The sequence below is a fragment of the Zalophus californianus genome, chromosome 2 (assembly GCF_009762305.2).
Source record: "Zalophus californianus isolate mZalCal1 chromosome 2, mZalCal1.pri.v2, whole genome shotgun sequence".
Lineage (NCBI taxonomy): Eukaryota > Metazoa > Chordata > Mammalia > Carnivora > Otariidae > Zalophus > Zalophus californianus.
In genome coordinates this window covers 117,116,311-117,351,585 of record NC_045596.1, presented here as the reverse complement: position 1 = coordinate 117,351,585, position 235,275 = coordinate 117,116,311, and the positions used below count along the sequence as shown (strand labels likewise).

The 235,275-nt window shown below is 38.3% G+C and overlaps 5 protein-coding genes, 1 long non-coding RNA gene and 1 pseudogene across 14 annotated transcripts; 5 read left to right on the top strand and 2 right to left on the bottom strand.

Annotated features, from left to right (window-relative positions):
• Positions 1-25,585: 25,585 nt before the first annotated feature.
• Positions 25,586-35,064, top strand: UCP1 (uncoupling protein 1). 2 transcript variants are annotated; one of them, XM_027599333.2, is made up of 6 exons: positions 25,586-25,956; positions 26,583-26,781; positions 29,650-29,850; positions 29,949-30,050; positions 30,830-31,010; positions 34,473-35,064. In XM_027599333.2, the coding sequence occupies exons 1-6, from the start codon at positions 25,831-25,833 to the stop codon at positions 34,585-34,587; spliced, it is 924 nt and encodes a 307-aa protein (XP_027455134.1). In that variant the 5' UTR covers positions 25,586-25,830; the 3' UTR covers positions 34,588-35,064. The 2 variants fall into 2 exon arrangements, with proteins under 2 accessions (XP_027455134.1, XP_027455135.1); XM_027599334.2 differs by lacking the exon at positions 30,830-31,010.
• A 3,375-nt stretch (positions 35,065-38,439) lies between these two features.
• Positions 38,440-69,507, bottom strand: ELMOD2 (ELMO domain containing 2). 4 transcript variants are annotated; one of them, XM_027600424.1, is made up of 10 exons: positions 69,396-69,507; positions 68,130-68,283; positions 66,167-66,195; positions 56,818-56,915; positions 56,450-56,579; positions 53,901-54,034; positions 51,586-51,654; positions 50,667-50,800; positions 41,907-42,023; positions 38,440-39,084 (listed from the first exon to the last, which is right to left on the bottom strand). In XM_027600424.1, exons 2-10 carry the CDS (start codon positions 68,269-68,271, stop codon positions 39,032-39,034), a joined length of 906 nt encoding a protein of 301 aa, XP_027456225.1. In that variant the 5' UTR covers positions 68,272-68,283; positions 69,396-69,507; the 3' UTR covers positions 38,440-39,031. The 4 variants fall into 4 exon arrangements, with proteins under 4 accessions (XP_027456225.1, XP_027456227.1, XP_027456229.1 ...); XM_027600426.1 differs by lacking the exon at positions 69,396-69,507 and adding an exon at positions 68,758-69,303; XM_027600428.1 differs by lacking the exon at positions 41,907-42,023.
• Positions 69,508-81,379: 11,872 nt separating this feature from the next.
• MGAT4D (MGAT4 family member D) lies at positions 81,380-132,596 on the top strand. Of its 4 annotated transcripts, none has more exons than XR_003520850.1 (12): positions 81,380-81,566; positions 95,166-95,324; positions 97,266-97,289; positions 102,133-102,266; positions 105,095-105,141; positions 109,675-109,788; positions 111,436-111,511; positions 113,250-113,364; positions 115,959-116,089; positions 122,028-122,135; positions 123,463-123,631; positions 131,540-132,596. XR_003520850.1 is itself a non-coding variant. In XM_027599234.1 (11 exons), exons 1-11 carry the CDS (start codon positions 81,473-81,475, stop codon positions 131,549-131,551), a joined length of 1,128 nt encoding a protein of 375 aa, XP_027455035.1. In that variant the 5' UTR covers positions 81,380-81,472; the 3' UTR covers positions 131,552-132,596. The 4 variants fall into 4 exon arrangements, 1 of the variants encoding a protein (XP_027455035.1); XR_003520849.1 differs by having other exon boundaries at positions 97,266-97,403; XR_003520851.1 differs by lacking the exon at positions 95,166-95,324 and having other exon boundaries at positions 97,266-97,403.
• Positions 107,661-107,772, top strand: LOC113926138 (annotated as a pseudogene).
• Positions 132,597-137,580: 4,984 nt separating the features above from the next.
• CLGN (calmegin) lies at positions 137,581-191,723 on the top strand. The gene is made up of 15 exons (XM_027600389.1): positions 137,581-137,728; positions 153,056-153,208; positions 155,234-155,307; positions 156,182-156,240; positions 159,581-159,722; positions 163,400-163,481; positions 164,925-165,117; positions 168,056-168,245; positions 178,634-178,747; positions 178,922-179,072; positions 181,194-181,409; positions 182,487-182,612; positions 188,100-188,268; positions 189,321-189,421; positions 191,181-191,723. The coding sequence occupies exons 2-15, from the start codon at positions 153,065-153,067 to the stop codon at positions 191,259-191,261; spliced, it is 1,842 nt and encodes a 613-aa protein (XP_027456190.1). The 5' UTR covers positions 137,581-137,728; positions 153,056-153,064; the 3' UTR covers positions 191,262-191,723.
• Positions 191,724-197,548: 5,825 nt separating this feature from the next.
• On the bottom strand, positions 197,549-234,652 carry SCOC (short coiled-coil protein). Of its 2 annotated transcripts, none has more exons than XM_027599795.2 (4): positions 234,547-234,652; positions 201,131-201,202; positions 200,703-200,786; positions 197,549-199,205 (listed from the first exon to the last, which is right to left on the bottom strand). In XM_027599795.2, the coding sequence occupies exons 1-4, from the start codon at positions 234,614-234,616 to the stop codon at positions 199,063-199,065; spliced, it is 369 nt and encodes a 122-aa protein (XP_027455596.1). In that variant the 5' UTR covers positions 234,617-234,652; the 3' UTR covers positions 197,549-199,062. The 2 variants fall into 2 exon arrangements, with proteins under 2 accessions (XP_027455596.1, XP_027455595.1); XM_027599794.2 differs by lacking the exon at positions 234,547-234,652 and adding an exon at positions 207,373-207,568.
• On the top strand, positions 206,068-217,326 carry LOC113925186. The gene is made up of 3 exons (XR_003520939.1): positions 206,068-207,111; positions 214,664-214,704; positions 217,167-217,326. It is a non-coding gene; the product is annotated as an uncharacterized LOC113925186 (long non-coding RNA).
• Positions 234,653-235,275: the final 623 nt, after the last annotated feature.

Sequence of the window (235,275 nt, the reverse complement as noted above, 5' to 3'; positions counted from 1 at the left end):
TCCCACTCCTGCCCCCTCATACGTGAAAAATTTGATTCACAGATAGAACTGGTGCTATCATTTGCGACTCTCCACTTTTGGTCCCTCGACTACAAATTTATGTGTACCTGCCATCGGATTTCTCCCTCCTCCATCTGGGAGAAAACTTGACATCCTTTCACCTCTGTCTTTTATCTTCAGAATCTTCACATATTCAATTTCTTAACTCTGTTACACACTTTATTTACCATTTATCAACTGTGCTACAGGCCCAAACATCATGAAAGAGTAGTGCAATCTTCCACCTCCATGTTTTCATTTCCAGGCTGACTTCCCTTCACTTTAGTATGATTCGGGGGTTCACCACTGGGCTGAAGCTGCATCTGCTGAGGGCGCCAGTGCTTTCCTAAATTCCTGAATCCAATAGATGCTTTCTGGTTCTTAATTTACTTACTGTCTCTGTGACATTTAGATCCGTTGACATTCCCACATGAAAATTCCTGCCTCCCTTGCATGATCTTTGTGAAACCAGTATTTTCCAGATTCCCTTTTCTCTCTCAGACAAAGCCTCCATCAGTTGTCCTGGCCTGCCTTCCTTTGCAACCCCTTGAACGATGGGTACCACAAGGATCCTCTAAGATTGTCTTCTCCACTGCTTGCCCTGGAGGAGCTCACCCACTTCAACTGTTTCAACTCCCATCTGTCTGCTGTTGACTTGCTAAGGGATAGCTCAGCTCAAGCTTCTCTCCTGAACTGTTTCATTCAACAAGTATATACTGAGTGCCTTGGGAGTTCCAAGCTTTGTCCACACTCTCATTTCATGAATGTACCATATGCACCTCAAAAACTGGACTTGCTATGTTCTCCCTATAACATATTCCCCTTTGTTATTCCTTAGCTTAATTAAGTACATTAGTACCTGAAGCCAGAAATGTGAGTCCTCTTTGATTCCTCCTGATAGCATATGACCCACATCTAGTTACCGAGACCTATCCATTGTTTTTTCTAAACACCTCTTAATCTGGGTTCCTCTGTCTATTCCCAGTTATGTGATCAGTCTGGCTTTGTACTTGTCGACAGGTCCGAGGGTTTGTTGTTTGTTTTTAAGATTTTGTTTATTTATGAGAGAGAGACCATGAGCAGGGGGAGGGCAGAGGGAGAGGGAGAAGCAGGCTTCCTGCTGAGCAGAGAGCCCAATGTGGCCTCAATCCCAGGACCCCGGGATCATCACCCGAGCCGAAGGCAGGCAGATGTATAACCCACTGAGCCACCCAGGCGTCCCGAAGCAAGAGGGTTTTATGAGGCTCATATTAATATTTGATCTATCCTCATCACTCTGAACTCTATTTTTTTTTTAAAAGTAGGTTATCATTAAACAAAAGTAGCAATCCCAACTTCCTGCCACATGACACGAGAAGCTCTATCGCTCTGTCCTTAAAGGAATAGAGTATGCTCAGTCTGTGGCAGATCAAATAGTGTCTCAGCAGCTTGTCTTTTCTTGACACCTTTGCACAATATCTGATGGCCAAACTTTATGCCTCAAAGTGTGACCTAGAAGGGGACTCAGAGGTTGATGCTCTGATGGAAGGCTATGTATGGATTTATAGCCCCTGACCCTGGCAACTCCAATGCAACTTTCCTTAACTGGGTCTGTTTCTCTTAATAACTGGAAGGCAGTCATTCAAAATAGCCCTTTGGCTATTGGTCAGGCTGAGTATGATAGAATTACTCCTCCAATCACTGGCAAGCAAGAAAGAAAATGATCAAGTCTGTGAGTTCATGATGTCACACTTTTATACGTGCACATTCATGTTTGTGGCAAGTGTTTGAAAGGACAAAGATTGTGGGATGGTGGCCGCTTTATTTTTCTGCCTCTAGTCTCCCTTCATACCCTCCAGTTACTCTTTTAAGCTGCTGTTATATGATCTTTCTAAAACTTCAGTGTAATTGTATTCCCCTCCCATCCCAACTTCCTGCTGAAAAATAAACAAGCACATAGGAATGGTTATGATCAGTCACTGCCTGTCTTATCTAGAGACTAATTTCAGCACTGGTCCATATTCTGAGAGGAGAGGAACCTAGAGTATACAAAGTATTACAGTTTAATCATTTCCCCCCCTGGCTGGTTTAGTACATATTTACAGCATCCTCTGTCCTGCTGTCAAAATCTGTGAGCCAGGGCGCCTGAGTGGCTCAGTTGGTTAAGCGACTGCCTTCGGCTCAGGTCATGATCCTGGAGTCCCGGGATCGAGTCCTGCATTGGGCTCCCTGCTCAGCGGGGAGTCTGCTTCTCCCTCTGATCCTCCCCCCTCTCATGTGCTCGCTCTCTCTCATTCTCTCTCTCAAATAAAATAAAAAAAATCTTTAAAAAAAATCTGTGAGCCATGTGTGCTATTTTTTTTAAAGATTTTACTTATCTATTTGACAGACAGAGACAGTGAAGAGAGGGAACACAAGCAGAGGGAGTGGGAGAGGAAGAAGCAGGCTCTCCGCTGAGCAGGGAGCCCGATGCGGGGCTCGATCCTAGGACCCTGGGATCATGACCCGAGCTGAAGGCAGACACTTAACAACTGAGCCACCCAGGTGTGCCCCATGTGTGCTATTTTAACCCCTCCCTCAACTCCTGTGGCAACTTTTTTAGGTCTAGAGCAAGATGTAAAGGAGAGTGTTGACTTTTCAAGTTTTGGAAGTGAAAGAGATCTTGGTATAGAACAGTATGTGGTCAATATGACATTTCACCAGGAGTCAAAAAGGGAGTCTGAGCATCAGGTATTTGGACATTAGTCTTGTATAAATTGAAACATCAGGCATTCCCAATGTGATACAACACGGTATCTCTTCTCACGATGAGAAGTAAAGAACTGTACATCAGAGCAAGGGGAAAAACAGAGAAGTAACACCTGAATTCACTGGGTCCTTCTTGAGAGAAGTCAAAGAAATGCTCACTGAAGCTGAGAAGACATTTGAAAGAGTTCATGAAAAAAATAAAACACAAAATGGTTTTGGGATGGGGCACTGGTGATTTCCTCAGCTGTGGGTCTCATGAAGAAGAAGATGCATCATGCAATCAGGGAATTTGTAAATTCCTGCTGAGGTGGAGTTAACCCGGGTATGGGGACTTCCTAAAAGACTTAAGCAAAATATAAAATTATAAACTCCTTTGAAAATGAAGTATTCTGTGAAGTAGCTTTAATAAAACCCACAGGTTGACATAGGGATTTCAGAATCTCCTCTGGAATTCCTTCTTATTTCTGAATAGGGAGGAGCAAAAAGGAGGATTTTTGTGGAGCAAGTTGTCTCTTCAGTGGCTTGACCAGGTTTGGGGATTTGTAGTGAAGAGAATAAGAGCTGGAGGTCCTCAGGCTGTAACTCTGTTGCCACGTTGCCCACCACATCTCAGTCTAGAGCCCCATGTCAACAGTGCTGACTTAGGCAGTGACCAGGCCAGGAAAGATTCGGACAGACTATCCGGAAGATTACAGATTCACACATTTCTCCAGCAAAATGTTTACCACAAGAAATGAGATTTCTTGAAAAATGACACTTGGTGGAAAGACTTGTCACTGCACAGCCTTCTACTTTGTTAAATTGAAACTCTCTATAACCTACAGTAAAGAAGTCTCCAATAAACATTAGTGCATCTGCATGAACTTCACATAATACTTATTTTTTCTGTTTGCTTTTTACATACAAGTAATACACAGATGCAACAATCGAAAACGAATACCCATATTGAACAAGAGAAAACTATGTGGAAAGAAAGTCTTCCTTTACTAGCTCCTCAACTCCTTCTTCCTACATGGAGGTAAGCTCATTTGTTCTATGAATTTATATACACTTCTATTCTGTGATTCCACTTTTTTCCCACCTAAGTGCCAGAGAGAGGTTTTCACGTTGGAATATATAGATCTACCTCATTTATCTTAGTGGCAGCACAATATTCCATAGAAAAGGAATATCCCATACCACACCTGCCTTCCCTCTCCAGGTAATGGGCTTTCACTATGGTAGAGTCTTCTTATTATAAACATATCATTGTAAAGACATTTGTGGCATAGAAAAGAATATTTCCTTGGGATAGAATTGAAGGAGTAAAATGCCCATTTAAAATTGTAACAAATATCTGCCAGAGCACCTTTCAAAACCATCTGCTTGTTCTCACACTCCCATCAACAGCCAGTGCTGTCTTCTCCCATGCCTTCACCAAATTTTGAAGTCAACAACCTTTTATTTTTTTATTTTTTATTTTTAAAAAAGATTTTATTTATTTATTTGACACAGAGAGAGAGAACCCAAGCAGGGGGAGCAGCAGAGGGAGAGGGAGAAGCAGGCTCCCCGCTGAGCAGGGAGCCCGACGTGGGGCTCAATCCCAGGACCCTAGGATCATGACCTGAGCTGAAGGCAGACGCTTAACGGACTGAGCCAACCAGGTGCCCCTCAACAACCTTTTAATGTGTATTAATCCGATCAGTGAAAGATGATATTTCAAGTTGAATTTTTCTCATAATAAGGATGTTGAATATTTCTTGAAATGTTTACCGTCCTTTAGATTTCTTCTGGATTTATCTTCCAACCTTTGGTGTTTTGCGTTCTACAACATTGCATCATTTCCGTGAGATCAGATCTGTTTTTGTTTCTCTAGTTCTTACATACCATTCACTATGGCAACCACAGGAGGGTAAAATGAAAGAAAATGAGCAGGTAATTAAGCATAATGAATTGCTCCACCTTCTCTGAAGGCTAGTGACTTTCCAAATAGGAAGTGTATTTTTTTTATTTTTGTGGCAGGAAGATTTTTTTTATTTTTATTTTTAAGATTTTATTTATTTCACAGAGAGAGAGGCGGGGAGAGAGGGAACACTAGCAGGGGGAGTAGGAGTGGGAGAGGGAGAAGCAGACTCTCCGCTGAGCTGGGAGCCCGATGCGGGGCTCGATCCCAGGACCCTGAGATCATGACCTGAGCCGAAGGCAGACGCTTAACGACTGAGCCACCCAGGCGCCCCTGAAGTGTATTTTTTTTTAAAAAGATTTTATTTATTTATTTGACAGAGAGAGAGAGAGCATAATCAGGGGCAGCAGCAGAGGGAGAGGGAGAAGCGGGCTTCCCGCTGAGCAGGGAGCGCAATGCGGGACTCGATCCCAGGACCCCGGGATCATGACCTGAGCCGAAGGCAGACGCTTAACCGACTGAGCCATCCAGGCGCCCCTGGGAAGTGTATTTTTAAGTGGTATTCTTGGGGTGCCTGGGTGGCTCAGTCGGTTGGGCATCTGCCTTCAGCTAGGGTCATGATCTTGGGATCCCAGGATCGAGTCCCTTGTTGGGATCCCTGCTCGGCGGGGAGTCTGCTTCTCCCTCTCCCTCTGTCCCTGTCCCGCTCAGGCTTGCACACGCACTCTCTCTCTGAAATAAATAAATAAAATCTTTTTTTTAAAGATTTTTATTTACTTATTTGAGAGAGAGAATGAGATAGAGAGAGCATGAGAGGGGGGAGGGTCAGAGGGAGAAGCAGACTCCCCGCTGAGCAGGGACCCGATGCGGGACTCCATCCCGGGACTCCAGGATCATGACCTGAACCGAAGGCAGTCGCTTAACCAACTGAGCCACCCAGGAGCCCCATAAATAAAATCTTTAAAAAATAAGTAAGTAAATAAATAAATGGTATTCTTAAGAGCCCCCGTATTTGCCACAGAGCAGACTGGCTGCAGAGCCTCTAGTTGCACCTGTTCATTTGCATCCCACATACCCTAGTTAATATCTTTTCTTTTGTGTCCCACTAGGGGGTAATGTTGGGTAATGTCCCACATACCCTAGTTAATATCTTTTCTTTTGTGTCCCACTAGGGGGTAGTGTCCCACTAGGGGGTAATGTTGGGCTAAAGACCCTTTCCTGTGACTAAATTTGAGACCCATATTTAATACATTCTGGTTAGTTTCACTTCTCCAGTCAAAACTAAATGGTTACAGGGCGCCTGGGTGGCTCAGTTGGTTAAGCGACTGCCTTCGGCTCAGGTCATGATCCCAGACTCCTGGGATCGAGTCCCGCGTCGGGCTCCCTGCTCCTTGGGAGCCTGCTTCTCCCTCTGACCCTCCCCCCCTCTCATGCTCTCTCTCTCTCATTCTCTCTCTCAAATAAATGAATAAAATCTTTAATAAAAAAAGTTAAAAAAAAAAAAAAAACTAAATGGATGCATTTTCCCTTAATGCTCCAGACAATCAGGGCAGAGAAAGAGGGCAGAGCCTTGAATGCACATGTAACTGGAATGGTATTATTGAGAAGAGTTGACAGAAGCATCGCTTCACTCAGGACTTCACAGACCACGCACCGTATTCTGTTATGAAGAACAGGAAGCCAAAGGACAAAGGGAGGAAAAGATTTAACAGAAGGGACTCAGTGCCCTCCCTGACGCAAACATTACCTAACATTAAATATTTCCACAGCATTTTAGTTTTGCTTAAAATGTAATTTCCTCTTGGGTTCATGGCCTTAAGCTGGCAAAATTTCCCTTCACAGCCCTGCCTGTGCCAGCCCGTCTCATGGGACACGGAGTTCATCCTCCACAGCCGGGGTGCTCTGGCACCTCCCATCAGGAGCTGGCCTGGGGCACAAGTGACCCCCTGGTGGCCTCCCCTGACAGTCATAGGTTCAGGACGTAGTGGGTGGAAAGCCAGTTTTCTGTACAAAAGCGTGTACTAAAGTCATGTACCAAAGCCGAGCTAGTTCGGATGACTCTTCAACATTTGGAAGACCTTCCATGTCTCCAAGCTCACTTCGTTCCGTTGCACACTTTTTATTTTCTTTGCAAAGGAGGTCACTCCAATTGCTCTTATAAAACTCCTTTAAAAACAAGAAAAGTCTGAAGAAACTTAAACAAAGGTCAAGATGATCCTAATTAATGGGACAGGCCTTTAAGGATTGAAAGGTGCTACTTTTAAAATAATAAAGCCTCGGGCACCCAGCTGGCTCCCAAGTAGAACTTGGGACCCTTAATTTCGGGGTTGTAAATTGAAGCCCCACATTGGCTGTACAGATTACTTAAAAATAAAATCTTTAAACTAAAATAGAATAATAAAACCTCAACCTTGCCAGAGGGATCGATACTGGGTCGCCTTCAGCACGAGAGCTCATGAACAGCGACACCAGCAGATAAGCTGGGAATGTTCTTTCCCAAATGTGGGGGCCGTGAAGGCGGGGAGGGAGGGGGGGAGGGGGAGGAGAACATACGTGAGAGGACATATGCGCTCACTGAGTAAAACAGCCCTGCCAAGTTTCGAAAACATCAAGAGTCAAGGAGGCTGGCCCCCCTTAGAAATGTCCCCATTCTATTTCTGATGGGCAACCCCTCACCGTGAGGAGCAGGGGTGTGGCAGCGCTGAGAGCCAGGTAGCCCCAGGTAGGGCGATCGTGCGCTGACACTCCCCCATGTTTTCCACGGCTCTCTCCCCATGCGCAGACGGAGCCTTTGGAAACTGGAAGGGATACTGTTCCCCACAGTGTAGCGTCTATTACCTGAGAGCTTGGTGGGAGCAAAAGCAGTAACAATGGGGCCAGGGAGTTGGCAAGCAGAGGGCAGGTCAGTGGAGCCCCCTCTTATGGGAATAAACATCCTTCCCTTCCCCCACACACCTCTGCTCTTTCCAGATCCACCCCCTTCTTAATCTCCCCCCACCACCGCCACCACCAAATTCAGCTGCCATTCAAACTCTTGTGAGAAAAAAATTAACTTGGAGATTTTAATGACCCCTCTGGTTCCTAAAAGGAAGAAAGGGAAAGATTCAGTAAAACCACTCAGAGAAGCTAAACTTGTGGGCAAACTCTACCCTTGATACTCGTCCTTCCTCTCCCTGTACTTAAAAACGCGTATCACTGAATATAATACAGCCTGAAATGCCATGAATCAGAGAGCCATTCGGGTCCAGTACTGTCCTCCGACACGGGCACTTGGTGTCCTGTCTGGGGCCCCATGCTTTAGGGGGCCCTGCTTTGTCCATTCACTCAGGCTGTATGGCTCCCTAAATACCACTCCAGAAGGACCCTGGAGACTGGTCTGTGAAGCTGCATTACCCTCACCATCTAGAGCACATTCCAGAACCAGGCCCTGTTATTCCCTGCCCACACAGCCCTCAGCCCCTGCTCCCATCCTCCTGAGAGCAGATCCGTGTGTTCTAGATGTGGCATCCTAGAACAGAAGGGTGCCTGTGAGTCGTCTGTTGGAAGGATTGTTTATGGAGCCTCCATGTATAAGACAGGATGTCACATCACATGCACAAGGCCCCTTATGGTGAGATATGGAGGGGGTGATAAGAGAAGGGGGTGGGCTCTAGGCAGCACCCAAAAATGCTTACAGTGGGCCTCTTGGGTTAACAATCTTTCTTCAGAAAGGAACCACAGTTATTTACTCATCACTTTGAAATCAGCTTATAAAGGAACCATTAGACCATAACATGATACATAAGCAGGGGCAGGGAATAAAAGTGAATCTGGCAATCTTCAGTTTCAAACTTGTTTTATTTCCCGATGTTCAAAGAAACTCCAAGAGCTTTGGATACTTTGCAGTTTGTCAAAGCATACATTAGGCACAGGTATGAATAGTCAGGCTTCCCTGGAGAAGTGCCGGGTCTCACGGTGCTTTTCTCCGCTAGACAGCTGGGGGTGGGCGTCAATATCCTCTCAGAGGGACAGACAGACCACCTCGCCCCCAAGGAACGTCAGAATTCATTTTATAATGGGAATTTAAACCTCTTGCCTGCTTCTTGCTATTTACCATAAAAAGAATCCCCATTGTTTTTAACTGGCAGCCAAAACTGCCCAATTTGTACAAATGACATTAAGGTACCAAGTTATGAGCAGAGAAGTTGTAGGACGGTCTAATTGCTTTCATATAGATTTTGATTTAGAATGCTTCATATATGCAAAGAAAAAATTCAGAGAATGTATGTAAAAGGACATGCTTTACCTGATTCAGTTCATTTGATGTCGTTAAGGGTTTCCAGTACAAATCACTTGTTTGAATTCAGATCAACTAATTTATGTTTCAAGTATCCGTCTATTTTCGTTTTTGTAGTTGAATAATGACTTTCTAACGTCTCAAAGATAAAGCAGCCGCCCACCCTTCTTTACTCTTCTTAAAGAACGCTATTGAGGACTTCTGCTTCTAAGTAAGATGGGCTGGCTTGTGTCAGACCAACTCTATTGCAACAACAACTGGACAAGCTGGGTAAAATACCAAAAACCAAAAAACCTAAAAACCAACAAACAAAACTGTTTGAAGGCATAAGAAAGCTATCAAGGCAGCTAGGACTTCAGGGACCACAGTCCTAGAAAGAAGGAATATGCATGGAGCTGATCCCAACACTCTGCTCTGCCATTCCCCTTAAGGAATTTGTCCATTACTTATCAGTGGAGGGCTGAGAGGCTGAGAAGCCAAGCAGAACGTGGTGACAAAGAGGAAAGGTACCGAAGAAAGCATTTGGTAGTCTCTTGAGGCTGGAGAGACAAAAATAAGAGTGTAGGAATGACAAGGCAGCAAGGACACGGGGAGCCCAGATGCTGGAGAGAATGGTAGCAAAGAGAAGTCAAGTCTACACCGGGCGCTGCTCATTGCTAAGCAGCATATGGGCAAGAGGTTAAGAAGCTGAGCAGAACTTCAGGCGTTCTCACTGAACAGGGAGATAAAAACCAGGAAGTTCAAGGGAAAATCCCAGAAGGATTTTTTTTCTACTTTTTAAAATATTTTATTTATTTAGAGAGAGTGAGCACACGAGTGGGGGGGTGGGGGCAGAGGAAGAGAGAAAAAGAATCTCAAGCAGACTCTGCACTCAGCGCATCGCCCGATGCAGGGCCAGATCCACGACACCAAGATCCTGACCTCAACCAAAATCAAGAATCGGACACCCAACCGGCTGAGCCACCCAGGTGCCTCTCCAGAAGGATTTTTAAAACCCAGCTGTGTTGCCACACCATTTGGAGCCTAAGTATCATGGCCATCCTCCCTGATGAGATCCAGAAACAGCTGGCTAGCCACTGGCCTCAGGGAGATGCACTCATACGGCCAGCACTCATAAAGCTCCAGCGGTTCCGTGGGCAGCGTCCTGATCCCATGAGGCCAAGAGGCGGTCACATAACAGCCCAGAAGCCTGTGAGGAAACCTGGACCTTCTGCAGGTTTCCAGGAAGACAGGAGTGGGGAGCCAGTGACTGCCCAAACCCCCTCAGCACTTGGGTCTCCCTGGGCTTCAGTTTGCCCTTGTGTTCCACTACTAATGTGTCCACTGGTCTTTCGTATCTGGTTTGTCTTCATCTGCCTCTTTGTCCCTCTTTTTCTCCATAACTTTAGCAGAGAGATTTGTATTTGTTAATAGCTCTTACCTTTCACCTGGAGCAATAATAATAGCTTCCATGTAATGTGTATTGGCTGTGTGATCGATACCCTTACATACAGTATATTACTCCCAGTTCTTGTAACAATCTTCCAAGGCAAGTATTTATCATTCCCACTTGACGATTACTCCCAATTCTTGTAACAATCTTGCAAGGCAAGTATTTATCATTCCCACTTGACTATTACTCCCAATTCTTGTAACAATCTTGCAAGGCAAGTATTTATCATTCCCACTTGTCGGAAGGGGAGAGTAAGGCACTTGCTCAGTCCCATATCGTAAGTGAATGAGTAAAGCCAAGATTCAACGTCAAGGCTTTCTGACGCCAAAGCCCCAGAGCCTCCTACTGTAACACAACGCCTCTCATGTCACTGCTGGGATGCCACCTCATGCCTTAGAATCCTAGGGATTTGCCTGGCCCCAGGGGTGAAGGCGGTGCTTGCCAGCTGCAGGACCCTTCACTCTACCCTTCAGCTCCTCCTGGGCAACTCTTACCCCCAGGAGAAGGCGTTCTCACAGGCAGGCTGCCTGCCGCACTGGGCAGTGCTCAGTAACGGACACTGGGTCCCTGTTGTTTCCTTGGATCACGTCTCCACTTGTGAGCACTCCCAAATTACAGGTACCTACTCGAAACTTTATGAACAGCCATTTGAAACAAACTCATTGGACTAGGTCCTGCGCTCGGCAACAGAGCCACTGCTTTCGGTTTCCTCCTCCTACCTCGCTGGTCACTCCCGCTCAATCTCCTGTGCTGGTTCTTCATCATCTTGGTGTCCACATGTCGGTGTGCCCCAGGACTTGGATTGGGTCCTCTTCTCTTCTCCATCTGCACTCACTCTAGGTGATCTCATTCAGTCCCGTGTGTTAAATACCACCTACATGTTGGTGATTCACCCCTGACCCCAGAATCATATACTCAGTTGCTTGATTGTAGTGACTTGGGTATCTAATGGATTAAACTCAACAAGTCCAAAGCTGAATTCATCATTTCACCCATTCCCTCAGATCTGCAACTTCCACACTACCTCCGTTCTTCCGATAGCTCAGGCCATATTATCTTGGATTCATTATGGATTCCTCTCTTTCGCCCCCATGCCATAACAAAAATGTCACAGAATCCTATCAGATGGAATCTATTCTAACCACTTCTGCCACTGCTACCCTCGCCCAGACCACTATCACAACTTACTTGCATTCTGCAAAAGCTTCCTGACGGTCTTTTGGCGGTAAGTATTGTTCCCCTACAGTTATTCTTTCTAAAATGTAAACTACATCACTTCTAGTCTCAAATGTTCAGTAGCTTCCCATCACACTAATCATTCCAGGCTCTTCATCATGGCCCAAATGATCCAGTCCTGGCAGCCGTTCTGACCCGTTCCTGACTGCTCTAAAACATCCACCTTGTCCACTCTGCTCCAGGCACACTGATCTCTTTGCTGTTGCTTGAACATGTGATCAAAGTCTTGCCACGGGGCCTTCGCACTTGTTTTTCCCTCTGCATAGAACACATTTCTCTCAGATACAGCATGGCTGATTCGCTCTGGTCTCTGTTCCAATGCTCCTTTATTAGTAATGCCTTTCTTAAGGACTGTGTCACAAACAACAGTCCCCACTCTGTGTCCCCTTATTATCATCTTTCTTCACAGCACTTATTATCCCCTGTGATATTATCATTGTCTTTATTTGCTTATTATTTCTATTCTTCTTTCCCCTACCCAATGCGATTCCAAGGAAGCAAGTATACTGCTTTATCTTCAGGGCCCAGAATAGTTCTTGAAACATACAAATGTTGAAAAGTATTTGTTAATAAATGAAATATATATGGAGCCCTTACTTACATAAAGCACTAAGGCTAAAGGATGAAGGAAATACAAAGTAAATAGATATGACAAAATTCTGTTCCAAAAGAATTTACACTCTAATCATATATGTCTAAAAAAGGGCTGGGTTAGATACATTTTTCAATCATACACGGGAGTGAAAACAGCAGGTGACTCCAGTCATCATATTTATTTATGTAGTTTTAGGATCCAGCCCCAAAGAATGACCAAGATCTAGAGGGGCCCCAGCCAGGCAGGGACAGGGCAGGTTGGGTAAGGCGTTACCCTAAATCCCCATCCCAGGAGTATGGAGGAAAGTAGAGAGTACTTGTAGCCCAGAAGAGATGAAATATCACGAATATCTTCTCCCACACTTTTTTTTTCAGCTCCCCAGGACCGCTATATTCACGGTCAGTGACAATGCTACAGGTACAAAATGTGTTGCTTGATTTTTTATTTTTTAATGAGTGGAATTGTCACTAGAGACGACAAACTTAAGTTCTCAAAAATCACTGTATTTTACTCCTGTAACGTTCAGAACATATAATTTACAGGGCAGAGAATTTCTTTGACGAAATGTGGAAGTTGAACATTTGGAGTTTAAGAAAATGTACTAGAAAGGAATGATTTCTCCTACTTTCCTGAGCCGAGGGTTTCCTTTTCTTTTCATTATGGCCTTGTTAATAGAAAAGTCTATAGTTAGTGAACGTCTATATAATAGCAACTCTAAGTGTTCATTTCCAGGTCAGCAGCTCCCAAATTATGAAAAATTATGATTTACATTAGTAAAAGTTTTGGTTGGTACTTAAAAAACTGGTTGAAATTTAAAGAACTAAATCTTTTAGTTGATTAAAATTAAGAGCACATATGACAAAATCTATAAGCAACAGATGTGGATTCCAGAACAACTTAGAAACCAAGAGAATCCAATCCACTGAAGAGGAACAAAGCCAAGAATCTCTGAAATAGTCACTGCCAATTATTAAAGACATATCTGGAACAAACAATTGATCTAAGGGGAAAAGGCCATTTAGTTGAGTTGCCTACTGGCCCCAGTCAAGTTATTTATCTACAGAAATGAGTTCATTAAAAACATATGCTGTGCTTTTTTTTTTTTTTTTTTTTAAAGAGAGGGCACCGGGAAGGGGCAGCAGGAGAGGGAGAGAGAGAATCTTAAGCAGGCTCCAGCGTGGAGCCCGATGCAGGGCTCGATCTCACAACCCTGAGATCATGACCTGAGCCGAAATCAAGAGTTGGACACTTAATGGACTGAGCCACCCAGGTAGCCCAAACTTACTTCTTAAACTTTGAGTATGAAAACCCCAATTACCACTAAACCATGCATGTCAATTCATTCATCTAAGTAAGCGCTTTTATATGGTTTGAATTATCCTTTTCTGGATATTCTACAATTTTTTTTCTCTCTTTTGAATGCAAAATATTTAAGCTTGTCCTCCACATAGTTAGATACAACAAACTCTTTGGTTTGTTTTAACATGGCAACCTATTAATGATCATTTTTTATCTAGCTTTCCATTTATTCAAGATCATGGACTTTAAATAAGACAAACTACATTCAGAGCTAGTAAGTGGATCCACATATAATGTCTGTTTAATTTACCTTATGAAACCTAAACTAGTAAACTGTAAAAATGAGAAAACTATTGATAACATATACACAAGTGATGTTCGTCTCACTATAAGCTGGAGTCCATACTACTAGAAAAAAATACCATTTGAAATGGTGAATAGAGTGCCCCGTTTCCAAGAAATAGGTAATAAACAAGGGCAGATTACAGAATAGAATCACATCCAAAATAAAACTATGGACAGGCTTGTCCATATTGGAAACTATCCTGGTCCTTTGTACCACAGTAACAACTTCTGCCTGGTAGGTTACAAAAGCCGTATATATGGAAATCATCACACCATAAAAAAGATACGGACAAAACTAGAGCTTGTGTGAATCAGGCTTTGATCGGTAGCTGGATCTTCCAAAAGAAATACAGGGAATTGCAAAATAAAGTTGCTGTAAGAAAATGAAGTCTGTATAATGAATATATGGATGGTTGGTGGGTTTTAGAGACATCTACATAATAAATCAAACAGTTTGCTAATAAACCGACAAATAAAGGTAGTAACCCAAGCAGACAGCTATTTAATAACTCAATGAATACAAATACAAAATCTTGAAACAAGATCTGATGGATAAATCACCAAAAGTGTAAGGATGGTGAATGCTGCTGCAACGCAAAACACGTGCATAACACGTGGGCATTTTTTCACATCCCTATCAGAAGATTTCATTGTGTTTCCCCAAATGTAATCTCAAGAACACCAGGCAGCTATCAACGAGGGGACGGTTTGTTGGATGGCTCCGGTGCTGAAAAGTCTGAGGCTCCGGAAACAGTCACAAGTCCCTTTTGTTAAACTTCAGAAGTGCTGCTGAAATCCAGATGCCTATTGTACTATATTGCTTTATTTTCTATGTCCGGCAGGAATTTCTAACCCCCAATGGCATTTCTTGGTTAATAATGACTAGATTTCCACTGATTCTCTTACTTGTCTCTGTACAAGTCGATGTTGCCACACTTGAAAGCTGTGGAGCGGTAAGGTGCCAAATCTGTGGCCACCTCCCCCCTGAGCGGAGCTGGCTGGGGCGTCCCTAATGTGGCCAACGCCCCCAGCGCAGAAGCTCTGGTGCAGGGGATGGCTCACTTACCTGCCCACAGGTGATGGAGGCAGGGAGCGAGCACCGCTGCAGGAGGCCAGACCAGGCACGGGGCCAGGAAGCCCGCACCTGACCCGCGTCGGTTCCAGGCGCTGCAACCAGCCCAGGTAAGCCAAGACTGCAGGGAGCCCCCTCCAGCTTCTTTCTTGGGCTCTTCATCTGGATCCATCTCTCCATGAGCTGGCCTACTTGTTCAAGTAACTTTTAGCAGAGAATCTGGATATATCCGAGATTTGCATATCTTATAATTGAATCACTACTCTCTTTTTCATGTTTATCATATCACTAACCAGCTTTATTTTCCTGTCCAATGTTGTCTACATTCGGGAAGTTTTCTGGTTTGTTCTCTTTAATCACTGATTAAATTCCATTAGTGAGTATCTTTAAGACATTGGCAAATTCACAGGAGGCAACTTCATTTCTTCTTCCTGTTCCTTCCTGAAGGTCTGGCAGAAAATTTATTTTTAGTTATCCTGGGCCTTCTGCATCCTGGGGTCATGCTGTGGATCTTACAGTGTCAAGAGTGGGAGAAGACTCTTCAAGCAGCCCATCTCTGCAGCTTTCAAGCCCCACACCTGGGGCAGGGAAAACTGCTCTGAAGCTGCTTTTCTTTCCTGGGGCTTGGAGCAGGGGAGGGCGGGTAGGGGGAGGCAGTCTGCTCTGGGTCCACTGTTCTTGGAAGCCATTCTGCCTCTAACCAAATACCCTCTCCCTTTCTGGGACTTGGGTTCTTGAAGACAAAGTTGGGAAGAAAGGGTTTTCATGGCAACCTGTCCATTCCACCCTACTTTATATCTACCTTCTAGAACATTAAGCATAAAGTCAGCTACTTACTTGAATGAGATGAAGGCAAAGGGGGAAATATAGGGAGGACAAAACCTATAAAATAATATTTTGGAAACATTAAGTAGCCCTATGGCAATGCTGTGATTCCTTCCACCAAATCAGATTTCCATTTGGCTACTGAAATTTTTATTTCACTGCCTTTCTTTCTTACCTCCCACAGATCCCTTTCCTTCTAGACTTGTCTGCCTCTCAACCTCTTTCAACGTTCATCTCGGCATGACTTCTCTTTGCACTTTCTGCTCCTTTTTTTTTTTTTTTCAAAATTCATGTCTTCTTTACATCTTTTTGAATAGGCTACAATATTTGTCTTACATTTTCTTCTGGCTCCTGAAGAGAGAAGTTTTCTTTGCCATCATGTCTCCTCTTTGTTTTTCTGTTTATTCCTTTTTAACCCAAAGGTGACTTCTAAGACTCAGGTTTGCCAAAAGAGGCCTGCAGCTTGTCATCGGCACCTGTTACGGGTTGAATTATGTCCCTCTCCCCACCAAATTCATGTGGTAAAGATGCAACCCCCAGTACCTCAGAATGTGACTTTATTTGGGACTAGGGCTGCTGCAGATGTAATTAGTTAAATTAAGGTGAGGTCAGTAAGCAACGGAGATGAACCTGGAGGATCTGATGCTAAGTGAAACGAGCCAGACACAGAAAGGAAAAACTGTGTGACCTCACTTATATGTGGAACTTTAAAAAGGCAAATACACAGAAGCTGAGATTTGAAGAGTGGTCACCAGAGACAAGGAGGTGGGGGAAATGGGCAGATATTGGTCAAAGGGTACAAATCTGTAGTTCTGTAGAAGGAACAAGTGTAGATATCTAATGTATAGCATGATGTAGTCAATAATACTGTATCGAATATCAGGAATTTGCCAACAGTGGATGTCTGTTGCTCTCCCCACAGTGAAAGAATAAAATGGTAATATGTGAGGAGATGGACATGGAGCTTGACTGTAGCGATCATTTCACTATGGATATGTACAGGCATACCTTGTGTTATTGTGCTTTTCTGCTCCATGGCGCTTCGCAGATACCACATTTTTTACAAATTGAAGGTTTGTGGCAACTCTGTGTCCTCAGTTTTCCAATGGCATTTGCTCGACTTTGTGTCTCTGCATCACACTTCGGTAATTCTTGCAATATTTCAAACTTTTTGATTATTATTGTATTTGTTACGGTGATCTGCCATCACTGATTACAACTTGCTGAAAGCTCAGATAGTGATTAACAGTTCTTAGCGATAAAATATTTTAAAATTAAGGTATGCACATTAATTTTTTAGATAATACTATCACATACTTAACAGACTATAGTATAAACATAACTTTTGTATGCACCGGAAAACCAAACATTTAATTTGGCTAGCTTTATTGTGACATCTGCTTTATTGTGGTGGTCTGGGACCCAACCCGAAACATCTCTGAGGTGTTCTTATATATCAATTACCATGTTAATACACCTTTTAAAAAAAGATTTTATTTATTTATTAGAGAGAGAGTGCATGCACGTGAGAGAGCACGAGCGGGGTGGGGGGAGAGGCAGAGGGAGAAGGAGAAGCAGACTCCCCGCTGAGCAGGGAGCCTGAAGTGGGCTTGATCCTGGGCTCCCAGGATCATGACCTGAGCCGAAGGCAGACGCTTAACCAACTGAGCCACCCAGGCTCCCCATCATGTTGCATACCTTAAATAGATACAATCTTTATTAGATGAGAAAATAGATGAGGTTGTTGGGGGGCCCTAATCCAGTAGGACTGGTGTCCTTATAAAAAGGGGAAATTTGGACACCGACACACATACACAAGGACACCATGTAAAGGTGAAGGCAGAGATCAGGACGGTGTTTCCATCTCCAGAGACTGGCAGCAAAGCCCCAGAAGGGAGGGGACAGGCATGGGACAGATTCTTCCTCACAGTCCTCAAGACTTCCCCCGAGGCCACATAAATCTAAATCAAACATAAAACTAACTTTGCTAATTTCATGTTTAAAACCTCCTAATTAATTAGAAGATAATAGGATCAAAGCCTCCCCGATTTGCCTGCCTCCTTAGGCTCAAGTCTCGTCTCCTGCTTTGCCCCACCTTGCCTTTTATGGTCCGGAAATATCAAGAAGCTTTTATTTCTCCAAACTTACTATGCTGTTCCTTCATGCCTTGACTGTGCTGTCTCATCTGCCTGGCATGACAGCAGGGTAGGTATTACCCTACTCACGCTTCAACACTTGGGTCCCATCTGTGCCTGCTTCAGGAAGCCTCCCAAATGGCCATGATCTGGGTCAGCTACCCTTCTTCTCTGCTCTCCAATCACCTGGGTACATCTCTAACACGGCACTTATCAGATTATATAGTAATCATGTATTAATGTGTCTGTCTGCTCCAACCTTAGCACAGTGCAGCAACGGATGCTCAATAAATGGAATCACATTCATTGCATAAACAAGCAGAATGATAGAACGGCTAGAATGGTCGAACAGCTCTGCCCAATGACTAGATACCCCAAATGCCAACCCCCTTCAGACCCGACCAAGAACTACTCAACCAGAGAGTTTAGCGAAGGATCTAAACAAAGAGGGAACACCTCAAAAGGGAAAGGCCCAGAAACATGCAGTAGAGCAGAATGCTAAAGGAGAACTTCTAAGTGAGTGAAACTCCAAGAAAGTTATTTCATTATGGAATTCAGCTCTGCAAAGAGGCCGTCCGGGAGATTGATCAAAAGGTCATTCTACAGGTCATAGGAAAATAATGCAGAGGAAGCTTTATTTTCTTATCTGTGAAATTCGGACATTTTTAAAATCAGTCACCTCTGTGTTCCCAAACGATCATTTTAACCACACAAGTGTAGAAGAGAGAATGTTTATGGAATTTTAAGCACACAAACATTTGCACGTGATCCAGAGTGCATCTACTCCAGGTGTCTTCCCTCGTCTTCTTCCCTCCAGACCCAGCACCCTGGGCACCTCAGGTGTGGGCCACGCTGGGGAGGTTCTCCATCACCCAACCCCTGGCATTTCACGCACCAGACTCAACAAAGTGAAAATAGTTCAAGGTAGTCATTTCTTTACTTTGCCCTGCTCCGTCATGCCGTGGATGACATAAAATCCGTCTTTTCTTTAGTGTCAGGGCTGTGTCTTTCCCAGACATCTCGCCACACAGGAGCTGCGAGTGGGGCTATTCACTGTCAGGCCAAGAAGGCCTCTTGGCACGTCTCTGACTTCCGGGCAGTGTTGGAAACAGGCAAACCCAAGCAACAACAAGAGACCTCACAAAGAACGCTTCCAAGGTAACCTCAGTTAGTCTTTGCTCCTTCCCCCGGTGTCCCTGTCACATTCACACTAGGGCTGCAATCCGTGACCTTTCACCAAGTCCTCTCTGCCAGGCAGAACGCACCACTCTGAAATTTCCATTTGTCTGGGAGATTGGAGGAGGGATGGGGGAGGGAGAGGGTCCTGGAACAGGGCGGTGACCTCTAACCCAGCACCCGGGGCCTCATCCGAAGAGAGCCCAGGAGCCCCAACACACCGAGAGCCTCAAGGCTGACTCTCAGCTGGACTGGCCCCATTTCACCTTCCTGCCACTTCTGGCTGTCCTCAGCCAAGAGATCTGTGTCCCAGTCTAGCTTCTCCTACGTTAAGAGCCGCATCCCAGGGTGGCTCACAGAATCAGGAACTCAAGATCTCAGAGAGTGAAGGGACCTTCCACATCTTTCAGTAAAACCTTTAGTTCGATGCTCTGGTTCCCTACAACAACCCGCAAAATGTATTAATAAAATGTAATTGTAGTGAACATTTATCACACCTTTTCTAGGTGCCCCTAGTAGTTATTGTGCTAAGATCTTACTAGTATTACTTAATTATATCCTCATAATATCACTCTAAGTGTAATTATGATTACCATCCCCATTTTACACACAGGAAAACAAATGTAAAGAGATTAAATAAATTGCCTGAGGTCACGTAGATAGCAAATGGCAGATTCAAATCCAGGTCCTTTTGACAATAAGTTTGATGCTCTGAATTGATATTATGCCAAACTACTTAAAACCCAATACCTGGAGTGATGAGAACTCTTACCCAAAATAGCAGCACCTTCTATCTCTGATCACATCGACTTGTAGAGTATTTTTTACACTTACCTAAAATCTGTTCATCTGCACTTTCCATGCCTCAGCGTTAATGCTCTCCCTTAACTGTGTACAGAACAAATCCCACCTGCCCACTGCATATGCCTTCAAGTATCTGAGGACAGGAGTGTCCTGTTCTCGAGGTCACCTCTTCCTCTTCGTTCTCTGGATCCTCCACTGGGCCTCAATTCCTGTAAATCACATTTTTCTAAATCTCATATATCACCTTCCCTACCTCTTCCACCAGCTTCCCCTGAAGACGAAGTCAAGTGATTTTAGGGGCGCCTGGGTGGCAGCCGGTTAAGCGTCTGCCTTCGGCCCAGGTCATGATCTTGGGTCCCGGGATCAAGCCCCTTGTCCGGCTCCCTGCTCAGTGGGGAGTCTGCGTCTCCCTCTCCCTCTGCCCCGCCCCCCTCTCGTGCTCGCTCTCTCTCACCCTCTCTCTCTAATAAATAAAATCTTTAAAAAAAAAGAAAAAGTGATTTTTAAAAGTAGAAGTGTTGCAATGTTTATTCTTTTCTTTGTAAATCCCCTCGTAATGTATATATACCAAGTAAAGAATGTACATTTCATGTGACTTTTTGGAAACTTTTTCTATGACTTATTACGAAAATATATGAGTATACCTAGCCATTCTACTCCTTCACAGCATAGGAAAGTATCGCGTCATAAATATGTCATAAATATGAGGCAGTTTGGGTATCATCTAGTGACAGAGGGTTTGGGGGTGAGACAGGCCCTAAGTGTACCATTCAGTGGTTACAGGATCGAAGTTTCTCAACTGCTCTGAGCCTCTGAGTTTCCTCACCCGTGAAGTGGGATAACAGCAGTACTTTTTTTTCAAAGGGCTATCATGTGAGGACTTAAGTGTGTTAAATTTTGTAAAGTGCTTAGAACAGCATCTAGCACTTGCTACATGCTCCATAAGTATTTGGTAAGTGCATAAAGTGGATACATCTTTCGTAGGCTTATGACAATTATGTACACCTGGTGCTAAACACGAAGCGTGATCCATTAAGACTAACCTAATGACTCAGGAAGATTCCTTGTAAAAGTGAAGAATTTGAGTTCAGGGAAGTACTCTGTCCACACTCACTCAGCTAGTAAGTATCTTGGAGAGAATTTGAACGTGGGCCTCTTTCTCTTAGTTACGCTGCTAAGCCACCTTGGAATGAAGATGGAGTATTTTTTCCCTGAACACACAGCTTGATAGTTTCTGTCTTTGGGCTGGGCTGGACCAAGAAAACGCCTTCTGGTCATCTCCCTACCTTCCCAATGCCTAAGGGCAGTCTCTTTCCACTTACATATCAGGGCGGACAGGTAGACACCTATGTGCATCATTAATACGCACAAGTCTTCAGACAAACCCAGATATGCACATCTGGATCCCGATTGATGTAGCTACTCCCAGTAATTTGCCATTATAAATATCAAGCTGTAAGAAGCATCATCCTATATATGACTTTTTCGCATTTTGGCTAATTATTTTAGGGCAGATATCCAGAAGTAGAATTATTAGATCAAAGGACATGGACGTTATCTTTGCTCAATATGCATACTGCCAAACTGTTTTCCGAAAGAATTATGCAAATTTATAATGCCATTATTAATATAGTATTGATGTTATGATTACTGTATTTTTCACATTCACAATTTGTAATTAAAACAGTCATTTATGTATATTTATAAATTAAGTTTATGATATTAAAATGTACATATGTTACCATAATTATAATTTTGGTAGAGACAAGGTATTAATTAGGTTAACAAGGTATTAATAATAAAGTAATGTACTTTATTAAGCATATGAAATATATGCCCTCTATTTTTATAATTTGTATTTCTTTTTTTATAAATTGTCTCTTCTGTCATTTGCACAGTTGTCTACACAACTACAACACCGTATTTCCTACTGGTGGTTAGTGAGAGAATTATGGGAAAGTGTAGAACATTTCAAATGCACATTATCCTTTTTTATTTAATATGGAGACATTTCGTTCAGTGATTCCTGCCTGACCACCCTCTGAGCAAGTACAGTTGTAAATGTTGCTCTACATTTTCAAAGAGGAAACAGGAATTTAGTGCATTAGGAACTTGCTGCCACGCCTTAGCGACGTCCTAGAAGATCTGTTACCCTTGCTCACATTGACCTCTTCTTCACCTCTTTTTCTTTGTGCCAGAAGAGCAGTCTGACCCTTTGGGGACGCCACCCTCCACCCTACTGTTCTCTCCAACCTGAGGCAAACTTTCTCCTACTTCCCTGGGCCTCTCAGAAAGGGTGAGGTAGCCTGCTCGTTGGAATCCAGAATCATTTTCAGTCTTGAGCTCCTGTGACCCTCTCATGAGGGTCTCCTCATGTGAAGCCTTTGACTTCTGCTTCTTCTTTGACCCTTAGGACTGGCATTGTGTCTGGCACTTCTCGGGGGCTCAGTCACCATTGAACTAAACCGATACTGTCTCCTGCAGAGGTCTCGAACTGACCGTGCCTACTAATACCCCAGAGGCTCAGGCTGTCCTTCTTCCTTATGGTCTCAAGTAAGTCAGCCTCTTTACCCCACCACAGGTCCCCTTCTTCTACCTGTTCTCACCTTTCTTATCCTAATGGGTCTTTTCCTCATATTTTCTTCCCTTCTAATGGCTTTCGTTTCACCCACTCCTCTGGTTTACCATAACCTGCCTTTGAAACGGGCAAACATGGGCTTCATGGAAGCAAAGCAACTTTCAGTTTACCCTGCTTCTCCTTCAGAAATGTACCATATAGTACGAATCCAAAACTTGTAGTCCAAAGCTAAAAATTCTATACCCACCCACCGCCTCCAACGCCCTCATCAGGAAGGTAGTGTTGGAGGAAAGCGTGAAGAGCCACCCCCAACTTCCCAAAAAAGTAAAGGCAGTGTTCCCACTTAAAACAGCCACCATTCCATTATATCTCACAATTTCATGGGTCAAACATTCGGGTAGTGCTCAGCTGAATGATTCTTCTGTCCCACTGACATGGGCAGAGATGACTCGGTGCTATCTAGTGGGCGGGTGAGTTTATCTGCAGAATCCCAGATAGCTGCATTCTCATGTCTGGCGCCTTGGTGGGGAGGGCTGGAAGCGTCTGCATGGGGCCTCTCCAGTGTGAGAGCCTCGGAGGAGTTGTATTTCTTACGTGGTGGCCCAGGGCTCCAGGTGTTCCAAGTGACTAAGAAGCTGAAAGGACTTTTATGATATAGCCTCGGAAACTACAGAGCATCAGTTCTGTCTTATTCTGTTGGTCAAAGCATTCACAGGCCTGCCCAGACGCAAGGGGAAGGGACATGGACCCTCACCTTTTAATGGGAGGAATTTGTGATTATGCTTTAAAACCACTATAGATGGAACACTGTGAACGATTCAGGTTAGGATTAGGTTGTGGGTTGGGGACTAACCAGTTGATAGCAGCTGTTCTCTAGAGTTAGTCAGGAAAAATGCCCCCACCCCCTTTACATCTACTCACACTATACCCAACATTCTCAATCTCTGCTTAGCCATCAGCCTCAACCTAATGACTCCACCACAGTGCACTCCCTAAGATGACCAATAGTCTTAGAACCAAACCCTACAGGTTTTTCTTCATTTTTGTCCTCTTTTGACATTTCTCCTAAACTTCATGCTAGTCAAGACCCCACCCTTCCTTAAATTATATTCTCAAATACTATGGTTCCATGCCTGGATATACACTATAATTTTACCTTTGACAAGGCCATTCTTCCCAGCCCATAAGTCTGGGTACCCCTACATCTTGGCCCATGACCCTTTTCCTAGTCCTATTGTTCTTAGTCCCGTTTAAAGTGTACCCTCTTAAAAAATAAATAAAAATAAAGTGTACCCTCTTTCATCACATCTGTATTGCTGACTCCCAAATACCTCCCAGCTCTGATTTCTTGCTCTTTTAGCATGTTATATGTGGTTTCCTATGGTAGCTTTTTACCTATGATAAACACCCTTCTCTTCAAATAATTCCAAGACTCTAAAAGCTGATTTCAACTTTGTGCCCCTAAAATCACCTCTCTTTACCATCTCACGACAATCAGCTGTCACCATCACCGAGCCTACTACCCATGTTCTTAAACTCAGTTATCTCTAAAAAATCTTTGACTCTATATCCAATCATTCATAAGGCTGTACCGTCTACTATATTAAATATGACATTTATGTGAGAGCACTTTACAATCTTTAAAGTACTGTCCATGCGTGAGTTGATAACATGAATCCACATTTGGAGCAGACTTTCAAGGTCATCCCTCAAGCTGGCCTCGTTGGGCTTCTATAGTCTCTTTTACCAACTGCTTACCCTGGCTCTCTCCTTCCCCATCATCCAGTGTCTCAGACAGGCCAACAGAACACATTCCCATATATTCGCCCTGCTTTCCCCAAATCTCTGCCTTCACACGTGCCACTTACTTGCCTCAATTGCTCTTTATTTCAACAGGTGTTTGCAGAGGAGGAAACCCACTGTCTTCTCTCTGTTTCTCCAGAGCACATCCTACCTTTGGGGTTTTGACTTCCTCGACATCCCTCAAGCATGCCTCCCTTGGAAGTCGCCTAGGAATGGCTTCTTGAACAGTTGCACAATACACACAACCTGTTCTCACAGAGTATTTGGGGATTATTCTCTAGGGGGTTTGTACCTCATTTTCCCCTGCTCTTGAACCAAGAGAATAAATGAACGCTCACAATAAATCTTTGCACAAGGACAGAAGTAGGAAAAGCTCCTCCTTCCACAACAAACACACTTTGCAATATTTAATGTATCCCTATAGGTAAATTAGCAGCAGATTTCACACCTGGGGATGTCTCTGGACACACATTTTACTCCGAAGGAAGCAAAAAGTGGCAGTAAAGATGACTTACCCAGGGAAGGGAAGCAGCAGAGCTGCACCTTCAGCCAAGGGACCTGCCAATGTCCCTTCCACTGCACTCTCCTAAGAAATTAAAAGGAGCAAGTTATATCTCACTTTATAGAGCACTTTAGTAATTTACTCTTTGCTTTCTAGTATGTCAATGATCTCATCGGACATCCAATTAAAAAAAAAGTGTTTAAAAGAAACACCTTATTTCTTTTAAAAGTTCTGAGTGTTCTTGGTTTCTGCCCGGGGAATTTTCCAGGTCTGGATTTGGCAGTTGGAAAAAAGAAAGGAGGATGAGAAGTTAATGGGAGAGGAAAGGAAGCTGAGAAGATGCCTGCAAGGTTCCTGGGGAGTCAGAGGAATAAAAGGGGCGCCCCATTCTCGCTTGGAAGAGCTCCAGCTCGGCAGGACCTTTTACCAGGGTCCCCGAGATCGCGCTTGTTTAGGAAGCCACCCCCCCACCCCACCCCCGCCCAGCCCCGCGCTCCCTGCCCCAGCCGAGGGCACGCAGCCAGGCGCGGGGTGGGGGTGGGGGTGGGGGTGGGGGTGGGGGTGGGGGTGGGGGTGGGGGTGGGGGTGGGGGTGGGGGTGGGGGTGGGGGTGGGGGTGGGGGTGGGGGTGGGGGTGGGGGGGGCTGCCGTGGTGCGCCCTCCTGGGACACGCGGGGCGTAGACCGCCAGGTGCGCGGGGAGCCGCTCCCCAGGCGCGCAGCGAGGCCGCGGGTGGGAGGGACCGGGCGCCCCAGGGCACGCCCCCGCCAGCTCCCACGCCCGGCTCCGCCGAGAGCTGGCTAGCCCGGGAGCGGCGGGCTATATAAGTCACCCGGCGCGGGCAGGACGCACAGGCGCCGCCAGCCTGCGCGCCCTGGGTCCTCCTGGCACTAGGGCGCGAAGGCGGGAGACGCGGCCCGGCTCGGACCCTCTGCTGTGCTCCGCCTGCAGCCACTGCCGGCGCACCGCCTCCCGCGAAGTCAGGGAGCCGGTTTGCTGTCCCCACGGGACAGGAGCGGAAAGGCAGGGAGAAATTCCGCCCTGTGGACGCCCGCCGAGTCCTTCAGTCCTTGCGCCCGCTCGTCGCTCCGCTCTTTGAGCGAAGATGGTGGGGCCGACAGCCTCGGACGTGCCCCCGACGATGCCGGTCAAGATCTTCTCAGCTGGCGTGGCGGCCTGTGTGGCGGATGTGATCACCTTCCCGCTGGACACGGCCAAAGTCCGGCTCCAGGTAGCGAGCGAGATGAGGATGGGGAGGTGTCTCAGGGCAGAGAGGGGACACCTATTCTGTGCGCCCGTTTGATAACGGCTTTGGTTTAACCCACTCCTCAGGTAGGGCGGGTGGCCACCTTAACGGTGTGGGCTTGTCACAGAACTGGATGCATGGGGGTGGGAAACTGGAACTTCTCTGAGATTAACGGAAGAACCACTAGAAGCCACGGAAGATACGTTGACCATGACTACTGCGAAAGCCCCCCAAAGTTAGGGTGCACTAAATGTTCTAAGAGCTAAGTTTACAAGTCAGGTTCTTTCACTTCCTTAATTTGGCAGGGGCACCTTCCCATCTGCTGCTTAGGGGTTCTGGAGGATTTATACAGGGAGGGTGGGAATGTTCAAAATTCGCAAGGTAGCTAATCTCTCTTCATATATATAGCTAGAGAGATACAGAGATACAGAGGAGATGTTGCTGAGAAGGTAAAACGAACTGAAAATAGGAAAACAGTGGGAAAAATCTTGGCTTAAGGTTTCTCCACGGAGAACAGACAGCCTGTTGCCAGTCTTTGTTTTTTCTTCACCAGGTAGGAACTCCTTACTCAATTTTTACGTCCCTCTGACCTGCACCTTTCTCATTTCCAGATCCAAGGTGAATGCCAGACCTCTAGAGCCATTAGGTATAAAGGTGTCCTGGGTACAGTCACCACTCTGGCAAAAACTGAAGGGCCAATGAAACTCTATAGTGGGCTGCCTGCTGGTCTCCAGAGACAAATAAGCTTTGCCTCTCTTAGGATCGGCCTCTATGACACCGTCCAGGAGTTCTTCAGCACAGGGAAACAAAGTAAGCAATGAGCATTCCTGGGAGGGGCAGATAGCTGGCCCAGACATGCCCTGGGCCCAGCTCTCTTCAAGCAGTGTTACGTGCAAGGTAGCGGTCTTCATAACAAATTGGCAAGCAGACATCCAATATTAGCTTGGTACTCACTGTTCATAGAAAGAAAAGGAAATGTGCAAAATCAATTTTTCAGATGCACATTTATACTTATAAAAATCACCTGGTCAGTCATGGAAGTTTTGGGCCTAATTTGGATATCCATCTGGAGAAGATGGATGGGCTGCAGAAAAATGTTTAACTCAAAGTTCTGCAAACGGTCAAAGAGGATGACCTTCCCCAATAGAGGAGGACCATTCTTTGGTCAATGGTATAGGAGTAGCTGCACTCCCCTGCTAGAACTCCCAAACAAGCTCTCAAGTCCATTTGTAGGAGAATGTAGGGTAGTCAGGCTTCCAGGACTCCAGACACATCCAAATGAGGTGCTGCATGTGGCAGTCTGTTTCTCTTTAAAAAAAAAAAGTGACCTTAGGATTACATTACTTTATGGGACAAGTTATAAATGTTAGTTATACAAACATATAATGAGTTTATTCTATACAGTTTCAAAGTAAAGTCTAGATGCTTTGAGATCCATACTGCATTGTCCTATTTGTCGATGTAGCAAGAGAAGAATCACAAAAGACATAAAGCTGTCCATTCTGGTAGTTTCCTTCACAGTTGACTGTTCTACCCAATTGTTGAGTACTTTAGATACTAAATTAATCGGACATATTTTGGCAGTATTCTATGTTATGCCTATTCCATGCATTTTATTAGCTTTATTGAGCTGCCATGTGCCAGAAACTGTTGGATGCGTAGATTATAGATATCTGTCTAGGCAAGAGCTATGAGCTGTGAATAGGTCAACAGATGAGTATGTACTGTGACACGTGCTCTGTTAGAAGTAATGGCAGGATGTTGGGCACATGGAAGAGGAATATTTTACCTAGCCTTGGGGGCATGGTCGGGCAAGATTTTCCTGAAGAACTGATGTCTGAATCAAATCTTGAAAGACCAATAGGCGTAGTAAGGTGAAGTGGTGAGGAAAGGCCTTCCAAGTAGAGTGAAGGTCATGTACAAAGGCTCAGAGAGGAGTGGCAAGAACACACAGGGCAGGGAGGGAGGACTAGGAGGGAGAGGTGAAGCCAAGGCAGGAAGGAGCCAGATCACAAAGGACCTTGCAGACCATGCTAAGAAGTTTAGATTTTGTCCTTACAGTGATGGGAAGTCATTGAAAAATGTTAAGCAGGAAAGTGGCCTAAACCATTTATATTTTTGAAAGATCACTTTGGCAGCAGTATCTAGGGGATGTATAGAAAAAGGGCGAGAAGGGGGTAAGTTAGAAAGTAAGAAACGATCAGGGTAGGCTACAACAATGGCGGTAGGGAAGGAGAAGAGAGATCGGAAAGATTCAGGAAGTGTAGCTGACCGAACTTGGTAGGCAGCTGGCGTAAGGGAAAGGCTGGGATGGAGGATGGCCTCTGAGGTTCTGGCTAAAGGTACCATTCACAGAAGGAGGGATATGGAAACTGTCTGAGGGGGAAGGTAAGACATTCATTTGAAGATGTGTCAACAAGTAACATCCAGTCAACACATGAGCTTAGGAGAAATGTCTGGGCTAGACTCCAGGGAGTTACAGGAGGAACCATCAGTTGGGTCAAACAGAGCAGAGAGATCTGGTGTGGAAAGGACAAAACGTGATGCATGTGCCTAACAGCAGGAACCCATGGGTCTCCTTCGCCAAAACATCAAAGGGGAGTAGTGGAGATGGAAGCTGGGTTGTGGAGGCTTGAGGAGCAACTATGAGGAGAGCCATGAGAAGTGAAGACAGAAAATGTTGCCTCTCCCTCAAAGAGCTTGACGGGGAAATGAGAAACAGACTGGAGGACAGGATGAGTGCATCAAAATAAGATTATAAATGTGGGCCCAAAGTGAAGGGAATTGTAATCATACGATCTTGCCAATTAAAACATGGTTATCTATTGTACGCTCAGCTCCTGGACAAGCATGAGGAGAAAAGAGGACAATCATATGGTTATGAAAAGAACTTATGTACTTTCTATATGCAGGACAGTATGTTATATGCTATATTGATATTATTTTAACTCACACAATAACTCTATGAAATAGATATTGTTATCTCTATTTTACAGATTGGGAAACAGACAGACTGAGAAAGTCCTTGATGAGTAAATGTTCTTGGTCCATACTTCAGTGATAGAAATGAGCCTGGGGGAGGGAGGCTCCAAGACTATGTATAGTTTATTAAATAATATCTGTCTTGAGAAATCTAAGCTCATTTTTCAAGTTTTCAAAAAAAATCACTTTCTTCACTTCTTTCTATTTTTGTTCCCTTTGTAATCTGTTGTAGCCTAATACCACTCAACATCCCATCTGGGGGCAGTTTGTCCACTTGGGATTTTCCTAAGACCCCTAGGTCCAATAATTAACATTACCATCCATAAGAGGAAGGCTGAGCATCATTGGTGACCGGTACCTGCTCCCAGTTGGAAAAAACTGAAAAAGAGAGCTAGCTATAGGAAAGAACTAAGCACTGTTTAAGTAGGCATTGTGTTTCCTTTGTCCTTGAAAGTCTTTATTTATTTATTTTTTTAATTCTAATCAACTTTGAAGTTTCTAGCCCTAAAGTGATTTAGTACATACTCAGTACATGATCATCACATGCACAAGCATTAGGGAAATAGAAAAGATATAAAGATACAGTAATACTAACCACTAAAATTAAAAAAGACATAGAGTTGCACTCTGGGTCTTGTTTTTTGTTTTTGTTTGTTTTTCATTTTTGCTTGATAAATATCTTTTCTCTCTGGATAGCAACAGCTAGTTTAGGAAGCAAGATCGCAGCTGGTCTGACAACTGGAGGAGTGGCAGTGTTCATCGGGCAACCCACAGAGGTCGTGAAGGTCAGACTTCAAGCACAGAGCCATCTGCATGGTCTCAAACCTCGCTACACTGGGACTTACAATGCTTACAGAATCATAGCGACAACGGAAGGCCTGACAGGCCTTTGGAAAGGTAAATGACTTCAAGGTGAATTTGATAATTATTAAAACACATATATCCGTTAGCACCTTATCATATAATGGAGCTATTATACATTTTCTTTTTTCTAGGGACTACTCCCAATCTGACAAGAAATGTCATCATCAATTGTACAGAGCTAGTTACATACGACCTAATGAAGGAGGCCCTTGTGAAAAAGAAGCTCCTAGCAGGTAACTTCCTCCTAGCTATGTAACCTGTGAGTCTGCACATTTACAATTTCATCCTGGAGGTTCTCTATCTACATTGTACTGAATCCCTTAATCGTAACAATTAAAAAAATTAAGTAATTTTGAACACTAGATAGAACTTTTAAGCAAACAAAACAAACCAAAACAAAAAACAAACCAAAACCCCAAGACGCTAACTTTTAGAAGTTTTGCTGCAACCAATTTTTTTCTGCAACAAAGAGAAAGTGTAATTATATTCTTACATCAGCGTTGTTCTCACTTAATTATAATATATGGGACTTTGGTTAGCCTCTTATTCTTTATATAGCATAACTCAGGAGGTGAGTCCGTCCCACATTATATCCAAATGAACTGGTTATGTAAGGAGCTCATCAGTGTTTTCATCCAAAAAGTAGTACTGCTGGCTAGGTTCCTAAGATAGTCTAACAGGTTCTAGAGATATTGAAATTCTCCCTGGACAATGACTTTAATTCAATGAAAAAGTATTAGATGCCTGTGTCTCAGGCATTATGCCATACCCTAAGGGCACAGAGCAGACTGACAGGTTATTTTTCTAAATCACATCACTGTGCCATGTACTCTTTGTCATCTTTTTTGGTAAGGGTAAGTAAAACCTTCCTTATTATATTTTATTTATTTATACAAAGGCATCCACATTGGTCTCCTGATATCATCAGGTTTCCAAGGATCTGATAGATAACTAAAAACTAGAAGCTTCTTCCAAAAGTCTGTTGCTGACTTGTTTCATTGATCCATTTTAGACGACTTACCCTGCCACTTTGTGTCAGCTCTTATCGCTGGATTTTGCACAACAGTCCTGTCCTCACCAGTGGATGTGGTAAAAACCCGATTTGTTAATTCTCCACCAGGACAGTACACGAGTGTGCCCAACTGTGCCATGACAATGCTCACTAAGGAAGGACCGTTGGCTTTTTTCAAAGGGTAGGATATGGTCTTCTCTGTCTATAGTGCTGTGTTCAGGCCATCTGTATGCTTTGGGATGCTTTCTTGTCTAAATAGTTGACCAGCCTTAGGGGCGCCTGGGGGGCTCAGTCTTTAAGCGTCTGCCTTCGGCTTGGGTCATGGTCCCGGGGCCCTGGATCAAGCCCCGCATCGGGCTCCCTGCTCTGCGGGAAGCCTGCTTCTCCCTCTCCCACTCCCCCCCTGTTTGTGTTCCCTTTCTCACGGTGTTTCTCTCTGTCAAATAAATAATTGACCAGCCTTAGTCTATGCCGTATGCTTAGTGTCTATTTTTCCTTGCCATAACTATCTCCAATTCGCTAATTCCACTGGGCCAGAAAATGGAAAACTGTGATATTAAGATTTTCTCAGCCTTGATCAGAGGCTCACTTAAATTCAGTGACCTTTCCCTTGGTCCCAATCTATTGGGAATGTGGACAGGACTTTGCCTGATCAGGGCTAGAGAACTATAAAGTGGAGGGAAAGCATAATAAAGGGCTAGAAGAAAACAAGAGGTGATTTTCACTATTAAAATAATTTTTTAATTTTAAGTTTTTATTTTAATTCGTTAGTGCTATATTAGTTTCAGGTGTACAATATAGTGAGTCAACACTTCCATACATCACCCAGTGCTCATCACAACAAGTGTACTCCCCAATCCGCATCAACCATTTAACCCATTCCCCTCCCCCCCTCCCCTCTGGTAACCATCAGTTTATTCTCTATAGTTAAGAGTCTGTTTCTTGATTTGTCTCTCTCTCTTATTTCCCTTTGCTTGTTTTTTAAATTCCACATATTAGTCAAATTATACAGTATTTGTCTTCTCTGACTGACTTACTTCATTTAGCATCATACTCTCTAGCTCCATCTGCGTCATTGCAAATGGCAAGATTTCATTCTTTTTTATGGCTAAATAATATTCCTGTGTGTGTGTGTGTGTGTGTGTGTGTGTGTGTGTGTGTGTGTGTGTGTGTCTTCATCAGTCAGTGGACACTTGGGCTGCTTCCATATCTTGGCTATTGTAAATAATGCTGCTATAAACATAGGGGTGCATGTATCCTTTTGAATTAGTGTTCTTGTATTCTTTGGGTAAATATCCAGTAGTGTGATTGCTGGAATTTTCACTATTTTAACTTGATGGACTCAGATTTTTTTGACTGTATTAAAGTAAAACTAGAGAAAAATCATTGCCACTGACCTAGAAAAGTCAGGCAGAAAATGATGTGGTTTGGATAAATATTACACTCACCTTGAAACTAGTATTGTGTAGTTTCCCATTTCCCATTTCCCATTAAGCAGTATTACATTGGATACTACCTTCCTAAGAAAATACAGTATGAACTAATGTATGTATCCATAAAATTAAACTAGTTATAATATAGTTAAACTAGTGATATAGTAACTATAAATAATATAGTTAAACTAGTGATAATATAGCAACTTCTGTAACCATTTATAATTGTAAGGCAATGCCTGAGACTATAAAATAAGCATAAATGCACCATACACATATACACAGGGTTTTCAATTCACCATAATCAGCACTAATGATACATTAATACAAATGAAATATATTATAAAATTAATTTAGAATGGATATCTCAGTTATTAACCATTAACCATTTAACAATATTTTTATTTTTTTCAAACTTGAAACCTTTTGGGGATATATCCTGCAACAAGGATGAACACTGAAAACGTTATGCTGAATCAAATGGGCCAGACACAGGACAAATATTGTATGATTTCACTTATGTGAGGTATCTAGAGTAGTCAGATTCATAGAGACAGAGGTAGAATGGTGATTACCAGAGGCTGAGGGGAGGTGGGGGCGTAGGGAATTATTGGTTTGATTTTTTTTTAGATTTTATTCATTTATTAGAGAGAGTGCAAGAGCACGAGTGGGGGGTGGGGGGAAGGGCAGACAGAGAGGGGGAAGCCAACTCTCCATGCTGAGCAGGAAGCCTGACACCGGGCTTGATCCCAGAACACCAAGATCATGACCTGAGCCAAAGGCAGATGCTTAACTGACTGAGCCACCCAGGCGCCCAGGAATTATTGTTTAATAGGTACAGTTTCCAGTTAGGGATGACCAAAAGGTTCTGGAGATGGGTAGTGGTGACGGTTGCTCACAACGTGAATGTACTTTATGCTACTGAATTATACACTTAAAATGGTTAAAATGGTAAACTGATGAACATTGTACCACAATTAAAATACACACACACACACACACACACACACACACACACACACACACATACACCCAGGAGTCAGGAGAAATGTGTTGAGACCTTAAAAACAGCAACAACAAAAACAAAACAAAACATAACCCCCCCCCAAAAAAAAACCCAAAAACCTTCGGGGCATGAATTTTATAGGCCAGATCTCTTTTAAAAAATCTATCCAAGGCAGATTTAACTGATGACATCTTTTTCTCCAGAATGTCTCATTGCTGCAAACAGGCATTCAAAATCAATCATTTGGTCTGCACAGTTTGACAGCATAACAAACAAAACAAAAACAAACCATCCAACCCCCCCCCCCAAAAAAAAATGCCCTTAGCTCCTAGACACTCTTCTAAGGCTGAGAACTGCCAAGATCCGGACAACACTAATTTCTTCACTTTGGAAAATGGTCCACTTACTCATCGCTTTTTCTTTGCTTTCTCCTCCTCCTCTTTCTTTCCTTTTTTTAAAAGATTTTATTTATTTGAGAGAGAGCAAGCATGAGAGAGGGGAGGTCAGAGGGAGAAGCAGACTCTCCCCTGAGCAGGGAGCCCGATGCAGGACTCGATCCCGGGACTCCAGGATCATGACCTGAGCCGAAGGCAGTCGCCCAACCAACTGAGCCACCCAGGGGCCCTCTCTGCCTCCTCTTTCAACAGTTGCCTACCTCCCATTCAGGAAGAGCGAAAGAAAGCAAAAATTTCCCCGCTCCTCAAAAAAGGAGAGTTATTGGGAAATGCCCTTTCAGAAAGGACACGTGCTTTGGTGCGGTGGGAATGAAGGCCGTTTGTGTATTTGGATAGACGTGATCGTCTGGGTTTTTGTTGTTCTGAAGCACTATTAGACAGCTAGATGAAACATTATCTTGGGCATCGCTGGCAAGGTGAGGAATAGGTACTTTTTTAAGTGCCTAAATTTACGTGACAAGAGAGTGCGATGAGAAGCAGAAGCTGTCTGTGTGATAATAGCTTTAAGAATTCTAACAAACTAGGGATGCCTGAGCGGCTCAGTCTGTCAGGCGTCTGCCTTCGGCTCAGGTCATGATGCCAGGGCGCTGGGATCGAGTCCCGCATCGGCTTCCTTGCTCAGTGGGGAGCCTGCTTCCCCCTCTGCCTGCCACAACCTCTTCTTGTGCGCGTGCTCTCTCTCTCTCTTTCTCTCTGACAAAAAAAAAAAGCTAACAAACTCAAGAGAATGGTGACATGCCCTTTTCTAGATTTGTACCTTCCTTCTTGCGACTCGGATCCTGGAACGTCATTATGTTTGTGTGCTTCGAACAGCTGAAACGAGAACTGATGAAGTCAGGGCAGACTGTGAACTGTGCCACATAATCATCTTCAGGAAAAGGTGGTGACATACCAGTGGGAATCTTTGCTGACCGGATAACTCAAAAACGAAAACAATACACCTATTTCCTTTATTTCACCCTAAGCAGATAAAGGAATTCTGATAGAGAGTTTTGGACTTTTTAAAGAAAAGTTAATATTTATTTATTGTGACTTTTATTCTCCATGTTTTTGGAAGGGGAAAGCAAAATGCTCAGTATGAACCCTGGTGCATGCAATGTGCAAATAAGTGACTGCATTTGATTGGCTGTTTTGAGAGGGAGGGAGTCTTACGACTGAACATGAAGAAATTTAACATGTTTTAATTATAACTCAAGTTGACAGGAGAGGAAAACTGAGTGGTGCATTTTATGTTTATAAATACTTAAACATGAACAGTTATCAAGGAAAATGCTGCTATTTCCCTTTAATGTATTAACCCAGTTGTCAGTTAATATATCCAATAAAGTACTGCTAATACCTTTGAAAGTTTGCCATTTTGGATCTATCTCTGAGTGTAAAACTTGCAGTTCACCTAGATTACAAAACTGCCCAATAGCAAGTGAAGGTCTTTAGAAATCAATAGGCATAAACATACTTTAAATGTAATTGGTACAGATTTTTAATTTTGGGAGTCTATATTTTATGGCACTTGTAACAACTTCTAAGACACTATAATCATTTGGGCATATTGTTATTAGAATTGTGATATCTATTCCAGAATCCCAGAATTTTTGAGCCAGAAGGTAACCTTCGGTTAGAAGAACAGTCTGAGATTCTTAGGGAGATAGAAACCGATCCTCATGGCATCTTTCCAGCCAAGCTAAATTCATCATTAACACCTGCAGTAACCTTTTTCTCGTGTTACAAACCGAGTGCAGAAGAAATAGGGAAAGAATAAACAAGAGATTAAAAAAAGAGGTATAAGACAAAGCCCAGGCTTGTTTTAAGCCAAAAACAAAGAATGGCGGAAGGGCCAGGAATCCCACAGGCTATCAGGCAGCATTCTGTTTCCATCAGCTCCACATTCTATCTACTGTTGTGTTTTTTCCCCCTTGACTTTATGAGGTTCCCCTGGTGCTTATTTCCCCTGCTGTTACCTGTAAAATGGTCTTGTAGCAGATATCTGCAATATCCCTCATCTATCACTTTGAGCTCACCACTCTGGCGCATGCGGGCCTGACTTCCTGTTGTCACGTCAGTATCTCTACAGGGTCTTCCGGCCGTCAGAGCCATCTTTGTGCGTCTGCGCATGGCACGATAGACAAACAGGGAAAACAACACACCCCTGGGAGAGCGGCCCTTGCCCAATAACTGATGGGAGTTTTTATATAAATACTTTAGTCCCCTGACCCTCACCCAGGGACTCAAAATCCTGCTACACAGTATAATTTTGTTTAATACAAAACCCTTTATGGGATGACTTCAATTCCCTCACTCCCTTACCAGTGTTTCCTGGAATCACCTCCCAAATGAATGACAAATCCTTATCTTAAGGTCTGATTCTGGGGGAATCCAAACTACAACAAACCACAACCTTAGAGTAGCATGTTTCTGTCAAGAATACGGAAGAAAACATAGAAGTTCGTTTCTTTGCTGTCAGGCAGTAGGCAGTAGTGACAAGATGCTCCCCCTTGATCAAACCTTACAGTCAGGCTTCTCTGAGCTGCCTTTTTCTACTAAATCCTTCTTAGGCATGTCTACAAGGGCACAATTTAACAAGAATCGGGCTAAATAGGTTTAGCCAGAATCCCTCACCCTTGATAAATGATCAAAAATTCCTCCTCTACCCTTGATATTGGATCAATTCTCTTGGATTTTCTATGTACACATTTATATCATTTATGAATAATAACTTTTCTTTCTTTCCATCCACTTGTTTTATTGTACTAGGTAGGACTCTAGCACAATTTTGAATAGATGTACTGTGACAATTTGGATTATTCATCAAATGTTCACTCCTTAGCCCTTTCTAATAGAGTACATTTCCCTGTTCCATTGAAGTTGGACTTGACCATGTGACTTGCTATACGACCCAGGGAATGTGAGTGAGCAAAGGCTTGAAATCCCTGTGAGCCATTGGGCTTGTTCTTGTGTTTCTGCTGCACCATTAAAGAGCATGCCTCAGGTAGCCCATTGGTCCCAGATGAGTAATCACATGGAGCTGACAGGAACCGAACCCATGACCTGTATGTAAGGCCAGCTGAATCCAGTGGAGATTAGCAAAGCTGCCTGGTTAGCCTACCCACGTGTGAGGAGGGAATGCCTTTTTTTGTATGCCACTAAGATTTTTGCGTGATTGGTTGTTATACGTTGTTACTGTGGCAAAAACGGACGGATACATGTGGTGACATCCTTTCTTAATTCTCATCCCGATGTGATGTTCTACCATTAAATATATTTGCTATTGTTTTATAGATACATTTTGTAAAATTAAGGTAACCCCTTTCTATTTCTCATTTGCTAAGTTTTTAACATGAATGGATGTTGAATTTTTATCAAATGCTTTTTCGGCAACTTTTAAGATTATGTGATTTTCAAATGCTAATGTGGTAAATTTCATTATTATTATTCTGGGAATTAACCCAACTGAGTTATAACTGATCACACATTAAAACAGCATATCTATATGTAGTTCATTATTGATTTAATATATTTATTTCTGGATTTCAGTATGCTTCTATTTAGCATTACAGAATCTAAAATGACACTAGCACATAATTATTCTTTTTCATTGTTTTGGTTGGACTTGAGTCATCAAAATTATGAGTTTCATGAATTACATGGTGTCCACCTTTTATGTAGAAGAGATTGTGAAAACTGTCATTATTTTATTCTTAAATGTGTTAACTCGTCAGTGCAAGCCACACAGAACTGTAGGTTTTTTAATGGAAAGATTTTAAATTGCTGAATCCACATAACAATGCTAGGACTTTTTGCTTCCCTATTTCTTCTTGTACAGTTTTGTTTCGGTAAGCATATTTTTCTAGAAATGTTTATATTTCATCTAAATTTTCAAATTTTTGAGGTTATCCTTAATATATTTTCTTTTCAGTGTTTGCAGGATCTGTAGTGATGTTTCATATTTAATTCTTGATATCATTGTTTGCTTTCTTCCTTATTCTTAATTTATCTCACCAAGGTTTATCAGTATTACTAGTCTTTTCAAGCAACAGCTTTTTACTTTTGTTGATTCTATGGTATGCATTTCTATTCCGTGTATCTGGGCTCTTGCCTTTAGTATTTCCTTCTTTATTTTCTTTAGGTTTATTTTGTTCTTTGCCAAACTCCCTGAGATGATTGCTTTGTCTTAGTTTTCAGCCATTCTTTTTTCAATACATTCATTTAAAGCTATAATTAGTACTAACTTTAACAAGTACTGTTTTTGCTGTATCCAACCAGTGACATATGTAGTATTTTTGTTTAGTTCAAAATAAGATACATACACACACACACACAGGAATGCTCTGCAGCTGTACGTAAATCGAATAAGGAAGCTATGCATTAATATAAAAATGTGTCTAAGATTCATTGCAAAGTTAAGTAAAACATACTGCAGTGTAGTATGAATTATTCCTATCCTTTGTAAGAATGGGGGGTGGGAGTGGCAGCTTCTTTTCTGGTCTCATAACCAACTGCTATTACCCAATAACATCTTAAATAGGTAATTAGTGGATGAGTTAAAGTCATAAAAATAAAAATTTTCTGTGTATTTTGATTCATCTATAGGAACATGAATAAAGGATTAAATAAGAAAGACACTATTTCATGAATACAAATGACTTAAATAAGGGATGGGGAGGAAGGGAAGAGACGGAAGGATTAGGAGAAAGGCTTACATAACAATTTTGACACATTTTTTATTTGCTCACAACATTCCGAACAAAATGACATCACATTTCAACTATTGCTTTTACATAAGAAGTTAATTGTTTTATCCAAAGTAGACAAAAATCTATTTCTTTAAGTTGCCAACCAGCACTTTTTCCCCCAGGGAAAGCCACTGCTCATTTTTTGAATACATTAACAGAAACACAGAATTGCCCTATAATTAGAAAAAAAAAAGAAAAAAGAATTGTCCTATAATAGTTGGGTCTTAGCTGAACTACATTTAAATTTTTTCTTGTCAAAAGCTGAAGCCAGAAAAAAACAAAACAAAACGAAACAAGCTCACTCATGATTTCGCTCAGATGTTTAATAAGTCCATCAATCTTCATTAACAATCTGCTTGTGTGGAGAGGTTCATAAATGTGAAAATGGAAAGTAAGCCTCCCCAGACTTGTTCGTAGAGAAGCTGGGTGGACCATTTATCCTGAGAAAATAGCTGCTGGCCCCCAATCATTAATTCAAGGAGGATAATAAACATTATTGCCCTCCAAGCCAAACCTCTTCTCTTCCGTGCCATGATAGTGTGTAATCTTTCCTGCTCTGGTAACAAGCATTCCACTTTTCATTCATATAATGCTGCTCCTTTGAGCAAATCTTTGACCAAGTTCAATTTCACTGAATGCAAAGGGGAGAAACAGTACATAAACAATTATTAATACTGGAATAAAAACGAAGACTACGTATATTTTTCACATAGAGAAACACATACAAATCCAAATAGTTGTTAAAATAGAAAAAAAAACAGGATGGGCATTTTCAAGAAAAAGATCTTGTTTTCTGAACTGGTGCCAGTAAGACACTGATTTTATATCTAACTCTACCACCATATATATATACAAAGAGAGGCTGGTCTAGGTTCACTGATACACTGATATCCCCTGATTTCTCCTATTTCCTTAAAGATTGTCTTTCAGAACGTATTTGAACTACAACCAGTGTAATTCTATGTTTACACTATTCTTGTCACTGGCACACTCTCTTCGATCTGGCACACACAAAAATTCATTTCAACATCGATTCACTTTTCTGATGCTAAAGCAAACATAATTTTCCTGCTACTTCAATTCTATCACTACTTTGGTATTTCATTCATTATTATAGAAACAGTAAGATTCTAAATATGGATTTTAAGACTACATAAAATTCTAACATACATAGGTTGAAAGCAAGGAAAAGTAGGAAGGTAGACACAATTATGTTTTTCTTTTCATGTATGTCACTATGTTACATTCTAATTTACAAGCGGGGACACTTAGCTTGGCTTCCAGACTATCAGACAGTTAGATTTTATTGGTAGCTTTTAGACCACCTCACTACAGAATTTCTGAAATGGTTACTGATTATTTTAAGCAAAAACAGGACAATATCTATATTGTATAAACAGAGTTCATTTAAAGACCATATTATTGACCAAACTTTCTAATGACATTCTTAAAACATTAAAGTTTTTTTCCTCCCTAGAAGGGGAAAACTTACTTAAAAAGTTTCCCCTTTCATAATTGGATCATTCTTTATTAAGTATATTGACAAAGGTTTAAATCAGTTCAAGACCTCAGCTGTTGAAAGATTAAAATATAAAGGTAAGTATTTTGAGCATGGAAATTAAACAGAATTGCTTTCCATGTAAGAGTAAACATTCAATATATAAAATGAACTTTAATGGTTAGCACCTGATCCTTACCAGGATTTTGCTACATCTCCTAGAACTCTAGAGCTGGATAATAAAACATTGAAAACATTAAAAAAAATTAAAAAAAGAAAAAAGATAATCCCAAGGTTGCAAAGTCTCCTACAGGAAACCAAAACCAATTTTTAAAAATTCCTGTGATACTGAGATGCCAAACCACCATGATTTTAATAAAATGAACCCAATTTTTTAAAGTTTTATCCTGTTGAGAAAATAATAGTTTTAATGCTGCGTTCTCAATGTACGTGCTACACAACACTGCATCTGTTATTTTCCACTTGGATATTTTTTATCACTCTTCTCTTTGGCAAGTTTGCAGAGAGAGGTGTGTCAACAGACATGAACAAATACTGCAAGTCTCAGGTCTTGCTATACCACAGGAGTCAATCCTTAAACATTTGATATATACCATGTGAAAAGATGCACTAACTCTCATCATGTTTAAATTATGTCTCTCACAGGCTGGTTTCTGTACCATTTAAGAAGAACTTAGTAATTAGACATATCTTTAAACTCTTTTAGTTTTGCTAGGAGTACAAATTTCTAAAACACATAAGGAAGAAATTATTCCCATTAGAATCTCATCACTCTATAATCCTTGACAGCACTTGACGCCCTCCTGAGATTTGAGGAGAATAAAGCTATATGCAATGCACAGTCATCATCCTCAGGCTACTTTAGAATCCCACAGACCATTAACTCAAAGAATACCCATAAAGTCCATACACCATTCTCTAGAAACATTCTTGGGGCAAAGCAAAAAGAAGCAACAGTTAACAGTAAGTAAAATAAACCAACGTTTTAACGGGTATTTTTAAAAAGCTTTAGGTTTTCCTTTTGTTTCAGTTCAAAGACAGCTTTATGGAAATAGCCACTGTCCTTTGAATACAGTCAAGATTTTCTTAGCAAATACATCTCTTTTCATAAACGCTCACTGGCAGAGAAGCCTCATAAAAGGCCTTCACACCGAGCACTAACCACATTTCCTTCCTACCACGGACTGAAAAGCAAATACTGAAGATGAAAAAATGCCTTTAAGCTTTAAAATACCACTGTGATATATCCAAGTGTGGTATTTAAAAACAAAAAAGCTAGTCACCAATACTGTCATTCTCTCATTAGCTATTACGCTAAATAATCAGAGAAACCAAAAAGGAAGAGGCCACGATTGGTTATCCTGTCTGACGAGTCTATGCTTTTTGCTACGAATGAAGCAACATCAGGAATGTGACTGAGATGCAAAGAAAGCCATGAAGAACTACTCTTCCTGTTAATTAACCCAGGGCTAAAATAAAGCGAAGGAAATAAAAATCATTTCCAAACTGAAGCACAAAAAATCTGAAAGGAGCTCTGAAAAGAGACTGACTTGATAGTTACAACACATAAAAATGAAAACTGATTTTTACACATTTTAATCAACCAATTTAATACAAATACCTGATTTATACTTTTACACCAAATGGGCTAAGTCCCAAGTTCCAAACTATAGTTCGCAGGCCTCTACAGAAAGGATCTTTGGAAGGATAAGGTACCTTTGGAGAACAGTGTATAAATGACTGTAAACATACACTGATTGTCCACTAGCTTTCTTAAATAGAATTTCTGAAATATTTTTGTAGGAAATTATATATAACGAGTGTAATTGATCAGATTTCTATTACAACATATAAATTCTGTTGTGTGTGCAAAATGTGGTAGAAATAGAAGATACTACGGATGATTCATATTTTTAAAGTAAGTGATACATTACAATCCAGTAAGAGTCCTTTAATCTTTTCATGAAACTTCTCTCTATACATGTTGAAATACATAATGCTTTCTGGCTTTTCTTCAAACCAAAACTTGTCAAATTCATAGACAAGGTAACCTGCAGTTAAAGAAAAATAAAACATAAATATAGTGCTCAGTAGGGAAATCACAACCAAAGCATCTCATTTTAAAGTGCAGAATCATCCTTTAAATTCCACATTAAGATACAATAATCAGACCCTACGACCCAGCAATTGCACTACTAAGTAGTTAACCAAATGATACAAAAATAGTGATCTGAAGGGGCACCTGCACCCCAATGTTTATGGGTAATATCCACAATAACCAAACTATGGAAAGAGTCCAGATGTCCATCGACAGATGAATGGATAAAGAAGATGTGTTATATATACACAGTGGACTATTACTTGCATATCAAAAAAAAAAAATGAAATCTTGCCATTTGCAACAACACGGATGGAACTAGAAGGTATTATGCTAAGCGAAATAAGTCAGTCAGAGAAAGACAAATACCGTATGATTTCACTCAAATGTGGAATCTAAGAAACAAAACAGATGAACAAAAGAGAAGGGAAGGAAAAATAAAGTAAATTGAAAACAGAGATGGGGGTAAACCATAAGAGACTCTTAACTATGAGAAACAAACTGAAGGTTGCTGGAGGGGATGGGGGTCGGGGGACTGGATAATTGAGTGATGGGGTTTATTAAGGAGGGCACTTGATGTAATGAGCACTGGGTATTAGATGCAACTGATGAGTCACTAAATTCTACCCCTGAAACCAATTTTACACTATATGTTAACTAAACTGAATTTCAATAAAAAAATTTTTTGAAAGATACAGTAATCAGAAATTATATTAAACTACTAGAAACATGGAAAACCTTAAAAGAAATATTTTTGTATGTTGAAAATAAGCAGGAATTTCAATAACATATTTAGTATATTTACTGTTTGTCTCAAATATCAATAAAATCCCTCAAATGGAAAGAGACACAGCACTGTCAAAAGATACCTTGGGAATAGGAAAAAAAGTTATCCTCAGAGACCCCTGAAACACAAATATGAAAGTAATGAGAAAAGATTTGACAAGGATAAAATACATGAAAGCTGTTTGCTACTTGATTTATAAATCTAAAAATTATTTCTGCCTTCCTCAATGAACTATCAGCACCTTCTCTTTTTAAAAAGAATATATGAGGGGTGCCTGGGTGGCTTAGTTAGTTAAGAGTCTCACTTTTAATTTTCGCTCAGGTCATGATCTCAGGGTTGTGAGACAAGCCCCACATCGGGCTCTGTGCTCAGCATGGAGTCTGCTGGCCCCTCTCCCTCTGCTCCTCCACAGCCTCCCCCCGGCGTTGGCTCATGCTCTCTCTCTCTCTCAAATAAATAAAATGTTAAAAAAAAAAAATGAACTCTAAATAGTAGGCTTATCATTTTTGTTTTTTAACATCCTCATGATAGTAGCCAAATTAATCCTCAAAATGTTAACAGTACTTAATAAAAAATATGTATATAGATATATTTACAACCAAAAAACGTGAATTTAAAACCACTCCTACACTGTATTTGGATTCAACCAAATATATTTATTTAATTATTTAACAAATGCTATTATAGTGCTCACCATGTGCTCATGTGCATATTTACTCTCACAGCAATCCTATGATGCAGTACTACCTTATACCCATTTTACCGAAGAGGAAACGGAGTGTGCAGAGAGCTTTTACTTTTTTTTTCACGTAATCTCTGTGTTCAGCGTGGGACTGGAACTCATGACCCTGAGATCAAGAGTTGCATGCTCTAAGCTAGCCAGGTGCCCACAGAGCTTAAAAAACTTGCTCAAATCACATAGTTTTCAAGTGGTCTCTATTATGTAATAAATTAGACTTTGTTTCCACCAGAATCTCATTTCCTCTCCTGAAAGAATTTTTAAGAAGAAATAGAAGTGACTTAAGATTTTTTTTTTTTAGATTTTTAAATTTTATTTATTTACTTGACAGAGAGAGGGAGAGAGAGAGAGAGCACACAAGCAGGGGGAACAGCAGAGGGAGAGAGAGAAGCAGACTCTCCACTGAGCAGGGAGCCCGATGCGGGGCTCAACCCCAGGACCCTGAGATCATGACCTGAGCCAAAGGCAGATGCTTAACTGACTAAGCCACCCAGGCGCCCTTAAGATTTTTTTTTTATTTGACAGAGAGAGAGAGAGCACAAGAGAGCACAAGCAGGGGGAGCAGCAGAGGGAGAGGGAGAAGCAGGCTCCCCACTGAGCAGGGAGCCCTATATGGGATTTGATCCCAGGACCCGGGGATCATGACCTGAGCCAAAGGCAGACGCTTAACCGACTGCCACCCAAGCGCCCCATAAGTGACTTATTTCAGATAAATGGAGCAGGGGAAGATAGTGACTACATAAAGTGTGGCTAGACTATCATAATCACTTAATATGAAAAAAAGTAAAGTAAATTCTATTTTAGAACATTAGTCATAAATAAAGTAAACATTAACAGTTAAGAACCATGACATTTCGGGGTGCCTGGGTGGTTCATTCAGTCAAGCGTCTGCCTTCGGCTCACGTCATGATCCCAGGGTCCTGGGATCGAGCCCCGCATCAGGCTCCCTGCTCAGTGGGGAGCCTGCCTCTCCCTCTCCCTCTCCCTCTGCTGTGCTCTCTCTTTCTCTATCAAATAAATAAATAAAATCTTGCAAAAAAAAAAAAAACACATGACATTTCAACACTGAAATATCACTTCATAAGAAGGCCAATTTAAGAACGATCTCAGATTAATCTCTTGATATGATAAAACAGACATTTGTTAACCAGGATATGTGGGAAAAGTGAAGAATAAGCCCTTGCCGGGCAGAGGGATACCACTTGCTTCTCATTCCCAAAAGACAAACTGAGAATGGTAATCTTGTAAATATTTTTAAGTAGTACTTTTAATCTTTATTTCATTCAAAATTTAGCTTGTGTATACACTGGAACAATAGTACATCTATAGAAATTACATATTCATGTATAAATTGAATCTGTGCTCTCCCCCACCCCAAATCCCATCACATTGATAGGGATGTACAATAAAAAATTTAGAGATTAATAATCTGGGTAGTATGAAAAATAAGACATCTATCTAAACTTTATTGTATTTTTGTTTTAGTATTTTTGGCTATTATGTTTTAGCTATTTACCATTCATATAAGTCCTTTAGATCGCCTTTTTTTTTTTTTTTTTTAAGTGGGTTCCACACTGGGCATGGAGCCCAATGCAGGGCTTGAACTCATGACCATGAGATCAAGACCAGAGCTTAATCAATGGAGCCACCCAGGCATCCCAAAACTGCTTTTCATTACCACCTATGCAAATGATTATTTAGGTCTGGAACAAACTGCTCAAGTAAAAAGTACTAAAATTTCTTGCTTCAGAGTTGGGTTGTTGGTCTATAATGTAAATTGGTCTCAGAGAAAGACCTGCCTAAAGTCCTGCGACTATAATGGCTAAGTTGATGAGACATCAAGAAACTCCAGGAGATGACATCAAAATTATAGGAAGCTGGCAGGGCCTTACATGGCATAAACTATGAAATCTTTGCAGGGAAGGATGGAAAAGAGTTTTTCCACAAAGCACATCTGTTTTCCTTTTGACTCTTGGAGTTCTAAAACACTAGTATTGACAGAAATTCCATTAAAAAAATATTTTTTAAGATTTATTTATTTATTTGACAGAGAGAGACACAGTGAGAGAGGGAACACAAACAGGGGGAGTGGGAGAGAGAGAAGCAGGCTCCTCACCGAGCGGGGAACCCGACGCAGGGCTCGATTCCAGGCCCCTGGGATCATGACCTGAGCTAAAGGCAGAGGCTTAACTGACTGAGCCACCTAGGCGCCCCTCCATACAAAATTTCTAACTTTAAAATTCCCTGTGTGCTTTTATTGTCCCTAACCAAAGCCACAGGGGCACCTGATGTTTTCCAGTAGGGGTTAAAAATAAGGGAACCAGGGGCGCCTGGGTGGTTCAGTCGGTTAAGCATCTGCCTTTGGTTCAGGTCATAGTCCCAGGGTCCTGGGATCGACCGAGTCCCTCATCGGTCTCCCTGCTCAGTGGGGAACCTGCTTCTCCTTCTCCCTCTGCTGCTCCCCATGCTTGTGCTCTCTCTCGCTTGCTCTCTTTCCCTCTCAAGTAAATAAGTAAAATCTTAAAAAAAAAATAAATAAGGGAACCATAGGAATAGGGATTAACTGTAAACTGGCGTGAGGGATCTTGTGGGGTAATAAAAATGTTCTAAAATTGGATTATGCTGTTGGTTGTATAACAGCAAATTTACCAAAACTCAGTGAATTGTATACTTAAAATGGGTGAATGTTATGTTATATAAATTATTCCTCAATAAAGTTACTATTGAGCCATAAATTTTTTTGTTATACAAACGAGTTATTTTTTTTGGAATCACCAAACCAATCAGGATGACACTGGATATCTGCTTATATTTAAATGTACAAGAGGGTGACAAAGGAGCTAAGAAACTGAATTAGCACTCACCATTTCCAGCCTTGTCTATAGAGAACAGCAACACCAACAAAAAAGCAGTAGGAAAAAAGGGGGAAATGGGGAGATGGAGACAGATCACAGGGCAATCAAAAATGTGAAAGCTCCTCTCTTTATAGTTTTTTGTTCTATACAAAAACTATGACCTTGGAACCGATTTTTGCAAATCTGGGCCCAGTCCCCCAATAAATAAGGTATGTATGTTCAAAAGATAAAGTTTCAAATCATTTTCTAGTTAGAATATGCTCCTTCTAAGAAAAACAGACCTTAATTAAGACATAAAACTTTACTGGTAAAGGGACCAATTTTTGGGAAGAAACTTCAGTGTATAAGATTGAGAGGGTGAGGGGGTGAGGGTGTGTGTGTGTGTGTGTGTGTGTGTGTGTGTGTGTGTGTGTGTGTGTGTGTGTGTGTGTGTGTGTGTGTGTGTGTGTGTGTGTGTGTGTGTGTGTGTGTGTGTGTGTGTGTGTGTGTGTGTGTTTGCTTTAAATATTTCAAGAAATTTGGGCGCCTGGGTGGCTGAGATGGTTAAGCGTCTGCCTTCGACTCAGATCATGATCCCAGGGTCCTGGGATCGAGTCCCACATTGGGGTCCCTGCTCCTTGGGAGCCTGCTTCTCCCTCTGCCTCTCTCTCTCTCTGTCTCTTATGAATAAATAAAATCTTTAAAAATAAATAAATAAATAAATTTCAAGAAATTTGAAAAGCATAAGCTTCATTTGCAGGAAGATTTACAGCTCTTATGGATCTGAACTGATAGAAACAAGGCAACTGAGAAGGCCCTATGATGACTTCTGTACCTCAGATATTACTGTGATGCTCTTCTTAGACAAGCCAAACAAGATGTTGGTGCTGAGGGCACTGAGATCAACAGTATCCAAAGATACTCACATTACCCATAATTAGGGGAAAAAACCATAATTAAGATGTCATTTTGCACCGTCTTCCTACCTACCACACTCCTGTATTTATTTAAATATGGCAAAATGTTTAATTTGGGGGAGGGAAGAGTTTATTTCTTCCTTTTTATATTTATGTTCAATGGACAGCATTAAATAAGCATGTATTTCATAGAGAAAACAAATATCAGAAACTATTAGTGAAGTCTCAGGAGTTTAGACACTATGCTAAAAGTCAATGAGAGATTTAGGGGAGGAAATCAAACAAGACTAATGGGGGAAAAACAGTTCCCCAGCAACAAGATGAGAAAAAAAGACCCGGGGAACAGGGAAAAAGAAGATGCAGATTTGGATTAAAAATCTGTTCAAAATGCCCAACCCCTAAAAAAAGAGACTGGCTGAGGTTGACCCAAGGGAAGCGTCTTTTCCCAGCTCACAGGATGAATATACAGTCTGAGTCTATAGTAAAGGATAGGTACACTGGGACTACACTGACCCAGTTTCATTATTTATATCGGGGAGCAGCCATGGCGTGGAGACATCTGCAGTAGGGTCAGGAAGGACCAGGAGGGTGCTTAAACAAAGCAACAATGACAGCTCTGCAAGGGTAAAGGAAAGCATCTCATGCCTGCTAGGAATCTTCAGTCCCGCCAGGCAGAATCATCAGCGATGGTCCTAGGGACCTGAAAAACCTGTCTCTCCATCTGAAAACATGATGCATCGACTGCTCCTTTGTGTAATCATCCTCCCCATATGATCCTTTATCCTTATCCATTAAAAAAAAAATCTAGACATACAAATGGTGGGGGTTAAAGAGGTTGGGCTAAAGATGTACACTTTGGTATCACTAGTACATGCATGGTTTATCAAATGGCTCAAATGGTTAAGCATCTGCCTTCAGCTCAGGTCATGATCCCAGGGTCCTGGGATCGAGCCCCACATCGGGCTCCCTGCTTGGCGGGGAGCCTGCTTCTCCCTCTCCCTCTACTATTACCCCTGCTTATGCTCTCACTCTGTCAAATAAATAAAATCTTTAAAAAAACAAAAAACAAAAAAAACGGGGGACTTAGGGATCACTTAGGGACAGAATGAAGACTCAAGAGAGAAGGGGGTCCAGGGCTGGGCTTTGAGGTGCTCCTACATTTAGTAAGGGAGTGGATGAAAAGTTAGCAAAAAAGTCTATAGAATAGCGAGGGGGCCAGAGAAAAGCCAGAAGAGTGTGCCATCAGAAAAGCCCAGATGATGTTTTAAGATAAGAAAAGCATGGTGATCTATGCTTAGTGCTGCTAAAAGTATCAAATAACATGGGGAGAAAAAGGTGGCAAGTGGATTTGGCAACAAAGGATTTTCATGTATTTGTGAAAGTCAGTATAGTGGGGAGAGAAACTAAACTGGAGTTAGAAAAAAATTAGAAGTGAGGGAGTGAAAACACTTATTTGAAAAGTTTTATGATGAAGGGGAGCAGATAACTGGATTGGTATCTGGAGGTGGACGCTGCATGAAGGGAATGTTTTGTTTCGGTCTTGAAAATGGAAGCTCTATAAATGCCAAGACTTTTGCCTCATTTCTGCTCTATCCCCAGTGCCTAGAACAGCAACTGACACCCAGTGCATAAATGCATGAATGGGAGGAAGAAGCAGGTCTCTAGTTTGACAGGGATGCTCCAAAAGAGAAGGAAAGAAGAATAATGCAAAAAGAAATGGATAACTTAAGGAACAAAGTCTCTGGTAAGACTTCCCAGAGAAGGTCACGTCTAAACTGAGATTTGAAAGATGAGCAGGCACCACCTGGACGAAAGGAAGAAGTGAATGGGTATTCCAGGTGGAATGAAAGGCCCAGAGTCAAAAGAGAGCATAATAGATTTGCCTGACAAAAAGGCCAGCGTGCCCACATTTCAGACTGTGGGGAGCTGGTGTTTGGTAGGAGAATGAATCTGGAGAGGTTTCCAAGGTACGGATCATGAAAGGCCTTGTAATGGAACCTTTTGAAGAACTGTAGGCAATGGAGCAGAATGGTTCGATTTTCATTTTAAATCATTCTCTCTGCAATGTGGAGAAGAACTGGAAAAAGGTCATCACAGAAAGACTACTGAAAAAGCTACTGCATATTAAGGAGGGCACGGATTGCATGGAGCACTGGGTGTTATACGCAAACAATGAATCATGGAACACTACATCAAAAACTAATGATGTAATGTATGGTGACTAACATAACATAAAAAAATTAAATTAAAAAAAAAGAAAAAGCTATTGCAGTAACCTAGTAACAAAGGCCTCATGCTGCACACAGTTACAGTGGGGATGGGAAACGCAAGAGAAATTTAGCAATCAACAAACCTGGAACAAGGGATTAAGTGAAGGCAGGGGAGGCTGCGGGAAGGAGAGACTTGGATGATGCCTTCAGCAATGGAGATGACGAAGTTATGATTTGGCCGTTTATTACCTAATTAGTTTCCTATATCCTGCCAACATGCAAATGGCATTCTAAAGACACAAAAAGATCAAGAAAAGTAGAATGTGAAACTAAGCTGGGTTTAAAGTCTTTGCTTCTGAGCAATAGCTTCACAAGATAAATTCATTTAATTAAACCTTCAGGGTGCAAATATCATCACAAGAAAACTTAATGGAACAATGGTAATAATGACTGCATTAGGAACAGTTAGTTATGAAGTACCCCCAATCTAACACAAGAAAACCTGGCCTTGAAATGGGGGGTGGGGGGCGGGGAATGTTCCTTTAAATTAAATTTCTTTATAAGATTAACAAAATAATGTGCAAATGGTCTGTCCTTGACTCAACAGCATTCGCTAATCAGTATTCAAGAGGGAAAATGCATTTTACAGTTGACTGGAAAATGGATGTCTACAGGAAAACTGCATAAATCCTGAATTTACATATATGTGAAAAAACGGTCTTGCTAAATTTTTTTATTTAGCAAATACAGAAACTGATGATAAAATACTCTTGGGGACTCATCTTCCATTATTTCTCTGTTTTTCTTTTTTCTTTCTTTTTAAAGATTGATTTATTTATTTGAGAGAGAGAGTGCATGAGCAGGGAGGGGCAGAGGGAGAGACCTAGCGTGGAACCTGATGCGGGGCTTCATCTCATGACCCTGAGATCATCACCTGAGCCAAAACCAAGAGTCAGATGCTTAACCGCCTGAGCCATCCAGGCACCCCCATTATTTCCATTTTTCAAAGATCCTAAATAAATAATAAATAAAATGACAAGCATAAGTTAGACATTTAGTAGAAATATTATATCTAGAAATGTCTAGCTTTAACTCATTTTAATACTCACAATAAAACTGATGAAAGTGTTCCATTGTTGGTACACCAGGAACAAAGTTGTAGAGATGAAACTTCAAAGCTTCACTTTTCAGCAAGCTGTAAGCCATCTCGGTAAGGTTGATTCCAACTATTGCATAAGAATACCTATGTCAGAAACATTACCAGTTATATCAGCTAGCCAAATAGCTCATAAAATAAATGTAAAATTATGCAAGAAGTTAGTGAAAAATTACTCTGATGCATTTCTAATACAGTATTGGTTTTATGAACAGATAAAAGATTTTTGTTCTTTTAGAGGCTGTTGATTTTCTGGATATAATCTAAGAAGTGATAATGAAGCTTTGGCCATACAAATACGAAAAACCAAAATCCTTAAAAAAAAAATAAAAAGAGTACACTCTCATTGGTTTCTAAAATACACCGGGTAATCTGACATTTTCTCCTCCATTATCAGGGTATTTATTCTTATGATGTAATGTTGTTATAATGTTTTTTCAAAGGTAGGTATTGTTGGAATATAAAAATAAAATAACGATAACGCCCTTAGTAGGACCACAGTTGCATTTCACTTTACAATTTTCAGAGCTATTTCTCATTTTTCTATTTCAATGTCAAAGCTATTTCCATGTCAAAGCTATTTCCTATTCCTATTTTCAAATCTATTCCTCAACAAACTTTCATAAAGTCCCTTACCTCCATTTTATAGACAAACTATATCTTGTGACAAAAAAATATTGAAGTAATACAAAATTGGTGTATGATAACATTTCGCCTTAAAAATAATGTATCATGCAGTATCTTCTACAAAGTTCTTATTAATAAAAATAATCTCATTTTAAAAAACACCTCAAAATACTTTCAAATTCAGATAATCTAATCAACATTTTAAAATTCAAGAATTTACAGTTTCTTTGATGTATCTGGCTTACCCTAATTTTGGATGATTTGAACGGGAAAGAATCTGGTGAGCTTCACTGGTATAATTTTCACTGAAATACCTTTAAAAAGTTGAAGAAAAATAGTAAAATTAACATACATTATTCAAATTGAAGATATCCAGAAGAAATTTAAAAAGGTACTGACCAAGATGATAGTCTCAGTACTGCCACAATCATCCCAATCTCCACCTCAAATCACTTCAGTGACTCAGAAATGCTGGTGAATCAAAATTTAATTCTGAGGGTTCAGGCCTATCTAGTTAGTACAGGACATGGGTCCTTGGCAATGCTTTATTTTAAAAATAAATTATTTAACAAGAGACTTTCTACCTAGCTTTAAAAAAGAAATCTAGAGTTCTTTTTGTTGTTAAATTTTCTATAAAATAGTCTGTGTGTACCTGTTGAGACATTCATCCTTTCGCCTCAGCTAACTCCTTCTATCGTAACTGAAGCCCATATTGTTTAATGCCATTTTCTGTGCAAACAGAAGAAAGGCAATAACCTTTCTTTTGCACTAAAAAAGCCCTCCTTGGTCAGTGGTATAACTGAAATCCTGGCCATAAAACGAAGTATTTGCAGGTACAATGGAGAAATACATAAAACTACCTATTTGTAGGCTCACACATCCCGTTGGCTTATACTAATGCAACTTCTTTGAGTTCTTCAAGAGAGGGACTAAATCTTCTGTTCAACCTCCTGGGTCAGCTCATGATGCACTGGTACTGAGGCACATATACATATATGATGAATGACTGGGTGTTTGTATAAGGATAAGAAGTAGAATAAAAAGTGGATTCCCATGGCTCATTTAAATTTTAGAAGTCACAATCATTGAAATTTTCATAAAGCATAGAAATTTCTAACCAAGTTTTCCCATTTTCCTTCTACAGATTAATACCATAGACTTTGATTTTTCTTTACTGGCTAATTTTCAACCCATTAAAACAAGGGTTGTTAATTCAGAAGTCCATGACTGAAGGATCATTCATGAATGAAGGGGTATCCATGAGGTTCAAATATCTGTGTAGTTTGCAAGTACCAAGAAGAAAGATGGTCTTTAAAGGCTAAGAACAAAGATACTATGTGTTCTGAAAAACAATGAATTTCAAAATATTTTATAGTTTTTCCAAGTGGAAACAAACCGCATTTATTCTACTTCAATTCCAACTGGAAGTTTGTTTATCAAAGTAGAAAACAGGCAATCTCATCTTTTGTAATTTTATTTTTAAATTTTTTAAGACTATATTTATTTGAGAGAGTGAGCGAGTGCACGAGTGAGGGGAGGAGGAGAGGGAGAAGCAGGCTCCCTGCTGAGCAAGGAGACCAATGCTGGGCTTGACCCCAGGACCCTGGGATCATGACCTGAGCCGAAGTCAGACCCTTAACCGACTCAGCCACCCAGGTGCCCCTGTAATTATTTTTGTATTGTGTTGTATCTTTGGCAGGTAGACTTACAGGGAATCTTTATAATATTTATACTTATAAAATTTAGGTATTACAGAAAATTAAGTACTTTTATGACTGGAAAAAATTAGAGATACTGAAACTCTACTGTATCTTCTATTTTCCCCCAAAATAGCTTTATCCATACAGACCTAGTTATTCTCAATATTAATAATTTAGCACAGTTTTAGGACTAATTTTTTCACAGTAACAATTATCCAAACTTTGCTAATGGTTAGGTTTCCCATTCTAGGCATTTTATGGTCTATAAATCACAGTTCAAGGACAGACACTAACACTGAAATCTTTTAATTTGCATATCCACATCCATACTAATCTAGTTTACTTTCTAGAATAGTTTTGGCCATCAATTCTGATTTTAATTACATATTTTGGGATTTCATGTATGTGCCCAAGCATAAGTATTAAAGGAGAAAAAAAAAGAGAGTTCATATAGGCTCTGAAAAGTAAGGGCTTTAGATCACTTATCACAGATGTTGAAGAGTAAGTGTGAAGAGACGTTATTAGTATCAAGTTATATTTCCCAAAATGGAATTAAGAGAGCCAAGAGAGAAGAGGCAAGAAGATAAAACAAATAAAAAGAGTATACGTGATTCCTTACGAGGTATCAGAAAGAGAAAGGAAGAAAGGTATCAGTAAGTAAAGAAATCACACACACATACAAAATATGTTTCCCATGTCTTCATATTGTTGCCAGCACATTAGTAAATACTTTAAGCACTGTAGCTATTAAAATTCAGAGACAGTGTGAGACGACTAGGTCAATTCTTATTAGAATTTAACAATATTGGAGGTTACCCATCATTTCACTTAGAGAAGAAGAAAAAGTTTATTTCACTTACACAAGATTGATTAATCCAAGTATGCCCATGCCTCTGAAGTCAGTTTTGGGATCATCACCCTGGAAACCAATGTCAGCCCACTGCTTGGAGATTCTAGCCTTCAACTTTTTCGTGGGCATTAGAAGATTCCAAAGCTGTACAAACATACTTCCATATTACAAATAATAGCGATGTTCTTAATTTACTAAGACATTTTTCTTCTCATAGCTGACATACAAGTAAGTTGAATGCTTTCAATTAAACAGCTTTAGTAGATAAATCATAGGGGTTCAACAAAGACTGTATTTAGAGAACTTATCAATTACCCTAAAAAACTTTACTTATTCCAATTTAAAAGACTAATATTAAGAATAGTAGATTTGAAAAAAGTGACAAGTACACAGAAATCGAAAACAATGAGATATCTTTATTTACTAAAGTAATATATATATATATACACATACATACACACACACACACACATATATATATATACCAGGACTGGTAAACTGCCTCCTTAAGAGAAAAAACAAAACAAAACAGAACAGTGTTAGGTACTTGGTCCTTCGCTCAAACACTACATACTTAAATAGGCTCCACTCTAATGGTGGGTGATTGGTCCCTAAACAGAAGAAGGGAAACGGAGGGAATCACGAAGAAGTAAGACTGACAGGATTTCAATCCGTATGATCATTATTTTACAAATTTTCATAATTTTAAAAGAAAAAATAATATGGCTTGGTTTTAAGTAAATATGTTCCTTAAGACTGAGCACTTAAGAACAGCAATCAAATATTAGCAACAAACTAACCAACGCAAAACAAAGTTTAAAAAATTTAATCATTTTCTAAATTCAACACCACAAGTCATCAAACAAAGCAGACTTACAAAAGTTGTTTAAAAAGTTTGTAAATATTTGCAGAACAGAAATACTTGCATGTTTTTTTCCATTTCACTACCATTTCAGGCATTGTTGAGTAAAGGACTCCTAATGAAAGGAGTATCCTGTCACCTAAAATAAAATGTGAAGACTTGTGACCTTACTTTAAGACAGGGTCAGGACTCTGGCCCTGAAGCTAATCCAATCATTAGATTGGGTTTTTATCTGGTCCCTTCTCCTTTTACTAACACATCAGTGTCTCTCCATGGGTTCAGCAAGGGGTTTGATTATGCCAGTGATAAAGTCTCAGTGATGTGGGGAGAGACACAATAAAACCAGTAATAGTCAAATGTTAATATGCATAAATAATCAAATTTCTGGGTTCTACCCCTGGAGATTCTGATTTCATGGGGCCAAAGTGGAACCTTAAATTCTAAGTATTAAGATATTGGTTAACTGTAGTGAAGGTGGTCCTTAAACTACACTTAAAGAAACACATACCTACATAGCTCTTTACCCACGGAGACTGCAGAGTATATGCAGTGGCTAAGTGATTCACCGCCGGCAACTGGCTCCTTACCTTTAAAACTGAGTCTCATAATGAATCAACAAGATAAAAATTCCCTTGATTAAAATGCTAGGATGTGTATTTTACCCCTTCTAAAGGGAAGGTAATGTGTAGAAAGGGTCAGAAGTTATGGGAATAATGATAATAATGAAGATACAAATGGTGGCCAACCCCCAGTGAGTGCTAGGCACCATTCTAAAACTTCTTAAATATAAAGGTTCAGTCTACACCAACAGGCCTTTGAGGTACGTTTTTTCATTATCCTCATTTTACAAAATCAAGTTGTATTTTTAATTTTAAAAGTAGGTGAAGTGTATATTTATACCTTCTCAGAAAAAAAGGTGTTTTTTTTTAAAACTTGTCTGTTTACTTAGATATTACCTGTTACATAAATATTATCTGCTACTTAGATATTATCAATGTCTCTTTCCACAGCATTTTTAGATATAACATAAACTCCTAACTCCAAGTACAATGTGCTATGTTCTTTGACTTTAACCATTTAAAAATGAAATTGGCCTAAAAGCAAATTACTTCATCTCCTCTGGGCCTTAGAATCCTCATCCCTAAAACTAAAATGAAGGTGGCAGACTAGATGATCTGGAAAGCTTACTCCAGGTTTAATAATCTCTACTTTTGGCCTCTCACTGGCCTTATGTATTTATACTTTAGCAATAAGAATTAGGAAAATTCAAAGTAAATTTCATTACTTTCTTAATTTTCAATGTATGGTGGCATTATTTGGCAATTCACATTCTGCAAATCCCAAAATACATGACATAATAATATGAAAAGGGACAGTCATGTTTACAATTTGAAAGTAAGCTGAAAAAAATGCCTAACTTACACGAGCGATTTATATAAAAAGTAGGGGGAACGTCTGAAGCTTGTGGACTCACCAGTTGAAAAGATCCCTCTATTAATAAGTTTATAATTTATTTCAGAATTAAAAGCATTAAAATAAAACTTATGTGAATATATTTTAATGAGGCTTATCAGAAAATTACAAAAATAGGTACATCTTTCACCAACAATAAGGGGCAAAGAAATTGAATGACTGTATAAGCCTCTAGAATTTGCACACAGACTTTACTACCTCAAATACAGAAAACAAAAACTTACCTTGAGAAGCAGCTTTTCATGTTGGAGGTTATCAGAATCATATGGCCTTTTCCTCACACTTTCTACATCCAAATAGAGCTGTTTATAACCAGATATCTGCAGTAAGCACGCCTTCATACAGATTTTAAAACTGAAAATGAGAAAGTTATTATTTCTAAAAATCATACCTTCTATCACAATAAAGTAATGCCTTCCATAGCTTGCGTTTTTTCTGTCTATCGAGAAAGCATTTCCTCAATTCCTCATCTTAGAGAAGTGAGAGGGTTGAACTGGATGAACTCTAAAACCCCTTCAGATCCAATGTTTTACAATTAACTGTGTGTGATCTCCACACCTCACAATAAAAGTAGACCATAAAAACAACATACCTGGCATCCTTCTCAGGGTTAATATTCTTTTCCTTCATTATATCTTCCACACATTTGTCCACTTCACTCTGGACAACAAGAGTCGCTTTCTGTAAAACCTATGTATGTGAAAGAAAACAGAATGAGGAAAATCTCTTAGAGCTGAAAACAGAACACTAAGTTTTGGGTATTGAGTCAACACACAGTGCATATATTAAAATGCAAAATGAAACCAAATTTGTTTCACCAGGGCTAAAATCATACATACATATCTACATACATGCATGCTTACATAAATACATAAAAGAAGCAGCATAATGTGAAGAAGGCTTCCTCAACTGAGTATCAACAGGGTCTCAACTGATAAGTTCTTAACATATGAGCTCCCACCATAGTGGACGTGTGAAGCAGATACTTTTTATAAAATTTTTAAATTACATATATGTGTACAAAAATTTTAGTGCAGAAGTCAAAAAACCTTTTAAATTCAGAAGAGCAAAAAGAAGAGAACTCAAATATTCTTGTAATTATTTGCCACCACCAGAGACAGTCACTGGTAACAGATATCCTTAGTCTTTTTTTTTTTTTTAAAGATTTTATTTATTTATTTGAGAGACAGAGAGAATGAGAGAGAAAGCACATGAGATGGGGGGAGGGTCAGAGGGAGAAGCAGACTCCCTGCTGAGCAGGGAGCCCGATGCGGGACTCGATCCAGGGACTCCAGGATCATGACCTGAGCCGAAGGCAGTCGCTTAACCAACTGAGCCACCCAGGCGCCCAGTCTTTTTTCTATTCACATAAAACAGATTTCTTACATTATATGCCCTACAAATGTCCACTGGATCATTCTTTCAACAAACAAGCAAGTTCAGGACTTTTTTTACCCTTAAAAAGTTTCTTTAACTCTGATCCCTCTGTAGACTACTAACAAAATCCTTGCTGGTATCTCTTATAGCCCCAGGCAAAATATTCTCATCATACCTGAAGTTATGCTGCTGCATCTCCTGGGCCTTTCTTCTGGAATGTTCCTTCCCAATCACTAAACATATCAATGCTGCCCATTTTTAAGCTAGCTCACATACCAGGTCCAAGAAGCTTTCCCTGATTCTATTCAAGTGGAATTAACCTCTCCTCTCTTGGATTCCCCATAGTAATTTATCTATAACCTTTTTATGATGCTTTCTACTTTCTAAATTAGTTACTTTTATATATTAAGTGGAAAATTCTTTGAGCACAGTGATTGTATCTAGTTCATCTTTTCATATCCTGCATGTAAAAGATAATTGACAAGTAACTGTTAAATGGAGATATTTAACGGATAAAAACCTTAAGAAAGGCAACTGTTTCAGTAAAAGACGCATACAGCAATGCATACGATTATTTAAAAGAAGGAAGAAAAGGAAGGAAACAAAAAGAAGGCTCCTCAAAGTAAATGAAAAAGTAAGAAGGAAAATGATCAAAGACTAACAGTTGGTAAGGATACACATATGGTCAAGGTCTAATTGGTCAAATCCTGAGGTAATATGGCTACAGGAAAGGTCTTGAACCTTAAAACCTAGCGCTAATGAAAGGGTTACCTTTACCACAGATACAAACCTTTTGCTTCCTGAAACATGAAAAATCTAGTCAAATATCACCTCCTTTTGTGAAGCCTTCCTCAGCCACTGAGTTGGCTACTCCCTTTTATGATCATACTCAGTGAGAAAGCACTTAGGATACTGTATTTGCTTACTTTTACAGATTTGACACCAGGCTTTGTCTCTCTTACATACTCTTATATTATGAATGAATGAATAACTGATTGAATGAACTAGCTCAAGGCCAAATAAACTTAGAGACAGAGTTCACATTAGAAATAATGTCTAGGGGCGCCTGGGTGGCTCAGTCATTAAGCGTCTGCCTTTGGCTTAGGTCATGATCCCAGGGTCCTGGAATCGAGCCCTGCATCAGGCTCCCTGCTCAGCAGGAAGCCTGCTTCTCTCTCTGCTGGTGTTCCCTCTCTCGCTGTGTCTCTGTCAAATAAATAAAATCTTTAAAAAAAAGAAAAGAAAAGAAATAATGTCTAGTCTCTCAGCAAATACTTTTCCTATAGACACTACTCTTATCACTTTTTATTTTTTTATTTTTAAGATTTTATTTATTTGAGAGAGAGAGAGAGCATGCAAGAGAGAGCATGAGCGGGGTGGGGGTGGGGGGGCAGAGCAGCAGGCAGAGGGAGAGGGAGACGCCGACTCCCTGCTGAGCAGGGAGCCTGATGTGGGACTCGAACCCAGAATTCTGGGATCATGACCTGAGCCGAAGGCAGATGCTTCACCTACTGAGTCACCCAGGCGCCCCAACTTTGTTCTTTTAATAGATTACTTGGGCTATACTAGGTACATTACATTTCTGTATAAACTTTAGAATGATCTTGTCACTTTCTTCAAAAATAGCTTGCTGGGATTTTGACTGGAATTGCATTGAATCCATTTTTAAGCTAGCTCACATACCAGGTCCAAGAAGCTTTCCCCGATTCTATTCAAGTGGAATTAACCTCTCCTCTCTTGGATTCCCCATAGTAACCTTTTTATGATGCTTTCTACTTTCTTAACATCTTAAGTTAACATGTTAAGAATTAACATCTTACCAATACTAAGTCTTCCTATTGATGACTACCACCTGTATCTTTCCATTTTTAACTTATCTTAGGAAAAGGAGTTTTAGTGTAGAAGTCCTGTGTGGCTTTCATTAATCATTGAATATTTTATGTTTCTGAATGCTACTATAAGTGGTACTGTTCTTTTATCTTGTTTTCTAAAAGCTTGTTGCTAACTTACAAAGCATACTGTGTCCTGAGACACTGCTAAATTCATATATTAATAATGCTAGTAGTTTTTGTAGACTTCTTAGGGTTCTCTGCACTCACAAACTGCATCATCTGTTAACGAATAGTTTTTTTTCTTTCTTTTCAATCATTGTATTTTAGATTTCTTTTTCTTATTGGACTACCTAGGACCTCCAGCACAATGCTGGAAAAAAAAAAAAAATCAGAGAGCAACCATCTTTGCTTTGTTCCCAATTCAATGTGGGAGCATTCAATATTTCAATATTATATATCATGTTAGCTTCATGTTTTCCACAGATGGCCTTTATTAGGATGAAGAAATTCCTTCTATTCCTAGCTGAGTTTTTAGTCATGAATGGGTATTGAGTTCTGTCAAAATAGTTTTTCAGTATCTATTGCAATGATCTTATTCTTCTCATTTACTTTGTTAATGTGGTGAGTTACATTCATTGACTTTGAAAACTCAATCGTGATGTATTATTCTTTTTATAGATTACTGGGATCAATTTGCTAATGAAGAATTTTTGCATCTGTGTTCTTGAAGGATGATTTACAATTTTCATTTATTATACTGTCCTTGTCTGGTTATACTGGCTTCACAAAATGTGTTTTTTCTACTTGATGTTCTAGGAGTTTATGTAATAGTGGTATTATTTCTTCTTAATGTTTGATTAAGAGTTCACTAGTAAAGAAGGGTTTTTGGTGCAAAATTTTTTAATTACAAATCCCATTTATTAGGTATATGGCTATTTATATTTTTAAATTTCATTTTGTTTTGATAAATTGTATTTTTCAAGGACTTTGTCCCTTTCATCTAGGCTACAGAACTTATTGGCATAAAATTATTCATAGTATACCCTAATACTTTTAATGATTTTGGTCTGACACCTCCTCTATCATTCCTGATATTGGTAATCTGGGTTTTCTCTTTCTTGATCAGTGTTGCTAGGGGGTTATTAATATCACTAAGAATCAAATTGTTTCAAAGAATCAAATTTGAGTTTGTTATTTCCTATTTTCGTCTGTTTACCATTTTGCTAATTTATCTTCTTTTTATTATATCCTTTCTTTTACTTACTTAGGGTTTAATTTGCTCTTTTCTGGTTTAAAGTGTAAGCAGAGATCATTGATTTGAGGCCTTAAACATCACTCAAGTAAATTTTTTAAAAAATTTCCCTTGTGAGTTCTTTTCTGATTCATGAGTTAAATTTTTAATTTCCAGATATTTGGGGATTTTCTAGATGTCACACTTTTCTTATTTCTAAGTTAGTACTGTGCAGGACAGAGAACATACTCTGTGTAAGTTCAAACCTTTGAAATTTATTGAGACTTAAAGTTTCATATATTGACATACCTATATGAATGTTCCACATGTACTTGAGAATGTGCATATTGCTTTTGTTGGGGGTAGCATTCTATAAATGTCATTTGGGTCAAGACAAAGTATTGTTCAAAGTATTGTTTGTAAAAGTATTGTTCAAATGGTATACATCCCTTCTGATTTTTTTGGTCTTTTTGTACTGTCAATTATTGAGAGAAGTATATTAAAATTTTCAACTACAACGGGGGATTCAAATATTTCTCTCTTTAGTTGAGTCAATTTTTGCTTCAAGTATTTGGCAGCTTTGTTAGTAAGTGCATATACTTTTAATATTGTTGTATTTTCTTGATAAATAAACCCTTTTATCATTATAAAAAAAATTCAGTCACTGATAATATTCCAAGTTTATGTTTTCTGAAACAAAGACACAACAGCTTTTTTATTCTTAATTGTTTGCATGGTGTATCCTTTTGCTTTCTATTTGTTTGTGTCTTTATGTTTAGAGTATACTTCTTGAAACAACATTCAGTTAATTGGGTCTTACTTTTTATCCATCTGTCAATCTCTGGCTTATTCTCTAACTTTTTGTTAGGTCTTTGTTTCCTCATCAAAAATAAAATAGCAGCCTGGATGGAGGATAAATATAAACCATTACAGCATTTTCTAAGTTCATTTTGAAGGTATATTCAATACTGGAATATATAGTACTTAGAGAGTTTCTAAAGTCAGCAATTCTACTTTCTTTTTTAATCTCAAACCATGTATGTACCCAAAGACTATTTTCCCAATGTCATTTAACTTTTTACTAAAGAAAACACAGGTGATAATAAAGAATAAGAGAACCACAAATACGAATCACTTATCATATACTTTATAAAAAAATTATATGTGCTTATGTATTTTATTTTATTATAAAACAAAACTTGATGAACATAAAAGTAAAACAGTCTTTTTTTTTATCACATCTACCTTGAGAATAGGTTACAAATTAAATGATTAACACATATTCCTAGGCAGTAAATGTCAACAGTGAGTTTCACTAAGCAAGTAAATTTGGGGATATTACACATACAGAGTATGAATGTTTCATTTGTGAACCACAACGCCTATGTGGTTATATACTTAAAAGCTAGGTACTTACAAAGTCTAGCTTTTGCAAAATTAAAGACAAAAAAAATGCAAATGTACATCACTATACCATACCATCAACCCACAGACAACTAAACTGATGCCATAAAACTAATTTATTATTCAACAGCTAGAATGTTATTATTTAAAAGCTAACACAGCAGCTGCAATTGAAAAGCACAGCCAGGGCGCCTGGGTGGCTCAGTTGGTTAAGCGACTGCCTTTGGCTCAGGTCATGATCCCGGAGTCCCAGGATCGAGTCCCACATCGGGCTCTCTGCTCAGCAAGGGAGCCTGCTTCTCCCTCTGACCCTCCCCCCTCTCATGTACTCTCTCTCTCTTTCATTCTCTCTCTCTCAAATAAATAAATAAATCTTTAAAAAAAAAAAAAAAAGAGGGGCGCCTGGGTGGCTCAGTTGGTTAAGCGACTGCCTTCGGCTCAGGTCATGATCCTGGAGTCCCGGGATCGAGTCCCGCATCGGGCTCCCTGCTCAGCAGGGAGTCTGCTTCTCCCTCTGACCCTCTTCCCTCTTGTGCTCTCTATCTCTCATTCTCTCTCTCTCAAATAAATAAATAAAATCTTTAAAAAAAAAAGAAAAATAAAAAAAAAAAAAAGAAAAGCACAGCCAGTCAAAAACACTATTAGATTGACAAAGTGTTCTTTCCCTCAGTTTCAAACACCTGTATATGGGTTAGGACTGTGGAGCTTTGCAACGTTACCATACACTGCACAGCAGCCAGACTTGTTAGCACAATACTGAATTCGACTGCTCAAATTCTAAAACGGTTTTCATTTTCATTTATAAATCCTAAAGTTTAGTAACCCTTAAAATAGATTAATAAGTAGTCCTTAGCCTGAAATACAAGTAAATGAGACTCAATTTTTAACAATCAAAGACTTTCCACTATGAAATAGTTCACAACCCAGTAGGATCATACTATCACTGCTTTAAGGAACTGGCCTTAATAGATTAAAATCACTATTATTCACAGCAATTATCAGTAATGTTAAGTATTTAAATACCTAAGAAGTGTTCATGAATATTTTAAACTTCTAAAAATCTTGTAGAATATATTGGTTTAATCCCATCATCATTAATATTACTAACAACTAGTATTTGTTGCATAACCTATCATGTACTAGGCATTCTTTTAGACTTTCATATTAATATCTATAATCCTAAAACAATCATGTGGCTATTAACACCTCCTTTGATGATGAGAAAATAAGTAACCTGCACAAAAGTCAAACTATTAGCAAGTGATAAAATCAGGATTTGAATTCAGACTTTTCTCATACCAATAAAAAAGTAGATCAGATTAATAAATATCACAAAATCGGAATTTGATTTTACTCTACAAAGCAACTGGAAGTATAGAAGTGAGATACAATACATACCAGAAATGGTATGTTTAAATTGATGAGGCTTCCTCCATTTGTTTATTGACAAGTTTACCTTAGATCTAAAACTTCAAGAAAACAAAGCTTCTGTGATTTAATTCAGTAAGGAACTACCCATTTGTTGACTATCCTTTTTTTCAGCATGCCCTATGTAACATTATTAGCAATCTACACTTTTAATAATAAAATTGTTGGTTTTTTGTTTGTTTTTAAAGATTTTATTTATTGGGGCGCCTGGGTGGCTCAGCTGGTTAAACGACTGCCTTCAGCTCAGGTCATGAACCTGGAGTCCCGGGATCGAGTCCCACATGGGGCTCCTTGCTCAGCAGGGAGTGTGCTTCTCCCTCTGACCCTACCCCGTCTTGGGCTCTCTCTCTCTTTCACTCTCTCTCTCTCAAATAAATAAATAAAATCTTAAAAAAAAAAGATTTTATTTATTTGTCAGAGAGAGAGAGCTCACAAGTAGGGAGAGCAGCAGAGGGAGAGGGAGAAGCAGACTCCCCACTGAGCAGGGAGCCCGATGAGGGACTTGATCCCAGGACCCTGGGATCATGACCTGAGCTGAAGGCAGATGCTTAACCGAGCCACCCAGGCATCCCAATAAAATTGTTAACAATACAATTTTAATGTTTACTTTTCAAGTGGGCTTTTGTAGTCAGTAAATCAGATAAAAAAGAATAAACACTGTATTTTTCTTTAACTCATTACCTCAACCTTAAAGTTCCCAATAAAGTTTACCTATACCTTCTCTAAATGCCTATTCATAATTACATTCAACACTGCTCTTTATTTCTTTTGTGTATCCCAAAGACCCTGTGGAATACTGAACATATAGCACCATTCAAATCTTTGGTCAAGGATTTCGACCAAGGCACTAGAGTTCTTAAAAAGCAACATCTTATGTATGGTCCCACTTAAGTTTGGCATAATTATACCACACATGAAGTCCCATTAGTAAAATCTGTGACCAAAACTGTTGTTACAATCAGTTGTAGTAACAACAGTTACACAGACAGCTGTGACACTGAGCTGCTGGTTTCAGAACTTCTCTAGAGGTTCTTCCACAATTTATTATGTTACTTGGTGACACTGCATCCTAAGTTTCAATTAATGGAAGGAACTAGATGAGTGGATAAATTTTTAGAACCAGCAACTTATTAACTTTTTAGACCCCTACATTCTTATTAAAAAAAAAAAAGAACAAGAATATTAATCACTCTCTAGGATTCTGAACAAAAAGACTCCAGACTCTTGTTCCCCCAATATATACTCATGTATATGAGTTATTCTTACCTTGACCATTCATAAAAAAAGACTGTTAACTAAATCAATAAGGCACTTATTTTATAGGTCACTCCCCAGAACATAACTGATATGCTTGCAACATTCAACAATGCCCACTTTGCATGAATTCGTAACTCCTATCAGTATCACTAGACAATAGCAAGTCAACAGTTTTTGATTCTATTTTTTACCCATGTACAATGTGGTAAAAATAGAATTTGAACACTACTGTTCAAAAGAAATATAATGCAAGCCAAAATGTGAACCATGTACATGTACATGACCAAGTACAAACTTACCTATGGATATCTAAAATATAAATAGATGCACACACACAGATAACTAAAATTAAAGTTTCATAAAACAATATTTAACCTTATTATAACCAGTGTTATCTGATTATTTTCTATTCTATTTCTTTTGTTTTGTTTAATGCTGGTTGTAATCTACTATGGGATTTTAAACAATGACCTAGATGACCCATACTCTACCTCTGCCATACCAAATAATCTATATATATACAGGGAGAGAGAAAATTGTGAACTACTATAGAGAAGTACAGGATGTAACAGACTGAATCACTGGTTCCAATTTTTCACTCCCCTATAATTAAATTATATACTCACATGCTTACCATGGCTTTGTAGTGGGCACAGTATATTTCTCTACTCCTTGACTTGGGCTGGCTATGGAACTTACTTTAGCTAATGGGATGTTAATGAACATAACAGGAGGAAATTTAAAAAATATGTCTGTGTGGTTGGACATTCAATGATCTACTGTAAGAACATTCTCCAAGTACCCACTACCTTTTCAACTGGGTTCCATAATGACACAACTGGAACAGACCTGAACTTGGGACTAACTTGAAGAAGAATCTCTCCAGTTGGCTCAAAGACCATAGGCAAGAAATAAACAATGTCTTCTTATATATGCCCCTGAGATTTTATAAGTTTGTTACACAGCAAAAGCTAACAAATAGCATGAGGTATGACTTATTTTGGATCAAAAGGCATGTGATTCAGGGTTTGTTTTTTAAGTAACTATCCAAAATTGCTTTTCTCTCACATAAGAATCTATCTGAAGGACACAGTTTATGAGGTTTTTCCCTTAAGAACTGCTTTCCCAAAGGCCATCAAGTTTTGAAGCAAAATAAAAAAACAAAACCTCAGCTAAGGACAAATTATTCAAATACCTTCTTTGTGCACGAGTAGCACACTAACATACAAACAGAAAATGTTTCAAAAATAAAATAATACTTTTAAAGTGGGAAATTTCATGTTAATACTCTACAGCAAAGATTCTTCTCGTAGAACCTTAAAAATAATTAATTCTAAAACTGGGGCATTCTTTTAAAGAAAAAGTATCTCCAGGTTAAGTTTTCTAGAATTACCACCTTGATATAATCCTACCTTATTCTTGGAGTATGTCAAGGAATTTTCTGAAATAAAGAAAAAAAGAAAAAAAAATTTTACCACTTAAATGTTGTTTGTGAGTTAGTCCATAAACAAATAATATAAATATCAAGCCAGTAATAAGTTAATAGTTCTAGAAGATATAATTTCTACGTGTATAACACAGCAAACATTTTTAAATGTTATCCCCACAGTATAGAGAACTAGATATGATTCCAAGATCCTCAACCCAATGCAACACACCAGAGCCAGAGAGGTGAGACCATCCTAATTTCCCCCAGGGTCATGTTTCTGTGCAAACCCCCAAGTGTCTACTAACCACTGTATATTCGTTCATGGCTGCCTCACAATAGCTTAGGTTCCAGAAACTCATCTAAAGAACATACAAGGAAAGTGCTATCTACTACACTTTCTTCATTTGTTGGCCTTATGGAGTAAGCATTTAGATTTGAGGAGCCAGTGACTGAATCATACAACAAAGGGGCAAAAATGTAATGACTTAGATTATATGGCCAACTATCTTCTAACCAAAGAGTAAAGCAGTTTCTCCATTCTCGTCTTCTGTTTCAAGAATGACTAGAACATTTTTACTAGACTATTTAAACATTTTTTTCTGGCACATTTACTAAGTCTCTTTATTCTCAGCAATTTGAGAAATTCAAGAAAAATGGTTTTGCCACAAATTAATGCCTTAATATGTTCTTTCCCCATAGTACAAAACATAAACCATTACTTCTAAGATTTCTTATCAAGAGGTACTTTGTTCTTAGAGCAGCCAAAAGGGCAAATCAAAAGAGCAGGCAGTAATTGAAGTCAGTCACAAAGTTGTGAAAAAAAACTAGGGAAGTAATTAAACTTCAATCATCCAGCTGCCCTGAGGCTTACTCCCTCCTTATATCTCTCATTCTTCCCATGTTGCCTTGGATACCAACACCGACTCCCTAGATCTCACAGGAGTGGATTTCTTAGTTGAAGTACACTTGTTCAACACAAAGGAGGATTTAGTTAAGTCATGATTTTCCATTTAACACAGTGAACATGAACTGTAGCCAATCCCTGGTCTTCCTTACTCCGGTCAAAGAGTAATTACCTCAACCACATTTCTCATTCCTCTGTGTTCTAATTTAAAGCAATATTTTCAATTAAGCACTGAAAGCTGATGAAATTTAGAAGGTAAAAGAACACTACTGTTCAAAAGAAATATAATGCAAGCCAAAATGTGAACCATGTGTGTACTTTAAAATTTTCTAGTAGCCACATTAGAATAAAAGAAACACATAAAATTTATATATTTTAACCCAATACATCAAAAATATTATCAACATATAATGAATAGAAACAATTATTAATGAGATATTTCTATATTCTTTTTTCATATAAAGTCTTGGAAACCCAGGGTACATTTTTTATATTTCAGCACATCTCAAGTCACACTAATCACATTTCAAGTACTCAATAGCCACATGTGGCTACTGGCTACAACACTGGACAGTGCAGACTCTGATGTAATAATCTTTCCCACGGATCACTACATACCTATTACTGTTCTTTCATGAATTACATAAGAGACTAAAAGACTGATGAAAGTGCTGACTATAAAAATTGATCTAGATTCAGATACTCTTCCCCATCATTTAAGTGAAAATTTCAAAGAACATAGAAGTATAAAGATTTTTCTCTGAAAAATAGGTTGCAACTATAATCTAAGGTACAACTGATGAATTTCAGGAGCCACAGAAGATCATTCTTTGTACAGACGTGGAACTAAATTATGATGATTCTTTTTCTCTAAAAGCATAGTTTTAGAGCTGGAATCATTTAAAGCTAGATTTCAAAGATTAAAAAACTAAATTTAAGTTTCTGGATCAGGATACACAATGAGTACATCTGTCACTATCAATATTGAGAAAAAAATTCATTCAGAGTTAAAATTGATTTATTCTTTTTCAAATAACATTACCTATCCTGTGTGTCCTTTGTGCACCTACATAGGTATCAAAAATTCGCTGCAATTCACATTTTCCAGTCATCTGTCGCAAGAGCCATTTCATCCAAAATCGAAAAAAGTGCCCATAGAAGAACTCCCACAAAGAAATAAACATTTTTTTTTTTTCCTGGAGAAGGAAATATATGACAGATTTAATGACCTTAAATTAGATTTAAAAATGGAAAAAAAAGTTATTTCGACTTGTCAAATCCCAAATTATATCTACGTTATTCCATTGGGTCTATTTTGTAGTAGTATTTAGGCATGTAAGAAAACAATGACAGATGTAATAAATACCATTTAGATCAGTTAAATAATGGATGGTCAAATGGTCAATTTACCACTTTTTAGGAATTAACTGTAAAAATCAAGCTACCTACTTAGATTCAACTTCTCAGTTCCCTATGTTCTCATCTTTGAGAATGGGGCTCAACAGTTTAAGAACAAAAGAGACCCAACTTAGCAACAATTAAGTCAAATATGCCATACATCTGAATGGTTTGTATAATGAAGAGTTCTTTTAACCCCTATGTATAATTCCAGTTACATCTGTCCCACCGTCAGGAGATTCCAGGAAATAAAAACACGACATATGGCTTACAAATTGAAGTATAAAAGTTGAACACAGAGTAGATCACACCCTGGCTAAAAACTGATTTTCCATTCAAGAGGTGAAGGGCAGAAATACTACGAGTAATAAGCTACACCCTCGACAAAACTGAATCTTTATGCCATTAGAAAAATCTTGAAGGGGATTGGGGGGAATAGAAGTGAGAAGTTATTTTAAAATAAAAATGCTTTATCTCCTTTCTGCCTTCAACATTCCCATAGATACATCATCTCTAGACTACGGCCTGAGGGACTGTCAAATTTGAAATCCCCGCAGGTCGGTGCAGAAGCAACGCCCATCGTCAGAGATCGGCAGAACTGCGACTTTAAAAAATGAATCCATCCAGTCCGCGCTCGATAGGACAAAAGAAGCAAGAACTGCCAAGCGCAGGGAACGCAAGCCTCGAGGCGCCTGAGCTCCCCAGACTTCGGGGAGTCGCTGCGCGGAACCCCCCTTCCGGAGCCCGGCCGCGCTGCCCGCGAGTGGGAAAGTACGTCTCGCACAAAGCCCCGCCGGCCTGGGCACCCCACGGTTTTCCTTAGGACACCGAGGGGCTCAACCAGCCCGCGCGCCCTCAGCGCAGCCGCACCAAAGCAGCGCGGGGCAAGAGGAAAAGAAACAGCAGCCACCTCACAGGAGCTGAAGAACTAGGGGGGAAGCTGGAGTTGCCTCGGTTTCCCCAACTGCAAACAGCCGGCAACGGAAACGACGCTACTCGCGCAGCACTCCCTGCAAGCACCGCGACCCGGAAGTCGGGGAGGGAGGCCGCGGGAACGCCTTCCCGGGGACACTACCCGCCCTTGCCCCGCCCCTGCCCCGCCCCTCCCGCCACTCCGATTGGCCCGAACTCCACCAATTGCTAACGCTAGAAGGAGGTAGCGCTGAGTCGCTGGCGCGCGTGCTCAGGTTCTAAGGACGCCCAACGGTTTCCCTGGCAACGGCTACCTGGAGGCACGCCCAGCGCCAAAGGTTAGACTCAGAAGTGCCGCTCTGGACGTATTTCTCGCCTTAAACCCCAGATCATTTGCGCTGACTGAAACTGCCTCCTAAACTCCCAAGAACTCACGGGAGAAACGGCGTACTTTCAGTAACTTTCATAGCACCAAGGTTGCAAAAGCACTTTCACCTACATATAATCTTAATTCTGCGAAATAATTATTAATAGCCCTACTTTATAGATGAGGAAACGGGATTTACGTTTCATGACTTGCCCGTGGCTAGTACATGGCAAAAAAAGGAGAGTTCTTTATGTTGAGTAAAGAAGTTGGGACTTTGTTCTAAACCTAAGAGTATCTGGAGGAAGAGCATTCCAGGCCCTAGAACCGCAAGTGCAGAGGAGAATACTTCATAAATGGGAGAAAGAGCAACAAGGCCAGTGTGGCTGGAGGAGAAAAGAACAAGGGGAGAGTAGAATATAAGGTCAAAGGACAACTTCCACTGAGAAATAACTCACCCCTACCCACCCACAACTCCTGATCCCTCAGCCCCTTTTCTCAAAAGCAACCAGTATTAGTTTCTCGTTTATAGCTCCAGGAATATCTTATGCAAGTGTGTATTTGTATAATCCCTGCATCCCCTTGCTAATACACATTGCAGCAGCAATACACACTTTTCCACACTTCAACATTTTTTCAAAAGGTGCTAATTGTAAAGCATTAGACATGTGAAGCTCCATAGAAGCAACCAACATTCAACTTGGTAATGAAAACTGGACATGTACTGTAATAATAAAATCAGAGAATCTCAGTTCTTGAAGGGAATGTAAAGATCATCTCATTGAATTTTTTTTTTTAAGATCTTATTTATTTATTTGACAGAGACACAGCGAGAGAGGGAACACAAGCAGGGGAAGTGGGAGAGGGAGAAGCAGGCTTCCTGCCGAACAGGGAGACCGATGAGGGGCTCGATCCCAGGACCCTGGGATCATGACCTGAGCCGAAGGCAGATGCCTAACGACTGAGCCACCCAGGCGCCCCTCACTGAATACTTTTTCTTGTTAATGAAAAAACTCAGAAAGGCAAAGTACAGAGCCAATTTGACAAGTTAAGAAGTAGAAACAAACTTCTATTTCAAGGGTCTTTCAATTATTACACAAGATCTTTGTATAATTGAAAGTGAGATAATCCTGTAGTACAAGTATATAATCCTTTTATGTTTTATTAAATTTGCTATACTGAGAGTAGGGAGTATAAAGAGGAACTCTCTCTTTGTCTCCATGCTGCCTGTTGGGACACTCCTATCCATGTTTTTCTCCAAGAGAAAGTAATGGTAACCTGTTTTGTCAGAACCTGAAAAATTGATTGAAATGCATTTATTGGAAGCAAAGTCATTGTACATTAAAATGTCATGTGCATATGATTGCCTCTTCTATTTTCCACTAATTCATTTGCATGTAACTGGCAGATATATTAAGCCCTTCTTGTCTCTCAGGGAAGATTGTCCTTCTCTCTTTCTCTCCTATTCTCTTTGGTTTTCTTCTTCCATGTGGCCGGCTAAATGATGGTTAACTTTGGGATTAGAATTCTGGCTTCAAGGAGAAGATGGGACCCTACTTAAGTCTCTGAACTAATCTGTATGCTTCTACCTGGCCCTATCAAATCACCTACATGGAAAACAAAGGCTATGGTGTAATGGTGTTTGGTTATATTTTTGAGTAGTACTAAGGAATCCCTGTTTTCTTAGATTCTCAGACTAAACAGTCAAGCACTGTTGATTTTAAAAATTGCTTAATGGAAAGGATGTTTGGCATGACCGTTAATCAACAGCTCATTGCAGTGTTCAGCATTTGATCCACAGAGGAATCAAATTAAATATCAATGCCCCCTTTTGGAGTGTGTGGAGTCTGGAATGCAGCAAATTTACAGTGAGAAGGAAAATTGTATACTCCCTTCACTAACAGTAAAATGAATCATCTCTGTGGAAGCGTTAAAAATATTAAGAACAAAAAAATATTAAGGACAGTGGCAACGCTGATTGGTTGTATAATGATTTGTACTGCACTTCTCTAAAACTATTTTAAATGCGATACACTGTAATTAGAGGAATCACCTCATATGTATATGGTTCCCCTTATGATTCTTTTAGTGGGAGAAGAGGAAATACAGAATGCCAAAGCAGATTGTTTCTCATAGCTACCAGTACCAAGCTTTACTGATGATAAGAAAGTTTAAACTATTCAGAATTAAGCTAATGGACTGGGGTGAAAATGGTAACCAGGACAAAGGAAATAAACATTGAATCAGGTTAAATGATTTGTATGATTGTTTAAAAAAAGAAGGGAGGGTGAGAGGGAAGAGAGAAGCAGGAAATTGGACGACCTACGAAGGGTTTGGTAGCACGTTTGGTAGCAATAATTGAGAGGAGGGAAACCTACTCCAGCTCCTACATCCACCTCACCTAAGCTAACCTATCGGATCTGTTCCAATTATCCCAACCTGGGAGAGTTTAAAGCCAATGATGCTAAAAGGAAATAGGGAAGTAAAGAGTGTTTAGCACAGAATGGTGATTTTAATTCATCTATTAAGGTGTGGGAGAAAAGGTCGTTTAACTTGAGGGTCAAGAAATCTTCATTTGTCCCCAGGTAGGAGGTCCAAGATTGTTTGATGAAATTAATTTTGAGTGGCAGAGGGTAGTGAAATACCCTTTGGGGATTATTGAATGATGATGCAAAATGTACCAGCAAGAGAATGGAAGGACAATATTAAGGTACGAAAATTAAAGTTTGGAGCATATGAAAATGTTAGGGTAGGTTACACCAGAATCACCATGAAGCTGAAGATGAAGAAATAAGAAAGAAAGAACTATCCAGTTCTTGACTTTACCTGAGTATATAATTAGAATGGATGTGATGGTGGTCCTTATCACTGCCAGCTTAAAGCCAAATGTTTTTAAGAGACAGAGAAGTCTGCCCTTTGTGTAGCTTTAATTTGACACGCAAAACGGAAGATCTGAGAATTGCCCAAACCTTCCTTTGTAGTAAATATCAGGCAGTGTGAGATTCTGGAAGGACACAGAAAATCTCACCTTTCATTAAGGAAACAATGGGAGCATAAGAGCTAACCTCCACTAATGCTTGTTACTAATCCTCTGTGGCCCAGGACAAAAAAACAAAAGGCTCTTGAAAATAACATGTTAAGTATTATGATTTAAACAAGGTAGTTTCCATGATTTAAACAAGTGTCTGTTATGCCAGGAATTGTAAAAACTGTAAGAGGTTCAATATGCCAACTGGGACTGGGATTTTTTGTGATCATTTCAGCTAATGCTGTCTTCTTGATCCCACTCTCAGAAGTCAAACACAATTTTCTTGTACATGAGAATGAATGTAATATTTGTTCATGGTCCTTCCGCAGGATATCTGACCTCTCCAACTCACTGCCACAATTGGTGAAATTGAGTTCAGACGTGATTACCATCAAAATTAAGTTAATTCATTGTATTGATAACATTATGATCATTTCTGTCTTGAAGGAAGAAACTCAGAAGATTTGAGATATGTAGTGGCAAATATAACTAGCCAAATGATTCATCAATCCAGATAAAATTTAGAACTTACTGCAATCTTTGAAATTTCTAAACATAACATCGGGCTACCAGAGCTATTCTATGAACAGTAAACAATACATAACTCTCCCTCCAGGACTCTGCCAATAAAAAGAAGGCACAACACCTTTACGAACTATTTGGAAAGCTATGAAAAATATATAATGGGCAGTGGCCCAAGAATGCTCCGTGACCCTTCCATTCTAATACTTCACCCATAATTTTCGAAGTTTCTGACAAAAGAATACAAGCAGATTGGAGGCTTTGACTAAAATACGATACTGCCGCCTTGTGGCGGCCACTGGGATTTTTTTTACTCAAAAATTTCCTGATGGTGGCGCTAGAGAGCCGGTTTGACAGCATGCTGTTGGGCTCTAATGAAAACAGTCCCCCATAACTTAAGAGGAGCAAATTATATTAAGACCTGAACTACCTAGGATATGATATGGGTGATATCAGAAAGAAATTGTGATGAAGAGGAAGCTGCACAACAAGTTCTCAAATAAAATGTAATTCGTGTCGTGAGAGGGGTCTATGAGGAGCTATAACACACCCATGACCAAATAGCATCTCTGCTTTAGGACTAATTCATCGTCCACTTCTCTTGCTGACCAGTTTAAACCTCATGACTTTCCTTTCACCAAAATAAAACAAGTTTCTTGGTTCATCCGTGAGAGGTCCTGTATCATAAAAACTCCAATGTAAAAGTCAGCTACCATTTGCTCTATGGGTGGTAAAAACCCAGTGAAATTAGGCAAAGGTAAGTTCATGCAAGGGGCCAAGTTGAGGGAGGTATACTTGACAGTGGAGGAAGAACTTAGTTTTTTTACCTCAGGGCAATGTCCGCACGTTTCAAGAGTCGTGGACCAGTCACCAAATGAGAATCTTGGTGAGTGAACATAAGAACACTCCCAGTATAGGTGATAAAATTGTGGAAGACCCTAGGAGACTTCCCAAGGAAGATTCTAGTGGATCATAGAAATGCCCACGACAAGAATTGAATTGGTTCAGGAGGAGAATGGAATGCCAAGGTGATGCCCTGCCACTTTCTAGAAGTACCCATGTGGGTAATTTTTGTGGGTACAGTGGTGCCAAAGCCATGCAATAGTGGGTGGAATAATGATATATTCCACTTGTCTCTTACCTGTGCCACTAATGTGGTAAGAGACTGTTGAATGCTAATAACAACAACAAAATTAGCTTTTTAAAGATTGGCATTCAGAAAAATCTCCTGGGCAAAAGAATCCAAGCATAAAAGCCAGTGAGCTATATAGGATTACTATTTGCAGTCCCGATAGGATCCAAATGAGTCTGACGTTTATTTTATCCTGGACTACAGCCCAGACACTGTCAAGTGCTATTTGGTTCCCTATCCTACATCTCTTTGTGTGGGGTGTCCCGATCGGATGGGAGCGACACCAAATGTGGGGTGCTCTGATTGGGTGGAGGCCGGCGGCATGAGCGGTGAAAGAATTCATCCAAAGCAGAACAAAAGAGATAAAAGTTGGGGCACCTGGGTGGCTCAGTTGGTGAAGCGTCTGCCTTCAGCTCAGGTCATGATCCCAGAGTCCTGGGATCGAGTCCTGCGTCGGGCTCCCTGCTCAGCAGGGAGTCTGTTTCTCCCCTCCCTCTGCCTGTGGCTTCTGCTCGTGCTCTCTAAATAAATAAATGAATTAAATAAAATCTTTTAAAAAAGAGAGAAAAGTTTATTGAATACACTGAAAGGGAGCAGCAGGCTGGGCAGGAAAAGAGGGACTGCGTCTGGGAGGCAAGGAGGTGGTGGTGAGGGGCCACAGTTAGAGGCTGGAGTGAGGGAATATGGGGACATGCGGAATTTTCCCTTTTTTGGTAATCTTAGGAACCATGCCTACTTGTTTAATTGGTCATTTAGGGCCTCTAGCTATTTCCAGGTGGGTCACTTAATGAGCCTGTTTGCATTAAGCTCAGTGGTGGTCACTGTGGGCCCTTTTCCCTTGCTCTACACTCCGGACCAAAGAACGCAGTCTACATTCCAGTGTGCAGAAGTTGGCCCCCCAAATGCTAACATGATATGGACACATCAAATTCTTTGCCGTCTATAACGTAGCTGTTAAATTGGAACTAGAACTGGTAATTAAACATTATTGAATATACAATGTAAAGATATGGAGGGCTGGCTTGATCAGTTAGGTGAATGTGTGTTTTGTCCAAATATAGGGGTAGTAAAAGAGGAATAGCTTTACAGAGGTGTTTGGGTACTGGGGATGGGTATGATTCTGGCCCTCAATTCCAGTGTAAGAGTTTTTCCCACTTCACCAAGCAATGCTCAGACACCAGCTGGGTACCTACAATTCTATTCAATTCTGACAGTAGATAATGTGGGATCTAACAGGTTAATGGCTCAGTCCTACAAGAGTGCTCCTCCACCCACCACTTCAGACACCAACTGCAGGTTGTCAACGGTGCTTCTGACCAGCCCTCAGGGATCAGAGGTTCCAAAGACCCCCTCATCAGGTTTGATTAAATTCCTAGAGCAGCTCACAGATTACTGGTTTATTATAAGGGAATTTAACTCAGGAACAGCCAAATGAAAGAGATGCATAGGACAGTGTGTGGAGAAAGAGGCACGAAGTTTCCACACTCTCTGAGTACTCCACTTCCCCCCAATCTCCACGTGTTCCCCAACCCAGAAGCTCACCGAATTCCGTCCATTTTGGTGCTTATGGAGGCTTTATTACATAGACACCATTGATTAAATCTTTGGCCCCTTGGTGCTTTTACTCAATCTCCTGCCCCTCTCCCATCCCCAGAGGTTAGGGTGATAGGACTGAATGTTCCAACACTCCACACACCCCTGCTTTAGATGCTTTCCAGAGTGACTTCATTAACATAACAAAAATCACTTTTATCACTCTCTCAGGAAATTCCAAGGGTTTTAGGAGCTCTGTGCCAGGACTGGCTGATGACACAATATATATTTCTTCTTATAAATCACAATATGGCAACAGGAATGAAGAGGTGGGGGATGGTGCTCTGATAGAACTCTCTTTCCCACTGTACACACTTATTTTATTGGATCCCGTGCTTAAGGACCAACATTTCACAGGGAAGACCCAGGGGAAGGGAATTGTTCCCCAGTCCATTCTACATAATGTGCATAATTTGAAGGAACCCCCTGTGTTGGATAGTGACTTCACATCATGTGACCAAACAAGGATTGGCTGTATGTTGAACTCCACTTCTCCCAGGGACCCCATAGAGTGGGAATATAACTATGTTGTACTTGGCTGAGGCAACCCTACCACTTCCTCCTGAGAACGGACAGAGGGGAGGCCCTCGCAAGTTTCCAACTGCTGCTCTCTTTTTGGATCTCAATCCAGCATGGCTGAACCAGAAGCCCTTGCCTGAGGAGACCAGGTCTATATTCTGAGAGGTGATAAATGGAAAAAAGATGAAATTTTAAAAGAAGGAGAACAAGTAAATGATGATGCTGGGGAAAGAGACTGTTATGCTCAGTCCTCAAGAGTGTCTGATAGTAGGGACGCCTGGCGGGCTCAGTCATTGAGGTCTGCCTTCTGCTCAGGTCATGATCCCGGGATCCTGGGATCGGGTCCCGCATTGGGCTCCCTGCTCAGCCGGGGGCCTGCTTCTCCCTCTCCCCCTGCTTTGTGCTCTCTCTCTCAAATAAATAAAATCTTTAAAAAAAAAAAGAGTGTCTGATAGTAAGAGAATAACACTTATTATAGTGATTTCTCTCAGAGGTAAAGCCACATCTTGGCTGATGATGGGATCAGCCCTCAGATCTGTTCTCCCTGAAAACTAGACTGAAGCTGATTTACACGTTTGGCTTGAAAACTCCGCCAGGATAATCTGGAGAAAACCATGACACAGGACCCCTGAGCCCCTGCCCCGATGGTAGAAGATTGGCACTGTCATTTGGGTTGTGATTTATGAGCCATGCTTGTTTTTCTGCTGCTTTTCTAGGTACCGCATGTGGTAATCTAGGTGGCTTCCTAGTTTTTGTTAGGACTGGGACAATGCCTTGTGCTTGTTCCACTCCTTCCAAGGACGGCGAGGCTTCCGTCAGTCTACTTGATGCTTTGGTGTGACTTAGTATAAAATACATTCCTTGCTCTGAACAGACACAATCCTGCATCAGAGTACAGTTGGAGCACGTGCTGATTTTAGCTCTCACCTAGGCAGGCGGCTTTGGTAGGATTATAGACTTTCAATTCATGGGGACAATTCCAGAAACTTGAAGCCTTTTTTTTTTTTCTTTTTTTCTTTTTCCCTAATCAGGCCTGTCTTAGTACATTCGGGGATATGAGACAAATTTTTATAAGTATTGTTAACTTCTAGAATATAATGACCAGGGCACATAATGGAATCCCCCTCACTAGTGGTAGAGAATGTGGTGTCTCTATTAATTGGGTATTTGGGGGTGGTTTGAACAAAGAGAATAAACTAGGTAATCTATACCTTTTTCTAAATCCAACCTATGATTCTATGAAGTGCTAATGTGCAATGATTCCCAAAGTGTCATCCTTTGGACGAGCAGCATCAATATTATCTGGGATTTGTTAGAAATGCAAATTTTGGAGTCCCAGCCTTACCCCACTGAGTAACTGAAGGTGGGCCCAGAACTCTAACAAGATTTCCAGGTGATTCCTTTTTTTTAAAGATTTTATTTATTTGTCAGATGATCTATAAAATTTCCTTTAGTGCTGTCATTTTCCTGAATTGTGCTGAACAGATGGCACTTGGGTGGGTACAGTGACTTATTTCTAAATAACTTGAAACAGACAACAGGGCCAGGGTAACTGGCATTTTATCAAGTTATTATCTTTCAGATTCTTTTCACCTTCAGGATCCTACATATAAACAAGACTAGAAAAATTTGTCCCCACTTAGTTTATTTTTCTGTGCTAACAGTCGTGAGACCACCATTTAGACTGAAATTAACTCAAGAAGCCCCGATGGCTGGTAATACCCCCAGAGAATACTCTCCCCATTCCTATTATTATTCTATAAATATTCCTATACATATTGAGCAATTATTTGGCCTGGCAATTCTCTACTTCCCATGGTCTGAATGTGCCACTAATTTTAGAAAACAAATCGCAAAAAGGGAAGTCTGAAGGTCTTTGAAAATGCTACTGCATTATTTATCCACTGGATTTCCTGGAGTGTATTTATTGTTGTCTTAAGTGGTAGCAGCTAGTAACTGCAGGTAGTTCGTTGAGAATATTGCTCAGTTGTACTATAGGCTTGTGCTTCAATCCTACTTTTGATCTATAAAACACCCTTGAATCCACAGGGGGAAGTAGGATATGGAAATAGGTAAGGCATAATCTTTCTCTTGTAGGGACTCATACCATGGTAAAGGAAATAAAATATGTGCATAACAAATAAATATTGAGTGTCCTGAGAGAGAACACAAATGCTACAAGATTTCAAAGAGGATAGAGATTTCTTTACACATGGGTGATCACCAAAGGCTTCACGTAGTGTCATTTCAGCTGAATCTTGAATACATTTGGAAGGTCGGAGTATGAGTGTGTGCGGTGCAGTCCATGTTTGAGCATGAAGAAGGTGGAGCCCAGAACCAGCAGGTGACCATTTGTATCTCCAGTACGTAGTTCAGTGACCAGCACAGAGTAGATGTTCAGTGACTATCATGAGTTCTGACTCATAGACAAACCATTGACTGATTATCACGTTTTTTTTTAAGATTTTATTTATTTATTTGAGTGAGAGAGAACAAGGGGGAGGGGCAGAGGGAGAGGGAGAATCAGACTCCCCGCTGAGGAGCTGCAGGATTCCATCCCAGGACCCTGGGATCATGACCTGAGCCAAAGGCAGACACTTAACCAACTGAGCCACCCAGGTGGCCCTGATTATCAAGTTTTTGGTTTTTCCTTTCTTTGGAAAAAAAGACAAAAGAAAAATAAGTAACTCTATAAAAGGAAAAATCAGAAGACACATGCTGATTTCAAAAAAATTCATTAAGATGTGAGAACAAAGTGCTTTTCTGAATCTTGAAAACATGGTATTTGGTGGGTTTGAGTGGAGTAGAACTTTTGAGTACTACATTAGAGGCATCTACAGAGCTGGAATAGGGAGAATAGCTGGAAAGGTAGATGGAACCAGATTGCGAATGGCTCTGGATTCCACGTTAACACTTTTCACTTTTAACAGAGTTGCTAAAGGATTTTTGAGCAGGTAGTCTGCTCAAAATAATATAGAAAAAATAATAATTAATGGTAGTTAAATGCCATAAACTATGGGAAAGCTCTCCACTGCTTTGTAGAAAAATGATAATTAGAATTAGTGAGAAAATTGATACTGCTTCTGATGAGCAACAGCAGAGAACCAAAATGTATTGAGCATTACATAATGACAAGGCATATGCTAATTGGTTTTGAATGTTGTTTAACTCAGCAACCTGGAACAGATATTATTCATGTCATCTTTTTGTTAAACCCTAACTTAGAGAGGATTAAAAACTTTCCCAACATACTGCGAGTGGATTCTGACATCGTTTGCTTTTCATTGCAAAGCTGAAAGTGTGAAACTGGAGACCAAGTAAGAGGACTGTGACAGATTGAATTTGGAGATATCCTGTGCTGAATAGCCTCTTGCCGCAGGTCAGGCTGCTCTACATCTTTCTCTACCCTGGCTCCATACCCCAGGAGGCAGGTCCTAAGATCTAGTACACTATACAGAACTTCCTTGCCTTCTGGCTTCCAGTAGAGCTTAGCCAATGGGGGATACTGGCAAGGGACCCGAGGGCTGAGGGAGAATAGAGTTGAGGTGTTCCTCTTGCCTCCCAATCCTGGGATCTGGCTGGGTCACTGCTCAACTGAAGGTCACACCTCCTGCCATCAGCACATGAGAAAATACAGCTTATAATGGCATCCTCAGGTTGGCATATGTTCAAATCTTTTTTTCTCTTTCAAGGAGCCAGAAACTAGCTCAGCCAGTGGTGTAGGGCTGGTTTGAAGTAGCTTATTACCAGATGCCACCAATAAGAAGATTGATCAGCGTGGAGAATCCAAATAGCAAACCACAGTTCAAGGAGCCCAAAGAGAGCATCAACCTACTGATTTTCTCCTAGTATTTCCCAGGCTTGTTTTTTTTTTTTTTTTTAAAGATTTTATTTATTTATTTGACAGAAAGAGACACAGTGAGAGAGGGAACACAGGCAGGGGGAGTGGGAGAGGGAAGAGCAGGCTTCCCACCAAGCGGGGAGCCCGATGTGGGGCTCGATCCCAGGACCCTGGGATCATGACCCGAGCCGAGGGCAGACGCTTAACGACTGAGCCACCCAGGCGCCCCCCCAGGCTTGGTTTTTAAGGGGCTGAGAAACTGATACCTTGACCTTGGCATAGCTTAGCAAGTCTCCGTTGCTCTACTCATATATAACTTCTTTCTTTCACAAACGTTGATTCCCTGCTCCTTTCCTGGGGGAGGAGGTACCAAAATATAAAAAATAAAGGGATTAAGCTGAGTGTCTGGCGTTGGCCATTTCCCACGCAAAAATCTAAGCCCCCGAGTTATTTGGGCATTTGATGGCTTTCATTTAAAACTAAAGATACTCACTTTATTTAGGACCTTCTTATCAGATTTTATTTATAAACTTATCTAGGTACACGATTTGTGGAGGAACCAATAACATATTGCTCAGTCCCAATAGCAAATGGCTCAATTTCACAATGGCTCCCATTTTTCAAGATAAAATGAAGAGAACAATAGCATATTAGAACTATTGTCATCTTGCCTTTAAAAAATTGGGATGTTTGAGGATTTACCAAGATAATATATACAAACTGCTTAGCCTAGGGTCTGGCACAGAAGTACAGCTACAGGAAAATAAAGTAACAGTTACTGCGCACCCACCAACCACATGCTAGGCAGTGGAGCACTTGCCCAAAGTTTATGGCGTTGAACCACCAGCGGTCCTAGCAACGTGTTCGAGATGCTAAGTGCTGAGCCACGGAAGGGGGCTCCCAACGGGCGGGCATGCTGGGGTCCCCAACGACAGGGGCGGGATGGGGGGCAGGGGGCGCGGGGGCGCGCGCCCCGCGGCGCAGGCGCGGCCTGCGTTCCTCCTCCGCTGCGGGGGGCGCGCTCCGTGTCGCCACCACTCGCAACGCTGGGGGTTGCCGGCAGTCAGGCCAGCTCCATGAGGACCAAGCACGTGAACGCGCTGATCGCCCTGGCCGCCGTCATGCTCTTCAGCTTCTCCTGCTTTTGCATCTCCAGGATGACTCAAATCAGTGAGCTGCGGCTAGCTTCTCCGGCTTCGGGGCTGCGGGATTGCCAGGGCGGCCCGGGGTGGGGGTGGGGGTGGGGAGGAGAGAAGCGGGGCGACGTGAGAGCCTGGCGCTGTCGCCCGCTCTCGTATGAGGTGTTTGACCGCTGGCGCCCTCCCGCGCCCTTGTCCGACCGGCGGTTAAGCTGTAACGGGCGCCCTTCGTCTATCCCGGCGGCCGCGCCCCCCGCCAGGCGCGCGCGCTAATCGATCGGCCTGCGCGGTTGCCCGGCGCTGTCCCGCCTCCGCGCGCCCTTTTCCTCCGAGGGTTCGAGGGTCCGGTTTGTGCCCAGCTTCCCGCCGCGCGCGTCTTCCTCTTCCCCATCGTTTCCAGAAACGTGCCTGTCTGAATTAAGAACTCTTCTTACAAAGCCACATCTTTCCTCTTCGTATTCCACGTTAACGTTATTGAGCCACACTTCGAGGCTCCCTAGAGTATTTTTTGCGAAGCCAAAAAGGGGTATGATGGAGAGAATTTAGAGCGCAGGTATAGCACCTGCACTTTCTCAAATGAACCTTGAGGCTTAGGTTACTGCTTCGAAATACACCGAGGTTTTAATTCATTTTGTTTTAGGGTTCCCAGTTTAGCAAATCAAAGTGGAGATTGCCCAGGGAAATTTGAAGTTTGGATAAACAATGAGTAAACTTTTAGTATAAAAATTGCACAGAATATATTTCTACCAAAAGACTTGTTTATCTGAAATTCAAATTTAACTAGATTTCCTGCGTTTTATCTTTCAGCTCTACTTGTCCATTGGCCAGTGTAACATTTTTTTTGAAAGTAATAGAAGAGCTTTATTTTTATTGATTTTTTAATTATTATGTTATGTTAATCACCATACATTACATTGGCCAGTGTAACATTTTAGCGTCCATGTAGTTGGATTTTTATTTTTTTTAATTTTTTTTAAGATTTATTTTGAGAGAGTGAGAATGAGAGAGAGAGAGCACATGAGAGGAGGGAGGGCCAGAGGGAGACGCAGGTTCCTCGCTGAGCGGGGAGCCCGATGCGGGACTCTATCCCAGGACTCCAGGATCATGACCTGAGCTGAAGGCAGTCGCTTAACCAACTGAGCCACCCAGGCGCCCTGTAGTTGGATTTTTAATTTAAGCTTAGGAATCCTGTAAATATATTAAACCAGCCTTCCAAGATTGTCCTTAGGTTGTTTTAGGTTAAATTTTCTTTCTTATTAAACACATTTATGACCCAGGGTTCACACAGAGTAACCTTGGTGGTAGTGTCAAGGATCGCGTTTAGAAGTGGCTTTAGTCTTCTGATTAATACGAAATTTTGTCATGTATACACAATATCAACATTCTACTATTTGTTTCAAAGGATTAGGAATACATAATAATTTATCTGATTTATACTACTGATTTTTATTCATTTTATACACTTCCCCCTTCTTCAATTTCTGTAAGGAACATTATCCAGATGTGTTTTTATGCATTCTAGGACAATAAACAATTACTACTTTTATAACACAAAATAAATCGTCATTCATAATTAGAAAGTAAAATGTAAACTCTCTTTTAGACTAATTTTGGAAGGCAATTTGGATTGGTAATGTCAGAAGACATTTTAATACAACTAATATTATTATATTATTTATTATAAACTGTGGACTTTGTGTTATGACCAGGAAAAAGAAGTTTGGTCCCTCAAAGTATTTATATTCCCAGCATTCATATGTTCAAATTCAGAATATGAGATACTGTTCTTGAAAATGTACCACTCTTAGAATAACTGATAAAACAGGTTTCTCATGTTTTACATTTATGTTTCTGTGTAACCTAGATCTAAAATCAATCCTTGTACAAAATCAATCCTTGTACAAAATCAATCCTGAGATGTTCTTATGTCAACAAAAGAAAACAAACTTCATTTAGTTTTGGAAGCAGCGATTTTTATAAGACACCAAAGATAGTCCCAATGGTTTTTAAAATTTGATCCATAGTTGTAATTCTTTATCAATGAAAACTTGGGAATATTTATTAGAAAGGTGGCTGGGGGTGCCTGGGTGGCTCAGTTGATTAAGCGCCCAGCTCTTGATCTCAGCTCAGGTTTTGATTCAGAGTAGTGAGTTCAAGCCCCACGCTGGGTTCCATGCTGGGCAAAGAGCCTACTTAAAAAAAAAAAAGTTGGCCACAACCTAGTGGCCTTCTTTACCCTTTAAAATTTTTATGTGCCTATAACCTTTTGTTTCTATAAGCTCATAGTATTAACAGTTCATTAATTTATTCTATAAATATGTAAGCTCCATGAGGAGAAGAATTTTTTCTGTTTTTGCCTGTTTGGTTCACTGCTGTGTCCCCAGCATCTGGAAAAATGCCTGTTATAATAGGTATGCTAAATATTTGTTGTCTGGTTGAATGAATGAGTGAATTAATGAATTTGATAAATACTTCTTCATGTTGTAGGAACTAGGCAACAAAAAATTTTTAAACCCTCACTTTCAGGGAGCTTACATTCTGGTTAAGGGAAATAAACAACAAACAGGAATGATAATGCTCTGTGATGTCAGGTGTTGACAAGGGAGAGAAAGTGCTATTTTAGATAGGGTGGTTAAGGAAATTCTTATTAATGCCTATTCCTGAATGAAGTAAGGGAGACTATTGTGTGGATATCTGGGGGGAGAGTTTTCGAGGCAATGAGAAAAGCTGGTGCGAAAGCCCTGTGGTACAATCAGCTTGATATGTTTGAGAAACAGCTAGGAGGCTAATGTGAACAAGGAAGAGTTGTAAAGGGATAAGATCATGGAGACCATAGTAAGAACTATGACTTTTATGCTGAGTAATATAGGAAGCCATCTATATAAAAAGATGGTCAACATCACTAATCATCAGGGAAATGCAAATGAAAACCACAGTGAGATACCACCTCATACCTGTTAGGTTGGCTATTTTTAAAAAGACAAGAAATAATGAGTGTTGGTGAAGATGTGGAGAAAAAGAGAACCTTCATGCACTGTTGGTGGGAATGTAAACTGGTGTAGCCATGGGAAAAAAGCATGGAGTTTCCTCAAAACAATAAAGATGGCACTACTCATATGACCCAGCGATTCCACTTCTGGGTATTTATATGAAGCAAGTGAAAACACTAACTTGAAAAGGTATGTTTATTGCAGCATTATTTATAATAGCCAAGCTATGGAAGCATCCTAAGTGTCCTTCAATGGATGAAAGGATAAAGAAATTTTATATATTCTATTATAATGGAATATTATTCTTTCAGTCCCAGGTGTAGCTCGAGTCAGCAGACAATCCAGGATGTACATGTGGGCCAATCAAGACAGTAATTGAAATGTCTTGTGGAATTTAAAGTGTATCTAGAACAACAATGTGTGACAATAATTACAAGATAAGATAGGAGAGGGGTAAATGGAGTTAAATGGTACTAAACTTGCAGCACTGTTGAAAAGTGAGAATGTGAGAATTTGTATGAGACTGTAATAAGTCAAAGATTCACATTGAAATCTCTGGTCTAACTACTAAAATAATCGTAAAATAATGCATAACAATATCACTCATTATAGTTAGTGCTCCAAAAAGGAAATTACAGTATTTTCTGACTGGATATAAAACATAACCAAACTTGATGATGTTTACAAGAGATACATTTAAATTTTAAAGATAGAGAAATGTTGGAAGAGGGATGGAAATGTATATACCAGCAACCTGATCCAAAAGAAAGTTGATGTAGCTTATATTAATATCAGCAAAATAGACTCTAAGGCCAAGTGCAACATAAATGTTGAATAAACATGGCAAGAACTTCATTAGCAATCAAAGAAATGCAAATTAAAAACACAAGATAGCATTTCATACCATTCAGATTTTTAAATTTAGGAGATAAGACATTTGGTGAGGATGGGGAAGTACAGGAATTTGCACACACTCCCCTCGGGAGTGGGGAGTATACATACATACAGTCAATCACTTTCATTATGTGACGTGCATTTCCTGTGTCCTAGCAATTCTGCTAGTCAAGACTGAAATTGGTGTGCAACCTTACCCAGTGGTTTATGGCCACCTCCCCTTGTCACTGATCAGTACCCATGCCATATAGGTTGTTCAATATTTGTTTTTTTTTTAAGATTTTACTTATTTATTTGTCAGAGAGAGAGAGCACAAGCAGGGGGAGCAGCAGGCAGAGGGAGAAGCAGGCTCCCCACTGAGCAGTGAGCCTGACACAGGACTTGAACCCAGCACCCTGGGATCATGACCTGAGCCGAAGGCAGATGCTTAACTGACTGAGTCATCCAGGCCTCCCAAGGTTGTTCAGTATTTAAAATAACATCGCTACCACCAGATATATCAAAGGGAAACTCTTGAATATATCAATCTGGTATATTTTTGGTAGCATTTTTTATAATTGTTCATCAACAGAAGAGCTAAATGTGTTACTGTATATTCAAAACAGTGGAACATTTAACAGTAGTGGAAGTGAATGGACTAGAGCTTGACTTATCAGTATGGATGGATTGCAAAAACATAAATTAAGCAAAAGAAGCAAGTACAGAAGAATGCATATAAGTATTATTTATTAATAGCTAAAAACATATGAGTCAGCTTGCACAAGTGGTAAAACTTGAAAGAAAAGCAATGGAAGATTAATACAAAATTCAGAATTCTGCTCATCTGGGAGTAAGGAGGAAAGGGAACATAATCTTGGAAGGAAACAGATGGACTATTTAAGGCTAGGGTAGTAGTGGATTCATGGATGCTCATTTTTATTGTTGTCTTTCAAACTATTTTATATGCTTTGTAATGCCTGAAATATTTCATCATAAGACCTAACGCATAGAGGGACCACTCAAAGGGAGTTCAAAGGGTGTTGTTCGTAGTGTGATTTGATTATTGCAAAATATATGTGGAGTGGAATAATCCAAAATATATTTTACCTTCATCTCCTACCAACTGCCTCGGATAGTCTTTCTTTGGAACCACTTTGGGTACAAATAAATGAATAATAAATTTGAAGTGGTCTGCCAATACTTCAACCTCATGCCATTCATTCCCCTTTCTTTTGACCCCCTGAGTGAATTACTTGCTTTTCCCTCAGTACGCCATACCATTTCATACTTATGCATTTATGTTGTTATTTTCTTAGTTTGGAATGCCCTTCCCTTTGCTGTAGGGCGGCATTCTGTACATTCTTCAAGTTCTTAAATATCCCCTCTTCTCTGAAACCTTTTCCCTTGTCCCTCCCCCACTCCTCAGTCTTCCTTACTAGTTAAGAATTTCTGCCTCTCTCTGCCTGTGGCACTTGAGCATAACTCCATTTTCACAATTATATTAATTGGTTGTTTAAATACATGCTCCTTCCTCCATCTCTTGTCAGGTAATTTAGAGCAGGAACCTGACTTTATCCATGTTTACCTGTCATATAGCTCAGTGAATAACACATGGTAAGTATTAAATGGCAGAAAGAATGCACACCCTGTGATGCTTCTCATTGCTGGAGGGGTTTAGTGAATGAAATGGGGTGGAAGAGTCAGGGCATGGCCATATGGGATAAGACCTTGTATGTTAAGGCAAGTAGTTTGGACTTAATTCAGTAAGCATTCAGGGAATCATTTAAAGTCTTTGAGCAGTGTTTCCAGAAGATTAATTGTGGATTGGAGGTGAGAGACTAATTAAGAGACAGTTAAAATAGTGTAGCTAGAGGCAGTAATGACCTGAACTATGGTAAAGTCAGTGATGAGAAAGATAAAACAATTAAAGAGATCTATAACAGTGCTTCTTAAATTTTAACGTGTATACCAATCACCTGTGAATTTATTAAAGCACAGATTCTGACTCAGTAGGTCTGGGGAGAGGCCTGAAATACTGCATTTCTTTTCTTCTTTTCTTTTTTTTTTTCTCTTTTTCCTTTCTTTCTTTTTTTTTTTTTTGAGAGAGAGAAAGAAAGCATGCGTGCATGTGAGCGAGTGGGGGAGGAGCAGAGGGAGAGGGAGAGAGAGAATCTCAAGCAGACTCCATGCTCAGCGTGGAGCCCAACACGGGACTCTGTCTCACAACCCTGAGATCACAACCTGAGTCGAAATCAAGAGTCAACACATAACTGACTGAGCCACCCAGGCACCCCAAGGGATACTGCATTTCTAATAAGCTCACAGCTGGTGCCAAGAAACCGCTGTCCAATATGGCAACCCCTATCTAGGTGACTGTCGAGCACTTGAAATATGGTTAGTGTAACTGAGAAAATGAATTTTAAATTTGGTTTAATTTTAACTAACTTAAACTTAAATATAAAGGCTGAAGCAGTGCAAAATATTTATCCATTAAGCAAAATTTTATTGTTTTGGTAAGACTGCATTTCACTATTAAAATTTTACATGTGAATTAAGATGTACTGTAAGTATAAAATATACACAGGATTTAGCATTCATAGTACAAAAAGGAATGCAAACTATTCCATTAGTTACTCTTTATGTTGGTTACATGTTGAAAAATATTTCAGATATATTGAATTACATTAAATATATTCTTTACAATTACTTGTTTCTTGTTACTTTTTTTAAATGTGGCTACTAGAAAATTTAAAATTACAAAGGTATCTTACATTTTATTTCTACTGGATAGCGGTGTCTTGGATTCTTGCTGTGAGAAACAAAGGTCAGTGGTACTTAGGATCTCACCTGGCCCCTTTATTATGGGCGGAAGTCACATTGGCCCATTGCACCCATGGACTGGTGTTTGTTTTCACAATTTCACCACACTTGATTCAAAACATCAAATTATTGTTTATTTCAAACCTTTGAAACATAGTTTTATAACATCTCACCCTTGCAAATACCTAAGTGAATATGAAAGTAATTAAATATTTGAAATAGAATATTGTTGAATAGAATTATCAAGTAAAATTGTATAAGAAGCAGATGTAAGACTAGGGAATATATCCTTTAACTTTTTTGCATGGTTGTTTTCTGCAAATACTACTTCCTCTAGAGAAAACTCTGTTTTCATGTTTACCAAGTTGATCCCTCAGGGACTGACTTAAAACATTGTGGAAGCTTAGCTGTGTTGCATCACCCGTGATATATTAGCTTCAAACACGATTCAGTTTGCAGAGAGAATATTACCCCAGGAACCCCAATAAGATAGGGTTATACTGGTGAAACTATGTCTACTTCTAAAGTTTGTCGACATCTTTAAATAGTATCCATTTTATGAATATTCAAGATTTATCTGGGATAGTTGCAGTTCTTTTGATTAAAGCACAGTTCAGTTTAAAAATCACTCAGGGCGCCTGGGTGGCTCAGTCAGTTAAGCTCTTGGTTTCGGCTCAGGTCATGATCTCAGGGTCATGAGTTCGAGCCCCACATCAGGCTCTGCGCTGGGTATGGAGTCTGCTTGGATGCTCTCTCTCTCCCTCTCCCTCTGCCCCTCTCCACCACCCCCAAAAAAGTTGTCCCCCTGCCCTGTCTCTAAGCCCACTGGTCCTGCTTTCTCCTGAACCGGCTCCAGCTAGGCTTTCACTTCGCTGGGGACTGCACACTGCTGTCTCATGGCTCCCGCCCTGTCCTCACCCTCCTTGTCCTATTCAACAGCACTTGACAGTTGATGCCTTTCATCTCCTTGACACATTTTTCTCACTTGGTTTCCAAGGTCTTGACACACACCCGAGCTTCCTCCTGCCTTACCAGCTAATCTGTCTTAGCTTTGTTACTGACTTCTCATGTGTTCAACTTTGTTACTGACTTCTCATGTGTTCACCCCATAACTTGGGGTGCCCCAGAATTTAGTCCTTGGGCCTCATCTCTTCTCTGTTCATCCTCATTCTCATAGTGATCACCTGCTTCTTACCCCAGGTCTCTCTAAGTGTCTGTGGCCAGGCCAGGCCAGTTCTCCTGCCAGACCCACACATGGAGCTGCCTACTGAGATGTATGATAAGCATCTCAAATCTAACATGTCTCAAACCACACAGACTCCTAATATTCACACCGAAACTTGCTCCCTTCATCTTCTCCATCTCAGTAAATGGCTACTCCTTTCTTCTAGTTGCTCAGAATATCATTGCCTCCTTTTTTTTTTTCCGTATCCCACATTTGATGTCAGCAAATCCTATCTTCTTTATCTTCAGACTCTATCCAGAATTAAACCATTCCTCAGCACTTACCCACCAACAATCTTTTCTAAGCCACAGACGTCTTTCCTGATCGCCCTTCTTCAGTCTTAGTTTCCCCAACTCTGTTGTTCACATGGCAGATAGAAGGATCCTGTTCTGGTAAGTTGGATTATGTGGCTCTCTGCCTATAGACTTCTATTGGCTCCCCGGTTTGCTTAAAGTAAATCTAAAGTACTTACAAAGGTGGCTTTGTAATTTCATCACCTACAACTCTTCCTGTCATTCATTTTGCTTCAGCCACACTGGTCTCCATGCTGTTTCTGGAGATAACGGGCACCCTCCTGCCTCAGGGCTTTTGCACAAGCTCTTCTCTCTGTACCAGAGTTACCTGCAGCATTCTTTCATTTGCTTTGTTCTTGTCTGTGCTCACATGTTATCTCCTCAAGCCTTCTCTGATCACCCTGTTGACAGTTAAAACCTCCCCCCACCATCAACACTCTGTATCCTTTTTCCCTGCTTTATGTTTTTTTGGTACTTATAAACATATGATTCACTTATTTCTTGTTTTTTCCATTCAGTAGGATGTAAGTTCCAAGGGGGCCAGGAGTTCTGTTTTGTGCATTGTCATATCCCCAGGACATGTAACAGTATTTAGTTTAATAAATATTTGTTGAACAAGGGAATTAATTGCATGGCCAGGCAACTGTTCTGGCTGGTGACATATAGAAGGCCCTGAGAAGAGCATTCCTTCCCAAAGAAAAACTCAGGCTTTGCTTGGAATTGTAAATGAATTCTGAACTCTCTGTCACAGTGTTTTAGGAAGGAACAGAAAATTGCTTTTACTCTTGACATCCCCCTCTCTACTGAGACCAAATGGTTGATCTATAGCCATGTATTTCCATCTGTAGAGAATAGGCAAAAATCCTAGTATTGTACTGTGAGGGCAATGATGACCAACACAAATTGCCAACCAGTACACTGATAGGTGCTGGAGACCAACCATTGCTTCAGCTAGATTGATTCTGGGGCCCAGATTAGGAGGCCTTCAAGAGGTTGCAGAGAAAAAAATAGTTCAGAGCAGCAAGTCCTCCATCTTTTCCTTACTGAGTGATTTATATGTACAGATTAAATTGTGGCTTGGATCCAGCAGTGCCTTTTCACTCTTGTCATTTTTCATTCACTCTTGTCTGGCCTTTCCCTGGAGGTGGATTGAGGGAGGAAACTGTATATCTTGTGCCACCACCCACTCGCTAGTGAAGACTAGACATGTAGATCCTTGAGTTCTGCTGGTTGTATCTTAACAGGCTAGGGACTTGTGCAGGGATGGGGCACAAGGCTCACTGCGAAAGACTGCAAGAGGTCTTCATAATTACAGGATTCTCTGTAATGGTTAGTCAGCCAGTTGGGTCTTTCCCTAAACCTCCACTGCCCTGTTTCAGCAAGCCTAACTATGCATAAAATCTGAATCTACATGTTTGTGTGTGTACCCCATTGATGGGAGTCCCTGTTGGCAGGATACTCCATATAATATGAAATTGTTGCATTTGAGAGATTCAGTGACACAGAACTGGAGATGGAGAGGTGTTGTGAGAGACCCTAGAGATGGAGCTGGCCACTGTGTGAGGACTGGAGAAGTGGGGCCCCCTCCAACCCAAGCGGGAGAGACAACGTGTCTTGTTAGAGAGCAGTGAAACAGCAGGTTTAATTTCCTCTGTTGTATCTTGGGGTGGATGATCCATTGAGGCTTGGCAGAGAAATACCAGGATATTATAGTTTATTGGTTGCTTCCTGTCCTCAGTAGAGTAGCTCAGGCAAGACACAAGTTTTGTTCCAAGCTGGCCTATCTGATGGATGTACAGTGGCCAGCAAGATGGATATACAGTGCTGTCAGGAGGGGCCGAGTCTGCCCATGGCCAGGGATTCAAGACCTCTGCGAACCACTTAGGCACCTGCTGGACTTCAAATTCTGAACCCTCTGCCCAAGGCTAAGGCTAGTGTGAGCCAAGGCAGGGAGGGAAGGACACAACAGAGATGAGACTGGGAGAGTTTTTATCACTACATTTTCTTACTCCATGTTATAAGTCAATCTCACTTTTGCTCTCAAATCTATAACACCAGCCCTAATCTCTCCCTTGAACTTCAGAGTCGTAGAGCCAAATGTTTGCCACATATGTAGATGCCTCATAAGCATCATCACGGCTCCTTTTCCTGTTTTCCCAATTCAGACTGAAGAAATCTGTAGTCATGTCGGAAACCTAGTAGGGATTCTAATCTCTTTCAGTCAGTTCAAAGTCTTTTCAATAAAAGCTCTTAGATGTTTTTCATATTATCCCCTATTTCCTAATCCTTTCTGCCCTAGTTTATTCTTTTACCATCTCTCACATGAAACTACTATCAATTTAGGTTCCTAACTAGTGGTTTCTTTGGCTTTAGTTTTGCCTTCCTGAAACAACCTTCAATATGGCCACCAGAATGATCTTCCTAAAACGCAGGTTGCGCCTAGTAGTCTTCAGCTATGTTTCTTTTTTTTTATTAAAGATTTATTTATTTATTTATTTGAAAGAGAGAGAATGAGAGAGAGAGAAAGAGCACATGAGAGGGGGGAGGGTCAGAGGGAGAAGCAGACTCCCCTCCGAGCAGAGAGCCTGATGCGGGACTCGATCCAGGGACTCCAGGATCATGACCCGAGCCGAAGGCAGTCGCTTAACCAACTGAGCCACCCAGACGCCCCTTCAGCTATGTTTCTTGATTGAAATACTTGTTCCCGTGATAGCCAATAGTGCTGTTCCAAGATATATAAAGTCACCTGAAAAAAACGTTGGGAGGAGGGCAGAACATGACTCTGTTATCTTTATATTAAAACAAATACATCTTAACTAGGATTATTGTGGTGATCATTTCATAACATGCAAATATCAACTCATTACTTGGCACACCTGAAACTGTTATATGTCAACTATGCCTCAATTAAAAAATAAGTAAATGAAAATCCATGAACCCTAAACCAAAACAAAACAAATATGTACTGTAGAATGGGCTACAAAATTTGCACATATTTTATTTTTAAATTTTATTTATTTATTTATTTATTTATTTATTTATTTATTTATTTATTTATTTATTTGACAGAGAGAGACACAGCGAGAGAGGGAACACAAGCAGGGGGAGTGGGAGAGGGAGACGCAGGCTTCCCGCAGAGCAGGGAGCCCAATGTGGGGCTCGATCCCAGGACCCTGGGACCATGACCTGAGCCGAAGGCAGACGCTTAATGACTGAGCCACCCAGGTGCCCCTTTGCACATATTTTAAAGAAACTTCACTGAAATTTCATGACTGGGGGGTGCTATTTCATGTTATGCCTCCACCCACATCCCTTTTATTCAAATTTACTGCCATTAGAGGTTTTTTTTAGAAAAAAGGTTTGAGAAACATAGGTGTAGGGGAGTGTTCAAGCTCTTTATCATAACTTATCAAAAAGATCCGCAGAACCAGATTCCTCTTTTAACCTCTGAATTTTCCCCTGTTATCCCTGAAATACTGAATAGCTTCTAGGTGTGTAGGACCACGTTTTTGAAAGCCTCCTCGCCTTTCCCACGGCAGTGCTCCACATAGAACACCTGTCTTTGCTTCCCTTGATTGCCTCACTCACACTGCCCCCAGAGTCCCCCCGGGCAGCGCATCCTCCAGATTCCTCCTCTGAGTTCCTGCCCTCCCCCTCCTAAGCTGAATGGATCCTGCCCTCTGTGCATACTATTATCACTAGATGTCAGGGCTTGCAGCCTTGTTTTACTGTGTCCATGTTTCCTTCACGGGGACACCTTTCATTTCATTCTCCTAGAAGGGCCATTTTCAAGTGACCTCTTGGACCTTCTCTCAGAAGATAGAGTCATCTGAATGGTGAGATGGGTCAGACCTGACTTCTGTGGGCCAATACATGGACAGGGAGGCGGAATAGCTTCCTTGAAAAGGCAACTTGGGCCATCTCTGAGCTCTTTCTCTCATAACATCTCTTATGTACTCCCTGAAAGAAGGGCCAGCTCCCTCTACTTTTTCCTCCAAAATAGTAAGCACATGTGGCAAGTCATCCCCTTTGTGGGTATGGCCCCACTGTGGTCCAGTTGCTCTTTCAATAATGGGTGGGAGTAAGTTAACTTGGGTAGGGAAATAGGACATCCCACTGCACTTGGCAACATACCCATTGTCAGACATCCCCCAATAAAACTGATAGTTACTGTTTGCGGCTGGTGTTATCTATGTACTCCTAATAAGTTAAAACCCAAGGAGAAGGAAATCTGTAACATCCAAAATATCACAATGATTTAAATGACCAGTTAAGTTAGTTCTACCAATTAGCCTATAAACTTCCTAAAGGCAAGACTACCGTATCTTTTTTTATTGTTGTACTTCCCTTGGCACAGAGTACTTGGCAAATAAAAGGTGCTTAGTATTTTATTTGTTAATTTTTTTCTGATTATAGAAGCAATGTAACATGATTCTAGAACAAAAGAATTCTAGGAAATAAAAACTGATCCAGCAAACTAAAGATTTTATATTAACAAAATACAAACTTGTGTTCTTACTCTTTTTTACTATCTGTATATGTGTTGTTTTACAAAAAAGAAATGATTTTATACATAGCTTTGTTTTTAAAAAACAATTGTTTGTACAACATTAAATATTCTATAAGATGATTTTCATAGCTGTATAGTATTACATTGGCAAATGAATAAAATGTAGCCTATTGATAAATAATATTTGTCAGATATTTGTCAAAGCGGTTTTTTTCATGTGCTTTGCCACATGGCTTATGTGCATTATTGTATCACTTCTTCCCAACTCTGGGGCAGGGATTTTTATAAATCCATTTATACGTGAAGGAACAGAAGTTAACAAACATAAAATAGCTTGTCCAAGATGACACAAGTATTAAGTGATGAAATTGGGATTCAGTTAATACATGATTTAACCCCCAAGCCACTGTAACTTTTAAAAAGGATATTCTGTAATTTATTTAGCATATGTCCATGTTGAGCATTTAGGCTGTTTCTGATTTTCTTATAAGGATTAATAATGCTGCTGCCTGTGTTAGACATCCTTAGAGCCAAATCTGTGTATATATTTCTGGTTATTTTCTTCAGATAAATTCTTAAAAGTGAATTTTTTGTCTCAATTGGTTTTTCCCTCTAATTACAAATCTACTATGTGCACAAAATGGAAAATTTGGAATATATAGAAAAGCACAAAGTAATTAAGCAAAAACCGTTTATAATAGTTCCACTTCCAGATAGTACTGTTTTAACATCCCACTCTTTCTCCAGCCTCTTATGTGTATTGTATAGACATATATATATAAACTGTGTACCTGTATATATACACACAGTGTTACAGCTATGTTGAAGCATATATTTTATTTTTTCGTTATATATTACAGAAAATTTTATGATACCATTGCTACATATATAAATATATACACATATGTTTTCCTTGCAGGTAATCAATTAATTAATTGTAGAAACCATATTTTGGAGTTTAAGGAAAAAATGCTACATTTAAAAAACAAAACTGAAAGAAACCGCCAAGAACTGACCAAAGCCTTGAGTAAAATGAAGTATGAAATGACACAGAGAAAAAATATGTCCATAAACTTAGGTTTGTGTTGCTTTTGTTTTTGTGGGTGGTGGTTTGTTTGTTGGTCTTGTGTTTTGTGTTTGGGAATTTAGATTTTGTGCTTTGTGATTTGAGAACACTTCTCCCCAACAAATATAACTAAATTAGTTACTTGTTCTTTTATTGTGAGACATACAAAAATTGGGTAAGAGACAACACTAATATACTTCCTCTCCTCTGGAGCTCAGAAATGGTCTTCCTGTGTTTGCTGTGTGACCCGCACCACCGTCGTGACCCATCCGCTAGGTGGGCCAGAACCCTGAGTGTCACTCTGACGCCCCCGCCCCGCCTCCTCTTGCATATTCCCATTTCAGTCAGTAAGCAAACCTGTTGATTCACAATCTTATGTGTCCACAAATCTGTCCACATTTTCCCATCACCATCTCTGCTGCTCTAGTCAGGCCGCCTTCATGCCTCGTCTGAATGACTGCTAACATACTTCTGTTTTTTCTCTCTCCCCAGACTTGTCCCCGCCTGTCTATTTCCACTGTAGCCAAAGTGAAGGCTCACTATCCTGTGTGTCATCCTGCAGTGGCTCGCACTTCTCCAGGATAAAAAGTCCTGCCTCTGTTTCCCCTTTTGTAGTCAGGTAGTCCTTACTCTTAATACCTTGCAACCACTAATCAGTTCTCTGTTCTTAGAGTTTTCTCTTTCCCAGAATGTTATTCAAAGGGAATCATACAGTGTGTAATTCTTGGAGACTGACTTCTTTCACTTAACAAAGATTCATCAAAGTTATGTGACGAAATTTTTTGTTGACTTTATATTGCTGAGTAGCCTTTGATTATATGGATGTACAGTGGATACAGTTTGTTTATCCTTTTACCAATTGAAGGACATTTAGGTTGTTTTCATTTTTTTGGCAATTACAAGTACATGTTACTGTAAACATTCATATACAGGTTTTTTGTATGAAAAGAATTTTCTTTAAAGTGTATATATTTATATATACGTATATATATCCTGAATACATTTCATATAGATATGTGATTTGGAAATGTTTTCTCCCAATCTTGGCTAGTCTTTTCATTCTCCTTATGGTGTCCTTCAGAAACCAAACACTTTTAATTGTGAAGTTCAATTTATCAATTTTTCTTTTTATATAATGTTTTTGATATTACCTTTAAGAATTCTTTACCTCTCTCAGGGTCACGAAGATTTTCTTTTATGTGTGTGCTTTGAATTTTATAGTTTAGGTTTTACATTTGGGTCTCTGAAACTTTTGAGTTGGTTTTTGTAACTAGTGTGAAGTACGGGTCAAGATTCAGTCTTTTTCATGTGAATGTCCAAGTATTCCAAGTATTCTTTGTCAAAAACGCTGTCCTTTCCTGCATTGAATTGCCTTTGTACCTTTTCCAAAAATCAGTTGATGATATTTATGTGGATCTATTTCTGGATTCTCTATTCTCTTCCATCGGTCTGTGTATCTTTTTTTAATGTAATACCACACTGTCTTGATTACCATATTATATATTATGAATTATATAGGGTGTGAGTCTCTAATTTTGCTCTTCTTTTTCAAAATTGTAGAGGTATATTCAAATGAGTGGTACAAGTAGAATCATTAAATGTTGAGCTACAAAACAAAGTTATAGAGATACCAACCTTAATGTGGTATTAATCAAAATAGCAGATCAGATCAATTATAGCATGTTTCAGTTATACTTCATTTAGAACTGACAGTTCTGTTAGTCTCTGGTTATGTAGCTCATAGTGCTAGGCTTAAATATTATTTTTAAAATAAATATGAATCAATAATATTGGAACTATATTTTGTAGCCATATGTTTTAATAGTTCACATTTAATTGTATTTCTCTTACATATTGAATACTAAATCTGTTAATCTCATTATGAAAAATTGTACCAAAGAGAGAAAAATCCCTGTCGTCATGCACTTAGCAACTCTCTTTTTTCTCTTTCAGTTGAGAAGAAAATGAATACATTGGGTAAGAATGAAACAACATCTAATACATTTGAAATCCTAAAGTTCTTTTTTCCTCATCTAAGGAAAGTAGACAGAATTTATCCTGATGTAATCATTGGCAAAGAGAAAACAGGTGGTAAGCAAATTTAGAATTAGAAAATCAAATATAGATATTTTGATCTTTGAGGACATGCTTTTAAGTTTTGTTGTTGTTTGTTTGTTTGTTTTTTTAAGTAGGCTCCATGCCCAATGTGGGGCTTGAACTGAGAATCCTGAGATCAAGAGTTGTGTGCTCTACCGACTGAGCTAGCCAGGAGCCTCTTGTTTTTTTGGATGCTTCTCTAATTATTATTATATTGCTTTTAAGTTTTAATATGTAATCCATTAATATAATACTCCAATACATAGACCACCAGCTTATGTGGCATTAATTTGGACTGCCAGAAATTATATGACTTGGCAGAAAAAAAATAGTTCAATAGATATTTAGAGACTTGAATTCAAATTCAACTTGAATACAGATGTTTTAAAAATAGGTTATTATAAGTCACATATACATTTGACTTATATTAAGCATCTGCTAAGTACCTGGCAACACTTGTCTCCCTTGGTTTTGATCAATTCATTCTTACCTGGTTATCTTCCTATTTCCCCATCTTTCTGGGGACCAAGGTCAGCGAAAGCTTTACAGAAGAGGTGATGTTTGAGCTAATCCTTAAATAATGAATTTAACTTCAGCAGGTATTAAAGAAGAGAGAAAGCATTTAAGTTAGAAGCAGGGATTTTAGGGTGAGTCTCTGAACGCTTGCCATTCTCACAGACCTTGTTTATTCTAATGAGTCACCCCAAGCCAGTGGCAGCCAACTACAGCCCTCAGGCCAAAGCTGCTACTTTACAATAAGATTTTGTTGGAGCCTAGTCAGTGCTCATTGTTACTTGTCTGAGGCTGTTCTCATGCTACAGCGACAGAATTGAGTAGTTTCAACAGAGACTGTATGGCCCGAGAGACAAAAATGTTTATTTACTACCTGGTCCTTTACAGAAAAAGCTTACTGATCTCTGATCTACACGGTTCCTTGGGAATAAGTAGTGTTCCGTAGCACATGCTTCTGCCAAGCTTGCTGAGTTGGGATGGGGGTGCCAGTGGCATTGCTTAACATCTGAGTTCTCACTGTGTTCCATATACTGAGTTACTGTGCTTTCCTTCCTTCCTTCTTTCTTTTTTCTTTTTTTTTTATGTTTTCTCTCATTGTCTCATCTGACCCTCACAACCCAGTACAGTAGGACCTATAAGTATCTCTATTTTACACCTAAGAAAATTGAGGTTTAGAGATACTAAGCTACTTCTTGAGATCGCACTTGAGTCTTAAACTGCATCAGATTCCCTCTTAGGAGTATTTTGAATGTGGCACGTGTATGTACATAGACGTGCATAATGTGTGTGAATACACGAGAAAGTGTGTGCTCCCCCAAAGCTAAAGGTAACAGGAGGAGGAGATGAAAGATATAGGAAAAAAAAAAACCCAGTATGTAGAAACTATAAAATAGTAGATACCAAGAATCAGCATAGCTTTAAATAAACATCAGCAAAGATAAGCAGAAGCCCATGCCAGAGAGTGAAAGGAAGGAGGGAGAGATGTTTGTAATTGGGAAGAACAACAGAACTCTTTTTGGGGTTTTGAGGTGTTGAGGTAACCCAGTTAGCAGAACTGTGTTAAATCTTTTTTTTTCTTTTTTAAAGATTTTATTTATTTATTTGACAGAGAGAGACACAGCAAGAGAGGGAACACAAGCAGGGAGAGCGGAAGAGGGAGAAGCAGGCTTCCCGCAGAGCAGGGAGTCTGATGCGTGGCTCCATCCCAGGACCCTGGGATCATGACCTGAGCCAAGGCAAATGCATAACTGACAGAGCCACCCAGGCGCCCTATAGAACTGTGTTAAATCTTGAATAATTTTCTAACTCCCCAACTATTTCCTGATTTCCACCCATGCTGTATATATTGATCCTCCTTTTGAGCCCTTTGGTGGATTTTCATTGGTCCTTGGGAGGACCAGTTTGCCTATAAACCTTCATTACCAGGAGTAATTGAAAAGATTTTTTTTTCCTGGTAACTAAAAGATCATAGCACATAAAACATTTGTGAAACCACTGAAGCCTATAGCAAGGCCTACTGGGGAATCTGTCATCAGTCTTATTTGTTCTATATTCTGAGTATATTTCAAATAATTTCTGCTCTCTACCCTCTATAACTATTCTTTCAGCTTTCATTTCTTGCCCAGTGTATTGAAATAGACTTGTAAATTGACTGAAGTCAATCCATTCTTCATACCCTCCTCAGAGCTGTGTACTAAAATGCATAACATCATGCTCAACTCTTGCTTAAAATCCTTTAGTGGATCCTCAGTACATATAGGATGAAGCTAGCTCTTTGACATGGTGTATGCACAATAGACTGTATTTTTCAAATCAATTTTTGCCACTTCCCCTCCTTTCCAGCAACCCCAAAACACTTACAGTCCCTGTGAATAAGCCAAGTGATTAGCACATGCAGATCACTGCCTGCAACAAACCCACCACCTCCTGTCGACCGCAACTAACTTCCCCACTATGACTTTTCAGCTTAACTGACAATTTCTTTGTGCAGTCCTCCATGTCCTCAAGTAACCGGCTTCTACCAGGGGAATAGTGGTGGATAAGACAAGACCCTCATCCTCCTACAGACACGTGAGAAGGCAATTACAGTATAGAGTAACTAGTGCTGTGACAAGGGAAATACAAGGTGGAGCAAGTAATCCATACTTGGGGAATTAGGGAAGACTTTCTGGACAAAGTGACATTCACCTGAGTCATGAAGGGTGAACAGAATTAGAATAGACTAAATAGGGAAAAAGCAGGTGATGGATAGTGGAAAAGTAGAGGATGTTCATCCAGGTAGAGAAAAAGAAATAGGAAGGGTCTAACAGCAAAAGGGCCTGGACAAAAAGTGGGGCGTGTGTGCACAATTGGGGCTGGAAGTTATTGTCAGTATGACATGGGGTAGAGCCCAAATAATAAAGAGACTTGGCTATTCACTTATTCACCCCAAGTTTGTTGCCATTATTATGTATTCCAATAACAAATAGAATGATAAGTACTATATGAGATGAAGTAAGAATATGTAGCTGGTACGCCCAACCTAGTTTAGAAAAAAAGTATAGAATCAGCACAAGGAACCTGAAGAAGAGTGTTCTAGGCAAAGAAAGGATGGCATGAGCAAAAGCCTGGAGATGAGAGTCTCCTATTTGGTCATTCTGAGAAGCTGAGCAATGTTAAGTGAGACTGGTTTTAAAGAGAGGATAGTTGGAACGGAAGAGGAAGGTCAGGACCAGGTCATTAAAGGCCTTGTAAATGTTTGTAAACGTGTTCGTTACCCTAAGGCATTCGGAGTCATTTCGGGAATTGCATTTTAGAGTGGATCCCAAAGTTTGAATAGTAAAAAAAATTTAAAAATTCACTCATATTAGAATATAATTTTAAAATAAAAAGTTCAGCATGGTAACAACAACAAAAAAAACCACCCAAAAACAAAAACAACAAAACCCAAAGTTTGAAACTTGATTCCTGCCTTATACCATCCATAAAAATCAATTCCAGATGGACTGTAGATCTAACTATAAAAGGCAAACAATAAACCATCGAGAAGATATTCAGGAGAATGTCTTTATGACCTGAAGATAAACAAAGATTTCTCAACAGGAATCAAAAAAGCACTAACTTTATGTAAGGGAAGAGATGGATAAATTGTACTATATTAAAATTAAGAATTTCTGTTCATCAGGAGGTAAAACATTGAAAAGGGAACCCAGAGTGGGAGATGATACTTGTAATACACATAACTGACAAAGCATTCATATTCAGAATCTATAGAGAGCATTAATAAATAAGAGAAGTCCAGAAAACTCAGAGGAATGGGTAAGAACTTAAACAGGAATTTCACAGAAGAATGTCCAAAGACCAATAAACGTATGAAAGTATGTTCGAACTCAATAGTAATCAGAGAAATACTAATTCTTACTGTTGTCACCAAAGTTCAGTAATTTTTTGTTACATAAATGCTTCTCAGTTTGTTGTATATCCAGGGCCCTGACTGTTTCGACAATTTTTTTCTAGTTTTATTATTGCTTTTTTAGGGAGAGGATTTTCTGAGTTCCTTACTTAGCCATTCTAGAAGTCCCATTTTAAAGGTGGGGACATTGAGGCTGGAGAGGCTGTGTATCTTGCCCAAGTTCATATGTCCAGGCACTAGTGTTGAGTTTGGGCAGACTTTACTGATATAATTTTAGTATCTATTTGGATGACATGAGATCTGTTCTCCCAGTGTTCCAGTCAATAGTGGTCAATACAAGTAACTTAGGGGCATGGATTCATTCCATTAAATCACTTGAAAATTACTTCATACATTTTTTTTCACAGATGAAAATATTTCATAGTATTTTTCCTGTTTTGGATTTCAGCATTTCCTTAGGAAGAGAAGTAGAGAATTCGCCAATGTGTGACATTTTGTACCCAAGTTAGGTAAAAGCTAAAATAAATGGAGAGTGGTTAGTTTTATCTTTTACTACACTGAAACCCTCCAACATGAGAACATCTTGGAGTCTACTTAATGCATTTACTAACAATCCACTGCAAATTGGAATTTGCTCAGGCAGAAAATGAACTTTGTGATAAAAATTAAGAGTAGTTTGGATAATTTTTGTAATATAGTTTCAGACATTCTTTATGACCATATGACTAACCCAAACACAGTAATAAGCATAGATATTAATGATAAATTATGTTTTTCTCTGTGGTTTGAAATGATGATTCCATGCTCCTTTGCCTGCAGTCTCTTTCGCACTGGGCATTTCCACTGTTAACAGAGGAAATCAAAGTTACCTGAAGCAAACACTGAATTCTCTCGTCTCCAGGATGACTCCTTCAGAAGAGAAGGACTCTGTGGTGATTGTCTCTGTCTCAGATGTACGTATGAAAAATAAGTGGCTCTCCTCAGGCCCAACCTGTGGTCTCCAGGTACCCTTCCTCCATGGTAATCACTGTATCGTTTTGGATTTTTCTTCTTAAATTTAAAAAAGCAATTCATAGATGCCTTTTTGGTTGGCAGACAATGTATTTAATACTTGTTTGATACCACTGAGAAGGAACTAAATATGTCAATCTAAAAAGAAAATATAGTGCTTCCATGTGGAGAAATAAGATTGCATTGTTAAATATGTTACTAGGAGCCCTGCATACTACGTAGTACAGAAATTATATTTACAAACAGAATATTAAAATTGAAGCTATAGTAATAAAACCTGCCAGCCCAATAAAAGGTAGGTATACGAATCAAGAGATAATTTGTGTTAACTTAAGTAACAATAACCACCATGAATAGTGAGGGATTCCTTCCTATATCTGAAGGATTGTAGACAATTTTTATATACATTATCTGTGGTCTGCATTACATCCTGTAAAGTAAGTGTAGCTATCCTGATTTTACAGGTGAAGAAACTGGAGCTTATAGAAAGTAAGTAACTTGCCCAGTAATTAATACAGCAGATTCAAATCTATGTCCAATGGCCCCCAAATTTTCTATCTTGCCTTCTAATGCCATGTAAAACGTACATAAAGCACTGTATAAATATTGACACCATAAAACCTTTTGGAGGGGGAATTTGGCAACTTGTGTTAGATTTAAAATGTGTATATCCTATGTATCAGAAATCTCAATTCTGGGAAGTTATCCTAAGGAGATAATCAAGCAGGAATTCCAAAATAATAAAAATATGACAGTATGTACAGTAGTTGAGAACACATACTCTGGATCTAGATTGCCAAGGTTCAAATGCTGGCTTCTCCATTCCCTGGCTTGTGAACTTGACAAGTTCCTTCAGTTTTCTATGCTTCACTTTCGTTCTCTGCAAAATAGTGATGATAATATTACCTATGTCATAGGGTTGATTTGTCAATTACATTAGCTATTATATTTAAAGTATTTAGAATGATGCATGGCATATAGTAAACGTTCAGTAAGTAACTATTTCAAGGATTTTCAATGCCTGATTGCTTTATAAAAGCATAACATTGGAAAACCACCAAAAATGTCTATCAATAAGAGGCTGGTTAAATCCTTGTGTCTACATTGCAATAATCCACAATGCAGTTGTAACCATGGAAAAGAGAATGAATATCTGTATTAACTGACATAAATGACATCCATATCATATTGCTGAGTGGAAAAAAAGTTGTAAAGCATCACATTTAACATCATATTATCTATGTAAAATGTGGTAGATGGAAGGAAGGAGGTAAAAAAGATATAGACAAAATGTATTTAAAAAAAAGAGAAAATGAACAAACCTTGGAATAATGGTCTCCAAAATATAAATAATGTTATCTCCAGATAGTAAGAGTTGGAGGGATCTTTGTTGTCCTTTCTATATTATTTTTTTTTAAGATTTTATTTATTTATTTGACACAGAGAGAGACACAACGAGAGCAGGAACACAAGCAGGGGGGAGTGGAAGAGGGAGAAGCAGGCTTCCCGCCGAGCAGGGAGCCGGATGCAGGGCTCAATCCCAGGACCCTGGGATCATGACCTGAGCCAAAGGCAGATGCTTAATGACTGAGCCACCCAGGCATCCCTGTACTTTCTATGTTCTTGTCTTTATTTGAATTTTCTACAATAAATATGTCTTTGAATGTAGAAAAAACTCAAAAAACAAAACAAGCAATAGAAGAACTAAGAGGAAAACATAAAAGATTAAACAGTCATTCTCTCCAAGTTTAATTTCTTAATATTGAAAGCATATACATAATCTCCGAAATGTTTTGCCACATTTCTGTACGTTACATATTATAATCTTTATTTCTTTGCTGCTGACACAGTGCACATGTGCCTAAAATGTTTAGACCAGTAATAAAATATTAGGGACAAATTTTAAAATGGAATGTCGATTGCTTAAGAAGTGTAACTTTAGTACTATATTTAAGATATAAAATATTTCTGTGTAACAAATAGCTGGTGATTCAATTTATGGCTATCTTAAGAACCGTAAGTACTGTCATAGGGTTATCTGCATCATGATGGATATTTTAAAATAAGCAGTCTGTATACATTTCAGAGTACTCAGATTTGACAATAGAACTGTCATTATTCAAAATTTTTCAGGATTTTATATTAGGAATGTTTGGGGCCCTGAGGCAATATTGTGTAAATACTATCACTTTTGTGAAAGTAAATAAATAAATACATACATACATACATACATACATACATACATACATTTGGGAATGTACTACCGAAAGCTACTTACAGATGAATCTGTCATCAGTAATCTAGCACAGAATTTGATAAAGAGTAGGCACACAAGGTTTGTTGATGGAAGAAAATTTGGGAATCAAGCTGAGTAATACCATCTGGAAAGCTGTGGTCTAATTTTGAAGTACGTTTATTATCCTATAATACTCATAAAATGAAGACATTTTCAAAAAGTGCAGTTCTTAGAAATAAACCATCCCATTTTTAGGACAAAACGGTTTTAGATACATAGGTTTTTGCATACTAATTTTTAAGTGTAAATAATGTGTAGTGATATTTTGTACTGTGACAAAGGAAGAATGAAATCTTTTCAGTATTCACATCAGGTCTTTTAGACACATGGGTATTTTAAATTCTTTTATAAAAACAAAAAATTCTTAGGAAGCAATGACATTCCATACCTAAACTAGAATTATATGTAGCAACCGTATAGTAGCAAAACTATGAGGCATGCTTAATTTCAGTAAAATATTTTTCTCATTTTTAGAGAAATGAAGATTATTTAAAATCTGTTGTTGCCATGATTACAAAAAGGTAAGTACTGTCTGATAAGTTTGAAAATAACTGTTCTTTCATTTTTCTATTTTATTTTTTCTGCCCGATTATATTATTGTATTAGTGATCATATTCATTCTGATGAGTGAGCTGTGTAGAAAGAACTACTTAGGACTACAGGTAGTTCTGAGCTGTGACAAAGTATAGCTTATAACTTTCCCCAATTTTGTAGGTTGTCTGCCTAATAAAATCCACCTTTTCCATGTTGCTATTGTTGTATCTATTCTCCATGAAATCCACTTCCTCTGAGAGAAGCCTACTAGATTATTTCTTAATAATCTAGTTCTTGTGTTCCTTACTGTATGAAGTCACATTCTCCACGTCTGCTTACAATCTCCTGTTGGATGTAGCCTGGGAGATGCGAGCACATAATGATGAGCCAACATGATGTTATTTCTCAAGCAAGATGCTGTGGAATGGACCCAGCCTTTCAGATCTTTATGTTCAAGTGGGTGATACAACTGGTAAAAAACAAATCACAACCAGGAAGCTGGTGTTTCATATTGGTATGGGGAGGGCAGTATGAGAACACGTAGAGGGTGAAGTCTTTCACTCTACCTGCAAGATATAAAGAAAGTAATAATTGAGCTGAGTCTAAAGGTATAAGTAGACACTCTTAAAGCAGATTAAAGGAGAAAGGGATGCCTGGCAAATAGAATTGCTTAAGAAGGCAGAAAGGCCAGAAAGGCGCACACTAGATTTTTGGAAATATGAGTGTATCCTGGAGTATGGACGTTTGAGATTAAGGAAGCAGTATCAGTGGGAGTTAAGGCAGGCTGTGATAAGATCCTGAAGAGCTTTGGGTAACATGCTGAGGATTAAGCACTTTATGCTACAGACCAGGCTCGCAAACATGGCCTCAAGCTGAATCTGGCCAATAGACGTTTGGCTTCGCCAGCAAAGTGTTTGGTTTTGTTTCCTTACCAAGTAGCTCAAGGGGACAAGGCAAAAGTTATTTTCGTCAAAAAAAATTCTAGCTAATAACTGTAGAATGAATAGAATTAGAAAATCACCATTTTGAAACAGCTGGCCCAGGCATGTCCTTCAGTGACATGTGGATGGGGCACTTGATGTGGAAGGTGTACCAGCCAGCACCCAACCAGGAAAACGCTTGGTAATTCAGATAGAGGGAATTCAGTACAAAGAACTGGTCAAAAAGTGTTGACAGGGGCTGAGAGAACAAAAGAGAGGAGATGGGAGAAGCATAAAGGGAGGTGGGGTTTGATGAGCTGACGTTGGCCGCACCTGCTGCAGTGCTGTTGGGAACTGCCCCCCGCCCCCGCCGGGTAGCAGTGCCGTCTCTGTCAGGGCTGGAGCCTCCGCTGACCCCCCACCTCCTGCTGCTCCATCCTGCTTCTGCTGCTGCAGACGTCACCCCAGCCCCAAAGGAGGAAGCATAGCCTCCACTTTACTGCCTTCTAATCTCTTGATGCTGCCTCCCATAGGCAGAACCTACCCGGAAGCCGGCCAGCAAGGGGGTCTGGGGTTGTGGCATGCAGACCCCCTGCCCCTACAGTCCCTGGCAGAGCAGAGTGGGAGAGTGGGGGCTGAGGCCAGAGGGGCAATCTGCAGGAAGGGCTCAGATGCCCCCACCTGAACCTGTTAGCAGTCTCAGCGTCCCTGGAAGTTAGACAGACGTTTTGTGTCTTTTGTTGTGTAGCCAATGAAATACACTCTGAAAAAACTGTAGGGAATTATTGCCCACCACCCTCCAGAATACCATATAACACAGTACAAGACAGAACAGCCTTTTTGTTTGTTTGTTTTTAGTTTCAGAGGTAGAATTTAGTGATCCATCAGTTGGATATAACACCCAGTGCCCATTACATCACGTGCCCTCCTTCATGCCCATCACCAGTTACCCCATCTCCCCACCCACCTCCCCTCCAGCAACCCTCAGTGTGTTTCCTAGAGTTAAGAGTCTCTTATGGTTTGTCTCCCTCTCTGTTTTCCCCTTATTTTATTTTTCCCTGCCTTCCCCTGTATTCATCTTTTTGTTTCTTAAATTCCACATATGAGTGAAATCATATATTTAAGACAGAACAACCTTTAATCTGATCTAAAGTCCAGTTTAGAGTATACACACACAGTGAATAGAGGAAGCAATCTGTAGTAACCACTAGGATGTAGGACATTCTATAGGACAGTTGAGCCAGTTCTATTCAAAAAGATAGTTGAGGGAAAAAGAGAAAAACTGAAATTACTGGTCTGGATAATAAGTTTAAAAAAAGAAGTAAGAGATAACTGGTTATAATGAGAAGATCTTAAGTGGATACTCAGTGGAACCGCCCCGCCTTCACCCATTAGAGACTTGTTAGGGTACTGGGCATATTTGAATATCAGCTGAATATTATGTGATATTAAGTAACTATTCTTAGTCTTATAAGGTGTGGTAATGGCATGTGGTTGTGTAAATAAATGTCCTTTTTTGATTTTGACACTGAAGAACTAAAGGGTGAGAACTGATTAGGATTTGTTTTAAAATACTTCAGCAACGCATCGCTTCTCGGCCTTTTGGCTAAGATCAGGTGTAGTATCTGTTCTTATCAGTTTACTATCTGATACGTCCTCTATCCAAGGACAATATATTAAAATAGTTGAGCAACAAAAAGGGGGCTGTATGGATGAAACAAGTGTGGTAAAAAAAAAATTAATGGTTGTTGAAATCAAGTGATTCGGGATTCATTGTAGTCCCACGTGTGTGTGTGTGTGTGTGTGTGTGTGTGTGTGTGTGTGTGTGTGGTAATTTTCATAATAAAAATTTAAAGAATTGAATTAGACTATTCTCAACAAGTTTGGCCAATGGAGAGAGATGTTAAAACACAGCAGCCTGAGGCAAAGCTTATGTTTGGGGAGGTCTGGAGATGGGGGCACTAGGAGAGGTTTTACATGTGCTCTCATCAAGAGGGAGGGAGCCGATGCACAAGGTCTACGGGGGGCGGGGGGTTGGATGTAAGGTACACATGGAAGGAGGTTTAGGCAGGACCAAGCTAAGATAACGTAGAAAAAAATAATTAGCTTGAGAAAGGAGGGTGAAATGAAAGCATTCCCTCCTTAAAGGATTTTCTTTTCTCTGTGAAAGGAAAATAGTATGTTGAGAATGAGGAATTTATTGGCAGTGAACTTGAACTTGAACTTGAGACTGGTAGGGAACCTTGAAGTAGATGATGTGTGTGGAGTGAGATAGAACTGGGCAAGATTAACTAAAACACCTTTGTATGTCTAGTTTTACCCAAAAAAGATTCCCCAGGAAAAAAATTGCCTCATACTTGAATCCTTAAAATGTTCTCATATTCCAGGATACCCTCTCTTGGTTGCTTTTTTCTGCATAATAAACTGTTTACAGAAGACACATTAATGTGAAATGACTTAAATCTATGCTAGTTTGGTGTCCTTATAAGGTAGTCTTCACGGAATCATTTACAAAGAAGGCAGAGATTTACAAACAATTCTTGGGGATATGTTTTGAAATCTTCTTAGGATGACTTTAAAAAAGAATTACAGTATATGGTTACTTGTGGAGATCACAAATAAAAAACTACTTGACGTATAAAAACACTTATGTTTTGCTATAAAATGTACAAAGACAGTGTCACTAACTAGAAATTTAGTTAGACTCAACCATCATGTGTACCAGAGAACTATGTCAGATGATTCAAAAAGAGAGTCATATTATCTGTCTCTAAAGGAAAACCATTTAAAATGCTCTATCTGGTGTGTCCCATCCTTTACCTTGATGGTACAAGATGTGTATTACGGTTTTTGTGAACAATATTTCGTGCATTTTAATGATTTCCTAGTTGGTCTATAAATATTAACTTTTAAAAATAAAGATTCTAAAAAGCATACATAGTCATCCAATGAGTTGTGGGCAAGAGTCACACTCAATCCTCGCTTGCTGTGAGGAGTCTATAGTTTCAGCAGGCATGATGCTATTCAATGGGACTCTTTTTTTTTTTTAAAGATTTTATTTATTTGACAGAGAGAGACACAGCGAGAGAGGGAACACAAGCAGGGGGAGTGGGAGAGGGAGAAGCAGGCTTCCCGCTGAGCAGGGAGCCCGATGCAGGGCTCGATCATGACCTGAGCCGAAGGCAGACGCTTAATGACTGAACCACCCAGGCGCCCCCAGTAGGACTCTTATTAAACTCAAAACTGTGCACTTTAAAAAAATCATCTAATGTTCTATGCTAACTCGTTAGTTCCATTATTTTGAATCTTTTAGTGTACATATCTGATTGTAAATGTGCAAAAATTTAAAGTGCCTATAATTTTTATGAAAGGAAATTAATTTTATATTGTATATTTTAACTTTTTGTTAGGTTGCTTACTAATTTATAAAAGAAATGTTTTGGCTAAAAAGTATTAGTTTCATAAGGTGGACATCATGTATCTACATGTGAAACAATTCAAATAAAAACGTGGACATGCATGAGGACATTCTTTTTAAGTATTTGTTATTTTGGTAAATTAAATATTGAGTTGCAAGCTTCCATTTACTTCTCTTTACAGATTCAAAAGGCAACTAAGGTCTGGATCCTTAGAAATCATTTCAATACCTGCCTTTTTTTATCCAAACATATCACATGTCAAGGAGTCAACTGACGACTCAGGAAAGTCAGAGAGGTATGACGGATTACCTGAAATAACTTCATCAGACGTAATGTTGGAACCAGTATCTAAGAGATCCCATTTCAAACACAGCCAGCTCCTATTAGCTTGCAAGAGCTGACAAAGTGCAGCACTTCTCAGTCTGCATCCAGCGACGTCAAGTTGGTAGCGTGAAATCAGCCATGGTAGGAGCATTTACACCATGGAAATGGGCAAAAGCACAAATCATGGCTCACCCTTACCCCACTCCCCGAACAGTCAGTTGTTGAACATTTACCACCAGCACACCACTGATTATCTGTGTTTGCTTATTCAGCCAATAATTAGCAAGGGCATAATGAAGGGGTAAAGAAAGCCTGGGGTTATAAATTATTACGTGTACATTCTAGTTCCAGTTTTACTGTTTGCTATAGGTCATCCTAGACAGGTAATTTAGCCTTTGTCTTGGCTTCCTCTGCTTTCCCGTGTGCATAATAAAATCTACATTATACATTTGGAAGAATCATTGTAAGAATAAAATATGATAGTAGTTATGAAAGAATTTTGAAAAAAAGTCTATACATGTATAAAGGATCACTATTGTTTGATTTTAAATGTTGTAGGTATTATAAGAAATGTAATAATTTGGTTCCTCGAAACTTAATAGAGTAAAAGAAATGTCAGAATTCAGAAAAAAGTTGGATCCCAGGAAACTATTAGCTCTGTTTTATGATAATAAATGAATCAGAATCTGGAAATCTCTTAGGGGTTTTCTTTTGCTTTGAATTTAGTCAGTTCTTGGAGTCATAAACCTGGGAGACATTGTAGATCCTGTTTTTCCTTCTGCTGTTTATATCCCCATCATCATTTCTTCTTTTTAAAAAAATCTCCCTCTGCATCATCCCTCTCATCCCCATTCCTCTGCCTTGGACTTAGTTCAGGTCATTCATGATCTATTTGTTTTCCCTAAGCGTAGCCTAGCCTGGCCTCTCTTCCAATTCATTCTCCATAGTGTAGCCAGAAGAATCCATTTTCATGGGAGATCAAGTCCAAAGTCTCGTTCATGATCTGGTCTCTGCCCACCTCACCATCATCAGCTTTTCCATCCCCTCTTGGTGCTGTGGATCTAAGGTGGCATGTGTTCTCGTGCGTTTCATGCCTTTGCAGTACTGGTCCTCCCACTGAATGCCCGGCCTCCTGATCTTATTGTATGCCATCATTGCCAATGTCTCTGTGTAGCACTTATCTAATTGTTGTGATTTTAATAATTTTCTGTCTTTTCGTACTGGATTATGAAACACAGAACTGCATTGTGTATTGCTCTTTGTACGTTCAGGAACTGGCCTAATACCTAGCTTAGTATTAAATTAGAATAAAGTTTCTTCTTACTTTTATTTGAACAAGACCTAAGACCAGAAAGAATATTAATTTTACTACACAGATAAAAATTTAACCAAAACATAAAATAGATTATGTTTATCCTAGTTTAGTGATGGCTGATATGGTCCACTGAATAAAGAGGGGAAACATTTTAATATAGTATAAAATATTCAATTACACTTACTGTAGATAGTACTCTATGTTAGCAAAGCGTAAAAAATTGTTTTTAATTACTGAAGTGTGCTTATAAATAAAAATTATGTAATAATGACAAATATTAACAGATTTTATTACTATCTTTAGTAGGTGCATCAAACAAGTACTGGATTTTTGTTTTTTGATGCTGTATGCCCAACCCAAGGCCATGTATTATTTACAGGTAAGACCGTGGTATATATATATATAATTTAAAGTGGAAGAATTATGTTCTCCTTCCCTCTTTTGATTCCTTCCTCATTGTATTCCTCCACCTTACTTTGTATTCAGAAAATACTCATTAAAGTTCCAAAAGGAAGTTTAAAGTTGATTTTATGTAAGTCTTCTTGCTGGATTTACTATTAACAGGAAATTATAGTTACCTGAAGCAAACTGAAAAGAAATTCTCAAATTAGAAAAAAAATAGAAATTATGCTCCCTACATTTCTCTTCTCACAAATTTATTACATTAACATTAAGCAGACATATTTTGAGCACTTACTATATGTCAGACAGTGTGTATGCTTACCATTGGTACCTTACATTGGCTCACCTTGTATGTTCCACCCAGTTCTACAATGCCTTACTGTATTTCTGAAATAAATCAATTATATATAGCTTGAATTCCCTGAATTCTGGTGTATTGTTAAATAATAGTGTTATGTTTCCCAGCAGTGAGTATACGCCTTACTACATGTGACAATATACAGTTGTAAGAAGAGTTTGCAAGATATCACTGGAGAAGAGAGAATGTTAGAAAAAGGCCTGAAGTAGGGTCTTCTCTTTTACTGGAAGAAAAAAAAAATCTCTTTTGATTCCTAGTTAGTGGAATGTAACAGAAACTTGAGATCCAGCCAATGTTTTCTTAAACAATTTGAAACCACGTAGTTCTCTTTTGTGTTCTGGTAATGTGCTTGAGGACGTCCACATTTTTCTGAATCATTTAGGAGGTCCTCTTAGCGGATAGATTACACGTAATATATATGAGATTAAATAAAAGGAAAATTATAGTTTTCCTTTCCCCCTCTCTTAGGGAGAACTATTCTTAGGTTTACGTGCACCGCTATTCTACCCAGCTAGTGGTGGATGAGAGTGCCAGTTCCCTTTTGTCATCCCTTGGGCAGCCACCCTCTCTGGCAGTAGGACATGGTGGCACCTGTCATCTCAAACATAAAGCTAGTTGGCCTTAAATTAGAAATGGAAGTCTTGGTAAGGATGAAAATGGATTCAGATAAGCAAAATTTTTTCAATGAGGATTTATTTATTTTTTTAAAGATTTTATTTATTTATTTGACAGAGAGAGACACAGCGACAGAGGGCACAAGCAGGGGGAGTAGGAAAGAGAGAAACAGGCTTCCTGCGGAGCAGGGAGCCCGATGCGGGGCTCGATCCCAGGACCCTGGGATCATGACCTGAGCCGGAGGCAGATGCTTAATGACTGAGCCACCCAGGTGCCCCTATTTATTTATTAAAAAATTTTTTTTAAAGATTTTATTCATTTGAGAGAGAGAGAATGAGCAGGGGTGGAAGGGTAGAGGGGGAGAGAGAGAGAGAGAGAGAGAGAGAAGCCGGTTCCCCGCAGAGCAGGGAGCCCGACGTGGGACTCGATCCCAGGACTCTGGGATTATGACCTGACCCAAAGGCAGATGCTTAATCGACTGAGCCACCCAGGTGTCCTTCATTGAAGATTTAGTTTGAGTGTTCCATATTATTATTTAGGGAAAGAAACAGATGATCTCTGGTCTCAGAATCTGAAAGTGAAAACTAACAGTAAATACCCTCAGCGAATTGAACTAATAAAATTAACCTCATAAAAACATTTTCTTCAGTGTATGCTATTGAAAGTATTTTCACTTCTCAAGCTGATGCAGCTTATTCAGTGGAAGTATCAAAGGTACTCACGACTTTTTGTTTTTTTCCAGCTAGAAGATGATATCATAGCTAAAAAGACGTACTTTACAAAAATCACAGATTTTGTGCGTAATATCACTTCAAAAAATTGGTTTTATATTGAGTTTTCAATTCTTGGATTCATAGGTAAGCAATGTATCTATTTTTTAGCACACAATAATCTTAAAAGTTCTTAAGAACTTGTCAGTTTGTTAATAAATGGAAAGGAAGGGCATGATTTCTATAAAGATACTTTTAATTTAATAATAAGATCAAATTCAAGTATCTGAATTTCAGAAAATGTATTTTAAACCAATTTTTTCCTAGATGGACAATATAAATTAGCAGGTTGATTTATACATAATATTTTATCAAAAGGTAAGAAAGATACCACTTGCCAAGTGTTTGCTGAGAGTCTGCAGGCTCAGTGACTAAGGTGTACTTCTCTATTTTACATAGAAAAATACTTTCAGTTTATATAGAAACTCAAAGAATTACAGTTCTAGAGAAAGGAATTCTAACGTAGGACTCCCGTACTCTAAATTCCCTGTAATTTCCAGTATGCCAAAGCTGACATACTTAGAAAAGGTAAAAATACATGAATCGGCCCCACCACAGAAGAGTTCCTAAAATTGTGTCCATGAGGGGATTTTTAAAAAATTTCTTCTATAAACTTCTTTTTCTTCCTTCCACTCTTTCCACCCTTCCTTCTCTACTTTTCCTTTTAGTTGAACTTTGAGGTAGCAAGTTGAATGACCTTACTCATTTCATGGTGCACGGCACCGTTTCTTCATGCAGGAGCCCTCTCTTACTTATTTTTTTCGTTTTATGCCCAGTCCCTACTCCCACTTCTTCCCACATCCCAGTAGGTTTGCACTCTACTATGTTCAAAGTATACATATAAATATGCATGTATCCATGTCAAATACTCGGTGTTTATCATGTTTGTACCTGTTTAAAGTTTACATAAACGAGTGATGTGATGAGCCTATTCATGCCCCTTACATTTTTGTCCTCAAAACTAGATTTTAAAACTGCCAACATGTCGATATATGTCCATTTAGTTTATTGTTCCTCACGACTGTTGCATAAGCCCTACATAATAATCCATTTGATTTATCCATCCTCAGAGTAGTTGACCTTGATTGCTTCCAACTCCCTGCTGCCACAAAGAAATGAAGTGATGTATTTGTCCCCGAGAGCAGGATCACTGAGGGTGAAAGTAGCAGTGTCTCTGTGTAGCCAGATTGCTTTGCAGATTGGCTGTACAGTTTATCCTCCCTTAAGCAGTGCGTATGGGTTCCTGCTTCCCCATGTGCTTGACAACATTTGATTCTATCCATTACATCTTTTTTTTTTTTTTTTTTTTTGCCACTGGGAGGAGTGTAAAGCATTTCTCTGACTGCTCATGAAATCTGTTATTCATATACTTACTTGATCACCTTCTTTCCCATACATTTTTTGTCAAGTGTTGTAGAATCCAGTTTTAAGACCCCAAAGATTTTTGCTCAGCTTTGATTTAAATAAGAAGAAAAATTATAGGTAACAGTAATATCCGATAAACTTGAAGAGGAAGTGTTTTGTTGATACATTACCTTGTGAACTATAAATTCCTTTTTATTTTTCTCGCCAAAGTCAGGTATGAGAAGGATAGAGAATATTCACATTCTGATCACAAGAGCACAATGAACAGGAGCACATATATGTAATGCTGAAGTCTTATTTAAGCTTAAGTTTACAAGGGCTTTGTTCTCTGTTGTTATAATAACAATTTTCTTACTCAATATTACCAAAAATATGAATTTGCTAAACAGAATTTTATAGCATACTGAGAGCAGATAAGGAAAACACAAATACTGAATCACCTGTTTCCATCATTAAATCACTTGTTTTGGTCACTATATAAATGGGTGCCAAAAAATTAAAATACAACTATACATTTGATTAAGTAACCCATACAGACTCAGCTCCTAGTGAAAAAAAGGAAGCATGCTTACTTTCTACCAGCATGTTTATTAAATGGTTAGATGTATTTTATACTCTTTACTTTAAAGTGAAAATTTACCTGAATTTTATACCTTCAACTTCATTTTAAAATTAATTTTAAAATTAAAAATGCAGTGTATTAGAAAAAAAGCAATTGGACCTAATGAAATATCCTACTTTAAAATAGGGCAAATCTTTTAGAATCACAAATACAAGAGAAATAAAATTCATATAAAAATGATGCTCAAATACTGAAATAATACTGTATTCTAATCAAAATTAAGTACTAAGCATAAAAAATCTGGTAGATAAAGTTCTACAAAAGTCAGGTTATAAATCAGTTTCTGCAAAAATAAGTAAAAGATTATAGCTCCTATAATTTTCATTTTTTAAAATATCTTTTTAATTATTATGTATAAATCTTTCACATGACTTAGAAAATTGATCTCACTGGTTATCAAAATTGATTACCTGAGAGTATTCACTATTCTAAACCTGCTTCACACTTTCCTGCCCAGAAATGGTAATCCTTAATACTTAAGCAGATGTATTATTTTGCTTTATTATCCTTCAACTTCACAAATACTTTAGGCTTTATTTATTTTGAAGGAATAATTTAATTTTTAATGATTTTTTGGTCCTTTCTTATGTTAATAGAATGAATGACTATATATAAGCGTTATTTTATGATATATTGTTATTTGGATTTGTAAACACTCAAGAGTTGTTTGGATTTGTTTACTTTTTCTCCATAGGAAAGCTGTTTAAATCTGAGGACTTATCTGACTTTGTACGTTTTTTTTTAATGTTCTACAAAGATAAACCCATAGACTTGCTCTTGAGGGACATTTTTCAGGTGAAGATGTGTAACCCAGGAGAAAATCCCGTGAGTATTTCTTTACTTTTAAATGCAAAATATTTTAGGAAAATACTATCTGTCTAATGTAATTCCCTAAAATTTGTTCACCAAACTAAACCTGATGAGTGCATTAATTTTTTAACTTCTGGTATCCAGAATTTTTACTGACACTTATACGTACTAAATGAAGTAATGAGAGGCCACAAATTTAGTGGAAAGTAGAGAAAAAGAGACAAAAAAAACTCAAACAAATAATAAAATGTTGGTTGTAAATCCAAATATGTCAATATTTACATCAAATATAAATAACCAAAATATACCAATTAAGAGAGAGTTCATCAGAATGGATTAAAAAACACTATGCAATTACTTGCTGTCTCTACTTAGTTCAAATATAATGATATACATAAGTAAAAGTAAAAGGTAGAGGGCGCCTGGGTGGCTCAGTCGGTTAAGCATCTGCCTTCGGCTCAGATCATGATCCCAGGGTCCTGGGATCGAGTCCTGCATTGGGCTTCCTGCTCGTGCTCTCGCTCATTCTCTCTCTCAAATAAATAAAATATATTTTTAAAAAGTAAAAGGTAGAGAAAAGAAATACCCGCAGACACTAATCAAAGGAAATCTGTAGTAGCTATATTAATATCAAAGTAGACTTTGGTGAAAAAAGCCAAAAAATTTAACCAGGGATCAAGAAAGACACTTATATACAGGTAAAAGGGTCAAATCACCAAGAAGATATGACAATCCTAAAAGTGTATGCATCTAATGACAGAGCCTCAAAATACATTAAGCAAAAGATGACAGAACTAAAGGAAAAAATAGATTAGTCTATAATTATAGTTGGAGACTTCAACACTCCTCTCTCAGTAAGCAACAGAGCTGGTGGGTAGAAAACCAGCAAAGTGATAAAAGAATTGAACAACACCATCTACCATCTAGATTTAATTGGTATTTTATTTTATTTTAAAGATTTCATTTATTTATTTGACAAAGAGAGAGAGTGTGCATGCCCAAGCAAGGGGAGCAGCAGGCAGTGAGAGAGGGGGAAGAAGGCTCCCCAGTCAGCAGCCTCGATCCCAGGATCTTGGGATCATGACCCGAGCTAAAGGTAGATGCTTAACCTGCTGAGCCATGCTTAACCTACTGAGCCCCTTAACTGATACTTTAAAAACACTATGTCCAACAGCACTAGAAAACACATTCTTTTAAAATATGTATAGAACACTCACCAAAATAGACATGTCTTATATCATAAAGCAAAGCTTAACAAATTTAAGATGTAATCACAAAAAATGAAACTAAAATTTGGCAACAATGGAATAAAATTAGAAATTAATAACAGAAAGAAAACTGAAAAATCTACAAGCACTTGGAATTTAAACAATACACTCCTGAATAAACCATGAGTGAAAGAGGAAGTCTCTAAAGGAAATTAGAAAATACTTTGAATTGAATGAAATGAAAATACAACCTAACAAAATTTGTGGGAGGCAGCTAAAGCACTGCTTATGGAGAACTTTGTCCTAGAAGAAATCATTATCTTAGAAGACAAGAAAGATCTCCCATTAATAATCTCAGCTTCACCTTAAGTCACTAGAAAAAGAAGAGCAAAATAAACCCAAATCAAGCAGAAGAAAGAGAATAATACCTCTAAGGGCAGAAAGAAACAAAACTGAAAACATAAAAGCAGTAGAGAAAACTAATGAAACCAAAATCTGGTTCTTTGAAAAGAGCAAGAAAACTGATAAATTTCTGATAAGACTGACAAAGAAGACACAAAAAATAAATTATCAATATTAAAATGAAAGAATATCATGATATGTATGTATATGTGTGTGTGTGTGTGTGTGTGTAAGTCTAACAAAATATGTAAGTTATCTATATGCTGAAAACTTAAAAATGCTGATGAAAGGAAGAGACGTACCATGATCATGGATTAGAAAGCTCAACATAGTAAATATGCAAATGCTTCCTAAATTGATCTGTGTATTTAACATAATGCCAATCAAAATCCCAGCAGGATTTTCTATGGTAGATATAGACAAGCTAATTCTAAAATTTTTAAGAAAAGGCAAAGGAACTAGTTTAGCTAAAATGATTTTGAAAAAGAAGAATAAAGTTAGAGGCATTATACTATGCAATTTCCAATCTTATGATAAAGCTACAGTAAGCAAGACAAACATTTATAGGTAAAGAGCTAAACAAATAGATCCATGGAACTAAACAGATAATGCAGAAATAGGTCCACAAAATATGGCCAATTGATATTTGACAAAGGAGCATATACAATTCAATGGAGAAAGAATAGTCTTCTCAACAAATGTGTATTGGATTAATTGAAGGTGTGTGTGTGTGTGTGTGTGTGTGTGTGTGTGTATGTATGTGTATATGATCTCAATCTAAACATCACACTTGATAAAATCATTACTTCAAAATACATCATTTATCTAAATATGAAACATAAACTATAAAACTTTTAGAAGAAAGTATAGAAAAATACCTTTAGGATCCAGGGCCAGGAGAAGAATTCTTAGACATGACACTAAAACCATGATCCAGTTTTTTTCCATTGCTAAATTGGATTTCATTCAAATTAAAATCTTTTGTACTGTAAATTTTACTGTTAGAGGGTAAGACACCATAGACTAGGAAGAAATATTTGTAAACTCCATATACAACAAGGATTTGTATTCAGAATATATATAAAATTCTCAAAACTTAACAACAGGAAAACAACCCAATTAAAAAATGGGCACGAGACTTGAATAGACACTACAAAGGTAGTTTCTTCCTTACTGTAATAAGCAATGGACTCAGTTTTTCTTTATCAACAGGTTATTTGGGGGGTAATTTTGGGAAGCCAGCATTTGATAATACCATCTCAGTGGTACTTCTATTAATAGCTTAGCAAATATTAGAATATTTCCTAAAGTTTAACTCCTCAACTAATTTTATCTGACTTTAGTTTAAATTAAATTAACTCAGGATTATTTATTTAGTTTACAGTTTTAAAAACAGTCATTTAATCTAATATTTTCCTACATGTTAGTACTGAGTAGAAATGCATTTAAGTAAGTCTGCTATTTAAAAAATAAAACAAGGCAACCTACTGAATGGGAGAAGATATTTACAAATAATATATATCTGAAAAGGTTAATATCCTAAATATATAAAGAATTTATACAACTCAACACCAAAAAAACCCCAAACTAATTAAAAATGGGCAGATAACCTGAGCAGACCTTTTTCCAAAGAAGCCATACAGATAGAGGCGACTGGGTGGCTCAGTTAAGTGTCTGCCTTCAACTCAGGTCCTGGATCAAGCCCCATGTCAGGCTCTCTCCTCAGCAGGGAGTCTGCTTCTCCCTCTCCCTCTATGTGTGAGCTCTCAATCTCTCTCAAATAAATAAATAAATAGCAATACAGATGGCCAACAGATACATGAAAAGATGTTCAACATGAGTCATCATCAGGGAAATGCAGATCAAACCATAATGAAATAGCACTTCACACTGGTCAGAATGGCCAAAATAAAAAACACAAGAAATAACAAGTGTTGGCAAGGATGTAGAGAAAAAAGAACCCTTGTGTGCTCTTGGTGGGAATGTAAATTGGTGCATCCACTATGGAAAACAGTATGGAGGTTCCTCAAAAAATTAAAAATATAATTACCATATGATCCAGTAATTCCACACTGGATATTTACCCAGAAAAAACAAAACACTAATTGGAAAATATATATGCACCCCTATGTTTTTGTAGCATTATTTACAATAACCAAATTATGGAAGCAGTCCAAGAGTCCATCAATAGATGAATGGATAGGGAAGATGTGATATATATACACAATGGAATATTATTCAGCCATAAAAAGAATGAAATCTTAACATTTGCAACAACATGGATGGAACTAGAGAGTATAATGCTAAGTGAAAAAAAATCAGAGAAAGACAAACACCACATGATTTCATTCATGTGCAATTTAAGAAACAAAACAAATGAGCAAAGGAAAAAAAGAGACAAACCAAGAAATAGACTCTTTGCGGGGGAGGGTCAGAGGGAAAAGGAGAGAGAGAATCTTTCTTTTTTTTTTGTATTTAACCCTTATTTATTTACTTTTATTAATTTTATTTTATTATGTTAGTCACCATACATTACATCATTAGTTTTTGATGTAGTGTTCCATGACTCATTGTTTGCGCATAACACCCAGTGTTCCATGCAATATGTACCCTCCTTAATACCCATCACCAGGCTAACACATCCCCCCACCCCCCTCCCCTCTAGAACCCTCAGTTTGTTTCTCAGAGTCCATAGTCGGAGAGAGAGAATCTTAAGCAGGCTCCATGCCCAGCATGGAGCCCGACCTCACAACCTTGAGATCATGACCTGAGCTGAAATCAAGAGACACTTAACTGACTGAACCACCCAGGCGCCCCAAGAAATAGATTTAACTATAGAAAACAAACTGGAGGTTACCAAAGGGAGGTAGTGGGGGGATGGGTGAAATAGGTGAGGGGAATTAAGGGTACGCTTATCATGATGAGCACTGAATAATGTATAGAATTGTTGAATCACTACATTGTGCCCCTGAAACTAATCCAACTCTGTATGTTAACTATACTGGAATAAAAATTATGTTAACTATACTGGAAAAAAGACATCTGGGTGGCTCAGTCAGTTAAGCATCTGACTCTTGATTTGGGCTCCGGTCATGCTCTCAGGGTCATGAGATCCAGCCCTACATCTAGCTCTGTGCTCAGTGCAGAGTCTGCTTGAGATTCTGTCTCTTCCTCTCCCTCTGCCCCTCCCCTCTGGGTGCTTGCTCACGCAAGCGCGCACACACACTCTCACTCTCTCTCTCTCTCAAATAAATAAATCTTTAAAAAAAATTGAGTATATAAATTTGGGAGGCATTTTTATGAATTTTCTATGTATACAGTATGTAAAATAATTCTCATCATAATAATTTCAGATGTTTTCTTCTTTTTTTATTATGTTAATCACCATACAGTACATCATTAGTTTTTGATGTAGTGTTCCATGATTCATTGTTTGTGTATAACACCCAGTGCTCCATGCAGTACGTGCCCTCTTTAATACCCATCACTGGGCTAACGCATCCCCCCACCCCCTCCCCTCTAGAACCCTCAGTTTGTTTCTCAGAGTCCATAGTCTCTCATGGTTCGTCTCCCCCTCTGATTTCCCCCACTTCATTTTTCCCTTCCTACTATCTTCTTCTTCTTCTTTTTTTTTTTTAACATATAATGTATTATTTGTTTCAGAGGTACAGGTCTGTGATTCAACAGTCTTACACAATTCACAGCACTCACCATAGCACATACCCTCCCCAATGTCTCTCACCCAGCCACCCCATCTCTCCCACCCCCCACCACTCCAGCAACCCTTAGTTTGTTTCCTGAGATGTTTGCTTCTAATAGGAATGGTGTCACAGGTCATCTTTCTTATTTTTATTTTTAATGAAATTAACCAAATCTTTTTCCATAAAGTATAATATTGTTTCTTTGTTTTAATTATATGGTTTTTTTTTTACTTAAGAAGAAATTAAGGAGGATGTAACTCTGTAGGAATTAATGACTATGGAAAGAGAAAGAATAATGTACTCTGAGAGAAATGGATAGAAAAATATGAAAAAATTTCATCTATGTTATTGAAATAAAAGGAAGGGAGCAGAAAATTATAGTTGGTACAACAGTAGCCTGATTTTCTAATACAGAGTTCAGGAAAATAACATGCTTTAACTAAAACCTTTTTGTATCTCAACTTGTGTTTTATTATTCTTATGAAGAAAAAGCTAAGAAATAAAGTTTTATTTAATTTTTAAATATTAAAATAAATCTCTGGCAAAAACTAATATTATACAAAATTCTGCCATCCATAAATGTAATAAAAAGGAGTGTTTGGGTTGTTACAGAAGAGTGTTGTTTCTCTTATTTTTCCCTAGGAGAAATGCACAGAACGAAATAAGCAAATTCGTATTCGATATAAACCTTCTCTTTTCCAGCATGTGGGTATACAGTCATCATTCCCTGGAATAGAACAATACTCCAAAGTAAGATTTTGAAATGTATCTTGAGTAATATACAATGTCTCATTAACTTATAAAATATTGTTTAGAAAAGGAGTGATGAAAACATGAGAATAAAATATGGTCGTTCAAACATAATTATCTTATGACAACTATATGTTGTGAAGAGCAATCATTTTTTTCAAGACCCAGGTTATCTGTCATGGTAAGAAAAATCCAGTGTATGTTCTTTGCCTTACTGTTACCAGCTGTGCGGTTCAAGTAATGACTACAAATGTGTTTTAAAAATCATAATAAAATTCACTCTTTTAGTCTAATATTTAAAGTTATAGAAGAATATTTCTAAATAAAATGCTCCTATTATTGAATTTAAATGTATCAACATTCTTATTTCAGATTACTGTTTACCGTATCAACAAAAATTCAGTCTTGTTTGATTTTTAATTAGTCTTTAATGTTCCATCATATTTTGGAAGCAATGTTATTTGTCATTGACTTAGCATCTTGGTAGAGTAGAAGAAGCAAAGACTTCAGAGTCAAAACAACTAGTTTTTAGTTACGGTGACCTGTGTACGTGATATTGGGCAAGCCCTAACACTCCTCTGTGCTTTTTTCATCTGTACGAGAAGCTTAAATTAGATGATCCTTAAGGTGTTTTCCGCCTTTGAAATCTCTCCTTTCTGAAATCTCTCCTTTCTTAGTTTCTTCACACAACAAAGCAAATGATTGCTTTAATCCTTTGTCAATTGAAATGAGAGAAATGCACATACACATACCCCCATCATTTCGTTCATTTTTTTATGAACTGCCCTCTTTCCACCTTTTCTACTTCTTATCTCTGTGTATTTATTGCACTGCACTCTTTGGAATACTGTCTGAAACATAGTGTGAATTCAGTAAATGTTAGCTATTAGCAATTAGGCAAAGTGAAATTCTAGATTAAAAGTGTTCATTAAGCAAAGCAAACAAGTGCCAGAAATAATGAAAATTTAACTATTATAAATCTTCATGCAACAAATAACACCGTGAAAATACATAAAACATAGCCGCAGGTGATGCAGAAAGAAATTGGGTCTATGCCATTCTATTTGTTGGTGCTATTATAATGGGACTCTTTTCTTCCATTACATTTTTTGCTGGATAAGCTATTTTAACCTTACCTTTGTAAATTCACAACAGAATAGAATATTTATCTAATCACTCATATTTTGATATTATAATCTAGCTTTTGTCCTTTTTTATGTCTCACCCCATGTAAAATAGAAATAAATAACAATTTAATGGTATGTCAAATGTGATTGTATATTTTTAAAATTTATATTGTTATAATTATTTTAAAATTTTCTAACAGGATATTTATTATTAGGAGTTTCATAATTCAAATACCTTCTTTAAAAATGATCAGTATCATTCTTTGGAAAAAACGTCATAATAAGGATTAGTCTTAGTTCTCAACTTTCTTCATAGTGGATAAAAGGACTATATCATATAAAAAAATTTAAGCCTTTGATAATATAGTGGTAAGTATAAAATTGATATATAGAAAATTATCAGATATTTGTTAGCTTTGTTTTGTGTATTTTAAAATCTTTTACAGATAACTTTCTGATATACTCTCTAATATTTTGTTTTGGAAGAATGAATAGGTATTTTCTTTTCCTTTTTTATCATATACTGTAGACATACAACGAATTTGGAGACAATAGATCTGAGTTTGAAGCCTCATTTTTTTTTAAGATTTTATTTATGTATTTGAGAGAGAGAGCATGAGCAAAGGGAAGAGGAGGGGGAAGGGGAGAGGGAGAAGCAGGCTCCCTGCTGAGCAGGGAGTACAATGCAGGGTTCATCCCAGGACCCTGGGATCATGACCTGAGCCAAAGGCAGACACTTAACTGAATGAGCCACCCAGGTGCCCCTGAAGCCTCATTCTTATCAATGGATGCAACAAGATGGATGAATCTCTAAAATTACATTATGCTAAATGAAAAAAGCCAGATGCAAAAGACTATGCTATATGATTCAATTTGTATGGAATGCTAGAAAAGGCAGATCCTGATATCTCATTATGATTTTAATTTGCATTTCTTTAATGACCAATGATGTTGAGCATCTTTTCATGTGCTAATTGTGTGTGTATGTGTGTGTGTATACAGATATACACACACATTTTTATGAAATGTGGATTTTAATAAAATATATGTATATATTTTGTGAAATGTCTTGTTAAGTATTTGCCCATTTAAAAAATTGGGTTGTTCGCCTGTTTATTTTTGAATTGTTATAATTCCATATATAGGCTGACCATAAGGTTCAACTTAAGGCTTGTTCTTTTATTTTCTTAATTTCATTTTCTTTTAATGAATGAAAGATTTTAACTTTGATAGAATTCACTCCACCCAAACCTCCACCCTGTCCATATAGTTTTGTCATTGGTTAGCTCAGTATTCAATGATTTTATAATGACAATATAAATGCTATTTACACTTAAACTACGTAATATGCTCTATTTGTCCTTTATCATACAACTTTTTTTTGGAGTTTTAAATTGGCTTTATTTCAATGTACTTATCACTAATTCGCCCTTAGATTCCCTGTGAATTATCTAAATCTGTTCTTAGTATATTCAAACATTTTTAAAATCATGGTTGAATGTAGAATATTGTCAAATGCTTTTCTGCATTTCTACTGCTTCTTAATCTTGAAAAATATCTCTCCTGCAGCCTTCTGACCAGTTCTAGCTGATATTTTAGGAACCAGGGGGTTGATGTTCTTGTTCTCTATATCCCAAATATGCATCATACTTGGTCCACGTGTTTGTTAGTAAAGCACACCCCCCCCCCTCGTAATTTCTTGAGGAAGATTGTGTAGGAGGTGAATTCTTGGAGAACTGAAACATCTTAAAATGAATGCCGTCTGTCAAACTTAATTGTTAGGTTGGCTAGGCAAAGAATTCTGAATTCTGATTTTTGAAGGCATTCAAGAGTGTAACCAATGAAAAGTAGTTAAAGCCATTCTAATTCCCGTTTCTTGGTATACGAACAATTTTCCCATCTGTAAACCTTTAACATTTTTCTTGTATTTAGGGTTCTACAATTTCATGATGATGGTATGGGTCTATTTTTATTGATTGTGCTTGATATTTGGTAGGGCTTTTTAATCTGAAAACTCATATTTGGATTCTGGAAAATATTCACAAATTATTTTGTTGATAAATTTTCTCCTCTATTTTCTATATTCTTTTTAAGGAACCTTATTTCAAATGTTAGATTCCTTGGATTGATGTTCTCTCTCTCTCCTACTTTCCCCTTCCTGTTTTCTTTCTATTTGTTTCACTTTCTGAAAGTTTTTCTGAATTTCATCTTATATCCTTTTTATTAGTGCTTTTTTTGTTTTTTGGGGGGAGTTTTCATTGATTGGTTGGTTTTTGTTTTTGCTGTTATAGCTTTAATGTCTAAGAACTCCTTTTGTTCTCCTAATGCCATTGTCCCGTTTTATAACACTTGGTTCTTATTTTATGATTGAAATAGTTCCACTTATCCCTCTGAGGATTTTAATAGTTTTTTTTTTTAAGATTTAAAAAAAAAATTCTTCCTCCTGCATTGTTTCTATTTCCTCCAGGTTGTTTTTTGTTGTTGTTGTTGTTCTCTGTTCTTCAAGTTGTTGAAGGGTTTCCTCATGTATGTAGTGGTCATAGATAGTATGTTCAAGTGGAGAAAGCTGGTTGGAGGCTCTGAGCACATGGCTGAACCCATCAGTTTCACTGACAGAGGAGTGGCTAGGCTCTTTCCCAGGAAATCACCTTAGTGCCTCCCAGTCTTGCTGCATGGGCTAATCAAATTGCTAGAGAATCTGGGAGCCAAGTGGGCAAAGATAGCTGGGGCTTTCAGTGTTCATTTTGTCAGTATTTACTTATTTGTTCTGTTTTCTCTCTTTTTTTAAGATTGATTGATTGATTGATTTATGGGACGGGGAGGGGCAGAGGGAGTGAGAGAATTTCAAGCAGACTCCCCGTCAAGTGTGGAGCCCGACAGGGGGCTAGATCTCACGACCCTGAGACCACGACCCTGAGATTATGACCTGAGCCAAAATCAAGAGTCGGACACTTAACGGATTGAGCCACCCAGGTGCCCCTGTTTGTCTTGTTTATCATTATTATCCTTACCCTGGTTTGAGTCTAGATACACACCTTATGTTTGCCTTTTCAGAGAATTACCCTTCAAGAGTGAGGAAAAGATAATCGCCTGTGGGGCGATTATGGCTCTGTGGGGTGGGAGAAGATATTTAGAGCTTTATTCACTGCTGAGACTTGCAAGCCATCTTTTGCCCCATCTTCACCTCTGTTTCTAGCAGTAGTGGGGATTTCTGCCCTGCAGATTGTGCTTCTCTGCTTCCCACTGGCAGCTTGAGACACAGCTCTCTCACACCTCCATTTGGTTACCATTGTCTGCTTTCGCATTGTTTGTAAGATCATGTATCTTCAGCTGGCCCTTATGGTTAAGTGTGATTTCTAGAAAGAGTGAACGTTAATACTTGTGTCCGATTCACCATCTTTACGAGGCATCCTGCTAGTTCATTCTCGAACTTTTACTTTTTGGCTCATTTGTTTTTGAACTTCCAAAGAGAAAATCTTAATTTCCAGGACTTTCAGCTGATTCTTTTTATATGCACAATATCCTTCCTATCATTCAGAGAAAATTAATTACACTTAAACAGTAGTATATTATGTATTGTGTAATTCATTATTTTTTTTTTAAGATTTTATTTCTTTGACAGAAAGATATATATAGAGAGAGTACAAGTAGGCAGAGCGGCCAGCAGAGGGAGAAGCAAGCCCCCCGCCGAGCAGGGAGCCCGATGTGGGACTCGATCCCAGGACCCTGGGATCATGACCTGAGCCGAAGGCAGATGCCCAACCAACTGAGCCACCCAGCGCCCCTGTAATTCATTATTTTAACGCTTCCTATACTTAGTGTCTGTCGTTAATTCTGCATCCTTGCCATCCTCCTCTCCACTCTGCTTCTCAGGGGAGAATTGGGGGCGTACACCTCACAGAATGTCTTTCCCTCACAGAGTGCCGTGTTAGATTCTGTCTGTGAGAGGTACTCCCAGTAGACCTGGAAGATGGCGGCCGAGAGGGCAGCAGACGCCTGGACGGGAAGTTGAGTTCACACTTGCTGCCCCGCCAGCTGAGACCACGGGTGGCTTCTCCTGGCTTCCAGGGTTCTGAAAATGGCCCACTGTTCTGCTGAGGATTTCCAGGTTTCCAGAAGTGGCTTCTTAACCTTTGCTCCCCTAATCCTTCCAACAGTTGAGCTCACCTCTAGTTTACTCTAGCTTCATGAAGCTGATTTCTTTATTCAGAATACCCCAAGTGTCATCTGTTTCCTTGACTGGCCTCAGTTTCTCAGGATCTGCTGCTGCTTTTGCTTCACGCCCCCCCCCAAACTGAAATTTTATTTCTTACTCATTGGGACTCTCCATTGTTTTGTCTGTGAATGTTGAGTCTGTTTTCTGTAGCCTTCCTCCAGTATTTATGGGAGGAATGGGCAGTCTACGGCTCACTCTGTACAGAGGCTTTTCTTCTGAGTAGGGAAGACCCCATTCTTTTTGGGTATTGTTTTCTTCTCCACAAACACCCATACTCTATGCCCCTGCTCGACAAAGGTCATTTGATGTCTGCTGCTGGGCATAAGCGTGCATATCCCAACTGTGACTCTGCAGCTAATTCCAGTGTCCCTACTTGTTGCCCTATATCCACCACCTCTGAGCTTGGGTCATCCTTAGAGCCGTGCCCACCTTTTTAGTAGCTGGCTCCTTTGTGTTTTGGAATTTGAATTCCTCCCCTTCTAGTCCAGTCTCATCTGCTTTCCATTTAACATTCCATCTGCATGGTGTATATGGATGGAAGTGTGTTCATGCAGAATTACCTTTTGACACTTCAACAGCAAAAGAGGCCTATAATATATTATTAAAAGTATGCATTATTTATACAAAGACCACTTCATGGAAATGTGGGTGCATTTCCATGAAGATAACCCTGCATTCTATGCATTTCGATTAGACCTGCGTCACATTAAAAGGTGCTTTTCTTTTTTTAATGGGACTGAGATCAGCAAAAGTTTGAAGAAGATACCTCAGCTGGCAGATTTCCCAGGAACCTGTATTTGTTATGCTCTCAGTCACCTGTCTTTCTCTTTTAGTAGCTCCTTTCAGAATGTCTCCCTTCTTTCCTTCAAGAACAAGAAGACTACCACCACCTCATAGTTTCCCTCCCACGTTAGGAATTAGAAATGCCTTCAGCATCCTCCACTGCAACCACATTTCACTATCAAAAACAATTTCAGGGAAATAATGAGCTGTCCATTTGCTAAGGCTTTTACATATTTAAAATTAGATGTTTCCAAACTGAGGAAAGAGTTGCAGAATGGATTACCCCTTTCACTTCCCAAAGGCTGTATTTCAAAATGGAATAAAATTTAATTGTATAAAATTTTTAGCTTTGTTTATATTTTTCAAGTAATATGCACATATCTGGCTAAAAATTAATAAAAAGAGGAGCTTATAATAAAAGGCAACAACCCCCTGCGCTTCCCCAGCCCTATCTCACTCACCAGAGGCAATGACATTTCATCATTTCTGGTTTAAATGCCTCTGGTAGTTTTCTTTATATTGCTAAATAATATGCTTATGCTACTCATTTTTATTTATCCACATTATTTTTCCTGCAGTACAGATGAGTATTTAGCTCAGATACTTATTCATTTTTGTTATGTCTTAGTTTCGGCTGCTAAGACAAAAATACCACAGACTGGGTGGCTTAGACAACAGAAATTTATTTCTCACAGTTTCAGAGGTTGGAAAGTCCAAGATCAGGGTTCCAACATGGGGGCTTTTGGTGAGAGCCCACTTACTGGTTTGTAGACAGTGTCTTCTAACTATATCCTCACATGGCCAAGAGTAGAGAAAGCTCTAGTCTCTTTATCCCCTTATAAAGGCACTAAACTCATTCATGAACCCTCTGGACCTAATTATCTCCCCAAATCCCCATTTCCAAATACACTGAAGACTTAGGCTTCAGCATATGAATTTGAGGAAGGGGACACAAATACTCAGTTGATAGCATATTACGACTTTAATTATTTTGCCCCTTTCTTTTCTAAGTTCTCTTTTCTGAAAGAATAATCAAATATTAAACTTACTGAATTGATCTCCTATATGTCATAGCTTTCATTTACTTTTTTTTTTAAAGATTTTATTTATTTGAGAGAGAGAGCACATGAGAGAGAGCTAGAGAGAGCATGAGCAAAGGAAGGAGCAGAGGGAGAAGCAGACTCCCCGTGGAGCAGGGAGCCAGACGTGGGCCTCTGGGCTGAGGCTCGATCCCAGGATGCTGGGATCATGACCTGAGCCAAAGGCAGACGCTTAACCGACTGAGCCACCCAGGTGCCCCTCAAATTTTAATTTTATTAAGTAAAATAAAATTTAAATTCATGATTTCAGCGAGATAAATGTCACTCTCTTTTCTTTAACCAGGTCCAACATAGCAACACTTGTGTTGCTACGCTTTCCTTAATATTCATTTCTTTAAGTCTTTAAAAAAATTTTATGTAAAATTTGTTCTTTAATCAGTTAAATTATATATTACACTTCTCATAAAACTTTTTATTTTTTTATTTTTTTAAATTCTTTTTGAAGATTTTACTTATTCATTTGAGACCCAGAGACACACAGCGAGAGAGCATGAGCAGAGGGAGAGGGAGAAGCAGGCTCCCTGCCGAGCCAGGAGCCCAATGTGGGGCTCATCCCAGGGCCCCAGGATCATGACCCAAGCTGAAGGCAGACACCCAAACATCTGAGCCATCCAGGTACCCCTCATAAAACTTTTTAAAATGCAAGATAAATTTTCTATAGCTCATTAAGGAGAAAAAATAGTTTGGTTTATTTCTATTCATCTAACTTGTAGTTAAAAATAATAATTAATAAATGAAAAACTTGTCTTAGTGATAAATTTTCTAGGTTTTAAGTTTAAAAATTTTGCCTGTGTCATCAGGTTAAATGTTCTTTATCATTTCATGCCCTAAATCTGTAATAAAAATAAAAGAAATTTCTTTTAGAAACAACTAAAATATTTCTGTATGAATAATTTCTGAAAACTCAAAGTAATTAAAGTTTTGGGGCACCTGGGTGGCACAGTTAAGCGTCTGACTCTTGGTTTTGGCTCAGGTCGTCATCTCAGGGTTGTGGGATCGAGGCCCCCCTACCCCCCGTCGGGCTCCACACTCAGCGCCGAGTCTGTTTGGGATTCCCTCTCTCCTCTTCCTCTGTCCTCCTTCCCCCCACCGTGCTCTCTCTCTCAAATAAATAAATCTTTAAAAAAAGATAAAGATTTTCTGTTGATAAGCAAGCGAATAGTGTGTTTCCATAATTTGCTAGTGCTTCATCCTACATGAAAAGTTATTTTTGTTTTACTGCAGCGTACTGGGGTGTTTCGAGGTGTTGGAAGTAGGGTTACCAGATAAAATACGGGATATCCCACTTAACCTCGAATTTAGTTAAAAAATAACTTTTTTTTTTTGGTATGTATGTATGAGCCATTTGTTTTATTGCTGTTGCTAAATCTGGAGGTGCCTAATTGGAGGTGATGGAAGGAAAGAAGTAGATGGATATTTCCCATCAAAATGCTTTAACTGGATTATTTGAGTTTATGCTTTTGACTTTTATTAAAGAATGATATATGGCATATTTGCATTTTCTTCAAAACCGTTATTTCAAGTTTTATGTTTCTTTTCTATGTAGAGATACACGTGACAACTTTCTCTTAGAATTTGGAGCTAGAAAAAAGATATTCTTTCCCAAAGAATTGTCATGATCCCTTTTGCCCATTATGGATATTTTTGTTCCCTTTGACTAGCAAGAAATTCAAAACTAATTTCATATGAAATGTAGTACTCATAGTATATTCACAGCAAAATTTCTCCAATTCTAATTTTATATTACTCTCTGATTTTCTTTCATATATTAGTGTTAAAAGATTATTTTGTCTTTACTTTGTTATCCTAAATCTTTTCAATATTTATATTTTAAATTATAAAAATAAAGTGAATGTTTAAAAATATCTGTACTTTATCTATAACAGTTTGTTGGCTTAAATGATTATCCAACAATATAGACTTCCCAGGTGTCCCAGGGATGGAAATCTACTTTCAATAATTTTAACACCAGGACAGTATTAAAACTGATATTGTCGAATACATCTTAAGAATCGTGTCTTTCACCAATGTAAAATTATCTTCTCTATTTATAAGGGGAAAGCGTGGTCAAAGGATAGAATAAGGAAAGAACGTTATCAAAAATTTTCACGAAAATAATTATATCCTTGTGAATTAATGTTATTTCTAGATGTTACAGGTTTCTTGTTTTTATTTCAGAAAATAAGATAAGCATAACAAGAAAAAACTCTGTAATACCTTGGAACCTCATCTTTCAGAAATGATAATAATGAAAATGCAAAATTGTATAGAAGAGGAGAAAACAATAAACAAACTACTAGGCTTGAAAGTATTAACTACCTCTTATGTCAAGAAAAATTAGAATATTTGTTTATGATGTTTGTACCATTACTATTACAATTTAGTTTAAAAATAGTAAAGGCAGGTAAGTTTTTGAAATTAAGAAATGCATTTTGTTGACTTAGATAGTGATGCTATCACATAATCTCAATAAATAGCTACAAGTTTAGAAGCTTGCCATTGTCACAGACAGGTTCTGTGTAAATTGGCAAATGTTCTTACCCATTTTGTAGGACATCTAAAGTAATAGAAAGCACAATATAAGCAAGCCTCGGTCTGGCAGTGCCACAGTAGCTTCTTCTCGTTTAAATAAATTCATTTAAAACTATAAACTTACGCCTAAGTGCCATTTGAGTTGATTACCAACCTCTTGATATTTATGTATTCTGGTAGTCATTCAGTTCTAAAGATTTATAATTTCTCTTTTTAGCTCCTGGGTATTTGGGAGTGTTTTCCTTTTTTTCAAATATATTGGTTTTTGCCACCTTTTACTGTTGATTTCTTATTTAAGTACGTTGATGTTAATGAATTTTATCTGTGTGAATTTGAGAATTGTTATGAATTCTAGTGTTTCATGTGAATTTGAAAAGAATCTATAGTGTCTGTGCACTCCCTTTAAAATATGTTGCTTTCATTTGTTTTTTGTAAGTGTTAGTTTTGTGCTTTAAAAATGTCTTCTTAAAATAAATTCTATTTATTGGGTGCAGTATTCTCTTACATCAGGCTTTTTAATTTACTTATTCAAGTTTTTAAAATTCTTACAGATTTGTCTGCTTGAATGATCTATCAGTCTCTTAGAGAAACTGATTAAACTCCCCTAGAGAAACTATTGAACTCCCCTATCCTTCTTATTATTCTGTTGAGTTTTACTTTATTTATTTTGGGAAATAATAAGAGATGTTTCTTCTTCCTTCTGATTTTGCAATAAACTATGGAAATCATACTTTATACTCCTAGCTGTATTATCTATCCTTGAGGGCCAAAACGACATATTTACCTCAGTCTGAACTGCATCACATACCAACATATAAGGAGAATATGAAAGCTGAACTGTTCACGTGTCTGTTTCATTCTCCCCTTTTAGAAAAGAAGAAGCAATATGTCAAGTATATTTCAGTAAAGCCAGGCGGAAGGGAGAGAGAAGGAAAGACATTACATGTCTGTTACAAAAATTTTTTTATTATTTTTTTAAGATTTTATTTATTTATTTGACACACAGAGCACAAGCAGGGGGAGCAGCAGAGGGAGAGGCAGAAGCAGGTTCCCTGCTGAGTGGAGAACCTGATGCAGGGCTCCATCCCAGGACCCTGGGATCATGACTTGAGGCAAAGGCAGATGCTTAACCAACTGAGTCACCCAGGAGCCCCTACAAAAATTTTTAGTTTGACTTAAATTTTGAACTGAAGTACTCTGAGAGTGGCAGATGCTAGAAGGAAAAAAAAAGAAAGAAAGAAATTGAAGAACAGCCTTAAAGATTCAACCCCAATAACTGCTGTCCTTAATGAAATGATTCCAGGACAGAGATTTTGATAGCGCAAAGCATTTCCAGAAAATGTTCATAGTACAGGCAGGACACCCGCCCCCAGTTTCCATCCCCATCCCAACTGCCCAAATGCTGGATGTTTGGACCGTTTCACTCACCACCCGTGGTCTCTGGTCTGAGGTGTATGAGAAAGGGGCAATTTGGAGAACCCCTGACACCCATCTGGGATAGAGCAGAGCAAATAGTGCTTATTGCTTGGTTTGGGAATTTGTTTTATTGCGTTCATACTGATTTGCTGTTTAAAATCACTTTTCTTCAAGCATTCAGATGAAAGCATATGATATATTTATGTCACTGACTCAGTATAGCAGATGAGTTTGTAGAAACCACATTCAGACAAGATCCTACCGAAATCTTTTTTATCCCCTCAAACACTACTTTTGTAGTAAATAGAAGCTCTGCAAACTTTGGAGAAATGGTAAGTGAGATTCTCTCAAGTATTGAGATAAGCTACCAACAAGCTACCATAATATGGTAATATTACTAGTACTGTAGTAATAGCAAATGTGACTATACTCTTGGGTAAATGGGAGTTAACCCTCTACCAGCATAGGTGTGTAACAATAACTTGGGTTTTGTTGTATACTCTTAAATAGACCTTCCAGTCTGTGGCAGAGTTGCAGCAATTATGAACAAATAATGGGAGCTAAATCTGGGCAAGCATTTTCCCATGAAAACTATCTTACTATGTTTTTCCCCTTAATTACCTTTTTTCCTCCTAATTACATTTTTAGATGCTATGTTATTAATAGCCAGTCATAGGCAATGAATTATGAGGAAGTTTATATGAGCTGGTAAGTGTTTGTTTTGCCAATATTAGTTTTCTTTCTAAAAGCCCAGATAAAAATGAAGATTTCTTAGGAGGATTCAGGTTACTGAAATTGATGTGAATAGAAACAGAAAGCATAAACCAATGAATTTTCATTGAAGAAATAGAGAAAGTTACTGAGAAATAACAAGCACAAAGAGACATTGATCTTGTGCAATCATCTCTAGATGATTGCACAAGGGAACTTAACTAAACTTTGAGAAAACAGTCCCAGTGTTTTAAAGTTGTTTCAGAGTATAGCAAATAATGGAAAATTAGTAAATTTTCATAAATTTTTAGTGATGTAAGTATAGTGATGTAAGTGTAACATGAATACCTGGTCCTAATAATGATAGCACAAAAAAGAAAACCACAGACCTATATCATCTATGATGATTGATGCAGAAATCTTAAATGCAATATTAGAAATAAATTCCTAAGCTACATGAAGAAAACAACACACCATGACCTGGCTTTTTGATACCAGGAGTGCAAGGATCTGGGTAGGATTCTTACTAATAGATCTAAGGAGAAAAATATGATTACCTCCACAGAAAAATGCAACACCTATTTTCTATAAGAATATTAAAATTACAACAAATGAATACCTTAACATGATAAAATTAAGGGCCAGATAAACATATATGAAAAAGATATGTACGAAAAATTATTTGTCTATATGAAATTAGAATCTCATTGAGTGTCCTGTATTTTAATTTGTTAAATCTGACAGTCATTGATACCTCAGTTATAAAAATGGTTCCTTATTTAATGGGGAAACACTGGAGGCATTTCTACTAGCATCAGAAACAGAGCAAACGAGCTCCACTGTCTCCAGGACTGTTACATTGTTCTGGCAAGGTTAGCCAATGAAATTTGATAAGAAAAAACAATTATAGGCATAAGAATTGGAAAATAAAAAATCAAGTTCTATTTGAAGATAGCATGATACTTATGTGGAAAAACTCAGGGGACTTCATCACAAAACTAATTTAAATAAAATAATTCAGCAAGATCTCAGGATATAGGTTTAGCATTCAAAAATGAGTAACTTCTTAAAAGTGATAATAAACCCTTAGAATATATGATGATCGAGAAAACCTCTTTTATAACAGCTGTGAAAAAGATATTTAGGAATAAACCTAAGAAGAAATATACAAAACCAGGAAACTCTTGGAAGTGATGGAAGTAGTCTGTATTTTGATTGTGGAAGTGGTTTCAGAGATATATACACCTGTCAAAACTCATCAAATTGTAAACTTTAAAGGAATGATATTTTGTGTATGTAAATTTCAATGAAGTTGATCTAAAATGTGCAAAACCTATACAAAGAAAGCTATAAAACACTCTTAAAAGATGCAAGAGAGTCAAGCAAATAGACTTTTCTTGGATAAGACATCTGATCAAAATGTTAGTTCGTCTTAAGTTAGAATTTTATTGTGATCCCAATAAATACGCCAACAATCTTTTTTTCCTGGAGGCTGACATACTGATATTAAGGTTCATATGGAAAAAAACCATTCAAGAATATCTAGAAAAGCACTGAAAAGAGCCGGGAGGGGATTTAGAACAACCAGACCCTAAAACATTTTTCAAAGCCTCTATAATTAAAACACTGTGGCAATTTGTACCAGCACTTGAGTAGACAAATCAATGAAATAGAATAGAAAGTACAGAAATAGACTCAAGTACATATAGATATTTGGTAAATGATAAAAGCAGTATCTTAAGTCTCTGGGCAAAGAGATACTCTGATAAATGGTATCAGGACAACTGGATAGCCATTTGGAGCCATAAGATTCACATGCTACACAAAAATAAACTTCAAATGAATCAGCAATAAATAAAATTACACAAGTATTACAAGAAAATATAGGTGAATCGTTCTACAACCTGGGGATAGGGAAAGGTATTCTATGACTCAAAATCTGGATGCAATAAAAAGAAAACTTTGCCCTTACATATAAAAATTTATTCAGCCTCAGAAGTAAAAATTAAAATTACACTGAGATCTCAAAAACTGCCCCACCAGGTTGACAAAAATTCAAAAGCTTGACAGTGCATTCTGTTGGGTGAGGTTAGGTGGAAATAAACATTCTCATACACTGTTAATGGGGATAAAAAATGATATAACTCCTAAGGAGGGGATTTGGTAATACATAAGAACACTACATAGCATTTTAAAGCACAGTGAGGGGCATCTGGGTGGCTTGGTGGGTTGAGCGACAAACTCTTGATTTCTGTTCAGGTCATGGTGTCAGGGTCTTGAGATCCAGCCCCATGTCGGCTGGGCACTCAGCAGGGAGTCTGCTTGAGATTCTCTCTCTCTCCCCCTTCCCTCTGCTCCTTCCCCTGCTGGCACTCCCTCTCACTCTGTCTCCCAAATAGATAAAAGAAATATATATATATAAAACCACAACGAGACATCACTGATTGACCTCTGGAAGGGTTAAGACTGACCATACCAAGCAATGGTGAAAACGTAGCATAACTGGAACTCTTATACTATATCGCTGGTAGGAACGGTCAGCAGCTCAGCATTTTCTTAAACAGTTAAACATATGCCTACCATACATCCCAGCTATTCAAAATCAGTCAAGATTTACTATAAAATATTGAAGCTGCATGGTAAACCTCAATGGGGCAAAGAAGCTTCTGATTCAATCCTACCTTTGTGCTGTATTTTTATTTTTGGTGTGTTGATTAAAAGTACAGGCTCTGAGAGAGAGAGACCTGGATTTGAGCCCTGTTTGTTAAAGATTCGGGCAAGTAATTATCTTTAGTTCCTTCACCTGGGTTGTTGTGATGGTTAATGAAATGAATGTAAAGCCCCTAGAGTACAGTGAGCGCAATAAATGTTACCAATTCTTATTAATAGTATTTCGGAAAGAAAATTTATTACATCAACATTTAATAGATCTATATCATACACACCCACACGAAATAGGAAGCCTTCCCGAGGATCACAATGACTTCTCGTCTTTTTTTTTTTTTAAGATTTTATTTATTTATATGACAAAGAGAGACACAGCGAGAGAGGGAACACAAGCAGGGGAAGTGGGAGAGGGAGAAGCAGGCTTCCCGTCCAGCAGGGAGCCCTATGTAGGGCTCGATCCCAGGACCCTGGGATTATGACCCAAGCCGAAGGCAGACGCTTAACGACTGAGCCACCCAGGCGCCCCTACTTCTCGTCTCTTAACGTACAGAATTCTATGAAAAGCCTGGGGTACTAAGTGGGAACTGTTCAGAAACGTGGTTTATATAAAACTCAGGACCCATTTATGCGCAATAGCAGGCAGAACCCCTCTGAGTGCAGAGGACAGGTGCTCCTCGAGGGGAAAAAGTCTTCGGGCTAATGAGGAACTCGTGCCCTGCCGGTCCAGGAGACCCGTCCACCCCACTACCGGCCGGCGGAGCTGGCGCGGGCCCCAAGGGCGCGCTTTACGGCGGGCTCGGCAAGTCCGCGCAGGCCTCGCCCAGCAGCGCCCCTCCGCGGCGGTTGAGCCCCTTGGTGCAGGTGCGCGCGGCCCGCGCCTCCGGCCGCCGCCTCCTCCCAGCCTGCGGCCGCACGCGCATGCGCGGTTAGCAGTCGCTGCTGAGCGGCCCCTGGTGGGATTGGTCTGGGGAAGCGCGGGGACCAAGTGGCAGCGACTCGGACATCTGAGCTGCCACTGCCGAAAACGGGCCCGCAAGACAGGTGCGTAGGCAGTAGGCCACTTTCCTGCTGCTCTTCGCGCTCGGGCTAGGGTGAGGAATGAGAGTCATTGCTTCTACGCCCAGGGCGGGGGGATTCCTGGGCCGCCCCCCTTTCTTTGGCGGCCCGCCAGGCTGAACAGGTTGGGGCCGGGTGAGGGACTGGCTTTTGAGTTCGGGGATGGAGGTGACCCGAGCGAGGTTCTTGGGTGGGCTCTCCCGGCCTCGGGAGGAGGAAAGCCAGCCACGGGTGGCGGGAGTTGATGTCACGCCGGTTCCGTTGGGTCCTCTGGAACTGCTGTGTCCACCCGCTGCGCTGGGGCTGGGGCGCAGGGAAGACTGGTGCCTTCTCCATCCCGACCTGTCCCCGAGGGCTTGAGCGGCCCCAGGGAGCCGAGTCCGTTATTCCAGCCGTTACCATTTCAGCCCCGTTCCAAGCTCGAGCCCGGGCGCGCGCTCCCGAGGGGTGTACGGAAGGCCGGGGCGTGTCTGGGCGCGGCTCACCCCCCTCGCAGTTTTCACGAAAACGTGAACAAAACCAAAAAACTCTCAGTTTATGCAATCCTCGCCTCTGTGAAGGCGAAGAGACCCAACCCTCTTAGCCGGGTGGCCTGTAATTCCTGGCCACTCCCTAGATGCGCTGCTTGGAGCCGGGTGTGCGCCGCCAGGGAGGGAGCGGGAAGGTTGGGTTGAATCCAGTGAAGCCCTAATTACTATAGACTCATTATCGCCTAAAGCCTGTTTACGATCAATGAGACACTTTAGCTGATTTTATTTATAGCATCACCGGAGCAACAAGGAGGAGGCATTTGCTTGGGATAAAAAAAAAAAAAAAAAGAAGCAAGCGGCAACAAAGCTCAGAAGGGGGAGAGAGAAAGTGACCATGGGGTCACAAATTAGAAAAAAAGTTATTTTATTTTGAAACTTTTTGGTTCATTAAAGCCATCAAAACCCTGATCTAGTCTTAAGATTTTGCTTGCTTTTAAAATTTTGACATCACTCTAGGTCATTTAATCACTCTAGGTAGCCTTCCATTGGTAATTGTAAATTGGCCTCTTTTCACTTTACATTTCTGCCTTCACATTTAGTTGGTTTGATCTTCCAATATCATTTAGACCTATCCCCAAAGCCTTAGAGCAAGATAATCTATATTATCTAGTTGATAAAGTTAATTATTATGTATGAACCATGTAAGTATGTTGATGGATCTCTAGAAATTGAACAGTGTTATAAGTTAGCCTTACTGCTTTTCAGGGCCTCGTAAGTTTTAGTGCTCTTAATTAGAAAGTTAGAATTGTCAATTTTAATGGACCTTTAAATCATCTAGTTTGACCCTTTCACTTGACAAATGAAAAACAAAACAAGCCCCAGGCAGTTTTAACCTCTTGCCTTTTTAATAATAGAACTAGGAGCTTGATGTGATGGTGCCAAGTTCAGTGTACTTTCTATTATATCATTCTGTAGTTGAGTTCCTCCTGAAACTGCAGGACAACTAAAACTTTAAAAATAGTTATTTTTCAAACTGTACTTTTGAGGCATACCAGTGTTGGGTGAGTCCTCAGTCAGCTATGGGAGATGAACAGCAGAAAGGCATCTCGGTTGTAAGATACAGCATACAGAGTAGTATTAATGTATTACATACATAGGTGAATGTTGAAGGGAGTGAAAGAAATGAGTCTTAAAAGGACAGAATTTATGCTGAGAACTGCAGAGAACTGCTGTACATTTTTATAAACAGTAAAATGAGACTTGTTTTAGAAAACTCATGGTAGAGAGAAGGTGGAGGAAAGATTTAGAGATTGGCAAGACTGGAAATGAAGAGGCAAAGTGGGAGTTCGCTAATCTACTTCAGAAATGATAGATTCCTAAATCAGGCTATGGCTTGGGGATAGAACAGGACATTTAAGAAATGCCCAGGTGTGTTCAGCTACCAATGACATAAGGGATTCATGAGAAAGAATAATCTTAAGGTAATGGCAAAGTAACTTGACTGGTTTACTTGACTGGAGGTAGAGTTAGTTAATGGAGGAAGAGTGTTCAGGAGCTAGAGAAGCAGGTTTGGGAGGAAAGACTAAGTTCAAATTAGGAGAAACTTTGGGACATCCTTGAAGATGGATAGTGATTTGAAATTAAGGAGAGACTTTTGAGCTGTGGATAAGATTTGGGAGTCCCTGGCTAGCTTTTTTTTTTTTTTAATTTTTTTTAAATTAAAAAAAATTTTTTTTAAGATTTTATTTATTTGACAGAGAGAGACCAGTGAGAGAGGGAACACAAGCACGGGGAGGCGGAGAGGGAGAAGCAGGCTCCCCGCAGAGCAGGGAGCCCAATGCGGGGCTCGATCCCAGGACCGAGCCGAAGGCAGACGCTTAACCACCTGAGTCACCCAGGCGCCCCTGCATCACACTTTAAATGTAACTTTCTCAAGGAGGCTTCCTCTGACCTTTCCCCTACCATGTAAATTCAGTTCCCCAACTACCAACTCTTAGAACGAACTTACTTTTCTGTCACTTACTATGGTTTACATGTAATATGTGGGTTAATTTTTCAATGTTGGCTTTCCATCCTAGACTTATAAGCTCTTTGAGATCGAGGGCTATGTATGTTTCACTAATTACGGTAAATTCAGTGTCTGACATAATTCCTGGCATGTAATTGGCAATCATAAATATTTGTTAAATGAATCTGTGAATGATGAATGTTAATATCTACTGGCTGACTTCCCCTGAATTTCTGGACACATCAGCCATCACAAAATTAACAAATCCCTGGTGCAGTTCATTCTGAAGCACGCTAGTTTCTTTTGTAAGAAAATAGCTGCATTTCAAATGGAGTCTTGCAGCGTCTTTGGAAGAAGGCTGCCTTCTAAGATGCCACTGTTTCCTACCTCCCCACCTTGGATTTCCTGTGATCCTTCAAAGTGAATTTTCTATGTGCTACACAGAATGCCCTCTAATTTTGGTGAGAATCTGTCCCGTTTTATTTTGTGATATGGTAATATAAAACCTTTTAATCTGATTTTTCTGTTTACTATCTTTTCTAGCAAATTATTAATTGGGTTGTTAAAATGCAGTCTGTAACAAGATTCTGAAATAACTCATAATAAGAGATGTTTCTTCATAGATGTAGAGTAGAATTTTAGTTTTCCCATATTAAATTAGATCATAAAATGCAAACTTTCTAGACCATTATTTCTCTTCTCTCTAGAAATGCTTTTATTGTGTTAGTTTTACCAACGTCCTAACAAACTTTAGAGGGCCACTGTTAGAAGTGTTTACATAACTATTTTTCTCTCAAAACCGTAGTTACAGACATCTATTATGGAAGGATTTAGTCCATAAATTTTTCTAGCAGTTAATTCTAAAGTAGGATTTTTCTCTTTAAGGATCTTGTAGACTTCTGTAGACAGTGAAACTCCCTTTATTTCTGGCTGTTCTCTGAGTGAGTAGAAACCCTTCACTAAATTTATTGCTGCAGTGCTGCCTCAACAACAAACTCATTCCATCCAGTTGGTTGCCTAGTAACATCTATTTCATTTTTTTCCCTCTCACTTAGGCACTCATGCATTCATTCACGCATTCATGCATGCATTCACTCATTCATTCTATAAACGTGTTTCTGTTCCTAGTCATCATGTGCCAGCACTCCTGGGTACTGTGAATACAGAAATGAGATGGAGTTCCAGTCCTCAGCAGGCTTATATTTTTGTCTGTTTTGTGTTTTGCACGATGCCTTGAGCTATTCTTTTTGGAACTATGCAGAGGTAGTATAAACCCTAAATACATAAGTAATGTATCATTCTAATGTTTATATAAACATGATTTTGAAAATGACCTTAGTGTATAACTCAAATAATACTTTTATATCCAGGATTTCAGCTCTATTCCTTTCATTAATCTCAGAACTTCAGTAGTTTCTCACTTTGTAGGATCAGATCCAGGCTCCTTGGAATGTTTTATAGTACTGTGGTGTCTGAACTGCCAGAAAGTTGCATTTTCAACTATTATTTCTGCTGTTATGGTTCTTTCTCTACTTTTTGTTGTATTGCTTGAGGTCTTTTCATTGTTTCTAGGTTTTTCTGACTTAGAAAAAAAAATACCGGGTTTTAGTCAAAAGTATGTGTTAGTTAAGGTAATGAACAGAAATAAATAAACAGAAAATGAAAATATCCCAGAGACCTAACATGGTTTCTGGCTGCCGGCATTCTGGAGGAGTGTGTGGTTGTGGCAGTTAGTTGTATGTATCAACTCGACTGAACCACGAGGTGCCCAGGTACTTAGACATTATTCTGGGTGTGTATGTGAGGGTGGTTTTGGATGAGGTTACGTTTGAATGATAGGCTGGGTAACGCAGATTGCCCTCCCCAGTGCAGGTAGCGTTCATCCAATCCACTGAAAGTCTGAATTGAACTGAGAGGCTGACCCTCCAGTGAGGAAGAGGGAATTCCTCCTGCCTGGCTGTCAGAGCGGGCACTTCTGTCGTTTTTCTGTCTTTGGACTCAAGCTGAATAATTGGCTGTGTTTGGGTCTCGAGCCTGCTGGCTCAGACTGAAACTTATATCAGACTCAGACTCAGCCTATACCTACCTACATCATTGGCTTTTCTGGCTCTCAGGGCCTCAGACTCAGCCTATACCTACATCATTGGCTTTTCGGGGCCTCACCTAACTCCAAAGGAAATATAGTCCAGTCATGTCCCCTGGAAAAAGGCAAAAAAGCTTGGTGATTAGCCAGCAATCTCTCTCGCACTTTACAGTTATTGGGTATCCTGTGATTGTCTTTCTTTTTAGTGCTCCAGCTACCTTTGATGTGGGAGTGAGCATTACTTCAGTACCAGTAAACGAGCTGCACATTATAATTTGTGATTGTGGGCTCACAGTGGAGATTGAAGAGGGCCTGTAGGTGATGTTGGTGAAACTCTTTGAGGTCGATTGGGCTGCTTGGTCTTGGTTTCAAATATTAGCAAGAATGGTATCTCATACTTGGCCAAAGTTACTTGCACTTTAACTTGTTATTGAATCAGCCCAGAAGCAGTGCAAAGAACATACACGAGACCAAAGATATAAGAAAATGGATGTACTTCTCCAGTGCCTCCCTTCTTCCTCAGGAAGGCACAAATGATATTTGGTGATCTCAGCAATCTTGTGGAGTAAGGAATACACAGGAAGCTTAGAATCCTGGACCTGCTAGCTTTTATATGTTTGTAAGCAGGGAAGGGGGGATAGCATTAGCATTAAATGTTCTACCTTACACCATATAAACAAATTCTTGCTGCACTAAACATGCATAACTTAGGACAACCATTTAAATCAATAAGGAAACAGAAAACTTGAACAACACTATATACCAATTGGACTGAATAGAAGTATTATATAGAACACTCCATCTAACGACAGAAAAATTAATACCAATCAATTGAAATAAATATTAATACCAATCTTCCTCCAACTCTCCCAAAAAATCGAAGAGGAGGGAATACGTTCAAAGTCATTCTGTGAGGGCAGTATTACCCAGATACCAAAGCTAGGCAAAGACACTACATGAAAAGTACAGACCAATATAACTGATGAATATTGATTCAAATACATTATTTTTCTTAAGTGCACATGGAATATTTTGTAGGATAGACCATATATTAGTCCAAAAAACAAATCTTAATGAATTTTTAAAAACTGAAATCATACAAAGTATTTTTTCCAATTATAATGTAATGAGAAATCAGTAGCAGAAGGAAAACAGAAAAACCCACACCTATGTGGAAATTACACAAACACTCTTAAACAACCAAAAGGCCAAAAAAGGAAATCACAAGGAAATTAGAAAATATCTTGAAATAAATGACAGAAATGCAACATGCCAAAAGTTAATGGGATACAGTGAAAATTTTGTTAAGAGGGAAATGTATAGCTGTTGATGTTTACATTAAAAAATAAAAATCTCAAATTTACAACTTAACTTTATACCTTAAGGAACTAGAAAAACCAAAGCTAGCAGAAGGAAGGAAATAATAAAATTCGATGAGAGATAAGTGGAATGGAGAGTAGATAAATAACAGAGAAAATCATCAAAACCGAGAGTTGGTTTTTCAAAAAGATTGACAAAATTAACTAACCTTATCTACATTGAGTAAGAAAAAAAGAAGACTCAACTAAAATCAGAAGTGAAAGAGGGGACATTACACCTGATTCTATAGATATAAAAAGGACTGTAAGAGAGTATTATGAAGAATTATATGCCAACAGCTTGATAATCTAAATGCAATGGATGAATTCCTAGAACATACAATCTATTAAGACTAAATCATGATGAAACAGGACCTAGAACTAGTAAGGAGATTGAATCAGTAATCAAAAACCTCCCAACAAATAAAAGCCCAGGAGCATATGGCTTAACTAATAAAGTCTACCAAACATTGAAAGAAAAATTAATACCAATCCTCCTCTAATTCTTTTGAATAATTAAAGAGGAAGGAACACTTTGAAACTCATTCTGTGAGGGTAGTGTTATCCCGATACCAAAGCCAGACAGAGAAGCTACAAGAAAACTACAGACCAATATCCCTAATGAATATTGATGCAGAAATCCTTAACAAAATACTAGCAAACAGAATTCAGCAGCACATTAAAAAGATTATACAACAGGGCGCCTGGGTGCCTCAGCCAGTTAGGCGTCTGACTCTTGATTTCGGCTCAGGTGATGATCTCAGGGTTGTGAAATTGAGCCCTGTGTTGGGCTCTATGTTCAGCAGGGATTTTCTCTCTGTCTCTCCCTCTGTCCCTCCCCCTGCTTGCATTCTCTCTCTCTCTCTTATAAATCTTAAAAAAAAAAAAAAGATTATATACCATGAACAAGTGGGATTTATTCCTGGCATGCAAGGATGATTCAACATATGAAAATCAATCAATGTAGTATAACCCATTACCAAAATGGAGGGAAAAAAAAAACCATGATCATCTCAGTTGATGCAACAATACCATTTGACAAGATTCAACACCCTTTTATGATACAGACACTCAACAAACTGTGAATAGAAAGACACTAGCTCAACATAATAAAGGCCATATATGAAAAGCCAAAAGCCGGCACCATACTCAATGATGAAACTGAAAACCTTTCCTCCTAAGAACTAGAATAAAACAAGTATGCCTGTTTTTGTCACTTCTATTCAACATAGTATTAGAAGTCCTAGCAGGAGCAATTAGGCAAGAAAAAGAAATAAAATTGGAAAGGAAGAAATAAAATTTATTCATAAATAACATGATCTTATATATAGACAAAACCTAAAGACTCTACCAAAAAAAAAACATGTTGAACTAATATAGGAATGATGGTTGCTAGGGGCTTGAGAGAGGGAGAATTAAAGAGTTGTTGTTTAATGGTATAGAGTTTTAGTTTTATAAGATGAAAAGAGTTCTGGAGATTGGTTGTACAACAGTGTAAATGTACCTAGCACTACTAAATTGAATGGTTAAAATTGTTTTAAATGTTAACTTTTATGTTGTGTATTCTACCACAGTTAAAAAAAATAGTTTAACTGCACAAATTAGTTAGTTGTGTTTTGTAGTATTACCTCATTGTCAGCCTCTCAAAGCTACAATGCAGGCCTGGCCATATTTTACCACTTCCTTTAAGAAATGATATGTGACAAACCTCACAATTTTGTTTGGAGCTGATGACATATTGTCACCATAGTGTGACAAGTAATACTGTGATGTCACCTTCATGATTTAATTCTTAGTTATCAGCTGGTCCATCACTGAATAATTATAGAGCACTCAAGAATTAAGCAGAAACTATTAGGTCTGTATTTCTGATTCTTATTTAAAAGGAATAAATAGCAGCAATGACCTTGACCTACATAATTTTTAAATGGAGACTATTATTTATAGAACTGTATTGCCTGCAGAATGGTTTGTGACCAAGAGCAGTTTATTTTTAAGTATTTTACTTCTATAGTAAGGTAATATGGTCATTTCTGGGTAAATATCTTCATAGCTTAATACTAATAATCTAAATTTGAGAAATTTCCAAGAGGTTCAGAGTATGTGCTGTTACCATTTTTGTAATTTCTTTCTGTTGTTTTATCAAAAAGCACATAATAATGCAGCGGGATAAGATTAAAATATGAAGTAGCATGGTATATTGATGTACAGATCTAGATTCTGATCTTGTTCCACATTTCCAACCCATGTGACTTTGACCAAGTTGTTAAATCTGTTTTCAGTTTGTAGATTGGAAGTAATAATGCCTTCTTATTCGTGTCCTGGGCTGCAGAGATTAATTTAGCACATTGCTTTATGCAAATGCATGATCATAGTCATAGAACTTTAAAGATTCAGATTTTTTAGATAAAAGATTTTCTAAACTTTTTTCCTGAAGCTTTGTCAATTATTTATTTCTGAAGGGAAGTTAAGAAGAACTCTAATATAGAAAACAGAATGAGATTGCTCTGGATGAAGTAAGAATGGGGTTCTAGTAGAGTACTGCCTGCTTGGTTTCCCCTTAACTTTCCCAGCAGCCCAATACACCAGAACTCAAAGGACTTAGAATATATTTTTTCAACAAATTAATTATTAAGAAACTAAAGTGTGTGTTCATTTTGAAGAAGAAGATGTGGGCCATAAGTGATATTAATGGTCGTTATTACTGCTATTATTTTATGCATTTCTGTTTTACTTAAATGTTATTGATAGTGAGTCAAGCAAGACACTTTACTACATTATGGAAATCATGGGAGGCTTTTAAAACTTTAGAACCGAAGCTTTTAGAATTATTAACAATTCATAAGCAATTTGCAAATGTATTCATTCCTGTGCCAGTTAGTAAAAAAAAATTTAAATAAACCTACCTATGGTTATTGAGTTAAATTGATCTCTTTAAGACATACAAATGGCTAACAGACACATGAAAAAAGTGTTCATCATCATTAGCCATCAGGGAAATTCAAATCAAAACCACATTGAGATACCACCTTACACCAGTTAGAATGGCAAAAATTGACAAGGCAAGAAATAACAAATGTTGGAGAGGTTGTGGAGAAAGGGGAACCCTCTTACACTGTTGGTGGGAATGCAAGTCGGTACAGCCACTCTGGAAAACAGTGTGGAGGTTCCTCAAAAAATTAAAAATAGAGCTACCCTATGACCCAGCAATTGCACTACTGGGTATTTACCCCAAAGCCACAGATGTAGTGAAAAGAAGGGCCATATGCACCCCAATGTTCATAGCAGCAATGTCTGCAATAGCCAAACTGTGGAAAGAGCCGAGATGCCCTTCAGCAGACGAATGGATAAAAATGTGGTCCATATATACAATGGAATATTACTCAGCCATCAGAAAGGATGAATACCCAACTTTGCATCAACATGGATGGGACTGGAGGAGATTATGCAAAGTGAAATAAGTCAAGCAGAAAAAGTCAATTATCATATGGTTTCAATTATTTGTGGAACATAAGGAATAGCGTGGAGGACATTAGGAGAAGGAAGGGAAGAATGAAGGGGGGGAAATCGGAGGAAGAGATGAACCATGAGAGACGATGGACTCTGAGAAACAAACTGAGGGTTCTAGAGGGGAGGGAGGTGGGGGGATGGGTTAGCCTGGTGATGGGTATTAAGGAGGGCACATTCTGCATGGAGCACTGGGTGTTATACACAAACAGTGAATCATGGAACACGACATCAAAAACTAATGTACTGTATGGTGACTAACATAAAAAATTTGATCTCTTTAAATTTACTTTCTATCTCAGTTACACCTCTTTTTTTTATGATTCAGGGAACTCAAACTCTTCTAACAAATAACAGCATACATCATTTTTTGTGTTGTCTTTGTCCATAAAGAGGGTGGTATTAACATACTTTTTAATATAGAATATTCCTATTATGGTAGATTGGTCGATTTAAAAAAAAATGCATTTTTCAAAGTAAACTTCAGTGTTATAGCCAGTGTCCCATAGAAGAAATCAAGGTTTAACTGGCCCACATATTCACTTAAGTTTTGATCTCATTAGGAAGGGTTCTAATCATAGATCAATGAAACGGAATTAGTTCTTTGAAAAGATCAACAAAATTGATAAACCTCTAGCAAGACTTACTAAAAAAAGAGAGAGGACTCAAATAAAATTACCAGTGAAAGAGGAGAGAAACAACTGACACCACAGAAATACAAACAATTGTAACAGAATATTATAAAAACCTATATGCCAGCAAATTAGACAACTTAGAAGAAATGGATAAATTCCTAGAAATGTGTAACCTATCAAAATTAAAGCAGGAAGAAATAGAAAATTTGAACAGACCAAGCACCAGCAATGAAATGGAATCAGTAATCAAAAAACTCCCAACAAACAGAAGTATAGGACCAGATGGCTTCACAGGCAAATTCTGCCAAATACTGAAAAAAGAGTTAATACCCATTCTTCTCAAACCATTCCAAAAAATACAACAGGAAGGAAACCAAATTCATTCTATGAAGCCAGCATTACCCTGATACCAAAACCAGATAAAGACATCACAAAAAAAGAGAACTGCAGGCCAGTATCTCTCATGAATATAGATGCAAAAATCCTCAACAAAATATTAGCAAACTGAATCCAACAATATATTTAAAAAATCATATACCACAGTCAAGTGGGATTTATTCCTGGGATGCAAGGTGGTTTAATATTCATAAAACAATCAACATGATATGTCACATCAATAAGAGAGGATAAAATCCATATGATCATTTCAATATATGCAGAAAAAGCATCTGAAGAAGTACAAAATCCATTCATGGTAAAAAACAAAAACAAAAACAAAAAACAAAACCCTCTGCAAAGTCGGTCTAGAAAGGAACAAATCTCAAAATAATAAAGGCCTTATATGAAAACCTACAGCCAACACAATACTCGATGGTGAAAAACATAGAGCTTTCCCCCAAGGTCAGGAACAAGAGAAGGATGTCCACTCTCACCACTCTTATTCAACAGAATACTGGAAGTCTTAGCCACAGCAATTAGATGACATAAAGAAATAAAAGGCATCCAGATTGGTAAGGAAGAAGTAAAACTCACTATGTGCAGATGACATTATTATATATAGAAAACTCTAAAGACTCCACCCAAAAACTACTAGAACTGATAAATGAATTCAGTAAAGTTGCAGGACGCAAAATCAATGTACAGAAGTCTGTTGCATTCCTATATGCTAATAATGAAGCAGCAGAAAGTGAAACTAAGAAAACAATCCCATTTACAATTGTACCCAAAACAATAAAATATCTAGGAATAAACTTAACCAAAGAGGTGAAAAGACCTCTACTTTGAAAACTATAAAACACTGATGAAAGAAATTCAAGACGTTACAAAGGAATGGAAAAACATTTCCATGCTCATAGATTGGAAGAACGAATATTGTTAAAATGTCTGTTCTACCCAAAGCAATTGACACATTTATGCAATCCCTATTGAAATACCAACAGCAGTTTTCACAGAACTAGAACAAACAATCCTAAAATTTGTATGGAACCATAAAAGACCTCAAATAGCCAAAGCAATCTTAAAAAAAGAAAAACAAAACTGGAGGTATATCACAATTCCAGACTTCAAGTTATATTACAAAGTGGTAGTAATTAAAACAGTATGGTACTGGCATAAAAATAGACACAGATCAGTGGAATAGAACAGAAAACAATTATACAGTCAAGTAATTTTCAACAAAGGAGGAATGAATATGCAATGGGAAAAAGTCTTTTCAACAAATGGTGTTGGGAAAACTGGACAGCCACATGCAAAAGAATGAAACTGGACCACTTTCTTACACCATTCACAAAAACAAACTAAAAATGGATTAAAGACCTAAATGTGGGACCTGAAACCATAAAAATCCTTGAAGGGAGCACAGGCAGTAATCTCTCTGACATTGGCTGTAACAACATTTTTCTAAATATGTCTCCTGAGGCAAGGGAAATAAAAGCAAAAATAAACTATTGGGACTACATCAAAAAAGTTTCTGCACAGTGAAAGAAACAACAAAACTAAAAGGAAACCTATTGAATGGGAGAAGGTATTTGCAAATGGCATACCTGATAAAGGGTTAGTAAACAAAATATATAGAGAACTGATACAACTCAACACCCAAAAACCAAATAATCCAATTAAAAATGGGCAAAAGACTTGAACAGACATTTCTCCAAAGAAAACATACAGAGGGCTAACAGACACATGAAAAGATGCTCAATATCACTTATCATCAAGGAAATGCAAATCAAAACTACAATGAGATACCACTTTATACCAGTCAGAATGGCTAAAATCAAAACACAAGAAACAATGTTGACAAAGATATGGAGTAAAAAGAACCCTCTTGCAGTGTTGGTGGGAATGCAAATTGGTGTAGCCATTGTAGAAAACTGTATGGAGGTTCCTCAAAAAATTAAAATAGAACTACCCTATGATCCAGGAATTGCACTACTGGATATTTACTGGGTATTTACCCCAAAAATACAAAAGCACTAATTCAAGGGATATATGTGCCCCTATGTTTATTGCGGCATTATTTGCAATAGCTAAATCATGGAAGCAGCCCAAGTGTCCATTGATGGTTGAATGGATAAAGTTGTGGTGTGTACACACACACACACACACACACACACACACACACACACACACACACACACACACACACACACAGGAATATTCCTCAGCTGTAAAAAAGAATGAAATCTTGCCATTTGCAACAACACAGATAGAACTAGGGAGTATTATGCTGAGCAAAGTAAGTCAGAGAAACTCAAATATCATATTATCTCACTCATATGTGGAATTTTAAGAAACAAAAGAACAAAGGAAATAAAAAGAGAAAACCAAGAAGCAGATTCTTAACTATAGAGAGCGAACTGATGGTTACCAGAGGGGAGGTAAGTGGATGGATGAGGGATATAGGCATTGGAGATTAAAAAAAGAAGCGTTCCAATCATTTGGGCTAACTATATGGAAGAAAGCTTTTTATAATCTGATGTTTCTTTTCTAAAAACAGCTTTATTAATACATTGTACACCTCTAGTTCACTTGTTTAATGTTTGAAAGTGAATGGGATTTAATACATTTACAGAGTTATGTAACCATTTTTAACCACAATTTTAGAACATTTTCATTACCCCTTAACCCTTTCTTCCCACTCCTCTTTTCCTAGGCACTCACTAAATCTGTTTTCTGTTTCTATGGATTTGCCTGTGTCTTTTCAGTGGGATCATGCAATATGTGGTGTTTTATTACTGGCTTCTTAACTCAGCATGTTTTTTTGAGATTCATCTATCTTGTAACACATCAGCACTCTATTCTGTTTTATTGGTAAATAATATTTTATTGTATAGATAGCCCACATTTTGTTTAACCATTAGGTGATGGACATTTGGGTTGTTTCTATTTTTTGGTTATTATGAAAAATGTTTCTTTAAACATCTATATTTATGTTTTGTGTAGATATCTGTTTTTGTTTCTCTTGGGCAGATACCTAGTAGTGGAATTGCTAGGTTATAGAGTAATTCTATTTTTAACATTTTGAAGAACTGCCATACAGTCTTCCAAAACTTGCAACATTTTACATTCCTGCCAGCAGGGTATAAAGGTTCTAACTTCTCCAAATCCTCCCAGCACTTGTTACTGTCTCTTTTTGATTATAACCATTCTGGTAGATGTAATTTGCTTATCTCAAATCCAGTGTTTCTTAAGCAGACCCATGTAGGGGCTATAGATATTTTGTGGAAGATCTAAGCATTCTTTCTAAGAATTTACTTTTTTTGTTTGTTTGTTTTAAAGATTTTATTTATTTATTTATTTATTTTGACAGACACAGCAAGAGAGGGAACACAAGCAGGGGGAGTGAGAGAGGGAGAATAAGCTTCTGGCGGAGCAGGGAGCCCGATGCGGGGTTCGATCCCAGGACCCTGGGATCATGACCTGGGCTGAAGGCAGACACTTAACGACTGAGCCACCCAAGCGCCCCTCTAAGAATTTACTTTTTAAAAAAATTTGTCATGTTGATGGTAACTGAAAAAAAAAAAAGTAATAGAACTATACTATGGATCATCTGGCTCACCTGCCCACCTTATAACCAAGGACTGCCACACTCTTTCGGTGTCCACATTTACTTTGTGTTTAAAAGGCCATTGGCACCAAAAAATAAAACTTGAATTTTAACATGTTAACATTTTAACATGTTAAAGCCATAATTATACAAATCATATATTTTCTGCCAAGAGGCAGCCAAATTATATTTGGTTTCTGCTCAAATAATGCTATAATAAGGAATGGACATTTTGCAGTATTTAAATAGAGAAATGGTTAAATTATTGAGTCATCAAAGTATTATGATAAATGTAAAAGAACGTTATCCAACTTAGTCAACCTGATTGCAGTTTGATTGTTCTTTTAGCTGTGATTTGATTCATGAAAAGACTGTCACATTAAATTGTGATAAAATTATTTTTCTTTAGGTTTTTTTTTTGTATTTATATGTAAGTGTACTTTGGTTTCATAATTACGAAACTCTGGTTGTATGTTTATATATACTTAAGCAACATTGTAATAAAAAAACAAACATTTGAGAATCATGATCCTTATTTCTTTCTTTTAAAAGGGTCCACATATTTTTTTTAAGATTTTATTTATTTATTTGAGAGAGAGAGACAGAGATAGTGAGAGAGAGCACAAGCCAGAAGGAGAGGGGGAAGCAGGCTCCCCGCTGATCATGACCTGAGCTGAAGGCAGACTCTTAACCAACTGAGCCACCCAGGCACCCCAGGGGTCCATATATTATTTGAGTTTGGTAATCACTGTTGTTGATATCTTTAAGTTTAAATGCTTGGCTCTTTGTTTTTAAAATATTTTATTTATTTTATTTATTTATTTATTTGTTTATTTATTTATTTATTTATGTATTTATTTATGAGAGAGTGTGAGTGCACGCAAGTGCAGAGGAAGGGCAGAGGGAGAGAGAGGGGGACAAGCAGACTCCTTGCTGAGCAGAGCCCTAGGTAGGACTGGATCTCAGGACTCTGAGATCACGACCTGAGCGGAAACCAAGAGTTAGCCGCTTAACGGACTGAGCCACCCAGCTGCCCCTTGGCTCTTTGTTTTTAGTGGCAGGTGGGTAGCTCTAGAATCTGTGTCCTGTGGGATTTGAAGTTTGTATTTTTATTTGTTCAAAGTGTAATTTAAATAATTTTGTCAATGATTTGTTTTAAAAGCCATCCTACAATAAAGGCGGTATTAAAGAAAAATTATTTCTTTGTAAGTGTACTTACATATTTTTCACAACTTTTATCTTCACTGATAACTTTTAACTTCACAGGTAATCAGTATGCATTTCCAAAGCTTTTGGCTATGTTTGGGTCTTCTGTTCATCTCAATTAATGCAGAATTTATGGATGATGGTGTTGAGATGGAAGATTTTGATGAAAATTCAGAAGAGATTGATGTCAATGAAGGTGAACTCTCCTCAGAGGTAAGGTTATTGAGAAATGAGTTGTAAGTTATTCCTTTACAGGATACAGAGGACCTCTTAAGATTCATTTCAGTTCTAACAGTATTCATTTTCCAAACAAATAGAAAAACACTGTTTTTTCCCCAACTGTTAGAGTGCCCATGTATTACAGAGATTTATGCATTACACCTAGTACAGTTTTATTACAAAGTAAATATGGGGAAGGTTTTTACTATCAGAATAGGAATTTGTCACTGCTGAAGAGGACTGTTAGACTTCTATCTAAGAGAAAGGTTTTCATTCTTCTGACACTGCCAGCCCTCTTCAGATAGGAGATAAGGTAGTGTAATTTGCAGTTCTCCTAGGAGTAAAGTAAGTAGTTTTTCTTATTTCTCTGAGGAAAGGAAATACTAACCAGGAGGATGAATACGAAAGGGAAGTGATCATGAGGTAGGCATTTAATAAGGCTCAGCTGTGTTTGTGGCTCAGCATTGTTAAGACGTGGTTTGAGGTGGTGACTAACAGAAGTCTGAAAAACCTTGCAGAGATTTTTGTACATCCTGACAATCCAGAAGAACTTTTACATTGAGGAATATTCATAGATATACTGAGCCAGTCAGAAAATTTGTCAGAAATCTTGTTGATGGTAAGAATGGATGAGTTGTATTGTGCTATAGCAGCTAATTCAAGGGCCAAGGACCATAGCCTATAGCTGGTACAGACTTCTTCACCTCACTTACCTTGAGAGTTTTTCATTTGCAAACGAAAGTGTTGTTTAGCTGTTTAAGGTGAATATTCTTTCTCTTGTTAAAGTTTAAACTCCACAAGGACATTTCTTTTAAAACCTAGTTATGCAGTCTACAATAAGTAAGTAATCAAAGTGCTGATGATTGACTTAGGTACAGCTCCTACAAGGGTCTTTGGAGGTTAATACTGCAAAGGAATTGGGAGATACCGACCACTTCAACTGCATTTGGTGATATTTGAAAAAACGATAGGAAGTGGAATCTTGACCCATCAGTAATTATGTGGAATTGTGTTTGATTATTGGTTTCCACCCCTCTTAAAGAGGAAATGTACTATCAGGTTGGGGTAGAGACAGTGAATAGAAAAAGTACTTCATCCTTTTCTCTAAAGGCTGAGAAAAGAAATCATACAGGTAAAATCACAGAGATCAATTCAGAAAGGACCCAAATTGATCTATTACTTTAGGCAAAATTTATTCATTCATCATCAGTTCAAATTATTTTTTGATAATTTGTCAATAAATTATCTTTAATCTCTTAAATTGTTTTGTTGGTATGTTCTATAGAGCACAGCAGTTAAGTGTATAAGCTTTGGAGCCAGGCAGCCTGAGTTCCTATCATTGCATGTTACACTGGATGTAAGATGGGTGCAATAATAGTATTTTGCTCATAGAAGTCTTATGAGGATTAAAAGAACCACCATATCACCACCACCAATATCATTATCATCATCACCACAGCTAACGCTTACAGGGCCCTTGAAACTGCGCTTTGCTTTGTAGTGCTTTCTCTGTTGAATCTTTTTCTTCTCTGGGTTCCTAATCACTCAAAATGGTATTCTCATCCTCTACCATGTAACAGTGAAATTTAAGAGTTAATTTTAAACTCATCTACATGCTTGCTAAGTTTTTTATCTTATATGTGTTAGATCATGGTATTTCCTCTGTTTCTAATGATTTGTATTCCCAAATATTGTCACCTGTCAGGATCCTTTCAAGGCCATGTCAGCTGTATCATGAGGCCTTCTCTAATAGAATTTTTCCCCATCCCTCCTGTTTTAGAAGGAATCAGTGTATTATTCTCTGTTTGCACTTAGATGGTATTTTTTTTCTGGCATTGTATCTCTGATACTCTCTTGTATCTTACTGTACTAGGATGCAACGTTTTGAGGCCATGTCACCTTTTATTTATTTTACTTATATGTGTGTTACTACGTACTGGGTTCTTAACTAGTGAGATTATTTAATTAAAATATTTGCGAAGATGAATAACTTTAGATTTTAAAAAATCTATTTTCTAGATTAAATATAAGACACCTCAACCTATAGGAGAAGTATATTTTACAGAAACTTTTGATAGTGGAAGGCTGGCTGGGTGAGTATTCATTCAAGAGGATGTTTTCTTTGATTTAATTAGCTTTTTTCAAGTTATTGGTTATTGGCCTATGAAAATTGCCTCTACTATAAAACTGTAAAAAATGTTACTTTATTTGGCAGTGTAAACCAGTACCTTAACGCATTTTTATTATTGATAGAAATGTTTAACTTGAAGAGTTATTCATTTATACAAAGAAAATAATACAAATGAATTATGAATATAAAGTAAAAATTTATGACATTTCTTCATTCCTAAAGACAGATATTATTAACCTGATATCAGATGACAAATTCAAATTACTGTTCCATCCTAAATATTGGTTAAAAAAATAAATGTTACTATTTATTAATTATTATATACCAGACACTGTCCCAAGTGGGTAGGTAAGTACTGTCTTTATCTCCATTTTACAGGTGAGGAAACTGAGGCTTAGTATATCTTACATATGATCAAACAACTAGTAAATTGTGGATTCCAAATATGATTTAACTCTAACCTTGCAAGATTCTACATGGGCATCTTTATTTAGCCTCTAAGCATTTATTTATTTATTTTTAAAAATATTTTATTTATTTATTTGACAGAATGAGATAGAGAGAGAGCATGAGAGGGGGGAGGGTCAGAGGAAGAAGCAGACTCCCCGCTGAGCAGGGAGCCGGACGCGGGACTCGATCCGGGGACTCCAGGATCATGACCCGAGCCGAAGGCAGTTCCTTAACCAACTGAGCCACCCAGGCGCCCTCTAAGCATTTATTTTTTAATGAGAAGTGACTTTTGAGTAATCTTTTGTTGTATTTCTAATATGCATTGTGTCTATAAATTGCTGGTTTTAGTTTTAATGATACTTATTTGCTTTTATCTTTATTTACAGGTGGGTCTTATCAAAAGCAAAGAAAGATGATACAGATGCGGAGATTTCCATATATGATGGTAAAATATTTATTTAAATATTCAGTAAAACCAGAATGACCCCGAGTTCACTAGCTTTTGAAATTATATTTCTATTAAATATAGATATAGTATATGGGGTCTGGGCCGCCATCATGCTTCACAACAGAATGTTCAGTCTTTTGTCTATTTTTGTCTATTTCCGGAAGTCCCTGGGTGATCCATGCTTAAGCCACCATCGGGTTTCCTAACTCGGAAGGGCTGAATCTTCATTCCCCTGCAGTTAGTCATGGCCTGTCCAGCAGCAGTGTTTCCCCAGCTCCTGCCCTTCTCTGTTGTCGCATCTCAAGCACGGGCACACCTCCGTCAAGTTGTAACTGAGGGCAAGATCCTCCTCGCCGGTGCAGAACGGGGGATAACCTACGAGAGCTATGAGATATGTGGCTACTCTTGTAGCCCACATCTCCGGGCCTTACATCCCCTGTCACTGGGTCTCTGCTAGGATCCTGTTCAGGCTTTGCCATAGAAAGAAATGTCCTATATGCAAGGGTCATCTTTTCTTCCCTAATGGGACTTTGTTGTAGTATGATGAAAGAATTTCTTCTTCCTTCTAATCTAAAACCGGCCTCCTCCTTGGTTGTATCCTAAAGCAAGATCAGCCTCTTCTCAAGGTGACTGATCATGGGAATTCCCTCTCTCAGAGGACCTCATACCCATAAGGATGTGACCTCACATGCAGACTCCAACAGGCTGTTACGTGAGAACAATGACAAGAACAGTACATGAGATAATAGCATGTGTAGGATGTCAGCTGTCTATTCCTTTTCCTAGTTTATTTTGGTGTGAGATGGAGATCGTACCTGCATGTCTTCCTTTGCAGTGTTCTCCATCCCAGCAACTCCTCTGGGTTTGTATGTGCTTATATTCTCCATAAAGAACTTTACCACATGCTCAGATCAAGCAATATTGCGTTCATTCTCTAAATCCATTTAGGGAAAAGGATAATTTCACCCAAAGAAGCAGGAAGTCTGCAGAGATGTAACACAACCACCTCTAACCATCCACAGAAATACACATTATTAAACAGAATGCGTGGCTTAAAACATCTATGTTTAGGGGCATCTGGCTGACTCAGAAGAGTATGTGACTTTTGACCTCAGGGTTGTACCATTTAAGCCCCATGTTGGGTGTAGAGATTACTTAAAAATAAAAAATAAAAAATAAAAAAGCTATGTTTACACTACTTTAGTTTTTTCAAGAACTTCAGGTAGATACTTGTTTCACATTTGTAATTTTAGAAAAATCCATTGATGGAGTTTCCTAAAATGAAGTTATTGTCTATCTTACAAGTGAGTTTCAGTCTCTATTTCTTGCAGGACAGAAGTGGCTTTTAAAGTTTATTTTTATTTTTTTAAAGATTTTATTTATTTGACAGAGAGAGACAGCGAGAGAGGGAACACAAGCAGGGGGAGTGGGAGAGAGAGAAGCAGGCTTCCCACTGAGCAGGGAGCCCGATGCGGGGCTCACTCCTGGGATTATGACCTGAGCCAAAGGCAAACGCTTAAGGACTGAGCCACTGAGGCGCCTGACTTTTAATGTTTAAATGAGTTTTTACTTGAGTTCAAAGGTAAAAATCAAACAAGCAAAAAGCCAAACTTCTTAGCACTCAAGTTTGGTCTATAGTCTCATTAAACATAAATATCCATGAAAATAATATTCTCATATATTAGATTTAATATAGTTTCTGAATGGCTTTTATCAACATCTCGAAAGCAACTTCGAAAAATATGGAATCTGTTAAAGTGCTAGATCCTGAAAATGGTATTTTTGATATTGATAGTAGCAGCGTTGTTTACAAAGTGGTTAGTTGAGATTAATATTAGATTCTTTTGCAGGAATATTTATTATTCACAGTAGTTAATGGCAGCTTCTGTCAAGTACCACTTGAATAAAGCTCATTCTGAGCTTGTCAGGAGAAAGCAAACCTAAGAAAGGTGCTGGGGTATAGAGTTTGCATTTGGAATACATTTACATTTTTCAGATTAAGTATAAATATTGAATAAATACTAATTATTTAAATAACCAACTTTCAGGATGTAAAACCCTTTTTAAAATTTTATTTACCCTAGAATTGGGGCACCTGGGTGTCTCAGTTGGTTAATCATCTGAGTCTTGGTTTCCGTTCAGGTGGTGATCTTAGGGTCATGAGATGGCTCTGCACTCAGCATGGAGTTTGCTTGGGATTCTCTGCCCCTCCCTCTGCCACTTCACCCAGAGTGTGCTCTCTCTCTCTCTTTCCCTCTAAAATAAATAAATAAAATCTTAAAAGAAAATTTTTTTGTTTACACCAAAATTTATATTCACCGATATTGTCTAAAATTTGGCTAAATGATCAGTTAATAGAAAGTTGTTTATTTGGAATTGAGAAAAACCTCTTGTCATTGAGCAATAATTTCCCTGTCACAAGTTTTCTAAAATTGAAGTGCTATTTGGTACCTTTTTCAAAGCTGATAAATATATGTGCATAATTGCAAGGAAAAAAAGGACAAGTTTAAAAAATTCTTTATGATAGGGGCGCCTGGGTAGCTCAGTCATTAAGCGTCTTCCTTCGGCTCAGGTCATGATCCCAGGGTCCTGTGTTGGAGCCCCACATTGGGCTCCCTGCTCCGCAGGAAGCCTGCTTCTCCCTCTCCCACTCCCCCTGCTTCTGTTCCCTTTCTCACTGTCTCTCTCTCTGTCAAATAAATAAATCAAATCTTAAAAAAAAAATTCTGTATGATAAATATCCTGAAAATCCTAAAGATAAAGTTATTTCTTAAAAGAAGAAACCATGGGTTTTTATTTTTGTGAAACCATGGTTTAGTAGTGATAATACAATTTATCATCACTGTGAGAGAAGAAATATCAAATGAATTCATGTTTTTTAGAGAAGTATTGTATAACCAAATTAGGGAGAGGAAAAGGAATAGAAACCTGTGAGCTTTTAAAAATGCATTTTATAGGGGCACCTGGGTGGCTCAGTTGATTGAGCGTCTGCCTTCGGCTCAGGTCATGATCCCGGGGTCCTGGGATTGAGTCCCACATTGGGTTCCCCGGCTTGTGTTCTCTCTTGTCATCTCTCGTCTGTCTTTGGTTAGGTTTATTCCTAGGTATCTTATGGTTTTGGGTGCAAGTGTAAATGGAACCTACTCCTTGATTTTTTTTTTCCTCTATCTCATTGTTGGTGTATAGAAATGCAACTGATTTCTGTGCATTGATTTAAAGTTTTGTTTTATTTTTCCCAAATCAGCCTTCAAGAAAAAATCTTATTGGTCACTGCTAGTAAATAATTTGTAGGTCAGTGTCTTGGGTTTTAGTTTAATTGCTTTGCTTTACATTTTAGGAAGATGGGAAATAGAAGAATTGAAAGAAAACCGAGTGCCCGGTGACAGAGGCCTGGTACTGAAATCTAGAGCAAGGCATCATGCAATAGCTGCTGTATTAGCAAAACCCTTCATTTTTGCTGATAAACCCTTGATCGTTCAGTAAGTTTTATTATGTTTTACAGTACTTTTTCTGAAATTTGTATTAGTTTTCTATAATTTGGCTTCTGAATATAGCTATAATGGGTATAAAATGGGCATAAAAATCCAGATTTCCTTTTCAGTTTCACTTACTTAAATACACAATGCATGTATATACACAGACACTCTGAGGTTTTGAGGGAAAGCCAGGTCGATTTAAAAATTATATAATATATACTACAATCTAAAAAATTCTGCCACCATAGACTATACAATTTCATACTAAGATCACCATTTTTATTTTAACTCTTTTCTTAAAATTACTTGCTCTGAGGATATTAACTTGGGTATATTCAGAATAGAACCATAAATGTTGCTGTTAAACTAGTTATAAGATTCAAAGGAAACAAATTTATTTTAAAAAGTATGTGCATATATATAGATCAGTGTCTTTCCACCTTTTATTTTTTAATTTTTAAAAATTTAAATTCAATTTAATTAACATATAGTATATTATTAGTTTCAGAGATAATTCAGTGATTCAGCAGTTGCATATAACCCCCAGTGCTCATTCCATCAAAGGGCACATGTTTTCACAGACAATCCTTTCCTCCCGTCCCCGACAACGTGACATAAACTGGTTTTATTATGATGTTGCTGACATGTTTACCGTCATAAAATCAGGTGTAAATTCTTCAATATTCACCTACATAAAATGGATATAAGACAAAATAGATTTATACAAATACAATTACAAAGCTGATAAAATTCAAATTAAAAACAAAAGGAAATGCATAAATGTTATTTTCTCCCTTATGGTAGAAGATTTGGCTGTCCAAAGTTAATGACAACACAAAGAAATATTATTAAATGTAAAGTATATCACTCTAGAACCCTTTCAGTTTTTTTGTTAACATTGTTAAACATGTTCCTACATAGTATAACTAAAATGTCATTTTGTGTTTTAGCAATTTTAAAAAATATGGCATTTGGTATAATTGGCTTAATTTTTCGCTTGTGTCGCTTTGGCTTAGTTGCACTGTCCTGTGAATAAATTTAAAGTTTTAAATAATGTCAAATAGTATATGACTATTATTTTAACAAATTGAAAATATTTTTACAAGTACTTATTGGAACTAATATTTAAGCTTGATACTATTTGTCATTATTCAGGGTTTGGCTTTTCTTTTTTCTTGAAAGTTTGAAAGTAATCCTATTATTCTGTTGAAACTTAGTTGAATATAATATCACTTTCTATTTTGACCCTCTGTGGCTTAAATGAAAGGGAAAGAAAAATAATAGAAAGTGTAATATTTTCAGAGTAAAATGAATCAAATTTAGTATTTTCAGAAAGTATAAATCACTCCTAGGCAAGTAAGCAAAAGATAGAAACAAAGATTGGATGATAAGTGTAGAAGAATTATTAAAGTAATTGTGAAATTATGCCCTGAAAAAAGAAGAGGAGGACCAACAGGAATTGAATAGAAGTCTTTGCTTTGCTTAAAAACAACCCAAAGAAGGAGAGTGAATGTCTTCTCTTAATATTGATAAAATGAAATGGGATATTAAATAAAGTAATTTTATATTAACTACTGTAAATACTATGGACTCACAATATAACTTTCCTTTAAAACTGCTCCTCCCACATGGTGTACATGTTAATATGCATTGTGTGGTCATGTAAGTTTGAGAAATGAAGAATATCCTAGACAGAAGGAACCACATTTGCTTCACCATTACAGACTTGGAGAAAGAAGTTCTACATGCAGAAACCTCCTTCTAACTTCAGTAGTGTGTTTTCCAGACATATTTGACCACAGAATTTCATCCCCCAACAAGAATTACTGCCTCATAGGACAGTGTGGGGAATGATAGTCTTACAGAAGATAGTGTTGCCACATACTCTTACACGTCCTCCTTTGTCCTGGACCAAGGAATAGCAGCAGTCGAGCTGTATGACACACAGTTCACTGATCTCTAATGCACTGTGAACTATTTGCATTAGGTACGATTAATGATTTGAAAACTCCGGAAGTTTGCAATGTAAGAAATAGACATAATGATTGGGTCTAGGCATATTACAACCACAAAGCTATGTTCATATTTATAGATAGATTACAACATATTTTTTTCAGTTCTTACCTTTTCACAGAACCCTTGTCTTTAGATCAAATAAAACTATATTTTTATTTTATTTTACCTGAAATAATTAATATTTACCTTTAATTCACACTATGTACCATTTCTTACTTTATAGTCCATAAAAACGTGTTCCATGAGAAAAAATTTCTTTGCCAGCTACTGCTTAAAATAAAAATAGTGACGAGGCTTTGAGGAAAACAAACTGTCCTTTATTTCAAAAATGAAAAAGAACAAACCCTTTCTTTTGATCATACAGAAGCTAACATTTTGGGCATCTGTCCATTGCTGTGCATGGTATTATTTAAGTATCACAATCCTTTGTGGTCCTCGAGCTTGAATAATTTGGCTTTACACTAGGTGTCACTAGAGTAAGTAGCAGAATCAAGGATAAATCTCAGGTCTCTCTGGCTCCAGAGTACATGCTGGTAAGACTTCTTGAGAAACAAAGCAGAGTAGAAGGTAGTGGGAAAGATCACCAACATCTGGCAACTCAGATAGTCACTTAAAATTTTACTGTATTTCCTTTGCTCTTTTCAGTGCAAAATATATATACACTAACTAGGTTCAAACTATCAAACGGTTTTGTATGCTATTTTTTCGTTGTTTTTACTTTTGTATCACTAAAGTTTTTTTTTTTTTTAAGAAATATTTTAAACTACAGTCCTTTCTTAAAATTGTCACTGGTTCCTGTTGCTTCTCTAGTTTTCATCTCTTTTTCTTTTAATTCATCAAACCGATTCACAGCCGTTTTGGTTTTTACTGTTTTTCGCTCTGAGGGCTATTTCATTGATTATTTCACACTTAATTCAATAATTTACCAAAAATTTCTCCTAAATACTGCTCAATATTGTCTGTATCAATTGCCTAAACAAGACTATTTCCTTTAAAAAACAAAACAAAACAAAAAACCTTTGCTGAAAATTACACAGTGTTGCAAATCTATGAGAAGGCTCTCACATCAGTTCAGTCTTTCAGTTGTTTTTCTGTATTTCCTGGCTGTTAAGGTCTGAAATACTCCAGTCTATTGATTGAGATTATGAAATCTCTTTGCTGGAGGTATTTAATTAAATGTACAAGTTATCTAATAGGGTTAGGTGTAGTTGAATTAAAATACAAATTAGTGAACTGGATATATCTAAGATCTATCAGCAATTTCTTAGAAATCTGTTGCTGTGGCTATGGTCCTCATAATCTTCATTTTTTAGTTTATAAAGAAGTATGCATAGTGTATACCTTATCTGAATTTGAAATTTCCTGTTATAGTATTAAAGTATCTTATCCTTAATTCAGCACTTTTGATGGAAAAAATTATTTCAACAAGTTGGTTGGCTTTTCTATAGTTGATTATAATCATTCTATTTTTAATATTTTAAGGATGTGCATAGAAAAAGCATTTCTGCTTATTCCCTTTGTGTTGTGAATATGCTTTTTAAGAGCTTTCTGGTAATGTAAAACACTTGTGTTTAAATGAATTGAGAGTAATACATTTGATTTTGAAGAGCAATTAGTAATTTTTTTTATTTATCAGCAGTATGATTCTTTTTCCCTTCATTTAGATATGAAGTAAATTTTCAAGATGGTATTGATTGTGGAGGTGCATACATTAAACTCCTAGCAGACACTGATGGTTTGAATCTGGTATGATATTTTAATGTTTAAGAAAACCTTATTAAAGTTAATATTTTTAAGGAGTGGTTGAGAAAACTATAATTTTTATTTTCAACTGAAATCAAAACCTTAAAAATCTTTAACCAGCATGAGTTTGTGTAGCTTTCAGAGTGTGCCTTCAAGTTTCATACACAGCTGTGTTACTTGATGGCATCAGTTTTGTAATCTTTAGCAACATAATAAAGTTTGCCATGTCTATAAGTAAAAAATAACATGGTGCTTATCAGTGTCATTGAAAGATCAGCTTTGAGTTATTTTCTTTACAAATTAAGAATCGTAAGTTTGTTTGGAGAAGTAAAATAACAGAGCAAAGCAGTAAAACGAAATGGCCAAAGAACCAAATAAAAAAGGTGGGTCAGTTCAGGAGTTGGTAGTCTACAAAAAATAACGGGGTTAAAATGTTTTGAGAATGAAGCAAGTGTATTAAGTTGGAGACATTTCTTGTAGCATTCTCCTGCCGGGGGCTGTGTCAGGGCTTCTGCATATAACAGACATAAGATAAATGAGACATCAGTGAGATATTTGTCAGAACGCATGGCTATGCATAGGCTGTGAAACATGGATTAAAGGATTCATGTTACTGTTATTAATAGAATCAGTTAAAGGGGAGCCCATTTGTAGTACAGGTTGGAGCTCTTGTTTTGGGTATCGTAAGATGACCATCACTCAAAAGTATAATGACATAATAAAGTTAAATGCTAGGTATTTTTCTCAGCACTTTATCTGATTAGCTCAGTTAATCCTCAGAGAACCCTGATAAGGCAGGTACTATTATTATTTCCATATTTGAAAGGTAATGAAACATTCAGGACTACACTAAGGCTAAGAAATTTACTCAGGGCTACATACAGCTGGTTAACAGCAGTGGTAGGATTTGAACCCCGGGATCTGACAAGAGATCCAAGCTTTTAGCTAATAGGCCATGCCAAATAAAGAGAAATTACTAGTAGTAAAACAGGGAGCATGTCTCTGTATCTGTGTGTGTCTGAATCTCTCTTTACTCTGTGCTCAGGAAGGTTATTCTCTGGTGTCGTCTTGAACAACAGTAATGGTAATCACTGTAGTCTTAAAGTCCTAAGTATGCTTTTCTCTGTGCTTAATTTTCTTAACAAAATATTAATAGTTTTATAATAGATTTACATAAAGTAATCAAAGCTTATCATGATGTTGGTAGGGTGGTTTCAGCTTCTCTCCTACATCGTCAGGAAGGAAGTAGTATGTGCATTTTTTAAAAATCTATTTTTGAAAGAAAAATTGTCTTTTTTCTATGTCCTTTATTGTGACTTGTGTCAAATAATTCTTTGGTGATTTAACATTTAATACATTTTTATAACCTCTACCCAATTGGATAGAATAGAAAAATTCATCAAATACTCTAATTCTGGACTAATCCCAACACATCTCTTTTTAAAGGAAAACTTTTATGATAAAACATCCTATACCATTATGTTTGGACCAGATAAATGTGGAGAAGATTATAAACTTCATTTTATCTTCAGACATAAGCATCCTAAAACTGGAGTTTTTGAAGAGAAACATGCCAAACCTCCAGATGTAGACCTTAAAAAGTTCTTTACAGACAGGAAGACTCATCTTTATACCCTTGGTATATCCTTTTAATTGATTCGTTAATTCAAAAATACTTACTGACTACTGATATTTTCATGGCAGGTGCTTTGGGAGAAACAAAAACATGGATCCTACCCTTAAGGAACTTATCTTTTCAGGATAATTATAATGCATATAGTGCAGGTAGAAAATAAAGTGCCATATGAGAGGTGCAGATGAGGTAAGAGTTCAAAAGCAGTATTACTTCCAGTTTGGAGACTGAGAGAAAACTTAGTAGAGGAGATTATATATTAATTAGTCTTGAAGTGTGGCTAGAACATGGAAAATAGAAGAGAAGGATATTTTAGGTGCTGTGACATTAGTGGTGCTGGAAGAATAGGAAACTGGAAAAGAAGATACAAGAGGAAGAAGTCCTTGATGCCAAACTCAGAAGCTTGGACTTTACAAACTGTTGTGATTATTGTTATAGATCCTACCTCATGGTAGCTGTGGGCACATATTTAAACTTTGGAAGAGAAAGTATTGAGCAACCACTTTATTAACATCTTTAGCTTTACTTCAGTAAATAGGAGATTCCATAGACAATGAGTGGGAGGAACATTACAAGGGATTGTTTCTCCTCTTCCCAAGTGTGTAAGGTTCTGGAGCTTTGATGTGTCCATGATTATTTAAAATCATAGTCTGTCAGAACCTGACAGGACAACTCTACCCAGGACTAAGATATTTGTTTCCTTTCCAAAGACTGCAGTTGCAGAAATATTCATGTCTGCCAAGGCAATGACCAGTTTTATTTTTAATGTCAGCATTGACAGTAAGGAGCTTTTTTTGAAACTGGAAAATAGAACTGGATGTTTTGGGGAACATAAACTGTAGAGATAATGAGAAATTGTAACTAGAACAAGACAAATGAATTTCATTAGACTTTGTACAAACTTGGTGAAAAGCAACTTGGTGTGATATGTCAAAGACCATAAGTTTATGTGTTTTGAAACCACAATTCCATTTTCAAGAATTTATCCAAAGAAAATAACCCAGAAGAAAGAAAATGAGCTATGTGTAAAAATATACTGTAAACTTAAAGCAACCCAAATGTTACAGTAGGAATTTTATATACAATACAAAAATGGTAACTATGGAAGTGTTTAGCAACAGGGGAAAATGTTTATAATATTAAAATGTCAAAAGAAATGAGATTCAAAGCAGAGGAGCATCATCATGGTGACCATTAGACAAACTGTGCAAATAGATTAGAAAAAGAAAACTAATTTTCATTAGTCACCTAATGCATGCCGTGCCCTGTGCTCAGTACTTTGTTTAGAACCATCATGTGAGGTGAGCAGGTTCTCTCAATTTTACCTTAACTTAGGTTAAGTAACTTGCCTTAGGAAAAAAAAGTAACTGGTAGGACTAGAATTGAAATTCAAGTCTAACTTATAAACATTTGCTTTCTTATACTACACATAAAAACTTTGTTGTACTAGGATTATTGAATGACTTTTTAAAAAATTTTCTGTACCACTATTATATTTTTATAACATCATTTTGTAGTTGTTCTAAGAACCTCACAGAGTATCTTAAAAGGCTTTATAATCCAATGCTTTTTACTGTAAATTCATTTAAAATATTTAGTATAGTTTTAGACAAAGATGTCTTTTCACATATGAGTATTTGTCACATGCTTTTTTTGTTTTAACTGTAATTTTTAAAAATTTCAGTTGCTAAATTTATTCAGCACATTCTTTTCAAGATTTTTCTTGAGAAATGCCTTTTTTGAATCAGGAAGAATCTAGTACTTTTTTTCTTTTTTTTTACATTTAAGCTCTTACTCTGCTTAAATCTTGACTTTTTCCTTTGGGTAGTAGTATGGTTTTATAATCTCAGCTGTAATAGAAGAGGAAATATGGAAGGAAAAGAAAAGGGAGAAAACATTGAGTGTTTGTGTTATTTTATTTGTATATAAATTGTAGTATTTGATTTTGATGTAAGTAACTTGGTATTGTTGTGACTGAAACCTCTGGAGATTGTTCTTGCTTCAGAACTGTTTCTTCAGAATGTGGTAGACCGCTTACTAAGTTGGGATGATCCTTACATTCGGTTGACAGCTCCTACTTCGTAGCTTACTGAAAGCAAATGTTAGGCAGCTATTTTCATTTACCATTCTTTCCAAAGATATAAAGTTTACCCACTTTACCCACTACCCCCAAGTTTACAGAAGGAGGAGAGAACTTTTATTTTGTTATTACAATGGAAAAGAGGGTTCAATATGACACTTGGCTTGGGTACTTTTAGAGAGCTAGAAGTCACCTCCAAACAGACTTAAGTGTAAGCTTGAATATTTTCAATCAACCTTAAGATATTTTAAACTGCAGTGTATGAATCATTGAATTTGAAATGCCAATGAACTTTAAAATTTTCTAGGAAATGGTAGTCATGTATCTGTGAATTTCCTGATTTTGGTGACTAGATTGGGGTTATGTAGGGGAATGTCCTCGTTTGTAGAAAATAGACATTAAAACATACAGGGATGATGTGTGTGAAGTCAGTAACTGACTCTCAAGTGCTTCATGAAAAAAGTCCTTTATTGTGCATTTGCAACTTTTGAAGTTTGAGATAGTTTCAAAAAAGTTATTTTGAAATACTGAAGAAGATTGGATTGCATTCTGTAATTATAAAAAAGTGAAGCTGACTGGTTGTGAGAATCCAGAACTGAGTTAGCTCCTGGATATTCTTTATTTGAGAAGTAATGGAGCTTTTCATTAAATTATGATTACTTAAGACAAAATTTTATATTTGGTTTTAGAAAACATTATACCTAGTGATCTTAGCATATTTTGATTTAATACATTGTAATTCCTCGATTTCTGGTTGAGAAAGAAATTTACCCGTGAAATTTAGGGTAGTTTTCTTATTTAGAAGATTATCTTTAAAAATGTCAGTCATTATGGTAAGTGTAATATATTTAAATTGGTCTTTAGTGATGAATCCAGATGACACATTTGAAGTATTAATTGATCAAATAGTTGTAAACCAAGGAAGCCTATTAGAAGATGTGGTTCCTCCTATTAATCCTCCCAAAGAAATTGAAGATCCCAGTGATAAAAAGCCTGAAGAATGGGATGAAAGAGCAAAAATCCCAGATCCTTCTGCTGTCAAACCGGAAGACTGGTAAGTGAAGAATTCAGTAGCAAAACATTAGTTGGTATAATTCAGTAATGAGATATTCCATATAAGCGAAGTTTACAACCAGTGAAGCATAGTCTTTTAAACATTGCAATTACTTATTTTGACTATTTTGGGTGAAATACTTAATCTAAAATAGATTTTGTAGGGGCACCTGAGTGGCTCAGTCAGTTACTAGATTTCAGCGCAGGTTGTGATCTCAGGCTTGTGAGATTGAGCCCCATGTCCAGCTCTGCTCTGGGTATGGAGTCTGCTTAAGATTCTGTCTCTACCTCTCTCTTTACTCCCCCCCTCAAAAAAACAAAATAGATTTTGTACATCTTTGCCTTTTAATTATCTTAATTTTCATTTTAATATTTTAATTTTCTTGCCTTTTTCAATATTTTTTTATGTTTCTGGTGCTCTGTGTATGTGTGTTGGGGGGGGAGTTCCATGAATCTAAAACACCAACACTTGAATTTTAATTCCTAGTTTGATCTTTATCATCATATATGTGTGTGCATATTTTATATAGTTAGTCTTTTCAGTTAATGATTACTGGGCTTAAAATAGCCATATGTTCAACATCTTATAAAACTATATAGGATTCACTCATATTAGATTGCTTAGCTGAGTATTTGTGTTGTTTTCATTCTATAGGATTATGAGTGTTTTCCTTAAAAGAAATGTATTCAGTTCCCGAGTTCCCATAGCTTTGAGTTCAGATGATGAGAGATAACTGTTAGCTCACCCTAACTCACCCGGTTCCTAGGAGGCAGGAAACTGAGAGTGGCTAGCTGACTGGTTCTGGCTCAGGCTCTCTCCTGTGGTTGGAGTTGGGCATTCATCTGAAGGTTTGACCCTGGCTATAAAGTGAGCATCTGCTTTACTTTATATAACTGGCTTATGTGGCTGTTGTCAGGAAGTTTCAGTGCCTTGCCACTTGGGTCTCTCCTTATGTGTGCTCATGGCATGGTGGATGGCTCCACCAGAGGGATTGCCCACAGAGGGGGAGAGAGCACAACCAGAGAAATTGTAACGTCTTTTGTAGCCTAATCTCAGAGGTGACCGGTCAGCACTCCAGCTGTATTCTGTCACACAGGCTAACCTTGTCTGGTACATTTGGGAGGGGTACTACACGAAGGCATAAATACTAAGTATGATTTTGTTTTTTATTTATTTGTTTTTTAGAGAGCTGGGGAGGGGCAGAGGGAGAGGGAGAGAGAGAATCTTAAGCAGGCTCCACACCCAGCATGGATCTCACAACCCTGAGATCATGACCTGAGCCAAAATCCAGAGTTGGATGTTTAACTGCCTGAGCCACCCAGGTGCCCCACTAAGTATGATTTTTTAAAGTTCTGTTCTTAGTTTACTAAGAGTTTTGTTTTTTTCCATGATTGGGTGCTGGATTTTGTAAAGTACTTTTGTGCATCTGTTGATGACCATGTGGGTTTTGTCTCTTATTTTCTTAGTATGGTGTATTATATTGATTGATTTTCAAAGGTGGACCTTGCAGTCCACCTGGTCAGCAAATATTGTCCTTTTTATATTTGCTGGATTTTCATTGCATGTTTTCTGTCAGATTTATCAAAGTGTAATTTTCATATAGGTTAATTCATTTATTTTAGATAGACAGTTCTATGTGTATGGACAGACATACACAATGATGTAACTACTACCACAATCATGATATGGAATATTTCTGTCATCCCAGAAAGGTTCCTCATATCCTTTATAATCACTTCCTCCCACCCTTATGCCTGTTGCGCAACGACTGATTTGATATCTGTCTTTTAGAGCTTTGCCTTTTCCAGAATATCATATAAAATGGAATCATATGGTATACAGCTTTTGTTTCTGGTTTCTTTCACTTAAATAATACTTCTTGAAATTCATCCATATTTTTGTTTATGTAAGTGGTTAGTTTTGTTTTAGGGATTTATAGGGATTCATCATAATTTGTTTATCCAGTCACACATTGATGGAGATTTTGGTTGTTTCCATTTTGGGGCAGTTATGAATAAAGTGTTTATAAACACTTGTGGACAGGGCTTTGTGTGAACATAATTTTTCCTTTTTCTTGGGTACATACCTAGGAGTGGGATTGCCAGATTATACAGTAAGTATGTGTTTAAATTTCTAAGAAACTGTCAAACTTTTCCAAAGGGCTATACCATTTTGCATTCACACTAATATTAAGTAAGGGTTATAGATCTTATACATTTATGGCATTTGGTATTATGTTTTTTTTATTGAGATGTAATTGACATACAACATTGTATTGGTTTAGGTGTACAACATAATGACTTGATATGTGTGTAAATTGCAAAATGATTAGCACATTAAGTATAATTGACATCCATTACCACACAGTTACAAATTTGTGTGTGTGTGCACGTGTGTGATGGGAACTTTTAAGGCCGACTCTCTTAGCAGCTTTCAAATACACAATACAGTGTTATTAACTGTAGTCACCATGCTGTACATCACATCCCCAGAGCTTATTTATTTTATAACTAGAGTTTGTACCCTTTGATCTTTTTTTTTTTTAAAGATTTTACTTATTTATTTGACAGAGACAGCACAAGCAGGGGGAGTGGCAGGCAGAGGGAGAGGGAGAAGCAGGCTCCCCGCTGAGCAGGGAGCCCAATGTGGGGCTCAATCCCTGGGATCATGACCTGAGCCGAAGGCAGACGCTTAACCGACTGAGCCACCCAGGCACCCCCCTTTTTGATCTCTTGATACTGTTTTTTGTTTTTGTTTTTCTTTGGCTATTTTGAAAGGTTTGTAGTGATCTCTAATGTCGTTTTGATTTGCATTTCCCTGATAACTAATTATGTCGAGCAACTTTTCACTCACCTCCCATTCATATCATTTCTTTGATCAAGTATCTTTTCAACTTTTTTGTTTTAATTGGGTTATTTTTTATGTTGAGTTATGGAAGCTCTTTATATTCTGGATACAGGTATTATATTAGTTATCTATTGCTATGTAACAAATTATCCCAAAACCTAGCAGCTTAAAACATTATCTCACAGTTTCTGTGATTCAGGAATCTGAGAACAGATTAGCTGGGTCTTCTGGCTCTGGGTTTCTCACAGGCTGTAATTAAGATGTCAGCTGAGACTGTAGTCATCTAAAGGCTCAACCGGGAGTGGATCCACTTTCAATCCCACTCAAGTGGGTTTTGGCAGGGTTCCGCTTCTCAAAGGACTGAATTGTCATTGTTGGACTGAGAGCCTCAATTCCTTGCTGGATGTTGGCCAGAGTCCTCTCTTGGTTCCTTGCAATCTAGGCCTCTCCATAGAGTAGCTCACAACATAGTAGCTCTCTTCAAGGAAGCGAAAGTGAGGGAAGAGAGAGTGCAGAGAAGCTGGACGTCACAGTCCTTACTGCATTAACAGTGTCCTCCACAAATCCATATCTACCCAGAACCTATGATTATGACTTTATTTGGAATTAGGGCCTTTACAGATGTAATCAAATTAAGATGAGGTCATACTGACTTAGGATCTAATGTGACTGGTGTTCTTAGAAGAAGAGAGAAATTTGGACAGATACACACAGGGAGAACACCATGTGACAACTCAGGCAGAAATTGAAGTGATGCATCTACAAGCCAGGGGACACCAAGTATTGCCAGCACCACTAGAAGCTAAGCGGCAAAGAAGGATCCGCCCCTAGAGCCTTCAGAGAGAATACGGCCCTTTCAAAACTTTGACTTCTAGTCTCCAGAGTTCTGTCATTTTAAGGTTGTAGTTTGTGGTACTTTGTTACAGCACCTCAGGAAACTAATATATGGTCTTTTATAACTTAATCTTGGAAGTAACATCCTGTCAGTACTTTCCGTTCATTAGTAGCAAGTTCTTAGGTCCGACCCACACTCAAGGAGAGGGGAGCACACATGGACATGAGTACCAGGAGGCAGGAGTCATGGGAAACTATTTCAGAAGCTGCCTGCCTCAGTCCGAGATGACTGCAGTCCTGGCCCGTTCTTTGATTCCAACCTGTCAGAGACCCTGAGCAGAGCACCCAGTAAGGGATGCAGATTCAGAAACTACAGTAGTAAACATTATTTTAAGCCCCTAAATTTTGGGGTTATGCAGCAATAGTCAATTAATACAGATATGCATCATGCAGATATTTCCTCTCACTCTGAGGATTGTCCTAATTTTCTTTTTTTAAAAAATATTTTATTTATTTATTTGACAGAGAGAGACACAGCGAGAGAGGGAACACAAGCAGGGGGAGTGGGAGAGGGAGAAGCAGGCTCCCCCCGAGCAGGGAGCCCGATGCGGGGCTCGATCCCAGGACTCTGGGATCATGACCTGAACCGAAGGCAGATGCTTAACGACTGAGCCACCCAGGCGCCTCTGTCCTAATTTTCTTAACAGAGAACAGTTTTAAATTTTTATGGAGTTCAGTTTGTCAGTATTTGTCTTTGATTATTCATGATTTTAGTGTCTTACCTAAGAAATCTTTGCCCAAATGAATGTCACAAATATTTGCACTTTTTTCTAGACAAATAATTTTGACTAAAACTCTGTTCTAAGTTAATTGTATGTAGTGTGAGATCTAAAACAAGATCAGTTTTTAAAAATATGGATGTCTAATTGTTTCAACACCTCTTGTCATCATTAATGTCTGTAATGATGTGTACTGATGACTCATTTCTAATATGGTAATTTGTGTTTTTTCTTAATGTGTCTAACTAGAGCTTTAGCAATTAAAAAATTTTTTTAAAAGATTTTATTTATTTATTTGAGAGAGAGAGGGAGAGCCAGCAAGAAAGCACAAACAGGAGGAGCAGTAGAGGGAGAGGGAGAAGCAGGCTCCCCGCTGAGCAGGGAGCCCGATGCAGGGCTCCATCCCAGAACCCTAGGATCATGACCTGAGCCGAAGGCAGACGCTTAACCAAGTGAGCCACCCAGGCGCCCTGAGGTTTATCAGTTTTATTGATCTTTTTGAAGAACTGGCTTTTGTTTTAGTTTTTCCCCTCTATTGACCTTTTTAAAATTTTGCTATTTACTTTCTTCTTCTTACTTTGAAGCAAATTATTGCTTCTTTTTTTCGGCCTAATTTATTAAGTGAGAAAAATCTCTTCTGATAGAAGTAGCTGTAAATTTTCTCTAGACATTGCTTTAGCTGTGTTTCACAAATATATATCATTTATAAGAACATTCAGTTCATACTGTTTTCTAATTTCATTAGTAATTTTTTCTTTGATCTATGTGTTTTTAAATGTGTTGCTTTGGTAGCATTTATTTGGGATTTCCCAGATAGAATTCGCATTTTGACTCCCAATTTTTAATTCTATTGTCAGAAAATTTACAAATGTCAATTACATCAGTGTGGTTGAAAGCTTCTATATATTTACTGGTTTTCAGTCTGTTTTCTTACTGAGAGAAGAATATTAAAATCTTTATGGTGATGGATTTGTCTGTATCTCCTTTGAGTTCTGTTAGTTTTTCCTCCTGTATTTTGAAGATCTGTTACTACATCTTTTTGCAGTATTTCATGACCTCTTGAGGAACTGATCACTTGATTATTATAGAATAATATCCTTCTTTATAAACTCTTATAATACTCTGTCTTGATATCTGCTTTAGTCTCATACTGAGTCAACAGTCCTGCTTTCTTTTAAATATGTTTCCATTGAATATTATTTTCCATTGTTTACCTGTAACTTACATATGCCTTTATTTTTTTAAATTTAATTTTATTATGTTATGTTAATCACCATACATTACATCATTAGTTTTTGATGTAGTGTTCCATGATTCATTGTTTGCGTATAACACCCAGTGCTGCATTCAATACATGCCCTCTTTAATACCCATCACCAGGCTAACCCATCCCCCCACCCCCCTCCCCTCTAGAACCCTCAGTTTGTTTCTCAGAGTCCATAGTCTCTCATGGTTCATCTCCCCCTCTGATTCCCCCCCTTCATTTTTCCCTTCCTGCTATCTTTTTTTTTTTTTTTAACATATAATGTATTACTTGTTTCAGAGGTACAGGTCTGTGACTCATCAGTCTTACACAATTCACAGTGCTCACCATAGCACATACCCTCCCCAATGTCCATCACCCTGCCACCCCATCCCTCCCACCCCCCACCACTCCAGCAACCCTCAGTTTGTTTCCTGAGATTAAGAATTCCTCATATCAGTGAGATCATATGATACATGTCTTTCTCTGATTGACTTATTTTGCTTAGCATAATACCCTCTAGTTCCATCCACGTTGTTGCAAGTGGCAAGATTTCGGTTTTTGTGATGGCTATTCCATTGTATATATATATTTGTATATATACATATATATATATATATATATATATATATATATATGTATATATACCACATCTTCTTTATCCATTCATTTGTTGATGGACATCTTGGCTCTTTCCATAGTTTGGCTATTGTGAACATTGCTGCTATAAGCATCAGGGTGCATGTACCCCTTCGGATCCCTACATTTGTATCTTTGGGGTAAATACCCAGTAGTGAAATTGCTGGTGTGGTAGCTCTATTTTCAACTTTTTGAGGAACCTCCATACTGTTTTCCAGAGTGGCTGCACCAGCTTGCATTCCCACCAACAGTGTAGGAGGGTTCCCCTTTCTCTGCATCCTCGCCAACATGTGTCGTTCCCTGACTTGTTCATTTTAGCCATTCTGACTGGTGTGAGGTGGTATCTCATTGAGGTTTTGATTTGGATCTCCCTGATGCTGAGTGCTGTTGAGCACTTTTTCATGGGCCATTTGGATGTCTTCTTTGGAAAAATGTCTGTTCATGTCTTCTCCCCATTTCTTGATTGGATGATTTGTTCTTTGGGTGTTGAGTTTGACAAGTTCTTTATAGATTTTGGATACTAGCCCTTTATCTGATATGTCATTTGCAAATATCCTCTCCCATTCTGTCAGTTGTCTTTTGGTTTTGTTGACTCTTTCCTTTGCCGTGTAAAAGCTTTTTATCTTGATGAAGTCCCAGTAGTTCATTTTGGCCCTTGCTTCCCTTGCCTTTGGTGATGTTTCTAGGAAGAAGTTGCTGTGGCTGAGGTCGAAGAGGCTGCTGCCTGTGTTCTCCTCTAGGATTTTGATGGACTCCTGTCTCGCATTTAGGTCTTTCAACCATTTTGAGTTTATTTTTGTGTGTGGTGTAAGGAAATGGTCCAGTTTTATTCTTTTGCATGTGGCTGTGCAATTTTCCCAACACCATTTGTTGAAGAGACTGTCTTTTTTTGCATTGGACATTCTTTCCTGCTTTGTCAAAAATGAGTTGACCGTAGAGTTGAGGGTCCATTTCTGGGCTCTCTATTCTGTTCACCACTGATCTATGTGTCTGTTTTTGTGCCAGTACCATACTGTCCTGATGATGACAGCTATAGCTTTATTTTTAAAGTGATTTGTCAGTAGGCAACTTATATGTGGTCTTGTTTTTTAAGTGGAGTGTTTTAAACCATCTACATTTAATGTAATTATTGATATGGTTGGATATAAACTGTACTTGTTTTCTTCCTGCTTGTTTTCTGTTTGTCCCATATATTCTGTATTTGAAAATATTTTTTCCTGAATTTTTTTAGATTGAGTTATTTTATTTTATTTTTTTCTAGTCTTTTATTTTTTCTTTCCTATTGGCATACTACCTTTTCCTCTGTGGTTTATTATTTTAGTGTTGCTCTAGGGTTTACAGTATGCATCTCTAACTTATTTCAATCTACTGTCATTATACCTCTTTATGTCTATGTTAATCTTATAAGGGTCTTATATTTTCCTCCTTCCATCCTTCATGCATTATCATACCTTTACTTCCTCTGTTTGTACTATGAAGGCCACACATATTTATTCTTCCATCACTATCTTTTAATCAGACATTATTAGGAGAAAAGTTCTTTTATTTATTATTTAGTTAGCATTTCTGATACTCTTGTGTAGATAAATATTTTTGTCTGTTGTTTTCCCTCTTCCTGATAAACTTCTCTTAACACATTTGTGGCACATGTGTGCTGTCATTGAATCCTCTCGACTTTTAATTATATGAAGATTTATTTTACCTTAAGTTTTGAAGGATGTTTTCACTATTGAATTATAAGTTGATAGTTGTTTTAAAACAATCATTTCTTTTTTTTTTTTAAGGATTTCATTTATTTATTTGACAGAGACACAGCGAGAGAGGGAACACGAGCAGGGGGAGTGGGAGAGGGAGAAGCAGGCTTCCCGCGGAGCAGGGAGCCCTATGCGGGGCTCGATCCCAGGACCCCGGGATCACGACCTGAGCCGAAGGCAGACGCCCAACGACTGAGCCGCCCAGGCGCCCCTCAAACAATCATTTCTTGAGTTGTCTTGAGGCTTATATCGTTTCTGATAAGTCAGTTGTCATTCTCATCCTTTTACGCCTTGACCTAATATGTCATTTTTTCCTTTTTGGTTTTAAGATTCATTGTTACTGTTTTCAACAGTTTGGTTTTGTTGTGCCTTGGGGGTGTGTGTGTGTGTTGTGTTTGCCTTGCTTTTGAGCTTTTTGGGATGTGGCTGTGTAGTTTGTATCAAATTTGGGTAATATTTGGCCATTATTTGTTTGAATATCTATATGTTCCTTCCCATCTCTTTTTTGGGGACACCATGTAAATGTATGTTAGACTGCTTTATAGTTTTTCACAGGTCGCTGAGGATCTATTCATTTTTTAAAGTCAATTTTTTTCTCTCTGCTTCATTTTGGAAAATGTCTACTCCTCTTTCTTTAAGTTCTTGTTTGTCTTGTACACATTGGGGTTACTACCTACTCAGAAATAGAGTAAGTAGTACTGGATAACCCAAAATGTTTACTTGTTAACTCTCTTGTAGGTAAAGAGAGATACTGATTAGTAATAAAAATGTCTTTGCTTTCAAGCAAATAGTATGATAGGGAAGCAGATTTTACAAGGTAGGAAGAACAGTATGGTTTTTTAAAAAATTAATAAAAAGTCACTTATTAATGCATAACTTTCATGAATTCATACTTTCAGAAAGGGTAGGACTACATCTCTCTATATGGATTTTCTTACATTGTTTCATATTTGTTTACCCAAAAAGAGTAAGGCTGAGAAATAAGTTTGCCCTTAAATGAGAGAAACTGCTTATAATAACCTCTTTCTGATTGGTGATACATGTTAGAATTTGTTTTATAAACTGCTAAAAGAAATGCTCCCTTAAATTTTAAACTCTAGTTACTTGGAGCCCGGACAGACTCCAGATGACATTGATATCAGGCAAGTACAAGTCTTTACGTATAGAGAGTTGATTATTTGAGTTTATTTTGTTATTTAGGTTTGTTTGAAAAATCATAACGTAACCTCTTGTTTAAAATTTCTACTTTTCGGGGCGCCTGGGTGGCTCAGTCGTTAAGCGTCTGCCTTCAGCTCAGGTCATGGTCCCAGGGTTCTGGGATCGAGCCCCACATCAGGCTCCCTGCTCCGCGGGAAGCCTGCTTCTCCCTCTCCCACTCCCCCTGCTTGTGTTCCCTCTCTCGCTGTGTCTCTCTCTGTCAAATAAATAAATAAAATCTTTAAAAAAAATAAAATAAAATAAAATTTCTACTTTTCTATAAAGGTGAAGTTCTATTCAGTACTTAAGAATCTGTCTTCTAAGTGTTATTTTTTTAATGAAAAATACAAAATTATTAGAATTCAATATGGTGAGTTAAAAAAATAATATTGGCGTAGGGAAGACATTTCCAAATATGATGTAAAATTGAAGAATCATAAAGGAATTATCAATAAATTTCAACTACATGAAAATAAATTATTTGAATATGGCAGAAAAAAAACCCACCTACCATAAACTATATCAAAAAATACATGAGAAACTGGAAAAAATATTTTCAATTCATATAGCTGACAGAGAGATAATTTTGTATTAGTTCCTAATATATTCCAGGATATTCATTATAGCATTATTTGTAATAGTACATTTTTGGAAACACTGTCTGTCAACAGTAATTGGGTTAAATAAATTATGGTACATCCACAAATTAGAAAACTGTGCAACTGTGAAGAACTGTATATAAAAGAGCTTGTAAAGCTGTCTTGGCACACATTGGGCTTCCAATATGTGTTTGTTGATGAATGAATGAGTGTTTAAGTGAACAAAAGCGATGTTGAACGTACTCTGTATAGAAAGCTATCATTTGTGTTTTAAAAAAGAATGTATACAAATATGTGTGTATGCATGGATCACAACAGGGAATATATACAAGAAAGTGACAATTTAGCAGAAGATTTTGATGGATGAGAGATGGAGGTAGTAGGCACAAAGACAGAAGGGTAGGAGTTGCCTTTTGGTATCTTCTGAATTTTGTAACATACACATTTTTAAGCCTTTTGAATAATTAATACTTGGCACAAAATACTGTATTTGCAGGGATGAAAGTGAACCTGCCCAAATAGAAGATTTAAGTGTTGTTAAACCTGATGGCTGGCTTGATGATGAACCAAAATTTATTCCAGATCCTAATGCTGAAAAACCTGATGACTGGTAAACATTCTTCATCCTCACATGTCAATTTCATACATTTCTTGCTTTTTGTTACTAGTTCATATGACTGACAGGAGAAACTTGAGGTTACTATATTTGAGGTTAATATAAATGAGTAGATACACATTTTCATCTGTGGAACTTTTATGTAGAATTTTTTCCTAATTTCCTAAGGAATGAAGACATGGATGGAGAATGGGAGGCACCTCGTATTTCTAATCCAGCATGTCGAATTGGGTGTGGTGAGTGGACACCTCCCCTGATAGATAACCCCAAATACAAAGGAGTGTGGAGACCTCCAATGATAGATAATCCTAACTACCAGGTAATAACCACCTCTTACAATTGCATAGTAAAGTTTAAAGTGCTGTGATAGTTCTAGTTTTGATAATGTTACGTTAACTTTTAGAAATTTGATTTGTAATTTTGATTACAAATTTGATTTGTAATAGTTACAATTATAAAAAAATTTTTTAAAATAAAAGGAATGGCTTCATATTTACCATACAGTGCTCTCTCTGATTTGTGTAATTTTAATTACACAAAACTATCGTAAGTAGTCAAAGAAAATAGACTCCAACTAATTTATATTTAAAAAAGTAAAGTATTCTTGGGCGTCTGGGTGGCTCAGTTGGTTAAGCGACTGCCTTCGGCTCAGGTCATGATCCTGGAGTCCCGAGATCGAGTCCCGCATCGGGCTCCCTGCTCAGCAGGGAGTCTGCTTCTCCCTCTGACCCTCTTCCCTCTCATGCTCTCTATCTCTCATTCTCTCTCTCTCAAATAAATAAATAAAATCTTTAAAAAAAAAAGGAAAGTATTCTTGGGGCACCTGGCTGGCTCAGTCCATAGAGTATGCAACTTTTGATCTCTGCATTGTGAGTGCAAGCCCCACACTGGGCCTAGAGTTTACTTTAAAAAAAATAGTAAAGTATTCTTTATGTAATTTTCTGGGGGAATAATATTAAGAACTAAAGATGAGATACTTGATACTGTATTTTTCCCTGGTAATTGATGATCACTCTAGAATCAAGTCCTATTTTAGAATTAAACATAAGAAATGAGTTCTGATCAGGAGACCTCACATTGTACATTTTAGTAAATAATTCCTGTGTTTAATTAATATGCTCCATATTTTCTGTTGTTATTAAACTTTGGAGTTTTTAAAATATGAATTAGATATCTTTTGAGTGTACCTAGATTTTTGGGTAGAAATCTCTAGGTTATCCATTTAACCCTGTAGTTTTATCTAATTACTCATTGACATTTTCTAATATTTATTATATGGATGCAGTTACATATTCCAGTTGTTTACTATAGTTTTTTTTTCTCCATTGCATTTATCACAGAGTGTTTATTTTGGTAACTTCTTTGTTGAATGTCTGTCTCCCTCATTACTTTAAATTTAATCGAGGAACCATGTCTCTCTTGATCATCACTCTGTCCCTAGCATCTGGCATGGTGCCTGGTACAGAATAGACATATATGATGGAGGAATGAGTGAGTAATCATATTGTCAATTTTTTTTTATTTGATTGAGTTTAATCATTTAAGATCTAATGGAACTTCTATGTTGAATTTTTTTCTGACGTTCAGACATGACTGATTATTGATGCCCATCATGGGTATATGTTAAAAGGAGTGGCTTCCCCTCTGCCTTCAGCTCAGGTCATGATCTCAGGGTCCTGGTATTGAGCCCTGCATGGGGCTCCCTGCTCAGTGAGGAGTCTGCTTCTCCCTCTCCCTTTGCCCCTCCCTGCTACTTGTGCATGTTGTCTCTGTTTCTCAAATAAATAAATAAAATAAAAGTGCATTATAAAAAATTTTTTAAAAATAAAAGGAATGGCTTCATATTTACCATACAGTGCTCTCTCTGATTTGTGTAATTTTAATGACTTCTTGCCTTGAATAATTTTACTAAATGTAAAAAAACTTGTCTAAAATAGTAGCACTTACTTGTGAAATTTAATTACTCACATTTCTGTGTGTGTTGGGTTTTCACTTTGCCTGTTTTTGCAGTTTAAAGTCAGTTTTATTCATAGGGAACATTGGGTACAGAATGAGAAGAACCAAGTTTTTATTTCTAATGACTTGCTAATGAGTTAATATCAGTTAACAGTTTCTTTTTTCTCCAATTACTACTGCTGATTTCATTCGACAGCAATGACTTTTTTTTTTTTTTTTTTGATTGAGAGAGAGAGAGACAGAAGGGGCAGAGGGAGAAGGAGAGAGAGAATCTCAAGCAGCCTCCATGCCCAGCACGGAGCCCAATATGGGGCTTCTCTCCCATCTCTGAGATCATGATCTGAGCCGAAATCAAGAGTTGGCACTTAACTAAGCCACCCAGGCGCTCCATCCACAACAATGACTTCTTGAATAGCATTAATAATGGGATTATTTTATTTGAAAATGTCTTTAAATTATTTTTTTCTTTATTATTTTTTTCCAGGGAATCTGGAGTCCTCGAAAAATTCCTAATCCAGATTATTTTGAAGATGATCATCCATTTCTTCTGACTTCTTTCCATGCTCTTGGTTTAGAGCTTTGGTCTATGACCTCTGATATCTACTTTGATAATTTTATTATCTGTTCGGAAAAGGAAATAGCAGATCGCTGGGCTGCAGATGGTTGGGGAGTGAAGATAATGGCAGCAAATGCTAACGAGGTACAGTATTTACCATAGAGTAGTCATAGGACTTCATCCTGGTTATGGGTTATACAAATGGCCCTTAAGAAGTAAACAAATATGCAAGAATTACTAAATGTACTTAAATGAATTTGTTGATAAAATATTTAGCCTTACTATATTATGATACAACTTCATCATGAACTGTATAATGAACTATATATGTGTGTATGTCTTCATTAAATTATGATAGCATAATGGGATTTAATTGCCTCCTTGCTATTTATAAGGAGACTACTTAATATTCTGGTCACCTTGTTAATTCATGGCCTAAGTGGTTAACAGTAATGTAAATATTATTCTTTACTCATTTTAATTATTTTTCACTTAGAGGGAGTACAGAGGATTTTAAAATTTATTATTATTAAATTGTGTTCCAGTATTTTTTTACTCAAATCTTAACACTGTTTAGAAATACTAAGCTAAATATTTCAACACAATGCATCTTGGAGAATGTATCTTTAAAATCAATTACTGTAAAGGAAAATACATTTGGTTTCTTTGGACATTAGCAGAAACTATCAGAAGAGTAGGTAAAGGGGTTTTCATTTTGAAACTTTTTAAATTTAGACATTTAATGATTTTAGATTTCATTTTAATGAGAGAAACTGTTTCCTCACACAGGTTATGTGTGAAATTTGTTAATAAAAAAAAAAAGAAAACCCAGTAATTCCCAGTTTCTTTAAAAGTACAGAACCAAAATGAGTTACCGAGCATTTATACTTCTAAATGAAGGAGATAATACATCCATGAAGAGTAGTTCCATCCTTAAGCTTACCAAAAAAATAAAATTGTCGTAATTCTTGCTGATAGGTTAGTGATTTCTACCTATATAGTAACATACCTTCTACTACAAAGTCTCAAACAGTGATACATGCTAATAGAGTTTAAACTCTACAGTGTATAAGATGGGAAAGTAAAATATTTTTAGCCTACAAGTTCATCACTCCTTAACATAAAACACCTATCTAAAATAAGCTGGTTTTTTGTAGGTGGTATTTCCTAAAAAATGTTTATAAAATCTGAATTTCATTTTTATGCTTACTTCTTCTATAGCCTGGTATATTTAAACAGTTAGTGGTAGCTGCTGAAGAGCGCGCATGGCTTTGGCTCGTTTATCTTGTGACTGCAGGGCTTCCAATAGCATTAATTGCTTCATTTTGTTGGCCAAGAAAAGTCAAGGTAAAGAAATTGAATTTCCTTCAACTTAAAATAAGTCTGTTAGTGTTTAGGAGTTCTATTGAGCAAGTGATCCTTTTTTTTTTTAATTTAAATTCAATTAATTAACATATAATGTATATTAGTTTCAGAGGTAGAGGTTAGTGACTCATCTATCTTATATAATTCCCAGTGCTCATTACATCATGTGACCTCCTTAATGTCCATCAGCCAGTAAACCCATCCCTCTGCCCCCTACCCCTCCAGCAACCCTTAGCTTCCTATGATTAAGAGTCTCTTTAGGTTTGTCTCCCTCTCTGATTTCGTCTTGTTTTATTTTTTCCTCTCTTCCTCTATGATCCTCTGCATTGTTTCCTCAATTCCACGTATCAGTAAGATCATATGATAATTATCTTTCTCTGATTGACTTATTTCACTTAGAATAATACCCTCTAGTTCAATCCACGTCATTGCAAATGGCCAGATTTCATTTTTTGATGGCTGAGTAGTATTCCATTGTGTGTGTGTGTGTGTGTGTGTGTGTGTGTGTGTGTGTGTGTGTGTATCTTCTTATCCATTCACTTGTTGATGGACATCTGGGCTCTTTCCATATTTTGGCTGTTGTGGACATTGCTGCTATAAACATTGGGGTGCAGGTGCCCCTTCAGATCACTACATTTGTATCTTTGGGGTAAATACCCAGTAGTGCAATTGCTGGGTGGTATGGTAGCTCTGTTTTCAACGTTTTGAGGAATCTGCATACTGTCTTCTAGAGTGGCTGCACCAGCTTGTGTTCCCACCCACAGTGTAGGAGGGTTGCCCTTTCTCTGCATCCTTGCCAACATCTGTCATTTCCTGACTTGTTAATTTTAGCCATTCTAACTGGTGTGACATAGTATCTCATTGTGGTTTTGATTTGTATTTTCCAGATGCCGAGTAATGTTGAGCATTTTTTCATGTGTCTGTTGGCCATTTGGATGTCTTCTTTGGAGAAATGACTGTTCATGCCTTCTGCCCATTTCTTGATTGGATGATTTGTTCTTTGGGTGTTGAGTTTGACAAGTTCTTTATAGATTTTGGATACTAGCCCTTTATCTGATATGTCATTTGCAAATATCTTCTCCCATTCTGTTGGCTCTCTTTTGGTTTTGTCAACTGTTTCTTTTGCTGTGCAAAAGCTTTTTATCTTGATGAAGTCCCAGTAGTTCATTTTTGCCCTTGCCTCCCTTGCCTTTGGAGACGTGCCTAGCAAGAAGTTGCTGCAGCCAAGGTCACACAGGTTGCTGTCTGTGTTCTCCTCTAGGATTTTGATGGATTCCTATCTCACACTTAGGTCTTTCATCCATTTTGAGTCTATTTTTGTGTATGGTGTAAGGAAATGGTCCAGTTTCATTCTTCTGCTTGTGGCTGTGCAATTTTCCCAACACCATTTGTTGAAGAGACTGTCTTTTTTCCCATTGGATATCCTTTCCTGCTTTATCGAAGATTAGTTGACCATAGAGTTGAGGGTCCATTTCTGGGCTCTCTATTCTGTTCCACTGATCTCTGTGTCTGTTTTTGTGCCAGTACCATACTCTCTTGATGATGACAGCTTTGTAATAGAGCTTGAAGTCCAGAATTATGATGCCACCAACTTTGGTTTTCTTTCTCAACATTCCTTTGGCTATTTGGGGTCTTTTCTGGTTCCATACAAATTTTAGGATTATTTGTCCCAGCTCTGTGAAAAAAGTTGATGGTATTTTGATTGGGATTGCATTGAATGTATAGATTGCTCTAGGTAGCATAGACATTTTAACAATATTTGTTCTTCCAATCCATAAGCATGGAATGTTTTTGCATTTCTTTGTGTCTTCCTCAGTTTCTTTCATGAGTGGTCTATAGTTTTCTGAGTACAGATCCTTTGTGTCTTTGGTTAGGTTTATTTCCTAGGTATCTTATGGTTTTGGGTGCAATTGTAAATGGGGTCGACGCCTTAATTTCTCTTTCTTCTGTCTCATTGTTAGTGTATAGAAATGTAACTGGGGGCGCCTGGGTGGCTCAGCCATTAAGCGTCTGCCTTCAGCTCAGGTCATGGTCCCGGGATCCTGGGATCGAGCCCCGCAATGGGCTCCCTGCTCGGCGGGAAGCCGGCTTCTCCCTCTCCCACTCCCCCTGCTTGTGTTCCCTCTCTTGCTGTGTCTCTCTCTGTCAAATAAATAAAATCTTTAAAAAAAAAAAAAAAAGGAATGTAACTAATTTCTGTGCAGTGATTTTACATCCTGCCACTTTGCTGAATTCCTATATGAGTTCTGGCAATTTTGGGGTGGAGTCTTTTGGGTTTTCCACATAGAGTATCATGTCATCTGCAAAGAGTTGAGAGTTCTACTTCTTTGCCGATTTGGATGCCTTTTATTTCTTTCTGTTTTTTGATTTCTGAGGCTAGGATTTCTAGTACTATATTGAATAGCAGTGGTGATAGTGGACATCCGTTCCATGTTTCTGACCTTAGGGGAAAGGCTCTCAGTTTTTCCCCATTGAGAATGATACTCGCTGTGGGCTTTTCATACATGGCTTTTATGATACTGAGCTATGTTCCCTCTATCCCTATACTCTGAAGAGTTTTGATCAAGAAAGGATGCTGTACTTTGTCAAATGCCTTTTCTGCATCAATTGAGAGGATCATATGATTCTTGTTCTTTCTTTTATTAATGTATTGTATCATATTAATTGATTTGTGGAGGTTGAACCAACCTTGCAGCCCACGGATAAATCCCACTTGGTCATGGTGAATAATCCTTTTAATGTACTGTTGGATCCTATTGGCTAGTATTTTAGTGACAATTTTTGCATCCTTGTTCTTTAGGGATATTGGTCTGTAACTCTGCTTTTTGGTGGGGTCTTTGTCTGGTTTTGGGATCAAAGTAACGCTGGCCTCAGAGAAAGAGTTTGGAAGTTTTCCTTCCATTTTTATTTTTTTGTAACAGCTTCGGAAGAATAGGTATTAATTCCTTAAATGTTTGGTAGAATTCCCCTGGGAAGCCTTCTGGCCCTGGACTTTTGTTTGTTGGGAGATTTTTGATTACTGCTTCTATTTTCTTGCTGGTTTTGGGTCTGTTCAGGTTTTCTGTTTCTTCCTGTTTCCATTTTGGTAGTTTACGCATCTCTAGGAATGCATCCAATTTCTTCCAGATTCCTTAATTTGTTGGCATATAATTGCTCATAATATGTTCTTATAATTGTTTATATTTCTTTGGTGTTGTTTGTGATCTCTCTTCTTTCATTCATGATTTTATTTATTTGGGTCCTTTCTCTTTTCTTTTTGATAAGTTTGGCCAGGGGTTTATCAATCTTTTGTTTAATTTTTAAAATTTAATTTAATTAATTTTATTTTATTTATTTGAGACAAAGAGAGAGAGCATGAGTGGGGTGGAGGGGGAGAGGGAGAAGCAGATTCCCCACTGAGCAGGGAGCCCAGCGCCCAGCTTGATCCCAGGACCCTGGGATTCTGACCTTAGCCGAAGGCAGACACTTAACTGACTGAGCCACCCAGGTGCCCGATCTTAGTAATTCTTTCAAAGAACCAGCTCCTAGTTTCGTTGATCTGTTCTACTGTTCTTTTTTGTTTCTATTCCATTGATTTCTTCTCTAATCTTTATTAATGCTCTTCTTCTCCTGGGTTTATGCTTTCTTTGCTGTTTTTTTCCCCACCTCCTTTAGGTGTAAGGTAAGGTTGTGTATTTGAGACCTTTCTTGTTCCTTGAAAAAGGCTTGTAGTGCTATATACTTCCCTCTTAGGACCACCTTTGCTGCATTCTAAAGGTTTTGAACATTTTCATTTGTTTCCATGAATTTTTTTTTAAAGATTTTATTTATTTATTTGACAGAGAGAAACACAGCAAGAGAAGGAACACAAGCAGGCAGAGTGGGAGAGGGAGAAGCAGGCTTCCTGCCAAGCCGGGAGCCTGATGTGAGGCTCGATCCCAGGACTCTGGGATCATGACCTGAGCCGAAGGCAGATGCTTAATGACTGAGCCACCCAGGTGCCCCTGATTCCATGAATGTTTTAAAATCCTTCTTTAATTTTGTGGTTGGCCCATTCATTCTTTAGTAGGATGCTCTTTAGTCTCCAGGTATTTGAGTTCTTTCCAAATTTCCTCTTGTGATTGAGTTCCAGTTTCAAAGCATTGTGGTCTGGTAATATGCAGGGAATAATCTCAATCTTTTGGTAATGGTTGAGACCTGATTTGTGACCCAGTATGTGATCTCTTCTGGAGAATGTTCCATGTGCACTCAAGAAGAATGTGTATTCTTCTATTGCTTTAGGATGGAATGCTCTGAATATATCTGTGAAGTCCATCTGGTCCAGTGTGTCATTCAAAGTCCTTGTTTCCTTATTGATTTTCTGCTTAGATGATCTGTCCACTGCAGTGAGTGGGATGTTTTAAGTCCCCTACTATTACTGGATTATTATCTATGTGTTTCTTTGATTTTGTTATTAATTGGCTTATATAATTGGCTGCCTCCCATGTTAGGGGCATAAGTATTTACAACTGTTAGGTCTTCTTGTTGGATAGACCCTTTAATTATGATATAGTGTCCTTATTCATCTCTTATTACAGTCTTCGGTTTCAAATCTAATTTGTTGGGGTGCCTGGGTGGCTCAGTCGATTGAGTGTTTGCCTTCAGCTCAGGTTGTGATCCCAGGGTCCTGGGATTGAGCCCCACGTCAGGCTTCCTGCTCAACAGGGAGTCTGCTTCTCCCTCTCCCTCTGCCATTCCCTCTGCTTGGGTTCTCTCTCTGTCTGTCAAATAAATAAATAAAATCTTTAAAAAAATAAAATCTAATTTGTCTGTTATAAGGATTGCCACCCCAGCTTTCTTTTGATGTCCATTAGCATGAAGATTGATTTTCCACCCCCTCACTTTCAATCTGGAGGTGTCTTTGGGTCTAAAATGAGTCTTGCAGACAGCATATCGATGCGTCTTGTTTTTTTTATCCAATCTGATATGTGTCTTTTGATTGGGGCATTTAGCCCATTTACATTCAGGGTAACTATTGAAAGATATGAATTTAGTGCCATCGTATTGCCTATAAGGTGACTGTTACTGTATATTGTCTGTGTTCCTTTCTGGTCTATGTTACTTTTAGGCTCTCTCTTTGCTTAGAGGACCCCTTTCAGTATTTCTTGTAGGAATGGTTTGGTGATCACAAATTCTTTTACTTTCTGTTTGTCCTGGAAGCTTTTTATTTCTCTTTCTATTTTGAAAGACATCCTTGCTGGATAAAGTATTCTTAGGTGCATATTTTTCTCATTTAGCACCCTGAATATATCATATCAGTCTTTTCTGGCTTGCCGGGTCTCTGTGGATAGGTTTGAGCAAGTGCTTCTTAAAAGCAATAAGCTAAATTTCCTATAAGTTTTTATTGCTGATTCACTGTGTTTGATATCAGTTATTGCAAAAAAAACCCAGAACTTTTAAAAAAATAGAGCTTTGCTTTTACTAAAAATAGCTTATGTTAAACTACCACAGAAAAAATATGAAGATTCAGAGTATAAAAAAACTGACATATGTAAACCACAAACAAAGGGAGCCCTAGAGCAAGAAGTGAAGGAAAAGAAAGCTGCCCTGGAGAAACCAGTAGATTTGGAAGAAGAAAAGAAGCAAAGTGATGGTGAAACTCTTGAAACTCCTGAAAAAGGTAGGATAATGATAGGTAGGTAGGTAGGTAGCCAGCCAGAGGTAGGATAGTGATAGTGAGTTACAGTGGGGACCCTGGGCAAAGCTCGTAAAAAGAGCACATGATCTGGTGAACACTAGCTGTTGCACTTGATTATTGTCAAATATCTACCATCTGAATCCCCATGAGTCCATGACCGTGGCAGATGGGAGTAATGGCCCCTGCCTGGATGCTGTACCCTGAGCAGTTGTCCTGCTTACAGTTCTTGTTTTCTAGGAAGAGAGGGGTTTTAAGAGCAGGTGTGAACCCCATGTGTCGTAGCTGTTCGCAGGGGCTTTTCTTTGTCCACAAGCATGTAGATGAGATGGGAGGCACAGGCAGCATGGCCTCTGTAGGAGGGGAATAGGTTTAGGGCAGGTCATTGTGGCCACAAAATTCACACCAAGGCTTTTAGTAAAAGGCTATTGTTCATCAGATAGTTTATCATATCAAAAGAATAATTTAATGGCCCGAAAGGACTGCTGCACCATATGTCCCCTTTCTACCCTATCCTAAACTCCTCAGCATGTTCGAACTGAAGAACTGAGGCTCTTTGGTGGGTCTCCACTGAGACTTGCTTACTTATCCAGGTAGCAATATACTGTCGATATTTGCCAGGTGTCTCAAGTCAGGCTCCAGACTGAGCCCCTTACAACTTAAATTATGTCTTGAGCACTGTTTTTAACTTAATAATTGATGAAACAGTTGACTTAAAAATTATACTCTCAAAAAAATACAGATGTATATTTACATATGTACGTGTCCATATGTATACACATATACACATATAGATTTGCTTTTCATATTACATGTAGACTGCTTAAGAATTTCTTAAACCTCTCTTCCCTCAAATATGATGATTTATGTATAAAATGTAAAATAAAAATATTTGCAATTAATTTTTTAGAAATTTCTCATGATAGAAATTGCTTTTAAATATTGGAATTTAAATAAATTCCCTTGTTGTATTTAATACTTCTCAGTAGCAAAATTCTAATTCAAGTCTTTGCCTGTAATAAAAATCTGTGTTCTAGAAGAGGAAGGTGAACCTGAGGAAAAGAGCGAAGAAGAAATTGAAATCATAGAAGGACAAGAAGAGGGTAATAAATCAAATAAGTCTGGATCAGAGGATGAGGTAATCAACTCTTTAACAGAAAATAAACTGGATTTTATGTACGATTGTTATCCATAAAAATTATTTTAACAAAGCAGTCTGGTTTATAGAGAATTTTTTCAAGGTCCTGCTATACAAAAATTGGCCATATTTCTCCAGGCTTTCATAAGAGCCTCCATATTGTTTTTAAAATGTATCCATAAAGAAGGTAAGAAAATACTATAATTTATATCATCTTAATGCCTGATGAGAAACAGTATAAAGTAAGCCTGGGGTTTGCAAAAGAGAGCTGCATCTGTAAAAAATTATGACTTTGTTAGTCTGTTGAAAATTATTATAACTAGACCATTTGAATATTTAAAAGGTAATTCTGTTTATTACAAGACAGTTTTCTTTATATCCGTTATAAAAACATTCTCATGGTCTGAATAATTTATTGTCACATTTTGTAATATTTCATTCATTGGGTAGTTGAGTAGTATCTGCCTGATAGGGTGTTTTTTCTGAAATCTTTAATAAACTAGTTTTCCCATTAACTTGATATGTCTACCCCTTTCTGTATCCTGATATATAACAGAACTTTCTACGGTGCCTCTTTTTAGTCTGTTATTCTGGAATCAGATGCCATCCAGGATATGATTCAGAACCAGAGCTTTCTCTTTTTACCCAGCATGTTTTCTTTATCTGCTAGCCCTTAGGAGCTACGTGACCTTACCCCAGTCACCCTACTCAGCACCCTCTAGGCAGTGCTAGGCAGGGGAAAATCACAGTTTTGCCTGGCCTCTTGCAGATGCTGATGTAACCTTGCTGTTTTGTGTCTCTGAAGAAATCTCTCACATAAGTTTGTTTTATTGTTATTGTTTTCTAAAGCCTATTCAGTACATATACTTAGTTACTAGTCTTAATTGCCTTGTGAGTTCTTAAAGGGGGGGAACATTTTTTGGGGGGACATTAGTGTGAATATCCACATTAGAGGAAGCTGGGTGAAGATAATTTCTTCCAGGACAGAGTTTTAAACAATCATTGTCTCACCTGTCACTCTTAATAACAATACTTACAATCATTCAGTTGAATATGTGTCTGGTTATATTTTGCTTCACAAAACATTTTATGTACCTTTGAAAATATTTTAATTCTGTCTTTGTCTTTCAGTCTTCTTAGATGTCAGGGGGCTAAAATAAGCCAACGTTTATATAGTATGACCTTGAAAAATAATTATAACTATTTTGTATAATACCATATAATACCTTCATTATTTTATTTTGTTACACAATTTTAATTTACGTATGAGTGCTTATTGGATAAGGAAAGAAAAAACCCAAACTATAAATTTGATGTTTCCCTTCCCCTCTCCTAATTTTCTCAAGGTACTGTGTGTCATAAGTTCTGAAAAAGTTTCTGCGAATCTAGCTCAGCACTTCATTACTTATAGAACTATCGTGATGAAGTTAGTGCTTAATATCCCACAATGAAAAGATCATATAGCCTTTAATTAGCTATGACATTGAGATTAAATTCCAAATGATAAAATCATGAATTGAGTTGTTAGCAGTATTCCTTGTCAGAGGACTTTGGATAAGCAGAGTTATTCCAAAAATGTTATCATGCCAAACGGTGAACAAATCAAAACATGTTAACTTATGTCCACATTTTTGATCAGCTTCATGAATTAAAGAACACATATAAGGTAGCATTTGTTAGAACACGTATTTTTGAGGATAAGAAATTTAGTATTTACCCATTGTATGAAAATAACCATTTGCATCATTCTTTCTTCTAGATGAAAGAAGCGGATGAAAGCACAGGATCTGGAGACGGGCCAGTGAAGTCGGTACGCAAGAGGAGAGTACGAAAGGAATAAACTGTATTCGAGTATTTTTAATTCCTGAGCGAGATACTTGGCGTTCTAACATCAGTGCGCGAGAGCCGAACTTGGGTCAATCTGCACGTTTCTAATATCTAGCAATGTTATTCTTTCGGACATTTATTTTAGTCTTTCTTTTCAGGAAAAAAAAACACAAAACTTTGAAGTTACCTGGTCTTTGAATTTAGAATAGAGAAGTGGCACGTTACTTATCAGATTTAAGAGATTACTATCATTAGAAGTTACGGAGTTTTAAAAGTTGGAGAAAGTTTTGGTTTGTACAGAGCAAAATAAATGCAGCAGCTTTCCTGCTGTTGGAAAATCAGTTACTAGAATTCCCTCTTCAACGGCTGTCCGACGCTGTAACGGTAGTTCTATAATAAAATGAGAGTGTGTTCTGTTGTACAGAGCTAAATACAATAAAGTTTCTCTATGGTTGTTTGATTCTATCCACAGTTGGAAGTGTTGTATGTGGCCCCCATTTGCCTAGTTGTGTCAAATTACAGTTAGGGTCTGTTGTTCACTTAAATTATAGATTCCTTTAAAGAGGTGCTTTGTTGACAAGTCAACAAAACAGAAATGTCTAGGTGTCATTCATAGAATCACTGGTTAATAGTGCAGCATATTTTACATGTGAATGCAAAGATAATAGGTTCATCAAAATATAATGGTGTACAGATACTTTTTAAGCCTTTATAATTGTTTCATGCCAGAATGGCTTACCCTACTCAGAAGATTGCTTATGCATACATTGCTCTTGAAAATAAAATTTAAACATTTTTTCTCCTTTAAATTACACCCTCTTTAATAGGTAAATTATTGAGGGGGGAGCTTTCAATTATTTTCTTTTTTCTGGTCATTAAGAGATTCTAATAGCGAATAGATACCAATCATCATGCTTTGTATTTTTATCTTGCCTTTTTCCTGACAAATTCAAATCTATTTTAAGGCTGTTATCTAGCTTCAAAGCTGCCTCTAAAGTAGATAGTAGATATTGCTCCTCTTTTTAAAGTAGTTACCAGAAATCACAGAACTACATTAGAGTGGAGCTGTGTCATTCCATTTAAAATATGTTAAGGATTTTTTATGTTTGGGTAACAGGTTAGGCCCTTCGGAAGGGGATCTGAATCTTTGAGACCATGGAACTACTTTAATACTAACTATCGAGGGAACTTTACACTAGTTGGGTAATATTTTGGATTTCTTCATGTACATATACACCCCAACCCTGGGCAAGCTCCGACTCAGTTCCCACATGGCCCGCTCCCCAGTCACACAGAGCGCACGTATAAGGAAAATGAAACTCTTGCTTCTCTTTTTACTGAAGTTAAAACAAACAGCCAGTAATACTATTCACTCCTTATCTCAGAGAGTGAATTGAAAATAAGTGCTTTATTCTCATTGCCATGTACTGACTTTCATAAACTGGTGGTGGAAAATCTTAATAGTTAACCATATTTTGTGTTTATTTAATACTAACCAAACTTGCCACATCTTGCAAGGACACCCTTTCTTGCTTTGTATTTGGAACATTCCCAATGAACTAGACATATTGAGTGATTCTAGAGGAGAATGTTTCTGAAAGTAAACTACTTCAGGAGAGAAATCCTTAATTTTATGGAAACCTTCTTGCCTGAAAAGTGTCTTGTATGTGAACATTTTTTCCTAAAGATTTATTAAAGCTTTTCTTACTTTCTTGGTTGCAGATTCATTTTAAAGTGAATGTTTGGTTAAACTCCATGAGCTTGAAGTGGTAGAATCTGGGCAACCCGTTTTGCCAGCTCCCTGCTCCTTCCTGTGGGGATACCCGCTGTGGATGTATTACGGCTGATAGGTTTAACCAAAACTTAAACTTTTACATATCATATGTGTGCTAGATCCATGCAGTCAATAAAGCATAGAGTCTTCCTTGATAACAAGATGGAGTTTTCCTTTTACCACCCTATTCTTTGTTTAAAATGACTTAAATTTGATCTTTTTCTCTAATAAAGGAGAAAAAGAAGTGTATTTTGCTTTTCTTTATTTTAGTTGGCCTTTTTAGAGGCTTTTCAACTTGACCAGGCTAATGAGTTTCCTTTTTCTTCAGTATCTTTTTAAGATAGCCTCGCCTCCATTCATCGCTTCTCTAGGAAGACACATATTACTAGGATCAGTAGCCTTTTTGAAGTGTCAGGCCACATTTGCAAGAGACACAGGATGGAACTGCCTATATGTTACAATTAACCACTAGCAGTGAGTTTAATGTATCTTAGAAATTTAGAACAGTAATCCAGAAATGGTTTTGTATAGTCTTGTGACTATGTTTTGACTTTAGCAGGATCTAGGGATGAACTATCACATGGCTCATATCAGATAACTACTTCAGTCTCTTATGTAAATGACTAATAGCATTTCTACATAAATTTTAATAATCTCATCCCAAATTTTAGCTCCCATGCATTCTCATAGTACGACAGCTGTGAGGAGTTTCAAAAAGAAAATCCTTAATCTGACATGTCAGATGACGTAGGCTGATGAGAGAGAAAATGTATTTGAGAATGCATTTGGAGTTTGTCTCTGGAAATGCAAATGCACGGAGGAGCAATGGTAGTTTTAGGGAAGGTAGGCAATAGGATAATTGATCTTTTAACACCTAGCATACATAGTATCTTACCACATAGTTGGTTTTTGTTCAACGAATACACTTTTATGTTCTTTGTAAAATTTGGGAATATTCTCAAGTTTTGATAACTTAAACATTTGGCAAGCCATCTATAAATAATATATAAAATCTAAAACACAATGAATACATTATACAAGTGATTTGATGTAATACTTTCGCTTCTGTCATCCCTCCTCCCCACCCAGCTCCATTATAAGGTAAATTCGATCCTAAGGCCAACCTAAAGTTCTTGTTATGGTAAATTTGTGTTTAAATGCCATGAAGTCTCTATGATTTAAGAGAAATAAACTGCAGTTTTGTTTTTGGGCCAGAGTAGCTAAGAGGCTGTTAAGTCATTCTCTCTACTAGTTCTTAAACAAACTTGAATGTAAACACATTTTCTGTTCCTTCATGATTTGCAAGCAGTCTTAACTAAAGTTATCTCTTGGTCTTCGCTGCTAATTTTCATTGTTTCAGGAATGAAGAAATACCTGCATGAAAACCACTAGAGGGTGTTAACTCCAGAGGGAAAAACTGACCAGGGAAAGTGAAGAAAGGTTTTACTTTCTTCAGAATTAAGATAGTTTTGCTTTGCTTTGGACCACAAAGTTAATTTTGGATTCTATAATTCATCTCTCATTTTTCTTTTGGAAGAAGGACACGATCAAAGGGGAAGAGTAATGGACAGGAATAGAAATGTGACATTATAAACTAGTGGGGCTTCTATGCTTAGATGATTTTGGTAACTTTTCTGCAAAAATTTTTGTTGCAAAAAAAAAATCTGTGAAAAGCTAGCGTGTTTTCATGTTTGACACAAAAATTCATTTAGCAGCCAAACCTGACCTCCCCGACAGGCCTTTATCATACTTAGTATTAAATTCATATATTTGTTACAAAAATCTTTAATGTATTTGATTACAGGTGCTGTCCCAAACCATATTCATAATTCTTTATGTAATCTGAAAAATTCCAAATTCTGAAACATCTGGTCCCCAGAATTCCAGATAAGGGATTGTGATCTATATATAGTTAATTGGCTATAAATAAAGTCCAATGGGAATATAAAGAGGACAAATTCTGAACGGAATGCTATTATCAGTATTGAGGGAAATCCTACTGGGGGAGAGGTGGTTGAGGAAAGAGGTGTGCTGATTTTCCTGCCAATCATTCCACAGCATTTAGACTAGAAGTATTAAAGAAAAAATTATTCCGACACTTGTTAAAACAGTGAGGAACACTTTATTCTAGCTACTACAATAGGTGCCAAAGACTTTCACAGTAGAGGAGAGATACTTCGCTCAACTCCAAATACAGCAAAGACAGCTGGGATTTAAAGTCAGTGAGCAAAATCAGGGGAGAGGGAAAATTACTAAGGAGACATCAAAGGTAGCAGAATGCTTGCTAAACTGATTTAACCCTGGAAAACCAGGGTGATCAGATGCTGAGGGTGAGGGAATTCCCTCTAAACTGACTTAGCAGGATTCTTTCAAAAACTGGCATAGTCAGGCCAGAGAAGGGCCTATGATGAGGTCCAGTCGAAAAGAAGGCTCAGAAGAGCCTGGTTAAAGTTTGGTCATGGAGAGAGTCTATGTGAGAAGCTAGACACAGTCCCTGTGCACACTGTTTACCATCTATATTTCTAATACAGAAATTAATGGCCTGAAGTGAGATACTGTCATAAGGAAAACAATGTTTAGCATTGGCTTACCTAATTCACATGACAAACACCTGGGACTTGTATTTCAGGTAACATTTTGTCGCCTACTGAGCTGATCACTCCATGGGTAGCAGTTGGAAAAGTCAGAATGTGAAATGAATTGCCTGGTCCTTGATGTTTTTACATCACAAGAAAGAACTGACCAGTCTCCCAAGTGGAGATGGAATAGAGAAACATCAGATATTAGGAACCTCAAAGGATTAGAAAGCCAAGGGCTTCTGTACCCTTCTATACCAAAAAAGGTCTAATACTGTTTTCTTTTTGAGGTGTGGGAGGCTGAGGGGGAAGCCCAGCAAGACCTCTCTGTCACATGGTAAGCCAAATAAAGGGATCCATCCCTGCACTGATAATCTGGGTGTTAGCATTCCCAGTGCAGTCTTATTTTCAGCTGGTCTCAAGGTAGCCTCCACTAAAGAGGCAGGGTCCTGTGATGATGAAAGCATACTTTGAGAATTTGGTCTAGAAAAGTGCTTGATTGTGACTCCTAACAGGTGGAACTAGAAACACAGAATTTTTGAGGGGATTTTACTTCCAAAGAAATGTAAGCTTGGCCTTAAAACAATGGGCACCAAGTTCATGCCAGCAATAAGTGCACTACTATTTTCACAACTCCCATAAAGGGCAAATTCCCAGCATCTACTTCAGACAGAGCCACGGAGAGAAGTGGATAAGAGTAATATTCCAGAGTGGAAGCCATTGAGGGTAATGATGAACAAGGGAGTCTCTTGCCAGACAGCAGAATCAGGGTCTGATCAAGGAGCTTTTTTTGGTCAGAAACAGCACAAGCAGGGGGAGCGGCAGGCAGGGGGAGAGGGAGAAGCAGGCTCCCCGCTGAGCAAGGAGCCCGTTGCGGGACTTGATCCCAGGACCCGAAGATCACAACCTGAGCAGAAGGCAGATGCTTAACCAACTGAGCCACCCAGGTGTCCCAAGGAACTTCTTTATCATCAGGGATACACTCTTCTCAGGGTTTCCCAGGAATATCCCCACAGTGGCTTTGAATCAATACATGTTTCCCTTTATTCCATTTTCCAAGTTGAGAGGTTTTATTTGGGTTTCCTGTCCTCACCATACCATCATAAATGGGCAGACCTAAGGGTGAGAGGAAATAATTTGCCCATCAGTTTAGACGTCAGACTATTAGAAGCCACATCTACAACTGATGGACCTTGATGAAGATCCTGGATTTTGCGTTGAATCAGTAACTGGTGAGGAAGGGTGGAGTATGGGAAGAAGGTTGTGCACAGAGATTTAGTAGCAAGAGAAGAATGCTGTGGCTGCTAGTTGCTACCAAAATCCTCCATGTGCTTTTATGGTAATAAAGTGATAGCTGGAATATGGCTTCTAGCCAAAGACTACATTTCTCAGCTCCTGCAATCTAGATGTAACTAAGTCTCTTCACCATTGGAATGTAAGAAAACATATGTGCCATTTCCAGGCAGGCCTAACCCTTAAAACTTTGCATATGTGTCCCATGTAGTTTCTCTGTAAATTAGAATAGTGATTAGTTAGAGTGATTTAGAAGCCATGGTCGAAAATGGCAGAGCTATCCTCAACTCAAGTCCCTGAATCATTATGTGGAACAAAGCCTGCTAGCTTGCAGTGTTTAACCTCAAGACCATTAGTTGGGAGAGAAACTTCTATATTATTTTATTAGCGTATCTCTTGTTACAGGAGCTTAGCCTAACCTAAAAATTATAACCACCTTTCCCCTGGCAATCCTGGATCTGTCTCCAAATTCTTTGTTTTATTTCAAAAAGTTAACATATAATATCCTGTAACATTTGTTTTAATAAAAATATTCCCCTACACATACAGTAACTAGTACTTAAATAAGATATGCTACTTAACCCTGTGGCTTTGAACAACCCTGGATATACCACTACACCATTATATACACCAAGTTACTATATTAATACACACACACTCTCTGAAACAGCTTTTTATTAAACAGCAAAGCAAAATTGCAACACAATTTTAAATGTTTGTAAATTAGGTCACAAAAGGGATGCAAAATATTTGCAGTATAACTATTATATTCATACAGCTAAAGTCATTCATTGAATCGTACACCAGTACAAACATAAGATTATTCCAGGATTAAAAGCCCAAATCTAACAACCAAAACTGTATCAGTGGATCTCTTTTCCTATTTAACATTTTAACATTACTTCTGATACTAATTTTCTTACCAGATGGAATCTACAAACTAAATTTTTAGAAACCGTAAAAGAGTGACTAAAACTCTGCAAACCAAGTAGTTAGGTTTACAGAAAATTCTGGGAGAAGTGGTGAGATTAAAATACTGAGAAAATAACATCTAGTATACATGTAAAACTCTCTCATTTTATTATTCATGATTCTGATACTAATACACCCTAAAGGGATTTTGCAAAAGTTGATCTGCTGGGTACTACAAATAAAAGTTAAACTAAACTTTTTGTAACTGTTCTCTTCCAGATGTGGTTGACATAAGGTTAGTCACATTTAATCTACTTTCTCAGATATATATATATATATATATATATATGTATATATATATATATATACACACACACACACACACATATATATCTAGTCTGTGTCAGAGATCATACAAATCTGGAGTAAAAACATTTTGAAGTTGGTTACTACTGTTTGCCAGGTACCTTTCCCATCCTATTAATGTTTTTCTCAAAATTTTCTATTCCAAATGTATAAACAGAGCTCATCTTTCCAGATACTAATCTTTCTCCACGTTTTGTGCAAAAGGAAGGTTTTAACAACCAAGCCTTCCCAATTTGACAATTCAGTTGCAAAGAAAAGTCTTCATATTTATAGCCTCTGTTTTCAACTGATTAAAGAGAAACCAACAATCCTATCTTATTATTAACTATGAGAAGCCCTAACTGAGAAAGTATCTTATTTTAGTAAGTTTCAACAATTCAAGCTCAGGTTACTCTCACAGATGATTAACTATTAAAATTACTTTTACAAATGTAAAACCAATTTTTTCCTTAGGGGAAGGGAAATGGAAAGGAAGCAAATGGAGAAGAGGCACAACATGGTGGACAGGGTACATAAAGCTGTGCGTTCAGTACATGATTTTGGTCACTTTTCACAACACGGTGGTTATTTTCCTGTTATCTCTTACTATGCCTATAATAAAAGACAGTGCTAAACCTATAAATCAAAGCAAATTTGATAAAACATTTTCAAGTTTCATAAATATATGCATTTCTAATTATAAAGTCTCTACATTTGCACATTTTCATAGACTAACATATACACAAACTCATGAAGTCTTCCGTTATGCTCTTAATTTTGCCTAGATCTGACATTATCTTCATAAATATTCAATTAAGCCACAAACAAAAGTACTATAACTTTTTAAATCTATCCAGGTTTTAAAGAAAAAAAGATCAGCAGCAATTCCATAAAACAGAAGGGATGTTAATCCCTTACTTTCTTTTGCTTTTTGTGTCAGTTGTTTGAAAAACACTAGAAGCTGACATGAGGTTTTCTATATATTGTCCAAGAACTTGGTTTTCTGATTTTAGCTTCAGATTTTCTTCCTTAACTGCATCTACTCTTGCGGAGAGGTCTGTATTTAAGAATAAAAAAGTCCAGTATCAATAAAATGATGGCAATGACTCCATACTATAAAAGACTTAAAATTCATTCTTAAAAGAGATAACACAATCTTTAAATTTTCTGCTTTTAAATTCAGGTAACTTTAGAAATTAAGGTAAACAAAGTAAACTGAGTGCAAGTTAATAGCCAAAATTCTTAAAAAGAGATTTCACATTAGACTAAATGTTGGTAAATAGCATCTATGTTGAGTAGTTATTTCTTAAAATGGTTATTTCCATAAGATATGGACTTGGTTCTTAAAATGTGAATTTTGGTTCATGTTTTATCAACACAAAAACGGTAACATCTTTGTTAGAAATGCTTAAGAAAATGTGGCAGGCAAATACAACTCAATTTATACACTGGATATGGAAAGTCAGTTTCCAAGCAATTGAGCATTTTGTATTTTTACATTTGCAAGAAATTCAAAAGACATAGTTCTTAACGATCAAATGAAACATTATCTCCATTCATTAACAACTAAGTATTGGGTGCCCTTTAAGAGCCAGGCACTGTTCTAGAGGCAACTGTAACAAAAGCCCTGGCCCTCACAGAGCTTACATTCTAATGTGCATGTGGACACATGTGCATTTGGGGGGCTCCAACCAAGTAGCACTCAGGAGAAAAAAGAAGGGTAAGAGTCGCAGGAAGCAAAAGGGAAGTTGTCTTTTTATATTCATATAGTCAGCGATATTTTGATAAAGGGAATTTGACCAGAGACCTAAAAGAAATGAGGGAATGAGCCATCTAGAATGCGAACACCTAAGGGAAAGGGATTGAAGCAGAGAACAGCAACCACTAAGATGGTCAGTAGAAGTGTGCTGAAAGAACAGCACGGAGGTCAGTGTGTGAGGCAGAATGCATGAGGTGGAGAGTGGGACATGACTGACTCTGAAAGGTAAAAGGAGGTAAGAGATCTCCAGAGTAACCTGGCTTTTATTATCTGTGAAACGGGAAGCCAGTGAGATGACGTGATCTGCTCACCCTGCTGTTCAAACAAAACAAAACAAAACACCCACAGCCTCTTAATTTCATTAAAAACCAAGATGTTTCAGTGGTAGTATTAATTTTATGCAAGACACTCAGAAAATGAAAACACTCAGATCAACCCACTTTTAATCTCTGAAGCTAAAACATTTTTAAAGTAAAAACTTCAGTATAAGCTTTATTAAAGTGGACTTAGTAATAACACAATGCAGGGGCTTAAGGGGCTCTCATATCATAAACAGCATTACATTAACCCCAGAGGGATGCATAGGAACACTATTTGACTTTCTTATCGAAGCACATCTGTTCTTTAAAATCACCAGCCAAAGCTGCAGGCAGGCAGGAAAAGAAACTATTGAAATGGACTTTGAAGTTTATACTTTTAAAAACTGGGGACATGCTAACAAAATTTAGCAAAACAAATGCTTACAATTTCAACTAATTAGATATTATTCAAGAAAACTACAAAATGCAAGCTAACCTTCAAGTGTGTGTTGAAGTTCCAACACTTGATTAATAAGTCGTGTTTTTTCCTCCAGTTCCACCTGATTTTCAGCATCCACTGCTGTAATACAAAGGTTCAGATTTACTATTAATTAACATTAGGTACCATCTGTGTAGTGTAGCACTTAAAGATATGCAAAATTTTTGATATTCATTATCTTACTTGACTTAAACAAGAGCCCTGTAAAGGAAAAAGTTAGATGCCCACATGGCAGATAAGGACACCGAGGTGAAGATAAATTGTTTTGCCATTATCAATCCTTTCTAGATCTAGAGAGGATACAAGTAAGTAAATTAGCCAAATCCAAGCCTCTAAATATTGCTTCACTGTTCTTTCCATTGCTTAATTAAGCCAAAAGCATCCACAAAACCAGGAACGCACAAAAAGGAAAATAAAGCACATACCATCCATGTCAGCATTCATCATCTCGGGTAACAAGCTTTTGGGTCTTGGGTACAAAGTCCTTGATGAATGGTCTGCAATAAGAGAAAGTTAGAAACAAACATATAGCAATAAAATACCACTGTACATTTATTAAGTTTTTTAAAGGAGATAATGATCAAAGTTATGGAGGAACAAATACAAAATATTAGAAATTTTAAATATGTTATCTTCTTGGAAAGCAGTATGGTAATAACTTATATTCACAAAAACATTTAAATATTTTTTAATAAGCAGTTTTGCTCTTGGAAATTTAGCCTAAGGAAAATTACAAAGAAGGAAAAAAATTATATACATAAAATCTTCACTTCAACCTTATTTACAACCCATGAAATTGGAAACAACAGAAACTGTCCATTCAGAGTCTGGTTAATAACTGCAGTTTCTAATCTAGAGGCTACTAAAAATAATTATGATGACTATAACATGGAAGAATGTTTACAAAATTGTGTATTCACTGATGTAAATTATGTAAAATACACATAAATACAAATAAAGAGAATGGCAAAATGAAAAAAGCTCTTATGTTAAGGATGATGGGGATAAAGACAAATCTCTTTAAAAATATTTTTCATTATTAAAGTATTACTTTACAGGAGCACCTGGGTGGCTCAGTCATTAAGCATCTGCCTTCGGCTCAGGCCGAGCCCCATATCGGGCTCCCCACTCAGCGGGAAGCCTGCTTCTCCCTCTCCCACTCCCCCTGCTTGTGTTCTCTCTCTCTCTCTGTGCCTCTCTCTGTCAAATAAATAAATAAAATCCTTAAAAAGTAAAAATAAAAAAAGTATTACTTTACATGTGCTGTTTAATACTTTTAATTGATAAAGTTCAAGAGAAAAATACTAGCTATCTGAAACACTAATATGGGAAAAATGAAAAATATCAACTTGTTACCTCCTGGTTATGGTTAAAACAGATTAATTAGGATGTGTATAAGGAAATAAATATCAACATTTTATTGTTTCTGTAAAAGATTCCAAAATATTGGGGCACTTGGGTGGCTCAGTTGCTTAAGCATCTAACTCTTGATTTCGGTTCAGGTCATGATCTCAGGGTCATGAGATTGAGCCCCGTGATAGGCTTCACACTTAGTACAAAGTCTGCTTAAGATTCTCTCTCTGTCTTCTCCGTCTGCCCAACCCTCCACCCCCAGGTGTGTTCTCTCTAAAAGTTTCCAAAATATTAAAACATAAAATTCCTGTGAAACATGTTCTGCTCTATAGCTAATATTCATTTCATATTCAGTGTGCTCAAGATTTTTAAATAAGCCAGATTATTACTGGAAACAGATCTGGTAAGCAATCTAATCTACTCACTGAAGCAATTTAGACCTGTCAATATTGTTACTCTTTCAACAAATTATTTATAGAGCACCTTCTATACCAAAGCATTCTTATGCCTCTATATGCTAAATAGTAGAACCCCGACCTACTGAACAAGGATGTCTACATTCTAGAACTAGAATCCTGAGTTTTCAGTGTATTGAATATTCCCTCACAGTTTTAGTTAATAAAATTGTGTGACATTTCAGATACTAGCATGAACGTGGAAATAAAATGCTCAGTGTATGCATAAACCACCTCTGAAATAAGAGATCACTTGTTGGTCTAAGAAGAAAGACATTAAACATCCTTTATATAGCATTATTAAAGAATTAGCTAGCTACAAATGCTACAAAACTGACCTAATGCTTAATAATTATCTACTCTGAGTCTTCTAGCATCTTTCTACTTATCTAGCATTAGAGCTACTTTCCCTCAAATTGTTTGCACATGGCTTTAATTCTCAGGTTCTTTGTACTTCAGAGAAAGTTCACACATATATATGGGATATAATATGTATATATTATATACATATTACATCTGCATTATACATATGTAACATATTATGTACATATGTAATATGCATATAAACTTTTTCTGAAGTACAAAGAACCTGAGAATTAAAGCCATGTGAAAAAGATGTAATATATATAGTTGCATATATATTATATACTATATGTAATATATAAACATAATGTATATTAATATGTAATACATTTTAGTACATCTACATGAATCCAAGTAGACTGATTACTAAAAATCTCTTCAAAAATTCTTTATATTATTCAACTTCAAAAATTATCCCTCTCCATTCAGTCAACAACATATTGCTTTATACGTGAAGAGGAGTGTTGGCAGTGAAAACTTTATTTGGCACTTGACATAGCGAAGAGCACTTTTCCTACCATTTCAGCTACTGACTTGGCTAACACAGGTCTGGGATGGATGACATAAGCAACAGCCAAAAGCAAAAGTGATCCAGGGAGTACTCAGCAACAGTAGCCTGCAGCTTGGCTATTTCTCCTGCTAAATAATATACAAAAGCACTTCAAAATCCTAATATTTAGCGTTTTTAAGAATACAAAACAAAATTTTCATGACAGCTGAGAAGAGTTATAAAATACACAAGCAAAGCAACATGTAATCATGCAATCAATGCAACTGACTTTGAAATCAGGTTTAGTATAGGGATGTGGAATACTTCTTTTGCCTATGTTTCAGTCTAACACTGAAATTAAACCAAAAAGTCTTCTACAAAAGTAAAGTGTTCCAAATTGATCAATGTAATAATGAAGCCAGTTTCTGAAATTTTGGCCACAAGGAACCCAAACAATAGAAAATCTTTGTATGGTTTATCAACAGTTTGACTTCATCTGAAAAAATGAAAGAAAAAAAGGCAGAAAAATGGGGTGGAGGAGGCTTATGAGAGGGAAAATGAAGCTTAGAAACACACATTGAAGACTGGGGTGGAGGCAAGAGCACAAAAGCCCACCCAGTGGGCACAAGGACAGTGCTGTGCAATATACAACACAACCCAAGAGAACACTATTCACATCATAGTCTGTGTAAGATGGCACCTCGAGGATTATACAGTGCAAAATCTGCTAACTCTATGTGGCAGCCCTGTGCAAAAGGGTATTCATGACTCTTCAGTGAGGCAGACAAGAGCATTGCCAGCTATCTCTGCACAATAAGAAAGACAAATAGCAATTTTCTCATATTCTGCTGTGATTAAACAGGCTAGCCTCAAAATGCTATTCTTGTATATATTCAAGGTCTTCCAGTAAATTTAGAGTAATAAGCTGACTTATTATACATACATAAATCAGAAGGTTGAGTTTATTTTTTTTTAAAGATTTTATTTATTTGACAGAGAGAGACACAGCGAGAGAGGGAACACAAGCAGGGGGAGTGGGAGAGGGAGAAGCAGGCTTCCTGCTGAGCAGGGAGCCCGATGCGGGGCTCGATCCCAGGACTCTGGGATCATGACCTGAGCCAAAGGCAGACACTTAACGGCTGAGCCACCCAGGCGCCCCTCATTGAGCTCTTTAGATCAAAGTATTTTAGCCACAGATTTTCTTTCAAAATAGGATCAATCCTCAAACCTCACAATGTCTACATTAGCACAGGTACTATGTCATAATATGCACTTAATACCACACTGAGTTTTTCAACTATAAAACTCAGTCTTTTTCTCAGTCTACAGTTGCTATCACATCAATCCAATTTCATGTGAAATGTGCTTTTAAGAGTTCATTTTTGGGGTGCCTGGGTGGCTCAGTTGGGTAAGCATCCTACTCTTCATCTCAGGGTCCTGATTTCAAGCCCCGCAATGGGCTCCACACTGGGCGTGGAGCCTACTTAATAAAAAATTAAAAAAAAAAAAAAAGAAAGAAAAGGAAAGAGAAAAAAAGAGTTCATTTTCAGTTCCTTCTGTTCCTGTACAAAAATGCAAAGCTGATGTGAAAAGAAAATCCAGACCAAAGTATCTCAAGCATGAGGACAATGAAAGGAGTGTGTGGTTCTAAGGCTGATCTGTTTATCCTAAAGCTGCCTTCATTCCAAAATGGATATGGTTCTCCCAGATCTGTCAACTCTGACCTAAGCCTGGGTCGGATCTGAAAAGCTTTTATCAAAAATTACAGTACGTTCTGGGCCCATTTTCATCTAGCCTTGGTTGGTAGAAGAGAATCCGGAATTATTTTGATAATTTAAGTCCAGGAAGCAAAAAGTACGGAGAGAACAAGAGTCAGAAAGTGTGACAATCATTACGACGGACCCATTTTTCCATGCCCACATACCTGTGATCAAAGATTACTGTTTTACCAAAGGAGACCTCTACCTACTCTTATAGTACCCTGAATAGTACCACTGTTAAGAAGCAGTTTAGCCCAGTGATAAAGGACATAAATTTATATTACTTGGATTTAAATCCTAGTTCTGCTATTTATAAGCTCTGGAAACTTGAGCAAGGTTAATATCAGCCTCAGTTTCCTCACCTGTAAAATGAGGATAAGAGTATGTACCTCATAATTTTTTTATGTAAAATAAAAGTTTATTTACAAATTGTTTTCTAATCCATCAGTTCCCTCTGTTCTTTTTTCAATTTTTTATTATGTTAATCACCATACATTACATCATTAGTTTTTGATGTCGTGTTCCATGATTCATTGTTTGCGTATAACACCCAGTGCTCCATGCAGTATGTGCCCTCTTTAATACCCATCACCAGACTAACCCATCCCCCCACCCCCCTCCCCTCTAGAACCCTCAGTTTGTTTTTCAGTACGAACCTCATATTTTCGTTGTAAGAATGAGGTGATATATATAACTTGCAATGGTACCTCATACATAGAAGGTATTCAATAATGTTAGCTATTATCTCCTCTACCTTTTGGCTCTAATTCAGTCCACAAAAAGAAATTTTGGTAAAATCATCTGGTCTAGCTGCCTCATTTTACAAATAAACAAACCGAGGCCAAAAATAGTAACAGCTTACCCAAAATCACTACTAGGCTAGTTTTTTCCATCACACTACCACAGGTATGCTCTGAGACCTAAGATTTTGAGTTTTTCCTGATACCCATCCAACCTCAACCACCCAACTTTTCAGCATCTAAAACTGATTTTCACGTCATCCGCTTACTAGTGAACAAGACTACTAAAATGATGTCACTGTTCATTAATATACTAAATGCTTTACATATATTATTAGTTCATCAAATCAACAGAAAGGCATTGTGATTTATATTTGTGGGTACTGTACCTCAGAAAGGCTATGTATCTGCCTTAGAATTCACAGCCAACATTTGTACCAAGATGTTAAAAGCAGGTCTCACTATAAAGTCCTTGTTTTTTCCATTGTGTAATGGAAATACAGCCCTAATCTATGTCTGCCAAATATTTTGCAATCTTTGATGTTACATTCCTTTGATATTTTACGAAGCAACTGAAGATAAATTTCATTCCATTCAAGCTGCATCAACTTTCAACATGGTTTGTCTGTTCAGGCCTGTTCAAGTTTTGAATTGTTCTGGTCAAACAAATCCAGTTTCAAGATTCCATAAGATTAAGGGATTGGCCAAATGAGGATTGGAACGGAAGCTAGATCCCCAGAGAATGGCTAGTTATAGTGAATTTAATCAATGAGTACAGGCACAGAATATATAGGCATAGCTTTGGATCCTCAGGTACAGACATACAGTGCTGGGGACATAGGATAGCAGGTCCTTAACATTGTTACGTCATAGTAGCGGAATCGATATATTGTATAACAAAAGTCCTGCCTTTCGAAAGGCATCTTCTTTCTCCTTTTCGATCCTAACTCCCCAAAACTTGCTCGGCAGGATCCTTGAGGGAAGCCCAAGTAGAAACTAACCCGGGAGCTCCTCTCGGTGCCAGGAAAGCGTCGCCAGCCCTTATTTTACCCTCGCTCGCCACCCTCCCCGCCTTGGCGTTCTCTCCTCCTACCTCCCGGGCTCTCGGTAGAGCAACCACGGACAAGTGCAGGCGTGCCAGGTCCATCCCGCCCAAACGCCCCTCTGCAGTCCCAATCAGGGCGGGAGGCTGGACAGCGGCCTTCGACTAAGAGGCGGGAGAAGGCAGCGGGAGATCCGCCTCAGGTACGCGAGCAGCCCCTCCCCCAAAGGAACCAGTGGGCCCAATAATGAGAAGATGAGGAGGTTGCGCAGGGGTTCTGCAGGGAGTCAGGCCTGAGGCGCCCACCAAAGGCCCAGGCCCGAGGCCGCTCTTCCCGGACACCTGGTGCCCCGGGCCGCGTCCAGCCCTCCCCGCCCTGCCCGCCCTCCAGCTTCTCGGCTGTACCGAGGGCGCGACTCCAGTCGCCCGGGGCCAGGCCCTCCGCTGCCCACGACTGCCCTCACCTGCCGTTGAAGGCGCTGGGAGTGGGAGGGATCGCGAAGACGCCTCAGGCCCCAACGCTTGGACCAACTGGTACCGGCAGCTCCGCCCTCTGCGCCCACAGAGCGTGCGCCGTGTCGGGAGTCCCGCCCCGTCCCGCCCCATCGCCCACCAATCCCCACTCAAGAAGATACGCCTGCGCATTAGCAGTACGACGCCCCAATCGTCCTTTGTCAAAGCCCGAGGATCCACCTTTTGCCCTAACAAAAGGACGTTGGCATCCAATCAGGATTGAGGCTGTTGTGGGCGGGTCCGGTAAAAGCAACAGCCAATGACAGTACAGAAGCGAAGTTAAGCGTGAGAAAGCCAGTCCAAAGAAAGCGGCTCTTCAGTCTCAGCAGGAGCCAGAAAATTGGGATCAGAAAGCCAGTATGGGGAAAATTTTGACAGCTGTCAGGAAGGAGATTGGTAAAACCAAATGCTGGGGGAGAGGGAAATCATTCAAATTTAAGAAAAGGGCATTTGTGGAATAATGGATAAAGCCAGTACAATACCGAGGTACCTCAATTCTAAAAGCAGACTTTTCCATATTTTTTAACTTCCCAAATCGGAAAGTTCATAAGTACACCCCTAGTGGATTGTTCCTCTCCACATCCTTTCCAAACAATTATTACATCCATAGTGCACTTGACCATTTAAGAATATTTTAGAATTGAGAAAATACCTTAATATAGAGCTTTCGCTCACCTTAACTCATTTTGATTCTCACAGCAACCCACCCTTAAACTGAAGCTTAAGAATAAATGCCTTGCTCAAGGTCATGACATGCAGTGTGAAATGCTGTGGCCAGGCTTTGGGATGTAATGTAATCTGGCTTGATCGCTTTCATTGAGATCTAACACTTGACACGAAGCGGCATCCTGCTTGTGTTTAATATTTGTTGAGTACAGGTAATAATACTATGTTGTTTTGGCTTCAGCACATTCTCCTGAGTTGTAGAGGCGAACCTATCTCTGTTTCTTGACTTTTCACTTCTGGTTCAGTTTGCTGACATACCGCCTTAATCTTTTTAAGGAATATGTAAAAAATCTTCCATTCAGTATTTGAGAACTATACGTTTGGCTGGACTATGATAAATAATTTGAGAAAATGTACTAGAGTGCAGCACAGGACCTAAATAAATGCAAAATAAGAAAGAAAGGTCCAGGGTATATCCAATAGGAGTGTCAAAAAGAGAAACTAGAGAGAATGGCTGTGAGCAGTATTCAAAGAATAATAACTAAGAATTTTTCAGGATTATGGAATATTTGAGTGCTCAGATTCAGGAAGCACTTATTCTTGAGCAGGTTTAAAATAAAGAATTCCATATGTGGACACATCCTGATGAAACTGCAGAACACCAAAGACTAAAAACTATTAAAAGCAACTTTTTTGTTGTTAGAGCGGCTTTTTTTCAGTTTTAAATAGAGTAAAATGTACATAATGCAAAATAATTTATCATCTTAACTATTTTAAAGTGTACAGTTCAGTAGTGTTGAGTATATTCACATTGTCATGCAACCAATCTCCATAACATTTTTCATCTTGCAAAACTGAAACTCTATACCATTTAAAAACAACCTCCCATTTATCTCTACCCCGAGCACCTGGCAACTGCCATTCTTTCTGTCTCTATGAATATGACGACTTTAGGTACCTCATGTACGTGGACTCTCTTACAGTATTTATCTTTTTGTGACTGACTTATTTCACTCAGCATGACATCCTGAAGGCTCATCCATATTGTAGCATGTGTCAGAATTTACTTCCTTTTTAAGGCTGAATAACATTCCATTGTAGGTATATACTACATTTTGTTTATTCATTCATCTGCTGATGGACACTTGGGTTGCTTCCGACTTTTAGCTATTGTGAATGCTACTATGAACATGATGTGGTACAAATATATCTTTGAGACCCTCTCATCAATTCTTTTGGGTATATATCCAGAAGTGGAATTACTGAATTATATGGTAATTCTATTTTAAAAGCAACTTTTTAAAATGTGGTAATGACACAAGAATAGACAAAAAGAAAATTAGAGTACCTGTACCTGGAAGTTGGTATACACTAAAAGTGTCTGATAAGAAGTAAGTGTTGGTCAGGTTGTGGGAAAGAACTATGCATGACTCTTGAAAGTGTAAATGCTACAATAATTTTGTTGTTGCTGTGGGTGTTTTTGTTTTGTTTTGTTTTGTTTTGTTTTGTTTTGAGAGAAAGAGAGAGAGGAAGGGCATACAGAAAGTAAGAGAATCCCAAGCAGGCTCCACACCAGTGCCAAGCCCTATGTGGGGACGCTTGATCCCATGACCCGGAGATCATGACCTGAGTTGAAATCAAAAGTCAGACACTTAGCCAACTGAGCCACCCAGGCACCCTGGTATAATAACTATGTTAATTGGCTATAGAAAAGACAAATGATGGTGGTTCTAGTTAGATTGGCTATTCATATAAAAAATGAAATTAGATTCTGACCTCCACCACAAATAAAACTCAATTCCAAATGAAGTAAGTGTGAAAAAAAAACCCTCTAAACTTTTAGAAAATAGATGTCTTTATGACATCACCTTAAGGAAGAAGTTGTTAAACCAGACAAAACAGTACCATTCGTTAATCAAAAAGATTAAATTTTGATTGTTTTATAAACAGAAGAGATAAAAGTTTTCAAAACAGAAGAGAAGACAATTTCAATCAAGTGAAAAACAAACCACAGATGGGGAGAATATAGTTAAGCTCTGAAAATATAAAGAATTCTAACAATTTAATATAAAAACTTATTCATATAACCCAAATAAGCAACTCACAGAAGAGGAAAACTGAATAACCAGAAAGAGTTTTTTTTTAAATGTTTACCTTCACTTGTAATCAGGGGAATTCATATTAAAACAAGATAACAGGATCAGTTCCTTTAAAAAGATGCAAAATCCTAATACTGCTATAAAATAGTACTGAAGCAAAAACTGATAGAACTGAAATAGGAAACTAACCCACAATGCATTTGGAGAGTTCATCACTCCCCTCTCTGTAATTTGTAAAGCAATATACAGAAAATTAGTAAGGATACAGAACTCAGATTCCAAGCTTGGTTTACACATGAGCATCACCTGGGAATCTCTTAAGAGTTCTAAAGAACAGGCTACACCCCATACTCATTAAATCACAATCTCTAGGGTTGGGGTATAGGCATTAAGGAGATTCAAAGGTGATTTCAACAGAGTGCAGACAAATTTGGGAACTATTGATATAGAAAACCTTAACAGTCCTATCAACCGATATGACCTAATTGACATAGAAAATTCCACTCAATAACTAGAACATACCTTCTTTTCAAATGTACATGGAATATTCAAGAAAATGGACCATATTCACTATCATGACACCAACCTCAACAAATTTAAAATGGTTGAAATCATATAAAATATTTTCTCTGCCCACAGGGAAATTAAACTAGAAATTAATAACAAAGATATTTGTAAAAAATTTGGAAATTAAGTAATTATATAAATTCTACACAAACTCTTTGAGAAAATAAAATAGGAAAGAATACTTTCCAACTTGTTTTATGAGAACAATGTTACCTTGATTCCAAAACCAGACAAAGACACTAAAAGACATAAAACTAAACATACACACAAAAGTCCTTAACATGTATTTAGGAAATCAAATCCAACAATTGCCCCTAGACAGAGAGCCTAGAAAGTTTTGATTCTGGCTCCATGAATTTCACTTCTCTCACAGATTATGGCCTAAAGCTAATTCTAAAATTCATATGGAAAAACAAAAGATCCAGAATAACAATTTTGTAACAGAACCACAAAGTTAGAGGACTTATACTACCTTACTTCAAGTCTTATTATAAAGCTAAAGCAATAAAATAAATGGGGTATTGTTACACATAGATAAACAAAGCAATAGGATTTAGGAATAAACCCACACATAATATGGTCAATTAATTTTCACAGTGGTACCAAGGTATTTCCATGAGAAAGGATAGACTTTTTTTTTTCCCAATAAGCTGGAACAACTGGATATTAGTATGGAGAAAAGAAACTGAACCTCAACTCCTACATTATAGCATACACAAAAAATGTTAATTCAGAATGGATCATAAACTGAAACATAAAAGCTAGAATTATAATCTTCTAGAAGAAGCCAAAGAAAAAAAATCTTCATCCTTTTGGTGTTGGCAACATTTTTTGAGAACAGTCACCAAACCAAACAAAACAAAACAAAACACCCAATCAAACAAACTTTTAAAAGAAAAGGAATGATTAATTGAACTTTGTAAAAATTAAAAACTTTTGCTCTTTGAAAGACGCCACTGAGAAAATAAAAGACAATTTATAGACTGGGGAAAATAGCCATAATACATGATCTTAAAAAGGACTTGAATTTAGAATATCTAAGAACTTTTTCAATCAATAGTAAAAAACATCCCTGTAAAATAATGGAATATTAGTCGGCAATAAAAAAATAACAAACCAATATGGATGAAACTGAAGTATATTATGCTAAGTGAAAACAGCCAGACAGAAAATGTGCAGACTGTCTGCTTTTATTAATATAAAACCCTAGAGCAGACAAAACTTACCTATTGTGATAGTTGAATCAGTGGTTGCTTGGGGTTGAGGACAGATAGAGAATTGACTGTAGAGGGGCATGAGAGCACTTTCCATTATAGTGGAAATGTTCTATAATATTTTTATTGGAATGGTGGTTATACAGTATATACAACTGTCAAAAGTAATCTTCTCTAACTTAAATTGTTTGTATTTGATTATATATTATTTTTCCTCAGTGAAACTGATTTTTTTAAAATGAGAAGACTAGCCATGATTTCTTTAGGGTTTGAAGTATGCTAAATATGCTGCATGTATTATTTTACTCAGTCCTCAAACAATCCAATGGTGTAGGTATTATCAAACTCATTTTGCAGATGAGTTTGATAATAAGGCTCAAAGAGTGTCTTGTCCAATATCATATAGCTTGTGTTAGGCTGAATTCAAACCTATCTTTTTTATCTGTAAAGTAAGTATCATAAAACCTACTTTATTGAGTTGTAGGTTCTGCTGGGATCATTAGAATTAAGTAAAAATAAAGCACTGCAAAGACTTTTCAAATTGAAATGACTTTGAAACCATGGCCCAAAGAAAGTGTGGGTTGGAACTTGCAGCCTCAACCTAACCAACTCAAATTCCTACTAAAACAAAAATATTAACATTCTCCATCGGACTTAAACCAGGCCCATGGTATCATAATGTAATAATTATGACTGGATCCACAATTATTCAGCTTATGAAGAGCCGTGAAAATCTCAATTCACATGAGTATAAAAAATAAACATATACGAACACTAAGATGGCACAAATGTTGAAATTATCCGGACAAGATTTTAAGCAGCTATTAAAAACTACTTGAATAAGCAATCATTAAAAATCCTGAAACAGAAGTTATAACTGAGAGTATAAGCAACCCAATAGAAGCTATAAATAAGAACCAAATGGAAACCTTATAACTGAAAAATAAAATAACTGAAATATAAAACTGCAAAGAATCAGTGCTAGGATGAAGATGAAAGAGGAAAGAGTTGGTGAACTTGAGGAAATCTCAGTAGAAATTATTCAGTCTAAACTACAGGGAGAAAAATGATAGGAAAAACAAACCAACCAACCTCAGGAATGAAAGACAATAAAAGAGATGCCGTTTTGTGTCATCAGAGACCCAGAAGGAAAGGAAAGAGAGTATGGTTCTGAAAAATACTTGAAGAAACAATGGTTTTCCAAGCTTCACAAAAGGCAATTTCATAAGAGATGGGTGTGTTGAGGAAAAAAAATGTCTCAAAGTCTCTGGGGATGAGGTATAATGAAAAAAGACTGTTGAGAAACACTCATCTAGAGCACAAACATCACGAACATCACAAAGAGAACCCATTAGACAGCATTTATTTCCGGATGGAAGAAGAATGTACCACCACCTATGAAAGAGTCTTGCAAAAAAAAAAAGAAGAAGAAAAAAAAAGGAAAAGAAATTTCAACCTGACTTGATCAAGCCCATAAATATGTAGCAATTTAACAGGAAATACAGAGGGCAGAGAGAAATATACTAAATCTACCATGTGGCCAAAATTAGCAAAATCTGGCTATGGAAAAATAAACAAGACAAAAACAAAAAAAAAGAAGCCCTTTTCTTCCACAAAAAGAAAATAAATTGCACTGGGGGGAGAAAGAATGGAAAGAAACCTATAGATAAAAGGACACTTAAAATACATCTTTTTAAAAACATACCAAAAAATCTATGGTTTATTTTGGATGATAAAGCCATTTAAGAGGTGCGTGAAAATGATTGCCATCAAGTAGAATATGATTAGAGTATTAACCTTTTTAAAAAATTCTGGAACAAAGCATATATCTAGTAAGATAATTTAGACTTTAAAGGAAGTTTTTAGACGAACTATCTCAAAAAATGTAACATACCAAAGATAACCATAAAGTTAGAGAGCAATATATCAATAACAGAATGTTGCAAATTTGATAAAACAGTGTGGCTGATAATTAAGATCTGCCCTTGAATATAGAAAAATCCTTGAAATAAGAAAAATGTGACAAAAAAGAACAGTACACCCAAGTGGATATAAAAAGGGAGTTGAAATTTTAGCAAACTAATCATGAAGTGAACATTCATTAAGCTATACATTTATTTTTATACAGTGTTCCATATTTGTATTATATTTTTCAATTAAAAATGGTTTAAAAATAACCATAAAACTTCCCTTCTTCTGAGCAAGGCAAACACACATACAAATAGAAACCACTGAAATTACACAGAAATATTTGATTATAAGAACACTACTTATTTATTATCTGGGATATGCATATATTAATATTATAAAACATCTAAGTAAAAGCATAAAATTAAAATTCTCTTCGTAGAGAATGGGGAACTCCAAATTGAAAACTATTGTTACAAAGCAATGTTATCATCTGAGGAAGAAATGATAAATAGTAGAGCACTTCCAAGATCATTTTGATGTTCCAGACTGACATAGTCTCATCATGAACATGAAACTTCTAACTTGTCTTAAGTAATTAGAGTGTTCTAAACATACTGTGGATATTTTAAAGTGAGATATGCTAAACGGAGGCATTTTGATAACTTTCAAGTGTAACCAGGTGTGTTCCCTGATACTTGAAGCTCATTAATTTGCAAAATGTGTTTCATCTCATTCCTAAATAAGAACTCACATTTTCCTTTTTACTTATTTTTTTCCCTTGAAAGGTTATTGAATTCACTGGAGAATGAGTGCTGTCCTAAATCTGGTGAGTAAAGAATATACTGTACTTGTTGAAAATTGATTTCAAAACTTAAGAGGATACCATACTGGGGTTCCTGGGTGGCTCAGTCGGTTAATCGTCCTACTCTTGATTTTGGCTCAGGTCATGATCTCAGGGTCGTGGGATTGAGCCCCTATTTGGGCTGTGTGTTCAGCACGGAATCTGCTTCTCTCTCTCTCTCTCTCTCTCTTTCTCAAATAGATAAATAAAATCTTAAAAAAAAAAATAGTATACCATACTGCTACTTGGTAAACTAAGCTGTTCATGTATACTTTTCTCAAGATTATAATTTCTTGATAATAACCAGTAGTTGGCTAATTTGATGAGAGTTATTTTCATTCATTGGTTTAATAGAGAAAAAGTAAGAAATTACCAGTGTATTTTTAGAGTTTCTCAAATAAGAATTCAGAAGGACTTCAGAGTCTTCATGGAATCAAGCTTTGAACTTTGTGGCAAAAATGAAAGTAATCGGGAATGATTATACAGTCTTGATGCTTATTTTTCTCTACACAAAGTAATGTTTAATCAGTTTCTCAAAGATTGGTGCTCATATCTCTGGCTGTACAAGATTAGCTTTTAAAAATCGTTGCATATTTTATTGTAATCGAAACATATGAATAATACAACCAACCCTCAACTTGCTGATGTCATTGCCTAGAACAAAGCCAAGTTCAAAAATAATGTTATTTGTGGGGCAGCTGGGTGGCTCAGTCGTTAAGCATCTGACTCTTGATCTCGGCTCAGGCCTTGATCTCAGGGTCATGAGTTCGAGCCTCATGTTGGGCTCCATGCTGGGTGTGGACCCTTCTTAAAAATAATTTTAAAAAATATGTTAATTAAATGGTTAATTTAATGTGGCAAAAAGTGTGCTGTTGGTGTGCAAATAACTGGCTTGGAAAGCCTGATCTATCAGCTTTGCAACAAGCATTGGTTTGAAGAAGAGGAAACCTGCTTTCCAGCTCTGGCTCAACCTATATTCATCTGTTCAGTTCTTCATATATTTACCATTGAAAAATTTATTTCAGTGTTCATTATGAGCTAGATACTGTAGAATATCCAAATTTGAAATTGACCATAATTCTGTGGGGGATGAGTCAATTTACTATAGACTCCTATTTCCTCAAATGAGGGATTGTAATAAAGTTCATTCTGCTTCTCTAATATTACATAAAATACCACTGAATTTATCCAATAACACTACCAGTGAGTGATAATGGATGGTTCCCATATTTAAGAGACAACCTGTGATGGTTTGGTTGTGTCTGGCCATCGAGCCCTTGGTAACATGCCTGCCATAGGTTCTGAAAGCTTTCTTGAGTGATTTATTTTGGGGCCACTCCATTCCAGTTTTTATGATTTTGGGTTTCTGTGATTCTCTATACAGAAATCTACCATTATCAATCATTTGGGCTGGGTGCCTGTTCCACTAAATCTTTATAAAACAATCTGCTTGAAAATCAACACTAATCACTGGGCTCTGGGAACATAAAGGGGATTCTGTTTTAATATGACAAAGTAATTCTTTGAAGGGCATAGGAGTCAGGGTGATAGTGAAACTAATGTTTTGTATGAGAATGCACGTGCATCACTAGCAATGCCCTAAAATGCAAGTGCTAGTGGATTTTCTTACTTCCAGGATACAGGCATAATTCTCATAGTCTTCTGTTCCTCTAGTAACTGTTTACACTAAAAATAACCAACTTGGGAGAGCTCCTCTGTCAGACTCTGAGACTTTACATTACCCCACGTTTTTTTTTTAAGATTTTATTTATTTATTTATTTGACAGAGAGAACACAAGCAGGAGGAGCGGCAGGCAGAGGGAGAAGCAGTCTCCCGCACTGAGCAGGGAGCCAAATGCAGGGCTCAATTCCAGGATTCTGGGATCATGACCTGAGCCGAAGGCAGATGCTTAGCCAACTGAGCCAGTCAGGTGCCCCTGAGATTTTACATTACTTATAAGCTAACAAGTTAGCCTGTTACATACTCATGAATGCTGGAAGGAGACATGAGGTGCCTCGTCCGAGTCCAAGGACTTTATGACACAGAGCTCACCAGCAGCATGAGCTTCGTGCTGGTTTGCTTCTGTTCTCCATGTCCCCCAAGTCCCACAGTAGAGAGTCCGGGGGCCCAGATAGGTGCCTACACACACAGTGGGTTCTGGTACAGGGAGGAACATTGAGCTCAGGGAATCTATTGCTTTTACAGTTAGTGGAAGCAAGCTTGCTCTTTAACCAGGGAGAGGCATTACCTCAACCCTTAAAGTAGCTCTCTGCAGACACACCCCAAGAACTGGTCTGGGTAAAGACCTTGTGCTCTTGGCCTGCCAGCAAGAACATGTCCTGACGCTCAGGGCTCATTACGGACTGCCTCTGCCCGCACACCTCTAACTTGAATAATCTTTAGTTCTGTGACAAATTCCCATCTTCCTTGCTCCTTCCTCACACAGTTATTTTAGGGAAGTACTACAAGATGTCTGTCTCGTAAAGTGATGGTGGGAGGCCTCAAAGTCAAAATGGAAGAGAAGCACGCTAGCCAGCATGGAAGAATCATCAGTGGGAAAGTCAATGGCACAGTAACAAGCACGTTTTTAAAATAAACCAAGTCATATTTTGTAGCTAATTTGGAGTCCTACCCTTTCTTTTTCACTGTTTCACCATACTTCTCAACAATCAGAAGGAAGGACAAACCTGTTAGTAGTTTGTTTTAAAATAATGGTTGAAATGAATAATTTTCAGGATAGTAATACTCATCACAGCAAAAGCAGATCAAAGTGTCCTCAGTTTGAAGCAGAGATTTGTCCAGGCTCCCTTTCTTCCTTTCTAGTGAAGGCAGAAAACAAGAGAAAGCCTCGCTACTCAGGGATGACGGTTTTGCTTGTGTCCCTGCTCAGAAACATCTTCTGTGTCTGGTCTACAGTCTGATGACAACTAATTTAAATCAGTTCAAGTCCTCTTAAAACTGTAGAAGAAATAGGTCCTCAAGTTATGGAAAGAGCCCAGAATGCCTTGTTACTCATCCTTAATGAGAGAATTGTGGGTTTTGAGTTTCTTTATGTACGACAGGAAGCAAATTATAAGAAAATATAATGTAGGTTTCATTTTGGGAGAAAATTGATATGGCCATCAGACATACTCTAGAGTTCATCCTTCTTACAGAAGTTTCTTCAGAGGTGATCTCTCTGGATCTTTATGTGTCAAGGCATTAATTTCACTTAGAGCATTGTTCCTCCCTTCCAAAGGCTTTTCTGTTGAAATAAATCTTAATATTTTTGTCTAACAAGCATCACTGGCTACAGCCCAACTCAGTATTTTAACATTTCTTGCAAGTATCTCTGTGGTTCAGTTTTGGATTTGATGTAAAAGTGTATTGTCTACTCTTAACATCACCTCATAAAAGCCACTGGCTCTTGTTGTGCTGCAAGGGGCCATCTATAGGAATGGGAATTATAGTGCTTATCCTAAAGGTCTGTTGGGAAGACAAAATAAAAATAGCTGAGGGAAATTTACCTGGCATGGTGGTCTGTAAGAACTAACTGTATCTAAAACCTCCTATACTGATTCCTTAAATTCCTTGAGGGCACCAGTTGATCCTCTTCATTAATGTAACCCCATTGCCAATCTTGGTGCCTACATGTGTGTCCATAAATACAGGTTGAATGAATGAATGAATAAATGTTCTTTCACTTTTTCTGTCTTATAAAAAGCAGACGTGTCTGTGCTGCATTAGAGGATGATACTGTATTTCCACAATGTCTTTCCACCTCAGAGCTCATTTGACTTTCTGTCAAAGCACCTCACTGCTCATTATCATATCCCAGGGAGAGGGAAGAATAGCCAAAGAAGTAGTTTTCCTTGTGGTTCTAGTCAGGACTCTTCACACTTTCAGAACATTAGGCACACATGAAACATCACCTATAGTGATAACCAATGTGACCTCATCCCAACATATGCCTCTGACAACTGTCAGCAGATATTTAGAATAAAGCTAAAGACACCACGAATGCCATTTTGGGGCCAAGTAGCTAGGGAACTGCTCCGGACTTGATTGCTTGTATTCGCTTTGAGATGGTACACTGGTGACCTCTAGTGGCAAAATTGACTCAAGATGTTTCTATTTTCACAACAAAAAATTTTACTTCATTACCTCAATCCTATGTTTTCCCTTCATCTAGTAACATTTTCTATTTGTAGAATAACCTGAATTATGCACAGTGACTTGTATCTGTTAATATCCAAATATTATTTTTGCATTTCACAGAATCACAGAACTTTTGAGCTGAAAGAACGCTCAAAGGGATTTATTGGTTTTATTTCATCATGTGCCGTAAATGAGCCCCAGAGAAATAAAGTGACTTGCCTGAAGTCTTACCTCAGGGGTGGGACTAAAAGTCTAATGAGTCTAAGGATCTTTCCAAACTTCAGAAAACTGCACCCCCAGCTGACATCTGACCTCATCAGCATGAGAGATTCCCAAGGGAGAACTACCCAGCTAAGCCCTTCCTGAATCTCTATGCCACAAAAATAGTGAGCAAAATAAAGTGAATGTTGCTTTACAACACTAAGTTTTTGGGTATATTACACAGCAATAATTATCAGAACAAAGAATTTATTTAGGAATTTTTTTGGATTCTATAAAAAATACCTGTTGAAAAAGACAAAGTGATGTATGCTTCTCAAATACTCATGGAATCTCAGTTGGTCTATTAACAGGCAATAATAACAGCTCTAGTAAATCAAAGAGCTCTTGGTCAAAATGAACACATTCTAATTGACAGAAATATAAATTCTCCTCCCTTCATTAGACTTCAGATTTTAAATATGTAAATTTTTAAAAATTTGGATCAAAATGAGGACATTTCTATCGATTAGAAGTTGTAAAGAAAGTAAAAGCAGGATGTGTTGACAGATTAAATCAACTGTGGCAGATAAAGGTGAGGGAAGGGTCAAAGATGACTGTGGTTTTTAGCCTCAGGTTCTAGAAAAATGATAGTATCTTGTGGCAACTCTACCCTGTGGATTGGTTAGCTTGTAGTGCCTCCAGCCCTTTTTAGCCCAACATTCTAAGAGAGAACTAGGCCATCCTAAGGTATCCATTGTATGAAATAAATAGTCTCCTTGCATCTAGAAAGGTACTAGTTATATGCCATCCCTGGGAGTGTTGAGAAAGTAGTCACAAATCCTTTTCTGTGTTCCATGGTTCGTTTCCTGGTTGAGAAAGGCTAAAATTATTTAGCGGAAGATTTCCTTTGGAAAATTGTGAAACGTTTACTTAATCTACTCACCCTTGCCCTTCGCTGGTCTAGTAAATCACCTCAAAAAAACTGTTTAACTTTGACCACGAAAGTACTGGTTCAAAGTTCTAACTTTGCTAAGTAATTTCCTAGCTCTGAGCTCCCAGACCATTTGATGGCCCAGTCGATTGAATTTAATTGTTTTGCTTTTCTGTTTGTTTTCTCTATAAAGAATTTTCTTGGAGAGATTTTTCTCTTCCATCAGTAACTTTGCCTTCATAAAATGATGACTCCAGAATCTAGACCTGGCCGGTTGGTCACACTGTACCACTATGTAGACAGTCCAGAATTTCCAGGGCTCTACAGGTCTTGCCTGAAGCGCTGAGTGCTTCCCCTTTCCCCCCATTGGGGTTGATGCCCTTTCCCTGCTTTGTAATCCACGGAGGTTGGGAAGGGCTTACCTCATGGGTGACATTTCAATGGGCAGTTCTGGGCACTGAGCAGAACATCTGCAGATTCCTTTGGGTCATTCACCAAGCTGATGAAATTAAAGTTTCTACAGCCTCCCAACCATAAGTCATTCACCTTTTATATCTTTATTTTTTTAGAGATTTTATTTTTAAGTAATCTCTACACCCAGTGTTGGGCTCGAACTCACAACCCTAAGATCAAGAGTTCCATGCTCTACCGATTGAGCCAGGTGCCCCATGTCTTTATATATTTAAAACTTAATGGAATTTTCTGAGGGGGATTATTAGAGCTGAGGTGACAGAAAAAGAAAAATAACTGCTCTTTCAGGTAGAACTACAAAGAATTGTGGGTGAATTTTAGCTAACTACAATACAAAGTTCATATTTTGAGCTTCTTTTTTGCATATTAGCTGTGAGAATTTTAAAAACTTCAAAAATAATTTGCTTAGTCAGGAATATTAATTATGGAGAACTTTCCATTATATATCACAAATATCTTTACTATATTTAGAAATAGATTTTTTTTTGTACAAAAACCGTGTAAGAAAATTGTACCATCTAGTGTCATCTATAATAACCGATCACATCCATTCAGCTTTCACTAGGTGCCACACGCTTTCACAAGAACTATCTTACTTAGTTCTTACAACACTTTTATGAGGTAGACGCTTGCTGTCCCCATACTCTGGATGAAGAAGCCAAAGTTAGAGAGCTTAAATAACTTGCCCCTTGTTACCACTAATACCCGAGCCAGGGTTTGATTCCAGAGACTTCAACTGCAGAGCTTGGGGACTAATCATTACTCAGTGCCGCCTAAAGAAAAGGCATCCTCCATACATGAATAACAAGAGAAAACAACCCTTAGCAGCAGTGTTTGTATGTGAGCAGATAAAAACTTAGCAGCAATGATGCAACTATTGCAAATTATAAGTGCTTAAGCCTAAATTTACCTGAGCCACAGACTTCCTTTTCATGTACTTAAAATAATAAAACTGAAACTTTTCAAAAATAATTATTCAGGGGCACCTGGGTAGCTCAACTGGTTAAGCGTCTGTCTTCCGCTCAGGTCATGATCTCAGGGTCCTGGGATCGAGCCCGCATCGGGCTCCCTGCTCACCAGGGAGTCTGCTTCTCCCTCTCCCTCTGTGCTCTCTCACTCTCTCAAATAAATAAATAAAATCTTTAAAAAATAATAATAATTATTATTATTATTCAACTCAGATAAGTGAGGTATTCCTTTATCTCCAAACATAGGGAGTGTGGTCAGTGTTGGAATTGAGAGGAACAAAAAGTGCAAAGGTCAGGCCCTGAGATCAAGATGGAGAATAAAAGGAAGACCTAGAACCTCCTCGTAGATGTATGAGAAGATGGGACAGAGGATAGAACAGGCGTGGAAGGGAGAAACAAGGCCCCAGAGGGCAATCAAGAGAGAATAAAAGACAAGGTAAAGATAAAGAACAGAGTGGATTAAAAAAAATTATGGAAGGGGGCGCCTGTGTGGCTCAGTCGTTAAGCATCTGCCTTCAGCTCAGGTCATGATCCCAGGGTCCTGGGATCGAGCCCTGCATCGGGCTCCCTGCTCGGCGAGGAGCCTGCTTCTCCCTCACCCACTCCCCCTGCTTGTGTTCCTACTCTCGCTGTGTCTCTCTCAAATGAATAAAACATCTTAAAAAAAATTTGTGGAGGGAATGAGGAAAAAGGGAGAAAAAGAGAAGGCATTAGGTACAATGAGTTAAAGATGCTACTATGGGGGCACCTGGGTGGTTCAGTTGGTTAGGCGTCTGCCTAAAGCAAGACATGACTGTGCTGAAGGGTGGCACTTATAATTTCTGTCTCATCTTCCCTGCTCTTCTGTGCCCATGTGTGTCCTTTGCCCTGTGTGTCCTATGCTTAAGTTTGCCACTTTCTACGTGTTATTTTTGTAAGACAACTTTTTGCGCACATCACTAAAAATGCAAAAGGCAGTTAGTGATGTTTTGATGGATGTCTCTAATCTAGCATTGGTAATTTCACATGCCTTTCAAGCTCAGCAATCATGTTAGGATTAATATCTCTCTTTTTTTTTTTAGGATGATTATCTTACTTCCGCATAGTAGGAAAACTCTTCATGTTAATCTTATTTTTAAAAAAGAAATTATTGCATAAATACAACGTGGAAATGTAATAACCTACAATCCCTTCACGCTAATAAATACATTTTTCCGAGTTCTCTCCCCATCCTAGTCCATATATATAAATTATCTTCACATGGCTGTAATCACAGCATAGATACAATTTTATATTCTACCTTTCTTGTCTAAACATATTCCAATATTGTCAGAGAGCCTCTGGGGCTCTTCTTGCCCTCTGATTCTATGATTACATTTTTGAAACACTGACCTCATAATATAACTAGGGGACCACATTTCATTATTCAATAGCTGCAGCATGGGCACCTTATTGCTTCTACCTAGTCAGTATAATGTGGTTATGCTTGCCATCTAGTAACTTCTATCCAGATGCATTGTCATTTGACAAAGGCTTTGAAGTCCCTGAGACCTGGGCTGGAATCCCAGCTGTGCTTTGTATAAGTTACTAATCCTTTCTGAGCCCCACTTTTCAATTTGAAAAATAGGGATAATATTGATCACCAGGTATTTTTGAGGGTTAAATGAGATAATGAATGTGGAGTTCTTGGCATAGTTCCTGGTATGGATTCAGTTCTCAGTAAATGTTTGTTATCATTATTCATCTAGGAGATACATGACTAGTTAGTAAAATGTGGGCTTATTCCAAGTATTAATTTCGTGACTCTCTTGGTTGTGAGGAATGGTGGGTTATTTTTTTAGATGTTATCACGCATCCAAAGAGTTAACTAGGATTTCTAAAGAAACCAACTGATTTTCTAACCATCACCAGAAATGAGAACCTATAGGAAAACTAGAGTGACAGCTGATTAATCCTCTTTCTCAAACACCTGCTTTGGTTTTACTGCCTCCTCCACCAAAAAAAGAAAAAGAAGAAGTAGTTAAAAAACAAAACAAAACTCTTAAAAGATGTAATCATTGGAACATGACAGAAATATTACACATATAGTTTGCTTTTAAAAAGTGATCAGTTAGCTATGAATTTGCCTAATTCCTTCACAGTGAGATGACTACATACTATGGAAAAAGGATAATGTCCCAACTTACAAAATGGGCCAATAAAGGAGCTACTGTTTGTGTTAATAAACATTCTGCAAAAAACTATTCTTTGAGAAATTCCTTGAAATGTAGGCTCTCCCTGGGCAATTGTGTGTTTGGGGATCACAGTATGTAACAGAGAGAACTTGGTTGAGAAATTTGGTGTTTAGGGGCCAACAGTCACTGCTAACTGTGACTGAGTCTCTCAAATTATACATCAATTATACTTTATTTACAGAAATTCTGGTTTTTTACACCATTTTAAAGCAGAAGCGACAGGATTCCACTGTGTAAGTTGAGGAACACTATAATAGCACAAAGCTCAAGCTGTTTAAAATTCTAAAATAAAAAAGGATAAGAAACATTGTTGAAAAAATCATCTAAATATTTTTATAAGTGAAGCTTTCTGAGGAGTTATCATGACCCTAGAAAAACCCACTAACCCTGCCATTAAGAAGGAAAATGAAAGCAAAATTTCACACGGACGAACAAATCATAGTAGTCTTTTGTCCCCTGGGAAAAGGTAGTAAAGATTCTCAGGAGGGATAAAAAAGGAAGAATGTGTTTTAAAATGCAAGCTTTTTCAAACAGCTTTTGCTAACATCTACCAGACATGAGAGAAATACGCATGTGCAGAGCCAAGTACTCTGAGCCAAAGTCATTAAGCTGACAATGAATTGTGTGTGTGGAGAAACAAGGGAACAATGATTAAATGGGGAAGAAAGCCAGTGAGGGCTGAAAAGAAGCGGCTGTTGGCCACGTGCAACCCGGGAAGGCTGATGGAGGGAAGACCCCGGTCACTGGAACAGAAAGAAAGCAAGGGAGACTCACTGTTCTCCCGAACCATTCATGTGGGCTGCCATGGAGTTCCTTCCGTTTCCAATGTCAAGGATTGAAAATGAACGCTAATGTCTATCTGTGCAAGCAAAACATGTCTTTCTGGAACAGTTTTCACAGTAAGTCTGGTTCTGTGATTGATGTACATATTATTTCCAGTAGGGTCACTCATAGCTTTTGGATCATTGACAATTTTTATTCCATTAATTTGTTTCCAAAACAAAATTTTATTTTGTTCAATGGAAGCTGGTTCATCCAGTCTGTCCTATTCTGTTAGAGGTATCCCCCCTCTCTGTGCACTTCAGATTCTCTTTGAAGGCCCAAAGAAAACCTTCAAAGTGTTGCTTGAGGGAACTCCGAGGGTCTTTAAGGAAACCAGGCTCTGACCCTCAAATTCTGAACAAGTCAGGCAGGCAGGAGACCTGTGCGTCTTAAGAAGTATGTCCAAAGCTGATCCAACCCCACTGGAGACTTGGTGAGAGGGAGGTCCCGATGTTGGAAAACAGCTACTTCACCCCCTTCTCCACAAGAAAAGGACCAGGGAAAAGTCAGCATCTCACTGGGTCATGAGCTCAGGTCAATAAAATTCACTCCTGATTTTTTTTTGAGATCGCCTGTGGATTTGTCTTTAGAAAAAAATTAGCACAATTATGAAGGATTTTGTATAAACTTAACATGAAAGATTCTTGCTCCCTTTTTTGTTGTTAATCTAATGAAGAATAAAAAAACACATTGCTGATACAAGGCAACTGATGGATGGTTTTGTCTTTTAAAGGAAGAGTCAAAATATTAATACTTCTCCTTTGATGAGAAAATGAGAGAACACTCTAGATTCCTGAAAACACTTAGATACTGTCCTAACACTCTATTTCTTAAGCTTGTTTACTAAAACTAGTTTTTGCATTATGCTAGAGAATTTATTTCAGTTAAGTGGATTTCCTCTGATTGAAGATTTTTTAACAGACGGAGCACTTACAATTTCTAGCAATACATTAGTGACCCCAGAGCCGTGCCACTCTCAGAAGCTACTGAGCAGAGTTAATCTCCTTTTTCTCATTGAATCTCTTATGCTAAGTCTCTAAGGCATTTTGCTGGGCCAGGGGATGTATTCCTAATGCCACTGTCCATATTATCTTCAGCTTACAGGAACAGATATCCCACTCAACCAATGCCATTATCTCTACTTATATGGATCCCACATGCCAATTAAGATTTGCTGAAACTTTCTGCCATTGCCAGTGCAATGAATACACTTGTTCAATTCTCTTACAAAACCATTTCTACCATGCTAGAGATGATCTTTCTTCGACATCCCTAAGGATGTCTGAATCATCTTTAAATTTAATATTCATGGCCAAACTTATCGGAGAGGGTACATAGAGATGACGTAGGGAGAGCTTCACTCTTCTTGACCAACGCACGTGCAGACACTTGCCTCATCCTCGTGTACTTATGTAATGATTTCTCCCCTCCTTTCCTCCCAAGAGGTCCAGTGTAACTAGCAGAGCCATTACCAGAGGTGCAGCGGACACTCAGGAGCACGGCGCTGGCTCCATTCACATCAGAAAAGAAAGGCCGGCTCCCTTTTCAGGGACAAAACTCTTGCTATGGCTCAGTGTGTCTCCCAGCTGGAGAGCCACAAGTCTGTTTCCTTCTTTTGCTGTATTATAATGGAGGGTGAGATGAAAAGGAATACAGGCCCTTGATACCTTTTACTTGGAGTGCTAACTAATGCAGGGCCTCGTGTCTGATCTTCTGCTTGGCTGAGGGGATGGCAGATGGCCTTCTGAAAGCTTTTCAAACCCAGGCTGCTTTCAGCCGGGCATGAGGGGGGTATTGTTACATTTTCCGTAGAGTGGTAGGAAGCGGCACGGAATAAAAGCACACAACAATTGTGCCACTTCTCTGGGAGGCTTATTACAACCTTACAATGAGGCCTAATTGGCTGATGCCAAAAGCAGACGCAGAAGCAGCTTTGAATATTATTCAGGAGAGGTTTTGGAGAGCGGAGTCAGGAAGGAGGCTGAGGCATAAGGGAGAACAGTGACGGGAAGAACAGTAGCAGGGAGGACGAGAGGGCCAGTACGAAGAGGAAACGGAGGAGCTGTATTATTTTTATCAGAAAAAAACCTCATGCTCTTGTTTACAGTTCGTTCACATCCACCTCCTCCTGCTTCTATAAGTCTCCTTATCAGGAGGACGTGGCGGGCAGTCCTGGCTCATAGAGCAGTGGCCACTGGACGCTGCCATTACCATGACAACTGATGTGCCCAAATCTTGGAGCCTTTAAAGAAACTTTTGTGTGAGCTCCTTGAAGTGGGCAGAGGAGGAACTAAAATGTACTGAACACTTACTGTGTGCCAGGCGAGTTCAAGAAGCTTCCTTTATTATTTCATTTAATCTTCAAAACAATCCTGAGACTGATTCTTATGATCACTTGGAATGGTGGAAACAGACTCAGGGATGTCCAATAACTTGCTTAAAGTCTAACAGATTCTTGGGATGCCTGGGTGGCTCAGCTGGTTAAGCGACTGCCTTCAGCTCAGGTCATGATCCCACGGTCCTGGAATCCAGCCCCACATCGGGCTCCCTGCTCAGTGCGGAGCCTGCTTCTCCCTCTCCCACTCCCCCTGCTTGTGCTCTCTCACTCTCTCTCTCCCTCTCTCTCTGTGTTAAATAAATGAAAAATCTAAAAAAAAAAAAAAAAAAAAAAAAAAGGCGAACATTCAAATACAGGCATTTCTGACTCCAAAGTTCAAGCCCTTCCCCCTACACCACCCTGAGCCAATTCTTGAACAGCCAGGTCCTGTCTACTATCTGGCATGTGATATAGTAGTTGCTCAATAAGTGTTTTCTGAAAGCAGCACTAAACTGACCCATGAAAAAAGGTAGGAAATAAACTCTAAAAAGTATAAATAACTTAGGAGAGCTAACGGTGGGAGATGATTTTCAGCTAGGGACTGTCTAACCGGCCCTCACCCCAAAACACACATACACTCAGTCAGAATTCTTTGGCAAAAACTGATGTGGGAAACAAAAGCAGAGGAAAAATTATTAAATTTCCTTACTCCCTAAAGCCCACTAACAAGTCCTTGAAACAGGCAGAGTGACATTCCTCTAGGGACTCAACTGCCTCAATGTTGATACTTTGCCAAGGGCAAAAGGCAATCCTAGCCTGACACGCCTCCCCCCACTGCCCTCCCATCCTATAAGTCTACTTTAACATATAAAAATTCCTTTAGAAATTTCCTTTATCTCTAAACCCTGCCAAGATACGTGTTGGCAATTACCCCCCAAGCATATGGCCCACCGATATACACCTGAAGGGTCTCATGACTAATGTTTTATTAGATGGTAATAAATGACCTTTTCCCAACAACAGCTAGCCTGCTCAAGGTCCTGGAAACCTTGCTTCCAAAATTCTTTAGAGACTTACAGGTTATCCCTAACCCCCTCCCAACTTGAAAGTATACAATGGGCCACTCCTCATGACCCCAGTGCAGCTCTTTCTGCCCACGGGTCCTGTCCCCGGTGCTTTAATAAAACCACCTTTTTGCACCAAAGATGTCTCAAGAATTCTTTCTTGGCTGTCGACCTCGAACCCTAACATCTTTCCTACATCGAAAATGTATTGTCTATTTTGTGCCAGACACTGTGCTAGGTTCTGGAAGCACAGACGTTTTAAAACCCAGGCTCTGTCTTCTAGCAGCTCACAGTCTATTGGGGAGGGCGCATATACATCAAGTACAATATGCTGTGAAAAAATATAGGTAGAGGTAAACTTGGGGTTCTTAGGAAGGAGAAAGGAAACCTAACTCAGCCTGGGAAGGTCAAAGAAGGCTTCCCAGAGGAGACAATGCCTCAGTGGGTTCTTAAAGGATGCATAGGAATTAGCTAGGCAAAAGAAGGGTGAGTGCTATTATTCCAGGCAAAGAGAACAGCATGAGCCAAGTCCAGAGGCATGACATAGTGTGTGCATGGAACATGGTTTCCTACTGAGCCCAAACCATGTGGCAGGAAATGGCACTGAAGAGAAAGCTGGAGCCAAGCAGAGGGAAACTCTAAATCCCATGCTAAGAGTCTTGGACTTCATCCAGCAGGGGATGTAACACATTGATTGTTCTCTGCAGGGAGAGGGAATGATATGGTCAGTGTGGAGGATTGATTTGAAGGGATAGGAAGTGAAACAGGGAGAACAGTTGGGAGGTTGATGCTGTGGTTTATGTGGGAGATAATGAAGGCCTTGTTCAGGGAAGTGGTGGTAGGGATAGAGAAGGCCAGATTTATTTGAGAAACAGTTTCAAGGTCAAGTGAACAGGAATCAGTGATTGACTGGATTGTGAGAGATGAGAATGGAATGATGACATATGAATTTTCTAGCTTAAGGAACTGGGTGGTTGATGGGACCATTCATTAAAATTGTGAATCAGGAGTGTGAGCAGATTTAGGGGTGAGGGTGGGGGAAGATAAGTTCCTTTGACACCTGGGACATATCTAGTTGCCTAGCAAGCAGTTGGATTATGAATTGGAAACTTAGGAAGAGAGATAAAGACAGGTGATATAAAGAATAAAGATTCAAGACCAGAAGTCTGAAAATAGTTTTTTCTGCAGTCACATCTGTCTTGCAGAAGTGTTTTGTTTGGACCTCTGTGATATCGCTTCTAAAATTAGAATTAGGGAAAAACCATGGAAAAATCAGGAAGTTGCACCCACAAAAATCTTTATTTCTGGTGTCTCTTGAAAATTCTGCTTATTTGCATTTCTTTTCTTTCATGGCAACAGTCAACCAGAAGTGGGAAGTAGCTCTGAATTCTGGGCAGGGCACATGCTGTCCAGGGAGCCTGAGCCCTCACCTGGCTGGACTCTTGGCCCTGAGGCTCAGCACTGGTTACCATTTTATCAGCACAATTGCTCTGTTACCTTTCTTACAGTAGAGTTAAGAGCAAAGTAAACTTTTCTTCTTCCTTTATCTCCATTAAAAGTAGTAAATGAAGTCTAGTCCAAGAGGACTATGTGTTTCAAGAAAAATGGTGATAAGAAATGAAGAATGTTCTTATATATCTGATATGCAGACAAAGCATGTCCTTCTTGAAAGAATTAAAGCTAAGACACCATTATGAAGCAAATTTTATTTTATATTTTTTTAAGGATTTTACTTATTTATTTGAGAGAGAGAGAGAGAGAGAGATCATGAGCAGGGGGGAGGGGTAGAGGGAGAGGGAGAAGCAGACTCCCTGCTGAGCAGGGAGCATGATGTGGGGCTTGATCCCAGGACCCCAGGATCATGACCTGAGTTGAAGGCAGACGCTTAACTGACTGAGCCACCCAGGCGCCCTGAAACAAGTTTTATTAAGAACAATATCTGCTATATTTAAAAGATGCATGATGACTTCCCATTTGTTTATATCCTTAATTTCCTTCACTGGTGTTTTGTAGTTGTCAATAGTTAAAATGTCCATACTACCCAAAGCAATCTACAGATTCAGTGGAATCCTTATCAAAATTCTAAAGGCATTTTTTACAAACATAGAAAAAATAATTCTAAAATTCATATGAAACCACAAAAGACCCCAAATAGCCAAAACAATCCTGGAGAAAATAAAAAGAACAAAGCTAGAGGCACCATACTTCCTGATTTCAGTGTAATAAAAATTTATTACAAAGCTATAGTAATGAAAACAGTATGGGGGACACCTGGGTGGCTCAGTCAGTTAAGTGTCTGCCTTCAGCTCAGATCATTTTCCCAGGGTCCTGGATTCAAGTCCCGCATCGGGCTCCCTGCTCAGCGAGAGCCTGCTTCTCCCTCTGCCTGCCACTCCCCCTGCTTGTGCTCTCTCTCTCTGTAACAAATAAACAAATAAAATCTTCAACAACAACACAACAACAAAAAACAGTATGATACTGGCATAAAGACAGACCTATAAACCAATGGAACAGAATAAAGCCATGCGTATATGATCCCCTGATCTTTAACAAGCGTGCCAAGAATATACAATGGAGAAAGGATAATCTCTTCAATAAATGGTGTCAGGAAAACTGAACTTCCACATGCAAAAGAATAAAATTCGACCCTTACATTACACCATATACAAAAATCAACTCCAAATGGATTAAAGACTTAAATGTAAGACCAGAAGCCATAAAACTTCTAGAAGAAGATATAGGGGAAAAGCTTCGTGATATCGGTTGTGGCAGTAGTTTCGTGGATATGGCACCAAAATCACAGACAACAAAAGCAAAAATAGACAAATGAAACTATATCAAACTAAAAAGCTTCTGCACAGTCAACAATCAATAGAGTAAAAAGGCAACCTACAGAATGGGAGAAGGTATTTGCAAATTATATATCTGATAAAGAGTGAACTTCCAAAATATATAAGGAATTCCCACAACTCAATAACAAAACACACTATTAACCCAATTAAAAATGGGCAAAGGACTTGAATAGACATTTCATCAAAGAAGACCTACAAATGGCCAACAGGTATGTGAAAAGATGCTCAATGTCACTAATCACCAGGGAAATGCAAATCAAAACCATAATGATAAGACAGCTATTATTTAAAAAAAAAAAACACAAAAGACAACAAGTGTTGGTGAGGATGTGAAGAAAGTAGTACCCTTTTACTCTTGGTGGGAATGTAAAATTGTATAGCTGCTGTGGAAAACAGTATGGAGCTTCCTCAAAAAGTTAAAAATAGGGGCACCTGCCTGGCTCAGTAAAGCAAGCAACTCTTGATCTCAGGGTCATAAGTCCAACCCCCACATTGGGCATAGAGATTACTTAAAAAAAAGTTAAAAACAAAAATACCATATGATCCAGCAATCGCACTGCTGGATATTTATCCAAAAGAGGGAGGGAGGGAGGGAGTTGTATGTCTCCAACCCAGAAGGGAGGCTAGCCCAGCTATAGTATAGCTTAGACCAGAGATTCCCACGCTACCTTGGTTCACAATGCCCTTCAGTCTAAGTAATTTTTTCACAGTGCTCCAAGGCCAAGAGCAATACCAAACAATTCCATGTGCTAAGTATTTAGGCCCAAACATGTTAAGTATTTAGGTCCTTAAAACTTAGTAATCATTTGAAAAAATACTACCCCTGAAAGAAATTTTAATTTATTTATTTCATTCTTAAACAAAATGACGTACTTATGGGATGTGTGCCCCTGTTGGCCACTGTACAACTTCTCCAGCCTTCTCAAACTGACACCCTCATTAACTGCTCTACATCGATTTTTATACAGAACTTGCTTTTTATCATAGCAACTACAGTAAACCCAGCATGGAAAGGGATGTCATGGAAAGAAATGTACCTCTATCTCATGTGAAATTGTGAACAGTCTCTAGCTAGCTGTTCTCACAATGTCTGATAGAGGTTGAGATGCCTCACAGAGCCCCATAGGTTTGCTGCAGTGCCCTGAGACACCTTGGCACAGTGTTTGGGAACTGTGGGGTTAGACAATATGAGCTGGTCTAGAATCATATCATTTATAACTGCGTTTCTGTGGAGACATTTGGTCTGAAATCCATACAACTAACCTGCAAATGAATTTATGGAATATGGCTGGCTTCTGATTTGAATAATTACTGCCACTGCTAGTTTTCATAGCTTTATACTAACTTGGGAAGTAGGATTACCTAAATAAATCCGAAGTTTATTGCCTTCAGTGCTCTCCCCAAACAAACCTTCTCCCAGAGTTGGCAAATATATTCTTCTCCTTTCTCTTGCCTTCCTCTGATTAGAAAAGAAACAGGGTAAAGGGGCGGGGAGGGGGGTGAAAGGAGACAGTGACTGGGTCTAAAGCGGCCACGGTGGGAGCCTGCATGAGAGTACTTAAGGGCTACCTGTGTGCTCAAAGACCGTGCATGAGGACCTCCATTACCTAGCTGCTCCAAATACCACATGAGGCTAGCCACTGTGGACCTTAGACAAGTCACTTAGCCTTTCTGGGCCTCCTTTATATATATATGTGCGCGTGTGTATGCACACGTGCACACGCGTGTGTGTGTTTATACACAAATATTATCTATTAAAAGAAAAGGAAGATACAAATACAAATATCATATATTAAAAGAAAAGTAAGAAACCGGACTAAACTTTTTATAATATAAGCAATACCCTTTTAATGATTTCCTCTTGTACAGACTCCATGATTTGAATGGTGTCGACTAAATAAACTGCATTTATTTCATAATAATTTGTTTCCCTATTTCTATTAACCAAAGGCCAAGAACCTCTTATTAACAATAGGAAACCAGTGCTACCACATCAAATTGATAGAATTATCTCCAGAAGCCAAAAAAACATGGTGCTTCAGTGCATTTCTATCACAAGGATATGAACAATTTCCATTTGCCATCTTGAAGTAGTGAAACAGCACAAATTAGTGCTAGTCCCTCAGCCCACCGCTGGTTACCAGGCTGGACCATCCCATCCCTGAAGGCCCTTTGCAGGCCAAGATTCTGCCTCCTCTAACCAAGGAGGAGGAGGTCGCGAGTGGGAGCAAGGAGATGCTAGCACCCCGCACCCCGCCTCGGGCCACCACCACTCTCACGACCAACCTGGGAGTACTGCTTACCCTGTTCCCCCGTCCCATTTATTCAGTGTTCACACCCACGGGCTCAGACTCTGACAGAGTCCTTCTCAGAACCATTGCCAACGGGGGACAGGACACCTGAATTCAACCCCCACCCCCACCCTCGTCTGCTTTCGTCTGCACTGCCAGTGTGGGGGTGGCCGAAGATGAGCCCTGGAAGGCAGGTCTGAGGCAGCGCCAAGGGCTGGATGAGAGAGAGAGAGCAGTTTCATAAAGCCTCATTTCCCAGCCACAGCCATGGTCCCGCTTTCAGGCCCAGCCCACACTACCATCCAGAAAGAATCCTGGATTGGGGTGAATTTAGAGCAGGCAAGCACTCTATATGAATTGCACCCACCCACAGCATGTATGGCTCCTCACGCACACGCTCCTCACTCATGGTGCCTTCTAGAAACTAAGAAACAGGTTTCCCTGGGTCTTTGTTTCCTTCACTGCCTTCGAAGCAGCCCTGTCATTTGCTAGAACACCCTGGTGGGAGCATGTTCAGGCCAGCGGTATCCCATTTCTTCAACAGCCCCTGTACCTTGTACCTTTCCTCTCCTCATAAAGGCTGAAAATGCTCCTCTTTGATTTCCAAAGCCCCCAGCATGTTGATGCGGTGCCAGGAGGGGAAGCTTAGCTCTGGCTGGCTGGCTGGCGGTTTGTGCTAATTGTCTGGCTGCACTTTAGAGAGAGGCTTTTTGAATCTGAGCATTTAGGGAGAAAGTGGAGAAGCGTGGCTGTATGAAAGAGCAATTGATGTTAAATATTCATGCCCTGCTCTCTGTTAATCAAAATCACTAACCCCCATTGCTTAGCTGCTGTCTTGCTGGCTTCTTGCTATGACTGTGCTAAAGAAACTTGGACACAAAACAATGCCAACAACACACACACACACACACATACACACAAGCACACGCACACACACACCCCAAGATGTGGGTGCTTATGGGTTTGAAGTGTTTCCAGTTAACACTGTGCAACTCAGCATTGTCTGTTTTCTCTGGGATGTTGAATGAGCCATAGTTCTCCCTCCCATCAGCATTTTAGAACCACTACCCTCCCCTTTTTGCTTCTCTCGTGTTGAGTTCACCAAACTTTGTCCTTGCTTCAAAACAAGGCATTTTCCAAAATAATTCGTATTCTAGGTCATTTTTCAGAGATGATAAAATTATTTTACAAAATAGAGAAGAAATGGACTATAATTGAACAAAATATGTTGATAATATCACAGGTGGTTTCAGTCACAACTTTGAGATGATAGTTCCTGGCGTTTTGGAAATAAACATTTTGTATTTTTGTTTGTTGATTTATTTTAAAAGAAGATATAATACCACCGCAGAAACTTCCCAAATAATCACTTAATTTAAAAGGTAAAGAAAAATAGCTCGTAAATAAAAATTTTTTGTTTTATTTTTGTAACTGTATTTTTTAAAGTTTTCTATAATGAGTAATGTTTTACCATCATAATAAAAATAATAAGTTATATTTTCTAAAAGCTGAGCAGTTGCTGAACTTTATGTTTCAGAATTCAGCAAGTTCTTCCTTACCTATGTCATCTGTAAGAGAAATGTTGACGAATGTGCTGTGCTCCTCTCCCTCTTTGCTGGACCCGTCCATCTTGTTTACTTTTCTGGCCTGTGAGTGAGAAAAATGAGGGCAGGGAAGATGGCTGTTCTTCCTTGTGATCACCCTTGTTAAATCATTAATAAATGAGCGTCCAGGCAGGTGGTATCTGATCCTTGCACTAGCCACCTTCTTCCTGCTTTCCACGGGAGAGGTTCTTACCTGAGTGTTCCAGTTACCTAACCGGAAATAGAGACCCAGGTTAAAGAGTTATAACCCTTTACCTGAAGCTGTTGAGTTAGCATTACTGCTGTACTCTGGCTGAAGGCCAAACCTTGCTTTCAGTCCAATGACAGTTTGCTTGAGCTGAATTGCCCAGGAACATTGCCCAAAAAAGTACTGCAGTGAGGTTGGGGGAAGAAATTGAATTTTATTTGCTTAGCATATTTTGGGGACACCTACAATAAACTTGTCAAGGATTTTGGTCAATGACCTAGCAGCATGACTTGGTCACAGAGCCTCAGCTTCCTGTCCTATATGATGATAAATCTTTTGTAAGGATTAAAAATGAATAACATGCACCTGATAAATGTCATCCACAGTAAGGACCACAAGTGATCAGACATAGTCGAGGAAATAAAATTTGCTATGTAGTGAGCCCGTCAGTATCCTCTCATATCACTGTGTCTATACTTGATCCTTTGAAAGTTTAT

Excerpts from the sequence above, each read along its gene's own strand:
- UCP1 (XM_027599333.2), top strand. The coding sequence starts at position 25,831 with ATGGTGGGGCCGACAGCCTCGGACGTGCCCCCGACGATGCCGGTCAAG. Across the intron at positions 25,957-26,582 it reads CGGCCAAAGTCCGGCTCCAG|ATCCAAGGTGAATGCCAGAC; the intron begins GTAGCGAGCGAG and ends TCTCATTTCCAG. Across the intron at positions 26,782-29,649 it reads CTTCAGCACAGGGAAACAAA|CAACAGCTAGTTTAGGAAGC; the intron begins GTAAGCAATGAG and ends CTCTCTGGATAG.
- ELMOD2 (XM_027600424.1), bottom strand. The coding sequence starts at position 68,271 with ATGTTTATTTCTTTGTGGGAGTTCTTCTATGGGCACTTTTTTCGATTT. Across the intron at positions 56,580-56,817 it reads AACCCTGAGAAGGATGCCAG|TTTTAAAATCTGTATGAAGG; the intron begins GTATGTTGTTTT and ends TCTCATTTTCAG. Across the intron at positions 39,085-41,906 it reads TAAAGGACTCTTACTGGATT|TGAAATTGAACTTGGTCAAA; the intron begins GTAATGTATCAC and ends CTTTGCATTCAG.
- MGAT4D (XM_027599234.1), top strand. The coding sequence starts at position 81,473 with ATGAGGACCAAGCACGTGAACGCGCTGATCGCCCTGGCCGCCGTCATG. Across the intron at positions 97,404-102,132 it reads TGGCAAAGAGAAAACAGGTG|TCTCTTTCGCACTGGGCATT; the intron begins GTAAGCAAATTT and ends CTTTGCCTGCAG. Across the intron at positions 116,090-122,027 it reads GTAACCCAGGAGAAAATCCC|GAGAAATGCACAGAACGAAA; the intron begins GTGAGTATTTCT and ends ATTTTTCCCTAG.
- CLGN (XM_027600389.1), top strand. The coding sequence starts at position 153,065 with ATGCATTTCCAAAGCTTTTGGCTATGTTTGGGTCTTCTGTTCATCTCA. Across the intron at positions 153,209-155,233 it reads AAGGTGAACTCTCCTCAGAG|ATTAAATATAAGACACCTCA; the intron begins GTAAGGTTATTG and ends TCTATTTTCTAG. Across the intron at positions 168,246-178,633 it reads GCTGTCAAACCGGAAGACTG|GGATGAAAGTGAACCTGCCC; the intron begins GTAAGTGAAGAA and ends CTGTATTTGCAG.
- SCOC (XM_027599794.2), bottom strand. The coding sequence starts at position 207,553 with ATGCGCAGGCGTATCTTCTTGAGTGGGGATTGGTGGGCGATGGGGCGG. Across the intron at positions 200,787-201,130 it reads GATGAATGCTGACATGGATG|CAGTGGATGCTGAAAATCAG; the intron begins GTATGTGCTTTA and ends TTTGTATTACAG. Across the intron at positions 199,206-200,702 it reads ACTTCAACACACACTTGAAG|ACCTCTCCGCAAGAGTAGAT; the intron begins GTTAGCTTGCAT and ends TCTTAAATACAG.